Consider the following 288358-nt stretch of genomic DNA (forward strand, 5'->3'; position numbering starts at 1 on the left):
GCGCTATATAAATGTTAGTTATTATTATTATTATTATTACCATTACTATCCTGAGAAGGGGTCCATGGGCTTCACCAGACTGCCAAAGGGATCTATGATGCACAAAAAAAGTAAGAACCCCTGAACTAAATGGAAGGCAAAGTCCCTTCCAACTCAAATTCTGTGACTCTGTCATAAAGAACATTTAACCTAACTAGGACGGGAAGAAGAGAATAAGCATTCTTGTTTTTTCTTTTTTTTTTTAATTGATTTATTTTTAGTTTTCAACATTCACTTCCATAAGCTTTTGAGTTTTAAATTTTCTCCCCCTCCCTCCTCACTTCCTTCTCCGAGACAGCGTGCAATCTGATATAGGCTATATATATACACAGGGAATAAGTATTTATTATGTGCCAAGCATAGTGCTAAGCACTTTTTACAAATATTATCTTATTTGACTCTCACAATAATCCTACAAAATAAGTACTGTTATCATTCCCATTAATAGTTGAGGAAACCGAGGCAAGCAGAGACAAGTGACTTGTCCAAGGTCACAAAGCTAGTAAGTGTCTAATAAGTGGCATTAATCCACTGTACCTTTTAGCCTCAGGAAAGCTAAGTGGCCCCTTTCCTAAAAAGTGGACAACTCACCAGCAATCACCTCATACTTACCTGGGGTCTCTGTCTCACCTCCCCCCTACAGTTGAGCATTCCTTTAGTTTTCTTACTACTGCCCAGTTTATAGTGGTGCAAAAAACCCCCAGTTACGGCTCTGTTATGCACCTTCTCTGTTCAGAGCACTGTTCACAGTGTTGGCTGGGGAAAATGCACAGCTTAGATCAAAAGCGGCCCCAGTCTTCATGACAAAAACAACTCCTATAGGACCTTCAGGTATACAAAGCACATTCCTTACAACCGCCCTACCTATAAAGTAGAATCATAGCATCATAGATTTAAAGCTGGAAGGGACCTTAGAGGCTATCGAGTCCAACCCCACTCCCCTTACATATGAGGAAACTGAGGCACAGAGGTATTAAGTAACTTGCCCAGGATCACACAGCTGATTTGCTCTGTGTGTGGCAGAATTTGAACTCAGGTCTTTCTGACTCCAAGTTCAATGCACCATCTACTATGCCATCCATGATGCCTCTAAATTATCTCCTTTTAACAGATAAGGAAACTGAGATAAACCCCACCAAGAGAGGTTAAGGGTACCAGCAGGGTCCCATAGATAGTGACAGAGATAAAACTTGAACCCAAGCCGTCTAACTCCAGAATCATTATCCTTTCTGCTACACCACACTACCTCATGGTGTTTACAACTGGACTTTCAAGTTTCACCACCTTATCTAACTACTCAGTCATCCCTGCGTGATGGGGCAGCTTTCTTACTTCCGGCTAACATGACATAGTTTAGCATTTAATTGTCCTTTAGTCATTTCCTTGTGCTAGTTTTATTTTTCCCAGCTAAAACAGAAGCTCACCAGGGGCAGGGAGCTAACCACTGTGGCCCCTTCACCCTCAGGAAGATTCAGCTCAGTCTTGTCCCTGCATTCTGAACTTACTCAGGACCACTTGGTGCCTCCAGGAACCAGGGAAGGCAAACATCCTTGAGAGATGCACCCATTGATGGAATCATCCTCTCTGTATCATAGGTTTAGAGTCAAAAGAGACACTGCAGGCCATTGGGTCCAACACCCTCATTTTACAAATGAGTAAACTGAGGCTCAGTAAAAGTGGCAGAGTCAATATTTGAACCAAAGTCTTTTGCCTCCAAGGCTGGCATTTTTTTTTCTTTGCTTTTTGGTGAGGCAATCAGGGTTAAGTGACTTGCCCAGGGTCACACAGCTAGTAAGTGTCAAGTGTCTGAGGTCGGATTTGAACTCAGATCCTCCTGACTCCAAGGTTGGAGCTCTATCCATTTCGCCACCTAGCTGCCCCTTAGGCCAGCATTCTTTCCACAACACCGTGATGGTTCTCTGCTCTGACATAGAACAAGGCACATTATTGAAGAGGGTGACCTGCTAGAATGGAATGATAGAGTCAAGGACACCCAAGTTCAAATTCTGCCTCAGACACCTATGACCCTAGGCAAGTCTTAATTTAACATACCATCTAACCTTTCTTTTCAGTTTCTTCATCTATAGAATGGGTATAATTGAACATACCTCCCAGGGTTGCTGTGAGGATTAAATGAGATAGCTAACTATAATTATTTTAGGGGGAGGAGGGAGGAAGAGAGAGAAGTAGGTGATTTTACTAGTGTGGAAAACCCCCATAGTGGAAACTTCATCCACCAATGGGAATCAACCAGTCTGAAGTAACTTAGACTCAGAAAGTTGCCTGAAGCATGAAGAGGCTAATTTGCCTGCAATCTCAGACCCAGCAAGTGTGACTACAAGGGTTTGATCCCACATCCTCCTGACACAGAAACTGGTCTTCTAAGCTACTGTACCAGTCCCCTAACCACAAACTCCTCTTAGGCACTTGACACAGGCACAAGAATAATTAATCCTTGATAAATTCTTTGGAAGCTTCAATAAAATTTGCCTTAGTTCTTACTGCACTAAGACCCTTGGGGAAAACAGCCCTTTGCAGATATACTTAGGACAGTTCCAGAGCTTAGAAGTCTGTCTCATTCAAGACAATAGAAAATAAAATAAACAAACCCCCCATCCCAAGTGAGAATTAGTCCTGAGGCCTTTTTCTGCCTCCTTAACTTCTCAAAGAACTCAGAACCAGGTGGTCCCATAAGTATTTTAATGAACTTCATTGTTTGCTTCCAGGTGCTTCAGCTTCGGTGAAGGTGGCTTTTATTTGCATCCCAAACAGCTGTTTTCACTTCAATTGACTCTGAATGACTCTTCCTGGGCCTCCAGGTGTGAGCTGAGCAGCTTGGTTCATCTACAGGCAGGTCTGAACTTGGGTGTTCTGTGTCATACCTAGGGCTAAGGGAACTGGTGGAAAGGAGTGGTCAGAATGGGGTGGGTTCTGTCAGGTAGGACTCCTTGAGGGACATGAGTCTTGATCTTGATCCAGAAGTCATGACAGAGGCCTGGCAAAGGGAAAGGAGAAAAGACATCCTGGGAAGATCCGTGTGGCAAGAGGGGCTCTGAGACAGAAGGAATGAGGGCGTGTTCAGGAACCTCTAAGGTAAGCCTAGAAGTGTCTAAGGTCAGAGAATAGGGTGATGGGAAGATGAGGCAAGACCAGAGGATGAAGGGCTTTGAACAGGATCTCAAAGCCTCCAGGGACTTAGATGTCATCTCATCCAATCCCCTTTATAGCATCTCTGACAGGTCCTCTTCTAGGACCTGTCAGATACCTCAATACCTCCTGAAGCAGCCAATTCTATTCATTGGGAAAGTCTTTCCAATATTGGTCTGAAATCTTTCTAGCTGTAACTTTCACCCATGGATCCTGTTTCCCCACAGCACAGTGCCTACCTGCCACAAGGCAAATGCTTAATAAGTGCATTGATTGATTGACTGCCTGACCCAGGAGCCATACAAAATACATCTCGTCCTTCTCCCATATCACAACCAGAAGCTGATGATCATGTCCCAACCCCCCAATCCGTCTTAATTTATTCCAGGCTAAAAAATTCCTAATTCTTTCAGTTGTTTCTCAGCCAGCATAGGGCATGGTTTTGATACCCCTCACCTTGTACTTGCCTTTCTCTGGATCTGTCCCAGATGACTACATTCTTCTTAGAACATGGCACCCAGAATGCAACACCATACTCCAGTTTGGTCTGACAAGGGCAGAATACAATGAGACTATCACCATTGTTATTCTGGGTTTTAAACTTCTTAATCTTAGGTTGCATTAACTTTCTGGTTGCCCTGTCACATCACTGACTCATACTAACCTTGCAGTCCACAAAAACTGTCAGGTCTTTTTCAGGTCTTTGTCAAGTTAGGCCTCCCTCATCTTGAACCTAAGTGTGAAACTTTGCACTTAACCCTTTTTAATCTCATTGTGTTTAACTCAGCCCTTATTAGTTCTTTCTGGCCTGATTCCATCATCCAGTGTGTTGGTTACGCCTCTCATCTTTGTGCCACCCACAAATTTAACTAGACAGCCATCTATTGCTAAATCTAATATCGATAAAAATGGTGAACAGAGCAGAGTTGAGGTCAGAACCCTTGAGGCATGTCACTGGAGACCTCTTAAGTTGAGACCCATTTGTTACCCAGCACCCTTTAGCGATGTTGATTTAACCTTTAAAGAATGCACCTAAGTACATTATCGTCTCTCTCATTTTTCTTCACCATGTCCATAAGGATATCACGGGAGCAATGCATCACTAAAATCCATGTATATGCTATGGCTATAGCATACTCTGCCTCTACTAGTCAACAAAGCACAGCAGGCTGAAGAGGTAGGATTTCTTCTCTGGAAATTTGGTCTATGGGAAGTCAGTGGACATTTTTTAAGCAAGGGAAAGGGTGATAGGAACAACTGGCAGTTAAGTCTGTTAGGGAGAGGATGTAGGCAAAAAGATCAGCTGGGAGGTCGTCATGTTATGAGGGTGTCATGTTCATCTAAACATTTAGAGTAGACTAGAGTAGAAGATCAGATCAATGAGAGGTTGCAGGTGATAAATGGGCAGGATTTGTCCACTAATATAAGAAATTAAGGATTGGGAACAGGGAGTAGGGAGTACAGTGTAGATTAGTGAGTAAAAGAGGAAGACAGACAGATAACTCCTGGGCTTCTTGCCTAAGGAACTGGACCAATAATGGTGGTATGGAAAGAAACGAAGTCAGCATGCTAAGAAAGAAAAGTCCCTAACCCGGGGGGGTCAGAAGATCTAGGTGACAATTCTGCCTCTGCCACTCTTCTACAGTGTGACCTTGGGCAGGTCTCTCCTTCCCTCTGGGCTTCGGTGTTTCTACAGTAAAATGAGAAAGTGATTGCTGGAGTCCCTTACACAGCACTTACGGACTACGATTCACCTGTGAGCGAGGATCCTAGGTAGGGGGCAGCATGGCCACCAAGGAGGTGACAAAGAGAATTGCTCCAAGGAACACTGAAGCAATTCCTGGAGGTAGCTGACACTTCCAGAAATACTTCTTAAGTGCAAAAACCTATCTGTGCACGACTCGCTGCTAGGTACTAGGGATCAGAGGCGAACAGCACATATATAGTGCTTTTAATACAGTTAAGAGGAGACCGTGGGACAGTGTAAAGAGTTCTGGATTTGAGTCCCAGCTCTGCCTCTTACTACCCTGGTTGAAATAGAGTAAGTCAGTCACTTAATCTCGATGAGCCTCATTTTCCTCATCTGTAAAATCAGGAAGCGTGCTTAGGTGACCTATACACCTGTACAGTCTCTTCTGGCTCTAAATCTATGGTCCTTAGAAATGTACACAAATAACTCTGATACAAGGGAGATTGAGATAAATGCAAAAGAGTCCAGAGAAAGTACTCCAAGATGCTTGGGGAAGAAGAAATCACTTTTACCCGTGGAGAGATCAGAGATTTCCTGGATGTTGCAGCTCTTGAGGTAGGCCTAGAAAGAAGGGAATCATCTCAATAGAGATAAGGGAGGGGTGGAGGGAATCATTCTGGGAGGGACAGCATGAGTGAAGGTCCAGAGACAGGAGAGGACAAGACAAGAACTGGAAATAGAGAGGAGTCTAGTTTGACTGGAACAAAGAATGCACGAAAAGGAATTGTATGAGGTAAGGCTAGAGAGGTAGGTTTGAGTAAGATTGTGAAGGGCCTTGAATGTCAAATTATCCTTTATTCAACTTGCAACAGAGAGAAGATTTTTGAGTAGAAGAGTGATGTGATGAGAGAAGAACATTAGGATAGTTGTTTGTGGGCACAGGCCCTGAAATCTTTTAAAAAAAAATGAGAAAAGGGGCAACTGACTAGTCTAGGGTAACTGCTCAAGTCAAGGCCAAGGTGAAGGACATTTGTGAATGGGGTCTCTTAAGAAGAAGGACAACAGAATTCAGCGGTAGAATCAAGAAAGGAAAGGGAGGAAGAGAATAGAAGCAATTATTACTGGCTTATACCTTTTTTTTCCTTCTTCAAGGGTTACCAAAAGAGGAGAGAAGGAAGAAAGAAGCAAATTTTGCAGTTTCAGGGTTAGGAACACGCCAGCGAGAAGAGGGACCCAGGTTACCAATTCATCAGGGACGGCCCAATAGAACAAAGAGATTTGCCAAAATTAAGATTCCTGGAAGATGCGAAATTGATGTGCTCTTTAGGCCAGCTGAGAAATAAGATTTTTGGAGAATGCGTCAGGAGAAAATAGGCCAGCATGGCTGGCAGACCTCATGTGGTGATTCCAGGGAGCAGATCCAGACAAAAGACTGTTCTTTCTCTCTAGGAATGAAGTAGCGGATAAAGGAAACATTATAAGGTAATAACAGCCCCAGTTAAAGGGGCAAAGCTGTCAGGCTTTGGGCTAGGGAATGTGTGGGGAATAGAAACATGGCAAAGGGAAGAAGGAATGAACCAACTGCCAGGTGTTTTTAGTTTATGGAAAGAGCGAGTTATTATGGGTAATAAGAGTTCCCACTTCTAAAACATTTTATGATTTACAGAGTGCTTCCCCCCTCTCCAAACAATGCTGTTAGATAGTATTACGAGGTTTATTTACCGTTTAAAGACAGGGAAGCTGAAAGCTAAAAAGATGCAATTGAGTAAATCAGGCAGTCAACAAGCATTTATTAAACAATTTTCTATGTGCTAGGCACTAGGTTAAGCAGTAGGGATATAAAGAAAAGCAAAAAAAAAAAAGTTACCTGCTCTCAAGGAGCTAACATTCTAATGGAAGGAGACAACATGAAAATAACACACAAAATACATGCAATGTACCTGCTAGGTAATCTCAGAGGGAAGGGGCTGGCAGAGGCCTGCTATAGAGTATGGAATTTCACCTATGTCTTTTTTTTTCCACTTAATATTTTATTTTTTCCAATTACATGTTAAGATAGTTTTCAACATTCATTTTTATAAGATTTTGAGTTCCAAATTTTCTCCCTCCCTCTCTCTCCTTCCCCCTCCCCGAGATGGCAAGCAATCTCATTTAGGCTATACATGTACAATCATATTAAACATATTTCCACATTAGTCATGTTGTGTAAGAAGAATCAGAACAAAAGGGGAAAATCTCGAGAAAGAAAAAAAAAGTGAAAATAATATGCTTCGATCTGCATCCAGACTCCACAGTTCTTTCTCTGGATGTCAATAGCATTTTCCATCATGAATCTTTTGGAATTGTCTCAGTCAGGGGTGGGGAACCTTCAACCTGGAAGCCACATGTGGCTCTCTAGGTCCTCAAGTGCATCCCTCTGAGTTAGGCCCTTAAGGGATTTGTTCTTGGAAGTTTGGATTTAGTTAAAGGGCAGCACTTGAGGACCTAGAGGACCACATGTGGCCCCTAGACTGAAGGTTCTTCACCTTGTCTTAGATCATTGTATTACTGAGAAGAGCGAAGTCTATCAAAGTTGATCAACACACAATGTTGCTGTTACTATGTACAATGTTCTCCTGGTTCTGCTCACTTCACTCAGCATCAGTTCATGAAAGTCTTTCCAGGTTTTTCTGAAATCTGCCCGCTCATCATTTCTTATGGAACAATAGTATTCCATTACATTCATATACCACAACTTGTTCAGCCATTCTCCAACTGATTGGCATCCCTTCAAACTCCAATTCTTTGCCACCACAAAAAGAGCTGCTATAAATATTTTTATACGTGTCAGTGCTTTTCCATTTTTTTTATGATCTCTTTGGGATACAGATCTAATAGTGGTATTGCTGGATCAAAGGGTATGCACAGTTTTATGGCCCTTTGGACATAGCTCCAAACTGCTCTCCAGAATAGTTGGATCAGTTCACAACTCCACCAACAATTCATTAATTCAACTAAGTCTTGAAGGAAGCCAGAGAAGTTAGGAGACAGGGGTGAGGAGGAAGTGAATTCCAGGCAAGGGGAACAGCCAGTACTAATACAATGAGTTGAAATTTCATAAATAAATGTGAAGTCCTGCAAGTGACTTGTCCATGGTTCAAATGGTTAAAAAAAAAAAAAAACTTTGTAAGTACAGAGTGGCATAGTTATGGGTAGATGATATTTCCTATGAAAAAGGTCTAGTAGAGGTGGGGAACCTGTGGCCTCGATGCCATATGTGGCCTTCTAGGTCCTTGGGTATGGCTTTTTGATCGAGTCCAAGTTTTACAGAATAAATCCTTTTATTAAGGGGATTTACTCTGTGAAGTTTGGATTCAGTCAAAGGGCCACATTTGAGGACCTAGAGGGTCACATGTGGCCTTGAGGTCGAAGGTTCCCCACACCTAGACTCTAGGGGCTATTAGAGTATTATGAGTGCAATACCAGTCAATATTGCTGTTGTTGCACCGTTTTTTCAGTGGTTTCTGGCTCTTCATGACCCCATTTAAGATTTACTTGGCAAAGATATTGGAGTGGCTTGTCATTTCCTTCTCAAGCTCATTTTTACAGTTAAGGAAACTGAGACAAACAGGATTAAGTGGCTTACCCAGGGTCTTATAGCTAGTGAGTATCTGAGATCAGATTTGAACTCAGGTCTTCCTGACTCCAAGTCTGGCTCTCTATCCACTGCACCACCCAGCTGTCCAGTCAATAGTATGAAGTTACAACCAAAACAGTCAACACATGAAAGGCTAAGGGAGGTGATAGTTCCTACTGTACTATGTACAATACTGTACTGTACCCTGTACTATACTTTGCCCTAGTTAAACTACTTCTATGTTCAGCCTTGGGTGCCACATTTTAGGGAAAAGATTGATAAGCTGGAGAGCAGCTAGAAGAGAGTGACTATGCCAGGAAAGAATTAATTGAAGGAACTAGGATTGTTTAACCTGGAAAAGAGAAGGTAAAAAGAGTAGTAAAAAGAGTCCTTATTAGACTTAACAGTCAGGAGAACTGAGTTGAAGTTTTGCTTTGGCACTTACTAGTTTTGTGACTCTAGGCAAGTTAGTTTACCTTTGCTGATCACCAAGTCTCCAAGTTGGAAGAGGCATCAGAGGTCTCCTACTCCAAGACCTACCTGAATAAGAATTCTGTCTCCAATACCCATAACAAATAGTCTTTTATTAAAAAGTTTTTTTTAACCAACAAAATAATCAACAAACACAAGCATTGGACTCAAGACAGAGGATTTATTCGAATCACGGCTCTGTCACTTATTGTCATCTTTGGTAAAACTCAGCTCCTCCGTAAAATGGGGATATTACTTCCCTTGGCTATCTTTTACGAAGAAAGTCTTCTGTAAATTGGAAAGTAGTGCAGAGATAAGAGCTGATCTTGCTCCTTCAAAAAGGGGTTGTGCTTTTGTCTCTAATGAGGAAGGACTTATCTGTAGCAGTGGCCCAAGATTGGGCCATACTAAGAGGCAGGTATAGCTGGACCCCTCTCCCCCCCCCCCCCCCAGCCAAAGGGGGAAAGGAACCGCCGGGCCGGTTAACACCCCCCCCCCCCCCCCCAAAGAATGCAGGGAAGCCAACCCGGCTGCTTGAGAAGCGGGAGGAGGGACTGGTGGAAATACAGATGATGGATTTCAGATGGTGCTAACCAACCCCCAACCCCACCAAAGGAAATAAGAAAACAGACCATAAGATTGGCTGGAGAAGCAAGCTAGCAAGCAAGGGGCCGTGAGGAAAGGACTCCTGCTGAGACTGGCAGGCCAACCTCAGCGGAACTGCCCTCGTCCGAGGTCCAGGAGGGAGGGAGGAAGAGAGGGAGAACGAGAGGGAGAACATCTGGGAAAAATAAGTACCAGGGAAGGGGCCAAGGAATAAAGACAGATCCCGTGTGCTAGGCTCCTCAAGAGATCTGCAAGAAGCAGAGAGGGGCAGAGGGCTTTCTCTATCCATTGCCTTACAACACTTCTCATATCCTGCCTCCTCTTACAGCTGATGCTTTTGGGAGGCTAGAGGCTGAAGGAGGGCAAGGGCCCTGTCTGACTTTGTGTCTCTCCCAGTGCTGAGCACAGAGACCTGTCGGCCATCAGGCACTTGGATTCTATTCCACTGACGTTTATTATGTGTGTGCTAAGTGCAAGGCTTTGTAGTAAGTGTAGGTTAAACAAGACAGAAACCAAACACACACACACACACACACACAGGCACACAAACACAATCCCTGCATTCAAAAAGCTTACTTATGGTCTGAGGTGATAAAACATGTATGCAGAGAACATAAAAAGGTAAGTTTAGGATAGAAAGAACACAAACTAAGAAGAATCAGGAACGGTTTCAAATAGGACATGGCACATGGATTAAGCCTTGAAAGAAGGGCAATATTCCAAGAGGGTAGATATAATAATAATAATAGCTAACATTTACATAGCACTTCCTATATGCCAGGCACTATGCTAAGCACTTTACAGTTATTAACTCATTTGAGCCTCACAACAACCCTGGGAGGTAGGTGTTATTATTATTTCCATTTCACAGATGAGAAAACTGAGGCAAATTGAGGTTAAGTGGTTTGTCCATGGTCATGAAACTGGGAAGTACCTGAGGCTGAATTTGAACTCGGGTCTTCCTGAGTCCGGGTCTGGCACTCTATCCCCTGTGTCCCCTAGCAGTCCATATGAACATGAAGTGTGTCATGGGCATAGTGGACAATCTGTGTCAAAACATCGGAGAAGGAAATGAAATGTCCTGTTTGGGGAATTGCAAGCTGGCCAGTTTTGCTACAGCATAAGAAGGAGTGAAAGGGAGTGGTGTGATATGTCTGGAAAAGTAGCCTAAAGTCACAGTGCAGAGGGCATTAAATGACAGATTGAGGAGGGTGAATTTTATCCTAGAGGAAAAAGAGAAACATTGAAGATTTTTGAATAGGAGGGTGATGGTCACCACCAGGTAAGGTGATTGTCATGTGAATGGTTGTTGAACTGAGTAATAAAATGGATAGAACAACTGCATTTTAGTCCTGGTCTTGTCATTTTCTAGCTGTGTGACACTGGCCAAGTCAGTTCACTTCTCTGAGACTCAGTTTCCTCACTTTTAAAATGGTAGTAATGATACTTATGGAGCAGAAATCATCCCATGTGGCTCAGATGCCTTCAATAGGAGCAAATAATTTTTTTTTTATTGAATCTAACAATCAGAATTGAATTCGAAGAAGGCCTGTTTTCTCTTTTGAATGGAATCCATTATATGAGAGACTGCCTTAAGTTATCTCAGAATTAGAAAAGAAGATTTTTCTGAGTGTTGAGATTTAAAAGGTTGGAGCAAATATGGAGCAGAGGGGGTTCTGTGTTCTGGTAGAGAAGAGAGATTTTAAGTAGAGTCCCTTGGATCTACAGTCATCATGGAGAGGTAGAAAAGAGATCCTGAGAAAAGTTTTGTTTTTTCTCCAGCTTTCCTTCCCAGTGCTGATCTATCTCCCTACACTATAATTCAATCTACTGTCTCTTTACCCAAATGCTTCCAGTAATCTGAATTTTGCCTCAACTACAAAGAAGCCATCAGTGAAGTAGAGATATTTATAAGCATAAGGTTTAGCAGAGAATTCAACTTCTGCCTAGGTTTTAGGAATTTTTCCTAATTGGGGACCACCAAGGTATTGTGACTGAGCTCCAAACTTTTCACCTAAAAAAACCTCCCTGAAGTCAAAGAGCAGAAATGAATGGATGTTGGGAGCTATTATATAGCCCCCTAGGTTCTAAATGAGCTAAGTATCATAACAGGGATATTAAACTTGTACTACTTGGATGACTGGAAAAGTCAGCAGATCATGTAAGGAGAGATGACTGAGGGACAGCTCAAAACCTGCACTGGTCAATGTTCTGCTGTGTACAGGGAAATGATCTGTTTTGGAGAGTGTTTAAATTTTTCAGAATTTTAAAAAAATTAAAAAACAAAACCTAGAAGAAGGCCTCTCTCAGATTGGGTAGATCCCCTATAGATTTAAGGGAAGATCTGGACAAGAGTCACACAAGGTGAGAATGAGTAGTTGGGTTTCAAGCTGTATCATTTTGGAGAAAGTTCATTTCTACAAGCATTTATTAAGCACCTACTATGGGCAAGTTTACATTCTATCACGAGAAATAATATGCAGCCATATAAGGAAATCCAAAGCTCAAAGTAATTTGAGGAGGGGAGAGTTGGAGGTGGAGGTGGACAGAAGCTCACTAACAGCTGAAGGGCTCAGGGAAGGCCTCCTCTATAGAATTGGTGCTTAGCTGAGCTTTGAAGGAAGCTAGGGATTCTAAGAGATGTCAACGAGGAAGGAATATATTCCAGACGTGGGGGACAGCCAGTGCAAGATGGGAAATATCATGAATGAGGAACTATAAGAAAAGCAGCTTGGCTGGACCATTAATTTTATGAAAGAGGATAATGTACAATAAGCTTGGAAAGGTAGGCTGGAGTCACACTGAAAAGGGCTTTAAATGCCTAGCAACAGAGAAGTTTGTATCATTGTATTTTATCCTAGAGACAATAGAGAGCCATTTGAGATTTTTGAGCAAGGGAATAACATGATTACACAGTGTAATTACAAATGTATTGAAGTACTACCTAACAACAAAAGGTGTAAACCTTGAAGGGCCAGGGCTACTGATTGGACCTAGGATTTCATTGGAGCAGAGTTTCTGGATTGGAAATGCAGGCTCCTTATCTGCAACCTATAGTCTTGCCCAGGGTTATATAGCCAGAGTGTGTCAGAGAGAGAACCTTGAATTGATATAGAAATGTGAGTTGGTATTAATAACCTTGGAGGAAAAGGGGGGGATACTAGAGGAAGGTGCATAGCACAGAACCTGAGATAAGAATAAGGCAGGAAAGATGGTATGGTAGAAAGTGCACTGAATTGGAAGTCAAAAGACCTGGCTCTGGCTCTATAGTTGTGAAGTGAATGTGGGTGAATTGCTTCCCCTTTCTAAGCCTCAGTTTTCTCATCTGTAAAATGAGGAGGAGTGGACTAGGTGAGGAACCTTCCAGGTCTGATATTCTGTGAATCAAAGAAGGGAGGAAAACAGGGAGTTTGAAGCCAGAAAAATAGTCGTTACAATCTCTCAAATATGACATAAAATGTAACAAGTAGAAACTTACAATATTACCAGTGGAAAGAGGCGAAAACACACACATACACACAATCCTTTTATGCAGGGCTCTGAGAAAAGATCTAAGAAATAGAAGAAGGAAAGGAGAATTTGAGTTTGTAGTTCACAAAAGATCTAATATCAGCCTTTTCCAATTACAAAATCTATTTCCAGTCATGCTTTTGTCGCAGCCTCACATAAGTAAACAGAATATTGCCACAACAAATCTATGGGTTTGGTAGGCCTATGATGATTAACTCTATTTTACAGATGAGGAAACCAAGTCTCAGAGAGGTAAACTAATTTGTCCTGGGTCACACAGCTAATTAGCAAGGCTGGTACTAGAACCGTTTTCTTCTGGCTCCTGTTTCAATATACTTTCTACTCCACCAGGCTGCCAGCCAGCATCATTGCTATCCCTGAGTGGAAATGAGATGTGATTGAGTGTGGAAATATTTTAATTGTAAATACATATTTACAATTCTTCCTTAATCTACCAAGCAAGTAAAAAAAATTAGTTTTCTGCCCTGTGGATATAGTAATACATGAAGAGATTTAGCAAAAGAGACCCCATCCATATTCATTCATTCATTTCAGCAAACAATTATTAAGCACTTAAGTGTAGAACACTGGGTTAGGTGCTGGGGTAGGCGAAGGAGAGGTGAGATAAAATCTAGTAGACAGGGTGTTGCCTTCATGTAGTTTAGAGTTCTAGTAAGAGGTTAAGATACAAATTCATACATGTAATAAACTATGATCCATAATACGAATATTAGAGAGGTAGAAACAAAGTACTACATGAGGTCTAAGAAAGGTAATAATTTATTGACCAGGGGCCCGGGGAAAACTTCCTGCAGGAGGCTGAATTTGAGTTGGTATTTAAAGGATGGGTGGGAATTCAACAGTGGGAGAGGACAGTCCAGTGATATCAAATAATGTATGGAAAGGTACATAGGCAGGAAGGTACCCTATTTATTGAGTATTTCCCTATTCCTGGGTCATCTCAGTGGCCTCACCAACAGCTTGGCCTCCTGAGACCTTACCCCATGTAGTTTCAACTACAGAACTTCTGCCTTGGGGCACTCTTCTCCACACTGGCCACTACCTTAACCAGCCAACTGTAATTGGCTAGTAGGTCATGCCTAGTAAGTATGATCTCCCCCTCTTTCTTTCTTCTCCGGTTCTGGAACCGTGATCAAATTAACTCTTCCATTGTTCCTAGAAGGGGTATGTCAGTCTATTTCTCTATGAACCTACTCATTATCCCTGTCACTTTCTGGGCCAAAATTCTTCTCTCTGGCCATTTCCCCCCTATATGTGTCGCGTCCCCTTATTAGAATGTAAGCTCTGTGAGGTCAGGAACTGTCTTTGCTTTAGGATTTGTATCCCCAGAGCTTAGTACATAGTAAACTCAATAAATGCTTTTTCATTCCTTAGTTCATTCATTCATTCATTCATTCATTCCATTCTTCAGGGGCCGCATGGACTTAATATTGTCATGGTCAAGAACTGCTATAGTAAGGCTCAGCCTGCTTTTAGATTTGGCTTTTCCAAGCTGGGGTTGGATATTTGCCAATTCTTGTTCAAATGTTTTCGTTTTGCCCTTTCTTCCAGGTCTATGGAACATTCACTGAAATAGGAAAATACATAGAAAGAAATCTAATTAAAATAGGCTCTTGACATTTGTAAAAAACAAACAAAAAAAGCATTTATTTTTACAATAATCAATGGAAAATAATAATGAATCTCGGGACAGTTTGAACATTTATGGCCCTAATTTACATTACATCTTTTATAAAAATGTTAACGATGTATTTTTTTACATTACCATAGTTTCTTCCAGTATCTGTCTTTCTCCCCTTTCTAGAGAGCCATCCCATATAACAAAACAGTATTCTTAAATACTATTTAAAGATAGAAAGGCAGGTAGGTGGCACAGTGGATAGAATACCTTGCCTGAAGTCAGGCAGATTCATCTTCATGAGTTCAAATCTGGCCTCAGACACTTACTAGCTGTGTGACCCTGGGCAAGTCACTTAACCCTATTTGCCTCACTTCCTCATCTGTAAAATCTTTGCCAAGAAAACTTCAAATGGAGTCATGAAGAGTTGGACATCACAAAAATGACTTAGCAAAAACAAGGGTCTCCTGCTCTCCTTGTTCCCAGTCCTGTGGCTATTTCTACTGGAGAGTGTATCAGAGGGCAATTTTATTGATTTTTTTTTACATTACTATAACTTCCCAATAACTCCTTTTTCCCTTCCCCCCACCTTGAATATAACCCTCCCTTTCATAAGCTGACTACACACGTTCATTCATGCCTCATTCTGAGCCTATGGTCTATTACTTTTCCAGTGAAAAGAGGTGTGTGTGTGTGTGTGTGTGTGTGTGTGTGTGTGTGGTGTTTAACCAGTTAAGTTCTTACAAAGGTTGGACATCCTATAACTACTACATAGACTGGCCAAGGTCACCTGGCCTCAGGTAAACCACCTGTGGGCATCTCCATTTCCCCTGCCACTCTTCTAGTAAGAGGAGAAACTTAAATCAATTAGCATGAATTGATTGAGTACCTAGGATCCTAGGAATTGAAAGTTGGAGAGAGCCTGCCTAAATTGATGTCGTGAAGACATTCTCCTAACATGTGCCGTACTAGGCAGTGCAATGAGGAGTCAAGAAACCTGCGCTTCGAGATCCAGCTTTGGTCAGTGGATGGCTATGTGACCTTGGACAAGTCCGTTGTTAAGCCTCGATTTTCTCATCTGTAAAATAAGAGATTTGGACTAAGTTTCCTTCCAGTTCTATGGGGATGCCCATGCGGTGAGAGCGGGATGATAGGATTATAGGATTTAGCGCCTGGAAGGGGGCCTTAGAGATCCTTAGTCCACCCCTCTCATTTTACCGCAGAGGGTACTTAACTAGGGAAGGTGTCACTCCCCAGGGTGATACTGTTTGGACTCGGGTATTGGGTGTGTGTTAAGAGTGAACTGCAAATTTAACACTAAAAATTCAGGCAGGTTCAAAAGCTCCCCAACTGGTGCCTACTGTTGCTTGAGGCAGCCCGTCTTTAAAACCCAACCACGTTGTCGGCACCCAGCAACTCCGGAGGCCCCAGAGTGGCTAGAGGCGCCTGCGCACTGAGCGGAGCCCGGGGTTGCGGACGCCGTAAGGAGCCCCTTCAATTCCTTGCCCTGCGCTGCCGTTGGGCTCTGGTTCCGAGAACAGGGCTGGGGAGGTGGGGGAGGAGAGCAGAAGAAGTGGAAGAGCCAGGACACTGGGTGAGCGGGGAAAGGAGGAGTTCCTTATGCAAATGAGCCCCGCGCTGGGTGGAGTGGTTGGGGTTGTCTCGACGTGGGGCGTGGTTTGAGATGCAAATCAGAGCCAGCCATTTGAGTAGCGAGAGGCGGGTTCTCTCAGAGCCAAGCCTGTTTCCCTAAAGGCTGCTGGTTTTCTACTTCTTCCTCCCTCCTACCGTGCTCCCTCCTCCCTTCCTGTTTCGCCCCCCCCCCCGCCGGGTCCTGTTTAAAAGCGGCCGCGCAGGCGCAGTGGGAAGAAATGCGAACTTAGTCTGTTACACAACTCCTCGGAGCTTCATTCCCTCCCCAGTGTCTGCCGCTGCCGCTGCCACCGCTGCTGCTGCCGCCGACGCCGCCATTCCCGCTGCTGTCGCTGATTTCTCGGCCTCAGTCGCCCGCCGCCGCCGCCTTTGCTCCGGGGCCTGATCTCTTTACCCAGGGCCGGGGTCCGAGCGGTCTGTGCCTCCTCTCTCCCGCCCCCTTCCCACTCCCGCCGGTGCCGCGGCTACGTCCGACATGAGCGGGGATCAACTGCACAACGACTCCCAGGTAAGCCGGCCCTCGGATGCCCCGATCCCCGGGCCCGGCTGCCCCCCGACTCCCGGAGTCTCCCCGGGCTGGGCTGCCCCCGGCTCCTCCGCCCCCGCCACGGGGTCCGGCTTCCTGGCGCACCCGGGCCGGGCTCCTCTTAGAGCCGGCTTCCCACTTCTCCCTTCCCCCAGAGCCGGGCCTGCCTTCCCGGACGCTCCCTCGGCTTGTCCTCCCTTACCATCTTTGACGTTTGGCAGCCGGGGAAGATGACAGGTTCTCGCCCCTCTCCACTCCGAGACGTGGAGGGTCTGGGCAGTGCATGTTCGGGGGAAGGGGGTTCTTGCTTTGGGGGATCCGCGCTGGCAGGAGCAGTAGGGTGAGCGCCCTGGAGGCGGCGGGCTGGAAATGCCGGGAAGTTAAAGTTTGAAAGGGCGAGCCCCCTCCCCACCCTGCCCGGCTTTCTGCTTCCCCCCATGAGCGGAGGGGGTCATAGCCCCTTGTGCACCCCTCCCGCCGGAGTCTCCTCTCCCTACTCCCCCCCACCCCCACCCCGACCCCGTGTGTCTTATTTATTGGTGGCTTGATTTCCTCTCCTTTCCCTCCCCACAGATCGATGCGGATTTCCGAGTGAATGGTGAGTGTGCGCCCCGGGCCCGAGCCGGGCCCCCTGCCCCGGGGGGTGGGGAGAGGCCCGCCCGCGCCGCCCGGCTCTCCCCGGCTGCGGATGGGAAAGGACAGACATGGCGTCCCAGAGACTAAGTCCCGGCTCCTCGCTCACCGGCCCCATTGTTCCCATCGAGCCGCCCCGACCGCCCCTTTGCGGGGCTGCTGGCCCCCCGGGGACCCCGGCCCGCCCTAGACGGGGCCGCCGAGGCCCCCGATCCCCGCCGAGCCGGCGCCTGGGAGCCTTTCAGGGCCCGGATTCCCCCCTGGAAAGTCGCCTTGTCGACAGTCAGGACTTAGTCTCTGCGCCATTTTCTTTTTCTCTCTCCTCTTCTTTCTGTGTCTGTGTCTCTTTCTCTCCCTCCCTCGGCTCCTTCCTAGAGCTGCCCAGGAGGAGCTTTCTGCAGAGAAAAGCCCTATAAATCACCGTCCTTACTAGAAAGGAGAGAGAGAGGGGAGAGTTTGATTATTTTTTCTTCCTTTCTTTCCTTTTTTAAGAAGCTTAGATTTTTTTTTTCATTCTCCTTCTGCATCTGGTTTGTTTCCATTCCTCTAAAATGAAAGGTCAGTTTTGCAACTGTTGCTTTGTCTTTTCTATAAGATCTTCATTACCTTTTTACCTTGTGTAGAGATTGTGATAATAAATCTAAAACTAAATATATCATCTGTGGAGCATCATTTTTTGAGACCTCTGAACAAAGAAGAGAAAGAAAACGTGCTCTAACAATATTAGCCCCCTTCCAAAAAGTTTGTAAGTTGCTTGCCCTGGGAATTGAGATAAGTAAGCTTAGAAATTGTTTTATTCTAGTAACTACTCATAGACAATTAGCACGTGTGGGTAGAGCTTGTCTCAATGGATTAGGGCACCTAGAAAGAGATGCTTTGAAAAGTATTTTAAAGTCCAGCCTCAAAATGATGAGAGGTTCTCCAGGACCTGTCTTTGGAATTGTGTGAGAGGGAGAAAGAAGATTTTGATTCTCTGTAGTCAGATGTGGCAAATACTTTTGCATCAGCCCTAAGCATATGTAGGCCTATATATCCATTTCTTTTTCTTTGAGACTGCACAACAACCACAGACTTTTAGGAGCTGAGGGGTATCTTGATTTCTCTTTATGTTAGTTGCTTTCCTTTTCTGAAAAGTTAATGCATGAGTTTATTCCTTCTGCCAGTTCCACATAAGAGGGAATTTTTCCTTCCCAATAAAAGAATGGTTTATTCTTGCACACTTTTATAAAGAAGAAAGTTAAATGGAGAAAGATGTGCACTATATAGCATTTTGTCAGTTTCCACTGATTAGCCTTGGCCTTGTACATATCTTCAATAAGTACAAAATCCTGCTCAATTTAGCCTGGGTTTAGCCACTTCAATGGTAAGAGGCTTCTGCTGAGTTTTTGGATCTTGTAATAAGCAGTCCATCATGTTGGCCTGCTTAGTTTGAAACAGTCTTGTGCAGCAGTGAAATGGGGCATTGAGTAGAAAACTGTTCCCTACTGGGAGAGAATTATAAGAGAACTAAGAATTTCTTTACTATACATTTAAGCCAGACCTTTAAGAGCTAGAGAGAAAAGCAGTCTGAAAAGGGAGACTAGCTTCCCAGAAAACAATAACCCAAAGCAAAATTTTAAGTTGTCTTTTTTTTGGGGGGGGGGTGATAATAGAGAAATCTGGATGGGAACAGCACTTATGGAAATTCTACTCTTTCTCCTCTTTTGGAATCCTTGAGGTTCTTCTAGTGTGGAAAAAAATCCTGGGACTGAGAAGCTGGGGGTGAGTAAGCATGTGTCTAGTATTTAGAACACGGTTTTCAGAAATGGTTTAAGACTCCTTCTCCCACCGATATTTAAGTAGCTCCGAAGATTATACCTGGACTGCACATGGGAAATAGTCTGTTTTTCTCAGGTAAATTGTGGGCTGGGTATGCTGATTGTAGTCCTAGCAATTTCTAATTCAAGTCTGCATACAGTCTTTGCTACTATGATTGCAAAGGCCAAGCTCTATCTCAGTGCAAACAGTTTTTGTTAAGGAAGAGGACATATATAGTTTCTGTATCAAGAGTGATATGAATGCTTGAGGTTTAGAAAAGGTTGCAGGGGAAGACTTGGTGGCTTCACTATTTTATATGTTTTCTGGTGTCTGCTTCTTTACCAAAGGATTCTTTTTGGTTTTGGTTCCCAAACTCCAAGCTTTCAACTCAGGATATGTTTTCTTTACCAGCGTAGGCCAAAGGAAGGATGGTAGTGTTAGCAACCTCCTTCTAGCATTCTCAAGTGCTGCCTAGATAGCTAGGAATTATCTGACCACCTGAGAGGGTTCTGTACTGTTTTGTTTTTCTAAGGGAAACATCAAAGTCCAATTACATGAATGCATTTGTCTTAATCCTGGTCTTTGAATTAGACAAGTTTGTTTAAGTTGATCTTTATTAGGAGTGGACTTAGCCCTATTTACAAATTAAACAGTGCAAGTTTATACATATAACTTGGATCACTCCCTTTCTTCCCCCTCACCCCTAGCAGGTATAAAAATGGATTCCATCCCTCCCTAACCTACTTGTACTTTAGGTCTATTGTAGTGGTTCCTGTTGAGTTTGGAACTCACATATTTTATTCTCTGGCCTATTTTTGGCTCCTGAGAAGAATGTGTTATCTCTGAAAAGCATTATTATTCTTTTAAGAAGTTTACTGAGAAATAAGACTTCAGGTGTTTAAGGTATTAGAACATCTTTCTCTCACTCTTTCCTACCTGCAAAAACTTCATAAGTGCTAGGGAAGTATCCACATATTGGTGATTGTATTATTTTGTCAAAATGGTGTGAAGGGCATGTTGAGCTGAATAGTTTCAGGCCACTAATGATCTTATATTGCTTCAGGGAATCTACAGCTGTCACGGGGCTCCACCCCCCAGCTGATCACTGATATTTAGATACACTGTCATATAGCAAAGTAAAATATTTTGACATCATATTTATTGTAGGTAATGCTATTTGTTCATGATTTGACATCCTGTGGTGTTGATCCCAGGTAGCTTAATGGATTAGATTTGGATGGAAGAATTAAGTACAAATTGTACTTGATGCTAATAGTTACTTTTATTTCTGTGCTAATGGCAGAGACAGGCTGCCTAGTGCAGCCTTCTGCTCTGTGAGTTCATTTTCCCCCTTGTTTCTAAATTCCTTGACTATGTTTTTAAGGTGAGGAATGGTGGGACCAGGCTTTTGCATTTCCTTAGGCAGTAGTTCCTAGTGTGTTCTGGGGACCCTCAGTGATCCCTGAGACCTTCTCAAGGAGTCCATGAGGTCAAAACTATTTTCATAATAATGCTAAAATGTTTTAACTTTAAGTATGGTAAATATTGATAGATATAGCTCACATAAACAAAAGCTCTCTAAAGAGAGGTCCTGAGAGTAAGAAGTTTGAGAACCGCTATTAGGTATCAGGTAACTGTCATTTCCATTTCTACTGGCACAAGAATTCTGCTGGTCCTTTAGGTATTAGGAAGTTGCTGGGGGTTTGCACGCTCTTCTTTAAAGATACTTTTTCCGAATCTCCAGTCTATCAGGTCTCACAAATTTAGACCTGTCTTGCATTTGATAATAATATAGCAATAAATAATAACTGCTGACATTCAGATATCATTGTAAGGTGTATGTAAAGTACTTTATGTAGGTTGTCTTATTTGACTCATACAATAGTCCCTTTGAGGTAGGTGCTATTATTAGCCTCTTTTTCCATATGAGGAAACTCGAAATCAGAGAGATTTAGTGCCTCGCACATGGACATATGGCTGGATAGACGTCAGTCTAATTCGAACTCTGGGCTGGGCCAGTGCTTTATCTACTATGTCATACTACCTCAAGAAAATCCAGGAGATTTAAAAAACTGGGTTTTCTTAAAAGGGGAAAACTAGTATAGTTGCTGTTGGGCTAGTGCAGGTACATTTCTGAGCTTAGCCAACTTTTGAGTGTCTGGGGGAAAGAGAGACAGCGTAGATAATAGAAAATTTCATTCTAACACACAGACCCAGGTTACATTTGGGTTTGATTTTTCCCTACATCAGACAAGCTACCAAACAATAGAATAGCCAGTATGAAGGCAGCATTTAGGGGCCTGTTCACTTGGTCCTTTGAATAACTTAGATTTGGCTTTATCTAAAATCAGATGGCTTTTTAAATTTGTTTTTAGCTAATTCAACTTAGAAAACATTTTCTAGGCCACAGAATTTTACTTGTATTCTATTCCCTGACATAGTGTATAGCAGTAAAATAAGTGAGACAGCACATTGTATTTTCCTGAAATAATCGTGATTAAACTGGGCAAGTAGCTATTTATATAGCTGCCTTAATAGGATAATTTCCACTGTTGAAGTAGAATTGTGAAGACTTGAGTCAAAAGATCCATTTATTTGCTTCAGGTCATATTGATTTAGTGCCCTTCCAGAGAAGGGTCAAGGACTCTTGACCTGCCCATCCAAAAGCTGGTCATCTAAAGCTGAGGTCCTCTCTACTCTTGGGATATTATTCTTAACTTGATAGAATTTTGTTTGGCGAAACCTGGTGTTAGTTGGATGCCCTGACCACCTTACAATCCGTGTAATTATGGTCTTATGGCTTATGTCAGATGATCTTTATGGTAGCATACATGATTTATTAACAGATGTGTGTTCTGTGCCAGAGGTGCTTGTTTTCAAGTTTGGGGAGTGATTTCAGACAATTGTGTGACACCGTTTGCTTTTTGGATTCTTCAGATAATAATGTGGTTGTACATGTTAAATTCAGGGAGATTAATTGAACTCGTAAGAGGCTTGATATTTTGCGTGTGTGTGTGTGCGCGTGTGTGTACACATGTGTGTATAGTTTGGGCTCTGTTTAACAGTTTGTTTGAGAGGAAAGAGCCTGGGTCAGGAGGCTTATAGATGCATGACCTCAGAAAATAATCTCTCTGAATCGTTACCTGCTCTGGCCTCCTTACCTTCCTTACAGGGTTGTTGTTGGTTAAGTGAGATAATAGATATACAGTGCTTTGAAAGGTGCTATACAGATATAAAGGGATTTATTATTCTAAATGCAAAAGGGAAAATGAATCTTTTTGTCCCCAGACTTTTTTGATTTTTATGAAGGACTGCATCTTTCACATGTGGAGCTTTAATGACAACAATAAAGTTCTAAGTTTATTTGAAGAGCTTAGTTTCTTTTTGAAAATAAGTTTTTAGTGATTTTCTTGCTTTACATCACTCAGTTTTCTCTGCATATATATAACACCCTTCCCAAGAGCCTTCCCTTAACTTACTGTTAATTTTGCTTCCAATTTAAATAAGCCAATGGAAATGTAAGATTTAGGAGGGGAAATCTGGGTATCTGAGGGGCTTGGTGATGAGTCATTCAAAAGACCAGTGACATCCCAGTAAACTCTGTATTTAGGTTCCAAATAATCAGTTGTGTTTAGCTTTTTGTTCCAATTCTGTGTATTTCTAGCAGTCTCTTAGCTATATAGTCACTCATTGGCACATCCATCACAGGATGGTCTAGGAAAGGGCAAAAGATAACGATTTTGCTAGTAGGTTTCACAGTACCCATTTCTAGGACTTTTTACTTAGAATCTGACAAAATTGAGAGGGGAGAAGCCTGAATCAAGTAAATGTTAGGAATCTGTTTGAAATCTTAGCATCTTAGATTTAGAGCTGTGAGGGATCTCAGGGGTGGTGAAGTCCAACATGAAATCAGCATTTTACAGATGTGGAAACTGAGTTCTAGAGAGGTTAGAGGTTAAGTAACTTGCCTAAAGTAGTCACACAGATAGGAAGTGGCAGAGAAACCTTTGAAGCACAGATTGGTCTTCTACCTCCAAGTCTTGCGTATTTTCCTACTGTGCCAACAGTGTATATAAGGTGTCACTGGTAACTTGTGAACAAATACTTCTCCACATTTTGGTTCTTTGCAAAACCAGTCACCTTTATTTAATAGGCTATCTTTGACACATTTTCCAACCTGGGTCTCAGATATGGGGTGACAAGTGACAGTAGAATGAAATCTAAATTTCATTGGTCCTAAATAAATAGCACAGGTGGCAGCATTGTACCCACCCCCTTTTGGTATTTGGAGGGACAAGGAAGGAAGGAAGGAGAAGAGTGTTCTGTACTGATAGACCAGCAAGTGAAAAATGGAATTAAATGGGACGGGGGATTTCATTAAGGGGGAAAAGCTTTTGGCTCTCTTACCATTTAGCTGCTATGTTACTGTAGTTGTGACTCTTTTCTGGGTAGAGATTGCTCATCTTTGCAAATATGTCCATTTTGAACTGCTTTTCATTTGTATATTTGTGAAAGATAGAAAAGAAAACATTAATCAAGGTCTGCTTTATCAGAGTAGTTTTCAGACACTCAGGAATAAAGCTAAAGGAGGAGCAAGTAATAGTATAGCTGAGGTGTATTGAGTAAGTAGATCAGATGAAGGTTGTCAGGCTGAATTACCCTATCAAAGGGTGAAAGAGATGTCATCCAAATGGCTGTGACATTTAGGATTGTCATTAATGTTTTGTGCTTTTAGTTTTTAAGTGAAGAGGTTTAAGTTTTCCCCTCTAGTTTCTTTATTTAAAGATAAAAGACTGTGTTTCTGGCTTGGGTTTCCATCTTTGGTTCCTAAATTTTTTTTAATAGATTCCTCTTTTCATGTTGTCGCCATAAAGAGCTTATCATCGATCTGTCCAACACTTTTTTATGTATGTATTAATAGTTGTCACTTGGTTCTTATGTAGAACTATTCAAAATAGTTTGCAACTTTGAAAATTCCCTTCCTTTGTTGAAAAGAAGTTTCATTCTGGTACCAAACCCAAATTAGTGTGAGGGTGATTCCACTAGGTTAGTAATTTCTTTCTGAGCTCCTGAAGTTATTTATGGTATGTCCTGTTTGGTAAAGAAAGAAAATTAATTCATGAACATTCTAGAGGAATACCTAGATACTAAAGAGTGTCTGATTGATCAGAGTTAGTGGAGATAGGAATTCTCATTTTTGGTTCTCTGACATAGAACTAGTCTAAAAATACTATGGTGTGATATTTTCCACACCTCATGAGGAAATCTTTGTCTGTGGCTATGTAGACTAAATTCCTAGATATGTACTTTTTCATAACATAGACATTCTTATTTCTGTCTTAACCCCCCCCCCCCCCCAGATGATGGATGACCCAGTAACTGTGGACCAGCTCCCGGTGAACTAGGGAAGCAATTGAGTACAGAACTAGAATTCTTAAGTGCTTTTTCAGATTTTACTGTATTAGAGTCCAAATATATTCCAAACTATACTTTGCCAATAATGGGATAGGGGAAAGGTGAAATGTTAGTGCTGTTATTTATTATAAACATCTTGGCTACAAATGTCATTTGAGCATTTTGTACCCACATGACAAGACATTAATATTAGGAAGAGTAGGTCTTAGACCAAATCAAAACCCCAGTTCACTGTAAAGCAATGGTTTTTTTGGTTGGAGTAGTGCTTTGATTCAGACCAATTATGTCTCCTAAGTTTCATGGGGAAACAGACACCTCCAGCTTGCTTTACTCTGAGCTTCTTGAGCTGTGACACTTCACAATACAAAGGGAAAGGGAACTAGGAGGAGTTTTCGGGGTGGAGGTAGATTAAGAGGCATTGCACACTGGTATGTGTCGGAGAGAAAGATTCGTGTGTCACAGCAGTTGTGCAATAGAAAGAACACTAGCTTTGGGGTCAGGAAAACTAGATTTTAGTTTTTTCTCAACTACTAACTAGCTCTATGTCCTTGAGTTCATTCCTAGGGTTTCAGTTTGTTCTTCTGTACAATTTAGAGACTGGACTAAATGATCTAAGGTCCATTACAGCTTTTAATATTCCATGGTCTATAATATTTCCTTCAGCAAAACTTCATGGTACTTCTTCTTCCTTCAGGCTGTCTTTAGGTCAGAGACTTCTCAGCCAACCTTCAGTTCATTTGGAATTAGTGTTTTCATCAGGAATATGCCAGAAGAAATAGTGTCCTTACTCTCTCAGCTCCTGTGTTGACTAATAATTACCTCATCTAGGCATACCATGCCATTCTTGGCTCATCTGTTGATACACCTGAAGTATTTGGGGTACATAGATCACATTTGGAGAGCAATTTCTTGGAGCAAGGTCCTAAACACCTCAAGTGACTTAAGCTCTACACATACTCTTCCCAACCTTGCTTGACCTTTGGAGAATGACAGTGCAAAAGTGAAGTGTTTAGAGATAGTAGTGAAAGAATTTGAAATAACAAAAAACTCAGTTATAGGAACCAGTTTCTCATCTGGAGGCAGTGGCCTCCTTTCTCAGCTATCTCTGCCTCAGGAACTATGGGACTATCGTTATTAGGCTCATTTTTGAAACTGAAGCTTGATTGACCCTCACTCTTTCATTGATCTTCCATGCACCTGCTACCTTATGCCTCAGATCTTAGTAGAAGTTATTCTAGCTCTGTCACTTAAATTAGTGACTGACTGTAATACTATTCTTTATTGGTCTTAACATCTAAAGGTTGTAGGATCTTCGCTCTTGAGTTAGAAGTGTCCTCAGAGGCTTTCTGGTCCAAGCCTTCATTTTACAAGTGAGGGAACCAAAGCCCAGGCCAGTTGAATGACTTGCCCAAGATCATCCAGGTAGTGTGAGAGGTAGAATGTGAAGCCATGTTCTTAGACTCTAGAATCAATGCTCTTCCCATACTTCCTCCCTGAGATGACGCTCTTGTGAAATAGTTAGGTAGAAAAGTAGAATGTGAACCTCATTTTCCTGTCTTTCTACATGTGTGTGAATTTTTGTTGTAATAAAAGATGCCCAGTGGTGTGACGGAGCACAAAACATGCCTTCAGAAACCTTCATTAAAATCCTGGCACTACTGCTTTATTGGCCTGGTGACCTTGGGAGACCATTCCCTCCTTTTTGTAAATGGAAATTTTGTAAATGGAAATTCCTTTTGTAAAATGGAAATAATATTCACACTACCCACCCCACAGCTTAATTAGGAATAAAGCACTTTGTGAACTCCAAAGCACCATACACAAAGGTGAGCTACTGTTGTTCAGTTCAAGTAGGATTGTGTCTTTAGTGCACAGAAAACCAACTCCTGGTATAGTTGGAAGTACTGTATTTGGAGTTAGAAAGCCAGGAATCCTAGCACAGTTTACCACCCAGAGGGGTGTTGCCCCTGAACCTGAATGACTTGGGTCACTTTATCTCTCTGGGCTTCAGTTTTCTTTTTTATAGAAAGAGAATAAAATTGGATAAGGGGAATCTCTAAGATACTCTCTCATAGAGGCAGCTTTTGAGGGCTACTGAAGAGTCACTTCATGAGACTACCCAATGGTAGATAAGTTGCCCTAACTTGTTGCTAAGGAGATAGGTAAAAAATGAGGAAGGTGAGAGAACTATATGACTGTTTGGTAAAAAGGGGAGTTACTTAAAATAATATTACAGGTGCTGTTGGGTTCAGTTCATTTACAAAATTGTTAACTTAGTTCCATACTGGAGGCAATATGCCATGGAGACAGAGTGCTGGACTTGGAGTAAGGAAGACTGAATTTAGATCAGCCTTTGGCACTAAGCAATTTGGAATTTAGATTTTATCCAAGGATAAAGATCCTGGAGCAGGGAATTCCCAGGCTAAATCAATTACAGGTTCTTTCCATAATCTTATGAGAGATAAATAAAATCCCACCTGAAACTTGAAGTTATATTTGCATTTTGATTTCAGATTTATTATTTTCTGCTGTGTTCTCATTTTTCATCTGTGTAGTTAATTTCCAGTCAAAGGTTATTGGGTTTTTTTTGTTTGTTTGTTTGTTTTGCTATTGACAATCAATCATTAGTTGCTGCTTTAGAGATCATTTGGTTGTTGGAGTAGACCCTCACAGGTGGCCAGAAAACCCCAGAAACTTGCTCCTGTCTCCAGAATGACAAAATCCACTACCACCCACAGCTTTGACAGGCAGGCATAACTGCTGTGGGAGTCCTGAAGGTTAAGAAGGCTGGGTGCTTTTGGTAAAGGGGGTGTCAGTTACCCTCTCTTGAAGCAAAGTTGTCCATTTGGAACAGAGTTAGGGAAGTCTCTTTTACAGCTAATTTACAGGTTTTTAATAGAACTCTATGGATTTTCTGCTAAGCCGGCTAGAGCTTTGGGTTACAGATATCTTATAAACGAAATGCCAAGTTCTCATTATTTGTGGTGTGAAGGAGACTTGTTTTTACCATGAAACTCTCTAAAGGTTTCTTTTTAACAGCAGAGGCTATATATGGAAAGACCTTATAAAATTCTTAACTAATAGGCTGAGAGCCTACTGTGTTGAGCACACTGAAAATTAACTCTCTTATTTATATGTTCAAATCTTAATGCAAATAATTTTTTGATGGCCCAACTACTAACTTCTTGCCAATTAATTTTTAACACCCAAATGTCAGACGCTTAAAACAGATTTGAAGTGAGAGCTTAGATGGATATAGAAGAATAGCTCCATATGATTTTCACCATTGAGGGAAGTCACTGTCTTAATTATCTTTATGTTCAGCCAAAGTTTCACTAATCGTTCAAAATTCTAGCTGCCCCTTAACAGCTAATGGACTTGAATTTAAGTTTTTCAGGAAGTTCTGCTTAAAGAGAGCCCAGAATAACCTAGGCTATGTATCTTTGAAAGCCTTATTCCCTCCTTTGATCAAGATTGAACTGAGCCTATGGTCTCTTACAAAGTAATTGATGAAAAAGGTTATCAATTTTAAATATGACTAACAGATTTAGAAATTGACACAGAATTAGAGATAACTTTTACCGTGGAAATAGAGCTTACAAAGCAGCACTTAACTTAAAATGGAAAATCTCAAGGACCAGAAACAGCATTAAGAGATACTCTCAAGGGGAAATCTGTGGCAAAATTAGGGTTTGGAGACTAATCTGACATATTTAAGAACCTTCCTCAAATATAATATCCTTACTGTGCTGTAAACCAGAAGTGTCAAACAGCAGCGGTCCACAACACTCCTGAATGCTGCCTGACAAACTAGATTAAAATGTGATTGGGAAATATTTAACAAAATAAAGTTTAACAATACAAGAAACATAGATAATGCCATCATGTGGTTTTCTGAGTCAATGTGCAGCCTTCAGGGATCCTTATATATTGGAGAGTGGCCCTGCTTTATATTCTAATTTGGTGCTGCTGCTGTAAATACTGAGTCAAGACTGCTATTTGATTGAAAACACCTCAGTTTTGTCTTGTCTTATGCCATTTTTCAGTTGCTGAGACATTAAGACCTTGTCCTTTATAACTCTTCCTCAAAAACCCTTTTCAAATAGAATTAAACTAGAGTTGTAAAAGAGTTGTTAGAGCCCTCTTAATTTTAAACTGTTTGACACCTTTAAAGTGATACTTGCTTACATATTTGAGGTGACCACTGAGAAAAGTTGAGGTCTGGGCCTGCAAAGCTATCAAAGTCTTTTACAAGGTTGAAATTTGTATAACTGACTTCCATAAACCAAATGTAATTTATTTTTGTCATCTTTCCGGTAAATAACTGCTTCTTTTCATTTTAGAGTGTAATGGATTAGTGTAGGAGACTTAGCAATCTATTTGGAAAGCTTAAATTGATATTTCTATTTAAGTAGAAAAAAACAAGTTGCCTTTTCAGAGTAACTTCCTCCATTAGCAGGTTTTCATGGTTTTAGGATTAACAGAGGCTACAGTGTTTTTGCATTTCGTCAACTGTAGTATACCAATAATAAGCCGGGAGTTGACATTTATTTTAGGGTACTATGTGTGTGTTTAAATTGGCCTTTCATTCTGGTTGCCCTAGCTGCTGTGCTAATAGAGAGTGGGTTCTTTGGTGGGAGGTACTTTCTAGCAGTTTCAGTTTAGGGCTAACAGTGTTGAAGAGAACATTTTTCAAGAGAAGAAAGGCTTCTCCAGCCTCTGTAGGATTTTTTAAAGTCTCTTTTTCTTATTACTACAAAAGTTTCTTCTGATGAGCAGTCTGAACTGTATACTATGTGATCTATTAGAGTAGAAAACAATTAATTCTTTGCTAGGATGCCCAGGTGCCTTCTTATAGAGTGTTTTCTTGTGAATCTCCCATCCTTACTTCATACAAATTGGTATATTCAGAGGAGTGGGAAGACTAAAGGAAAGAGAGTGAGGGGGAAGTGTTCTACTGCCTAGCATCAGCTAAACTTTCCCAAGTTGCAAGTGCTAGGTTTTCTATCATCTTTGCACATAAAGGACAGGCATCCTGGGACTTAGGCGGGACTTGAGTCAGTTCCCCCTTAAGTTTTAGCAGCCTGACCAGGAGTACCTACTGTTTACAGAGAGCTTCGGAACCAGATATCCCTTTATTAGGAAGAAAGTGCTAAATTCCCAGACTGAAGTGTCTGAAATCAAGAATGGGTTACAGTAAAAATAGCATTCTACTGTGTTGACAGGTTTAGCCACAGAGACTATAAAAATTAAGATTAGAATCACCACTTGAAAGCATTGGGGAACAGCAGTGTAGAATCATAACTTAAAAGTTTGAATATTTAAAGGTTAACCCTTCTTGGCCCACGGGGATCTGAAGGATTAGTTAGATGGACCTATGTAGATCAAAGTACTAAGTGGTATAGGGTTTGGGATTTTTGTTGATTTGATTTTCCTAATGCTTCAAGAATTGAGCTAGTCACATCCTATTTCTTCTTAGACAAGGCTTTTTATAGGAGTAGCCACACAGCATTGGTGACGTTTGCTAAGTTCAACTGAGAAACTTTGGCAGGACTTTTTCAGAAGCCTGGTTTGAAAACTTGTTCTGGTCAAACTCTGAAATTGCTGCTGCTTTTAATGAAACTAGCCAGAAGAAGAAGATTGGCTCACCTTTGCAGTCACTAAACTGTGTAGATTTGCCTTGGGGCAACCAGCTATTTACTGAGTTTGAAAAGCTCAGTAAAAAAAAAAAAGTTTGATTTCTTCTGGGCTGTATAAAAGTACAGATCTTTGTTGAGTGGTTACAGGCCAGGTACAAACAGGAATTGGGCAGGCTAGCCTGTGTGTCTCATATTTGTTTTTAATTTTTTTTGCATAGTTACCCAAATCCCTTTGGAGTGAATAATTTCTTCCATTTCCATAATACTTTCCTCATAACAGACCTGTGAGTTGGGTAGTAGTAAAAATGTTATCCCCATTTTACAGAAACAAACATGCCGAGAAATGAAGAGACTTGCCCGTGGTCACATACCTTTTGTGTCAGAACCAGGATTCAAACCCAAATCTGACTCAAGTTTAGCAGTCCTTCCCACTATATTATGTTAAAGGGAAAAACATTAGGTCTCTTGCAGTAGAAATTCTCTAAACAAGTAGAGATCTCTTAATCTGGGATACTGGGGGATAGAGGGAACTGGATATTAGAGACACCATTCTTGTTCAGAGAGGTCCTGACTCTTAAATTGCTTGAAGTTTTCTCTGGGTAAAGCTGAAGGTCTAGTTTAACGATGTTTGGGTTTGTAATCTAGCATCCTTCAAGTATCCCAGGTTGGAAAGTTATCTTCCTTCGCGTCACCCTCCCTCCATATCCAGTTCTGTTTCTGTAATCTTGCATCTGACTTGCTGTAGTCTATATTAAACCCTAATCACCTCATGCCTGTAGTATTATAATTAACTAATTGGTCACCCTACTTCTAGTATTTCCCATCTCCACCAATCCATCCTTCCCACAGCTGTCCAATTGATCTTGGTAATGCACAGGCTTGATTGTCACTTCCTTGCTAAAAAGCCTTCACTGGTGGCTTGTTTCATATAGGATAAATTGTAAATCTTTAAATACTTTTTGCAGTCTGAGTCTAGATTGCATCTGAGTGACCTTTCTAGCATTATTTCACATCATTCCCCTTCATGCATTCTTTATTCTGGCCAAACTGTACTATTAATTATTCCATGATCAAATCCTACCTTCTGCTTTCTTAGTCATATAGGACTGCAACACTTTCCCTTCCTTATCTTTGTCTACTGAAATTCTTTTCAAGACCCAGCTTGCTGCTACTCCTATGAAGCCTTCCCTGAATTCCTTCCTTTGCAAATTAGATTGTCTTTCCTTGAACTTTCTTAGAACTTGTCTGGATATCTTCTTTGCTGTTTTCACATTTTCACTCAGTATAGGATTGTGGAAAGACCACTGTAATGGACTTCGGAGGCCTGTGTTTGAATTCTAGATCTGATAAGATGTGGCTGTAGGCCAGTCATTTGATCTCTTAGACCCTCAGGTTCCTTATCTATGCGATGGGAACAGTATGTTCTCTTTTTCTACTCTACTTCACATGGTTGAGGAAAAACTTGTAAAGTTAACCTTAAAGTGCTATAGAAGGTTATATACTGTCATATCCCTCTAGAAGGCAGGGAACATTATTTTCATTGTTGTATCTCTAGTGCATCACATAATACCTTGACTTCTGGTAAGTGCTTAATAAAATGTTTGACTTGAATTGACAGCATTTGGGGAGAGAGCAAGATGAATTCTAGACAAGTATTTCAGGTTTACTTTCTAACTTTGTCTCTCAATTTGTGTCCTTTTTACTACTTCTTTAAAAAAAAAACCTGAACTAAAACAAGTTTTTGACTCTACAGTAATATGTAAAATGAGAGTGATGGACTGGATCTAAGATCCTTTCCCATGTTTATTCAAGTTGCCTACCATGTGCAAGGTGCTGTATATACAAATGACCTGACGACCCTTATCTCCAGTTATACAGGACGATAGGATTTGGGGAGAGAGCAAGATGAATTCAGTTTTGAATGTATTTAATTCAAGGTACCAGCTGGACATTTCATTGGTAGTCAGCAGATAGTTGGGAATCTGTGACTAGGACTCCAGGCAGAAATAGAGTGTGGAGATAAGAGATTTGGGAGCCATCTGCATAATGGGTGATAATTAAAGCTATGAGATCACCAAAGAAGAGAGTGAAAAGAAACACTAGCCAATGAGATAACCCTGGGAGAGTACTCACATTTAAGGTACAGGAAAAAGATGAAGAGCCAGCAAAAATATTAGAATAGTGGTCAATGAGGAGGAGACCCAAAAGGATTTACTTAGCCAAGAAACAGGGTGATCCACGTCAGAAGTCTAGGAAGAAAGAAATCAGAGAGGAAGCTAAGGACAGAAAGGGAAAAGTCCACTAGATTTACCAATCTAGGAAATCATTACTGACCTTGGCATGCTGACATTTTATGATTCTCCTCCCCACCTTATCTCCTCCTGCTACTCAACAGAAACCCTCTGGTTCCAGCTGTGTTGGTGTAATGCACCTGCATATTTGATTCTCTTACTGTTCTTACCTGAAATGTCTTTCTCTTTGCCAATCACAGTCCTACTCATCATTAAGATATGCTCATGTCCCACCATTGTTCTCATCTATTCCATCCCTTAGTTGGTCTGTCCTCCAAAACTAATCTTTTACTTGTTTGGCCCTTTTAATTCAATGAGCGCTTGTTAAGTACTTTCTACTGTTTACAAGACACGCAGCCATATTCTTCTTGGGCCATCTTTCCCTCCAGGAAAGAAGCTTTTGGGTGGGGCCAGTCTCTTACCTTTAGAACCTGGTACAATATTTGTCTTGTAGTAATTGATGTAAATGTAGTATTTCTAAAGTATCTTGTACGTTTTTTTTCCCCCTCTGTTCTATTAGCTTGTGGTAGATACATGCAAAAAAGTCCTGTGATGCACATGTTGCTGTGCAACTTCTCTTCTTTTGGTTGAGGTATCACATCAAGGGATTTTGTTTGTTTGTTTGTTTTTTTAAATCCAGGTTGCTAAACTCTTATAGGATTTAGGAAGTAGGCCAACAACTACATCATATTTGGGATACTCAGAGGAGCCTTTTACAAAGGTTTGTGTTTTTTTCTCCTGGCACTCAAGTGGAAGTGTTTTCCAGTTCTCTCCTTCAGAGGCACATTTATATAAATAATACCCTAGATGTTTATCTGCCTGTGTTGTTGTTTGACCCGGTGCCTCCCTAGAACTGTAATCATTGTAATAATCACATTTAACTGGCCAATTAATTCTGAGGTCACTTGAGGATTAGGTGATTTGGGGTGGGGACTGAACAAGCGTTTTCATGCAGATATCCCTAATAGGCTGCTTGGCTTAGAGTAGTAGATAGATGTTTTTCCTCTGACACATGATGGCTGTGAGGCTCTGGACAAGTCACTAACCCTCTCAGTGACCCAGACAACTCTAAGATCACAAGTTTCAGATCTGTTTAGGTGGAAGAAGTTTTCTTACCGAGACTTCCTTAATCACAGGCCCAGACCAAAAAAATGAATAAAAATAACAACCACAAAAACCTAATACTAGAGCCAAGGAAAGACTGGAGAATGAAATATCCATCTATTGGAAAAATAAAGGAAAGGCTTTTTATAATTAGCTAAGGCTTGCCTTGAACCGTTATTACAGTCTGAAATAGGTACATTTGGATAGAAGCAGATGTCCAGATTCAGCTCTCTTTCCTCTATTTCATGAGCCAGAAAGGGACCTTTGTCTGTTCTAATCTAATACTCCACCTCCTCACTTTATAGGTGAGGAAACTAAAACCCAAATAAAGGCAGTGACTTAACAAGAGTCACAACTTAAAAGTGCTGAATACATGTCAGCTGTTAAACATAGAGCTGGGATTTGAACCCAGGGCCTCTAACTAGAGACCAAACCAAGAGCTTGCACTTTACCGTGCTGCCTCTATTTAGTCCTCACCTTTTAAAGAGTCTTACAACATAATGGAATATTTTGCCCTCCTTCCCCCTGACCCTACCCCCTTTCACACTGAGGGTTGGCTTCTTTAATTGAGGTAATTTTCATTTAGTCATTTCTGGACAGGTTTCGTATTTGCATGAGATTACAGCAGCTGTTCAGCCTAATGATTTGAATTGTTTCTTCCAGAAGAATGAGAGTTGTGTTGGGGACACATTTCTGTAACACTTGGACTTTTACTTGGGTTTTTTATTGTACTAAGTGTTTCTAAATATGTAATGTTTGAGTTACTCATTGTTCTGTCTCAGGGATGGTAAAGAATTTCAGGAGACAGAATCTATTTTAATCATTAAAAGGGTTTTTATGTTGTGTTCTTATAGACAGGTTGAGTTAGCGGCTCTTGTTACATGTCTAATCCCATACAAGTCAAATAGTGAAATTTCTAGGGAAGAATCCGACAATATGCTGCTGCTTTGGCCCCCCCCCCCCAAAAAAAAAACACATACATGTCCCTTTATGTCTGAAGCATTCATCTCCTTTTTGTGATAGGCTTTCAAAGAACTTTTGATAATGAAATTATGGGGGAGAAAATGCCTTAATATGCAGCTTATTGAGGTGGGACCAAGGGTTAATGGCAGGGTCCCGTTGTAGTAGTTTGTCATGTTTTGAATTTCTTTTCCTGGCCACACAAAAATGCTAACCTAAAGCTTAGAGACTATACCGAGTTAGAGAAATAGGCCTAAATGATAATGAGCTGTAGATTCCTATTAAGTCCAAACAGGAAGTTTCCAGCTCTCCTATTACTAGCACAAGTCTGTGAAAATATGTGAATGGACTCACTTTCACAGCTGCAGGAATGGGCCTGCTCTAATTTTGCTTGCCTAAGAAGGCTCATTTTCAGGTTAGACAAGTTCTCTTTTCTTTTTAAGTTCAACCTCCAGGGAAAGGACATTTTGCAGGATGGAGAAGTCCTTGTGAAAGCATGATTCATTGCAGAAAGGAAATACATGAAATGGAAGTGCCCACCTCATAGAGCTTTGTCCTCCTTAACTACTACCGGATAATAGACTAAAGGAAATCCTCAGATTTGGATGAAGGTTTTGAACATTGAACTCATATTTTAAACTTTTTTATTTTGGCTTGCTGTCAACTCCAAGTGACTCTTCTATAAATTACATAGGGTAGTATATCTTCACTGAATTTGCACTAGTTTACCCTGGGCAAAGAGAAGGAGACAGAAAGGTACTGAAGCTTGGCTTCTTTATGGCCCCTACAAAATAAGCCAATCTCATGTGGTATGGAAGAAAGGACCCCACACTTTTGAGTCAGAAGACCTGACTCTAAGACCTCACTCATGTGACCTTGGGCAAGCAGCGACTTCTCAGAGCCTCAAGTTTCTTCATCCGTAAAGTGGATAGTACCAGCATTATTGATGTCTCTCAGGTTTGGTTAGAAAGTATTTTGTAATCTATAAAGAGCCATATAAACATGAACTATTCCCAAAGTTGAGGTCGATTGCTATTCTTAAAATAACTTGCTATGTAAGTAATTATCTTTTAAATTTCAGATTTACTGGGCTTTTTGTTTGGCATGGTGGGGCATACCAGTAATCCCTGCTACTGGGCAGGCTGAGGCTGGTGAATCAGTTGAGCTCAGGAGTTCTGAGCTATAGTAGGGCTAAGTTGAAAGGACATTTGTACTACGTCTGAAACCAGTGGTGCACTCCTTGGATCTGGGAGCCACCAGGCTACCTGGGTAAGTTATGAAGACCTAGTCTCCAAAAATAAACAGAAACCCAAAATGAAACATTTCAGATTTGTCTTTATCTAATAGGCCATTAATAAATGGTTGTGGAATTGACCTTGGGATCTGTTCATGAGCTGGAGTAGAGTAGAATTCAGGAGAATTAGGTTTTAGTCCTGCTTTGTTACTAAATTGGAACTCCCTTGAGTAAGTTATTCTCTTCCTGTTCCCCTCCAGGTCTTGTTTCCATCTCTGTCAAGTGAAGGGCTTAAAACATAGGGGACTTTCAAGGACTTTCCAGCTCACTATAAGAAGAAATTCCCACTTTTTCTCCTTCAAATATGAAGGATTTTGTTTTGCTTTTAAGTTTAGTTCTTGACTCCAGTATTTGGTTTTTTGCAGGTGTCTTCAGCAGGGCTTAAACCCAAACCTTGTGTTGGGAAAGATTTCTTTGAAAGCCAAGTTTCCTTCTAAAGTGTAACCAAATTTTGTCTGTTCTCTAATCTGCTGCACTAAAAGCCACAGGAAAAGGATTATGAATGGTACATGAAGTCAAAACCAGTAGCTTTTGTAAAGCCTGCAATTTGACCCAAGAGTTTAAGTCACTGTTGTAAGAGGGGACTCAAGCTGCCGGCATAGGTTGGACTACATAGCCGTAGGTTTCCTTCCAACACCATGATTTGGTATACGTGAAGGACTTCAAAGTGTGGCTTCAGAAAGCAGAGCTATCTAATGAAAGATACTGTCCCAATTCAGTAAGCATTTTAGTGCCTACTATGTGCTAGGCACGGTGCCAGGGGCTGAGGATATAATGGTGAAAATTAATCAGTCCGTGCCTTTAAGGAACTTACACTCTTCTTTACATTCAGATATTGTCAAATATATTATAAGAGGAGATTCTGCCACCAGTAGGGAATTAGATTAGATCACCTTTAAAGAACCTTCCAGTGCTTAAGATTCTAATTTGCTCCATGTGATGAGGTATTTTATTGAAACTTAAGGCTTTGTAACCGTTCTGTTGGGAATGCCGAATTACAGGCTAAAGGCCACAGCATGTAGACAAGCTTTTGTGTTATTTTGACAATTTAATTCATCTGCTTAGACATGGAGCATTCTTTAGATTTGTTCTCATGGATGTGGGTACTCTCTCAGAAGAGTGGATCACAACCCATTCATACCTTGTCATTGAGATCTTTGCCGGTGCCCTCCCATGGATCTTTAGCAAGCGGGTCCAATCTAAGAAACTGGAGACCTTTGTGTAAGTTTTAACATTTAGATGATTACCAATGGAGCATATAAGTTGTGGTCTGTTGTCCTTCATCTATGTTACATGAACGACCTATCTCTTGTTTTATGCTTTATTCTGCTTCTTGTATGTAATTTTTTTTTTTTTTTGTAACATAAGACAGCCCAGATAGTCTGACTTTCTGCTGCATGTCACCTGATCTCCAGCCTCAGGTGAGAAGAGGAGCCAAACCTTCAGCCTTTGTGTGTCCCCTGAAGGCAGCAAGGGACCCAGCTGGGCCAACTTGGATCTGTGCCAGCAGAAGGCAACTTCCTCCTCCTCCTGCCAGCCTAATCTCCCAGACACGATGTAGAGAATTTCTGGTACAAAGAGGAGAAACCTTTGCTTTGACCTCAGGCATTCTATCTCCTGCTCTGCCTGTCCCTTGAGGGAAGAGTAACATTTGTAGAGAGTGGGGCTTCCATCTCCTGCTAGTGCCATTTCTTGCCCAATCTTTAGCCTTTGGTGGGAAGAGGAGTAGTGAAATTGGGCCAACCATCTGACTCTTGTGCCTTCCACGTTGCACTATACTTATCTCCAGCTTTCCTTGGGAAAAGAAGTGGTACCTTCTACTGACTGATGAACATTTTCACACCTGATCATACTCTATACATCTGAACCCTTGTAGGTCATAATCTAAACCCCATTCCTCATCTCACCACCTGATTCTTTATTCCCATCCCCCTCAATCCTTCTACGTCAAACTCCTGACCACATACTACCCTCCCCTTCCACTGTGCACTCTGGAATGCATGTTCCATAGGTAACAAATTTCATTTCATCCCAAATCTTTTTCTTTCCTTCTCCTTCCATCTTCTAGCTGTTACTGAAACCTGACTTTCCTCTGATGTCCCAGCCTCCCTGACTCCCTGAGTACTGATTGTACCTTTATTTATTTCCCTGAGATCACTGGTTGAGGTGAGGGAATTAGAATAATCATTTGTTCTCAGTTGCCACTTCCAGAGTCCTTCCCTGCCTCCATTATGCAGTAACTTCTTTCAGGTTCATGCTATTTATCACTCAAAATTCTTGGTAGTTGTTGTCTACATGTTGCCAGGTCACTCCCTTCCTCAAAGAGTTCAGCAACTGCTTTACAGTTTTTCTCTCCTTACCAACTCCTGCTTTTAAACTAGGAAACTTCAAAATAAGTGTTAATTCTCCCTCAAACACCTTAATAACTCAAATCCTCAACCTCCTCACTTCCCCTGACCTGTTCCTCCAACCTGCTTTAGCCACACACAAAGATGGCCATACCTCTGATCTTGCCATTACCCACCAATGCGTTACCTCCATGGTCAAGAATTCTGAAATCCCTTTATTATCTGACCGCATAATCAATTGGCTTTCTACCTTTTCGCCTTCCTTTACCAAACCCTACTCTTCATCCATACCATGACCTCCAGTCCCTTGACTCCTCAGTTCTTTCCCAGGCCATCTCCCTTGCATTAGCCACTCTCTCCTCTTTTCTCCATCTTGACCCCTTGGTGAATCAATTCAGCTCTCCACCAATATGATCCTCTTCTCTCGATTCCCTGGCCCCCTTATTTCACTGATTATATACTGCTAAGTCTCATCCCCCGTCTTTGCTCCTATACACATGCTGCTAAATGAGAAAAATCACTCGACCTTTCTGACTCAGTCCACTACAAATTTGTAACATAACCTTAGTCCACCACAAATTTATGTAATATAACCTCAACTGAGCCCTCACTGTTGCTAGGGAATATTACTATACCTTCCTCATCAGCTCCTTATCCTATTCTCCACAGTGGCTCTTCCAAACCTTTTCATCCCTCTTCAAGCCTCCCATGACTTTTTCTCCCCACACGCTCTCAGCTGAGAGCCTCGCCTCATATTTTACAGAAAAAATTGAGGCCATTCACTGTGAACTCCCTCTTCATTATCTCTTATCACTCAGGTGCCTTCTGCTACTTTCTCCTCCTTTAACTCTGTTTCAGATGATAAAAACGACCTTACTCCTTACCCAGGCTATCCCCCCTCTGCTTGTTCAAGTAATCCCTTTCCAGCCCGTCCTCCAACAGATCTCCCCCTCTGTCATCTCCACTATCAATTATTTTCAGTCTCTCCCGGTCTCCTGGCTCCTTCTCTCCTGCCTACAAACATACCTATTTGCCCCATCCTCCAAAAGCCCTCACTTGATCCTTCCATCCTTGCTATCATCCACATCTCTTTTGCCTTTTGTGACCAAACTCCTTGAAAAGAGATTATCTACAATAAGTGTCTCCACTTTCTCTCCTTTCAACCACCCCCTTGCTCTCCAGCTTCCAATCTCTTCATTCCACCCAAACTCGCCTCTCCAAAGTTACCAGTGATCTCTTAATTGCCAAGTCCAGTGGCCTTTTCTTAGTTCTCAGTCTCCTTGACCTCTCTGCAACCTTGGCCACTGTTGAACACCCTTTTCCTCCTTGATACTCTCCTCTCTCTAGGTTTTCAGGACACCACCCCTCCCCTGGTTCTCTTCCTCTCTTGACACTACTGACCTAGAGCACTTGAGAGGTTAAGTGACTTGCCCAGGGTCACACAGCCAGTGTGTGTGTGTGTGTCAGAGCAGGACTTGACACCAAGTTTTCCTGGTTGGTTTTGAGGTCAGTTCTATCCACTCCACCACTCTTGTCAGCAGGCTCATTAAAAGCACTCATTTTCTTAAATGCAGTTCATTCTACATTCTTCCTTAAAGGGAAAGGTATTGAGGTTGGGGGGAGTCACAGATTTCTAGACGAGCATGAAAGTAAAAAACCCTTTACTTGATCTACCTTGCTCCTTACAGGCTTTAGCACACATTTTCATCCATTTTCTCTGACCTTTGAAATTCTGCTCACCCAGAGCTCTCCAATTTCTCTTTTTCCTGAAGGCTCCAGTCTGAATAGGATAGTCTAATGCAGCAGCCCAGCAGGGGGGGAAGTTAGTCTCTACCTGACTGACCATAGAGCTGCCCAGAGCGATAGAACTCCAGGCCAGGATGATGAGCTGTGGGCCTGTTGGAAAAGTGGATTGATGTGTAATTCCACACTTCTTAACCATTGAGAGGGTCAAACAATGCATTAACTTTTCCACTGAGGTGTAGTATTTGGTGCTTTTTGACTAAATTTAGGTATGCAAACTTTTCTCGTTAAGGATGTTTTTGCATTCAGATGTGTCATTGACCCTTGAATATTTTCCTGTTTGTGTTCTCAAAAAATCTTTCCTGACCTATGCTGGGAGCCAGTGTCTTCAAACAGCTAAGAAAGTCCAGGAATAGTAAAGTCTCAGGCTACCCTGTTGGAATATTCTGTGTTAAACTGAAGATTAACTAGAAAGCCCTTGATGATTAAGTCTCTAAAATGTTTACTTTTCTTCTTGGTGCATCACTTTGAACAGTCTAGTCTTTTTCTTCAGAAGGCATTTCATGGGGCCAGCTAGGTGGCACAGTGGAAAGAGCACTGGCCCTGAAGTCAGGAGTACCTGAGTTCAAATCCAGCCTCAGACGAAACACTTGACACTTTCTAGCTATGTGACCCTGGGCAAGTCACTTAACCCCAATTGCCTAAAAAACAAAAACAAAAAAACAGAAGGCATTTCATAAGTGACCCCAAGTGCTACATGATAGGCATTCGTTTTCCATGTTGAGAGTGATGTAAATAAAGGAGACTGGGTTGAATGTGTACAGAAGTCCATATAATTGGGAAGTTGCCTTCTTTTAACACTAGCTTTTGGTCATCTACCTATCTTCGAGAAGGCTAGGGAAAGCCTGGGTATTTAGGGTTTTTTGCACTTCATGCCTCTTATCCATGTTTTCAGCGGTAGTGAGCCAGTGTGCTATTGGCACCACTTAATTAGGAAAAGGAAAGTGATAAACTAACTTGGTGACTCAGTAAAGCAGCTGCAGCAGCAGCAATGAGAATAACATTTGAGGCTCACAGTGGATTACTGCATAGTCTCACCTTGATGTAGTGGATGGCCCCTTTTTGAAATTTACCAGCCCAATCATTTTGGAGGAAATAGGGGAAAATCTTGCATTTTCTGTTTAGGAAAAAGCCAGGAGGAATTCACCCCGTTTCCCAAGTAGTGTTGGATTAACTGGAATTTAAGGGGCTGTTTTAATGATAGAGGTTATAGGAGGCAGGTTTAGGGTGTTGTCCAAGAGGGCTCAAAGGAGGAAAAAGACATTATGACTTGCCCTTGAGGTACTCGGGGAAACTAGAGGAGCAAAAGAAGGTGAAGGAGTTGTCCATAGCAGGGGTGGTCAATCTACACCCAGGGCCAAATCTGGCCCGCTGCCAGTTTTTATAGATCAGCTTTTATGTAAAAACAAAGCAGGCCAGATTTGGCCCCCAGCTGTAGTTTGCTAACCCTTGCTCTCGAAGGTATACACTATAAAGCAGAGGAAGGAAACGTTTGGGGATTTGAGAGCATATCAATACCTGTGCCTGAGAAATATAGGCTGGAACTGAGAAAAACCTATCAGTACAACAGCCACTTATAGAGGGACTTGTGGTTGATTTGTCCTTCTTGAACTAACTAGTGCTAATTTGCTTGACTGATAAGGGCCCGTTGGATTCATTTGAGAAAGCTTTAAAGTAGTTTTAGTAGCTTGCCTGGGCCCCAGGTCCAAGACAAAAAGAAAGCCTTTAGGCTGTGGATCTGTCTATCTTTATGTTGTGAAAAAGACTGCACTAAGCTTTTTGCCTTATTCAAACTGGGACTGCCTTTATTCTAGGTTCTTACTCTCTCCTCTCTGGGTCCACTGCTAGGGGTCACCTGCTTTTCTCAGCATAGAGCTTTACTCACCCAAATACTAGTCTAAACAATAGATCATCTGGCTCTGTTCCAACGCCTGGCAGCTGGAGTGCTCCTTCCCATTCATCTTCCAACAGACATACCCAAGCTTCATTCTGAGGAAGGGGTGGTATCACTTTCTCCTCAGCTTCTCTCACCCCAAAGTGGCTCCCTCCCCAGAAGCTGATTTTTTTTTTTAAATGCAGTCCCACTTACTCTTCAGTGGGAAATGCCTGCTTTCTCTTAGCTGAGGACTTCAAAATCTTCACCTGGGCCTGATTCAGTAGTCTCAACCTGCCTTTTTAGAAAAGTAGACTCTGCTGTATTGCACTAGGAATTGAAAATGCAATTTCCAGCACCTGTAGTGATTTGACTGATTTACTGTCACCTGCTGAGCTGTTGCTGGGAGAATTTGGGGATGAGGCCCATTTCCCTGGGGCTCTGGTATTACCCTAAGATTTCCAGCACAATCACAGTTGGTGCATTGTTTCGTCCCATGTGACTTTTATCAGTGTATTATGATATACCCCAACTTTCTTTTAATCATGAGCCAAACCAGCTGAATAACATCACAGACTGTTAAAGCTGGAAAGGATCGTCATTGTCTTACCCTCTCTCTGTCTCAACTCCCCTTCTGTTTTAGAGATAAGGAACCCTGACCTAGAAAGGTTAAGTGACCTTCCCAAATCCATGCCATACAGTAGCAAAGGCAAGCCGGTACCTCAGGCAGGGCTTCTCACTTCCATTTCAGCAGTCATTTCATTATACAGTGTTGTCACATTTATTTACGTGTGGTAAATGTGTATGTTCCTTGGGAAATCATGTTAAAAGCTAAGTGGATATGAAAAATTATGCTTTATTTCACTAGGTCCCCCAGCTTCCCCAGTTTCTGTTTTACTGAGGAATTTGTGCACATTAAAAAGAAACAATTTATGTGGAACTTAAACACTAAATAAAATCAGCATTTCTATGTGTCTTATAAAACAAAAAGAGGAGTTTGTACACAAAGCTATTTTTCAGCATTTAACTTTTAAAAACCATCCTGCTTGTCTGTGTTTCCTTCTGGCCTTCTGTTCTCTTCTCATTTCCATGGAGGGAGAATACTATCCCTAACTTAACCCCGCCTCTCCTTTCTACTGTCACTCCCACTTGAAAAAAAGAAAAGCAAAATCCTTATAACAAATATGTATAGTCCAAATGAATTCCCATATTGTTCAAGTCCTAAAATGTATGTTTCGTTATGCGTAACTTAAGGAAGGAAAGAGTGAGTTTGAGTAGCATGCCTCCTCATTGGTATTTAGGAATTGTGGATGATCATTACATTGATGACAGTTGTTTTTTTTTGTTTGTTTGTTTTGTTTTGTTTTGTTGATGAGGTAATCGGGGTAAGTGACTTGCCCAGGGTCTCACAACTAGTAAATGTCAAGGCTGAAGCTGGATTTGAACTTGGGTCCTCTTGACTCTAGGGCCAGTGCTCTATCTACTGCGCCACCTAGCTGCCCCTGAAACCATCCCTTTTGTAATTTCTTAGGACATAATTATTTATATACCATAATTTGTTCAGTCTTACCCCCAGTTGATGGGTGCCTCTCTAGCTTTCAGTTCTTTGCCACAAAAAAAAGAAAGAAAAAAAGCTGTTGTACATATTTTTGTAGATTTTGTATATTGCCTTTTTCTCTTTCTGAATCTTTTTAGGTAAGATAAAATAAAATGCTTTCAGTAAGCAGACTTGTATGAGAAATAAAATTTCCTTAGGGTATATGCCTGATAGTGCTATCACTGGGTCAAACTTAGTGACTTTATTTATATACATCTTTAGGAAAACCAGTGTAACTGGCCTTAGATATAGGAAAGAATTGTTCTCCCTAGATTTGGTAAATTGTAAACACCATTTCTAACAACAATTTTAGGATTTTTTTTTTAGGCAATTTTAGGCAATTGGGTTAAGTGACTTGCCCAGGGTCACACAGCTAGTAAGTGTCAAGTGTTTGGTCTGAGGCCGGATTTGAACTCAGGTCCTTCTGACTCCAGTGCCAGTGCTCTATCCACTGCCCCATCTAGCTGCCCCTAATTTTAGGATTTATTAATAATAATAATAATTATTATTAATTAATAATTATACTTAATATGGTATCAGAATTGTCCCTAGTCACAGTAGCAGTGAGGATGAAAGGTGCTATTTTCAGAATTCCTCTTTCCTCACCCAGCAGTTGGATGGGCATTCTTTTTACAGGTAATTGATATTTGAATCATGTTGCCCGACTACAAACTATTGAAATGTTTTATCATCAGTGTGGTGGTTCTGGTGAGTAGAGGAATCGGAAAACAGTGTCTTAAGCCCTCTGAGAGATCATAATTCCTACAAAATTTATTGTCCCACTGTATCTCATTGCAGCTATTGAATAGAATTTACTTGGGGAGGGGGGGCGTTTAGCTCTTGGCACATAACTGAGCAGCCATCATCCAGCTTTAAATGTGTCTGCAGTCTTCAGAATGTAGTAACTATCCTCTGTGTAACATTGAAACTTTGTTGATTGTGACTTGTTGACCACATCAGCTCTTTTTGCTTTATTATGTTACTCTTTAAAGTAACTCTTTAAAAAAGAAATCATTGGAGGTAGAAAGAGAAATTTTTAGGGTCAATGTTTAAAAGAATGGACTGTTGGCTAGGGTGAGAGTAAAGGCAGTGAAGTGAAGGGTAGAAAATAGACCATGGACAGGAAGGAACTGAAAAGATGGATTAAGGCAATGCCAGGGTTGTAAAGGCATAAAGAGAAAGCAGTCTTGAGTTAACCCTCTGATCTCTGAAACTGAAGTCTAGATCGGTCCATTATCAGGTTATTTTGGCAGGCCTTTCCCCTAACCATGATAGAGTAATAAGATGTAAATATCCATTTGGTTAAGCCTGTACAAAGCACTTGTGGATTAACTGCCATAGTGTATGATAATCCCCTTGTGGAGAGCATTTGGCATTGGGCTCCTTACTGCCTCTATTTCAGAACAAAGTTATGATCTCAAAGTGTTATGTTTTCTATAAGCCTTCAGATACTTCAAATAATAACTCACAATAGAGTTTTACCATTATAGAATGCTTTATAACTTATTTGATCCTTACCGTAAACCCTGTGAGCCAAGTAGTAGATGAATTTTTGTCCTCATTGCATAGATAAAGAAACTGTGACTCCAAGAAATAGAAATTCCCATCCATTTCCAAGATTCCAAGTCCAGTGTTCCTTCTACTCTACCATCCTGTCATATTTCTACAGCCTTTCAGACTATATTAATGCATATTTTTAAATGGCTTAAAAATAGGTTTTATTGATGCATTTTATTTTTCTATTAGCCATTTCATGATATACTTCCCATTGAGATTTCTCTTGTGACAAAGAAAAAAAATGTAAATAAAATCAACTGACCCAGTTACCATGTCTGACATTTTAATGTGTTCCATACTCATCATCTCCTAGCCACCTAATGAAAGAAGGGAGGTACATACCACCAAGCTTCCAGATCAAGATTGTTTATTACAGTTCCTCAGAGTTCAGCTTGTTGTTTTTCTTTTTGTTTACAGTATTGTAGACATTGTATATGTTATCCTCCTGACTGTGCTCACTTTACTGTGAATCTGTTCATACAGGTCTTTCCAAATTTCTCTGAATTCTTCGTATTGGTAATTTCTTAGAACATAAAACTATTCCATAACACCCATATGTCACAATTTGCTCATCCGTTCCCAACTGATGGACTTCCAGTTTTTTGCTACAGCGTTTTATATTTAGGTTGCATAATTCATTTAGACCTTATTGTGATACGGTATTAGATCTTGGTCTAGGATGAATAGATTTGAAAGATGTTGTTGAAGAAAACTATTGGCTGTTATGATCAGTGAAGCTCGATGAGATAAAATGAGCGCTGCTTGTAAGATTTTAAAAGATTGCCTCTGCTATCTATAGTACAAATCTATTGCATTTGAAAGTTCTGGTTTTCCATCTTCTAAGGATTTCTTCTGAGGAAGATCTGATAAATGATGATTGTGGCATTACCAAAGACTGGATTTTATGTATAGATAGTGTACAAATTGATCTGTATGTAATTTTTAATTAGTTATGACTCTTAACCCAGTGGGGAGAGTCTGGGGCTCTCAATTTCACTAGCATTCATGTCTGGTTCACTGAGCTACACATGGGCTTGATGTGAACAGAAGCTGCTGTTTGACTTCTTGAAAGCAAACATTCTTAGAGACTGTATACTGCTTAGTGCATTTCTGTGTGCATGTGCAGTTGAGGCGAGAGGACTGTGGGAGTTTCTCAAAGTAGTTAAAAGAGAACGGTAGTTATAGACTGAATAGTAAGAATCCAAGTTTCTTCAAAGAGGTTTCCCTTATGAAAATATTACATGAAATTGTGTGTTGGTGGCATCTTCCTCTTTCTTTCGGATTATACTGGTTATGGACCACTCACAGTCCCCCCCCCCAACCTTGGTTTTAGTGGGATAACTTGTCATATGTAAAGCACAGTACACAATAAATATTTGTTGGACTAATTGAATGGATATTTAGTTGATCATTTAAAACTCTGAAATGCTCTCATCTTCTCAAGGGTGCTTTCCAAATTGGAGTTTCTCAGCCAGAAGCAAAATTCTCCCTGTTCTTAAAAAAAATCCCAGGTAAAAAAAAGGTCATTTTCACCAGAAATAGTGTTCAGATCTCTAGTACACTCTAGGAGCCATTGGCCTAGTCTCAAGAGACTAATCAAATCTTGGAATTCTATCAATTTTTTCGCTTGGAAACATTATAAAATATTATTGGGAAATCTTACAGGCAATGGGAAACAGATTGAAGTTTGGGACCAAGAAAGATGTCAGTCTAGCTTCCTGATATTCTGCCTTAGCTCTAGTAGGTAGGGAAAGGAAGTGGGGAAAAAGTCTTTTTTACCTTAAAAATCAGGTTAGGGTTCTCCTGAAACCCAGATTCAAAAGGGTCAAGGTAGGAATAGCCAACCAGAGACATGATACGCTTTGATCTTTCGGTTGTCTTCTTTTTTTTTTTTTTTTTTTTTTTTTTGGAGGACAAAATAAATGCTCTTATTTTGCTGACCACAACTGCTGCTATCCTTTATCAAATAAGACCAGCTCTTTATCTGCCTTGGAATGAGCTTCCTTAGTTTTAAAACATACCAGGCATAATCTACTTCTTCGGTAGCCATGTGGCCTTTGTTAAACTAATGCTGAAATTATTTGATGGCAAAGAACTGGAAACAAAGTGGGTGTTTATCAATTGGGCAATGACTAAACAAATTGTGGTACATGAATATAATGCAATATTATTGCACCATGAGAACAATGAATATGAAGAATTTGGATGAGACGAGGCAGGGATGCCAATTAGAAGACTACTGTAATTGTCTTGACAAGAAATAAAGAGGGCCTGAACTAGGGCGGTGGCCATGGAAGTGATGAGGACAGAGAAGAATATACAGGAGATGTTGTAGAGGCAGAAAAGAGAAAATTTAGAAATTGATTAAATGTGGGATTAATTAGTAAGATGTCAAGGATAGCACTGAGTGACTGGAAGGGTGGTGGTGCCCTCTAACAATAATAGGGATATTTGGAAGAGGGGTAGATTTGAGGGGAAAGATAGTTCAGATTTGGATGTGTTACTGAGATGCCAAAGGACATCCAGTGCAAAAGATCAGTAGGCAGTCGATGAGGCAGGACTGGAGCCCAGGAGAGAAACTAGGGCTGTGTATATCGATCTGAGAATCATTGGTGTCGTAACAATAATAGATCTCATGGGAGTTGATGAGATCACCAAATATGAGAATATAGAGAAAGGAGAAGGTCCAGGACAGATTTGAGGAACACCTCACAGGTAGTGGGCATGATATGGCTGAAGATCTGTCAAAGGTAATTTGATAGAAGAATTGAGAGCACCCAGGAGGAGGTTATCAATAATGTCAGATGCTGCAAAGGGGTCAAGAAGAGTGGAGGATTTTTTAAAAAGGCTATTAAATTTGGCATTTAAGAAATCATTGGTAACTTTGAAGAGAACAGGGTCAGTTAAAAGGTCACAAGCCAGATTGCAAAGGGCTTAGAAATGAGTGAGAGGAGAATTGGAGGCACCTAGTGTTAGATGACTTTTTCAAGTTTAGCCAGAAAGGGGAGGAGAAAAATAGGAGGCTAGCAAGCAGGGATGGAAGGGTCCAGTGAGGTTTTTTTTAAGGGTGAGGGAGACCTGAGTGTGTTCATAGGCATCAGGGAAGGAATCCCTAGCAGAGGAGAGATTGGGTCAGTCAAAGAGCCACACTTGAGGACCTAGAGGGCCACATGTGGCCTGGAGGCCAAAGGTTCACCTTTCTACCTTGGAAAGACTTGCCAGAGATTTTTTACTCCACTGATATAGCCTTTAAAAAATAAGAAGAAGGTTAGTTGAGCACATCACTTAGCCTTTCTCGGCTGGCCTCAGTTTCTTCTGCAAAATGAGGGGTTTAAACTCAGTAACCTCTGAAATGCTTTCCAGTCCTAGATCTCTGATCATATTAGTTATAATAATCATAGCTTAAATTTGTCTTTTTTTTTTTAAAGGCAATTGGGGGTGCAGCTAGGAGGCGCAGTGGATAGAGCACCGGCCCTGAAGTCAGGAGGACCTGAGTTCAAATCCGGCCTCAGACCAGACACTTGACACTCACTAGCTGTGTGACCCTGGGCAAGTCACTTAATCCCAATTGCCTTTTTTTTTTTTTTTTTTTTTGGTGAGGCAATTGGGGTTAAGTGACTTGCCCAGGGTCACACAGCTAATAAGTTTCACGTGTCTGAGACTGGATCTGAACTCAGGTCCTCCTGACTTCAGGGCCAATGCTTTATCCGCTGCACCATCTAGCTGCCCCTATAGCTTAAATTTCTAGAGTATACAAACTGTCTAATAACTTTCTGTGAAATGGGTGGAAATTATCATCCTAATTTTACGCACGAGGAAAGCTGAGGTTTAAAGATAATGAAATGACTTGCCCAAGTTCACGCTACAGTAAGTGGCAAAAATTGGAACTTCAGTCTTCTGAGGTCCAAATCCAGCTCTCTTTCTGCTACACTATTCTGTTCATTACTAGTAATAATTATTGTTATTACTAATTATTGCTAATACTACCTATTCAGGAATGTTGGCTTATGCTTTAATAATGTTCTGTATCCAACCCACTTGTTTTACTTGAACTGCTAGGTTTGAGAAAACTCATCCTGTTACATAAAAGCACCTAAGTGTTGAAACATTTGGGAGGGGTAACTAGGTGACTCGGTGGATAGAGCACCAGCCCTGGAATCAGGACTTGAGTTCAAATTTGGCCTTAGACACGTGACACTTCCTAGATGTGTGATCCCGGGCGAGTCATTTTCCTCTAATTGTCTGACAAACAAACAAACAGAAAACCATTTGGGGCTTAAGAGGGACCAAGTTGGAAGGGCCGGCCAGAACCAGCATGGTTTAATTGATCTAGAGTCAGGTCCAAATACTACCTCTACCACTTACTTCCCTGTGTGACCTTGGGGAAATCCCTTAACTTGTCTGGGTCTCTCAATTCTTCGTGATTGGATTAGACTGAAATGATCTCTTAAGGTCCCTTGAAGAACTTAATCCTATGAATGCTCTCACAGCTTTTTTTTTGGCCAGAGAATAGTGTGTATTTGTTTACAAGGAAGCAAAGGGCACACTTCTGTACATGGCTGTAATCACTGTTGAGTTTCAACAACTGTTGCATCACAGAGTGAGCTTTGGCAGTTGAGGAAGTGATTTGATTTCTGGGCCATGGATGTGACTCAGTTCCTTATAGTTTTCTTCCTTAATAGCATGTTGCAAATTCCTGCTTGGGGCTGACTTGACCTTAGTCCCAATCCAAGATGGAATAAACTTGGCAGCAGCATTAGCCAGCTCCTCGCTGAAATCAAACTGCTCACCAGGATCTTGGCTAGTGCTCTTTATACATTGGGAAAGACTTAAAGGTTCTTTGGCTCCAATGCAGGGTAGAGTTTTATGTGCTTTTTTCAAAAATCGATACTCTTCTCCTTCATACCAACCCTGCATATAGATACAAGAGAAGGAAACCTCATGTGAGTCAGGGCAGGTGGAAAGATGTGGCTGTTGCAGAATGGCCCATATGTCAGCATTCCACTGTTGGTGCTTGTAGAGTTTGTGGTCAACAAATAGTCCCAAGTCTTTTTCATGTGAATTGCTATTATTATCCCGCTGTTGTGGCCCCTTTTCCTTGTATGTGATCGATTGATTGTTTTAAGAACCTAAATGTAGTACCTTACATTTATCCCTGTTAAAATTCATCGTGTTAGTTTGGACCCAAGGTTCCTAGCCTTTTGAAGATAATTTTGAATCCTAATTTGGCTGTCATATGTATTCACTACACAGCAACAAAACAGCATTTATTGAACATCTGCTCTGTGGTAGGCCCTGATGGAGATACACACTTTGCATAAAACATGATCCCTGCCTTAAAGGATATTGCAGTTCAGTAGGGGGATGAGATACCAATGTAGATAGTTATAATATGCAATCGTGTATATTACGTGATGAATGTGCTGCTAGAGAATTAGAAATCAAAGTGCTTTGTGAAGTCTAAGGGGCGTGGTCATTACCAACAAGGTGGGATCAGAGAAGATGGCTTTGAATTTTAAGTATAGTGTAGTGTAGTGGGCAAAGCCTTAGACTGGAAGTTTGGAGGCCTGGATTATTCTAGATTTCACTCTGCCATTTAGTAGGTGGCTTTGAGTGAGTCACAATATCTTGAGCTCAGTTTCTTCTACTAAGCAATGGGCTTAGATTGTCTAATCTTTCAGCTCCAAAATTTTAAAACCCTTTTCTTTTCAGCCAACAAACAGCTAGTAAACAACTACTTAGGACCTAGATAAACATTGGTCTGAGCAACTGTGGTTCTGAAGCTTGTCAAACTTTGTCATTTTTGTTTTTGTGTACCTGCTTGTAGGCTTTCACTTTGTGCCTGGTTGTGTGGAGCAATGGACCAGGCTGCAGGGCATTTTCAAAAGTATGGGTGGACATAGGCAGTGCACATGCAAAAGAGCACCCCATAGTAGCTCTCGTTACTCTTGCTGAGCAATGCAAGCGTCTTTCTCTCCCCCCTCCCCGCATTCTCTTCCTCCTTGTTACTGATTCTTGTGTGCCTTGCACCCTGGCTTGAGTTTCCCTGGTGATGATTCCTGGATTTCCCTTACTGGTAACCTCTCCTTAGTTACTCCTTTGTTGCTCTTGACAGATCCCATGGTGATGACCCAGCTTTAAACTTAAGATCATAGGCTCATAGGTCTGGAGGTGGAAGGGACCCCAGAGGTCATCTTGGCTAACCCCCATATTTTATGGCTATTTATATCTATAGATAAATATCTATAGATATAGCTAGGTATCAATTATAGATATGACTGTCTATATCTGTCTACAGAGATGGAAATATAGGAAATAGGCCCAAGAAGTTAAGTGATTTGTCCAAGATCGTACTGGTAGTAAGCATCAGAGATGGGATTTGAACCCAGGTCCTCTACTCCAGCCCTGGCACTGCTAGTGCCCCTTGCAAAAGTTCCTGGCTGTGGTCATGCTACTGCTCACCCTGCCTAACTCACAGAACCATATCTGCTTCTTTTTCCCCCTTTTCTTGAACCTGTGAACCTCCCAAGACATCCCTAAAGACCTGAGAATTTTGCAGCTCTCGATCACCATAGCCACAGAGATTTATGACCAGCCACGATTGCGGCAACTATAGTACCTAGGTAGGGGTGGGGAACCTGTGGCCTCAGGGCCACATGGCCTTTTAGGTCGTTGGGTGCAGCCTTTTGACTGAGTCCGAGTTTTACAGAACAAATGCTTTTATTAAGGGGATTTGTTCTGTGAAAATTGGATTCAATCAAACGGCAGTACTTGAGGACCTAGAGCGCCACATGTGACTTCGAGGCTATAGGTTCCCCACCCCTGACTAGGGTTTGGGGAAAGCCACGGGCCACAGAAGTTCATGTGGGAACTTTCCAAGAATCTCTTGCCTCACAGGCTTGACTATGTGCTTTCAACCCGGGTTATATGTATAAGTGCTGACCCCAATTGACCAGTGAGGAAACATGCTATCCATCTCCTGACAGAGGTGACAGATTTAGGGTGCAGAATTTTTGTGGACAACCAATGAGGGAATTTATTTTGTTTGACTACACATTTGTTATAAGGAATGTTTTTCTTTTCTCTTTTTAATGGGGTGGGAGGTGGGAGGGAAAGAAAATAGATTTGTTTATTAAAATTTATTTTAAAAAATTCCAAGATGGAGGATGCTACAGATGTAAAATGTTGCATGTACTTTCAGATGAGGTCACTATATTGTTTAGCTTATTTGTTTTACTTTGTTACAAGAGACCTCTTAAACAAAAAACATCAATAAAACTTTTTAAAAATGAAGCAGCCTGTGGGGTAGCCCAGGGAGTAAAATAATGACCACATACTGACCATTGCAAGCTTCTTCACATTGTGTTACTGCCTGTTGCTGATTCCTCCATGGCTGGTATCCTGCCTTGAGTTTCCCTAGTTTCCTGGAGTTCCCCTTTTGGCAGTTCTTACCTTTGGCTCCCCCTGTATGAATCTCCATGGTGACAGCCTGGCTCTGAACTTGTCCCAAGCGCCTCCCCTCAGCCTATAACAGTACCACACTATTTGGCATACAGCAAGCAAGGGGAGGTAGTATTTGGGTCAGAGGACTAGGTATGTTTTACTAAGTGAAAATGGGTGATAATTCTGTGTATAGATTGGGCAGATCTGTGAGCCCCGTATTAAGTTGTATGCAGATATGTGTCATTTGAACTCGAGTAAGAAGCCTAAAGGCATTTCTTCCCTTCTTGCCCAGTAAATAGTGTTGGTCACCATCCAAGTGCCTTGCATGGACGATAGAGGATGGGAGACAAAATTATCAAAACTAGAGTCAGAAGACCTCATTTTGAATCCAAAATCCTCCACTTACTTTCTTTTGACCTTTGGTACATTGCTTTACTTTTTGGCTTTAGTTTCTTTCATCTGTGAAATGATGGATTTGGACTAGATAATCTTTGATGTCTCTTCCAATTCTATGTTCCAAAATTGTGTTTCTTTGTCTTGAAGCCCGGCCATGATGCTAGATTTGCCCCTGGGCAAATCATCTAACCTCTCTGATCCTGTTTCCCCATCTGCAAAATGGAGATGCTGATAACTTGAAGTCCATCTCAAAGGATTGTTATGAGGAAAGTGCTCTGTAAACCTTAAAACACTATACACGTGATAATTGAGTTGTCTGTCATTGGTATGGTTATCACTAGGATGATTGCTGGCAATCTAATGCAAAAAGGAGGCTAATTGAGCCGCACACTACATCGTTTCAGGGATGTACAGATTTCAATTTCTGATGCTGCACGATAACTTCAATCTTTGACTTTTTTGTCATCTCGGTGACTTCGGCAATTTTCTCTTGTTCTCTTGCCCTCACCTCTGAGTGTTATGAGAGTAAAATGCCCAAATGACTGGCTCCCTTCAAGTCTCAACTAAAACCTTACCTTGGCAAGAAGTCTTTCCCAGTCCCACCGAATGCTAGTGCTTTCCTCTGAGATTATTTTCAATTGATCTTGCACATATCTCATTTATATGTAGTTATATGTTATCTTCCCCCTGAGAGTAGATGTTATTTTTTCCTTTCTTTGTGTCTCCTGGCTTAGCACAGTGTCTGGCATGTGGTGGTCCCTTTTTAAGTACTTTTTGTGTTGCTCCATTGCTCTGACTCTTCCTTTTGTTTCAGGCTACACAAGATTTTGAACCTAGTAGGATCTCAGTCATTATTTGATTGATTTGAGAAATTGATACAGTTTGTATCTGTACTAAGTTTATCTTTATCTTTTAAACATTATTAGCAATAAGCTGCAGAAATTGGTTCATTTTCTCTCTCTCTCTCACATGCACACACACACACACACACACACACACACACACACACACTCACGTTGAATAGCTAGTGAATGTTATCTTGACTTTCCCACTGATAGAATTTATATTTCCTCAGGTCTCTGCTTGGTTGTATAGCCCTTTTCACCTTGTGTTTTAAGTCAAAATGGTCTTAGTTCTTTTAAGATTGGTATTGTATTTGGTTTCTAAACTTGTAGCAGCTGAATTACCATCTATGGATTGGGTAGGTGTTCAGGGCCTTTACAGCAGTCGAACCGAATTTTACTAAAACTGGAATGACTTTTACTTCAAATGTTTTGTGTTTCCCTTTTTACCTTGACAGAGAATTATAAATAACTGACATTTACATAATGTTTTAAAGTTTGCATAGTACTTTATACATAGGCTTTCATTTGAGTCGACACATTGTAAAGTAGGAATTGCAAAACTCATTTTGCCAATGAGGAAATTGAGGCTCGCAGGTGAAATGACTTTTCTAGAGTCACAAAAGTATTGTCATAAGTGGAATATGAACCCTGGCGTTCCATTACTCTATCTACCATACTCCACTCTGCCTCTCTTCATAATAGCTGATATTTATATAGGCTTTTAGGTAAACAGATCTATCCAGTTATTTCTGAAATTTCTTTTGGAAGCCATAGTTGATTGACTTCAAAAGCAAATCCATTCTAGCGGAAATGTTGCCTTGTATTCGAGTGCTTGTTCATGTCATAGATGCCAACCTGACCATCTAGGCAAGAACCAAATCTACCATTTTTGTCAATCACCAGAAAGCTCATTTAATGCTGCCCAATCAGGAGAGGATGAACTTTGACTCTATTGAATTGCATGATTGACTAGTTGCATGTCTTGTTTAAGCTATGCAGATAGGCAAAAATGGTGGGACTTTGTGCTTAGCTTAGCTGCCTTTTAACTACTAGCAGAGCTAGGACTAGAAGTAGATAAGCTGTGTAAAGCAAAATACAGTGTTGGGGAAAGGGGTAGTGTGTAATGTCTTTTAACATGTCTTTATTTTAAAGGCACATTTTTAATGGCTGAAAATTTTGTTCTTCTTGAGAAGCTGGAATTTATTTTGTGCTAAGTCCTAGGGAAGGTTCACAAAACCTTGGGGTGACCAGGGCAAGGGTGGGGGGTGGGGGACAATAAAAGTCGGATTTATTGAATTCTTTTTGTCTATCAAGTGCCAGTCTATACAGATGAAGACTGAAGTAGACTCTGAGCAAAATTTTGCTCAACCTGAGGTCGAGAGAGACCTGGCCTCAGACTCTGCCTCTGACACCATTGCCAGGTCACTTAACCACCCTAAACCTCAGTTCCTCATCTGTAAAATGGGGATAAATAATTCTTGTAGTCACAAGTTTATCGTGAAGATCAAAGGAGATGATTGGGTGTGAAATGCTTTGCAGATCTTGAATAACTATATAGGTTTTTTCTATTATCGTTATCAAGAGGAGGTGGTGGAAGTTCAATATTCAGAACTTTGTTTAGGGTATGCAAAAATCTTGTTCTGGCTGTCTTCCCCAGGCAAGTGCTCTCAAGGAGCCCTTCCAAACACTCCTTTTCCCGCCTCCCCAGGCAAGAAGTTCAACCAATCTAAAGTAACTCAAGTTTTGATGAATTGGACTATAGTCTCCTAGGATAAGATTTGTCTCTATTCAATTTTATTATGCTCATCTCCATTTTGCTATAATGCACAGTGGTGGCAGTAGTGCATTTTGAAGGAGTTAGTGGTAAATCTGGAGTGGAGCACTTTATTATTTGCCTCCCAGTTTCCTCGGGTTGAAGGATAGTGCTCACATGTTTTTCTTCCCCTTTCGTCTCCTCTTGACAGTTTTGCATGGTGTCCTGTAGGTCACAGCACAGGGACTTGGCAAGGCAGCAGCTTAGCCAGCAAGCCCCTGATCCATCATCAGATAAAGGCAGCATGCCCTTTCATTCTAATATGTGCCACCTTTCACTTGGAAACCAAAAGAGCCTTGCTGTAGAACGTTCAAGACTTCCCTTCCAACATTTTTATAAAAGATGGCCGCTGCATTGTAGCAGTTGGACAGGGAGGCAGAAATATTTTCCAGGGTAAGAGGCCAGGGTGCTGGCACCAATCTGTTAGTTTAATATAGACACATTCATCTTTGGAAGACTCTGTGCACATTTTTAAAAAAGGTCACACAGTTCTAAATATAACAGCATTGTGATACATTTTTTAAAATCCCATTCATTGATTGTAGTTGAGTAGTCATTCATTTCATGTTTAACTTGAGATTCTCAAGGATAGAAACAGATACAGACTATAGGATTCACATGTTTTTAGAATCACCCGTTGGAGCCATATCAAAATACAGTATTTCTATATATGCATGTGCCTAGCTGCACATATATACACACAGATACATCTATATAGGTATATGGATGCATATATTTCTATCTCCATGTATGTATATGCACACGCGCACACACATACACACACACACACACACACACACACACACACACATCTTCAAAAGACACTTTCTGAATCACATAATCTGAGTTAGAAGAGATCTCTGAGAACACATTGTCCACCTCCTTCTTGAAGAATGCTCTCTGTAGGGGCAGATAGGTAGTGCAGTAGATCGAGCGCCGGCCCTGGACTCAGGAGGACCTGAATTCGAATCGGGCCTCAGACACATAATACTTACTAGCTGTGTGACCCTGGGCAAATGACTTAACACCATTGCCTAACCACGCACACGGAAAAAAAAGAATGCTCTCTGTAACTTACCTGACAAGTGTTTTATCTTTTGCTTAGGATAGACTTGCAATGAGGAGGAACCTACTGCCTCCCAGGACAGCTTGTTCTACTTTTGGAGAACTAATTGTTAGGAAGATTTTCAAATCTAGATCTCTTTGGGTCTTTGACTCATTGTTCCTAGTTCTGTCGTCTGGGGCCCAGCAGAACAGATCTAATGCCTCTTTCACAAAGCAACCCTTCCAATACAGCCCTTGCTCACAGTTAGCATGTTCCCTCTAAGTCTTGTGGTTTCCATGGACCTTCACTGTCCTGGTTGCCTTTGTGGATGGACAGTCTCCAGCTTATCAATGTTCTCCCTAAAATGTGGTGTCCAGAACTGAACCCAACACTCACAATATGACCTGACCAGGACAGAGTAGAGTGGGCCTGTTGCCTTCCTCTGTCCTGTACATCATCCTTCTCTTAATGCAGCCAAATTGTGTTAGCTTTTGGGGGTATTGATTCGTTGAAGTTACTAACCTCCCATCCCCAGATCTTTTTTTAGATAAGCTGCTTCCTAACCTCACCTCACCTGTCTTGTCCTCTGCAATTGATTTTTTTGTGCCCCAGTGTAAGCCTTGACATATGTCCCCATTAAATGCCATGCTATTAGATTTAGCCCACATTCTAGGTTGTCAAGATCTTTTTGGATCTGGACTGTCATTCTCTTTGTAAATTATCTCTCCTAGCTTTCTGTCATCTGAAAATCTGGTAAGCTTTGCCAACCATGCCTGTAGCCGATTCTGAGTAAAATACAACACAGAGTCAGCCATCTCTAGGGCACGCCACAAGATACCATCTTCCAAACTGGTGTCAGACCATTAATGCCTCCTCTTTGAGTCCAGCCATTAAACCAGTTCTAAATCTGCTTAATTAGATTATTGTCTAGCTTATATCTTTCTGTTTTTTCCCCCCACATCTCTCCGTTTTTCAGTTTCATGGTCTTTGAAGACAAATTCTTTAGGATTGATTTCTCTTTACCTTTGACACTGACTCATTACATCTTTTTAATATAAAGTCACAAGTGCCCCTCCCTAAAATGAAAGGTAGTCTCAACTCCCCTTCCTCTTTAGTTTTGTTCATTTAGTAATCAGTGACTAATTCTCTTAGTCTATCCTAGTTCTGTCTGTTTAATTAAGTACTCATTGGACCTAAGTCTGTTTCCCTTGAGTGCCTTGTTAGCACTGCCAGCCTCCACACCCCCAAAAAACATTTTCTCCTCTTTCCCTTCATCCTTATGGAATTGTCATAGTATTGCAGTGAATGGGAGTCAGCAAGCTTTTCTGCTCTTTAACATAAAATATTATTCACCTTGGGTGTGTAGGCAAATAGCTATTTTCAAGATTGCATTTTTGACCCTGCTGCTTCATCAGAGGCTACATTGGCTTCATCCAGAATTTCTGAATGCTTAAGAAATGAGAAGTTTATTACTGTGACCTATTTGTCAGCTGGGTTTCTTATTGATCTGAAGTGCAGTGGATTAGAGCTTTTTATTTCTAATCATTTTTCTTAACCAATGAAATTGAACATAATGATGTATTTTAAAAATACCTGGAGGTAAATGACTAATTTTTAAAGATCGCAGTTGCTTCCAATGCATTTGGTAATTTACTAAATGAATTTCACTGTAAGGGATAAATATGTACTCTATAAGGAATGTTTTTTAAATGTGTGTTTTATACATATCCCTGTTATATTTGATCTTGTTGGTTTCTCTATTCAGTTGTCCCCCACTTCAGTTATTCCTACTAACTTTGTGTCATCTTTTTGATAAATCTGTCTATCCATAGGCTCGTGGGACTTAAAACTAAAGGACCTTTAGATGGCCTAGTCCAATCCCTTTACCTTATAGATGAAGTCCAGAGAAGTAAAGTGAAATTCAAGATTACAGAAGTGGTATCGTCTACATCTTCATCTGAACTATTAAGGAACATGATGAACAGGGCAAGTAGAGAGCTTCTCTGAGTACTCTGAGGAATCACATTCTATTTTTATTTCGCTCATTTGTAGCTAGGTCTGATCTTTCATACTAAATGATAAACTCCAAGATAGCAGGAAATCCATCACACTCATCTTTTTATCTCTCCTAGCACAGAACACTGGGCCTCTTGATAGTGGGCACTTAAAAATATTTTTTAATAAATGAATTTGAAGTTTATATCCAGTACCTGGATGGATTAATACCAACAGAGCTAACCAGATGCAACCATAAATATTTCTACATAAATGCATTATTAGTAAGAGACTGTTGTAGAAGGTGGTTCTGCATGTTTAGAATAGTCACTCCATGGGGAGAGGAAGGAGAAATAGGACTGTGCCCCTGAAATCTTGGCATTATGAGAAATTTCAAAATAATTTTTCCTAGGGGGGCTGGTTACTTCAAACATACTTGGAGTTGGTCTATTGTCATACCTTTAGCTTCCTTTCCATTTTGAGTTTAATGCTTTTTAGTTACTTAGAACACTTTTCCCCTATAATTAAGCTATCTTTTGTCAGATTGATCATCTTAAAAGGTTGGCAATATCTTCTTAACAGTGTGTCCCTGCTTTACTGTAATCCCTGTGCTATCATAGCATGGCCGAGTGATGTGATCTGCGTTCTGGATCCAACCCACAATCAAGGCCAAACGTTGCTTGTCAGACTTAAGCCGTGGTGCTTGATTTGCTCTTGCTCTGATGCCAAGCTTTATTTTGGGGGCACCAGAGCGTTAGGCTTCCCTAGAAACGTGGGTCTATCCTCTGATTGCTAACTGATGTTATGATGGCCAAAAGGTATGCCAGATGGCTAGACTTGCTCTCCCAACTTACCTTGTCCATATATTGGTTTGGTGGGCCATTCTACTGTAGGACCTTCTGACTCGTCACCCACCTAGACTCAGGGTGAACAGTGTTTGGTTTTGGATAGCCTGGACCACAAACCTCTGTATCCCAAACATTGCTCATTTCTGTGCTGGGTGATATGGCATTTTTATTAATTTTTATTAGTTCCCAAGAATGTATGAAAAAGCACATAGTTGCTAAGAAAAGTTTTGACTGAAAAAGTTAAGTGACTTCTGTCTGCTTCAGTTTTCCAAGTGTCAAATAGGGATAATAATAGTACTTAGCTCCCAGGGTTGTTGTGAAAATCAAATGAGATATATCTTAAAGCACTTAGAATAGTAGCTGGCACATAGTAGGCCCTTAAATTCTTGTTTCTTTCCTTCCTCGCATTTAAAGTCTTGCCCATGATCTGGTTTTTCCCAGACTTCATTCAGATTAATCCCCCTTACATACTCTGGCCTAAAGTCCCCTGTATACCATATGCCCACTTACTTCCCTCTCCATGCATTTGTGCAGGCTGCCCCCCATGCCTGGAATTCACTCATTCACTTCTGTCTCTTAGACTCCCTTGTTTCCTTCAAAGTTCAGTTCAAGTACTACCTTCTATGTGGCTCCGTGTACAGGGATTATCCTGACTGTAAATCAATCCTTTACTATCTTGGAGCTGGAAGGGGCCTCTGAGGCCTTCTAGCCCAATCCCTCATTTTACAGAGGAGGAAACTGTTAAGTGACTTGCCCAGGGTCACCTAGGTAAGTGTTATAGACATCTTAGAATGAGGCACCAAGTTGTAAGTTCCAGTCAGACCTTTATGAACCTCATTATCAGGTACTTACCTAGTTACCGGACCAAATCTCCCATCTTCCCTGGTGTTTGAGTGAAAACAAATCTTATCCTACCTTCTGCCATCACAGGAACTTGCAAGCCCAGTCAAATGGTTCGACATCCACATCCAGTGGCTAGCAAGTTTCCACCTTTTTCTTTCCTAATCCCTACAACACAGAGTTGTCACTTACCTAGGCAAAAACCCCTTTCTCCTTTCTCTTGCCTCTCCCCTACTTGTTCATACCCATCAATTTAAGTGTTATCCTTCTTTATCCCTGCTTATTTTGCACTCAATTTCCGTCGTGCCCTCCCTGTTCCATTATTAACAAATTTCTCTTCCTCTTAAGCCTCTTCTTGTCACTCTTTCTGTCTAACTGCACAGAAACCTGGCTCCCTCAGAAAACACTATGTTCTTAGCTCTCTCATCTCCTTTCCCTCTGCTGCACTGAGTCAGGAGGAAGAGTAGGCCTGTTCCTTGCTATTCTTTGCCACTTACAGCTTCTGTCTGCTCTTAGCACTCATCCACATTTCCTCCTCTGAGGTTCACTGCATCCATCTCTCTCACTCTAACTAGATCCTTGTTGCTGTATGCTAGCCACAAGAGGATTTTCCTTCCTCTCTCAAGGAGTTTGGCAATCTCTTTACCCCGGTATTAACCCTTACCCATCCTGGGCCATCTCCAGTTGTTCTGATCTATATCTTGTCACTGGACCCAGATGGCTCCGGAGGAGAAAGTGAGGCTGGTGACTTTGCACAGCCCCCCCTCACTTAAATCCAGTTCACTTGCATGTCATGGCATCACCTCCCTGATGTCATGGCCCTCTTTGAGATTGAAGGACAAGCAGCAGCCCTTATGTTATATTTGACAAGTTCAGATAGACGTGTTGATGTCTCCTCAAGCATCCTGGCCTCCCAGTTCATTAACCTCTTCAGCTTCCATGACCTTCACCTTCAGTTTCTCTCCATAAAGTGTTTTGTCCATATAGAACTCTGAAATGTATTCTCTCTGATCACAGCCTACTCAACTTCTTCCAATTCTCACCAGTCTTCTGGTCTTTTTTAAACCTGTCCTTTGTCAGACACTTTTTGGCCATGTGACCATGGGCAAGTTATTTAACCTCTTTCAGCCTCAGTTTACTCTTCCATAAAGTGGGAGTGATACTAATAGCACCTACCTCAGGTTTGTCATGAGAATCAAATGAAATAATATTTGTAAAACTCTTTATGATGCCTTTAAAGCACTATATAGTTATTATTATTATTTATTATTTTTAAATATCTTATAATAATAGCTAGCATTTATGTAGCACTTTACATATGCCTGCTGTTTGTAACCCTGGGAGGAAGGTGCTATTATTATCCCCATTTTGCAAATTAGGAAATAGACTGATAGAGGCAAAGCAACGGGTCACATAGCCAGTAAATGTCTGAGGTAGGATTTGAACTCAAGTCCTTCTATCTCTGTGCCCATTAGTCAAACAGTAAAGATTTATTTAACATCTACTATGTGTCATGCACTGTGCCAAGATACTTTTTGTAGAGATACAAAAAGATGTGAAAGATGGTCCCTGCGCCCAAGGTGCTCTCAATGTAATGGTGCTATACCACCTAGCTCTCTGTGCTAGCTGTTATTATTATTGATGTCATGCACTCCACACTGTCTTTGCCTTTTGGTCCCAGGCCATCATTTCCTCCTTTTGCAGTCTTGATCCTCTTGTTGCTTTCAAATCTCTTGCTCTTGTTCTCTTGCTGCCCATGTTTTGGTAAACTCCCAGCTATGTTACTTCTCTTGCCTTCACTCCTATACTTGAGCTGCTAAACTGTGATAGATGGATTCACGCAACTGTGCTGACTGAGGCCACTAAAAATTTGATATCTAACCTCAACTCACAGCTCCACAGCAATCCTTTTATTTTTTACTAATTAACTATCACACTACCCTCTGTGGTTGATCTAAACCTTGGCTTTGTTTGCGCAAAAACTTTTCAATTTAATGTAATCAAAGTTATCCATTTTGCATTTCATAATGTTCTCTGTCTCTTGTTTGGTCATAAATTCTTCTGTTCTCCATAACTCTGACAGGTAAAGTATTTCTTGCTCTTCCAATTTGCTTATAGTATCAGCCTTTATATCTGAATTGTGAACCCATTTTGACTTTATTGTTGGCCTTTTCTCAGTGCTTATCCTACTTCCAATGCTGGCCTCATCTGACACTCTTGACCATCCTCTCTTCCTGGGTACTCTTTACTTGACTTTTCTTGACGTTGTTGTGATTCTCTTCCTACCTAATTGCTCCTTTCCAGGCTTTTTTGCTTATCATCTACCCATGTTCCTTCTCCTGTCTGTAATTTCTCCCAAGTCTGTGTCCTGGGCCTGCCTCTCAACTTTCTTTATACATTCTCTCTTGGTAATCTCATCAGCTCCTATGAGTTAAAAAGGTTCTCTCTATGCAGATGACTCCCAGATCTCTCTAACTCTGAGGCTCCCTCCAGTCTCCACATTAGCAAACTGCCTTTTGGACCTAGGTTCAAATCCCACCTCTAATTTGTACTTACCTGTGTGACTTGGGACAAGTCATTTAGTCTCTCTGGGTCTTAGTTTCTTCATCTGTAAAATGGGGGGATTGCACTTGCTAGATGGCCTGTTAGGTCCCTTCCAGCCCTAGATCCAAAGTTGTGGATTGTCCTATAGACACCTCAAACTCAGTATATTCAAATTAGAACTCACTATCTTCCCTCCTTTTTGAATGCATCATCATCTTTACAGTAAACACAGATCCACAGCCTTGGAATCATCTGCAATTTTCTCCTTAACTCCCTATACCCAATCTATCCCCACGTCGTAGCTCAAATTTATTTCTTCTCTGTTCCCACAGCCACTGATTTATTTCAAGCCCTCATCATCTCTCTTGCAACAGTGTCCTAACTGGAGTCCCTGCTTCTCCTCTCTCCTTTCCATCAGCCACCTTGCTGCCCCCAAAACATGTGCATTAAATTTTCCAAGGAAGTAACAGTTGCCTTTTGTGTCCTCTTCTTGGTTTTTTGTTTTCTTCTGAGTATTTAAAAATGTTTTATTGGTATTCTTTTGTCTTTTTTTGTATCACTGTCACTAACCACTAACACTCCCCCCACCGAAAAGTCATGGTTAGTCATTGCATGGATCATATTTAAGTCTTTCAAACTTGCTTTCCTATATACATTGTTGTAGTCATTGCATAAGTTATTCTCCTGGTTCTGCTGTCTTCACTCAGCATCAGTTCATGATGTCTTTCCAGGTTTTCTCTGAATCTGACAGTTTACTTTTCCAGGGTTATTTCACTGTTCTTTGATATACTCTTATGTTCTAGCCAAACTTGGGTATTTGCTGTTCTCCAAATGGTACACTTCTACCTCCTGCCTTAGACACTCAGTCCAGGAGCCACATCTTCCACAAAGCCTTGCCTGAGACCCCTCCTCAGATAATTGTATACATACTTACCTGTTGTTTTCCCTTTGTTGAGAGGATCTAAGTTCCTTGAGGGCTGTAACAATTTTTCATTTAATGTTTTTATCTCTGGAGCCCAGCTTTGTGCCTTCCTTGAGTTTAGTAAATGCTTTGTTGCTTTGGTGTAATCCCTCCAGTTAACACTTTCCCTTTCAAGAGAAAAAAAAACCAAGCAAACGAGAAAAAAAGCTTGGTATTTACTTTTGTCTCCACCTCAATTGACTGCATACTGGCCCTTGAGGGTGTGGAACTGTTTCACCTTTGTGTTTTGTGTTTTTTTTTTTGTTTTTTTGTTTTTTTCTTCCACCACCATCATGCCTTATTATTCATTGAAAATGCTTAATAAATGTTTATTAAATTGTTGGTCTGCAATAGTGTGAGTTAAATGTAGTCATCTGCATCTCTAAATCTTGGATTGCAAACTGTCCGGTGCCATTCACTCTAATGGCCAGTCAGCACAAGACTTAAAAGCTGTTTAGTAAATGCTGTAGCAAGCATTGCTTCACCTTCTCCATGCGTTGAGAAGTATGTCATTGTTTCTGTCACTGATTTATTTCATACCTTTTCCAATACTTTATGAATTTTTGGCTTTTATTTTTATTTATTTTATTTTGTTGGTTTTTCTTTTCATGTTTAAATTAAGTTTTTAGTGATGCCTTGTGGATTTTGGGTTTTTTTCTTTCTTTTTTTTTTAACTATCCCAGTTATATATGTTATTGACACCTCAAGCTGAACCTTCTTTGTAACAAAGAGAAACACTGAGACTACTTTTGAGCAAAGCTTACTTACCTGATTTTGGGGAATATAGGTAACCCCAGAGGTTGGATTCTCAAGAGACACAGCTGAGCCATCTGTCATTAAATGGTTCTCCTTTTGGATTTTAACGGGGTACATGATAACAAAGTAAGCTAGGTATAAAAGAAGAATTGAAGGACCAATGCCACATTCCATAGAGCCTTGCTTCTTACCCGATGTGTGGGTTGCATGCTACAGATAGAGCAAGCCCATGTCTTGTTGAGCTTCTTGGGAAATTATGCATAAACACTGTCAGGCAAACTTAATGCTGTCTTTGTGATTGTTAAGCTGTACTGGGTAACAATCCAGCCAGTATAAGTAAGGCAGGCAAGCAGGCCAGAGCTAATGACTTCCCTTGACTGACTCATCTCCTCCTCTGCTTGCAGATTCTCACAAACACAAAGATAAACACAAAGATCGAGAACACCGACACAAAGAGCACAAGAAGGACAAGGAAAAAGACCGGGAAAAGTCCAAGCACAGTAATAGGTAAGAGTATCTTTGTCAGTAAGTGCAACACTGTTTAGATAATTGGTCAACAAGGTCTTAGCTCACACCAGTGCTAATTTCATGAGAATTTTAGGTAGGGCTGTTGTAAAAATAAGCAGAGTTCTGTTTTATTCTCAGCTATCCCTTTACTCTGGAGTGGCTGATTAAGATGACCATGATAGCAGTTCTGTTAGCACGTAGTAAGCCCTGAATAAGTGCTGTTGACTGACTACTTGGAATAGCCAGTATTCTTATATCTAACTGTATCAAACCATTGCTTATGATGTCAGTTTCCTTGAACTATGGACATGTATGCTATGAAGTCTTTACCTTTCTCAATGAAAGAACATACATTCATTGTAATGTTCAAGATGAACAGCTCTTTGAAAACAACAGATCTAACTGGTCTTCCAGGAACCCTGAATATTTTGCCTTTGAAATATCCTTTGATTTGGGGCCATGGAAGGATTGGATCTTTCCTGGCCCTGTACACTCTAGAATAGAGGGAATTAAACATCAAAAAGGATATAGCTTAATCTGACTGCCACTTGACATACTGATAGGGAAATTGAGGCTCAGCTGGAGCTTTGGAATCAAATTCCCAGCAGTAATAGGAAGACATTAGACCAGAAGCTAAGAGACTTAGGTTCAGGTCCCTGCTTTGGCACTGTTTTTCATTATGTTTTGTTTTTGTTTTTTTGGTTTTTTTAACATAGTAGACTCTTAGTAAATTCCTTGAGCAGTGAAAGATTGCTTTTCCTCTTAAAATCCTCCAAACTTACTTAAATGTGATGGAGATGTCTCGAGGGCAGGAACAGTTTTACTTTTCTGGTGACTTCTCTGTGTTCTCAAATGATTGTTGCGTCCATTTGTTATATACCATAAGATCTGAAATAGAACTGCTTCAGGGTAAAGGTCTAGTTGTTAGAAAGAGAGACTGATGGTTTTAAAATTGGATTTAAAAGCTAATGAAAGAAAACCTAGTGATGTTTTCTCTGTCTTCATCCTTCTTGACCTCTCTAAAGGCTTTTGCTCTGTTGATTACACTGCTCTCCTTGATATTCTTTTCTCTCTAGGTTTTAATAACATTGTTCTTTCCCTTCTCTCTTTATATCCTTTACTGGATTTTTATCCAGGCCACACCTTGAGTGTCCAACACTCTGTCCTGGACCTTCTCCTTTCCCTTTATTATATTATTTCACTTGGCAACCACATCAACTCCCATGAGTTCAGTTATCATCCCTGTGTGGATGATTCCCAGATCTATATATCCAGCCCTAACCTCTTTCCTAAGCTCCAGTCTCAACTCACCAATTGCGTTTTGTTCATTTCAAACTATACATCCCTTAGGTATTTCAATCTCAACATCCCTAAAACTGAACTCATTATCTTTCCCCCAAATTTCTTCTCTTCTGAAATTTCTTATTACTCTCAAGGGTAGCACCTTCCTCTCAGTTACCAACACTCACCACTTCAATATCTTCCTCAGCCTCACTCATACTCACTGCACATGTCTAGACTGTCTACCAATTCCTGTCATTTCTACTTTTACAGCATCTCCCATATAAGTCCCCTTCTCTTCACTCACACAGAAGCCACCTTGGTGTAGGCTGTCATCATTTCACACCTGGATCATTGTAATAGCTTTCTAGTTGATCTCTCTGCCTCAAGTCTTTATACACACCAGTTCATCCTCTGACTGCCAAAGTGATTTCCTTTTTTCTTTCTTTTTTTTGGGGGGGGTCACAGATTTAACAATAATCCACAGAAATATTTCAAAATACAAAAAGAAGAGGATCATAGAGTAAACTTTGATTACATGCAGTTTTCAAAGTATATATTAAATTTAGGGACATTGCTTGTTCTTAACAAACTTTGTGGTAACAAACTTGTCCTATTTGTCTCTTTAATGGTTTTATTTTTTCCTCTGTATTTCTAATGTTTTATTGATACTCCTTTATTTTATTTTTTTGCATCTCTGTCACAATCCACTGACTCACCCCCTGCTCCCCGTAGAAGCCCTCCCTTGAAACAAATAAGTATAAAATAAATCAACAACCTGGCCATGTCTAGAAATGGGAAGCGTACTTTGTCATCGTCTTCTGAAGTCATGATTGGTCTCTGATTTGATCAGAGTTCTGACCTCTTTCAGAGTTGTTTTCTTTTATATTACTGTGGTCAGCAAGTAAATTGTTTTGCTAGTTCTGCTCATTTCGTTGCATTAGTTTATTCAAGTCTTCCCAGGTTTCTGCTGATCTGTCATTTTGGTCATTTTTAGGATGTAGTAGTAATTTTTACTCTGTTCACGTGCCACATTTTGTTGATCTGTTCCTTCAAGTTGATTGGTATACCCTTTTCATTTCCAATTCCTTACTATAACAAAAAGTCCTTTCCACATCTAATTCCTTTCTCTCAGTCTTTGATATCTTTGGGGTATGTCTGTAATAATAGGATTACCATATATACTCTTCTGCTGACAGGTTCCCTTCCAGTAGCTTTTGGAAGTCAGAAGCATAATACATGGAAAGGTGTCAGATAACAGGGTTCTTTTTTAAATTTAGTTTTATTTTCGAGTCCACATTATTTTCCTCCTAGCTCCTCCAGTGAGAAAACAAGAAAAGCAAAATCCATTACAAACATATATATTGAAGTAAAATAAATCTGCCCCCCCCAAATATGTCTCATCCGTACTCTGAGTCCATCATACCTCTCTCTAAAAGGTAGTGGCATGTTTCATCATGAGTCCCCTGGAATTGTAGTTAGTTATTATATTGATCAGAGTTCCTAAGTCTTTCAGAGTTGTTTGTCTTTACAGTATTGTTGTTATTGTATAAATTGTTCTAGTTCTGCTCATTTCACTTTGCATAAATTCATACCAGTCTTCCCAAGTTTCTCTGAAATAATAACCTTCATCATTTTTCACAGCGCAATAGTACTCTTTTACATTCACATACTGTAACTTGTTCAGCCATTCACCAGTTGTGATAGATACCTCCTCGTTTTCTAATTCTTTGCTATCGCAAAAACAGGTGCTATACATAGTTTTGTTTATATTGGGTCCTTTTCCTCTTCATTTAGTCTCTTTGGGGTATAGACCTAGTAGGGATATTGCTGGGTCGAAAGGTAGGCACAGTCTAATAGTTTTTGGGGCATAGTTCTAAATCACGTTCCAGAATGATTGTTCAAAGTCATTTTTAAAGTACAGGTCTGACCAAGTCATTCCCCTATTCAGTAAACTCCAATGACTTCTAGGATCTAATATTAAGCCCTCTGTCTGAGCTTAAACCCTTGGCAGTCTGGCCTTTTTCAACCTTTCCAGGATTATACTCCACTCCATGCACTGTAAAGATCCAGAAACATTGGTCTTCTTGCTGTTCCTTATACACAGCATTCCATCTTGCAACTCTGGGCCTTTTCAGTGACTGTCCCCCGTGCCTGAAACGCACTGTCTGCTTGCTGGCTTCGCCTCCTTCAATACTTAGCTCAAATCCTACCCTGCTGCTAGTGCCTTCCCACTGAGGTTACACCTTCCATTTACATACATCTGTATCTGTGTCTATATCTGTATAGATATATCTTGTATACACATGGTTGTTTGCATATTGTCTTCCCCATTAGAATGCCACTTCTCGAGGGCTGGAATCATGTTTTTGCCCTTCTTTGAATCCCCAGTGCTTAGCACACAATAACTACTCAGTAAATACTTGGTGTCTGGTAATTCATAGTGAAAAGGCCTATTGACAGTTCCAGTGGCAGTCAGGGGTATGTTTAGAATATGTCTGTGTGTGTGTGTGTGTGTGTGTGTGTGTGTGTGTATTAATGTGTTTTTAGAATATATATATATATATATATATATATGCCCAATAATATCAGCAATCATGTTTCTCCCATCTCCCACCCCTGGGCATTCTAGCAAGGTTCTGGGATCTTGCCTTAGAACCACTTATTTGCCGTAGGTAATTTCAAATGAAAATTTAATTTCTCAATCCATTCTTGCTTCTATGACTGATCCAGAGGGACATCTTTACTCTTTTACTGGGAAGTGGTACCTTTTTTGTATCATTGATTAGAAATTGTTCTTTTTTCTTCTCGTCTTGGGTGTTTATGAAGTCATGTACTGTTGAATGCCCACTGAGCTCGTATCACACCCGAGAAATCACCCCCACTTCATAGGTGGTTCTACACCTTGAAAGTCATTGTAACCCTCATTTTACTTTTTAGCTACCACGTGCTACCACTCCTCCTTAATTGAGATTCTTGATTATCTGGGCTCCCAGTCCACTCTTGACTTCTTGTTCAGGTCCCTTGGACATTGTGACTACTTAGAAGGGGAAGCAGATAGGAGAAGGGGGGGAGATAGAAGGGAAGGCAGAGTAGGGGAAGGGGTACTCAGAATGCATGCTGTCTTGGGGTAGGGGGAGGGGCGGGATTGGGTGAAAATTTGGAACTCAAAATCTTGTGGAAAAAAATGTTGAAAACTAAAAATACATTTATTAATAAAAAAAATAACAGTAGACATTATGACTGCTGTTCCCAGGGGTATGTATCCCTAAGAAATCTTGGTCTCCTACTCTCACCTCTATCTAGTGGCCCTAGAGGCCCTGCTTCCAGGCCATGTTTGAACCTCTGCATACCCCATTCTGCCACTGTTTGTTCTTTACTATCTCACCTCATGTTTTGTGGCCTTTAATTGTCTTGTCTCCCTCTGTCTATTTCTCCAGACCCTTTCCCCTTGGGATTTATGTTATTTACTGCCTAGACATCCTTGCTTTGTACCTGCATTGTTGACAGTTCCCAGATAGCATGTCTTAAAGATTCTTAAATTTCTTTAAATGTCTCCTTCACAGTTCAACAGTACATACCTGCATCTTCTCAAGCTTAGGCCCAAGCACGGTTAAGTGACTTAATGGCTTAATCACGTGATGACCTAGTTAGTGGCAGAATTGGGATTTGAACCCCAGTCTTTTTCTTACTCCTTGCCCCATGCTCTTTCCAGAGACTTCGCAGTCTCTGTTGTCCATACCAAGAGACTCTTTCACCTTCAATGCGTGGTGTGCTTTGGGGCTGAGTCCTTTCAGTTTCATTCTATTGAGAAGACTGTAGTCTATACAGTATCGTATCAGTGTGTCATAGGTACATCACAGTTGGCAGGCTACCTTCAAAAACAACTCCCATTCTTGTCAGAAACACCATATTCCCAAAGTGCCTCCGGCTCACAACAGGAGTCATCTTTGACTCCTCTCTCTCCCACCTTTTGTACATGAATTTCTCCAGTAAGTGGTTACTCCTGCTACCTTCACTTCCCTCATCAGTCACTCCCTCCTTATCTGGCACAATCTGGCTTTCATCCTCACTGTTCTACTGAAACTGCTCTCATTAAGGTCACCAGTCACTACCCTGTAGGCAAAATTTGTCATCTTTTCTCTCTCATCTTCCTTGACTTTTGCACCCTCTCCTTCTTACTTCTACCTTCCTTTGGCTTCTGTGACTGTCTTCATCCTCTAACCTGGGCGTCCTGTAAGGCTTAGCCACTGACCCCTTTATTCTTTCTTCTCTTATATTTTGTTCCCTCAGAATTAAATCTGTACTATATCTATGTGATTGACTTCTAAATCTATATGTCTGGCCCTGATGTCATTCCCTCTTCAGTCTCTTATTCCCGTTGCCCGTGCATCTTTGCTTGGATCATAGAATTTCAGAGCTGAAAAGGAATATAATTCAGTGCCTTCATTTAGTAGATAAGGAAAACTGAATCACAGAGTGGTGTGACTTGCCCAGTGTTCTACATCTTGCTGGGGGGGCTAAAACTAGCTCCCAGGTTGCTTAGGACCTAATCCATTGTACTTTCTACTACAGTGGTGTTGCCTTGTGTCCTCAGCAATCAGCAGAGTTTGTGTTGAGGCACATTTGATATCCATACCTTATTGCTTATGAAAGTTTAAGATACAGTCTATCTGCAAGGTGCTTACAGATCAAGTGGGGAGTGGAAACAATGAAACAGTGAATAAAAGAGACAAGGTCAGGTATGATAAAATGCTAATTATTGTGGTTCCTACAACAAATATAAAATGAGGAGAAGGAAACATGTAAAGTATACTATTGTTAAATATTGAACTGCAGTGTGCCATCCTCTTATAACTTATTCCAAATTATATTGCAATGAGGGGCAGTGTAGAAGTGACTTCTGAATTAAAAGCTGAATTGCACTCTGATTGTACCTGCCTTGTTAGCACAATTCTAGTGCCTTCCCCCTTCCCCTCTCCTTCGAAATAGCAAGAGTTACAGGTTTCAATGTTAGTGTCCTTTATACCATTCCTTGATTGTATCCAATTTTGTTTTCAGGCAGATTCCGGGCTATGACCTACTCAGAGTTTTAGTGCATTTAAATTGCTGGAGTTATAACCAGAGGGCTCCATCGAGTAAGAGGTAGAGGGTTGTTGGAATTGGAACATTTAGCTTGTTTACTTGGAAGCACTGGGAAAATTTAGCCACACATCTTTTCACTTGTGAGTAAATTTGGCGAGCAAGTAAGCTCTCTCTGCGTCTCTCTTTTCACGTGAGAAAGCTTGAGCTTGCTGAACAAAATGATGTGGGTTGAAGAAAAAAAATTTTTTTTTAAATTCCTAATATTTTGACCTCCTCTGACAAAGCACCTTTTTGCCACGAAGCAAATGTACTTTTTTGTGCACCAGTGAAATTAATTTTATTTCTCTTAGCAAAGTGATTGGCTAGGTTGATTCTTATAAGAGTTTTGGGTTTCTTAAAGTTCACTTTTGTTTCAGATAAGGGAAACAACAGGAACTTTTTAGTCACCCCTGACAAGATCTATCATCACTTAGTTTCCTTTTAAGATTTGGTATGTTCACTTGCAGAATGTGAAAACTAAATCCAGTCTTGTCCATCGCCTTATTCGGCTGCTTTGGCTGGTGTGCAGTTATGTGGTTAACAAGAGGAAGAGTCTTACATGGGAATGTTGGCCGTATTGGTGCTTGTTTCTATTGCTAAACACCTTTTGTGGCCCTAGGCTTTCTGTCTCTGTTGGCTTTCACTTAGGAGCCACACAAAAAGAGACACCTTTCTTTCCACTAGAGAGCAGCAACATGTTATATTTAATACCCAGAACAAATAAGGTAGCAAAAACAAACAAAACTGGCAAAATGGGCTTATAGTACCCCAATTCAGTAGTCTCTTATCTCCCTTTCTGTTACTGAGTTCCATTACTGATACAGGGCTAAAAGTACCAAACAGTTCTCTAGCTACCACTCCTCTGTAATTGAAGTTCTTAATTATTTGGGCTCCAAGTCTGCTCCTTGCTCAGGTTTGACATCATGATTACCATCCCCAGTGGTATCCCTAAGAAATCTTGACCTCCTACTCTCACCCCAGTCTAGTGTATGTTAGAGGCCCTGCTCCCAGGCCCTGTTTGACCTCTGCATATCCCAGTCACTCTGCCACTGACTCTTGGCCTATTCCACCTCACCTTGTGTGGCCTTTTATTGTCTTGTCTCCCTCTGTTTCTCCAGACTTTTTCCCTGAGATTCTTATGCTACTCTGCTGCCTAGACATCGCACCTGCACTGTTGACAATTTCCAGATCCCACATCTTAAGAGATCTAAAATTTACTTAAAATATCTCCTTCACAGTTGAATAGCACATAACTGCACTTTCTCAAAACAAATCCAGTGGGGTCCCATTATATTTTTAAATGCTGCAGACTTCACATTTATATGAATATTGGGTTGTAGACAGTTTTTAAATGTTCTGTCTGACGTGTTTCTCCAAAAATTCACCTTCTGGGAGAATGAGATATTATTCTTCAATGTGTGCTTTCATTCTTCTTGTGTTGAACATATCCAGAAGAGACTTAGGGATCATCTGGTTCCACTTCTTCATTTACAGAGGAGCCCAGAAAGGTTCAAACATTTCCCAAAGTTGTATAGGTAGTGAGTAGCAGATAGAGGCTTTGAACCTACCTATTCTTATGCCAGAACTAGTGTTCTTCCTACTCTATCAATGATGCCTCAAGAAAGTTTCATGTTCCCTTTCCTGGCTATACGCAGTAGTGTGTGCTAGCATCTCACTTGTCCAGCAACACCTGGGCTCCCAAACTGCCTTCCTCTGGTCATTCTGCCCACCATCAAGGTGGTTCCCAAAGGTACAACTCATTTTCATAGCCTAAGTAAAACAGAGTTAGGAAGGCAGAGCTATAGCTGGGCAAATAATGAACCCTGAGGACAATTAGAAAAAAAACCCCAAAATGATCATTATTCTTGATACTGCTGCCTCCTAATTGCCTTGTATAGTCATTTATTTATTTGAACAATTCAGAAACATTCATTTCCCTTGTGATTTGACCCAGCAAAACTCTAAGAAACAAAATATAGAGACTGTTTCCCAGATTATGGTCATTACAAGCCAAAGTGGTTTGTGACAAATGACCCCCAAGTTGTTTGCATCAGTTTTCAGAATAACTTTGCTATACTGTTTTCCCTTCCTCCCTGAGGAGGGCCATTTTATACATATAGCTTTTGATAAGAAATATAAGGAATAAACTGGTTACTGGGCCAAAACTCAATGAGGAAAATGGCATCTGATAGAGTAACTACCTTAAAAAGCTGCATTTTTCATATGCTAAATCAAAAATTTTTTTATTTGGGGAAAAAACCTTGCTAAATGTAAGGAAAATGTTTTGTTCTCCATCCTTTCCCCCTCTTTTTTTTGAAAGGGAGAGGTGTGGTGGTCATAAAAGACTACTACATGAGAGGGATTTTGTTTTTGCCTGGCTTTGGTTCATGTTGCTTATGCTGCTTGTGCACCAGCTCCCAGGCACCAAGTCTTGAACTTATCACAGATGACAAGTCTGTGGGAAGCTAAGAAAAGAAAAAAGCTGGTCCTTTGAGGTAGTGAAGGCTGAGCTTTTTGGTTACTTTGGCAGTACATAGCTGTACTTTCAGAGTGAGAAATGTGGGTGTGTTGGGAGACAAGGTCCCCTTTTGAAGTCTGCTTTGTAAGGGTGAGGGGAGGAATATTTTATGAGCTGAGATTAAATATTTGTTCCTTGGATTTGGGAAATGTTTCTGAAAGTAATAGCATAGAGGATGTAAGTGTAATTTCCTATTCTGATCCCTGTGTTTTAGACCATAAGAGAATAGATTTAGCACTGGAAGACAGCTTAGGGGTCATCTAATCCTATTCCCTTATTTTATAGATGAGCAAACTGAGGCTCAGAGATGTGATTAGTATAAAGTCAGTAATAGGTAGTAGGGAGCAAAGCTGAAGTTGAACCTAGATCCTCTGCCTTTAAATCCAACACTTCCCACTATACTAACTATGCCGCTTCCCTCTGTACCTTGCTCTAGACCCTTTTGAAGGAAATCCATAATTTCACCTGTTTTTCCCTGTCATATTCCTTTAAGCATTTGGTGTAACCAATGGGAGTGGGAAATATATTGGGGATATGGAAAATTACTGAGACTCATTAAACTCATTAGTCTTTTCCCATTTCTATTGACATATGTGGGACCTTAGAAAAGGTCTCAAGGGACTATGAAGTCCTAAACAGGGAACAAAAGGATTGGGGGCTACTGGTGGTGGTTTTCATCGCTTTTTCCAATTGAAGTTTAAGATCTTGGGTGAAAAAGGAGGCTATGGCAAGTTGAGGAGGAATAATACTTCAGATGTTTATATACTAATGTATAGAACACAGATAATAAATAAGTGAGTGGGAGGTTTAAACCATAAGGTAAATGCAGATAGGAATTACTTAGATTTGAAGAGATAGAATTAATGACAATAATATGTCTTACTGTAGTAGACACAAATGCCTTATTCAGAAGAAACATATCTGATTAACACAGTGATAAATTAACTTGTTTGCCAAAAAAAATTTCCATTTCTGTGAAAATCCATAACTCTGCCCAGCAAGTAAGACCAATAGAGAGTATTTTGGTCACCATAAAAAGAGAGGGGGAGAAGTTATATAATCTTAACACTGGTACCTTGTAACTTGGTGGTAAATCTGGGTTCCTGAAGGCTGTTCTGGAAGGTTCTAATAAGCTGTAAAGTCTTTGAGTATAAACTAAAGACAGATTGTCTGTTGTCTGAAGATCACTCTCCACTAAATTGGAGGGGTCTGGGGCAGGTAGGTGGCGCAGTGGAGAGAGTGCTGGGTCTGCAGTCAAGAAGACTCTTCATGAGTTCAGATCTGGCCTTAGACACTTACGAGCTGCGTGACCCTGGGCAAGTCACATAACCCGGTTTGCTTCAGTTCCTCAATCTGTAAAATGAATTGGAGAAGGAAATGGCAAACCACTCCATCTCTATGAAATGAAATTAGACTTTTAGGATCCCTTCTACCTCTAGATCTCTGACTTCCTATGACTGTGAGCTGATAAAAATGTGACTTGGTTTGGTAAAAGTTTGAAATTGCGGAAGGCAGAAGAAGCAACGAGAGGAACTGTTACTACTCTGGCCCTAATTCTGACCTAGAAGATGGAACTAACCAGCTGTATTGTAGAATTGATAGGAAGCTGGGATGGGGCAGGAGGTGGGGGAAGATTGACAGTGTCATTATGTTAAAATTAAAGGCCATGTCTTACCTTTCTGTTGGTGACCAACAAACTAACTTTTGATTTAGTTACATTTTCTATTTTATTATGAACTTAATCATCAACAAGCATTTAGAATCAAAACAAAACCAAAAAAGTGCCATGTATGAAAATGTGAACTTCTGTTACATATAGTTTGTTTTAAAAGTGCATATTCAGTTTTAAAAGGTAATTGCTGTTTCTGTGACTGTCTGAACTTTTTTTCTTGTATATTTAATGTTTTATTAGTGTACCTTTTTTTTTTTAATATCCATCACTTCCCACTAACTATTCCCTTCCTTTTAACAAAAAAGTAGTCAAGCAAAACAAATCAGTACATTGGCCATGTCCAGAAATGTGTCTCATTCCAAATCTCTATTTTATTTCCCTCTCTATCAAGAGGTGGGAAGTATGTTTCATCATGAGTCTTACGAATCATTACTGGTCACTGTATCAATCATTCTGAAGTCTTTCAAAGTTATGTTTCTTTACGTTATTGTGGTCATCATGTAGAAGTTCTCTTGATCTCGCTTATTTTGTTCAATAACAATTCCTAGAATCCTTCACAGGTTTCTGTCAATTCTTCATTATTTGTCTTTTCTTTAACAATACAGGTATCTCTTACCTTAATATTCCACAGTTTGTTCAGCCATTCTTGGAAAATGTGTTTCTGCAATAGGGTTTGTATTTAATTGTTGCAAAATCTGTAAATTTTTAAAGTAACTTTGTCAGCCAAGTATGAATGGCTAAGAAGGGAGACACTAGGCATGATCAAACATGTATACATTTAATTGGGGAGTTGATTTCTAAAATGAGTGCATGATCAGCTGCAAATCAAGAGGGATTAGAGCCTCTCAGATGAAATTCTGAGGACACCTAGCAAACAAGTCCATTGAGGGCAAAAAGGGGTTGAAACCAATGTGTCTTAACAGGGAGTTCTCTTTTTTTGCTCAAATTCAAAAAGGAATTTGATGAAAGTAGAGGTAAGTAACAAAAGAGGAATACAAAAAAGTATGACAAACGTGTAAGATAGCATGTAGAAGGCTCAAGCATAGTATGATCTGAGGCTTGTGAAAAGTGCTACCGACGGCAAGAAAGCCTTTGGGGGAACATGTCTGAGATATGAAGAAGAACAAGGAAGAGAGGCCCACAGCTTGGGGTAGAGAAGCAATGTTAACTGACAACAAGCAGATTCAACCTCATAGATGTAACTGAGACTTGCTGGAATGTGAATATGGCAGTATCAGATAGGTATAATCTTTTGAAAAGGAACGAAGTTGCTAAACGAGGCTCTGGAGTAGTGTTTGGGCATCAAGATTGTGTACCCCATGAGGAAATTAATAAACTGGAGAAGAGAGCGTAGTGAAAAACATTTAGGTGGGGATCAGTGGAGAGAGAAACAGAAGGGATATTATATTGCAGGGGCAGTATAGTGCAGCATGCCTGGGTGGAAGGAATAAATAGATATTGAGCTGAAAAGCAAATCACAAGGCTGATACAGAGGGTTGATAGAGTAGCAGTGGGGCACTTCAATTATTGAAACATCTGTTGGAACACTCTGCTAAAAATCAGAGAAAGAGCAACTGATTATATATTCTTAGAAATAATTTTTCCCTCAAAATATGAAGGAAACAATGAAGGGATTTGATTCGGATGAAGAAGAGGAAAATAATTGCTGGAGTAGAAATGATAGGAATCATAAGAGGAAGTGGCTACCTTATTTTAAGGAACCTCATCTGATAATCTGATATGTACATTCTACGTTTGAGAGAGTGGATTTCAAAGAAGGAATAAGTAGGCTTACATGACTTAAGAGTCACTAGAGGAAGTTGACTTAAAAGGAATGTCATATTCTCAACCACGGATTTCTGATGATATAGACACAGATTTTCCTGATTAGGATGAAATGGGATGCCATCTAAAGAAACCAATGTGGAATGCATTGGGAACTCATCAGTTCAGTCTAATTTTAAAGACTTAGAAGGTAGTGCCAGGGCAGCTACTTTAGATGAATACAGGAGAAGGGGACTGGTTCTAGAAGAATTATGTCAGAAGAGCTGATCCTGGCCAGATTCCATGTAGAATAACTTATTTGTGTTAACTTACTTTGCATTTATTCTGCATATGTTCATATATGTTCTTGTTGTCTCCCTCATTAGACTATAAACTCCTTGTGAGTATGAATTGTTTCATTCATTGTACTTACACCCCCAACACATTAGTGCAGTGCCTTGCACTTAGTAGGTACTTAATACATACTTGTTGATTGATTGATTGATTGAGTTCTGAGGGTTGCATTTAGGAAGAACATTGACAAGCAAAACCAGGTCCAGAGAAAGGCCCTTGAAACCATGTCATATGAGAATTTGTTGAAGAGGAAGAGATGTTTAGCCTTGATAAGAGAAGACTTGGCAGAAGGAGAGGAAGAGAGCTATCTTCATGTGTTTAAAGAGGATAAAAGTCCCAGTTTTGCAAAAGTGTTAAACTACAGATTATGTCCAATAGAAACTTGTAACCTTAATGATTAGGGAACAATCAAATGAACTATAGCATGTCAGTGGTATGGAATACTATTGTTTCATAAAAAGACAGATATGAAGAATACAAAGAAACGTGAGAAGAGTCATGCAAAATGATGAATCAAGAAGGAATTGAGAACATCATATACACTGACTGTAATTGAATTAAATAATAGCAAAATCTGATGAGTACACAGATGAAAAAGATATTGGTAAAGAATACAAACAAAAACATGTCATTTTGTTCAATTTACATTTATGTAGGCTTCCTCTTACTAACTGTAAATAGATTCTAGTTTATGGTTCATATACGATTTCACTATTTTTAATTTGTTGGTGGTTATGATAGTTTTAGAACCTTTTTCAAAAAATATTTGAAAGGCTGTCATGCGGAAGAGGGATTTAAATTTGTCTTACTTGCCTGCAATGGGAGATTGTGGCTTGATATAAGGAAAAACTGAAATGAACTGCCTCAGGGGGTAAGTTCTTCATCCCTAGAGGTCTGCAAGTGGCCACTGGATAACCACTTGAGAGTAAAAACAGTAAAGGATATTCCTACTCAAGTATGGATTGGATTCTGAGCTCCCTGACAACTCAGAGGTTCTTTGATAAGTAGAACTATTTAACTTCAGTTTTACATTCATCTTTTCTCTTAAGAAGAGTAAACTTTAGACTGGAAATGGTAGGGCAAAGATAATTGAAGTAAATTAGAGCTCAAGATAGGCAAAGAAAAAGAGTAAATAGTAATTCTAAATGAGCTCCATTCTGCTTGCCCAGTGTCCTGAAAGAACTTAGGAATGTGACTATTAATAATAATAGCATATTATTTAGAAATTTGTATCTTGCTTATATATTATTTAAAAATCTGCATATTGCTTACATATATCATAAGGTACATGCATATATCCCTTAGAGTTTATCCCCATTTTTCAGATGAGGAAACTGAGGCTGAGAGATGTTTAAGGACTTGCCCAAGGTCATGTAATGTCTGAGGGAGGATTTGAAGACAGTCTTTACTGACCTCGAGTTCACTATTCTAGCCCACTATACCGTGCACGCTGCCAGGATTCGGTGATCCCTAAGGAATTTCAGATAACAGGACCATCTTTCTCATTTTGGCACAGTTTCTAGGTTGTTTCAGGCTGAGCAGTACAGTGGAAAGCACACTAACAGTGTGACCCTGGGCACATCACTTAATTTCTCTCTGCCTCAATTTCCTCATCTGTAGAAGCTCTGTCCAAGGGGGTTTCACTAGGTGACCTCTAAGGTCCTTTCTAGCTCTAAATATTTGATCTTTACTATTTTCCTTTCTAAAGTGCTCAGAAACAATCTTTTGTAATATGGTGTATACTTTTGCTGGAGAGCCACTTTAAGCCCGGAGGAATCTATGTCTTTCCACTTCAAGCAAATTTGTTGTTGTTGTTGTTTTTTTAATTTTACCCGGTTCCAGTCTTATGTTCTTAGCATTTCTGTTCTAATCCATCTCTAGTGCCCCCCCATGACATTTACATAATAGGTGCTCACATAATGTTTACTGAATGAATGAATGCTTGCTGTCCAGTAGGGTTGGTAGAAAACAATATCTGGGGTTTGGTACTGACCTTCTCAAAAGAGTTCTGTGATATCCCTATACCATCTTAGAATTAGCCTAAAGACTTCTTCATTCTGTTGTTAAGGTGAGGGATTATAATGTCTCACATTTATGTAAAAGTTCAGCTTACAAAAACTCTGTAGGTAAAACAAGTTGGACAGAATAACAGGAACCTACTTGTGTCTTTCTGTGTACTAGCTCACCTTTAGGTTTGTCTAGTCAAGGGGCAGCTAGGTGGCACAGTAGATAGAGCCCTGGCTTTGGAGTCAGGAGGACCTGAGTTCGGATCCAGTCTCAGACACATGAAACTTATTAGCTGTGTGACCCTGGGCAAGTCACTTAACCCTGATTGCCTCACCAAAAAGCAAAAAAAAAAAAAAAAAAAAAGGTTTGTCTAGTCACTAAAATCAGGGACTGTAGAAATTGTCAGTTAGTCCACAAACACTTATTAAGCTCTTACTGTCCACCAGGCACTGTGCTAATCTCTGGATGCAGAGGAAGGCAAAAGATAGTCCCTGCTGTCAAAGCAGTGCAGTCTAATGGAGACAACGTGCAAACAACTATGTACCGAGAGGCTATATTTGGGATACATGGAGATAATTAACAGAGGGAAAGCATTAAATTAAGGGGGATTGGGAAAGGCTTCCTGTAGAAAGTAGGGTTTTAGCTGGGGCTTGAAGAAAGCCAGGGGAACAAGGATAGCCAAGAGGTGGAAAATTCCAGGCATACAGAAGAGCCAGTGAATATGCCTAGAGCCAGGCATGAGCCTAGAGCCTAGGAGTCTTGGGCTAGGAACAGCAGGGAGGCCTGGTTCAGTGGATCACTGGATCACAGAGTATATGGAAGAGCGTATGGTGTCAGAAGACTGGAAAAGCAAGTAAGAAGACTAGAAAAGAAGAGAAATTAGGAAGTAAAAGGTCTTCGTTTTTGTTTTTATAATATCCTCAGTACCTTGTATTCAGTTGGTGCTTAATAAATATTTGTTGTATTGAAATGAACCCGTAGATAAAACATTCCATCCTGTGGATGCAAGGGAACACATTTCTCCTTTCCTTGCCCTTTCTTTATCACCGTTTCTCTTTATTCCAGCCTTCTCACCCATCCCCAACTAACTAGGGAAGAAGTCACAGTGATTTTTCTCCATTACTGAAGCATTTGACCATCATAATTATAGAGCCATATTATACTTTGTAGAATGGGTTTGGAGGTTTATTTATTTCCCGGTGCTTAGATCTTGTAGCAATATGTAAACATGAACGTTTTAGGAGGGTGTCTTTAAGTTGCTTTCTCTTCCTGTATTTCAGTTAGAGTGTTGATTTCTCATTCTCTGCTAGTGCAGTATATCTTGCCCTCCAGGCAGGAATGAAATCTGAGCCAAGAATCCAGCATCTGTGCACAGCTGGTAGTCCAATGTTTTGGGGGGTTTTTTCCCCTCTGGCTTTTATAATACTGAGTAGGTGGGGGTAATTTCAGATCCCATCAAAAAGTGAGACTAATAGGAAAGTTTGGGAAATACCATTATCTGCATTTAAACCTTTTTCAATTGTAGCAGGACCTGATTGGCATTCTGAAAATGTACTTGCCTTCCAAATCAATTTTATGTTTTATATGTAAAATATTTTATATATTTCATGTTTTTAAACATTTCCAACTAGAGTGGGAGGTTTTTTTGAGGGAAGGAAACAAGGTTCTAGATTTCCTGATGTTTCCTACTACACAGCCTCAAATATTTGTCCTCTGATAACCTATAGTGAGCTTGTGTTTCAAAATGGCTATAGATGACTTTATGTTCCATTTGAATCTATTTCAGGTGTGTGGCATCTAGTAAAACTCAAGTGGTAGAATTAGCGTAAAGAAAAGGGTGACATCTTCCCAACTATTCATGACTCCCCAGATGTCCTGAATTTGTATTCTGATTCTGCTCTGTATTGATCAGAAATTCCTTGATACTTTGGAAGTTAAGGGGGTTGCTTATTCAACCTTCATGAAAATTAGATTCATTTTAAAGCTTTTACCTGATTTTGGAGTTAATTCCTTGTCTTCTGGCATCAACTCTGACCGTACAATTCCCCACCAAGGGTCAATTCCTGTCTTCATCTCTTGTGGGCAAAGCCTGGACCAAAGGAGACATATTACCAAAACTACATGAGCATGCTTCTGATCGGCGTGCATTTTTCTATCTCACATGAAGGATTGAGGGAGGAAGAAGCATTGTGATTCACCATTACTGCCAGCACCACCCTTTATCACAAAATCAACTTTGGAAAGAATTGTAGAAGTCATTGAATCCAATCCATGCTTCAAGTGGAATCCCCTACACAATATCTTTGACAAGTGGTCATTCATGATTACCCCCTATACCCCAGCCTAGTAAGTCAATGAATCAAGTGTTTATTATGTATCTGCTGTGTGCCAGATAATGTGCTAAGTTCTGGGGATACGAAGAAAGGAAAAACATGGTGCCTGCCCTCAAGGAGCTCACATCTTAACGGGGAGATGACATGCAAGCAAATGTACGCATACAAGATGTATACGGTGTGAATGGGAAAGAACTTTAGAGGGAAGGCAATGGCTGGGAGAGGACTGAGAAAGGCCTTTTATTGGAGGCGGGATTTGAGTTAAGTCTTGAAGGAAGGCAAGGAAGCCGGGAGATGGAGGTGAGGCAGGAGAGCATAGCAGGGATAGGGAATAGGCAGTGAAAAGGCTTGAAGTCTAGAATTTACTGCTCCTTTAGGTAAGTCTGTTTCTTTGTGTGGCTGCTATGCATGTTGGAAGTTTTTTCTTTCATATTGCAACAAATTCCTTTCCTATTTCTGGCGTCGGGGGCCAAGTCTAGGGCCTGCCAGGTCACTACCAGTGTTGGGGAGTGTGGCAAAGGGAGGGATGGGCCACAGGACACTTCACGCCCTGATTACAGATTAGCCTAGATTGGGCTCTTCATGTTTTCTTTCTTTCTCTTACCTGACCAATATCTGGTCTAACTGGTGAACAAATGAAAACTTTAAAAAAAAAAAAAAAAAGCTTTGTATCTTTTTTCAGTAGCCTGTTGGCACTCATGTGCCTGTGCACACTTTGATTGCAATTGAATGTTGAATGGCTGTTGTCTGTGTTCTGATAAAGCAGGCAAGCATTGGGAGAATTAGCTTCATTAAGTCAGAGAGAGTAAGTGGAGTGGAACTTAAGGAAGAACTTAAGCCTTGTGGAATCTAGCACCCATTTAGCAACCATTTGCAGTTCTGGTGGAAGGAGCAGGATGAAAACTGTCTCAGAGATCTTGAAATTTTATTTTCAGCAACAAAATACAGTTTTTCAGTGAGCTAACAAATCTGGACCCTTTGTTATGGGATCTCCCAGTTCCCTCCCTCCACGGGAAATATTCTTGACTCTAAGAATGTTCTCAGAAGTAATGTGTGCAAGACCCACTTTTAAGCCTAATGTACATTATTAACATTTTCTCCCTCACTTTCTCAAGTCTAGACAATCAACAAAATAATAAATCAAGCCCTAATTTGTAGCATTTGTTGTTTCTGAGATGTGAATGTTTCTCCTGAAAATTTAACAAACAGTTCTCAGAGCTGATTCAAGCTGGCTCTAGCATACCCTTGGGAAGAACCTGAAGATAAATGAAATGAAAGTATCAACAAATGTGACTAGACTTTTTCCTTCCTCTGCGCCATCTCTTCGATCTTTTACCACCAGCTTAACTTTATTCTTGGAACTTAGTTTGCTGAGTGTTTTGGAGGCAGTGTGGCATGATAGAAAGAGCACTACCCTTGAGTTCAGGGGACTATGATTTGAATCTCAGCCTTTCTGCTTACAAATGGTGGGGTCTAGGCAAGTCACTTAATCCCTCTGTACTTGTCTGAAAGGGGGAACAGTTATACTTGTACATTGTAATAAAAGCCTCTCTTCTACTGTTTACCTCCCAGAGTTGTGAGGAAGGCACTTTGTAAATTGTAAAGTATTTTATATAAATATGTGAGTTACTCATCTTACTGCAGTCTGTTTCCTTGGCTGTATAATTCAGATCAGCTCTTCATTTATCACTATTCGCAGCTTTGGGCTGGGAGGGGGGAGAGAAAGGACCACATATAGGAGGGGTGATACCTTTTTTTTTCTCCTTTATTAGTGCTTCAAATAATAGAATTTCAAAACTGAAGGGAACATTAGAAATTGTTTAGTTCAGCCTCTTCATTTTACAAGCAGGTTCAGAACAGGAGTGATTGGTACAAAGTCATATAGCAAGTTAGTGGAATTGAGCTTATCTTTCCACTTAGGTTATAATCTTCTTTGGGTCCCAAATATTCTCTTTACTGTATTATGATAATCTAATGCTACAGCTGGATGAGGCTCTTAGTAAATGGTTAGTCCAATTAAAAAATAGTTACCCATCCATGTTTCCATGGACTAAAGCTTGGGACCCTTAAAAACTGTGAAAGACCAACCCTTTAATCAGTGGGAGATGATACGGCTTCCAGACCTGGAAGACTAGAGCATCCTGACCTGGCCACGAGCAGACTTGATCAGTGCTTCTAATCTGTGGCACTTGAATTTGCATTGAAGTTATTAGCTTGTGGAACCACTTGGCAGGCTCATCCAAGATGAGTTTTTCTTTCTTGGACTGCATAATTTAGTACTTTTCAAAATTTTGTGTAAACCTCCTCACATGGCAGGCCTAAGGAAGACCTCTTGCTGGTACAGGGGTAGGGAAGTTTGGTTAGTAGAGAGCATTAGTGACTTTTTAAAAGAGAAGACTGAACAAGATTTCTGAGATCCATCCAGATCTTTTCCTGCCCATCTTTCCTTGGAGCTCACTGGAAAGAGGCTCTGTTCCTTGCTAGTCACTTAAAGAACTCACTGCTTTTTATACATGCTACGTGTCAGTCTAAGCCTGGGATGAAATCCCTAGATGTACTTTCCACGTATTTTTTTTTTAATGGATAATTTCAGGTTCACATTGTTTTCTCACATCAGGGGTAATCGAAATGCTCTAGTAGCACAATGTCTTTGTAAATTTCAGATCACTTTAAGTTTTCAAGCCTGACATCCTTAGTGGCTGTCTTTTTCTGTCTTGTTGCTTTGTTCAAGAATGAAATGAAAAGATAATCAATTCAGACAAGGCTAAAAGCCCCTACTTGATCTTTGTGCTAAGACTGTTTGTATAAAGCAATTGTGAGTTTCCATGGTTCATGTTATCTCAGTGTATCTTGTGAGATGATCCTGTGAAGTGAACCCCTGTGGTCCCTGCTTTAGGCTAACTCGGTGTGTCTTTTTCAGTGAGCACAAAGATTCCTCAGAGAAGAAACACAGAGAAAAGGAGAAAACCAAACACAAAGATGGCAGCTCAGAGAAACACAAAGACAAACACAAAGATAGAGACAAGGAGAAACGAAAGGAAGAAAAGGTACCTTATTTTTCAGTGGGAAAAGAAATGGAGGTGACACTTTAAGTTGTCAAACTACCCAGGAATTTTCTGTTATTAATAGAGAATGTGTTGATCCTTGAGCTGGGCAGTTTTGCCTGAGACTTAAAAGCAAATCATAGTCTTAAGCCCCAAAAAGCAAATTCCTTTCACAGCACTCCAGGCGGATCAGTGTCTTACTGTTTTGTTTTGCTTCTTACCTGGAAACCCTTCAGCTAATCAGTGGAAAAACTAAGAATATGGGGATCCCTTGAAGTAAGTTATATTTAAATGATATAAAACTCTTTGTCAGGTGAAGCATATTTTTGGGCAGAGGAGATGGTAGCCTACTCATGTGAGAGGAATATGCTCAAAATTATGGCCTAGGTGGTGTAGTGGGAAGAGTGCTGGGTTTGGAGCCAAGAAGCAAATCAGTCCTTCACCAGACACTTAGTGGCTTTGTGGTCCTGGGCAAGTCTCTCTGCCTCAGTTGCCTCATCTGTAAAATGAAGATGCTAGTAGCACTTATCTCACAGGATTATTGAAAGGATAAAATGAGATAATATTTATAAAATGTTTTGCAAACTTTAAAGCAATATACGTGTATTAGTTATTGTTGTTAGCATTGCTATTACTTGTAGGTTGAAAGTTCTTGCTGGTTTTTTGGAGTTTTTTTGTTTGTTTGTTTTTGGTTTGGGGTTTTTTGGGTTTTTTTTTCTTTTTTCATTATGATCAGTCAGAGGCTCACAGACCCAGCCTAGCCAATTAAAACGTTTTCAGTGAGGTTCTGCCCATCTGGCTGGGAATAGAACACATTGTGCAGACTTTTTGAAAGATTCAACGTGTCTGACAAGTCTTAGAAGATTGAGAGAGAGGAGGAATGTGGCTGTTTAGTTTGGCTAAGTTTAAAAATACAGGAAATAGTGGCTCTTTCCCCATTTTTTTCCTGCTCTGCGTAGCAGATCATTGAGAGACACAATAGTGTCTGTGAGGTGGAGGGAATAGTATACACTCAGAGGTTTAAAATCTCCATTGAGAAGAGAAGAAAGCCCCTCTCTCATTAAATTGGACTTCAGTTTAGCCTGAAACACAACTTCCTTCCAAAGGGAGTTAGTATGATATAGCTTTGTGTTTCCCAACTACCTATACTGGTTCATGGGAAATTTTTACTAGTGTATAATACTTGGCTACCAAAGGTTATTATGTCTTTAAATCTGTAAGTTTTTTTTTTTAAGTGCATCTTATTCTTGCTACCCTCTGATCCTTGTTCCCACTTTCTCCATGGCTCGCATTCCTTACCTACTCTGAACCTCTGAAACCATAATGAGGCTATATTCTTTGGTAGAGAATTTAAGTGTTTTACCATTCTGAAAAATTGAAGGCCAGGAGAGGTGTAGTGGAAATACTATAGTGTATCGTGTTCTAGTCTCAGCTCTGCCACTTTCTAAGTCCAACTCAGTGAGCCTTCGTTTACTCATCTGTAAAATGAGGGGACTGGATTACTTGATCCCATAGATTCTTTCTAACTCTAAAATTCTGTCATTTTAAGATAACCTTGGAAAGTTCCTTATGAAAAGAAAAGCTGAAGCCTACCCTGTGCTAAAAAAGAATGTCTAAAGACTTAAAGTTGGTATTTGTGATTATGTGAGAGATTCACCCAAACTCAAATCATTTGAGCCGCTGATCAATTTATTTTATTTTCCTTACAGGGAAGACCATCTGGAGATGCAAAAATAAAGAAGGAGAAAGAAAATGGTTTCTCTAGGTAAGTAATCTGCTTTGTTGATTTATCTTTCAATATTGGTGTCCACTAGTTTAACTGCCATATTAGCAGCATTGGGCCTACAGACAGACAGACCAGTATGTACTTGGTCTTCTTGACAATTGCAGCGGATGAAGAATTTAAATTAAATTTAAAGCCATCATTGACTCTTTCCGATCAAATATTGGGAATAGGGTAGCAATATGAGTGTACCAATAATTTATTTTGAGGGGGAGAGGCTGGTAGGAAGTGATTGAAGCCTGGCATTTTTCAGAAGTGAATAGGAGGGGGTGTTGCATAATTTGGATGTTCACAAACCGGAATAGCACAGCACAGATATGCTGAACTGAAGCCAATTATCAGCTTCCATTTTGCCCTACTTACTAATGGTAGCCATTCATTAAGATTTCTTCTGTCTTCTTTGCTAGCAGTGACAGGAAACACCACTACTAAGGTGTTCCACTTTCTTTCTAAAAATTTCATTGACAAATCTCATGCTCTCAGGCCTTTGTCACTTTCAGGCACTGTCCGGAGATAGACTTAATCCACTACCCCTATTTTACTACATGTTTAAGGGGAATATGGTACATAGAGATAATCTGTGGAGTAGAGGATTTTTGTGATTTTTGTGGTTAAGTGCTCAAACTCTTCTCTCCCAAGACTCTACTTTTTTCTCAAAGGCATTAATTCCCTAAAACAATCCTGTGTCGTTGCTTCATCCTGTTGGAAAGTGCTGTAGATATTCTTTTGCTGCTTCCAGCAGAGTGCTTTGAGTTGGCTTCCTGAAACTTTCAACTTTTAGTTTCACTTTTCGGAATGTATTTCTAGTTTAGGACAATTTATGGTCAGTCCTGATCCCTTCTAAGTAGGAATGACAAATGCCCCCCTCAGGCATAATTTGGAATTGTTTTGTGAGAAATGTAGAGTAATAGCTTAAGTCAAAAGCTCCTTGAGCCAATTAGCACTAGCACATTCTTATCTTTGAAATATAACTGGCCTTCTCTGGGTTCGGTGCCTTGCTGTAGATTTTAACCTTTCTAATTAGCAGTAACAAGATTATTCAGTTCTAAAACATGGTCCTTTTTTGTCACTAATAAATTACTACACCCAGCGTTCCTTTTGAAAAACTGTAGTCTTCTGTACTTGTCTGTGAAAAAAATAATCTAGTCTCCTTCTGATGGAGTACTGCCTTCGGGGTAGTTTTGTATGTGCTACATATCTTTATTAACTGTGACTGTCCTGGAGTCCAATATTCATTTGACTGGTTGCTAAACATTGAGGTGTCTCTTTCTGATAAGGAACAACTGGAACTTTCCAACATTCAGGGTTGTGGGTAGTGATTTTATATCCTGCAACTATAAAAGTTGACAAGGAGAATTTTGATAAGAAAGGATTCTATTCTATGCCATCTTCCTTTGTGTAAAGTGATGATTTTGCTTTTGAAAACTGATGACAATGGGCAAGTAGGTGGCGCAGTGGATAGAGCACCGGCCCTGGAGTCAGGAGGAGCTGAGTTCAAATCTGGCCTCAGATACGTAACACTCAGTAGCTGTGTGACTCTGGGCAAGTCACTTAACCCCAATAGCCTAAAAAAAAAAAACTAATGGTATTAAAGCTTAGAATTATAGTTGTTTACAAGGAGAAGCAATAGTTTTGGAAATTTTTATCTACTTTGGACTACTGAAGACCTGAGTTCAAATGTTAGTTCTACTGCTTAGCACATATGTGTGCCATCTTGGGAAGGTTACTTCATAGATGCAAATATACTCTTGGAGTGTGTCTATGGCAGTGATCTAGCTGATCACTCCTACCTTGTGAGGCCACTGAATCCATCCACCACTGGTCTGGATGGGGAAGGGGCTCCAGTTGTTTTTAGCTTGGCTCACCTCTAGTGCAGAAGGGAAGAGAACAACAGGTCTCTGTCTCAAGTGAGATGATTCAGCCTTTCATTCTAGGAAGTGTAGATAAATTCAGATAACTAATGGGACATATAAAACAAGGGGAGAATTTAATCTATTTCTGTGGTAGAACCAGAGGACATGAAGATCCAATCATGCTCTGACAGTTTTCTCTGAGTAAGATGATTTCTGCCTTTTGTTCAGAGATTTCCAGTATTCCTAATAAGACTGTCAACTCTCTCCTTAGTCCACCTCGTATTAAAGATGAACCAGATGATGATGGTTATTTTGCTTCACCTAAAGAAGATATCAAGCCTTTAAAGAGACCTCGAGAGGATGATGAGTGAGTAATGCTCATTTTGATTCATTAGGCAGAGAAGGGGATTGCTTCTTTGTTCGGAGAATAGCTATCCAGAAGAGTCAGTGCAATACCAGCATAGTGTACAGTTTGAAACTTCATTAATTTGACTAATTCAGAATTTTGATTCAATGGATAAAATTAGATAGTTTTCCTTCTTTGGGGTAAAGGTTTGTTGAGTGTAAATGAATAGTGCAAAAGAGGAATAAAGTAGAGGATATTTAAGACTGCCGATCAGAAAAAACTTTCTTTGAGTACCTTTGAAATACTTATTATTTAAAACCAGTTGATATGCTAATTATATGTGTCATTCCAAACTGTTTCTTAAAGCAGTTCCCCAAGAAACAGTTACTTTGGGGGCAGCTAGATGGCACAGTGGATAGAGCACTGGCCCTGGAGTCAGGAGGTCCTGAGTTCAAATACAGTCTCAGACAATGATACTCACTGTGTGACCCTGGGCAAGTCACTTAACCCTGATTGCCTCGGGAAAAAAAAAAGAAAAGAAAGAAAGAAAAAAAGAAACAGTTACTTTGAGGCGACACTTTGTAAGTTAGGTTTCAGTTAGCATAGATGCTTGATGTATACAGATATAATCAGAATTCCACTTATTCAAACATTGTGTACTTCAGACTGGCTCATTCTCCTTTTCCTAAATTGTTGAACTTTAATTGCTCCTTTTTTTTTCATTTATGTATCTCTTACTTACTGTGCTTCCACAAATTGAGCACGGAGTCACAGGATACAGACAAGAGGAAATAGGTATAGGAGCTAACTGTAGTGCTGAAGAAAATCTGGGGTCAAAGTGAGTCATCCAGTTCCACCAGCAAGCATTTATTAAGTGCCTACTATGTCCTTGACACATAGTAGTGTCAAGTGTCAAGCACTGGGGATACAAAGAGCACTCCTTCCCTGCACTCCATCCCCCAACACACACAAAAGGCTCGGCTTTCAAGGAGCCCATGGTGTGGTAAAGAAAACAACATGCAAACAACTATGTTCAAACAAGATAAATGGAAGATAAGCAACAGAGGGAAGGCACTAGCATTAAGGGGGATCAAGAATTTGAAGGAAGCCAGGAATTGGAAAGAAGAGGGGAATGGAGAGCATCCCAGGCGTGGGGAACAAAATTTTCCAAATCAGCTTTATAGCACTGGCATTTAGACCCTTGCATATCTGTTAAAGATAATCCACAAGATTCAAGCTTTAACTTTGGTACCTGTTTGTCACTGTTGTCTTGAATGGCTGGTGGAATGATTGAATGAGAGGAATAGTAGATGGATCTAGATTCAATGTTTATTCCACAAGGGAACAGATTACTTTCCTTTTTACAATAGGTTTTCACAATGTGTTGAGTTATAATTTTAGTTTCTAAACTGTCATTTTACAACTTCTCACTCTTCTTGGACTAGAGGTAGCTAGGTGGCCTAATGGATAGAACACTGGGCCTGGAATCAAGAAGAACTGATTTCAAATCCAGCTGTAGTCACTTACTATGTGACTCTGAGCAAGTTTCTTAACCTCTATTTGCCTCAGTTTCCTCAGTTGTAAGATGAGCTTGATTATAGTATCTACTTCACAGGGCTGTTGTAAGGATCAAATGAGATAATATTTGTAAAAAGCACTTAGCACAGTGCCTGGCACATAGGAGACACTATATAAATGTTTATTTCCCTTCTCTTAGTCTAAAGGAGTTGATTTTAAACCATGCCTGCAAGCCAGCTCTCTTTCTTGTTATCTATTTGGTCTTATATCTTCATCTTCATTGCATTTCCATCTGGTGGCCTTTCATTCCTTGGTTGAGAAAAGAAGACTTGAGTAATTGATTTATACCTAAGTACTCTTTTTTCCCCTCCCATTCTCTAGGGCTGATTATAAACCCAAGAAAATAAAAACAGAAGATATCAAGAAGGTAAAGAAGCGGAAACCAGAAGAAGAAGAGGTTAGTAAGAAAATGGAATGGGGCTCGCAGTTTGGAATTGACTTCTATAGCTCGTATGATTTTTAAAGAGCTTCTGAGTCTGATCAGGAGACAGCACAGTACAATGGGTGTGGGCCCAGGATCTGGTATGAAAGGCCCTAGCTTTGAGTCCTGGCTCTACCATTTTCTGCCTTCTTTCCCTTTGGCAAATCACTTTATCTCTGTGATCCTCAGTAATTTCATTGGTAAATTGGCAGTGATGACCTTTAAAGATTCCTCCCGGCTCTTAAGTATATCATCCTATGATGTAGAAGATGGGAAAGAATTCTTTTATGAACCTAAGTGATGACAGTGGAATTACAAGGTCTAAAACAGTCCCCCATCATTGAGTAAATATACTAAATTGGCCACCTCCCCTAATTCTAAGAATGCTACTTAGTCCAAATGTACTCAATCAAACCCTACTAGTCTGCTGGCCACATGATTTCTGGTTTATTTTTCTGGAAAATCACTGCCTCTCTAGGAAATTGCTCTAGTGGTCTTGCCATATTCACCCATTTGGTGGTATTCATAGATATGCTGATCTACTTGGGCATAATGAGGTTTGCAAATAGTTCCATGAAGGATAAAGAGGTGGCTAAAAACTGTTACTATGCTTGACCTTGCCTCTTTAGGCTACTGGTTCCGTCCACCTCTATGTCCTACCTCCCACCCCAAGTATTCAAGAAAATTAAGAAATAATTCTTCCTCCAACAAGTTAGGGACCTTTTAGAGCAAACCAGCTGGATTGAATTGTTCCCCCCTTACTGTTTTAGGTGTCTGAGGATCAGCCTGGCTAGCTGATACCTTCCAGCTCAACCTCTGTTCCTATAAGGCAGGGGTGGGGAACCTGCGGCTTCGAGGCCACATGTGGCCCTCTAGATCCTGAAATGTGTGTGACCCTTTGACGAAATCCAGACTTCACAGAACATTTGTTTGGATTCGGTCAAAGTGCCACATTTCAGGACCTAAAGGGCCACATGTGGCCTCGAGGCTGCAGGTTCCCCACTCCTGCTATGAGGTGAATGGTCTGTTTCTAGAGTATTAAAAAGGGTGCCTTCAAGTTCTTATTCCATCCCAATCCTGCTAATCATTTTTTTTTAATCAGGCAGGATATTTTCTTGATCTTTTTTCAGATCTATGGAAGTAGCAGGTAATAGGAAGGAAAGAAAAGGTATAAAATCATTTCCCTAGGAAATAGACAATAGATTTTCTTGTACTTCATAGTCTGTTAGTACATAGAGGAAAGGAAAGCGTTAGCTATGAATGTGTTGGACTTTTCTTTATGGAAGGGGATATAGGAGTTCACAATGACAGTGAAGTTAACCTTTGACTTTGAGGGGTCCTGAGGGCCAACCAATGACTAGAAATCCTAGAGGTAAAGGCATTAGATAACAGTGAGTCTTATAGAACCATCTAAAAGACAATTTGACTCTAGAAGAAAGAATGAGATCATAGGATCATAGATTAAAAGTTAGAAGGAATCTTAGGGGCCATTTCATCCAACCCCCTGAAGCTGAATTTTTAATACACCATTCTAGGAACAGTAGTGAGTAGATAGGCACAGAAGGGTTATGAGAGTACATTTCTCCATTCCCTGGTTCTCACAGTCTCCTTTTTGCTGACCACTGTTCCTGGCAGTAGCGCAAGTTATGGCAGCCAAGTCCAAGGAATTCAGAACAGTGTTGAGTGGTGATTCATGGTGGCCAATCACTGTGCTTTTATATGTAGGTAATTGGCATAAACCAGTCTAGAAGGGAATGTGCAGCTTAAGCCCAAGACTTTGCTCTTGCTTTAGTGTTTTGTACTCTGGCTTTATATTACTAACCCTTCTACCAAGAGGATTGTATACCTGAGCCCTTTAAAGCAAGATAAGACCTTGTCTTTGAGATTGAAGGTAAGGTTGTGGATAATGGATACCTTAGTTAAACCCTTTGGAAAAGATATTTAGTTGGCTTTTTTATTGTCCCATCCTCTCTCTTTTCAGCCTTTATCTTCCCCTTCCTTGCTGCCCTCCCTTCCCCCATTCAAATAAATACATAAGATATTAAGACAGAGGCACTGTATCAGACAAGGACCAGGCTTATTAGGGCAGGCAACTTAGTATATATTTTTCTAGTTGTAAACTTATGTATATATTTTTCTAGTCTGAAAATTACCCGGAAGTCCCTTAGGGCTGTTTTTCCCATTTTGAGATCTGAAAGTTATACTGTAGCCAGTAGTTTACTGATGTGAACATCTGCATGGGTTTTCAGAAGCTATTAAGAGAATGGCTTAACTGAACCGTATTTCCTTTTCTTTCATCTTGTTTTTGTTTAAATGATAATAATCCTTGTCATCTAAATAAACTCAGGATTCTCATCCTGTTCCCAGGAACCACATCTTCCTTTTTAAAAATTTCATACAACTCATCTAAGTAGGGTTCAGATGCACATTATGGCCATGAATAAATGCTGAAATATTGCTGTCTCTGGTACACGTAATAAAATATATGCAAAAACTTAATTTCCTTGAGGGTAAGGAAAAGGAAAAATCTTAAATATATTAATATGTAAAAGATACATGGCATATAATGTAATATGCTATATAAAATATTTTATGTTTCTATATAAGAGCTCTTCTTACTTTAAAGAAAATTATGTTTTTTGCATTGAGCATATATACTCTATCTGGTTATGATATTTCTCACCAAAAGTTTCAGTGAGCTTCTGTTGTCTATGTTTTATGCTAGATCACTCCCATTCTAATCCTGTTGCCTAAGGTTGGTGGATTCATGAAAACCAGGACTTGGGGAAAAAGCCAATGTAGAAATGAATAAGCTTTTTGGGGCTCTCTGGCTACATTAGGTTGATTTTGCTATATCATTTTGAATATGATTTCAAGTAATTACCTTTTGATAGTGGCAATATATTACTTCCCACCAACTCAGCTGTGAGAACACTGGACCACGTGGGTACCTAGATATTGCTAGTGGTAGACGTGCTTGAGAACCAGGTAAAGTTGAGGAAAAAAAACTCCCCTGACCTATCTTCCTCTTGCAAGGAACTAATATCTTCATTCTTCACCTTGATTTCCTCCTTGTACAATGAGGAGGACTAGGTGATCTCTGAAGTTCCTTTTAACTGAAACATGCTCTGAAGCCAATCTTTTAACATTTTGATCCCCATCTCTCCAAGAAATTGTGTGTGTGTGTGTGTGTGTGTGTGTGTGTGTGTGTGGTTCAGTTTTATGCTGAGTGTAAGTAGTTTCCTTCCATGACTTAGCACTTTTCTCTTAACTGTTCTCTTAGGACAACAAAGCAAAAAAAAACAAGAACAAAGATAAGAAACTTCCTGAACCAGATAACAAGCGGAAGAAACCGAAGAAAGAGGAGGAGCAGAAATGGAAATGGTAACATGTCCTCACTAGGTTAAAATTTTAGCTGTTTGCTCTTATTACCTAATGTAGTCTACAAGTTTGAGAGTTCACCTTTGTAGTAATAATGTAGAAGGTGTGTTCTCCTCTAAAACAGTGTCTCCTGAAATAAGGTTCCAGGTCCTCTTCTGTCTTTTATCTTTTTCTTAACAGATCTTTTAGTTTGCCTTTTAGCAGCTTTAGATTAGATGTGGGTAGGAGAGGAAGAAGCTCCAGGTTGGAGCTTATAGCTTGACAGTACTTAGTGTTATCATTGTCCAGACAGAAAGGAAGAACTCCCAGACAGTGGTGTGGAGCCTAGGTGACTATAGGGAATCATTGATACAGGTGGCAACAACAGAGGCTAGAGTGTGCTGTCTAGGAGAGGCTCTAGTCAGGTTAGAAAGGACTAGCGCTCATCTGGCAGAGCAAAGGGGGAAAACTGTGCAGTCACAGGGAAAGGAGTTTCTCAAATGAACTCAGAAAGCAAAGGGATCTCCCACTTCAAATTAGGAAGCACTAAACAAAAGACTTCTGTTTATTTCCTTGTGGTTTTGATTTTTTTTTTTAATTTTGTTTCTTGAAAGTTGTCAGTTTCATTGTTTCTCAGAAGTAGATACATTTAGGATAGGGATGTTTTTATGATCCTTTTCCTCCAAAAAAAATCATGAACTGTGATGTGAGTTAGTAAAGTTTTTGGTCTTGTATCTTGCCAGTGGAGATGCTCACCTACTCCATTTGATTGAATTCAGAGTATATTCTAACTTGAGCATACTTCCAGTTTCTGGAAGTTCACTTTGTTATGATTCAGGTTCATGATTCCTTTCTTTTCTTCCCATTGATATTTGTGCAAATTAGTTCCCAAAGACATGGGGGGCGTTTCATAAGGATAACATTTACTTGTACTGTGAAACTACCTAACAATTAAATGCTTAAATCTTTATTAAAAGATATCTGTTGCCTTTTTTTAGATACTGTAGTGTTACTTCTAATTAATCACTTGTACTTTGGATTCACATGACAAATAATAGCCGTAATCTTTGAAGATTTTTCTCTTTCTTTTTTTTTTTAAAAGAAACTGTAGTTCTAGAATCCACCTTAACAAAAAACTGATTGATGTGTGGGTGAATGATTATGAATCAAGAGATGAATAGCTTTTACCATGTTGTTAATGCATGTTTCCCTCTGAACCCCAACTTCTTAACTTCCCTGAACTGAATTGAAGCCTGAGTGTCAAACTTACTGTATCCACATCATGCAGTTTGTTTGAGAGATTGGATGAATTCACTCAGAGATAAGGAATACACACCTACCCATTTCCTTCCGTCACTCTAGGGCTATTTACTCTATATTCAAGAATTCAGTTCAACTTTTTGAAAAATATTTATTAATATATTTTATTTTGATATCACCTTTCAGTCTTGTTTTCATTTCTCTTGGCCATGGTATCACTTGCTGGTAACTTCTAATCATGGAGCTTAAATGGCCAAGTCCTCCATTTTTTCCCACTGCTTCCCCTTACTCACCACCTAAAATCATCTCCTTTCATCAGCTTCAAAAAACTCAGCTCTTAAAGTAGTCCTAACAAAAAAAAGCAGACCTGAATGGCTTGATGGGTTGATCTCAAGCCCCTTTCCAACTTATGTCTTTGAAGAGGCTTTATCTAATCTGGGTGAGCCAGACTGCCTTACCACTTCCTTTCTCTTCAGTATGGGCCACTGTGGCTTCCAAAGCCCCTTAATGTTGGCTGTCCCAGACATGAAGGGGATTTGCTATATTCTGAGTCTGACTTTTCAGGTGTTCTTTTTTCCTCCTTTAATCTTTGTACTTTCCTTCCAGGCAATGGGAACCTCCCAGTCTGAAGGTGCTTGCTATGTTCAAATTTGGGTCTGGTTCCTCTTCTAAGTTGACTTACATTTCATGATTTCTTTACAGGGCAGAACTTTAGAGTTCTCAGGGCATTTTGTATTCCTTTCAAGTCAGCTCTTAGAATGTCCCAACCAGTTTTTGTTGCTCCTTCAAATACTTGTCACTGAGATGCTTTGTTTGTCGTGCACGAATGTCAGTCTTCCCATTCCAGTGTATCTGTTGTACTGACTGATTTCCCACAGTTCTGTCCAGAAGCACTTCTAATTGTTCAGACTGCATAAGGTGACAGTAGAGGAATATTGTTATTCTCTTCTGAATAATTAAAATGTTCAAAGATTGATTTTCTAATCTGGTTTATGTGCTTATTTGTTGAACTCACATCCTTGAAAAAACTCCAGCTGCTTTCTGACTTTATCCTTGAGCTCAACTGGCAGGCCGTGACTTCCAAGACCAACCTCCCCACCCACTTTGAACTATGTGGGGCATCCAGATAAACTTCTTATGTTCCCTCTATGTGCTGACTATCCCCTTGTGAGGTATTTGTCCCAATCTATTGGACCTTGGTGAGCTTGGCATTCTAACTATTTCTCAGCTCAGCTGGAACACTGGACTGGTGGGCTGAAACAGAGCAGGAAATGTGGCCTGCTGTGTTCTTGTATGAGCTATTCCTGTGGATGATGTGAAAGAGGGCAGCCATCACAGCCACAGCTACTGAGAGATACTCTGATGGGGTGAATGTGCCTTTGGGTGGCAGGATCTTTTGTTAGCAAGTGAGCAAATCCACGTATGGCAGAAATCCAGTCACCAGATGGAACTGACCTTTAGATTGGTGGTGGGGGGTGGGAGATGTGGTCAGGATTGTAGAGAGTAGTGTTCTGTCCTGGAGCAGGTGTTTTGGTTTGAGTGGGTAAAATGAGATGGGGGGGGGGGTTTGAGGAGGATTTTTGAAAAAACTTTTTAATTAGTCTCCACCTCTTCCTCACTGAAACTGCATGAAAGGGAGGGCTCTACATTTTGCTCTTTCCTGGCCAGACACAGACTAAAAGCCGCTGGCAAAGTTGATGTTGTAACTCATCTTCCTTGAATTAGGGGCCCTTCTAAAATGAGGTGCTACAAGTGGGCCTCTCCAGTCTACCCTCATGTGACTTTCTCAAATCTTTATTTAAAACCAAGGGCTATGTAACTGATGTATTTGGGGACGTGGGGGGTGGGTTTTGAAAAAACTAGCTCACTCTTCCAGGTAGTCAAAACGCATATAAAACAATTTATAATTTAGTATAGTAAAGCAAGTTTGTGCTTTATCAGTTTTACTTTGAATTCTTTCAACACAGATGAGGCTTTTTAACATAAGGTAAAGGGCAAAATGCCTGCTGTAGTGTTTTGATTTTCTCCCCGCTTATTCGGCCCAGGCAAAGAAACCTGGCTTGCCTGTACAAACCCTGTCTTAACCATTCCTCTAATAGAGGTGGGGAACCTGTGGCCTGCAGGCCACTTGTAGCCTCGAAGCTGAAGGTTTCACACCCCTGGTCTATACCACAGATGGACAAACTGTCACTGGAGCTGCAGAGAGCAGAATACCATTCTGTATTTCTTTAGTGTTGCCAAAGGTGAGAAGCAGGAGGTAAGAGTCTTCTTGCTGATGGTTAGGTTGTGGAGAAGGAAGAACAAATGAGATGTCCTGCTTTGGGAGCAATCCCAAGATCCAAGTAAAATGTTGTGTTGTTTCCCCACTTTCCACATATGTACCTGCTTCTCACACTTTCTTCTGACCTCCAATGATTTGTAGTTTAGTTAGTATGGGTACCCCCTTCACTAACACATCACAACCCCACCTAAAACTTAGTAGCCAGCCTCTGAGAGTCACTGTGGCCAAAAACTTCATCACCATGTAGCCAACCTGGTGATGAGCCTCTTGGAACTTAGCTGTGCTGGTCCTTAGACAACAGCCTCATACTCTTGACTCCGAAGCTGCATTTTCCAACTTGGTAGGACCTGCTAGGCCTTGCACTGTGCTCATAAGTCTTTCAGAGCCCTGGGTCACCTCCACACCATGAGAAGGGCTCATGGTAGAGCTTTATTTGTAATGTAGTGGAAATATGGACATCTGTAGCAGGATTGTTTAACTATTTTACGTTGTAAATACACATTTCCAAATATATTATACATTAAACAAAAATAGGCCTCTGTGGGCTAATCTGTAAATATAACCACCATTTACGGTAAATTTTACTAAAGGAGAATATATTATATAAATAACCTAAAATTCTAAAATGAACTCCTATAATTTGAGAGTTTCCTATATTTTGCCACATAGCCCTTCTAGAGAGAGCAGCAGACAAAATTTTTTTTTTTTAAGACAGAGAGAGACTTAGTAATGTTTGGAATTATTCTCGACTATTCCTGCCTGGTATCTGTGACTAGTTCAGAGCCCTGTTGAGAGAGTTTTGAGCTTCTCTTAGTAAACAATGACCATAATATTAGAGAGCGAAGAGTCTTGATTATTGAAATGGCTGGGATTCCATGGGTGCTGTAGAAGTGATTTGTTCAAAGATCCATTTAACTTTTGATATTCACATAAAATTATAAGAACTGACTTACCTGTAGCTGATGAACCACTTTTCTATTGTGTGCTTTCTTTCTTTAACCAAGTATTCTCCTAACCCCCCTCCCCTGTTCTTATCTCTTACTCCTTCTGATAATCCTTACTATAAAATTTCATTAGGAATGACTTGGAACAGTTTTGTCAGGAAATGTAAAAGCAGGCAGAGGCCTAGGATACCATCCTTGAATAATGATTTTATTTTCACAGCAGGAGACATTGATCCTATAACAATAACCTATTATGGGGCTAAATTTGTTCTCAAATCCTCCTGCTAAGCCAGAACTGGTAGCGTGTAAGTGTCTGATGGCCTATAGTGACTCCATTACAATCAGAGGAGCTGGAGAGCCTCAGCTAGACAAGATGAAATAGGGAAAATTGTATTTGAATAAAACTGCAGGACTAGAGACAACGGGGCCCTAGCTGATGGGAAGTGGAAAACTAGATTTTTGGAGATTGGGGAAATGCTGTGTTTTGGAGAAGGGAGGGGAGGGAAGCATATTTTTTCTTCTGCCATGTCTGTTCACCACCAGCATGTAGCTGTTTTCTCTGTTCTGATGATTGTGAATAGGTCAGGCAGGATATATTTGCTTATGGGTAGAAAGCACTGCTTTGGCTTTCTAATGTTTTTTAGTGGAAAGATCACTGAACTTGGGAGTCAGGAGACCTGGCTTCTGCTCCTCATCCTTCCATTAATTTACTCTTCTCTCCCAACTGTCCCAGGCTATAGTTTTCCCATCTATAAAATGCTGGGGCTTGGAGTAAGATGAGGTACAAAGTTCCTTTTATCTCTTAAGTCCTGCAGTGCTGTGACCCTAATAGCACCACCATATGATTTGAATACTAATTGTATTTCTTTGGCTTGATATTAATGTTGCTGTTTTTGTGTAATATGTATTGTTTTATGTGTCCAAACTGGTTAGAATTTCAGAGTAGTAAGATGAAAATGGTATCCATGTATATGCTGACACAGCCTTTTGAGGGGCCTTTGTAATTAACTTTTTTTCCTTTGAAAAAGGGAAAAGTGAAAATAGCATTGGAAAGCCTGAATATTCATTATGAGGTTTTACGGTTTTAAGTGGGGAGAGAAGTTGCCAAATCTTAATGGTTGTTTATTGGAGAGACAAAACTTTGTCTATTTTAATAGTGCTTTAAAAGACCAGGCAAGTTGATGATGACAAGGGCATTTAATTTGCTGACTCTGCTAGATGCAACCTACATTTTGGAATTTAAGTTACAGATTGATACATCTTCATTCCCCAAACAAATCATACTTTTGTACTGAGCTCCTTATACTTACTGTCGTGAATACCTGGTTTTTCAGGTTGAGGAACAAACTTTGGATACACAATTGGAATTTCAGAGCTATCCTAGTCAACCAAGTAGATGATAGGTTCCTTGACATTTGATGGGTGATGTTACGCAAGGTGATTGCTAATATAGGTTGCCCCCCTCTCTTATAAAGGTGGGAAGAAGAGCGCTATCCTGAAGGCATCAAGTGGAAATTCCTGGAACATAAAGGCCCTGTGTTTGCTCCACCTTACGAGCCTCTGCCAGAAAATGTCAAGTTCTACTATGATGGTGAGTTGTTCAGGATTTGTCTGGGTTGTGGTCATGAAGAAGGATGATGTGGTGACCACCCCTCCACAGGGGGGCAGAGTTGGAGGTAGGATCTAATAAAAATACATCTGGTATTAAAATAGTGCTGTGAAGAAAGATCTAGTTCAGTTTGTTTTCATTTTCAAAACTCGGAAGTTGATCTAAAGATTATGTTAATGTGAGTAGTATTTCTAGGGATCCTTTTGATAATGTTCTGTTCCATTGTGATCTCTCTGTGAATGGATTAGTTGGGAAAGCCAAACTCATGGCAACATATTTTTAGTAAATGCAAATGTAAAAGTAAATTGACATGATACATGTCACAGGAAATGGACCTAGAATTGTACTGTCCTTTGGGTCCGTGAGGGAATACCAGATTGAGCAAAGCACATGTATGTATCTGCTTCTGAGTTCATACATCTGAGAAGTGGCCTTTCAGGTCTAAACTGTAGAATTTGACCATCTTTGTCATAGACCTCTGTAACCTCTATAATTTGGGAGTCTGAATTGCCTTTTAGTGGTAGTTACAGTAGCTGTGTTTGCTCTCAGGCCATAGTATTTGAGGTCCCAAAGGGGAAGGGGGGGGCCATTAAAATGTTCTTCTCGTTTGCAAAGGTGGACTCCCCATGTTGCGGTAGAAAAACACTGGCTTAGGAAACACTTGGCTTGGGTTCAGATTTTGACTCTGCTGCCTCTATGACCTTGGGCAAGTCTTTGAGCTCTCTAGGTGTCAGTGAGCTTATCTGTTGAAAGGAGGGAGTTGGATTAGATAACCACTGAAGGCCTTTCCTGCTTCAGATCTAGGGTCCCATGAAGGTTGATCCTCGTCATCTGGTTCCCCTGCTCTCCTCTCATCTCTTTTTAAAGGAAGAGAGGATCTCAGATAATTGATCATGGCAACAGGCTGTGAGTCACGCTGCATCCCAGGCCACTGGCTCCAGTAATACAAGATAGCCCCCACTCCTAACCAGATACCTAGATCAAAGTCCCCCAATGTTACCCTCCTTCCAACCACTTGGGAGAATACCTATGAGAAGATACCCTGGTCCTAAAGTCCTTGAACTGCCTCATGTGCCACCCATCTCTCGTACATGAAGTTTTGACATCACAGGAAGAAGCAAGATTTGTTGACATTTATATTGTGCTTTCAAGTTTATAAAATGTCTCTTATCCATGATCTCATTTGATCCTTTCAGCCATTGCAGGAGGTAGGTGTTACAGGTATATTTATGGTACCTGTGGTTTAGCAATATCCCTTGGGACTGATGGTCCTATCGAAACCACACTATAGTCAGATTCAAGGTTCAGTGCCAGCAGACTAGTAATTTCATAATTACTGTTCATCAGCAAAACAGAGGTGACTATAATCTGAGACAATAATCAGCAATGGGTGAGATCCATCTTCTGGTTCTTCTAGTCTGTGCTTTGGCTTGAGTAGGCAGGTGCTGTGCTTGGAGCTCATCATCTTTACTCCTAAATTTGCTCCTCCTTTTGACTGAATAGTCATTCATCCAATCTCCCATGGTTGTAACACTGATCTTTACCTTTCACCTCTGCAGCATATGTTGAATCAGTCCCTTCTTCTTTCTCTCTACCACTACCACCACCCACCTGAGCTATAGTAATAACTTTCTTACACATTCTGCCTCCCCTCTCTTTTTGGTCCAGCCCATCCAGACCACTGCCGGATTTCTTAAGCATAGACCCAATCGTGTTCTTTGCTCAAAAATCTTCAGTGACTCTCTTTATGGAAGAAAGTTCATACTCTTCAGCCTGATGTTAAAAGCTTTGATAATCTGACTTTTCAACCTTGTCTCATGTTCCTCCCCTCCATTCTTTCTAACTGCCAGCCAAACTCTACTACTTTCCTCAGACACACCCTGCACTTTCAGAAACCCTGTACCTGGGCTTTTGCCCACCCTTTTCCTCACGCCTGTAATAGCTCATTTATTTCTGCACCTAACACAATTACTGTGCAATAGTGTGTATTAAATTACTTGGTGTTTGTTTCTTATCTCACATTAGCCTGTGAGCTCCACGAGGGCAGTTTCTATATCTTATCTAAGCTTTGACTCTAGGTGAGGATAGTGCTCTGTACTGAGTGGGTGCTTAATAAATGTTTGTTGTAGCTGGCAGCCCTACCTCTGGGGCATTGTAGCTGCAAGGGTACTACTCTCTGTTCCCTGGATGGCGTTGGTCCATTGGCTGCAGCAGTGGATGCAAACTGTGGAGCTGAGTACGTGCTCAAAGGTACTACTGGCATCGCGTAACGCTGGATGATGATCTCAAGTTGTCCCTTTTTTCTATGAGTTACATCCATATTGTTCAAATCTCAAAGTAAAGTAGTAATTAATAACTGGAGAATTGGGATGGATCTCAGTTCTTATTTATGTGATAGGTAGCATGTATAGTTGGGATCATAATACCTGCAATACCTACCTCATAGGGGTGTTGTGAGGCAAGGACTTGGCAAACCTGTTCACATGCCATGTATACGTGTGTTCTTATCATTTTTATCATAAAGTTATAAGAGTTTCCCACAGAGGAGGAAGCAGTGGTGGGGAGCTCCAGTTAGATCCCCAGAGTTGCCTCAGTTAGCAATTAAGTACCTCACTGCTCATATGCAACACCCTAGGGGTCACTCTTCTGTGTTTTCATGTGATGAAGTAATAGTTTGGACTCAAGGGCTAGGTCCATCTACATTTGGTAAATGGGAGTAGTGCCCACCTTAATGAATTGGCATTGTGTAAAGACTGTCAGTATAGAAATGTAAACGTTTGGCTTAGAATTACTTTTTCATCTGTGCTCCTTAGGAAGCAAGGTAATGTTTTGGGGGTTAACCCCTACAGTGTATCATTCCCTAGAAACCCTTAAAGAAGAGGTAGCCATTCAAAGCACAATCTCCTCTTGTTTGGGTAAAGAATAGTGGCCAAAGACATGACTTAGAACAGATAGAGAATCCTAGGTGTGCTGGACTGTGGCTGTGGGCTGGGAGTTGCCTTTGAATGTTCTCCTTTTTAGGAAGAGAGAAAGCTAGGTTCCCAACTCAGGGCTTCTTTTTTTTTTTTCCCTCTGCCCTAGACTGAAATCACAGGCTTAGACTTTCTCTGTGTTGATTCTGTTAGTCAATTTGGAATCATTTTCTTTTGGCATTTGATCATTAGTATTGGTCTTTCTGATTTGTAATCATCATTGATATCTCTTTTCCACATGCTCCCCCTTTCTTGGCTCCATGTCCTATGTAGGCGTCTCGGGACATTCTCAGCCCTTTTGACTAACTCTGCTATCTCTGATTTGAGTTTACATGTTTGTGCAAGTTCCACCTAGGGAATAAGTCAAAACTGGTCCTACAAGTATTCTTGGGAAGAGAACTCTGAGTCATCTGTCAGATTCCCATTCCCATAGAAACCTGCCGGGGGGGGTAGGACCCTGCTATGACTGAGCGTGAGCTTCTCTTCCTGAAGGGACATCAGGTTTTCAGCTCTGACTCAGCAGTTTTTTCCTCCTGGATCTCAGTGCTTATCCTGTTCCACAAAGTGATATCATTGCCAGGAACAGCCATATCACATTCTCACCACCGTGCTACAAGGAGCTGTCATCAGCTCTGGGAAGCTCATTTAAAACTCACTAACATTCCAGAGGCTAGAGGAGTCAGCATGTACTCCTGTGGCCACTTGGCCCTTTGGCCCCTTCTTGTAGCAAAGCTTTCAGGTCAGGGCTGGCCATTCTAACCAAGAGCACAAGCTTCGGTCCATTCACCAGCATCAGACACAAAGGGCTGCAAGCTTTTTTTTTTTTTTCCCAACCAGAATGTCAGTGTCCTGGCATATGCTTACGTTACCAAACGTATTCATTTGTATGTGAAATTTGATTGTTGTATTACTGCTTTGTTTGCTTGTGAATTTTTGCTTTATTGCAGTCCCTTCTTATGTCGAATAATTTGTCCCCCACAGCTGTGGCAAGGGTTCCGTGGAGTTCTAGACCTTTGGTTTGCCACCTTTGGGTTAGAGGATCTAAAAGTGGACTGTCTCTTTGTGTGGAAAAGAGCGCCATCTTTTGGCTAGTTCTGGGGGGTGACTAATAATGACCTTTAAATAGGCTCATGTTTCTTCAATATGACCTTGGCAAGTTGCTTCCCCTCTCTGGGCCTGTTTTGTTCTCTGTAAATCGATGAGCGCGGTGATATCTAAGGTTCTTTCTAGGTCTGACAATTTGTTATTTCAGACAAACAGGATAGCCACAGTCCACTGAGGCTACAATTGTATCCTGAAATGACATCCTTGTTTTCTGACAGAACTTTGGCTTTCTCCTTGACTGAACTTTGACTCAGTTATAGCTAAATTCTGTTTTCACAGAAAGGGTCTGGACCAAAATAAGGGGATTGAAGCAGATCATTCATGAATATAAGGTCATTCTATAAAAACACATTTCCCAGGAAAATTAAAATTGACCTTAAAACATTTTCCAAAGAAAAATATTGTTTCAAAGATAGACAATAAATAAATGAAATAAAACATCTTTCTACTAATGAATAAATGTAAATAAAAGCACAGTGTGTATAAAACTCACAGTTATTGAACTTTGCCTGTCAGTCATTTAGTAAAGTTGGTATTGCTTTAAAACAGAAATGGAATGAGGCAGGAAACCTGAGAAACCTGACTCTGTAATTAATTGCTTGGCCTTTGGCAAGTCTTGTGGGCCTTTCTGTACTTGTATAGAAAGTGAAAGGATTGGACTAGATGACTTAAGGTCCTCTTCAACTCTAACCTTCTGTAATACTGTGTGTTTACTGCTGAAAGTCCCAAGACAGTTCTTCAATTTATGAAGCACCTCTTTTGTGCAGAACCCTGGGGAAGACACAGTTCCTGTCCTCAGGAAGCTCAGTCTGAACATTCAGTTGCACAATGAGGGAACTATATGTAGATGGGGAGAGGATCTGACTTCCTCGTACTCATATTGGCAAAGACGCTTCTGTCATTTCACAGAAAGAGCTGAGCTTTCCTCATGTGAATCTGCTGAGTTTTTAGTCTCTCCCTAGGGACTACATTGCCTGAATCAGCAGCATCAGAAGCCTGTTTCAGGGCTTTTTAAGAAGAACTACTGAGGAAATGTGTTTGGCTGTAGTGACGTGGTCTCAAGAAAAGCCGTCTGAGTCCCACACATCTTGGGAGAAGGGGTGGACTTCTGCATAGTGTGGCTTTAATTCTTAGCTAACTCTTGCTGGGAACACCTTTTCTCTAGGTAAAGTCATGAAGCTGAGTCCCAAAGCAGAAGAAGTGGCTACATTCTTTGCGAAAATGCTTGACCATGAATACACTACCAAGGATATCTTTAGGAAAAATTTCTTCAAGGATTGGAGAAAGGTATGTCTCCTATAGATTTTAGTAAAATGAAACTTTCAAAATCTTGAATATAGAATGGTACCAGAGAGGTGAGAAAGAACAGGAAAAAATGATTCCCCATTAGAGTTAGAACTATTGAAAGTCTTTCTAAGTTGTGCCATGTGGTCACAGCAAGTCATGAAAACCTAAGGTGTGAAAGAATTGATTTTTGTGTCAGAGGGAGAACATGTCCATGCCAGTGAAATCACAGGTGTCCTGAAGTGTACTGATAACTAATAAAACAGTTCCCTGAAATTAGAATGATATTTGATTAGACAAGCAGCAAGGTACAGAGGAAAGAGCCCTGTCCCTGGAGTGAGAGGATCTGGGTTCAAATCTCACCGCCTACACTGCCTGTGTAACCTTGGGGCAGGATACTACACCTCATTGAGCCTCAGTTTCCTCATCTGTAAAATGAGGAGATTGGATTAGATGGCCTTTGGAGGTTTCTTCCAGCTCTAGATAATGTAATCCTTTGATTGACTTTAATAACTGTTGAAAGAGCTTCTAATACATAAGGTAAGGTCCTAGGCTTTGCCTTCCCAGAGTACCCTTCTATAGTTTATAGCCTAACAGGAATAATTACATGTATACAAAAGTAATTCTAATGCAAGATAGAACACCTTATCTTAGAAGGATTATTTGAAAGCAATGGGTAGATAATGGTTACATTGACAAAAATAGGTAAGTTAGAAGAAGGAATGAGTGGGATTTGAAGGGAGAAGGAGGATGAGTTTATTTGAGGGCATATTCAGTTTGAAGTGCTTCTGACAGGATATCCAGAGGGAGGTGTGGCATGAGCTTGGAAGTCGAGATAAAGATTTGGGAGTTTTTTATGTAAAGGTTGACAATTGAACGTCTGAGAGTGGATGACAGTGCTGGGGAAGAGTGAAAAGTGAAGTACTGCTCTTTGGTTAATGACTGTATTTAAAGATGGGTAGTAGGAAAGAGATTCCAGGAGTTTATAGGAGAACTAAAATGGTGTAGTGCCTCAGTAGCCAAGAGAGTACATGCAGGTTTTTATATCATCTGTAAGTAAGGCTCTCCAACAACAGCTAAATGAGGTTTTGAGAGTTGTTGGAAGGTAGTATAGGGAGAAAACTTCTAATTCTTTTGTTAGGCTGTAGAGAAGTGATAGATATCTCTGAAGGATATATATATCCATTCAGTTTCCTCTTTATTCTCCCTTATTTGGTTTTGCTACTTATGCAGCTCAACCTTCATTCATATCTGACTGGGACTTTCAGATGATGGTGCCCAGGGGGGTTTAGATGATAACAATTAAACTTCACTAATTCTGAACTCCTTTAGAAGCAGCCTTGTTTAACTGGCATGTGAGCAGAGGACAATTCCACTCGGGTTGATGCTTGGTGTGCTAATCTCATACCATTCTTGTTCTCAGAAACCATATCTATACCAGAAAACTCTTAATCATTGTGTGAATGTTATTAAACTGCATTTTTTTAAACTCAACTTTTCATTAATTCAGACTGGCTACCTCCTACAGCACCTCAGTCTGAATTAGTGAAATTTTTCTAAGTAAAATGGAAGAAAATGAAAATATAACATTTTTCTTTCTATCTTTCCTTGTTCCTTTTTAACTTACCGCACATTTTCTTCCCACCAGGAAATGACAAACGAAGAGAAAAATAATATCACTAGTCTTAGCAAGTGTGACTTCAACCAGATGAGCCAGTATTTCAAAGCCCAAACAGAAGCAAGGAAGCAAATGAGCAAGGAAGAGAAACTGGTACTATGTCTATATTTTTAAAACCTTTCCACAACAACACTAATAATCATAATCCTCATCTACATAGCACTTTGTGATTCTAAAAAGGTCTTTACATACATCTCCATTTGATCTTTATCACAATCCTCTGCAAATGTTGGTTGTTGTCCCCTTGACAGATAAGAAAACTACAGAGTTGGGTTATTTACCAAAGGCCACACAGTAAGGAAATGAGAAAGCTGGGTTTCATACCTAAGTCTTCTAACTTTCTACCAGTCTTCTTTATGTAATTTCGGTCTGCACTTAATTATGATGGTCAATCAGTCCATCTACCTTACTTCTTATTCTTCACTACCATTCAGCAGACTGGATTTATTTATCAGTAGGCCAGTATTCTTGCCCCACGGAAATCTAGTTTGAGTCTTGCTACCTTCAAACGAGAGTTCACGAACAAGTACAAGTTCATGCACAGTAGTCCAAAGATTTTTGTTTTTTGTTTTGTTTTGTTTTTTCTTTTTGGTGAGGCAGTCAGGGTTAAATGACCTGCCCAGGGTCACACAGCTAGTAAGTGTCAAGTGTCTGAGTCCAGATTTAAACTTGGGTCTTCCTGAGTCCAGGGCTGGTGCTTTATCCATTGCATCCCCTAGCTGCCCTTATAATTGACTTATAATGACATTTAGCTCAAGGTAAGTGTCTAAGCCAAGACCATTCAATCCTACTTTGATTTTTAACTGATACACCTTTTTCACAGTTTGTGATGCTGATTTCTACTAAAGGCTGATGATCTTCCTGGAGTCTGCTGATTAGAACGGTTTATAGGGTTTTCCAAAAGTCTTAGTGCAGTTGTAAGCTATTAAAACTTTTGGGACACCCTGTTTACCTGATGACTTCATTTTAACCAAATCTTTCTATATCATAGGCATAAATAAATCCTGAATGTCATATTCTTGGAGAATTATTTTTGACAAGGAAATTATCCTAATCTTCCTTGCCTTTGGAAAAGATAGCACTTATATTTTTCTTTTAAAATTCTTTTGATTTCTGTCTTTTGTTTTTATGTCATCTCCATTGCCCAATATATCCTTGTCTCAAAGAGCTGTTCTGTAAAACAAAGAATTTTAAAAGGGAGAAGAACAGTCTAGTGAAGACTTAGAAACACCTCAGCCAGGTCTGACCTTATGTGCAGCATTCTGCACCCTCTACTTTTGCAAGAAAATGAGGGAGATGTAGTCTTTTTTTTTTTAATTAAATTTTCTTCTTTATTGTGAAGTTGACAAATATAAACAAATATGAATATTTCCATAAACCAAAAAAAAAAAAAACACAGAAAAAAAGGTTTATGTGTAAAATTGTGGATCTTTGTTACACCACACAGTTAGGTTTCTTAAAGTATATATTAAATCTGACTAACTAATGTGGTGTTATTACTAATACTGCCCTATTTGTCTCCTAATGAACTGCCCTTTTTTTCTCATCTGTGTATTTTCAAAATGTTTCATTGATGTTCTTTTCTTTCTGGCATCACTATCACCATACTTCCTACTCCCCTTTCATTAAGACCTTCCCCTGTGTCCCCCTAAAAAATCACCTCCTTTGTGACAAGTAAGTATAATCAAACAAAGCCAATCTACATCTTGGTTGTGTCTGAAAATGTATGACTCATTTTCTACTTCTAGACCGATACCTCTCTGGGAAAGAGATGAGCAATAAGATTCATCATTAGTCTTCTGGAGTTGGGATTGATTGATCATTACATTGATTCAGAGTTCTTTCTTTCAAAGTTATTTTGCTTTACAATATAGTAGTAATTATATAATTTGTTCTCCTGATTCTGCTTACTTAACTTTGTATCAGTTCATATAAGTCTTTTCATATTTCAGTGTGTGAATATTCATTGTTGAAACAATTCTGATAGTCTCTGTGGGCAGCTTAGTAGAGACTTCTTTACTTTTGTATTGTTTTAAAAATAGAAATGTTTTATTCTTTTTTTATTTTTTAAACCTAACTTCCTAATAACTCCTTCCTCCCATCCCTAATTGGCCAATAGAATTTTCCCTTGTAACAAAGAAATACGGTTAAACAAAATGGATTAATTCATCCACAGTTTCTCTCACAGAAGCCCAGACACCACATGATATAAATATATTAATCTATACTTAGAAAGGGAAAGGACTTTTGGCAATGCAAGCACACAAGCTGGGCGATTTAATATGAGACATGAGCTACTGGATCATTCCTGAGTTTGACAGTATGTAGTAAGACTTTACTAATTTGGTGAGCAAGACTAATACGACAGTGGAAAGCTGGAAGTACGTTTGGCTTCCTTCCTATAGTCAGGCCCTTAAGTAGGGCTATAGGGCAGAGCAGAGTGACCCAAAGTTTGTCCAAGGGTGGAAAATATAGAGGGCTGCTAACGACGTTTGTACTCCCTTTCTGAGGGAGAGAGGCGTGCGGAATCAAGCCTGGTCCTGGGGCAGGGGCAGGAATATAAGAAGGAAGAGCTGATTGCCATTTGGTGAGAGGAGGGACTTCTGATGGAACAGAACACCAAAACTATATCTTGAGATTGATCAGGCAAGAGTAAAGAGGGGAGAGAGGGCGCAAGAGAGAAGGCCTGAGCTCTGGCCCAGCCCAAAGGGTACAAAGGGAGGTCAGGTGCTGGTCTAAAAGCAGTAGTACATTAAGGGACATCATATAGCACATCTCACTGCCCAGGGAGCAGGAGCGATCCAGAAAAGAGCAGTGGACCACAACAAGACCAAAGAGAGATGGGCTTTCAAGTGGGTAAAGGAAAACTGTTCCTTGGCCCCTCGTAGAGACCCACGCTTTCCTGGGAACACCTTTGCCTTCCATTTCAGGAACTTTTTTCTTTCCCTCAAGAGATTTGCCCTCCTCAGTGACTCATGCTTTCCTGGGGTACATGAACTTTTATTTTTATATTTTGAAAACTTTTATTTCAAGATGATTGGTTTCTTTTGTAATCCCATGTATTTTATTTTATGCATTTAAAACTATTATTCTGAGAAGGGATCCATAGACTTTACTAGACCATCAAAGAAGTCCAGTCACAAAACATGTGAAGAACTTCTGGCCTAAAAGACTAATGGTCCTGTCTCTGTGAATGGCTGCTTGGCCTGAATCATGCTATCTAGTGCCACTGCTTTGGAAAGGTGGTGTCTCTGTTTCTGAGGGAGGATGCATTTTAGCAATCTTGTTGAAAGAGCCCTAAAATGGTGGAAATCTCTGTTTTAGCCTCTAGTAACACCAATTCTAGGTACCTCTTATCTTCTCTGCAGCTGGGCAGTCCGTGAGTCTGTGAAATTTAAACCCTATTTGACCTCACTCTCAACTCAGCCTCCTCGAGCTTGACAAAGTCACTTTCCTGATTGAGGACATCATTTTTTTCCTCTGTAAAAATCCAGAAATTACACTAAGTGGTCCCTCTGACATGTTAGGCATTTATAGGATTTCAGTGCTCTTAGTCTCCTTACCAGGAGAATATGCTTCCTATAAGTGTTATCATTCCATCCCCGTCTCCTAATAGTCAGACTTCTAGAATGCCAAGTGGAAAGAGACCATTGGTTTTAGCATCCAGTTTTCAGCATTATTAAATAAAATAGGAAGCTCCCCAATAGCCCTCTTCCTCTGAGGGACAAGTTAGGTTTCCCATGAATAAGCTTATGGTATCCCAGGGTCTCTGCCCCCTCCCTCAGAGTAGGGTACACTCCATCCTCCAACTCAGATCCCCTTTTGTGCAGCTAGCTCTGGGGATACTTTGTGGTACTAGTGCCTCCAGTGATACATGAACATCAGCATGTGTCACTGACTAAAATATAAATGGATGTCATTGAAGAAAAAAAGTTTGATCAATGGAAAAGGAGACAGCTGTGCTGTGGCAGAGTGCTAGATTTAGAGCCAGGAAGTCCCCGACAATATTTAGCTATGTAACTGGGGCACTTTTCTCATCCGAAAAATGAGATTAATAATATTTGGACATCTTACTTCACAAATTGCACTTTGTAAACCTCAGAGTATTATAAAAATGTATAGTACTCTGTGTACTTATTAAAATAATATCAATATTAGTAATTTTAAATTGTTATCAAATTATTGTTTAAAAAAATAAAATAATTAATTCTTGTGCTAGAAATTCAAAACAGTTCTATTAGAAGAATCTGTGTTTTTTTTTAATCCTGGTTTTAGGGTGGATGCGGGGGAAGGATGTAATCTTTATTCTAGATTCCCTTATGCCTTTTGGTTAAGACTCTGGCTATTCATAGGAATAAATCGTTTCAAACTTTAGTCATTAAAAATCACTTGTGTCATGTAATAATTCTGAATTCAGAATGATTGGGGTTCAAATTAATGTTTTAGTTGAATTAGTTTTTTAATTGCTTTAAAATCTATATGTGCTTTGGGCCTGTAGACCAGTAGATTAAAATATCCTAATACATGACTGAACTCTGAATTTGTTTTTACTATTTTGTTTCTTCCTTTTCTTAGAAAATCAAAGAGGAAAATGAAAGGCTATTGAAAGAGTATGGTTTCTGTGTGATGGACAATCACAGAGAGAGAATCGCCAACTTCAAGATTGAGCCTCCAGGTCTTTTCCGGGGTCGTGGCAACCATCCCAAGATGGGAATGTTGAAAAGGCGGATTATGCCTGAAGATATAATTATCAACTGTAGCAAGTGAGCACAGTCCTTTGGCTTTCTTCTGAAGTGCCTAAAGTAGTAAAGGGGATGGGGCAGGAGAGTAAATGGGAAGGTTTGCTTTGTTGGGGTAGCATATAACTCTTTGAAATTGCCCAACATAATGAGAGTCTAACTGGAAATGTGTAAATTACACATAGCTAAATGTTTCAACTCTTTGAGAGATTTTTTTACTAAGAGCAGGGAAGGGGTAAACTTGGTAATTTGTGCAAATAAGACAAACTCACATACATACGTATATATGTATACATACTTTTTCCCTTCACTTTTTAGGACGCAGTAGCCAGCTTCATAGATTTGGAAAAGAAATTACTATTGATTACTTCTCTTCACTTAAATACTTTCTTGTCTTATTGCCCTCTGTAGAGATTCCAAGGTTCCTCCTCCTCCCCCTGGACATAAATGGAAAGAAGTTCGACATGATAACAAGGTTACCTGGCTGGTATCCTGGACTGAGAATATCCAAGGGTCCATTAAGTACATTATGCTGAATCCCAGCTCACGAATCAAGGTACAGAGCACCTGGAAATAATCGTCCCAGTCAATGTGTGTGTTTGTGTGTTGAGAGGGAGGCCCAAGTACATGGGAATCTGCCCTTTGTTTTTGGAAAAAAAAAAAAAATCTCACACAAAAAAAATCCTAACAGCCAAAAAAAATCTCACAGGTATACTTTAGCACAATCTAAAGGTTGGACCCTATTGCAGTGAACACCCCAGGGCATGTAGGTGTTTGATTGTAGTATAATCTTTTAAGAAACTCATAGTTAGGGGCAGCTAGGTGGCATAGTGGGTAGAGCACCGGCCCTGGAGTCAGGAGGACCTAAGTTCAAATCCGGCCTCAGACACTTGATGTGTACTAGCTGGTGTGACCCTGGACAAGTCACTTAACCCCAATCACCTCACTGAAAAAAGCAAAAAACAAAGACACACACACACACACACACACACACACACACACGGAACCCATAGTTAGAAATTAGATACTCCATTTATCTGACTTTAAGTAAGGGAATTGTCAAATGAAAAGAAAGTTCTTATAGAGGTTCAGAATTAGAAGGAGTATTAGAGATCATTTAGTTCAAATAAATGAGGAAACTAAGGCCCACAGAAGTTAGTAAGTATTAAGCACCTCCTGTGTGCCAAGCACTATGCTAGACACTGGGAGTACAAATACGAAGAATAAGACAATCCTTGCTCTCAAACAGCTTACATCTGAATAGGGAGTCTATAAGCATGTATAATATAAATGTTAAGGGAGTAGTTAAATACAGATAGTTAGAAATGGAAGGGGTTCTCAGTTGAAGAAGGTCAGGAAAGTCTTCATGTAGATGATAGAGCTTTATCTACATTTTGGGGGGAGAGGGGGGTTCTCTGAGGTATATGTAAAGAGGGCCTCCATTCTAGGCATGGGGAAGGATGAGCATGGATATTCAAGATGGAGTGTTATGTGTGAGGAACAAATAGAAGTTCACTTTGGCTGATCACAGAGTCCAGGAAGAAGAGTAATGTCCAATGAGGCTGAAAAGATAGATTGGCATAGATTTATGAAGAGTTTTGTAATCTTAATAGAGGAGTTTATGTTTTGTTCTAGAGGCAATAGGAAACCACTGGAGTTGATTGAGTTAGGGAAGAATACAGTCAGATCTATGCTTAAGGAAATTTCATTTTGGCTACCGTGTGGAGAATAGAGGTATCTAGCCAAGAGGTTTTGATGGCTTTGTTAGTAGAGGAAAGGAGTCAGATGTAGGATATGTGACAGAGGTAGAAAAGGCAAGATTAGGCAACTGATTGGATAAATGGAGAAAGAGAAGCTGAGGATGATGTCAAGGTTACAAACCTGAGAGACTGGAGTAATAGTGGTACCGTTACCAGAAATAGAAGTTTAGAAGAGGGGTGGATTTTAGGGGAAAGGTTAATGAGATTCATTTTCAAAATATTGAGTTTGAGCGACCTGTGGAACATCCATTTTTTGTCCAATAGGCAATTGGCGGTATAAAACTAAAGCTCAGGAGAGAGACTGGGACTGGACATGTGTAAATCTGTTAGATAACTGCATTGAGATAATAATTAAGCATATGAAAGCTAACAAGATCCCCGAGAGAGTAGAGAGAGAAAAGAAAATGGGGCCCAAGACAGAACAAATGAAGTGATTTGTTCAATTTCATTTAGGAAGTTAGTTGCGGAGCTAAGGCTAGAAACTAGTATGTTGATTTCTAATCCAGTTCTTTTCCCACTAAACTACATTGCCTCTATACTTTGTACTCAAAGAAAAGAGAGTATAAATTGCAGCTCACATTCAGAAAGCTGTCACGCATATACCTTCTCCCATGGTCTTTGAGAGTTTGGATGGGTTGAGTTGAAAACAAAAAGGGCATTGTAGAAAGATAACTGATGTTTGTCATCCAGACAAGCCAAAGGGTTTTTGAAGAGCACGGTTCCCTTTTCCTTCTCAGACCTTCTATTTATACTCCAAATATAAACAAATTATAAACTCCGAGTATAAAAATGTGAAATGTCCTGTAAAAAATGTGGGTAAATGTCTTCATTATAGAATGAGATAGTTGCTTAAATAGGACTGGAGAAAAAGAATCTTTTCATTATAACCCAATCCATTAAGCATTACCATTAGAAGAATTTGGAAATATTTTTGTTAGAATAGACATTGAAAAGAGAGAAGGTTAAGCATCCATAAGACAAGAACAAACTAAATGAAAAACACATTGCCCACCTTTCAGCCTGCAGTTAGGTAGGTGGTCTATTGAGTTAGTCCATTAGTACATGTATTTTGAACAGGAATTGCAAATGGTTGGGGGAGAATTCTTAACCAAAGAATAGAGATGATCACAAAACATAAAATAGAGAATTTAATTACATGAAACTGAAAAGTTTCTGCTTGAGCAAAATTTATACAGCAAGGATAAAAAAGAAACTCTTTGGGAAACTATATCAGTATCTAATCAGGATCTGACATCTAAGATATGCAGAAAATTAACACAAATACATAAAATTAAGCTATTCCCCAGTGAATAAATGATTAAAGTATATGAACAAAGAGAAGAAGAATTTATTGTTTAGTCATTTTTCAGTCATGTCCAGCTCTTCATGACCCTATTTGGAGTTTTCTTGGCAGAGATACTGGAATGGTTTACTATTTCCTTCTCCAGCTCTTCTTACAGAGGAGGAAACTAAGGCAAACAGAGTTAAGTGACTTACCCAGAGTCACAGTTTTGTAAGTGTCTGAGGCTGGATTTGAACTCAGGTCTTCCTGACTCCAGACCTCATACTCTATCCACTGCACCACAATAGTTAATATCCATGTGAAAGAATGCATCAAATTAAAAATAATAACAATAACAACAACAATAATAATAATAATAATAATAATGAGAGAAATGAAATCAAAACAACCCAGAGGTTTTGTCTCACAACTAGAAATTTGGCAAAATAACACAAGATGGAAATAGTCAGCGTTGCAGGGGCTGGAGAAAGATAGGGATACTAATACTTTTAGTAGAATTGTAGATCAGTCCAACCCTTCTGGAAGGCAATTGAAAATTAATGCTTTTTAAAAGTGCCTTTAATTGAAATTAAATTAATTTAAAATTAATACTTTTAGAAAATATTTAAAATATTCCATACTTTTTGACCCAGATATCCCACTGCTAGTCATACTAACCCAACAAGAAAAGTCCCTCATGGGCCAATATATTCATAGCAGCACTTTTTGAGATATTAATGTCCTAGAAACAAAGTTGATATCCATCAATTAAGAATTGGCTAAACAAGTTCCCTTCCTTGTAGGGCATGATAAATATGAATGATTCAGAGAAGGATTAATTAATTAATTAAGAAGGATTAATTAAAAGGAACACTTTTATGAACTGACATAGAAAGAAGTAAGCAGAACTAAAAAACAATATATATAATGACTATAATGTAAATATAGCAAAAGAAGAGAGAATATCCCAAACTTGAATACAACCCTTCTAAGTACTTCTGGTGGATTCCTATGCAGGGGAGACTAGATCAGGAACGGTAAGCTAAATAGTGACTTCAAAATTAGGATTTGAGTCAGTGGAGGCCTATTGTTGAGGAGCATACTGAATTAAACTCTCTCTAAACCAGAAGTTCTAACCTAGAGTCCTTGAACTTTGTTGTTGCTTTTTGTTTTTTAAATAAATTTGTATTTATTTTTTGTTTTTTACCTTGTCTAAATTTCCCCCATATCCCTTCCCCAACCTTTCCCAGATAGCCATTTAACAAAGAATATTTTTATTTCTCTTTATTATTTTATGAAAAACATTGATACAATTTAATTTAAAAATATATAATCATATCCTCCATTTTTTTAATGAATGAAAAAGCATTTATTTGGGAAGTACTGTGCTAAATAAGAGAATATTTTTAACAGAAAAAAAGAGGAGGGAAAACAGCTGGCAAAACCGATCAATACATTGAAAAAAAAATCTGAAAATATATGCAGTGTTCCACCCTCATGGACTTCCTACCTCTATAGAAGAATTGAGTGTGGGGTGTCTTTTCATATCTTATTTGGAGCCATGCTTGTTCTTTGTAGTTTTGCAATGTTCGCTTTCAATTGTTTTGTAGTTATTGTGTCTATTTACATTGTTATAGTCTTTGTGTATATTTTTTTAGTTCTGGTCACTTCTCTTCATCAGTTCATTTAAGTCTTTCCATCCTTCTCTGTATTCATCATGTTTATAATTTCTCATTAGCTTTTTAAAAATATTTTTATTACTGTATTTCAAGACAGTTGGTTTTCCTTCATATTTCAAGATAATAGGCTTCACCAGACTACCAGAGGAGTCCATCATGCAAAAAGGATTCAGAATCCCTGCTGTAAACTAAAGCCATTCTCTCCACTCTTTCCTACACCTAACTTTTATCATTCATTTGACACTTAGCTGATATAACTGTTTTATTTTTATTTATTTATTGATTTATTTATTTTGGTATGACTGTTTTATTAAAGTGCCCTAGGTCCCTGACTAGACTGAGTTCCTTGAGAGCAGGTAGAATGTGTTTGTTTCTGTCTCCAAGTCCTCACCCCAGACTTTCATATAGTAAGCACTCAGCCATGTGTAAGGAGGAGGAACTGAGAAATCACCTTTCCATCAACATTTGTACTAATTAGATTTTTTGTTTAGGGCTGAGTGCCTGACTTAAGACTTGGAAAGCTGGGATGGGGCCAGAGAAGAGTCAGGAAGATGATTTTAGAATTGGAAAATGAGAAGGAAAACTTATTTCCTTCCTAATATAAATTGAACACTTAGAATAATCAGGGTTGGTCTCAAGGAAGAGAGGAGAGAATGTTCTCCTCTCCCTTCTTTATAGAAGTGGGGGAATCACTGGATGTAGAACATGGAACATGCTGTCAGCTTTGGCAAATGTATTAGCTAATTTTGCCAAACTCCTTTTTTTTAAACTCTCTTTTTATCTTTTGTTACAAAGGATGGCTCTCTGGGAAGGGGTAAAGGAAGGCGGCAGATATATATGATGGAATATTACTGCACCATAAAAAATAACAAATGTGAAGAGTTCAGAAAAGCATGGGTAGACAGACTTAATGAACTGATGCAAAATGAAGTAAGCTGAACCAGGAAGGCAATATACACAGTGACTACCGTAGCATAAAGAGAAAGAACAAAAAAGTGAAACTAAACATTGGTTAATTATAATAAGCTTGGCCTAGGATACAAGAGAAGAGAGGGTGCCCCCCCTTTCTTTTTTTTGCAGAGGCATGGGACTATGAATATTGCCCATACTGTGAGACACAGTTGAAGGCTTGTTTAGTTTTTCTTTTCGTCTCTCTTTCTCTCTTTTTTGTTTTTTTTAAGGCAGTTGGGGTTAAGTGACTTGTCCAGGGTCATACAGCTAGTAAGTGTTTGGTCTGAGACCAGATTTGAACTCAGGTACTCCTGACTTCAGAGCCAGTGCTCTATCCACTGCGCCACCTAGTTGCCCCTCTTCTCTGTTTTTTCAAATAATATTTGTTACAAGGGAGAGTTTTCTGGGGAGGAGAATGAGAAAAATATATTCAGAAATAAAGGTGACATAAAAGAAAAGAGCAACCAAAATAAGGTTTAAAAAGCAAATGAAGGCATGAATTACTATAACCTCAAAATCGTACTACAGAATGCCTACAAATAAGGAGGTCCTAAAATGATGAGCTCTAGCGAGTGTTCGTGGGAGTTGTTTTTGCACCTTAACCATCTCATGCTGTAATTGGTTCAAGCTTCTTTGCCTTCTTGATTCTACTATGTCAGAGTTTCATGGAATCTGATTCCTGGCATGAAGCTACTGCAGGGACTCTGGCCGTATGGCACATTCATATAATGCTATTGACTGTAACAGGTGAATTGGAAATGTTGAGGTACTTGGTGCCTTATGTGGTAACGGCAGTGTTCCACTTGGATGGGCACTTTTTCCAAAATAGGAGGCAATTTATAGAGTTAAAGCCAGAGACTTGGTTGACAGAAGAGGGGGAGGGCTAGGTTTGACAATTCTTCTATGACAGTCTGAGCTCTCCTCAATTTGAATATGCCAGTTGCCTTTTGGTTCAGTTCTATTCACTTACCAACTCAAAGAATCTTCTTGACTGGAGCCCAAATGTGGTACAGCCCAAGGCCCTTTACTTGGGTATTAACTCCTCAGGAGCTTGGCTTGAACTTTATTTAGAATTATTTTTTATTCCTCTGGCTCTTGGTGGTAAACTTCTGGGATTGGGTCTTTGCAGGGGGAGAAGGATTGGCAGAAGTATGAGACGGCCCGCAGATTGAAGAAATGTGTAGACAAGATCCGGAACCAATACCGAGAAGACTGGAAGTCCAAGGAAATGAAAGTCCGACAGAGGGCTGTAGCATTATACTTCATTGACAAGGTAAGGGGCATACTGACATGGAGACTTGTGAATAAATTTTCCCCCTTATCCATTTGGTTTTTTGTTTGGTTTTTTTTTTAAACTTGCTCTAGGTAAAGGGCAACTGTCAGCTCCATGCCCAAGTCTTTCCAGCCAAGATTAGAAGATATAGCCCATATAATGAAGATGAATGGAGAATTAGGCAATTACTATCTCGAAGAAGCCAGTTCTTACTGTAACATCTTCTGGTGAAAGGCAAAATCATTTTTGTAGTTATCTAATTACTCTACTACTTTGTATTCCCATACTGGGTATAGGCATACTCTGCCCCAATCAAAATTGTTTTGTAATAATGTCACAGTAATCAAGCCTCATGATACAGTTGTGAAACCCTACTTAATACTGTCCATTTATAGCATTTTTCCTATGGAACTAATTGCCCCAATACCATAATTTTGTGTAATATCATGTTTAGACAGGGTTTGCCTATAGCAGACCATTTCAAGACTGAGCATGGTTATTTGCTCAGAACTCCAGTCTTCTCAAGTCTTAATATCCAGCATGGGGCAACATCTTATTTGCAGCTCTATTTTAAAAAGCCAGATTCATTCTGTCCCTTTTTTGAAATAACATGTATTAGTGACAAAAAGCAGTGACCAAGTTGTCTGAACTGAATCTCTCCAATCTCCAGTCTCCAGTTTTTGACCTCCAAGTAGAATAAAAGTTCTTAACCTGGAGTTACATTTCAGGGAATTCATGAATTTGTTTTTTTTTTTTTTTTTGTTTTAACATATTGGTAACTGTCTCTCAGTATAATTGTTTTCCTTTGTAATCTGTATTTTGAGCCTTTAAAAACACAATTCTGAAAAGAGGTCTGTAGGCCTCAGCAGACTGCTGAGGGTTGTATACATGACACAGAAAAGGTTAAGTCCCCTGAGGCAGCAGTAATACCCTGCTGGGAATATTGGAGGATTCTCAACTTGAGGCCACATGGCCTCGAGGCTGCAGGCTCACCATCCCTGGACTCAGTGGTGGCATATGAGAATTCCCAATACTACCCAAAGAGGAATAAAGGACTTCCCTTTTTAATCTCATGAAATCTTAATCTAGCCTCCATTTTAACTCATATTTTTCATCTGTTTTCTTCTCTTTCTGCCATCTCCTCTTCCCCCTCTCCTGTCTCCCCTAACTCCCACTGCCAAATCTACAGCTTGCTCTGAGAGCTGGTAATGAGAAGGAAGAAGGGGAGACAGCTGATACCGTGGGCTGCTGTTCCCTCCGAGTAGAGCACATTAACTTACATCCAGAGATGGATGGCCAAGAATACGTGGTTGAGTTTGATTTCCTAGGGAAGGATTCCATCCGATACTACAACAAGGTTCCTGTTGAGAAGAGGGTAAGCAATTCTGGTTGGTGTTTATGGCTTCAGAAAGGGGTAGCTTGAAAGGCATAGAGTATCCCTTATTTTGTGGCTTTTAAGCCTCTTTTTGTTCCTGTTTCCTCAAGGATAAAGCAACAAACTCTTAGCATCATTAATATGCAGCAGAATGTGCTTCAGAGGCTGTGGTGTTACAGTAATTGTGGTCCAGTGCAAAGCTTTCAAACATGAAGCTCAGACCCTCATAGACCCCAGCCATTCTTATTTATTTGCCCTTCAAGAAGCTTCTTCCAATTTCTCTCTCAGAGCCTGACCTATAGTCATTAGAGAAAGCTATTTAGGGCCCCCATTGTCTGATTGTACATCATGAAGAAGGTTTTCTGATGTGTCTCAGTGGATGACCCCTCACAGCTGAAGGTACCAAAGAGCTTGGTTTCAAACTGTTCCAGGTCAAGATGTAATTAATATTCAGTTTTTTTTAGTATATTTTTATACTCTTGTTGTTTTCTTCTAGGTTTTTAAGAACCTTCAGCTATTTATGGAGAACAAGCAGCCTGAGGATGATCTTTTTGACAGACTAAATGTAAGTATACTCAAGAATTAAGTTGTGTTGTGAGGCCACTGCCAGGGAGCAGCACGGTGGGGGACTCAGGTCAGCCCCTTTAGGGCTACAGAGTCAACCCACTTAACCCCTCACCCCAGATGGAGGACCTTTTCCTTGTGTGAGCCAGCTCGGAGGGCTCAGAAACCGCCTAAGTGAGCAGCTTGCCTCCACATCACAGGCAGCATCAGTGTGGTTCTGCCCTCTTTCTTCAGAGTATCCCTAACTCTCTGTCAGTGCAGTCTTTCACTGCTGATCTTAATCATTTCACAGACCTGATCTTGAAATTCTAGACCTGCTTTTAGTTTGTCTAAACCTGAGCATCTCAGGTTTCTAGGGTTTTATAGAGAAAAGAAGACACTGCTTTTTCAGCCTGGCTCTCTTAAAAGTCACTGCTAGCCCCTAACTTTCCATCCATCAGGGGGCACTTGTGCCCCCCCCACCCCCTGCCAGTGTTTGGTCTCATTGGGCCCCAAGTGGGAGTGAAGTTGTATTGATGTGTGAAAAGATCTAGTGACTTGGAAGTAAGCAAGTGGTATTTCAGGGCCAGGGTTTCAACTGAAATTCTCAATTCCTCTCCTAGACCAGTATCCTCAACAAACACCTTCAAGATCTCATGGAGGGTTTGACAGCCAAGGTCTTCCGTACATACAATGCCTCCATCACGCTACAGCAGCAGCTAAAGGAGCTCACTGCTCGTAAGTGTTCCCCTCCTGAGTTAGAATGAACGCAGTGTGGGGTATGAAGCACACTCAGCTCATTGAATCCCAGGCATGCAGGAGTGCATATATTCGGGGTGTGTGTGTGTGTGTGTGTGTGTGTGTGTGTGTGTGTGTGTGTGTCTGCATGCTGGGAGAAGCTCAGAAGCTCAGAGACCAATAGCCCCAACACCGGCTTCCAGCATCATTCCTAAAATGCTAACAAGTGCGTTCAAGCACAGCTCTGAAAAGGCTTTTATTTTTTATATATGTTATTACAAAGCTCACTATGGTGAAGACATTGTGATATGATGTCCTTTTGAAATTGGCGAGCAAGTAGGGTTGTCATGGTTACTAGATGGAAAAGGTGGCAATGAACTTGTTCCCTGAGGTATATGCTATTTTCCCCTCACAGTTGGTTGTATTTTCCAAAAACTAGCTCCAGAGGGTATTTGCCAATACCCCAAAGCAATTGGTGGAGCCAAATTATTGCCAAGTTTTCATTACTCTCCATAATATATAGAGTGGCTTTAATGCTTTGCATTATATAAGGGGGTTCAAAAAGTGTGTGCTGCGGTGAGGTCGGGTGAGTTGTCACATGGGGAACAGAGGATAATAGACAGCATGATTTCGGGACCAGAGTTTCAACAGCTTTTCAGGTGTTGAGGAGGCTTATAGAGAGACATGATACTATTACCTTCAAAAAAGGTTCATTGGATACAGCCTGGTTTTCCATTTCACATGACTTTTTCTTTTCAAAGCAAGACAGAGTTATGGCTTGAATTAAAAAAAAAATCTCTTGTCCCCTCATTGTAACTGAGATTCTTCTCTTGTTTTTCCTGGCCTTTTTCTGGCTCAACTGCAGATTTTCCACCGATCCTTTAAAGAGTGGAAAGAGTAATGTCGGTGTGGGATTGATGGGTTTTTATTTGGCTATAATGAAAGTAAAGGTGTAGACTGTGAGTTTTCCACCATCTAGAGGCCATCTAATCAGGCCCTTCCCCCTCACCCTGGTTCACCCCCCAGTAAAAGGCCAACCCAGAATGATCTGGCATGTGAGATTCCAGGTGCTATTTTGATTTCTTATTATCAGGTTTTGTGACCTTGACTCTGAGGAGGTTGCCTCTCAGTCTTTGGAATTAAATAAAAGCCAGTAAAATGAGTGGGGTAGAGACAGGCTGGGATCTCAGAATTGAGTTCTCCCACTTATCACAGTGTTTGTTCTTTTATAGCGGATGAAAATATCCCAGCAAAGATCCTTTCTTATAACCGTGCCAATAGAGCTGTTGCGATTCTGTGTAACCATCAGAGGGCACCACCAAAGACTTTTGAGAAGTCCATGATGAACCTGCAGACTAAGGTAAATGGCTTCAAACATCTTGTCATCAGTCGCCGTACCCCAGGGGAGCAGGTGGAGGATGCTTACAGTCCAGCTTAGTACATTTGCATTACAGGATCATTTCATTGCTGAAATGAGAACTGTTCTAGAAGAAAAGGGCAAATGCTATTATCTGAAAATACTCAAAATGCAAAAATTCTTCTCTGTACAATTAGGGGAACACAGGATTCCTGCCATAGGTTGAAAAGAAATTACATCTTGGACAACGATTCTCTGTTAGGCACTACAGATTTCCCATTCTCTATGTAGCTGTTGTGAAAAGATGGCGTCAGTAGCCTGTTGGGGAAGTGGTGTGTTATATTCTTTAGAACTTTTGGAGGTGAATGGGCCCAGAGAAGGAAGAAATGGCTTCCTCACTGCTGCCTCCTATGCTTCTGGGCAGGGTGGCCTTTCTTTGGAAGAGATCTCAGCTCTCTGGTTTGGTATCCACGGTCAGTTCTTTGTTCATACCAGGAACAAGGCATGATTACTATTACTAACAAAATTAATGCTAATCTGGGACACAGGCTTTGTAAAGTACACAGCCACGTCACACACTCTTGGTTTAATTACTTACAGATCCCCAGAATGTGAGAGTTGGAAGGGACCTCATGGCCACCTAATCCAACCTTTCCCCAGAAGAAGCCTCACTGTGAGACAGCTGACTCATGGCCGTCCTCCACGACCTCCAGGCAGCCCTCTCAACTTTCTGACAGCTCAAAATATTAGGAAGTTACTTAGAATCATCATTTTAGGATAGTGGGAGAAATAACAATTAGGTATATCAGGATATGCTTCACAGAGGAGGTGAGATCTGAGCTAAGCCTTGAACAAAAGTAAGGATTTGAGGAGGCAGACATTTGAAAAAGAATACATTGCAGGCATCAGGGACAGATTGTGCGAGAGTGGTGCTGGTGAAAGCTGGAATATCACATTCAGGGAATAGAAAGTGGGCTAGTTTGACTAGAATGCCCCGTGTATAGAGGGGAGTAATAGAAAATAAAAAAGTCTGGAAAAGCAAGTTGGAACTGGAGTGCAGATGTTTTTAAATGCAACCTAGAGAGATTATGCTTTGTCGTAAAGTTAGTTGGAAACCAATGAAGATTCTTGAGCTAGAGAGTGACCTGGTCAGACCTGGGCAAGAGGTAAAAGTGATAGCCTTTATGAAGCTGAGAAGGATAGTGGTGCCTTCAGCACAAACCTCTCTGGGCCTCCATTTCCTCCTCTAAATATGAGGGGGTGGGGTTGCGTAGTCTCTAAGGGCCCTACCAGCTCTGAAGCCTGTGATTCCCTGAGCTGCATTGCAGGTGTGGCTTTTTTCCTGCAGTAATGTTCAGTGAGAAGTTGTTCTTAGTCCTCTGTTTCATGCTCTTTCTCTCTCCTGATTTTGCCTTCTCTTAAAGTGGGTGACAATTCCTGTGGCTTGCTGCATTTAGAGCCCCAAGATGATCTCAGCCAGTGGTATGAGGGTTTCTTTTGTGTGCAGCCTTCAGTTATCCTAGCTTGGCCTTGGCCAACATATATGTTAGGGCAAAAGCCACTGGTAGTCAAATGTATCTGATGATTCTGTTTAAAATGTCCTTCACAATACTGGGCTCTGTTTTCACCCTTGAGTATTCTGTGTGTGTCTGGAGGGAGACAATGAGAGGCTTCAGCAAGCTCCCTCCCTAGGCCCCTGAGTGATGGCTCTTTCTGTTCTCTGGAGGTTACAGCTGGTGAAGAAATCAGCAGGCTCTCTAAGGCAATGTGCATTTTTCATTCCAAGGCGAAAGTGATTTACGTTTGATACCATTTTTGTGCTGCTCGCCCAATGCTTGGCTTTAACCTTGCCTGCCAGTTTCCTTCGCAAGCCCTTTTGAACCTGGAATCACTTAAATAACTTGGCATGTCCATCAGATTATTCTGGGATCATCTTACATTTGCCCTGGCCTGGCAAAAGGGCACACCAGCCCTTTGAGAACATCAGTGTTGAGAGTTCCAGGAGTGACTTGGAAGTAGTAGCATGTCAATGATGTAGAGATCTGGTCAAACTTACTGGGCTATGGGTTAATTATAGCCAGAAAAGCTGAAGCCAAGGTTTTGTCCTTGACTACTCTACTTTCCCCATCCCCTCCCTGACCCTTTTCTGCTTCTACCCTCTCACCCCGAGCCCCCTTTCTGTCCAGTGCTTTCCTTCTCTTTCCCTTGTCCCAGGGTAGGAACAAGGCAGTAATCACACCTTGGCCATACTCGTTGGGTCCCTTTGTAAAGCATCCTGGCCCAGACAGAGGGGAGCAAGATATTGACCAGATGTGGGAATGGAGCAGCAGGAGCTTGGAATTGTCTGACCTGTTAGGGGAGAGGCAGGGCGACCCTGGTGTTGCCTTCTCGCTCCATCCCTACACTAGTACTGCTCCCTTCATCAGGCGATTGTTAAGAGGGTCGCCAACCGAACAAAATGCTGGGTGTTTTCTATGCAAGAACTTCCCATTTTTCTCGTCATTACTCGTTGCCCTCCTGCTCTGTTTTAAGAGTCCTTGTGCTGCTGGGATTCTCAAGTCATGTGTCTTGGTGCCTGGCGTGTTTTTGTGCTGGATCCTCCTCTTTCTGAGGAGCTGTTTGCCATCTTCCCAGGGCCCTGGATGTTTTAGAGGAATATGCTTGTCTTGGCTCTGTTTCTGAAGACCCTGTGGCATTCTTAGGGTTTGTCCTTTGGCATGCTAGGGGACAGTGAGAATCATTGTCTGAGCAGCTCTTGTTCCTTGTTGCTGAAAGGTTTTGTGTTTCTTATTCTCAAGGTGAAGAACTCTCATCCAGATTAATAATGAAGGAAAAAAGTAATAGCTAACATTTACATCGCACTTACTATATGCCAAGTACTGTGCTAAGTGCTTCACAGTTATCTCATTTGATTCTCACAACAACCCCAGGAGGTAGATGCTGTTATTATCCTCATTTTACAGATGAGGAAACTGAGGCAAATAGAGGTTAAGATACTTACCCGGGGTCACACAGGTAGTAAATGTCCGAGGTCAGATTTAACTCAGGTCTTCTAACTCCAAGAATTTTTTATGACAAGGAACCTCAAATTCCTGGTTTTTTTCAAGACTCAGCTCAAGTGAGCCCCATAGTTGCTATTGTCTTCTTGAGCCCCATAGTTGCTATTGTCTTCTTCCCACAAATTGCCTTTTAAGTACATTGTTTTTTGTTAATTTATTTTACAAGCATTTTTATCTCTCTTACTGCCGCCCCCAATTGCGCACACACAGAAAAACCCCAAAACTGTCATAACAAATTCCCACATTGACCATGGCCCCAACATGTATGCTTCCTTCTGCTTTTTAAGTCCATCCCCTCTGGCAGCATGTGGGTGGCATGGTTCATCATCAGTCCTCTGGCCTTGTGGTTTATTGTGGCATTCATCAGAGTTCTGAAGTCTTTCAAAGTTGTTTGCCTTTATAGTAATGTTGTAATTGTATGAATTGTTCTCCTAGTACCACTCACTTCACCATAAATCAGTTCATCAGTCTTCCCCCTTTCCTCTGAAACTGTTGATTTTGTCATGATTTGTTTATCCCTTCCCCAATGTGAGAACATCTTGTAGTCTTCATTTTTGACTGCCACATGAAGAGCTGCTATAATTTACACATATATTATAATTACACATCTTGTGTGTACATGTGTAAAAAAGCAGCATTTCATGGCAGCTGTTCCTGCCCCAGAGCCTGGAAGCCTCTGACACACAGGCTTTGTGACCCTGGACAAGTCATTGAACCTGTTGGCCCTGTGGGCAGTCCTCTAATACATAAGGTACAGGGCAAGTGCATTGGCAGAGGAAATTCCTCATCTAGGAATCGTTTTAAAGCCAATGAAACGCTAGGTCCTGTGTGTGTGTGTGTGTGTGTGTGTGTGTGTGAGATATGAGAAAAAGGACTATTTCATTTTGTCTTTGTATACCCATCACATAATAGCACTTAACATATACTTGTTTCTCAGTTGCTTGGTTTTGGTGAGCTCTTGAGACCTTGCTGAGAGATGTGATATACTGTTGCCAGCCTATTTTTTGCCAAGGGCTTTTGTTTCCTTAAATCCCCTTTTCATCATTTTCCTGTGGCCCTTCGAAAACAAGTGTTGAGAATTAATAATCTATCTAGGGTCATGGCAACCTTGTAAAATTGGAGACTAGATTATAAAAATAAGAGCCATTCCCCAATTAATACATGATCAAAAGATATGATCAGTTTTCAGATGAAGTAATCAAAGCTATCTATAGCCATATGAAAAATTCTCTAACTCACTATTGATTGGAGAAATGCAAATTAAAACAGTTCTGAGGTACTACCTCATACTTATTAGATTGGCTAATAGGACAGAAAGGATAAATGACAAATGTTGCAGGGAATGTGGTAAAATTGACACATTAATGACTGTTGGTGGAGTTGTGAACTGATTAATCCATTCTGTAGAACAATTTGGGACTATACCCAAAAGGCTATAAAACCATGCATACCCTTTGACCTAGCAATACCTATTCTATGTCTGTATCTCAAAAGAGATTTAAAAAAAAAAAAAAGGAAAAGGACCTATACATACAAAAATACTTACAATAGCTCTTTTCTGGTGGCAAAGAATTGGAAATTGAGGGGATTTCCATCAATTTGAGAATGGCTGAACAAGTTGTGGTATGTGATTGTGATGGAATACTATTGTGCTATAAGAAATTGTGAGCAAAATGCTCTCAGAAAACCTGGAAAGATTTACATGAAGTGGTGCAAAGTGGAATAAATAGAACCAGGGGAACATTGTACACTGTAAAATAATCAGCTGTGAATAACTTAGCCATTCTCAGCAATATAATGGTCCAAGACAACTCTGAAGGACTTAGGATGAAAAATGCTACCCATCTCCAGAGAAAGAACAGATGGTGTCTGAATAAAGATCAAAGCATACTTTTTTGAAATTTTCTTTATTTTTCTTGAGGGTTTTTTTTTTTTTGGTCTATGTTTTCTTTTACAGTAAAACTAATATGGAAACATGTTTTACATAACTACACGTATATAGCCTTTGCTAAATTGCTTGCCTTCTCAATGGAAGAAGGAGTAAGGATGGAGGAAGGGAGAGAATTTGGGACTTAGAATTTTTTTTTATTTTTTTTAACTTTTTATTAATTTATTTTGATTTATCAACAATCACTTCCATATGCTTTTGAGTTTAAAATTTTTCTCCCCCTTCCATCCCACCACCCTCCCCAAGACAGCGCACAATCTGATATAGGCTATACATTTACATTCATATTAAACATATTTTCACATTAGTGATGTTGTAAGTAGAAATTAAAACCAATAGGAGGAACCATCAGAAAGAGGAAACAAAACTCAACAGGAGAGAAAAAAAATAACAATTCGGCTTCCATAGTTCTTTGTTTGAGTGTGGATAGCATATGCCATCACAAGGCCTCTGGAGATATCTTAGATCCTTGTATTGCCAGGAAGGGTTAAGTTTATCAATATTAGTCATCACACAATGTGGCTGTTATTGTGTACAACGTTCCCTTGGTTCTGCTCACTTCGCTCAGCATCAGACCATACAAGTCTTTCCAGGTTTTTCTGAAGTCAGCCTGTTCATCATTTCTTATAGCACAATAGTATTCCATCACATTCATATACCACAAAGGACTCAGAATTTAAAAAACAAATGTTAAAAATTGTTTTTACACATAACTGGGGGAAAATAAAATATTGAATACTTTTTTTTTTAAAGAATTAGAGCCTAGAAGCAAAGGCCCTGGAGTTTCCCAAGGTTCTCCTTGCCCAGTGAGGCTGCTTTCCTTCTCCTCTGGATCACCAGGGAGGGGCCCATCCTCTTGCAGGAGCTTTGTCTAACCCAAATCCCTGCTATTGTGTTTTTTTCCGACCCAGATTGATGCCAAGAAGGACCAGCTAGCTGACGCCCGAAGAGATCTTAAAAGTGCCAAAGCCGAGGCCAAGGTCCGAAAGGATGTCAAGTCTAAAAAGTACGTCCTGACATTGAGATCCCATGCAGGGGTAAGGGGTTCACAGCAGGGAGCCCAGAGGCACAGGGGAAAGCGGGAGGTTCTGCTTTCTAAGAGCCTATCATTGAATTCTTTTGGCATCTAAGACTTTGAGCTGTTGAAGTCTAGTGACTGAGCTGTCAACAGAACTTGTCTGTTGGATATCATGAGAGTTGGGTGACTCTGAGGTCTACCTCTGGGTAACGTTTCTGCCCCGTTCTTACAGAGTGGTAGAGACTAAGAAGAAAGCTGTGCAGAGGCTGGAGGAACAGTTGATGAAACTGGAGGTTCAGGCCACAGACAGAGAGGAGAACAAACAGATTGCCTTGGGAACCTCCAAACTCAACTATTTAGATCCCAGGATCTCAGTTGCTTGGTAAGCCCCTGCCTTCTGCCCTCTGTGTGGAGGAAGTAGAGCCCTTTATGCCCCTCTCTAAGGGATACTGACTGGTGTGCAGGCTTCCTCCTTGCTTCCCTCATGTTCCCTCCCCTCCTTGGAGACGGTAATGATGGCTTTCCTAAAACTCTGGAACTCAGCTTTGTAAGAAGAGGCTTACATTCAGGCTTACAGGACTGAGAGCAAAACTCTATCATAGGAACTCTTTTGTTTTCCAACAAGTTGCATAAGTTTGGGTTTGGTTGCCTTTTGTTTTTTTTTTTAGCAACAAAATTTAAAATAGCAGAACATAAAATATTTAATTTGTCTACTTTCTTTTTTAGACCAAACCTGGGATTGCTGGTAACAAAACTCTCTATACCTTTGCAGACCCATACCTGCTCTGTAACTAAAGTTGCTGGGGTCAAAGAGAGATTGATTAATGTGGCCAGAGTCCTAGCATGTGTAATAAGTAATCATATGTAGAATTACAATATGTATTATAAGTGGGCCTTGAGCTCAGTTCTTACTGACTCCAAGGCTTGCTTCTCTAGCCTTTGGGCCAGGGGTGGGGGTCCTGCGGCCTCGAGGCCATATGTGGCCACCTAGGTCCTCAAGTGCGGCCCTTTGACTGAGTCCAGGTTTTACAGAACAAATCCTTTTATTAAGGGGATTTGTTCTGTGAAGTTTGGATTCAGTCAAAGGGCTGCCCTTGAGGACCTAGAGGGCCACATGTGGGCTCAAGGCCGCAGGTTCCCCACCCCTGCTGCACCATGCTTCCTATCCAGTCCATCCATTTTGAAAATAAGAATCAATGCTATCTAATAAATATAAAAAACATATGTTTCAGCATTATGGCCATTTGAGGGAAAGTTAGCGGGGAGACGAAAAGAAGAAACAGACACAGACAAAGTAACTCAGAAATATACCCAGATGCTTCCATGAATGACATTCCAAAGATACTGACAACCTGAAGCTCTTCTTTGTATCATCTTGTGTTTTTGCAACCTTGGCTTGGTGGAGCAAAGTTATGTTCCTCCTTCTAAAACGACACTCATTTTTTAAAAATCTGTTTTAGTCTTTGGAATAAAAACTCTTAAAGAGTCCATGGAGTCTAATGGAAACCTAATTTGGAATGGGCACCAGATCTGGGCTTGTGTCCTCTGCCTCCAGGGGATCGCTGTACCTACTAATAGACAACTAATGTTTGTCTCCTTTTTGTTTCTAGGTGTAAGAAGTGGGGGATCCCGATTGAGAAAATCTATAACAAAACCCAGCGAGAGAAGTTTGCCTGGGCCATTGACATGGCCGATAAAGACTATGAATTTTAGCTGTTTTTACAGGGTGAGATTTTATGGGAAGGAAACAGGTTTGAGGAATATTAAGAAACTGTGAGCCTTACTTGCCCTTGTACTTGAGGGGGGTGGGGGGAGAGGGACAGCAAGTGGGCAAGGAAGCGTTAATAAGCCAACATCTTTGAGAAGAGAAAAACCTGGAAATATTCTAACAGAGAGCTGAGCCAGTTGTCCTATGGACAACTTATTTAAAAATATTTCAAATATCAAAATTCTAGCTGTATGATTTTTTTTCATTTTTTTTGTTTTGTTTTGTTTTGTTTTTTAAGAGGGTGAGTGAATGGGAATTTGTCAACCTTCCGCCAGACAAATTTGCCATTTCACTGAAGAGTTTGGGTTCTTTAGCTACTGTATACGAAGTCCGATTATATTGGTGCGTTTTTACAGTTAGGGTTTTGCAATAACTTCTATATTTTAATAGAAAATGAACTCCTAACCCTTCCCCCCTCCTGCTCCTCCTCTCCCATTTCAGGAATTTAAAATTAAGTAAAACAGAAACCCAGCGCACCTGTTAGAGCTGTCAGTTTTCATTTAGCTTGAAGCAGTTGTGACACCGGCAGTGTTTCAGTGCAGACATCTGTTCATAGCAAAGCATGATGGGAAGATGCTTCCTGACTTGAGTGTTCCTTTTTTAAATGTGAATTTTTATTTCTTTTAATTATTTTAAAATATTTAAACCTTTTTCTTGATCTTAAAGATCGTGTAGATTGGGGTTGGGAGGGATGAGGGATGAGTGAGTTTGAGAATAATGAAATAATCAGTGACTGAAACCATTTTCCCATCATTCTTTGTTCTGAGCATGTTCTGTACACTTCTAAAATACCCACCTCTCTCTTTTTTTTTTTCTTTTTAAACCCCAATGTTGTTACTTGAAAGAGTCTATTGTGTAAAATGTTCCACAGGTCAATAAATTTCGAGGAAAATGAGTATTTGGTCCCAAAAGGAAAAATAATCAAGATTTTAGGGCTTTTATTTTTTCTTTTGTAATTGTGTAAAAAATTTAAAAAAAAAAAACAAAAAGCAGAATTTTAATGTGAAGACTTTTTTTTTTTGCTATAATCATTAGTTTTAGAGGCATTGTTAGCTTAGAGTGTGTGCAAAGACCATTTCCCACATCTTTCCTCAAGTATCTTCTATTTTTATCATGAATTCCCTTTTAATCAACTGTAGGTTATTTAAAATAAATTCCTACAACTTAACGGAATCTTGGTGTCTGTGTCTTCCTTGGTCAGCAGCATGGCATGGCTGGGTCTGGGTGTGGGGCCTCCAACTGCAGCTGACCTCACCACACTTCACTGCCCTGAACCAGGGGCACAGTGAAATCTCTGCTATGTCTTGTCTCATTTGTTCTCTCCACAATAAAATTATCATGCTCGGCTGTATACACAAAACTACCAGTTTTGTTTTTTTCCTCATGAGTGCCGTTGGGCCACACCAATCCATGTATATGCTTTTGGCCCAGTACTTTGGGGAACCACTCTTCAACTGGGACGTGAGGGAGACAGTCCCTGATAATAATGAGGGTGCCATCGAAGAGCAGGGTATGAGCTGTAAGCTGAGGTGGGGGTTATACCTGTGGGATGTTGGGGTTTGAGGTTCATCTACAGCTATGGAACAGAGAAAACTGATGCAAAGAACAAATGTTTGTCCTTGGCGTTTTAAGGTCTGTGCCATCATCACTTGTCCCATTGGGTGACAAAAGTAGACTTTGTTCAAGATCTAGACCGAGCTTACATTTCTGTTTTCATTCCTTTTAGAAATGCAGGTCATATTGTTGTGCTTCCCTGAGGCAGGGCATCTGTCGAGATAGTGTTTGTATTGCCTACTCAAAGGTTCCCAAATTATTGGTGGTAGTTATAGGTAACCTGAGGAGTAGCACCTTATAGTTCCTAAAGGACTAGGGAAGAAGTACTAGCCAGTGGGGAAAGTTATCGGGAGTCATTTCAACTCTGTATAAGGAAGAATTTCCCAACAGCTCTCCAGGAATGGGATGGGCTACTCAGGAGTTAGCAAGATCCCTATTAATAGATTAGCGAAGGTTAGATGACCATTTGCTAGCAATGTTTAGGAGTTGGATTAGAGACCTCTGGGGGTCCCCTCCAGATTGAAGATTCCCTAAGCAGATCCTAAACACCCCGCACACTAGGACTCGTGGCTGGGCAAGGAATATGCAGCGGCCATCGTTGGAGGAAGGTACTCGGGGTCCAAAGATGGAGCCTGTGTCCCAGAGCTCTTAGGATCAGGCTGGCTCTGAAAGTCCCTGTCACAAAGTATGGCTAAAAAGAATCCTATCATGTGAGTAAGACCAACATAGAAGCCAAAAAAGTTAGAGATGGAATGTAACCGATGGTGTTAATGTCTGATCTATAACCAACCAAAGTTAAAACTTTCCTTTGCCATCTACACCCACTTTGGATTATGCTTTGTTTTTTGCTGCCTTTACATATGATGCTACTGTCACTTAGAATGTCTCTTCTCCCTCCTCTTTCTCTTCCTTCTCTGAGCTTAGTGCCATTCACTTGGCATTTAGGGTACATACCCTATCTTATATTTTTAATTAACTTTTCCTCTGGATGTGCATCTGATCTCCCAGACTTGAATGCTAGTTCTTTCAGCAGTGAGACCTCAAGTATTTCCTCTCTGCCTCCCCCACAGTGCTCAGGAAATGCTCCTTGATATTTGAGATTCTCATAAGACACGTGATATTGAAAGCATTCAGAGACAGTCGTTGTCACTGAATCACTCTGACATCAGCCTCCGAAGCTCAAGCTGTCCCTAGACTGCCCTCCCCCTCTGGCAGGGCTTTGTCATGCCAGAATTGATGGCTATGATTTTCTGAGTTGTTGAAGCCCCCTCTATACTTTCCACCTGTACAACCTCACTTGGCTAGATAATAACTTCTAGTCATTTTCTCCCTGGGGAATGAGATATGACTTCCTTTGATCTTAAGGCTACCTTGCTCACTCTTTTAGGGATCATCCTGAACAGTTACACACACGCACACATGCCACTGCCACTGCCACCATCATCGGTAGATTTGATAAATAAGACTGTGGATTCCTTCCTCATCTTCTCAGGCATCTTAAATGTGCCGCTATCTCTTGTTGTGGGCATATTGCCAACCAGGAGGAATGGGGGTCGGAGAACCTTGATCCCATTTAAGGGAAGGTGGGGGCTAATTCTGCCTAACTCCAACCTGTACCTTCTCCTTGGTCCCCAGCAACACTAATCCCTAATGAAGCACCATGCTTTGTACAGTTTCATTCTTTGTCTTTGCATCCCTAGTGCCTGGCACACTAAATAATTGTCAGTTGATCTATAGGCTTTTCATAAGTGTTTATTGAATTGGATTGGAGTTGCGTTCGTTTTTTGTTTTGTTTGTTTGTTTTATGGTAGAGGGGGAAAGTGCCTGAAATGAACTCAGGGGACCTGGCTTTGAGTCCCCCACCTCAATGTCCAGCTGTACAGCTATGGGCATGTGACCACTTATCTGTTAAAGGGGGAGAATCCCAACACTACCATCACCTATCTGGAAAGTTAGCTGTGAGGAAAGCCCTTTAAACGAGTGAGTCGGTGTCTTTTTCCTCTTTCCTGCTCTCCCGAGGTCTCTTTCCTCACCAGTTTCTTTAATTGCCCTCCTCTCGCTCTATGTTGGCAGCCCTGCTTGTCCACACAACTGTGCGCTAAGCACTTAACATCAGATGTTCCATAATCTTTCCTTCCTTTCCCTTCTAAGGACAGGATCCCTTCAGTAAGTTAGGGCTTTACCTGGACACCTAGCTCTACCAGAGGGATCAAAAATGCTGTTAGATCCAGGTCAGAAATGAGGAGCCTTGGTATTGCCAATTGTTTATGATGAAGAGTCAGTCCTGGATCCTGCTGTAAAAATTAACAGACAGTTTTGACCATTAAGGAAGGAGAAAAAAGAAAGGAGGATTTGAGGCAGGGGGTACAAAGTTACAAATGAGAAAGGAACAGGAAGGTGTTTAGGGTAGCTATGGGAAAGAACATTAGAGAAGTAAATTGCGAAAAGATTGCAGAAGGCCTTGAATGCCAGCATTTTCAATGAATAAACATTTATTAAGCACCTGTTATGTGCCAGGCACTGTGCTAGGTGCTGGGGATGTATGTGAGTGTATGTATATGGGGGGGGGGGGGTATGTGTGTATGCCCACATACATATACATATATATGTTTTAGGTATAAATATATGTATGTATGTATGTATGTATAGCTCCTCTGACCTCAAGAAGCTGACATTTTGTTGAGAGAAACATGTACCCATATTGTTCAAATTCAAATCGATATCAGAGAACTAGAAGAGATCTAAGATGCTGCTTTGTCCGACCCCCTTTATTCTGTAGCACTGGGGGCATAGTGAATAGAGTGCTGGACCTGGAATCAGGAAAAAGAGTTCGAATTCAGCTTCAAACATTTACAATCTGCATGACTGGGTCAGGTCATTTAACCTCTGTCTCTCTCCATTTCCTCATCTGCCAAATGGGGATGATAATAGCACATACCTTTCTGTTCTGTTGTGAGGATAAAAATGAGATATATTTGTAATATGTTTTCCACATTTTAAAGTGCTGTATAAATAGTATAACCATTATGACTATTACAAAGAAAATTGAGGCCCAAGGTGGTAAGTGACTTGTCCAAGGTCACACAGGCAGTAATAAGCAGAGGTGGAATTTTAACCCGGGCCTTCTAAATCCTAAGTCAGGGCTCTTTCTGCTGTCCTCCATTGCCTTCAGAGACACAATCTAAGTGAGAAGTAATTTGGGGACAGGAGCGGAGGGAGATGCTAGCAGCTTGGGGGAGAGGATCAGGAAAGGTTTCATGTAGGACGTGGCACTTGAGTTTTAAAGGATGCTAGAGATTCTGAGACAAAAGTGAGGAGAGAGAAGAGTATTCCAGGCCTGGGGGACAGCCTATGGAAAGGCAGATTTCAGCAATGGAGTGGGATGTGTGAGGAATAGCAAAGATGCCAAAATTTGACTGGACTGTCCACTGAATGGAGTAATGTATCAATACGGGAAAGCTGGCTGGAGCTAGACTGTTTGAAGGGCTTAAAATGCCAAACAAGACTTCCTATTTGATCCTAGATTCAATAGGAAGCCATTGGAGTTTCTTAATGAGGGGGTTGCATGTTCAGACCAGTGCTTGACGAATACCACTGAATAGAAAGAAGGGAAGCAATGCAGAGGAGACCAATTAGAAGGCTAGTGTGGGCAAGGGGTGATGAGGTACTGAACTTGGAGGGTGGGCATGTGAGTAGAGAGGAAATAAGTTCAAGAGATGTAGAGATAAAATCATCAAGGCTTGGCGACTGATTGATTGGGGGCAGGGAAAGGGAGTGAAGAGTCAGACATGACTGAGGTTGCCAATCCGGGTGACTTAGAGGATGGTAGTGCCTTGAACAGAAATCAGAAAGTTAGGAAGAGAGGTAGATTTGGAAGGAAAGAGGATGAATTCTATTTCATAGACAAAGCAATGATGTGAGACTAGAGTTCAGGTACATACCTATGTATGTATATGCATATGTGTATTTACATGTATATCTGGGAATCATTTGCATAGAAATAATATTTGAACCCAAGGGAATTTATGAGATCATCAAGATTTGAGAGAGAAAAGAAAGTCTAGAAACAGAATGCTGAATAACACCCACAGTGAAGGCAGAACTTGGAAGATAATTCAGCAAAGGAAAGAGCAGCCAGCTAGGTAGGAGAAGCAAGGAAAAGTAGTATCACAAAAACCAAGAGAAGGGAGAGTGGGCCGGAGAGGCATTGCTAAGTGCAATGTCAAAGGTTGCAGAGAAGCCAAGAGGGATGAAGATAGAGAAAAAGCTGTTGTACTTGGGATTAAGAGGTCACTGGTCACTTTGGAGAGGGCAGTTTTAATGGTCACTGAGGAGTGAGTAAGGGAAGGTTTTTAAGCATGGACATCACATAATCAAGGGTTAACTTAATAGTATCTGTCAGACTGGGGAAAGGGATGGTGAAAAGGTAGGGAGTCCAAAAAGGAGTCTACTGTAGTAGTTAAGTCTAGAAGTGATGGAAGCTTTAGTCATCATGTGGGTATAAAGGAGGGAGATGAAAGCAAGATATTTTTGAGGTAGAATACACAAAATTTATCTCCTGATCAAATGTGGGGGGGGGGGGAGAACGGGGGAGAGGATCATGTAAGGGATATGTTAGGGATCAGAGAAGGAAGTAGGAAGGAAGAACTAGCGGTACCAGATCTCAAACTGTTCAACAAAGCAGTAATCACTAAAACAAATTGGTATTGGTTAAAAGGCAATTAAGAGTTAACAGTGGACCTAGAATCAGGAAGACCTGTATTCAAATCCAGCCTCAGATACTTGCTGTGTAACCTTGGGTAAGTCACTCATCCTATGTATCCCAGTTTTATCATCTGTAATGGGGATAATAATAGCACCTATCTTCCAGCTTTGTTCTAAGGATAAAATGAAATTATTTGTAAAGGGCTTTGCAAACCTTAAAGTGCTATTATCATTATTTTTGAAAAGAGGTTGATCGGTAGAACAGAGTAGATACACAACATACAGAAGCAAACATAGTAACATGGTATTCAATAAACCCCAAAACCTCAAATACCGATGTAAGGACTCATTATTTGACAAAAACTACTGGGAAAACCAGAAAGTAGTTTGGAAGGAATTAAGTACTGAGACCTGTTAAAGATCTTAGCTTGAAAAGGCCAAGGTCCCCCATGGCATCCTGGGCCATCTCCAGTCATCCTGATCCATATCTGGCCACTGGACCCAGATGGCTCCGGAGGAGAAAGTGAGGCTGATGACTTTGCACAGTCCTGCCTCACTTAAATCCAAGTCACTTGCAAGTCAAGGCATCATCTTCCTGCTGTTGTGGTCCACTTCCGAGAAGAAAGGACAAACAGCAGCAGCAAATACAGACTAACATCTCACACTGTAAACCACGATAAACTCTAAATGACCCAGACATAAAAAGGTAATATTACAAGCAAATTCAAAAAGTAAGGAAGAAATTACTTTTAAGATCTATAATTAGAAGAACAGTTCACAACCAAACAAACATCAGAGAGGATCACAGAAGATAAAATAGACAATTTTAAATGGGCAAAATATAAAATTTTTAAAGTTTTTGCACAAACCTAATACAGTTAGAATAGAAACAGGTAACTGAGGCGGGGAAACTTCAAAGTCGGTTTCTCTGATAAAGGTATCATGTACAAGATATAAGGAACTAATTCAAATGTATAAGACTAAAAGCCATTCCCTAATGGATAAATGGTCAAAGAATATGAATAGGCGGTTTTCAAAGGAAGAAATCCAAGCTACCAACAACCGTATGAAAAAATTAGAGAAATAATTAGAGAAATGCATATTAAAGTAATTCTGCAGTTTCACCTTTTACCCACCAGATTGGCAAATATGGCAAAAGGAGAAAATGACATGTTAAAAAAGACTGCTGGAAAACATGCCTACTAACGAACCTGTTGGTAGAGCTGTAAATTGGTACAGCTATCCTGAAAGGCAATTTGGAATTATGCTTCCTGCTACAGTCACTAAAGTGTGCATACCCGGGACCCAAGTATAGCACTTGGCCTTTACCCTGAAGAGATCAAAAAAAGAGGAAAAGGATATGTACATATAACTTTTTTGTAGTACCCCAAAACTGAAAAGTAAGGAGGTGCCCACCTATTGGAAAATGGATAAAGAAATTATGGTATAGGAATTAATGGAATATTATAAGAATTGTCAAAATTAGCAGTTTCAGAGGAAACCAGGAAGGTCTCTGTGAACTGATTCAAAGTGAAATGACCAGAAGGAGAACAATTTACAAAATAACAACAATTTTTTAGAGCAAAATAAGTTTGAAAGACGTTTGAACCTTGATCAATGCAGTGATAAATCTCAAGTCCAGAGGACTGAAAATGAAACACACCCCTCACCTGAGATCAGAAGTGATGGACTTAAAATGCAGAGTGAAGCATCCATTTGGGGACAGAGTCGAAGTGGGAATTAGTTTTGCTGGACTATGTATGTGTATTGGTTATGGAGGTTTCTTTTGTCTTTGGTTGTTGTGCAATGGAAGGGGTGGTGGCAGTTGGGAGGGAGAGATAGTAAATGCTTGTAAAATTAAATTTAAAAACAAAAGGAATCAGAGATGGGATTTTGAACACGAGAGAGTAACAATGGCAAGGATCCCAAAAATAACGTATGAGGGGCGCAGGTAAAGGGGGCTCAGTGGAAGAAAGCAGTTCAGGGACCATTTGTAAATTATAGTAGAATGAAGAAAAACAAAGGCAAATCCTTTGGAAAGACTACAGAGGAGATAGAATCCCTTCATCCTCAAAACCAATAGCTTCATCAAAGGATCCAGTTGTAAATACTTTTCTGTCCAGTCTTCTCTACACCTGTTTCTCACTTTCCTCCTCCTTAACCCCTCCCACCTTCCTTAGTGACTGCCTCTCCTGAGGGCCATGCTTGTCCTAAAACCAATCTCTGCTCACTACCCAGCCCTTAGCACAGTGCCTGGCCAAATAGTAGGAGCTTAATAAATGTTTATTTGTTGACTTCCTAGCCTCCACCTATCTACATCATAGCTTAGACAACTGTCTTTCCTCCACTCCCCACTTTCTCTAGTCCTGGAGCCGCAATCAGATCTACTGTGCCACATTTCAAGAAGGGGGTATGGCAGTCTACTCTTCAATAGTCCCATTCACCATCCCTCGAACTGCCCCTCCCTGACTACCACTACCCTATGTGTGTTATCTTTCCCTATTAGAATGGAAGTTTCTTGAGACTGTTTTTGGTTTTGTATTTGTACCCATTGGACATAGCACAATAGTAAGGCTTAATAAGTAATTTTTCATTCATTTATTCATTTGTTCATTCCTTAAGATGCTAGGATTCTGAAATTCTATTGCTCTGTTTTATCCTATTTAGCTAAGGTCCCAAATAAACTCCAGCTCTATCCTGGGAAAGAGAGGTTTCACTTAAGAAACACCCAGAGAATGGATTGGGGATGGCTTTGACTTGGGAATGCAGCCTGGGCATGACTAAGGGAACATCCCACCCCCCCATCACCCACCCAGGTCTGGTCTCTGATTTGCCTTCTCTGAAAGGAGAATGATTCTGTATCAATCATTTAACCAATCAATCAACAACCATTAAACACCAATTGTTGTCGGGCACTATGCTGGATGCTGGCAATAGAATAACAAGTGAGAAAATCCCCTTCCTCAAGGGACTTACTATCTCTGATTGGGATACAGCTCTTTTACAGAGAAGTAAATATAGGATAAACACAAATAAAAGTGGGTACCAACCACTGGGAGAAGCAGCAAAGGCCTCCAGTAAGCTCCTTGAGGTCAGGAGATTGTTTACAGTGCCTTCCACATAGTCAATACTTTAAAAATGCCTGAATTAAACTAAACAGAAATGAATTGAATGAGTTTAATTGACAGGTTACAGTGCTTTCATACTTAGGCTAGGAAACCAAATTCCAACTGGGTCTCCCTGCCTCTTTCAAGAATCCAGATCCTCCTTTGCTAATATTTATTTATTTTGAGTCAATTGAGGTTAAGTGACTTGTCCAGGGTCACACAATTAGTAAGTGTGTGAGGCCGACTTTGAACTCAGGTCTTCCTGACTCTAGGACCGGTGTTCTAATCACTGTGCCACCTAGCTGCTTTGCTCACATTTAGTTGACTTCCCTACAACTTAAAATAATCTCTCCTTCAAGTGATCTCAGGGCACTTTGCAGTTAACACATTTTAATCTACGTTACTATTGTCTGTGTCCATCATATTTCTTTCAGTGGACTGGGAGTTCTTTTACTTCTCTTTCTTTCTCTTGGCGCCTCTGCTCCTTCCCAGCACAGCATCCTGCCTGGGCTCTGGAGTCTAAGGACCGGTGTTCAAGTTCTCTGATGCTTATTTATGTCCTTTGTGACCTCGGACAAGTTACTTCATCTCCCTGGACATCATCTGTAAAATGAAGAGGCTGGAGTATTAGATGGCCTCTGAAGTCCCGGATTTCAGAAATAGGATCCCATGAAGTGGTTATGAAATGGTTGACTAGTGAATGGCTATTTGGTAGTTGGCAATACTCTAACCCCATTGTACCTCCTGCTCTAATAGGGATCCTGTAGGATGGTGCAGAGATAAGGATAGTTCTCTCTAAAGTCAACCTTCTGTCCTTTCCTTCAATATTTATTATATCTCCCTCCTGCCTCCCACACATACACTGGGTACAGAACGCTATGCTAGGCACTGTAATAGTTGTGCAGTTGAGTCAAGACACTTTCCCTGCCCTCAGAGATTTTACAGAGAGAAAAGACACAAGATAATCAAGCAATCAATTAATAAACATTTATTAAGTACCTACTATGTGTCAGGTGCTATGCTAAATGCTGGGGATGCAAAAAGAGGCAAAAACTTTCCCTGTCCTCAAAGAGCTTACAATCCAATGGAAGAGACAACATGCAAACAAATATATACACAAAGCAAGCTACATAAGGGATAAATGGGAAATAATTAACAAAGAGAAGGCATTGGAATTAAGAAGGATTGGGGAAGGCTTCTTGTAGAAGATGGGATTTTAGTTGGGACGGATACCATGATGTAGACTATTATACAGTGCATTAGAGAGAAATAAACAAAATTCCTTCAAAATTGAGGACATCTAATGATGAATATGAGGAATTAATTGATCAATTGATTCTGAGAAACATGGGAAGATTCGTATGAATTGATGCAAAGTGAAATAAGGAGAACCAAAAGAATGGTATACATAATGACTACAACAGCATTATTGTAAAGACAACTAGAAGGAGGCCAAACTGAGTTACTGAAAAAAACAAAAACAAAAACAAAAACACTAATGGTCCTGGAGGAGAGAGAATGAAAATAGAACATCGTATACATTATCAGACAGGTCTTTGTGGTTAATTGTTTTTTCTTTGTTACTGAGGAGAGCTCCATGTCTAAGGGAAGTGGCAGGAAGTGGGGGAGGGCAACTGTTTCCAGATGTGACCGTGATGTAAAAAAAAAAAATGCATCAATGAAAGTGTTAAAAAAAAATTTAGTGGCATCTGCAACCCCCCTTGACTTCCCTAAATGCATAAGCCATGTATACATCTAAATCCTCCTGCTCTATTTCCATCCTGAGTCAATTCCTGGGAGTGGAGAGGGGAAGGAGAACTCAGCTCCATACATTCATTCACTTCCCTCTGTGTGAAGTAGATGTTTTATCTATAGGGAAACAGATGCTTCCAGGCTTCAAAGGGCCCCTTTCATCCTACTGTCCCTAGAGTTGGCAAGCAGATCCATGAACCCCTCCCCATCCATCATATAACTTCCTTGACTTTGATTGTGTCCTCCCTCCCTTTCTGTCCTCCCACACTGAAGAGGCCTCATTTCCCTAAAATCAATTTGGCCAGTGGCATGGGCAGTGACTCTGGGACAAGATAGATACATGCACCTCAGAAAGCAAAGACCTGGGGTCAGTGGTCTAGTTGGAAAGGGTCAAAACAGTGGGTAGAGTAAGTTCCCTTCATCCCTGCCTCAGCTCTGACTTTGAGATCTTACCTAATGTGTCCCCCGTCCGGTCATTTGGCATTTACCTGTTTTCCCCCTACATTTGCCTAATCTTTAGGCAACCCTGGCTCTGAGGTTCCATCTGATGAAAGACTGTCTGAGGAATAGCCCTTTTGGCTGTAGGAGTTGAACAAAATTACCTCTCAGGCCCCTCCTAACTTTGTAATTCTATGAGACAGGTATGGCATTTGGGAGATGTCCTCTCAAATGTCTGTGTGCATCTACCCCAATCCCATTCCTGTGCAGATAAAGTGGGAGATGTGAAAGGGACAGAGCTAAAGGCAGTGTGGGGGGGGGGGGGAAGCAAACCAGAATCCAAGCAAGATCAGGTAAAGGCTGAACTGTCTGTTGAGGGGACAGCTGCACCTGGGATTTGGGGCACAAGAACCAAAGAAGTAGGGAGCAACCACCCTGGGTGCTAGTATAGAGAGGGTAGCAACTTCACTCTGAGGCTGGAAGTTGTGCCTGGTTTTGTAAGAAGGGGCTACATGGCCTGGACAGAATAACTCAGTCTAATAATTCATGAAGTCTGAACTTTGTAACAAAACTATGCACCTATAATTTGATGGTTCAAAGAAGTAGTCCCTAACTTTATATTTCATGGGCTCCCAAAAACCACATGCCTCAGCAGTAACCTTAATATCTTCATTCTCTCCATCAGTGGTTCCTTCCCATCTTCCCCAAAACATGCTCAGATGTCCCTAATCCTAAAAAGTCATCCCTTTGACCTTCCCATTTCACTTAGGTACCATCCCATCTCTTTCCTCCCCTTTACTCCTAAACTTGTTGAAGAAATTTTCTGTCTCGGTGCTGGAGGGGCTGTGAGAAGACAGGCACGCAGCCAGTAACCCTGTTGGTGGAAAAGCAAATTGGTCCAGTCATTCTGGAAGCCAATTTGTAATGATGCTGTAATGGAGTTCAGGAAGTGCTAGATACATTACTAAAAAGGTGCACTTAGTGACAAATGCAATCAATCACCTCTGGCTGATTTCCTTGCTCTCTGCAGAGAGAGAAGTGGGGCCGTGGGGGGAGGGGGTAGGAGGTTGACCAAGTTGGGGGGAGGAGAAGGGTATGTCACGTGATCTGTCAATTACTTAGCCAACTGAGGTAAGTACACTGTTGAGCCACCAGATGGTACTCGAGCTACCTGTGAGTAACCTATTCACTATCTAGCTGCCGCTCCCACTCATCCCAGATTCAATTGCAGTACAGCAGATCTGGTCTAACATATACTTGAAAATCACCCTAAATACAAAAGCTCTCATCCATTAACTAGAGCCCCTATTTCCACATACACCCCAACAAAGGACTAGGTTCACTCCCCCACCTTAATCATAAAACTCCAAACTCATAGGATTCAACCATTTGCCGTTTGTGTTCATGTATTTTATTAAATAAGTAGCATAAGAAACTCAAGTCAACAATAAAACTATGTTCCATATAGCAGGCCATAATAACATTGCAGCCTGGGCTGATTTCTTTCTTTTCCTCCTAACCCCCTTCCTTGCCAGGGGAATGGAAATAAACAGATTTTGAAAACAACAGGAGCTTCCTCATAATGCTTTGAGGAAGCAGGGAAAGAAAGAAACTGTAAGATAGAATTCTGTTTCATCTCATCTTTGGCAGCTTCTAGTTTCACCCCAATCCATTCCTTATAACCTTCCTGGGTTCAGTTGCTCTTCATTTCCTCTGGTTGTCATTCATATACATACATACTTACATATATATATGTATGTATGTATGTATATACACACACATATGTGTGTACATGTATATATATCTATCTATATCTATATCTATATATTCTATACATTTCCACTTGTATACCCACCTCCATGAATAATTCTACAAAAAGATCATTTCACACTTGGTTTTTCTGCAATTGCAGTCACAGGGATAAGATGCCCACACACTTAGCCTGTGAAAAATCCGGGTTGAATTTTCTCTGACAGCAAACAAGATGGAAACCCAAGAACTCTAGGAAATGTATGTGGACATGCATTTCCCATCTCTATGATCCTTTTTTTTTTTTTAACTCTTGGGTAACCTCCTGGGAAGTCTACAATCTACCTGGGCTACCATACAAAAAATAGTGATTAAAATGCCCATATCTCTGTTTGATTGGTCAACAAGAATACCAAAATTAGAATGGCACAGAGAAGGCTGTCCTTGTGCAAAGATGACACTCAAAATTGTAAAATATTCTGTATTTTTTGTGGCACGTTTAACATAATGAAATATTACTGTACTCTAAGAAATGATGAACATGAAAATATAGAGATATATGGGAAGATATATGAACTGAAGCAAAGTGAAACAAACAGAACTAGGAAAAGAATATGCTCAATACCTTCAACCAAGTAATTGGAAAGAACAAAAATAATCCAAACTGAGTGCTGTTATCACTATGACCATGCTTGGCCCTAAAGAAGAGATGGGAAAATATACAACTTTCCCTTATTTGCAAGAGGGGGAAACTACATGTGTGGAACACAGAATACAATGCCAGATGTGGTTAATTTGTTGGCCAGTTTGACTAACTTGTTTTTTTTCCCCATTTCTTTTTCAGTCCTTATATTAATCAATCAAACGCAGTTAAGTGGTGCAGTGCACCTAGGGTCAGAAAGACTCATCTTCCTAAATTCAAATTTGGCCTCAGACACTTACTAGTTGGGTGACCCTGGGTAAGTCATTTAACCATGTTTGCCTCAGTTTCCTCATCTGTAAAATGAGCTGGAGAAGAAAAAGGCAAACCATCCCAGTATCTTTGCCAAGAAAATGGGGTCACAAAGAGTTGGACACAACTGAAATGACTGAAAACAACATTAATCACTACTAGTCAGTAAGAATTTATTAAATACCGACTATATACCAGGCACTGCGCTAGTCGCTAGGGATAAAGGGGGGGTGGGCAATGAACCTACCTGCCCTCAAGGAGTTTACATCCAACAGGAGGCAGCTAGGTGGTGAAGGGGATAGAGTGCTGGAACTGGAGTCTGGATAGATGTGAGCTCAAATCCTACCTCTGGTACTCACTAGTTGTGTGACCCTGGCCAAGTCTCTTAAGCTCTCTCAGGTTCAATTTCCTCATCTGTAAAAGAGGATATTAGTAGCACCCACCTCACAGAGTTGTTATATGGAAAGGTCTTCCCAAATTTTAAAGCACAATATGTGTGTGCTATTGTCATATATGGTGGATTTATGTCTTATGTATAGTGGACTTTTGTCTTATGTATAGTATATGTACAGTGGATTTATGTCTTATTGGACATCAGAATTATCAATGCCAGTCTTATCCCCTGACTAAAATGTCCTCCTCCATTACAGCTGGGTGGATATCTTATTTCAATTCTGTATTTCCTTCAATGCCAAGAATACCACACACAGCAGACACTTAATGAAACTTTGTCTTATTGTTATCATCATTGTTGTTGTTTGTTTTGTTTTGTTGTACTCAGACCCATGATTTCATCTGTGTAAGAAGCTTCCCACCCAGGAAACTACTGCCAATGGAGGGAAATGCCTGCTCTGTACCTGATAGTATAGAACAGGGGTGGAGAACCTGCAACCTCAAGGCCACATGTGGCCCTCTAGGTCCTCAAGTGTGGCCCCTTGACTGAATCCAAATTTCACAGAACAAATCCCCTTAATAAAAGAATTTGTTCTGTAGAACTTGGACTCAGTCAAAAGGCTGCACCCAAGGACCTAGAAGGCTACTTCTGGCCTCAAGGCTGCAGGTTCCTCACCCCTGATGCAGAAAGTTATCTGGGGCCCTGAAAGGTTATGACTTTCCTAGAGTCACACGGCAGGCAAGTCACTCTGACACCACGGACAGCTCCCTATACAGTACTCCATGAAGCAGCCTCTTTGTTGTTTTCTATTATAAAACATATTGCCTGGGGTGGTAGAAAGAGTCCTGGACGTGGAGTCAGAGCATCTTTTCCTGTGATGTGCTATGATGATCCTATGATGTGTTCTGACCAGAGGGCTACAGGGTCAGTCTAAGGCTGTGAGATCAAATCCGACTTCTGCCTCAGTTTTATCTGGGTAAGTCACTGGGATCAGCTGTTGAAATGATTTTTGAAATACTAGATTTCCAAGTTTGTCCTCAAAGAAGAGAAGAGAAAACATACCCTCCTTCCTTTACTGTGGGAGTACTGGCATTATGAATGTGGACATTAAATTGAATTGATGCTCTGCTATTTCCTGCCTGTGTGAGTTTAGACAAAACATTTCACCTCCTCACGCTTCCTGCCAATCCCTCCTCTGTAAGGGAGGTGGGGGGAGGAGGAGAGGAAAGAAATAGTACTAGATGGTCTCTCAGGTTCATCATTTCCAACATTCGATCCCTTAGTCCCAACGATGCTGGTGTCACAACCTTTATGTATTGAAACTGTCCAAAGACCAGGCAACATTGGGGGGGACACCAAAAAGCAATAAGAAATGTGGACTGTGGGTCTTTTGTCTGTGTCCTTTGAGGCTTCATAGGTAGAAAACTGATGCTGGCACTCTGGTTGGCTGACCGAGCCAGGGACAACCAGATGTTGATCCACAATCAGTAAGTCAATCAGTGAGCACTTACTGTGTTCTCAGGCCCTGTGCTCAGCTTCTAGGGTGAGAAAAAGGATATGATATAGTTCCTGCTTTCCTGGAGCTCAGAATGTAGTAGGGCTGGGGCAAAAGGCATAGATACAAATAGCCAAAACATACAGCATCGAGAGTTCCCTATTGGGTCGTAGACTTAAAGCTAGGAAGGGCCTTAGGGACCATTTGTTCCAAACCTCATTCTACAGAAGAGGAAAAGAAGGCTCAGGTGAAGCAATTTGTCAAGGTCACACAGAAAGTAAACGTGAATGTGGGTAGGTTCTGAAGGCAAATCCTTCCTCTTTCCACTCTAACACTGTAATAAATAGTCTAGGTCTAGGAGTTGTACAAAGGGCCAAGTGGGAGAGGCTGAAGGGGATCAGCTAAGAAGCAGAGACCTGGAGCCGTCACAGAGGAGGAGCCACAGAATCTCAGGGCTGGAGGGGACAAACAGAGATCATATCTATGGCATCCTTAACTAGAGGTTATCTAGCCTCTGCTTGCAGATCTCCAGAGATGGGGAAATCAGTAAGTCAGTTAGTCAGTCAACCAACATTTATCAAACCCTTACTGAGTGCTGTGTTAAGCTCTGGGAATACAAATGTTTGTTGCCCTTCATTTTTGAAGAGGACCAAAATGACATCACTACATTAGAGTCGAGTTACAATGTGCAGGCTGTGGTTGATCAGACCAATACAAGCTTGAAAAGATCTACCCCAGGTGGAGTACAAATAGCCCATGTGAACATTTGGGGTGGGTTCTCTAAATTTGCACATCTCATGTTTTTTTTTCAGCTACTTCAATTCTGTTTTGCTCGTAGAGCACAGCCCCTTCTCAGATGAGGGCACGTCATGCTGTGCAGTGTCTCCCACGTCACACAATCAATTCCAGAGTTCTTAAGAGAGACCTTGAGAGTGTCCTTGTATCACTTGTTCTGACCTCCATGTGAGTGCTTGCCCTGGGTGAGTTCTCCATAAAATTGTCTTTTAGGCAAGCATACATTTGGCGTTTGAACCACATGGCCAGCCCATCAGAGTTGGCTCTCTGCGGTAGAGTTTGAATGCTTGGCAGGTTCATTTGAGAAAGAACCAACACAAGCACAAAGATAGACAGTCCTTCTCTACCAGGAGCTTACATTCTGATGGGGGGAGGGGACAGTACAGAAAAGAAAGGTGAGTGGGGTGGGAAGATGGGGACAGAGATGATATCTAGCCAAGGGCATGATAAAGAAATCCAGATGAGTGCCCTTAGGTAGAAAACGAAGAGTTGGCTGGCCTGGGTGCCTTCCTTAAATGAGGGTTCTGGAAGAAGCCCTCCAGTCAGGGGGAGGGGCTCCAGGGAAGCAGGGGAGTCCCAAGATTTGAGTTTGTGAGTTCCAGGGCTGAAGATAAAGTACTTTGGGGGACATGATGGAGAAACCCAGAGGAGTGCAGCCTGATGGGAAAGAAAGATGTGACCAGTCTGCATACCTTCTCCCCAGGCAGTCCATTACACTTTGGGGCAACTTTTGTTGCTAGCAAGTTTGTCTTTCCTTACAAGAAAACTAAACCTGGTTCTCGATCTCAGGCAGCTTGTCCCCATCCTTCCTCCTAGTTCTGCCCTTCTGGGGTTAAACAAATCACGTCTAATTCCTTTACCCCACGACAATATTTTAAAGGCTTAAGGAGAGGTTGACCCTAAGTGTTCTCTTCTCGTGGTTCAAGACCCAGAGTTCCTTCCATTGATCTTTCTATGGCATAATCTACAGTCCTCTCACCATCCTAATTGCTCTTCTCTGGATTGGCCCTGACTTCTCAGTGTTCTTCCTAAAATACGGCACCCAGAACTGGATATAATACTGCAGTTGTAAAATGAGGGGATCAGACTAACAGACCTCACCAGCCCCTGTCAACTCTAAATCTATGTTCCCATGATGTGCTATGACCAGATGGCCACAGGGTCAGTGTAAGTCTAGGAGATTAAACTCTATGTCTGCCACAATTTTATGTGGGTAAGTTGCTGGGATCAGCTATAGAAATGACTTTTGAACTACTAGATTTCCAAATTTGTTCTCAAAGAAGAGATAAGAAAAAACACCTCCTTCTTCTTGACAGTGGGGGTAGTGGTGTTATGAGTGAAGACATTAAATATACTATCAGACTCAGAGCATTGGTTAACGTAGTTTGTTGGATCTGACAGGCCAGTCTCCTGGCAGTTTAGGTCAGATACTATAATGAAATGAAACACTGGCAGGTTATTCAATAGTTAACAAAAGGAGATTTACTTAGTCATGGAAAAGGAAGGATATTCAACAAAGATATACAATTGATGGGGGTGGGATCTGGACCCCTAAAAGAAAAAGACCATGTCTTTGGGATCTGAAACCTAAAAAAGAAAATCCCTGGACTTTTCCCAAATCTCTGGCATTTGTCTGAGGCTGTAATCCACTCAATTGGTCTTTCATTGTGACTATACCCAATCTCCCAATTCTGTTCCTTTACCTCCTGATTGCCCCTGGCCACTTCCCACCCTTAATCCTATCTAGACTCCATTTTCCCATTGGCCACATACTTGGTCCTGATCCAGGTTCATCCCAGCTCACTAGACACTCCCATCCAGATCCTCTTAGATCACTCCTCCAGTCACCCCAGACTACTTGGCCACTACTGGATCCCTCCCACAGTCTTTCTGTATGTAAGATTCATCTTGTCTCCATTGAGGTGCTCAGATTCTTAAGATCTGGCCTGCTTGCATTAGCAATATAAATGCTTAGATTCCTTAACAGTCTGGCCAATATGGCAGATCTTTAATAAATCTTGTCTTTGGCTGAAAGAAGGCTTGAGTTGATTTCATTTGGGCAGGAGTCATGTGTCGTGATTTTGGAGGCCCAGCAACTCTAAACCTCAGCACAGTGACTGTACTTTTTATTGATTCAGGTGAGCACAGCTCCCCTACCTCAGAGCTGCCCATGGTGGTCCATCAGCCAAGCACTGGTATGGGTCTGGATCTCCTCTTGGCTTTTTGTACTCAGGCAACTAGACAGTCATGTCAATGGCAGAGCCTTTCAAAAACCCTTAAAGAAAAGAACCATCCCAGCACACAAGACTTAAGACTCTGGTGTGGTGTATGTAAGCCAGTTAGTAAACTTTTAGTGTCAGAAATAAGCAAATGCTATAAATCAGGGTTTAATTTATTATTTTGTTGATTATGTAGACTTAAAGTAAAGGAGAAAACATTAATAAAGCAGATTAAACCTGAAAATTTGTCAGGGTATTTTTTTTTCTAGAGAGTCAGTTGTTAAACATTTACCAGAATCCCCTTGCTTTGGTACATATTCCTCATGATGGGGTTGGAATCTGGGCCCCAGAAATGAAAAACCCTGGACTTTCCCATGTGGCCAAATCTCTGGCATTCCCCTGAGTCCATAATCCCATCAACTGACCTTTCATTGTGGCTACACCCAATCTCCCCTCCATTGTCTTACCTCCCTGTGGCCCCTGGCCATTTCCCACCCTTAATCCTAGCTAGGCTCCATTCTCCCTTGGCCATGAGGTCCAGGTCCCAGGAGTTCTGTTCACCCCAGCTTACTGGCCACTCCCATCCAGATCTCCTTAGACCCCTCCTCCAGTCACCCCAAACTACTTGGCCACTCCTAGATCCCTCCCACAGTCTTTCTGTATATAAGGTTCATCTTGCCTCCATTAAGATGCTCTGATTCTTAGAATCCAGCCACTGTGCAGATTTTTACAATCTAGCCAATAGCCCATAGATGCTCAGATTCCTTAAGAGTCTAGCTAATATGGCGAATCTTCAATAAACCTTGTTTTTGGCTGTAAGAAAGCTTGGGTCAAATTCTTTCTGGCAGGACCCAGGTGTCATGATTTTGGGATTCCAGGACCCCTAAGCTCTAGACTGCATCACTCCTACCACAGTTAATTTTGTTAAACTTTGTTTTTTTATTTTTTGTTTCAAGTTATGAGAGATAGCTTTTTGGGTATGGGAATGGGAAAAGATAAACTTAGAAATGAAGGTGATGTAAAAAAAAAAGATGTCAGTCAAAATGTTTAAAGAAATACTGGGTAATATTTTATATTATAGTTAAGTACATAGTAGGTGGGGAATTCTAATCTTGGAACCATAAGACCTAGGTCAGGCAGTGTGCTAAATAAATAATGGGGATACAAACAAAACAGTGCCTACTTTCAAAGAACTCACAATCTAATGGGGAAGGAAAAACACATAAAGGGGAGCCAAAAAAGGGTAGAGATAAATGTTGGCATGATTTGGAGATGGCCCAGAAGTGAAGGCCTGGTTTTTGGCAAGATAAAGTAAAAATTCACCTATCAGAGGCTGGTCCAGGGGCAACATCCAAGTTTGGAGAGGTGGGACTGTACAATAAGGATGATGGGCAAAGTGAAGGCCACTCTTCTGACTGTGGACTACTGGCCTAACCCAAGCATTTATTAAGTGCCTACTATGTGCCAAGCACTGGGTTCAGTTCTGGGGATAAACATACAAGGAAAAAGTAAAACAGTCTCCTCCCTTAAGGAGCTTACATTCTAATGGAGAAGAATTATGCAAAAAGGAGCTGAAAGGGTGGGGTGGAGTGAGAGGTGGGAATGCTGACAGGCCGCAATCAGAAGCACTCTGGGAGGGTCACATCCTGTCTACAAAGTGGAGGACCCCTGGAAGGAACACAGCAATGGAAGAAGGGGCCCTGGCCAGCCTCCACTTCATTCACAGGTTGACTTTCTGGATGGTTTTCCTCATCCTCCTCTAAACCCTCAACTCCACCTTTTCTAGGTCCCCTTTATATGTTATCTTTCTTCATTAGAAAGTCAGTTCCTTGAGGACTTGAGGGCAGGGAATTTATCTTGCTTCCTAGTATCAGTATCTCTAGCTCTTAGCACAGTGCCTATCACATAGTAAATGCTTAACCTCTCTCTCTCTCTCTCACACACACACACACACACACACACACACACACACACACGCACACTTTGCTCTTTGCGCACATCTTTGTCTCTCTCTCTCTCTCTCTAAATAATTTTCCTTACCTATAAAACAGGAATACACTGCTTACCTCACAGGATTGTTGTGAGGAAAGTACTTTGGAAACCTAAAATCATGGAGAAGGGGCAAGTCTTATTGGTGGAATTCTTAGAAGTGGCCAGAAGCCCAGCCGACTGAGCAGGTGCCTACCTCAATGGTTCGTGATAAATAGGGCTGGAGCTGGAGGTTGATGGGGGAAGGCAGGCTGTCCAGTGAGACACCTCCCTGCCATGGTGGCTGAAGGTCACTTCTGAAGGGCCTTTGGGAGACATGTGGATGTCCTCTGGAACACCAGCAAGGGCAAATAGGCCCTGGACTCTGGAGCAGGGGTTGCTGAGCTCTGAGCAAATAGAAGGTACATAAGGTCACTGTATGCCTGGGATGGTGAAAACTGATGGGCGATGTCAGTTAATCAGTCGGTAAACATTTGTTAAATGACTTCTATGTTCCAGGCAGCTAGGTAGCACAGTAGATATGGTGGTAGGCCTTCAGTCAGGAAAACTCATCTTCCTGAGTTCAAATCTGGCCTTAGGCACCAGCTGTGTGACCCTGGGCAAGTCACTTAACCCTGTTTGCCTCAGTTCCCCATCTGTAGAATGAGCTGGAGAATTAAATGGCAAACTACTTCAGTATCTTTGCCAAGAAAACCCCAAATAGAGTCCTGAAGAGTCAGACACAACTGGAAAACAATTGAACAAAAACAAATGTTTCAGGCACCGTGCTAAGTTCTGGGGATACAAAAAAAAAAGGCAAAAGACAGTGCCTGCCTCCCAGGAGCTCATCATCTAATAGAGGTGACAACATGCAGACAGCTGTATACAAAAAAAAAAATGCTATCTGCAAGATAAAGGAAGGCACTAGAATTAAGAAAGATTGGGAAAGGTTTCCTGTAGAAGGTGGGATTTTAGCTGGGACTTGAAGAAAGCCAGGAATGCCAGGAGGCATTGAAAAGAAGGGAGAACATTTCGTGCATGAGGGATAGCCAGAAATATAGGAGGAAATTAAATACAAACTTGGTCTTTTTCAAAATTTGGCCTCTGACTTGGGTAACCCTGAGCACTGGGACAAGCAAGGTATCAGAGTATTAGTGCCCTTGGGGAAAGAACCTTCAAGACCTTAAGGTCAGCAGTATGGGTTGGGCTGGAAGGTTGCAGACCTTCTGTGGGCCTCAGTTTCCCACTCTGTAAAAATGAGGTTTTCAGATTTGATGATTTCTAAGGCCTCTTCTACTTCCAAGTCCTAACATCCAATAACATTGTTCCTCCCATTCCCAGGCCACACCCAGGGGTGGTGCAGCTTGTGGCGTGTTGAAGCATGTAACGGTGTGTGTGTGCACACACACATTACTGGTCCTGGAGGAGCTGGGGCTCAGGCAATGCTGCCTGGGAGACAGACACCATGTGGGTGTACTGGGGCATGTGCAGCCATGAATAGCAATGTGGGGGTGGGGGATCCCTCCAGAACTTCTTTCTCTTCCCCAGCCTCAACATCTTCCCATTTTTTCCTGCTCCATCCCTCCAACCTCTTCCCTAGCTGAGGCCTTCATCTCCTCTCACCTGAGGTATTTCAACAGCTTTTTTTCATTAGTTTTCCCTCTTTCTACTCTCTCTTCCTCCAGTCCATCCTGCACTTACATCTAGATTCGTATTCCTACGTCACAGGGTCTGATCATGTAATGCTCTTGCCCAAAAGCTTTTCAGGGTCCACCATTCCCTGCAGGGCAGTGAAAAGGCCCAGGGGTCTGAGCTGGGGACTCATCTTCAAAGACTGGTTCTGCCATTACTTTAGACAAGTAGCATCCTATCTCTGGCCTCAGTTTCCTCATCTATAAAGTGAAGGGGGTGGACATGATAATTTCTACCTCTAAATACTATGAACTTCCCTTGACACATTCAAGGCCCTTCTCAGTCTGCTCCTAATCTTCCTTTCCTTCTTTATTCATTTTCTTCTGTTATCAATCAGTCAACAAACATTTATTAAGTCCTGTGATGTCCCGGGCACTGGGGATACAAATACAAAGAATGTAATTATCCCTAATTTACACTCTTTTTTTAATTAAGTTTTTATTGATGTATTTTTATCACCATAGGGCCCCCAATATTTCTTCCCCTCAGAGAGCCATCCCATATAACAAATAGTATTTCTTAAAGACAGAAGAGAAAAAAAAGAAGAAAAAGACAGAATAACGAGTCAATACATTGAAAAAGTCTGAAAACAGGTACACCTAATATTCTTTTTTTTCTTGGCAATTGGGGTTAAGTGACTTGCCCAGGGTTACATATCCTGTGCCTGAGGCTAAAGTCAGGTCCTCCTGGGATCGTGCTCTATCTATTGTGCTGCCCAGGTAGCCCTGTGCCTAATATTCTTTTTTTTGTTTTTGTTTTTTTTGATGAGGCAATCAGGGTTAAGTGACTTGCTCAGGGTCACACAGCTAGCAAGTGTTAAATGTCTGAGGCCGGATTTGAACTCGATCCTCCTGACTCCAGAGTCAGAGTTCTGTTCACTGTGCCACCTAGCTGCCCCTGTACCTAATATTCTAAAGGAAAAATGAGTACATATAATAAACTTAATGATCAAGAAACATGAATGTTTCCATAAACAAAGATGAGAGAGAAAACTATATATGAAAGTCCGATTGTCTGTTACATATAATTTGTTCTTAGGGGGAAAAAGAGATATACAGTTATCCCTTTCACCTCTCAACTTTCCCCATTAAGGTATTGATATATCACGGGTTGGGTTGGCATAAGAAATTAAATGGGAATTTTTTGGGAGTTTTGCAGAAGCTCAGACAACATGCCAAAGGCCAACAGACAACACAGAAAAAATTTAGAAACTCAGAAATGCAAAAAATATATGTATAGTATTGTATGATATCAACATATTTTATCTTTTAATACCATAATAATTCAGACTTCTCTGGTACAAAGGGAAAACCAAAAAATATTATTTGGATTTTCTAGATCATAAGGGCACCATGCCCCTAACCCTCCACAAAGTGGAAGGGATAACTATCACATTTATCATGGTAGTAACATCATTGCCCTGTTTGTTCCCCCGCTCAACTTCTTTCTTATTTTCTTGACTGTATTTCTTAATGTTTTATTGATGCTCTTTTCTTATCATTTGAATCTTTATCCATACTACTACTTCACCCCCCTTTCCCTCCTTATCTTCTGCTCCGTGTTTCCATTGCACTGTTGCATGGCTCCCTTTTCACATTCCTTCCTGCACACAGCTGTTAAGCCTATAGGTGCTATAAGACTGGGCATGGCTGTTACCACTTCCAGGCTTTTGCCCCCACTTTTCTCCTGCCTAAAAGCTCTTCTACCACCAACCATGACCAGCAATTCCTAACTTCAAGGTTGCCTTTTGTCCTACTTCTTCGAGGAAGTCTTCCCTGATTGTGTAGTCCAAGGTCTAAGATCTTTGACAGCAAAAATACCACATGGGAATAACATCAATTTTTTTAAACAATTCTCATTTTTTAATTTTCCTATACTTTACAGTTTTTCCCCATGAAGATGAACATTTCCATATACAAAGAACAGAAACAATGGATTGTATTTGAAACCGTGAATCTCTGTTACCAAAAAGCATCAAAAATTCAACGTGTTACTTTCAAAGCTGTTAGCTTGTCATCTCCTTCTGAACTTGTCCTGTCCTCTTCGTTGTAGTTAAAAAACATGTCATGGCCTTCCTTTTCTTTCTTTCTCTCTGTCTTTCTTTCTTCTTTGTCTGTTATTCCTCCTCCTCCTCCTTCTTTCCCTATTGGTTGTTCTTTCTTTCCCTCCAAATACCCTTAAAAAACAAACAAACAACAACAAAAACAACCACCTTCCCTTGTGACAGATAAGCATAGTAAAGCAAATAAATCCACACATTATGCTTCTATGTCCATCACTTCTCTCACAGGAAGTATGACTCTTAGTTCTTCCATGAATTACTGGATCTGAGATCTCCCTAACCAAACTGTGAGTTCTCTGAGGGCACAATTCCATTTTCCTCCTTCTGTCTCCCCCATAGTACCTGGCACTGGGCTGGGAATGCATTGGGCACCCAAGATTGGCTAATATGTTATTCCAGACACTTTTCTCCCTCTGAAAGGGCAGCATGCGAGGGTCACAGGGTATTGGCTGTGGGGAAAATTCTGCAGGGCGTGGCTTCCATATACAGTGTGCAATGAGGCTGACCCCAAACAGGGTGTTTCCATGCAGGCCTTCACCAAATTTAAAGATACGGTGAGCAAGAGTGTCCCAGAGATGCTTATTTTGGGCCGCGAAGAGAATAAGGATTGAAAGTTGGTCACGTTCTGGTCCCTCCCGCATCTATCCCTTGCTGCAAGCCAGACTCAAGTCCTAGACTGCAGTGACCTGAGGCTATGGTAGCCTCTGGCATCTCCGGCTTTAATCTCCTATCTCACTCCTTTCTGTCACTTTTTTTTCCTCACCCTTATGTCCATTCCGGCTCTCTCAAGCTCTGTCTCTGTTCACCTGCTGAATCTCTCCTTTCCTGGATTTCCCATTCCTGACCTCTGACCATTCTTGGGTTCCCATTCTTGTAGCCTACAACCTAATCCCACTAGCTGAAAACATTCTCGTCCTTCTCAATTTTATTCTGGACAACTTTGTCTGGATCTCTCTTTGGCTCCCATCACACCCTACCTTATGAATATATTGTACTCACCTTTTTCATGTTGTATGTCTTTCAGGAGAATGCAGGCTTTTGGCGGGATGGAGGGTTTCTTTCTTGTCTTTGTAACTTCCATGCCTAACATAATGCCTAGTGCTAGTAGGCACTTAATGAAAGGCTGTCAAATTTAACTGAATTGAATGTGGGGTGAAGTCTCTGCTCTAGTAGATGAACTTTCCAGGTTTGTTGTGTGTTACCCAGCCAATCAACAAGCATTTATTAAACACTCAGTGTCTGGATCTGCTTGAGGACCCAGGACAAAAACAAAACGGGCTCTGCCCTCAAGGATTTTACGTTCTATCAGGGGAAATGTTCTGTGTGTTTGTATAAATGCAAAATATATGCCAAGTAAATGAAAAATAATGGGGGAGGCACTAATAGCTGGGGTTGGCCCAGGGATCTGGAAAGGTCTGCCATAGGAGGTGGCTTGACCCGAGCTTTGAAGGAGACTAAGGATTCTGGAAGGCAAGAGTGGCCCATTACAATCATGGTTAACAATAGCCCGTATTTGGCGGGGGAAGCTATGGAGGCAATCAAGGTTAAGTGACTTGTCCAGGGTCACACAGCTAGTAAGTGAGACCTGATTTGAACTCAGGTCCTCCTGACTTCAGGGCTGATGCTCTATCCTCTTTGCCACCTACCTGCCCCAATAATAGCCTGTAAAAAGATACAGAGAGGAGATGGAATCTCATACAAGAACAAATAAAAAAAAAAAGGGTCAGTTTGGCCTGACCAAAGAGTATGAGAAAGGGAATAATGTATGTCTGTAAAGGTAGGTTGAAACCAGGTTCCAGCCAAGTTCTTTGTGTGCCAGCGAAGTTTGGATTTTAGCCTAGATACGATAAAGAGTTACTGGAGCTTTTGGAGCTGGGGAGTGACTAGTCAGACCGGTACTTTAGGAACATCACTTGGGCTGTTGTATGGGTGGATTGGAGAGGAGAGAGCAATTTAGGTAGGGAGAAAGGTAATGAGCATTCATTAAGTGCCTAGTGTCCCAGGCACTGGGCTAAGTATTTAAGTAAGTGCTTTACAAGTATTATTTCATTTGGTCAGGTCAACTGGACTGGAACTGGTCTCTAACCTGGGAATGGCCAGAGCCCAAAAGAGCAAAACAGGCAGGTGTGTCAGGGGATAAAGCAGAAGTTTAATTTCAGAGTGAGCAAAACGCTTACAGGCAGAAGCCCAAAGCAACAGGATGAGACTGTTTTCTCTAAGAACTATATACCGATGTATCTGATTGGCTTCCAAATTTATTTATCATGGAAAATCAGGTTTTGAGTATGTTTTGGTAATAAGTTCTCAAAGTTGGATTAAGATTTTATTCATTAAGGATTAAGTGGATATTATACATAAATTGTATTGATAATGGTAAAGAAAGTGAAATTATTTTCCCTTTTTTTAAAAAGTATCTGATAATTTTAAAAGGCAGAAGAGTTCATTTTACTCTCATAAATTTTTAAAAGATTCTTATATCAGGTACAGGATTTAGGTAAGGATAGAAACAGCAAATATATATAAACTGAAATTCTCTGAGAGATTCTCTGGAGATCCAGAGTTATCTAGGAACCTTTAGATTTGGAACCAGAGAAGCCCCTTTTAGAGCTGTCCTGAGAATAAAGCCTATTGTCCAAGAAAAGGTATCTAGGGACCAGATAACTACATGAGACATCTGGGACTATCCTTTCCATACTCTCTGTTCCCTAATCAATTGTTCTGCCTCCTCTGTTTGGTTTGTGCCTCCACAGGACAGGGACCTCTCTTCTGGTCTCCTTCCTGATGACTCTTCACCCTCCCCCCACCTCCCCCAGCAGCTAAGAGAGTGTTCCTCCATGCCTCTGTTAAATGGAATTTGATGTTAATGTTTAAGTCTCCCTTTTTAGAACTAGTCCATGGTGAGCCTTCTAAGTAGTTTGATCTGTACCTGACTTAATGTAATTATGCAATTATGGGAATTGTGTAAAAAGAATAAATAAAACTTTATTGCATTGTTTGAACCTAGCCCTGCATGGCTGGGAAACTGGACCATCTTTATGTGCTGTTTAAGGACCTATGTTATATTAACCAGAAACTCAGACCCAAAGGTTAGTGCAAGGAGTTTTCTTACAATTGTACATCTCTTTTTTTTTTCTTTTTGGTGAGGCAATTGGGATTAACTGACTTTGCCCAGAGTCACACAGCTAGTGAGAGTTATGTGTCTGAGGCCGCATTTGAACTCAGGTCCTCCTGATTCCAGGGCCAGTGCTCTATCCACTGCGCCACCTAGCTGCCCCAGTTGTACATCTCAAGCAACCCATATATTTTGTCTGAAAACTGGCCTACCTGGTCTCTTACGGCATCTTGGCTTATTCCTTCCTCTGCGTTATTGGCCATAAGGGTAGAGGTTCTTTCAGAGCCTCTCCCTTTAGCCAAAAGGGGGAAGTGTCAAGGGATTTGGGGATACCCTATTTTCCCCAAGCTAAGACTCATCAAGCAGGCTGTGTCTTGAGCTTGGCATAACAACAATCCTTTGCACTCTGGATGATCTTACCCTCTGGCAAAGTGTATTGCTTTGACCAGCACCAGGTGTTCACTGAAGGGTTTGTGATTTTCATATTAATCGATAACTGTTTAGATTTGTTGGAGCTTCCCCTTTTTCCCAGGGACCTGAGAGCCAACATGCTGCAGCCTAAAGCCATCTATCAAAATCTCCTGACATGCTAACAATTTCTGAATTCCTGTGCTTTGTGTAACCAAACCAAATACTGCACTCCTGTTCCTGCCATGCTACCTCTGGTTCTATACCCCACTGAATAATCTGAATAATCACAAGGCTCAACGACCCTCAAGACTTAAGACAATCAACTTAAGAACTGTTCCCACAGGACCCAAGAACCCCTGCATTGTCCACACACGAGCCTGCTGTGGGAACTGCTAAGAACGACTGGGTTGTGGTCCAGCCCACTTGTAGTTTTTTAGGTATATGAGACCTGCCTTTGCCGCAGCATGTTAAGCCCTTCTTCTCGGGGGAGGGATTACAAGCATTTTCCTCACTCTGAAATAAATTAAACTTCTGTTTAATCCCTGACACACCTGCCTCTGGCCTGCTCTATTTGGCTCTGGCCATTCCCAAGTCAAAGGATGGTTCCAGTCTGGTTAACACTCCTCACAACGGCTCTATGAGATAGCTTCTGTTATTGTTCCCATTTCTCCATTGAGGAAACTGAGGCAGACAGAGGTTAAGTGACTTGCCCATGGTCCTACACCTAGTAAGTTTCTGAGGAGATTTGAACCCAGGTCTTTCCGACTCCAGGCCCAGTACGTCATCTACTGTGAGACTCAGGAATTATTATTACTAGGAATTAGGAATGAGTGAGGACACTATTGCAATAGCACAGTAGAGAGGAGGGTAATGGCTAGATGAATGGAGACAAAGGGGTAAAATACAAGAGACGATGGGGGAGGTAGAAGTAAATGTGGGGTGAAAGCAAATGAGGAGGAGAGGATGACACTGGGTTTATAAGCCTATGAGACCAGATAGATGATAAGACTCTGGATAAAAATAGGGAAGTAAGGAAGAAAGTTATTTCAGAATGTCCCATAGGCAACTGATGATACAGAACCGGCAATAGGCAGGGAGACTAGGTATATTGAGCAAGGAGTCATATACATAGAGATGATAATTGAACCTATAGGAGCTTATTATATAAATAACATATCATAATTACATATACAAATATATTATTTAGATTTATTTATATATTATATATAAATAGATTTATTTATATATTATATATAAATAGATTTATTTATATATAATTATAATATGTTATTTATATAATCAGCGGTCACAGGTTCAATTTTATATACGAATATATTATATATGTACACACATGTGTATATATACATACATGTGTATATACTATATAACAGAGAATGTATGCATGTATGTATGTATATACACACACATGTCCATACATACATATATATAGAGAGAGAGAAACAGAGACAGACAGATCTATACTATGGCACTGGCAGTGAGGAGCAGGGCATGGCTCATGATTCAGTAAAGGATGTGGAGAAGGAGTCATCAGGATTGTCTACTCGCTGTTCCCCAGATCTCCCATTCCATCTCAGTCTTTCTACATGAGCCCTCTTCAGCCTTTGACACTGTTGTTAGCCCCTTTCTCCTCCTTGATACTCTCTTCTCTCTAGGTTTTCAGGACTCCACTCTCTCCTGGTTCTCTTACTTCTCTCACAGCTCCTCTGTCTCCTTTGCTGGATCCACTTCCACACCCCACCTTCTAACCATAGGTGGCCCTCAAGGGCTCTGTCCTGGACCCCTTTCTCTTCTTCTTCTGTGTTTCTTCACTTAATATCATCAGCTCCCAAGGTTTTAATTACTATCTCTATTCTGATGACTCTCAAATCTACCCATCCTGCCTCATTCAGTCTCTACTGACCTCCAATATCACATCTCCAACTGTTTTTCAGACATCTCAAACTGGATATCCAGTAGACATCTTAAACTTGATATGTCCAAAACAGAATTCATTATCTCTCTTCCCTTCCCCCTCCAGGGCAATATTATTCTACCAGTCCTTCTGGCTTGCAACCTAGGAGTCATCCTGGTTTTCTTCACTATCTCCTACCCATCCTCCTCCCCATATCTAAGTGGTTGCTAAGGCCTGTTGATTTCACCTTTACAATATCTCTTGAATAAGTCCCTTTCTCTCCTCTGATGCTGCTGCCACTCTAGTGCAGATCATCATCCCCTCGCACCTGGATTATTTCAATAGCCTGCTGGTGGGTTTGCCTCTCTCAAGTGAGTCTCTCCTCACTCCAATTCATCCTCCATTCAACCACTAAAGTGATTTTCCTAAAGCACAGATCCAGTCATGTCACACACACCTCTTTCCTCCCTCCCCCAACTCAATAAATTTTAGTAGCTCCCTATTGCCTCCAGGAGTAAATACAAAATCTATTTAGCATTCAGAGTGCTTCCTAACCTAGCTCCCTCCTACCTTTCCAGTCTGCTTGCACCTTATTCCTCTACACTCTTGGATCCAGGGATACTGGCCTCCTTTCCATGAACAAGATCTTCCATCTCTCAGCTCCAGGCATTTTTTCTGACTGTCCCCCAGGCCTGGAACACTCTGCCTCTGCTCTGACTACTGACCTCCTTGGCTTCCTTTATTTTTTATTTTTTTTAAACCCTTTTTTTTTTTTAGGCAATTGGGGTTAAGTGACTTGCCCAGGGTCACACAGCCAGTAAGTGTCAAGTGTTTTGATCTCAGGCCGGATTTCAACTCAGGTCCTCCTGACCTCAGGGCCGGTGTTCTATCTACTGTGCCATCTAGCTGCCCCCCTTGGCTTCCTTTAAATCCCAACTAAAATCTCATCTTTTCCAGGAAGCCTTCCCCAACCCCTCTTAATTCCAATGCCTTCCTTCTGTTAATTATTTCCTATTATCCTGTATACAGCTTACTTTGTATATATTTGTTTGCATGACTTTTCTCCCCCATTAGATTGTAAGTTCCTTGGGGGAAGGAACTGTCTTTTGCCTCTTTTTGTACCCCCAGCACTTAGCACAGTGCCTGGCACATAGTTGATGTTTAATAAATGTTTTTTGATTGATTGTCTCCAGGCCTTTGCCTAGACTGTCCTTTAAGTCTGGAATGCATGACTTTATTCAGCCTCTTGGAAATCTCTAACTTCCTTCCAGGTTCTGTTAAAGTGCCTGAATTTAGGAATGTAGGAAATCTTCACCTCAGCCTTGGGGATGAATTCTTGACTTGGGTGTGTTTTGCACATTGGCTTTTGGATGAAATTTCCATATTGGCCCTGGGAGTGCCCCAGGCACAATCTATTATTCTCCAGTTGACCTGGAGTTAGTTTGGAACCCGATGCTTGGTGGTGAAGTGGATAGCGTGCCGGGCCTGGAGTCAGGAAGACTCATCTTCAGGAATTCAAATCTGGCCTTAGATATTGGCTAGCTGTGTGACCCTGAGGCAAGTCACTTAACCCTGTTTGCCTCAGTTTCCTCATCTGTAAAATGAGCTGGAAAAGGAAATGGCAAACCACTCCAGCATCTCTGCCAAAATTAAAACAAAACAAAAACCAAAATGAGGTTACAAAGAATCAGACTTAACTGAAAAATGATTGATCATCTTTGACATTTTTGGCCCACATCTATGACCAGGACGGAGACCTTGGTGATCTAGTGAATAGAGAGCTAGCTTGGGTCAAGTCCTGACTGATACATATTGTCAATTTGAGCCTGGCAAGTTATTGAACCTCTCCACGCTCTAGGCAACTGTCTTGGACTGGGTTCTTAACGTGGGGTAGGATTCCATGGATAGATTTTAGGAGGACTGTGAACACGGATTGGAAAAAAAAATTGTTTACTGACCCCTAAATAAAATTTCCTTCAGTTATGAATTTTTAAATAAAATATTATTTTGCGGAGTTCATGGGCGTCACCAGACTGTCAAGGTCCACGGCACAAAAAAAAAAAAAAAAAAAAAGATTAAGAAGCTTTGAGAAGGTGCCTTCCCTATTACATTGAAATCACAGGTCCAGTTCCTAACCTGATGACCAGCCGTAGTGGGGGGATTGGGAAGGCAGGCCTGAGCCTGGTAGGAGGTGGGAATTAATCAATCAATCCGCAAGCTCCAAGGGGCGGGAGGAGAAGGGGGTAGGCAAAGCCTAGTAGGGACAATCAGGGAGTGACCTCAGCCAGGGCCGCCTCCACCTCTCAATGGGAAAAGGGGGTGGTGGAGGTGGAGGGCTTGTCAATCAGTTACCCCCCTGGCCAATCAACAGGTGGCCCCGCCTTCCCAAGCCCCTTTTCCGTCCTTTACTCCACCCTCTTACCCCCCTAAGAAAAAGAGAGAGAGGGTCGTATCTGGGATCTGAGGACGGCTACCCGATACCGTTCTCTTCCCTTTCCATTTTGCAGAGCTGAATTAGACGCGCTCAGGTGAGCCAGGGAGGGGGCGCTATATCTAGGGGAATCCCCCTCCTGGAGTTAAGCCTGGTGTCCCTTTAAGGGGCTGGGTTCCCCCCACCCCCTCCCTCTCGCCGCTTTGTCTTTCTGAGCGCCGGGAAAGGGGGAGCGTCTTCGTTCCTATTCGCCCGGCCGGCCCCTCTCCCCGCTCCCTCTGCAGCTAGAGCTACGGACGCCACCGGATGTGGGGCGGGGAAGGCCGGGGGCAGTGGGGGCCCGAGAGCCCGGGGGAACTTAGGAGACCCTGCACGGCTCCCGCCCAAGAAACCGAGAGAGAGAGGAGAGGAGACAGGGAGAGACAGGCAGACAGGGAGAGGCCGGGAGGCAGGGGCAAGCAGATTGGGAACCGCCCTGCAGCTCGGCTCCGTTCTCCCCCACTTCTGGAGCCAATGCACGTGTTGATTTAGGGGCAAGAGACCCCCCCCCATCAGCTCCTCCTTCCCCACCCCACTCATGTAGAGGGAAGAGAGAGAGAGGGAAAGGCAGGCCCAGGTAGCAGCTGTGCCCGGGATGTGAAACTGACTCAGGCTGTAACAGGGTGGGTCTGGGTAGTTGTGCGCCTGTTTGTGTAGGACTGTCCCAGGGACTTGTGTGGTACTGTTGTACTCTGTGACTTCCATTATTTGTACGTGGCTATTTCAGGGTTTGTTTGTGTGCATGTATGTGTGTGTGTATGTGTGTGTGAGTGTCTGCATTTCAGGATGTACGAAGGACTATTGCAGGGTATGCGGTTGGGTTTGTTTCGGGGTGTGTGTGTATTTCAGGGTGTACGAAGGACTATTGCAGGGTGTGCTACCGTGTGTGTGTGTGTGTGTGTGACACTGCTCTGTGCTCTTTTTCAGCCATTACTTCCTGAGTTTTCGGGACGTCTTATCGGCCTCGAATCGATGCCGGGGCTCGCAAGATCGGAAGACTGACAAGTGGCTAGGGCTCTGGACCCGGACTGTGCGGGCTGTTGGAAGGTGGTCCTGAGGGCTAGCCTGGAGAAGGCTGGGAGGGAAGGACGCGGCCTGGGTGGGGGGCGAACAGCCCCGCCTGCTGGGGGCGGGAAGGGGGGGGGCTTTGTTCGGGCCGGGGGGGGGGGGGGTGTGCGGGGGGGGGGCGCGGGGGGAGGGGGGTCAGTGTCCTGGCGCCTCCTTGGTTAACTCGGCCCATTCTTCTTCCTCCTCCTCCTCCCCCTTTTCTTCCTCCTCCTTCTCCTCCCCGCCCCCGCAGGAGTCGCTGCCGCGGCGCGGATTGCTCGCAGACGTAGCGCTCGTCCGGACGCTGCCTCCTGAGCGCCCTCCGGGGCTCCACGGCCTGCAGTTTGGGACAAACTCGGGTCTGGAGGAGAGCAGGAGATCCCCGGAATGATGGCAGGGGTGGGGACCCCCTTCGCCAATGGCTGTGGGTCCTGCGCCCCGTCGGAGGCCGAGGCTCTGCACCTCTGCAGGAGTTTGGAAGTGGGCACAGTCATGACCTTGTTCTATTCCAAGAAATCCCAGCGACCAGAGAGGAAAACCTTCCAGGTCAAGTTGGAGACCCGGCAGATCACGTGGAGCCGTGGGGCAGATAAAATCGAGGGAGCGGGTAGGTGTCTGCGGCCCTAGCCCCTTTCTCTACCTTCTCTGGTTGGAGGAGAACTCGGATCGTTCCGTCCAGCTGTTGTCCTGGGCTGGGGTGGAGATATTTTTGCAAACTTTATGCGTTTCCAGCTCTCTCCCGCCTTCGTCTGCAGCTTCTCAGAATTTGGTTGCTTTGGGGAGGGGGCAGAGACTAAGGACCTTAGTTACACTCCCTTCACCCGTAGCTAAGCGATTTTTACTCGTCTCGAAGGCCAAGGATCAGGTACTGGCTGCCATGACGATTCATCTAGGGAAAACTGGGCCCAGGTGCTCTGAAAGACACCTTCCCACCCTCTTGACTACAGGCCCAGGACGCAGATGTGTGTGCTCCTCTCCTTCAGGATAGCCGGAGTGTGTGTGGGAAATGAATCCCGGGGTTGGGGGATAGAGATTACCGCTGCTGCGGGCCCCCTCCCCAGGGAAGGAGAAGAGGGGTAGCTTTGTCTCCCGGCTTTTCGCTGCTCTGGGCCTGAAGACGAAAGAAACAGCCACATTGTATCCCTTAGGTTGTTACATTGTTGCAGTCAGGGTTGGGGGGGTGGGGAGGGAGGGGGGCGGGCAGGCCGGGGCCTGCCTCCCCCACCTCCCTCTTCCCGATCCCAAAGGGAAGGAAGCTGTGTTTGGGAAGGCCTGAAAGGGAGGGAGGGAAGAGAAGGCCTCCCCTAGCTCCCTCCTTCCTGCTGCACCTTTTGTCCAAACACTGAATGTCAGCTTAGCCTGGGCCAGGCCCACTGAGGGTTTTCTGGGAATTAGGCCTGGTTTATAAGGTAGGCTCCCTGGGTAAGGGAGTGGGGTACCTCCCCCAGTCCCATTTAGGGTGCTTTCTGATCAATCCAGCCCTTCTAGTCTGGGGGAGGGGTGTGTGTGTGTGGGGGGGGGGTATACTATAGGTCCTGTGTGTTCACCAGCCTTTCTAAGATAGGCCCTAAGGAAGAGAACTCCTTGTCAGTTCAAGGGGGTTGGCGTAGGTCTAGAATCATGTATATTGCTCCTTCAGGAAGAACCTGTCTTCAGTGGAGGGTGCCCAAGACTTTTCTTAGAACTGTATTCCCCTCCTTCCAAATGGGAGCCTAGAAGTGATACCCTAAAGAGATGGCCATAGAACTTCTAGGAGGAGGTAGCACCTGGTGGGGGGAAGAGTCTCAGAATGGGCACTTAATTAGGAAGGAAGGTCTGAAGTGAGTTTGGGATTCTGGGCCTGAAGAGGGAGAACTTTGGCTGTGGCAGACTGAAGAAGGGCTTAGGCCTCTTTCTCTTCACCTAGAGCTAGGGGAAGGCATAGATTATATCAAGGAAGCTAGAGCTGTGACTGTTTAGGTCCAAACAGGAGTCTTAGGAGGAATCTCTCCTAAGGGAGAAAGTTAGAGAGTTGAAGCGTTGAGGTCCTGCTTCTCAACTCTAGGCACATTAAGTGGTCAATCAGGCCCTATAGACCAAGGGGTATCCCCTTCCCCAGGCCCTTGGCTGAGGCCTCTGCCCATATTTCTGTCATTCTTCCGGGGGATGCCCAGCAGTAGACTGATATGTGTGAGTCTGGAAGCCAAAGTTCTACTGGCAGCTCAGTGACTGATGTTTGGGGGAGGAGAGAGGCATCGGCCTTGGGGAGAGTAGGGGTGGAGCCAGGTGCCTCAAGGTTTGAGATGGTGGTGAGGATGAGGGAGAAGGGACAGGCAGCAAATAGTTGAACGATATTGGGTGAGGGGGCTCGGAATCTGAGGATAGCCGGGGGCATGTTGAGAAAATATAGAGCTTGATATGGGAGTGGGGTTTGCAATAGTGAGGGTAGAGTGACCTGCTCTGGAATGTGAGGGTAGTGGGAGGTGCCTCATAGAAGCCTAGTATTTGAGAATGGAGCTGGGGCACTTGAATCTGGGTTTCTGGATTCTCAGATCTTGTAAGATAGATAGCAATTTTCCAGCCAGTCCTGAAACTCCCAGGTCTGGATTGCTGAGTGTTATATCTTACCAGGTCAAGTCAGCAAGCGTTTTTCAGGGCCCATAATTCAGATGTCTAAATAGCATGGTGAGCTAGATTTTGAGGGGCTGGATTTGAATCCTGTCTCAGTAGCTACGTGTGAGACCTTGGGCAAGTCACTTGACCTCGAGGTGCCTCTATTTCTTCATGTGCAAAATTATTTCCAAGGTACCTCCTGCCTCCAAACCTATGATCTCATGAGTCCTTTGTGGATTTGGAGTCAGGACCCTAGCTTTACCATTACCAGGGAAACTTTGTGCCTCCAGGGTTTTCATCCTGGGCCTTGGTTTCCTTATTTCAAACTTCAAAGGGATGATATCTAAGGACCCTTCCAGCTTGAAATCCCGTGTTCCCTTAGTCATGTGATTTGACTCAGGTCATATAGGTAAGTTAAGTCTCAGAGTCAGGATTCAGTCCCAGATTTTCTGCCTCCACACACTGGGCTCTTTCCACTTTACCCTGTGAAGTATTTCTGAGGATCCTTGCCCTCAGGGAGTTTATAATCTAGGAAGATAAGACACAAACACAGATAATGCTAATAACAATATGATACCCTGTGATCCAATAAGCATTTATTAAGTAGCTAATGTAGACCTTCTGCTAGGCTCTAGACCTAGCAAAGAATGAAAATGATTCTTGCTCTCAAAGGGCCTTTATTTCAACAAGGGAGAGAAAACATGTGCCTACTTAAAACTATGTAGAATGAATATAGAGAATAAATTTGTGGTTGTTTAGCGCTAGCAGTATGTGTGGGGAGAATCAGGAAGAACTTCATGTAGATGTTTGAGCAGTTTCTTGCATGAGAGAGGCATGAGGAGGGAATGAATTATAGGTATGGAGGATGGCTAGTGCAAAGACACAGAAATGGGAGATTATTATGTGTGACGAACAACAAAAAAAGCAGCTTGGCAGGATTGCAAAGTGTAAAAAGGGAAGTGACGTACAATGAGGCACTAATGAAAGGTTGGGACCAGGTTGTAAAGGACTTTAAAGGCAAACAAAGGATTTTATATTTTATCCTAGAGGAAGTAGGGAGCCATTGGAGCTTACTGAGTAGTGGAGGGACCTGATCACATTTGAATTTAAGGAAAATAACTTTGGCAGCAGTGTGGAGAATACGCTAGAGTAGAGGGAAACTTGAGGCAGGGAGGCCACTTAGGAGGTAAGGGGAGAGATGTCAAGGGCCTGAATTACAGTTTAGGTGGCTATGTGAGTAGAGAGAAGGGGTCGAATTAGAGAGATTTGTTGGTAGGAATGACAGGTTTTGGCAATCAATGGAATAAGGGGGAGTGAGGTCAGGGAGAGTGAGGAGTAGAGGGTAAAGACCTTTAACAGAAATAGAGACCTTTGGAAGAGTTTTGAGGGGAAAATAAGAGACAGAGAAGCCTGGAAAAAGTGTTTTTTGAGATGTGAAGAGATCTCAAAAGTTATCTGAAGTTAGGGAATATATATAATATAATTAATATAATATAATATATAGGGAAGGTATAGGGTGGAGTCAGTAAAGGCATCTGGAAAGGGGTGGTATTTGAGTTGGGTTTTAAAAGGAGAGTAGGAATTCAGCAAGCAAAGAGTGAGAAGGATGGCATTCTTGGCAGGGGGACCAGCCTGAGCAAAGGTATGATGGTATCGAGGGTATAGTGTGTGTCTATGTATAGAGGGTTGTCCAGTTTCCTTGTGTTATAGAGTATAGTGAGGAGTAGCATGAAACCAGCCTGGAAAACATCAAAATTCAGACTGCTTGGGGACCCCTTCAACCTGGAGGTCAGGGCCAGAGACAAGGGGTTTCCTTTGAACCAACCTAGCGCTGTTGCCTTCCATATTTTCTAATTTTCTCTGTTTCTCTGGAACCCATGCTTGGGGCTTTATGAGGTTCCATTTCTCCATTTCTCCTTCCCTCACACCCCTAGCCCCCCCCCGGGGAGGGGCTTGGGCAACATGTTGCTTGATGCTTCTCGGTGCCTCTTTGGATCTGGTTACACTGCCCTTGTGGATATGCACCAATACAGGTGCTTAAGGATGTAGGTATTTATATAAAATGTGCCTGCCTGCCTGTGTTTGCACACATGTGTGTCAGTGGATGGGTGTGTGCATGATGATCTGGTACATGTGCCTTCCTCTCTGGGTGTATGTGTGTGATGTGGTGTTGTGTATTCTTGCTCGCCCAGTGTGTGTGTGTGTGTATTTGTATTTGTGGGCAATTATAAGAGCTGGAGTGTGATTGTGTGAGAGAGAAGGAAAGGCTCATTGACTGTGACAGCCAGAAGGTACCTTAAAAATCTCAGTTCACCCCCTTTGTTTATATAGTATATGTAGTAAACTGAAACCCAAGAAAGGAAGTGACTGGAAGTCTGTGACCTCCAGAGCTTGTCAGCCCCATCATTCGGTTCTAACTTCAAGGCCAGAACTCTCCTTTCTGCCGTGCCGAAAGACAGTGTGACATAAATTCAAAGACCCCTAAACTAGGGTTCAGAAGACTTGTTTTCTCCTTGACTCCTTCATTCACTGACGGGGTGACCATCGTCCTCTCCTATCTCTGAGCCTCCATTTTTTCTTCTGTCAAGTCAGAAGGATAATTCCTCTTAGACTGCTGTGAAGTTCCAGTGTGATGATGAATGTGAATGATCTTTGACACATCACAGTTTTCCAATGTAAGGCATTATCTGTGTTATGTGTGAGCGTGTTTGTGCAATAGAGACACAGCTGGGTGGCATTTGGCATCTTAAGCTTATGTGGGGAACCCCAGTGCTTATGTCCCAGACTTGAATCTTATGCCTCCTTCCTTGGAGGCCTCCCTGGAGTGGTCCTCACCTTGGGGATTTTGAGTGTCTTCAGTCCATCTGGCTGTCACCGGTGGCAGTGGTAGGGGTCTTAACCTGGGGTGTATGAACTTGTTTTATTAAAAAATATCTTTTAACTATATTTCAGTATAATAGGTTTCCTTTGTAATCCTATGTATTTTTAAATTTTATGCATTTAAAAATGTAATTCTGAGGCTTCACCAGACTGACTGCCAAAGGGTGTGGTGGTGGGGTGGGATGGGGAGGGGGCTGGTCGATGACACAAAAATGATTAGGAACTCTTGCCCTGAAGGTCATGGGTGATAAGTCCGGAGGCAGGGTCTTGAGTAGTTGGAGCTAAGGCAAAGACTTGTAATCCTGAAAGGGCCTTTTTGACTTCTCTTGTGGGAATGCTCTGCCTCCTCTTCTGTATAGGACTTTGCATGTCCCTCTGCCACCCCTGGCCTCTTGTCTCCCCAGCCCTCAAAGGAGTTGTGTGAAGGGAGAGAGAGAGAGACAGACAGACAGACAGAGTGTGTGTGTGTGTGTGTGTGTGTGTGTGTATGTAAGTAAGTAATAGCGCGCTCGCGCCGAGGGTCAGCTTGACAAGCTGTGACTAGTCCCTCATTTCTTTCAACCCCCGCCCCGGCCCCCCTTCCTCCCTAAACCCTTCCCCCCCCCCCCCCCCCCCCCCCCCAACTCTTGTGTTGCCCAATTATTTTGTATTGATTTACTTTGTAGATACCCCTACATGTATGTGTTCCCTCTTAGCAGACTATAAGCTCCCTAAAGGCAGGGGCTGTTTTACTCTTGTGTTTGTATCGCCAGTGCCTGGCTTCCTTCTTTCTTTCTGTCCCTCTCTTCTCTCTCTCTCTCTCTCTCTCTCTCTCTCTCTCTCTCTCCCTCTCCCTCCCTCCCTCCCTCTCTCCCTCCCTCTCTCCCCCCCCCTTCTTCCTTCCCTCCATCCCTCGGATTTCCTTAGCATAGGGAGCTCCCCATGAGGAAGCTCTTATGCTGAAGCAAATGGGCACGTACTTTCTCTACAATTTATCAAGTTGACTGGGGCACCGAGGGATAGTTGACTTGCCTGGTGTCCCACGGCTGGTTCATCTCATAGATGGGACTTGAACCCACATCTTTCTGACTCTGACACCGGCTCTCTCTCCACATTGCCTTTCTATATATGAGTGTTTAATACATGTTGGTTGATTGACTGATAAAAGTTTCACAAAGGAACTCTGGTGCCTGAGTAAGTAGATCCCGTTATGTTTGTGCTATGATTGACAGAGCTCTGGATGTAGAGATAAAAGACCTGGGTTCAGGTACCAGCTCTTCTACTTCCTCACTGAGTGACCCTGAAAGTCATTTTGCCTTCTCTGTAAAATTAGAGCATTGGGCTTGCTGACCTCTAAGTTCCCCCCTCCCCCCAGCTTTGTTGTTTTAGGCCTTTGTGATTCTGAGTCCTGGAAGAAGGGACATTTCCAGGCCTGTCTCTTCTGGACCAAAGGCGGTTTTCATCTGTTTTGAATGTTAACTCCTTCCGAGGGTGGTTGCCTTCTGACTCGTCACTAACTGTCCCTGCCTGCAGAGAAATGCTGTTTGAACACACTGACTGCTGCTTTGTTGAAAATAAGAGACGCTTCTGTGGCCTCTGTTGTGGTGGGAGCCCAGGCCTCCTTCCCCATGGCCACTGCCTCATCCTAGGGATTAATCATATGTTCTTTTCCCCTTCCCGATTTAACCTATAAGAAGTGGCTTTAGAGGCCTCAACCCTGGATGAATTGGAGGGAGGGAAGATGACCTGGCAGGGTATGAGTTTTGTTAGGGATCTGGTCTGGAGCCTAATAACTCCTTCCTGTCTGGTTTGGATGGTTGGAGACCCTCAGGGTCAGGCATGGAAAGGGAAAGTCGAATGGATGGCAGTGGGAGACTGGCAGGGATTGGAAACATCTGTGTCTAGTTCAATTCTATAAATATTTATTAAGTACTTGCTATGTACCAGGCTCCATGGGTCCAGGAAGTGTATTCTGTCCCTTCTGTACCATGAAGACTTTGTCCTATCATGTCCGGGAATCTTCAGGGTAATAACCGTAATCATAATTCGTGGAACTGTGATACTTTAAAGTACTTTTCTCAAAAAAAGGATAATAAAAGGTCTAGATTCTAGACCTTGGTGGGAAACCTTTGGCTTTGAAGCCACATGTGGCCTTCTTGGTTTTTGGGTGCGGCCTTTTGATTGAGTACAAGTTTTACAGAACGAATCCTTTTATTAAGGGGATTTGTGCCGTGAAGCTTGGATTCAATCAAAGGGTGGCACTTGAGGACCTAGAAGGCCATGTGTGACCTCAAGGCAACAGGTTCCCCGCCCCTGGTCTAGACCAACCCCTCTGATTTTACAGAAGAGGAAGTCTCTCAGGGCGCTGTGCTATCTTGGACGACATTCTAGTCTCCTGGCATTTCTGGGGAGAGGAAGCTCCCTGAGGGGTTGGCAGCCCATCCCATGGTCAGATACAGGAACCGGGACTTAGAATCAAGGCCTGGGCTTAAGTCCTTACTCCAATACTGACTGGTTGAGCTGGTCAAGCTTGGGCATTTAGTTATATACCCAGTGGCCACCTGGGAACTTTCCTGCCTTCTGATACTGCACAAGGGAATATGAAGGCAGGAGCCCTACTTTTGGGTCCCTACTTTGCCACTTCCTAGCTGTGTAACCTTGGGGAAGTCCCTTTCCTGGGATTCAGTTTCCTAAACTGTCAGATGAGAAGGTCTGACTTAGATGGTCTCGGAAGGCCCGTTGTGATTGGGTGACAATACAGAAGGCCCTGTGTGAGGCAGTAGAGGCTGGAGCTGAGACTGGAGCTGGCCACGGAGCAAAAACTGTGGGTCTGGGGGACCTGGGTCTGAGATGTGGAAGCTACAGGTCTAGGGAGCTTCTCGCCCAAGCTTTGTGATTTCTCAGGAGGCAGGGATGGTGAAACTGTGAGGTGCCTATTTCTTTCCTTTCTTTTTTTTTTGGCAGCAATTAGGGTCAAATGACTTGCCCAGGATCATGAAGCTAGTAAATATCGGAGTCCAGATTTGAATTCAGGGCCTTCTGACTCCAGGACACTGTGCCATTTAATGGCCCCTGTGGGGTGTCTGTTTTTGATTCAAAACTCCTTGATTTGTCACTGGAATGGATCTTAGAGAGGGCAGTCTTGTCCAACCTCCTCATTTAACCAGAATGATTAGTGACTTGCCCAAGGTCTCATAAGTATTAAGTTAGGATTTGAACTCTGGTCTTCCGGTTGCAAATGTGGTATTCTTTCCACCGTACCATGGATTCATCTCCAACTTTCTCACTATGCTACTAAGAGTCCTCAGGCTTGGAATACTATCAATTGATCAATCAATCAAGCAACAAGCATTTATTTGGTAAGTGCTTTGTGCCAGGTGCCAGGGGTACAAATATGCAAATACAAAGAATGAAGCAGTCCTCTCCTCTGAAAGGAGGTGTTTGGGAATCCTCTGAAAGGTGCTGGAGTCTGGAGCATCTGGCCATCCTGGCTCCCAGAATACATGGACTTTGGCCCCTTTGGCCGACTTCTGCTCTCTGTGAGCCAGTTTTGGCCAGTGGAGGGGACCTTTTTTATAACATGTTCTGACTCCAAGACCCCGGGTGACAGGAGGTGCTGCTTCCTTCCTGGCCCCAGAAACAACAATGCTCTGTAAACAACCCCTCTGGGACTCTTGGAGTCTTGGGTGGGGCCCCAGGGAGCTCAGATTAGGAGAGGCCTCTGGTTGGAGAGGGGCACAGCCTGGTGAGGGGCCAGTTTGGAGGCAGCTTCAGGAGAAGGATCAGGAGATTGCTTGTGTTAGAGGGGTGCTCTGTGTTAGGAAGAGGGTGGGTAAGCGGAGAATCTGAGGGCCAGGAGGTGGGAAGAGGGAGAAGAGAAATCAAGGAGTGAGGAGAGCTAGGACGTTCAGCCTAGGTTTGGGTATGGGAGGAGGGAGCATACCTACACATGCGCTAATAAGGATTATACCACATTTTCCCCTTTTGTTCTGATTCTTCTTTTACAACATGACTAATGTCGAAATATGGTTAGTATGATTGTATATGTATAGCCTGTATCAGGTTGCTTGCTGTCTTGGGGAGGGGGGAGGGAAAAGAGGAAGGGGGAAAAATTTGGAACTCAAAATCTTATAAAAGTGAATGTTGAAAACTATCTTTATGCATAATTGGAAAAAATAAAATAATCCTATTAAGTGGGGGAAAAAAAAGAAAGGCTTAATCTGATAAAAACAATGACCACTCATGATTTCAGAGGACTTATGATAAAGCATAATACCCATCTCCTGACAGAGAGTTGATGGACTTGAGGTACAGAATGAGACATACTTTTTTGGACATAGATAGCTGAGGAAATTTGTTTTCCTTTACTGTGAATATTTCTTCCAAGGGTTTTCTTTTTTCTCCTTTTTTCCCCACTGGAAGGGAGGGAAAGAAGGGTGGAAAATAGCTTTTTATTTTATTAAATAATTAAAATTAAGAGGAAAAGGGGAAAAAAGATTTTACCACAAATAATCTGCATTATTAACATTTTATTTTCTCAATCACTTTCTTAAATCTAGACTATCAACAGAACAATAAACCAAGCCCTAATATATAGATTGCTGATTGCTAAGGGGTAAATGCTTACACTGAAAATTTAACAGTCAGTTGAGGGTTTCAGGTGGCTTCAGTGCACCTGGGAGAACAGAAGTCTCTTGGCTCCTTCATCCATCCAGGCCTCCTGGATGGGCCTGGGAGAGGAGTCGTTGGGTTGGGCAGGGATGGTATCAGATCATATTTGGGAACTGAGCTTGGGGAGAAAGACAGCATTCTAGGGAAACTCTCTTTATCTGCTCATCTGGTCCGCAAGGCTTTCTTGAGTCTTGGGCTTGTCTGTGTTCTGGGAAAGAGATGGGGGAGGTATCTAGACAACATGCTCTCGAGGAATTCATAATCCATTTGGGGCCATGAGTCTAACATACAACAGAGACAATATATTTTCATCTCTGTTCAAGATGACATATTATCCAATACTAAACTGTGTGATGTCCAGACTGTTAGTAGATCCTATGGGGCCAGATGGTACCGACCTCAAATGCCGAGCTCAGATATTTGATTATTTGTTTGTTATATAGGCTCATAAGATTATAGAATTTTGAGCTGGAGGGGACATTAGTGGTCATCTAGCCCAGGGGTTCTTAACTTGGAGTCCATGAGCTTAAAAAAAAATTTTTTTATAACTATTTCTATATAATTGGTTTCCTTTGCAATCCTATGCATTTTATTTTAAGATTTTAAAACATTTGTCTCAGAAGGGGTCTGTAAACTTCAGTAGACTTTCAGAGAGGTCCGTGATACAAAAAAGGTTAAGACCCCACGCCCCACCCCACCCCCCGTCCAACCCTTTTGGAGGCAGCTGAGGCACAGAGAGGGGAAGCAACTTACTTATGGTCACACAGTTAATAGTGGCAGAGCCTGGATAAAACCCAGATCTTTTGATTCCAAATTCAGTGCTCTTTCTATTACACATTTTTCCCATCTCCACCCTCCCCCCTCCCTTTTTTTTTAAGTCTCTATCATTTTGCCTGGTAGGATTGGGTTTGAGTTAAGGATTGGTCTCCTCAATTGGATGGACTCAGTTCTCCAAGGGTAATGATTATTGGAGTAACTTTTTGGGGGGGAGCAGGTGGACATTTCAGATCATGCTTGGTCTTCTTCCTGTAAGCTTAGAACTGTGACTTTCTCCTTAGTGTATGTGATTTGGTTTGGGGACTAACCCTAGGTGACCCAGAGGACTACAGTCCTTGAGGGAGGTGAGCTGTGTGGTTTCTGAAATTTGTCTGAGGTTAAGAGTGAGAGGTGGGGACATCTCAGTAAGAAACCTCCAAGTTGTTATCTTAAGTTCCGTGAAAGAACAAAAATCTTAATTCTCTGTCCCCTTGTCCCTCCTCTCCTTGCTACCTCTTCTGCTAGTCACAATCTTTGGAGGGGCCAACTGTGACCTGAAGGCCACAGCAATTCTTCCTCTCCAGAGGTACCCTAGGGGACAGAATAGAAAGGCAAGTTCTGCCCCTGGGGCCATACAAAAGAAGCCTGCTCTTTCTCCTTGACAGGTTTTAAGATTATTGAAAACAACCATTTTCCCCCACATTGTTCCCCTCCAGGTCTTTAGCCTTCTCTTGTCTAGCTGTGATCAACTCTGTTTAGGGTGAGACAACCTATTCATTTGTTTATTTAACTGATGGCTTCAGGTCAGTTGCCCAAAGCTCTTAGGCACTTTAAAAAGGTGTTTATAAAACCTTCCAAAATTAATCTTTTGGGGGTGCGTAGGGATAATGGAATTTATTATTTTGCCAAACATGAAATGGGGATGAGCTAACACTAACAGCCCTAATGAAGCCATCAGTTGAATAAACCATTACCTTGAGGACCAAATGTCATTACAGGCATGAGTCTATGAAAGGTTGTACTTCCCCTCTCCCCCCAGCATGTATCTAGTGTGATTTTAAGTCATTAATAAAATGTCCCAGGAGGCTATGTGATAGTTTAGAGGTTGTAGTTACGTATTGTGTTTCTAGAAGCTATTGTCCTAACATGTCTAATTGTACGTGACCTGAGATGGGAGGATATAGGGTCATCCTCCATCCCTGGACTAGGGACAGGTAAAATGTAGGCTAGAGATAGGGACTTAAGCATTGGGAATGTCTCTCTCCTGTTTCAGAAGATCTACAGGAAGATGCCAAGTGCCAGGCCAGAAGGGTCCCCATTGTGGGAGGGACTGTAGGATGAGGAAGATGCATAGTCTTAGAATTTGAATGACCTTAGAACGTAGAATGTCAGAACTAGATGTGACTTTACAGTATGGAAGGTTAGAGCTAGAAGGAACCTTAGACCACAGATTATCAGAGCTGGAAGAGACACTCTCTGAGGTCCTTTCCTTTTCTAGAGCTGTGACTCTGACCCAGCAATCTCAGACATCTTTTAGTCCAACTCTTTTATGTATGAGGAAGCTGAGGCCTCAGCGAAGGGGAAGTGGCTTGCCACCAAGCTTCTATCGAAAGAGGGAAATAGAGCCTACTAAATGACCAGAACAGGCAGTCAAGGGGCTTATCTTTAGGCACATTTGTCTCGTTAGAGACATTTCCTCTCTGCTCAGGTTTAATGTACAGAGGACTTTTGACCTATCGAAGAGGGTCTCAGTTATTAATTCAGTTCAACACACAGCATGTGTTTGTGGAAATCGCTATGCTTGGCATGAAGGGATGAAGAGATAAAAGAGTCTTTGCTCTCAAGAAACTCATATTCTAAGAAGGGGAAGTCACGTACTGAGATGCCAATCGTGACGTGAAGGAAGATGATTCACTTACAGACGAGAGGTCCCAGCCAAGTGTTAGGAGATGTTGCTGGGAAGAGGGGTGGGTTCAGGGAGGGCTGGGTGGAGAAGCTGGTACTAGAGTTGGACCCTGAAGGAAGGGATAGATGAAGGATGGGGAGAAGAGTCCATGGGTGACAGTACGGGTACAGGAGAGAACAGGAGAAGCATGGGACGCAGCACGTAGTACAGCTGGAATGTTGTGTTGGTGCAGATCAGTAGGAGCCGGGGCTGTAATGGCCGTATTTGCTGAGCCTTTCAGGGTCAGTGCCCTATGTGAGGAACCTGGACGGATGTGGTGGAAATGCTCTCACTCCCAGGGAGGGTCTTGTTCAGTTCCAAAAGCATTTATTAAGTACCTAGGTAGTACAGCGGATAGACCAGCCAAGCCTGGAGTCAGGAAGACTAGAATTCAAATCCAGCCCCGGACACTTAATAGATGTGTGACCCTGGGCAAGTCACATCTTCTGTCTGCCTCAGTTTCCTCAGCTCTAAAATGAGGATTATAATATCACCCATCTTCCAGAGCTGTTGTGGGGCTTAAATGAGATAATATCTGTGGAGCGCAGTGTTTGGCTCTTTATAAATACCTCTTTCCCCACACATCCTATCTACTTCATGTGCCTGGATAAAGGCAAAAATGAACCAGTCCCTGCCCTCCAGGGGCTTGCTTACTGTCCATAAGTCAAAGACAAAGAGTGAGAGTGGGGCGAGGAGGAGGCGCAGTGTGATAAAGGCCTGATTGGGACAAACGAGAGGCGTGTTAGACTTTATGCCTTACTGTCCTATGACATGGAGCTCCAAGCGGGTAAGGGGCAGCATTTTTGCTCAACTCTATATACTCTGGCACCCAGAGCAGGGCTGTGCTCTGAAAATTTTGTAATCAGTAAGTTTTGAGTTGAATTGAGTTCAGCCTAGCTGGAAGTTTTACTTAGACATGAAGAATCTCAGAGGTTGTCAGTCAAAACTGCAAGGGATAGGAAGATTGAGGCAGGGAGAGGCGGTACGAGGATTGGTAGATGGGCATTCTGACAAGGAGAACCGAGGGGCCCCGAGAGGGCTGGGATTCAGGTGAGTTAGGAAAGCTTGTACAGGCCAGAGGACTGTGTGAGCAGAGATGCTGGCTCTCTGTGAATGACTATAGGCAGAGGGAAGAGTGTGGGACGAATCGGCTCGGCTGCCCTGGAGGAGGTGTTGGGGGTGAGACCAGAGGCGGGGGAGCCTGATGGGATTCAGTGTTTTTATCATTGGCTTGGATGAAGGCATCCAGGACCTACTGGTTTTCAGAAGACACCACACTAGGAAGGAGGCACTTCATACATGCTTATTGACTGACTGATGGGGACAGTATTGGGGTCTAAAAAGATCTTGACAAACTAGAATAATGGGTAGAATATAAGAAGAAATTGAGTAGGGATAAACAAAGTCTATTGGGTTCAGAAAATCATCGGTACAAGTGCAAAATGAGGGAGGCATGACTAGACCTATTTGTGAGGAAAAAGACTTAAGGGTCCTAATGAACCTCGAGTCCAGATGAGTCCAAGCCATCTGGCCACTGAATTAGCAGATAGGGTGAGGGAGGGGATGGTCCTGCTGGGCTCTACCCTAGTCAGGCCCCATCTGGGGTGTGAGGTTCAGTTCTGGATGCCACATTCTCCAGAAGGACATCAGCAAGCTGAAAGACACCCAGAGGAGAGTGACCAAGGAGGTAAGGAGGTGTGGTGATGATTGGAAAGGAGTTGAAGGAACTGGGGGATGTTTAGCCTGGAGAAGAGACTCAGGAGGAACACAATAGCTGCTTTCAAGTATTTGAAATGTCAGGTAGAAAAAAGATCACTTATGCTCATTTCCATAGGGTTAAACTAGTAATAATGAATAGCAATAGAAAATCCTCAATGTAGTCTTTAAAGTCCTACACAGGGGCAGCTAAGTGGCTCAATGGATAGAACAAATGGCCCTGGAGTTAGGAGGACCTGAGTTCAAATCTAGCCTCAGACACTTAATAGACGTGTGACCCTGGGCAAGTCACTTAACTCTGATTTGCCTCAAAAAAAAAAAAAAGTCCTATGTAATATGGCTCCACCTATCTCTCTGGTCTTATTTTGTATTAACCCCTCCCCCAATTCCCTTCTCACACACAGTCCAGTGGGAGGTGGCTTGCCCAGCTGTGCAAGATATACCATCTTTCACAGTTGTTCTTTTGAATAGGTGCTCTTGGTGTTTGTGATATGCATCCTTCTCAATTCTGTGTCCTGAAATTCTTACCTTCCTGGACACAGCCCGGGTGCCACTTTCTCCTCCAAGCCTCTTCCAATCCCTAGTCCCGCTTGAAAAAATTAGTTTATATTTGTGTATCAGGATACACGTTGCATCTTAGTACAATTTAAGCTCCCAGAGGACAAGTAAAGTTTTATTTATTTGTGTCTCCAGTGACTTGCACCTACTAAGTACTTAATAAATGCTTGTAGAATTGGATTTTATGGGGATCAGTCTTCGAACCGCAAAGTGAAGCACAAAACTTGTAAAGAGACCGTTGTCCCATGGGAAGCAGTGGTGGTCATGGTGGATGAGTGCTTTCAGAGAAAGAACTTAAGGCAGGTGCCTGTTCTCACAGGCAGAGGTCGAAAGACTGAGCAGGGTCTGTGTTTATGGAAGCCTGAAGTGTGACCTTGGACAGGGACCAAAGTACTATTAGTGTGTGAGGTTTGGTCAAGGTCAAGGTCTGAGACTGCTCACGGGGGTCTTGGTTTCTGGTGGGTCTTTTGTTGAACGCAAGGAGAGTACTGACGGTTGGGCTTTTGACCCAGACTTTGGCTAGTTAGTATTTTCAGTTGAAAGCAAGTGATTCACAGAGACCTATCCCCTTTAAATGAGTTTGCGGATATTCTAGGGCGTGGGGGAAGGAACGTGCAGCTCTGTGTTCCCAGAACCACCGTCGTCTTGACAAGATTATGGAGAATCAGAGATTTGAGGAGATGCCAGCACTGTGAGCCTCTTCTGACGGTTCAGAAACAAACAAGGTTGGATTCTGAAAACTGTGGGCTAGTAAGCTTGATGCTTGTCTCTGGGAAGATTTTAGAACATCTAGTAAATGGGTGGTTGGTGAACATCTGGTAATCACTAGGCCCTAACGTGGGTTTGTCGAGAATAGAACTTGCTCAATTAATATCCTTTTTGATAGGGTTACTAGATCACAAGATGATAGATTTAGAGCAGGAAGGGGCTTTAGAGGCCTTCTAGGCCAACCCCCTCATTTTATAGATGAGAAAACTGAAACCCAGTGAAGTGACTTACCCAGGGTCACAGAGGTCTGGTCGGAGGTGGGATTTGAACCCAGGGGCTATGTTGTCAGACTGAGAAATATTATCATTATAGTTGATCTTGAATTCAATGAGGCACTTGACAAAGTGTCTCTTGAGAGAACCATAGAGAGATTAAGTGATAGGGCCAAGGAGTCAGATAGTAAGTGTCAGTACTGGGTTTTGAACCCAGGTCTGTAGATGGCATTGAAGCTGTTTGAATAGTTGCCACCAGTTAAGTGTTGATGAGTGGTTCAGGAACAGGTGTCTAGGGGAGAATAGAAGAGGTATGTTCATATTTTTTGTCCTGTTTTGCCATCACTTAGAAGAAGACATAGAAGAGATTCTTGTCTAATCAATATACAATAGAAAGCTGAAGAGGATAAGCACCGGTCTGAGTGCTGGGGATGGAGACAGCAAATGAAACAATGACTGCCCGTAAGCAGCTTACATTCTGTTTGGGGGAAACAGCATATACCCACGGGAGAGTAAATTCAAAATATGCACAAAGTAAGTACAAAATGATTTGGGGAGTTTTGGTCATGTTGAGTTTGAGGATACCCAGTAGGAAATGTCCCCAAGGCAGTTGGTGATATGGAGCTGGAGGTCAGGATGGAGATGGCCTTGATATGCAGATTTAGGAGTCATCTGTAGAGAGAGAGGACTGGATCTGTGAGGGCTGGTGTAGTGTGTGTGTGTGTGTGTGTGTGTGTGTGTGTGTGTGTGTGAGGGAGAGAGAGAGGGAGAGGAGAGAGAGAGTGTGTGTGTGTCCATCTGTATCTATCTCTGTGTGTGTGTGTGTGTGTGTGTGTGTGTGTGAGAGAGAGAGAGAGAGAGAAAGAGAGAGAGAGGGAGTTCAGGATAGAGTTTGTACAAAACAGAGCCTTGGGAGATGCCAGCTCTTAGGGAGTAGGGCGTGGATGGAGACTGAGAAGGAGCAGCCATATGGGTAGGAGAACCAACAGAGCAGTGTCATGCAAATCTGAGAGGAGAGCGTGGGGTGGGGTGGGGGAGATTGACCGTCATCGCATGCTCCAGAGAAGTGAAGAAGAATGAGGACTGAGAAAAGCCCACTGGCTTCAGTAATAAAGAGCAGCTTTGCAGAATGCTTTCAGTCAAGTGACGAGGTCAGGAGCCAGATTGCAAGGGGTTGAGAATCAGGTTTCAAAATGATCTCAGCAGATTGTAATGCTGGACCCAAACCATCAAAGCGAACGTTTATAGGGATAAATGTAAAGTCCTGCATAAAGTTACAGCATGCCCAGTGCTCCAGTGTAGTCTTGAGGCAGACACAGCTTGGTGGTTTTTCATTGGAAAAAGCCCTGGTGGTTTCAGTTGAGCACGAGTTTGTGATGAGCCAGTCTTGTGATGTGGTTGCTACCAAAATTCAACAGGGCCTTCTTTGCTTGTGCTGATCAAAACCTAGTGTCCTGAGCAAGAAAGGAGACAGTCGTTCTGGCCTATCTCCTGGCCAGAAAGCAAATGCAGCATGGTGTTCAGTTCTGCATGTCACATTCTAGAAGAGAGATTGACCAGCTGGAGGCAGTCCAGAGGAGGACCACCTGGACGGAGAGGGCAGAAAAGATCATGTCACCGTAAGGATAGGTTCATGTTATCATCTACATATATAGAGCTGGAGGGAACCTCCAAAACTGCTAATTTAAACCACTCATTTTACAGACGAGGAAACTGGGGAACATGTAGGTTAAATGACTTTGACACAGGCCACACAGATAGTGAGAGAGACAGGATTTGAATCTAGCTCCTCTGATTCCAGCTAGGTGGCATAGTGACTAGGGGCACAGGCCCCAGCCTGGAGTCAGGAAAACCTGAGTTCAGATTTGGCCTCAGACACTTACTAGCTTTGTGACCCTGGGCAAGTCACTTAACTCTGTTTGCCTCAGTTTCCTCATCTGTAAAATGAACTGGAAAAAGAAATGGCAAACTATTCCAGTATCTCTGCTAAGAGCACCCCAGTAGGGTCATGAAGAGTCCAACACGACTGAAACAATTGAACAGCAGCAACCTCTGATTTCAAAAGCCAGTATTCATTCCACTGGACCACAAAAGAATAGGGTCTTGAAGAAGAGACAGCTCTGGTCATGGGGGATGGTCACTGTCCCAAGTAACAGGAGAGCTGATATGACAGAAGGAGCAGACTAATTTTGTGTGTGGGTCCAGAGGTCAGAATAGGGTGATGGGTGGCAGTTCCCAGTAGGCAGCTTTTTAGCTTAATAAAAGAAAGAACTTTGTAATAACTGAAATTATCTAGCCGTGGAATGAGCTACCTGGGAAGGTAGTGAGCTCCCTGTTACTGGACATGTTGAATAAATCATATATCTAGAAGAGGGACTTTAGAAATCTTCAAGTCCAGGGTGCCATGGATAGATTTCAGCGGGGTGCTTGAACTCACATGGGAATAAAAATCACCTCTTTATTTTTGTTGACTTCTGAAAGCGTTTCCTTCAGTTATTTTAAAACATGATCCCAAGAGGGGGTCCATAGGCTTCGGTAGCCTGCCAAAGGAATCCATAGCACACACATGGTCAAGACCCCTGCTCTAGTTCATCCTCTCACCTGGTACAATCTCTCTGAGTCAGGCCAGCCAAGTTCTCCTCCTTCCTGTGAGATCTCATAGCCATATTTTTCCATCCATGAAATGGGCCCTGTGCCCAGGGTTGAAATTACTCTGGTGTGCGTGCGTTCCTGTCCAGGGTTGAAGATAACTTCTAAATGCCCCTCCATTCCCAGGACCTATGTCAGGGCATTGTACTGTATTCGATGGAGTACTTGGCTTGGAGTTAGGAAAACATACTTCAAAACTTGGCTTTGATATTAGTTGTGTGACCTTGAGCAATTCATTTAACTTTTTTGAGCCTCAGTTTATTCATCTATAAAATGGGAATAGTAGTAGTACTTCTGCTACCTGTACTTCACAGGGTGATTCTGGAGAAAGTGCTTTGTAAATAGCGTAGCCATCTAGAAATGGAAGCCAGGAGCCGTGCTTATTGCTGGTGAAGTTTGTTTTTTCTTCTTGGTGAGACATTCAGGGTTAAGTGTCTTGCTCCGGGTCACACAGCTAGTAAGTGTCTGAGACTAGATTTGAACTCAGGTCCTCCTGACTCCAGGGCCAGTGCTCTATCCACTGCACCACCGAGTTGCCTGCTGGTGAAGTTTTAAAATTGTTTTTCTTCCTCCCCCCTTTCACCTTCCCCGGCCCCTGTCGTCAGAGTGGCTGACTGGGGGCTGGGGTTTGTTTGTCCTCACTAGGCAGTGTGTGTGTGTGATGTTTTGGGATAGGAGACTGTCAGGGGGTCCCTGGCCCTCCTGAGCCAGCTGGCTGAATGGCCTTTTCCTGTTTACCTAGTCAGGGAAAGGGGACCGGATGGTGAGTCAAGCTGGGGCTGCTTCTCTCTGCCAGGTCTGGGGAAGTGGGGAGGGGGAGCCATTATTAAGCACCAGCTGTGTATGCAGCTTAACACTTGGCCTTTTCTCATTTTGACCCTTGGGAAGCTCAATTTAACTTTGGTCTCCTGTAGGAAGGAGCAGCGGGCTGGGCAATGCTTTCCTTCCTGTAATTTGGTTCTGCTCTTGCTAGCCTTACCTTGCCCCGTTAGATTCCACCCCACCCCCCCCCAACCTTGGGAGTTGGGGGAGTCTGAGTGTGTGTGCCTGTGTAGGGCTGGGGGAAGGGGAGCAGAGAAGTCAGGTCTGGAGTTCACCCCCAACCTCCATTAGCTTCATCCCATCACCCCATCCCCCTGCTTACTGTTGTGACCTCATTGTTCTTATCATCACTTGTGTCATCGTCATCTTATTACTCCCACCCCCCCCCACTTAGTTTAATCCAATTCAGCAAGCATTTATTAGTCACCAACTGTAAATGCAAATCCCATGCTATGCATAGGGAGAGAGGCAAAGATTGATCATGGTACTCCAAACCTTTTAGTAAGGTATGATAAATATACAAATAATATAATCCAGAACCACAGATGGTAAATGCATCAGAGTGGTGCAAAATGCCCCCATGAGGCCCAACGTGGGTAAAGAAAGGTCATTACTGACTGAATAGATCAGGGAAGGCTGCATTAAAGAGGTGACATTTGAATTGGATTTGTAAAGGCTGGCTAGGAATTTTTTATGGACTGGGAAGGATGTTCCAGCCCCAGGGAGCAGTTTCAGCAAAGCTGGAGGAGATGGTCCATTCACCCAGCGTTTGTGAAGCACCTACTGTGTGCTAGGCACTATGCTACCATCATGTACAAAAAAGCATTTGGCTGAGGGGAAAACATAGCCTTAAAGGCAGACTCTCGTTCAACGAGGAGTGCTTCCATGCAGAGTTCAGATCATAAAAAGCTTCTTGAGTCAAAAAAAAAACCCCAAATTTTATTGCCCATTTGTAGGAAAGTACAGAGTATGTACCAGGCCATGCAGAGTAGTAGAAATATAGAAACAAAACAACAAAGATTGGGTGGAGCTGGGATGTGCAGGGCCTTGAATGTCAAGCAAAAACATTGAACTTTCTCTGGGAGGTCATAGGAAGGTACGGAAGATAATGTGAGCCAAAGAGAGGCAGGCCCTTTGGGTGTTTGAGTGTGGGGCTGCCATTAGTGCTGTAACCTTGGGCTGGTAAGTTTAGCTTCCTGGGCCTCAGGTCCCTCATCTCTAGGATGAGGGGATTGGACCGAATGACCTCTGAGGCCCCTTTCAGCTCCAGAGCTATGAGCCTTTGGACCCCTTTGTTGTATAAGGAAGATGATTCTGACAAGTGTGAGGGATTGAATGGAGGGAGCAAAAAGTGGTATTGGGGAAAAATGGCTGGGAGATGGCCGCCAAGGTCCGCAGGAACAAGTCTTTGTTGAGAGAGGCCTTAGTGCTGAGGATGGGCAGAGACCAGAGAGAAGGCACCATCCCTGCCTGACCTCTTGGAGCTCCTGTGTTAGCTGAGAAGGCACGAGACGATGACTGACTGAGCGTCTGACGGGGGTACGGGGAGCATGTGCTGACAGGAGCCCAGAGGAGGGGGAGGCTCCTTCCAGCTGAGATGGGCAGGGAAGGCTTCATGGAGGAGCAGGGATGTGAGGATGGGTAGAATTTGGATAGAAGTGGAGAGGAAGACTGAGGCGGGGGAGGGCTCGTAGGACCGGGGAAAGAGCATGAGTAAAGGCCCAGAGGTAGGAATGAGCGTAGTACACAAAGGACCATGAGGTTCCGAGTCTTTGATGACCTGGGCTGGATCTGACTGGTGCCTGGAGGCCTCCCTGGTGGAGGCACTTCAGATGAACCTGGTTTGGTTCTGTCTAACCCAGAGGAGCTATTGTGGCTGTGCTTGGGTGTGTGTGTGTGTAAGTTATGCAGGCTCCTGGGTCCACATGTGAGAGGCCTTACTGTGTGTGTGTGTGTGTGTGTGTGTGTCCACGTCCATGCACACACACAGCTTCCAGCTGCACAGGAACCTGGCCGAGGTGACTTGGGGCTGGGTAGGGGGATGTGGGAATCGCCGGATGGCGGCTGCTTCCCCTGGTGGTTTCCTACATTGATGGCTCCTCGTTCTCCTGGGGCCCTTTGCCTCACAGGATAGCCAGAATGAGCCCTGCCCTTCGGCCTGGCCCACAGCCTGGGGAAGTTGAACCCAGAGGAGGGAGGTCTTCCTCCCCACTACCTCCACTTAACGGTTGTAGTGTCTTCCATGCATACACAGCCATATAAACACACACAGACACAGTGTGAATGTGTATTCAGGCAGCAGGCCTCTGACCTCCTTTGCAGCTTGACTTGGATTTCTTGGGCTGGGACTGAGCTTTGGATGGTGGCTGTGAAGAGGCGTGCACGGGCGGTGGATTGGGCAGTGGATCAGGCAGTGGATTCTGTGGTTCTTGGATGGTGGGGGCATTAGTTCTTGGGGGGGGAGGGGTTGGCTCCTGGGCATTGGGTTCTCCCCACTCTGTCCGGTACAGAGCTGTGTACTCAGTGGACCTCAGTCCATACTGGTAGAAATGTTGAAAATCATCCCCAAGCATCCCTCAGGGACTTTTGGACCTTTCCCCAAGGCTTTCTGTATTCTGGCTGATTTCCATTCTCTGTCTTGACTTTCCTGGGCTTCCCTACACATCCTGTCCACAGTTCCCTGTACCAAGATTTCTCCTTTCTCTTCACATTACTGCCCCCCACCCCCACTCCCCATTATCCTCCTTGTTCTCTTCCTCTCTGTGTCTGTTTGTCTGGTACTGCTGTCCTTCAGGGCCCTACTCCAGCTCCATCTTCTGTCTCCGGGGAGGCAGGCAGGCAGTCCTTATCGATCAGTCTCTGCATCCTACAGCACTCAGCATCTTTGCCACACACTTAGCTCTTGCTTCTATCCTGTTCTGAGTTCTCTAATTGTTTCCTGGGTGTGAGTCTTGTCTGCCGAACTAGAAAGCTCCTTGATCCCCCCGAGCAGCAGCATGAGGGCGGGGACTGGTCAATAGGGCAAAACTTAGTAAGTGTTTACTGGGTGCCAGGCAGTGTGCTATGCCATGGGGGTACAGAGAACGGCAGCAACACGGACTGTGGCCAAAGGCAGTTTGGTGTAGTATAAAAAGTATTGGATTGGAAGTGAGAGGACCCAGGTTCAAATCCCAGCTCAGCTGTGAACTATCTGTGTAACTAAGGGAAAGATATTTCACCTCCCCTCACCCTAATTCCTTTGTAAAATAGAGAAAGCTGAGTCTAGATGGCCTGTTAAGGTGCTGGCCTACTGTCTTTGCCTTCTGGTACCTTCTGGTGCCTTCCATCTCATTTTTAAAAAAATTATTTTGTTTTTTATTTATGGAATAAAACAAGCATTTCCATAACATAGTGTAATTAAAAAAAGATGTTTGCACATGATATTGCAAATCTCTTATGTACAACTTGCCATTCCTTTTAAATATGTAATAAAGTTATCATGTAAATTTTTTCCCCTCTCCCCTGCCCTAGAGATAGCTACTGTTAGACACAAATATATATATGTAAAATCATTCTATACATACTCCTATTTGTCATTTCTTTCTCTGGATGCAGATAGCGTCTTTCTTCATAGATCCTTTATAGTTAATTTGGGTATTTATAATAGTCAAAATAACTTATTCACTCAAAGTTGTTCTTAAAACAGTATTGCTGTTACTATATACAATGTTCTTTTGATTCTGCTCACTTTGCTCTTTGTTATTTTGTGCAAGTCTTTCCACGTTTTTCTAAAATCATTGAGCTCATCATTTCTTATAGCACAGTAGTGTTCTATCACAAGCATATACCATAACTTATTCAGCCATTCCCCAGTTGATGGGCATCAAAGTTTAAAAAAAAAGAGAAGAAAAAGAAAAACATACATATTTTAGCAATCAAAGCTCTCAGCATCTGGGAGGGATGGAAGTCTAGGTTGTGGGGACCCAACAGGTACAAGGCCCTAAACTGGGTAATCTCTCCCCTCCTGGCTGTCGGCCTGTGCCAGCCGGAGCTCTCTCCCACTCTGTCCAAGGCCTGAATCACTTCCCAATGTCCAGTTCTTTGCCACCACAAAGAGAGCTGCTGTGAACATTTTAGAACATATGGGTTCTTTTCCTTTTTCCCTAATCATCTTTGGAAATAAGCCTACATCACAAGATTCTTTCCTCCCTAGCAACATCTAGATTGGGTCCAGGATTACAACAGGACACATAAACTCGTTTGGTTTTAAAAGTTCTTTGGAATTTAAAAAAATTGTGAACTTAACAAACACCAAATATCCTGAGCATTTCCCTGTACATAGTAGAACAACAACAAAAAGAAGGTGCCTAGAAGCTTCGTGCTGAAAGGGCCCGTAGAAACTATTTGCTTCACCCCTCCTCCCACCCCCCATTTATAGAAAATAAAACCTGCCACATGGGGACTTAGGGTGGCAGAAAGAATTAGTGGGAGACCTAGGAGTTTTAACTCGATTCTCCCGATTTCCATTTTAGGGCCCTTTTCACTAAATCAAACGGTCTCCTCTTGCTCTGTGGTTGGTTGGTTGTTAAGCCAGTAGATTTGGGGACATTGAGTGAAATGGTTGCTGTTTGGGACTGTCTGGTCTGGTTAGGGGGGCTGTCCCATGGCTTCTATAAACATCTTTCAGGCCTGGGTATCTTATGTGTACTTGGTGTTGTGGGCCCCCGCTTTTGATGTGCTCTACGCATGAGGACACCCCATCTGAGGGGGCACTCAAGCACCATGGGTCATTCTGGGCCTGTGGCTTTGCATGTCCCTGGGTTGTGTCTGGGCTGTCAGTCTGGCTTACCACTGGCAGAGAGCTCAGCTTGGGCTGAAGAAGAAAAGCTGGAGCTCTGAAGAGATGGTGGGAAGTGCAGGCCTTGGAGGGAGTGGGAGAGAGCTCTGGATGTCACAGGCCGACAGCCAGGAGGGGAGAGATGGGCCTTGTACCTGTTGGGTCACCGCAACCCAGACTTCCACCCTTCCCGGATCCTTCCCAGCTTTGATTCCTAAAATATGTATGTTTGTTTTTCTTTTTCTTCTCTCTTTTTTTAAACCTTTAAAAAAAAAAAGATGCTATTTTCAGCTAGGTTTGTGGAGTAGAAGGAAACACCATCCCAAACCTAAGGTGGAACCAGCTGTTGCCTGCTCCTCCCCTCTTCCGCTGGGCCCAGAGCTTCTCACAATCCTGTGTGTGTGAGTGTGACTATGCGTGCGTGTGCATGTATGTATGCGTATAGATATCTGTTAGGTCAGATGACTTTAGAAGAGACTCTAGGCTAGTATTTCTTACTGCCGGCTAGACCTAGTGAGAAAATGCATTTTTAGAAATAGCATCTCCCATGAGGAAATGGCATGTCCCTCCATATGTACAGGTGGGGAGCTGTCAGGATGAGGCATTGCCTACCTGGCTGGGCTGCTGACTTTTCTCTTCTTTGTTACAAGGTAAGGCTCACTTCGTGGGAAGCAGTGGGTGAGTGAGGGTGGTGTTCCTTTTGTGTGTGGGTTTGGCCAGATGACTGCTGAGGTCACTTCCACCTCTCAGAGTCCGGAATTCTCTGGTTATATTAAAAAATGACTATGATGTAAATACAAAAGGCGTCAGTTAAACTTTAATTTAAAAAATAACTAGCAATCATCCTTCTCCCCCTCACCCCCCCGGGGGATTCGTGGATTGATTCTTAGAGTGTCAGTGACTCTTGCAGGATATGTATTTGTGCTTTGTTTTTCCCTAGAATATGAGTCTTACTGGATTATCCAGAGGGCCTTATTTTCTATTAAAAATCACGTCTTCATTTGGACTTTGTGCGGTTCTGTCTTCCTTGACAGTGTGGAACACCTTTGGCAAGCATCCATCTCCTTGTTTTATGCCTTACTTAATATTCTTAATTAGAGTATCGTTGAACAAAGTTATTTCTGTGGTCACATCTATCTAGGAGTCTCATATGATCTTAACATTGCCTGGGGGCCACTTTGGGTTGAATGAGAGCATTTTAGATTCTCACGTTTTGCTCTGCCGAGTCCAAATGCTTTCTTTGTAATCAGTAAATATGCCAGGACCTTGTATTATATTTATGTCTCAGTCTGTTGTATGGCTGTGATGATGTGGTCTGTCATAGACAATCAAAAACTTGCCTATTTACTTCTCATATATTTTCATTAAGGAAACCTTTGACCATTCTCATGAAGATTTTGTAGAGCTGAGAAAGATATGTGGATAGTTAGTTACTGCTATCATCTTGGTTACCCCTTTTTTGGGTAATGATACAGTCCATGGTCTTTTTGAGATCTCTGAAGTATTTTGAAAATTGATATCTGTGAGTGGCTTTTTTTTTTTTTGGAGGCAATTGGGGTTAAGTGACTTGCCCAGGGTCACACAGCTAGTAAGTGTCTGAGGCCGCATTTGAATTTAGGTCTTCCTGACTCCAGGGCTGATGCTATCAACTGTGCCACCTAGCTGCCCCTTGTGAATGGCTTTTCAATTGTGCCATCTAACAAGGGTTTCAGCTCTGTCAGGTCTAGCTGTTTTCCTGACTTAATTTTTTAAAGTATTTCTTCTTAGTGTGTCAAGTACCCAGGTGTGTTAGTCCAAATGTGATGGTTATGTGTTCTTTTATGTCAGATTCAAACTCATTATGTCCAAAATAGAAGCCAGTGTCTTTCCTACTAATTGAACTCTTCTTACAAACTTCACTATCTTTATCACGGGCACTATCATCCTACCAGTCATCCAGCTTTGCAACCTTGGTGTCACCTTGAGCCCAGGGGCCTGGAGACTAGCACTGTTTCCAGCCCAGTGCCCTCAGTCACCATCCTGGGTAATGACCCCTCTGGAGATGCAGCCTGACAATTGTTCCTGCAGGTGCCATGGCCACATCTATTGAAGACCTAGAAATAAAAAAGTATTTATCACCAGAATTCTTGGCACTGTCCATTGGTTCAGTATCAGAAACTGATACAGTTTTATTAGTGGAGATGGCATTAAAGAAAAGGCATTACCATCTCCTTTGTGATGTCCCCTAAGGACTCTGGGACCTTTCCACCCAACTTGCAGCTAAAACCTCCCCCATTAATCTTTTTTATTTGTATCTCTAGCACTCACCTCAGTACTTTGCAAATAGTAAATATTGGGCACTTAACCCTGTTTGCCTCAGTTTCCTCATCTGTAAAATAAGCTGGAGAAGGAATTGGCAAACCACTCCAGTGTCTTTGCCAAGAACACTCCAAACGGGGTCATGAAGAGTCAAAAAAAAACATGACTGAACAACAACAGTACTTAATGAATGCTTTATTCATTCATTTCATCCTCAGCTCTTCATTTTCATTCACGTTACTTATACAAATAATTGCCGGACTTGTCTCTTTTTTCTCCACATCTTTTGTTCATTCACATGGTCACCACTTTTTTTTTCTTTTTTTAATTTTTAGGCAATTGGGATTAAGTGACTTGCCCAGGGTCACACAGCTAGTAAGTGTCAAGTGTTTGGTCTGAGGTCCGGATTTGAATTCAGGTCCTCCTGACTTCAGGGCCGGCGCTCCATCGACTGCGCCACCTAGCTGCCCCACATGGTCACCACTTTAATTCAGATCCTTATCATCTCTTACTTGGACTATTGTTACACTAGTCTTCTAATGGGTCTCCCAGCCTCGAAGCTCTGTCCACTCTATTCTATCTTCCACTCTGTTATCAGAGTGATTTTCCTAAAGCATAGGTTGGATTATGGTACCCCTGCTAGAATTACTTGGTCAGCTCCAGTAGCTCCATGTTGCTTCTAGGATCAATTAGAAACTTGTTTTTTTGGCATTGAAAGCCTTTTACAACCTGGTCCTAAATTACCTTTCTAGCCTTATTACCCATTACTTAAAGAATCACAGTATTTGAGAGTTGGGAAGAGACCTTGATGGTAATCTATTCCAACCCACACCTGAAAGGAATTCCTATTATAATGCACTCAACAAATAGTCACCCAGCCACTGCCTGGAGAAATCCAAGGAAGGATAACTCATTACCTCTTCAGGCAACCTGCTCAACTTTTGAACGGGTCTGATTGTTGGGATGCTTTTCCTGACATCAAACCCGTTATGCCTCTTTGCATCTTCTACCCACTGCTCCTGGTTTGCCCTCTGGAGGCAAACAGAACAAGCCCAATTGCTCTAGTACATGACAACTCTTAGAAACTTGGAGACAACTATGATCTCAACCCCCCCCCCCCCCCCCCCGCTCCACCCTCTTCCCGCCATCTTGTCTTCTCCTTCAGTGATCCTCATATAACATGAACTTAAGGCCCTTCACCATCCTGATTACCCTCCTGGATACTCTCCAGTTTATCAATGCCCTTCTTAAGCTGTGGGTACTCAGAATTGAGCACAGTACTCCAGATGAGGTCACACAGAAGCAGAGTGTAATGGGACTGTCGCCTCTCTTCCTAGAAGTTCTGCAGCTCAAGACTGAATTAGCTTCTTCTGGTTGCTTTATCATACTGTTGAGTCATTGAGCTTGTAGTCCACTAAAGCCTCTAAATCTTTTTCATGACATCTGCTGTCTTACTCTGCCTTCTCCATCTTATGCTTGTGAAATTGATTTTTTGAACCTGAGCATAAGACTTTGCATTTGTTTCTACTGACTCTCATCTTATTAGGTTCAGCCCACTCCTCTAGCATGTCAAGATCTTTTTATATCTTAAACTCTCACCCTGTGTGTTAGTTATTCTTGTTAGCTGTGTGTCATCTCCAGATTTGATGAGCGTGCTGTTGTGCCATTTATTCAAGTCATTGCATCATCGGAGCAAACACATCCTAGCTCACTGTAATCACCACTTCTCCTTTCTAGAGGTTCACCAAACACCTTTTCGTGACTCGTATTAGAATTTCTAGAGGAATTGAAGTCAAATTCCCTGCCCTGTACTTGTAGACTCTTTTCTTTCCTCTTTTTTGAAAATCAGGACTTTTGCCCTTTTTCAGTCTTGTGGCACATTTTCCATTTTCCCTGGTCTTTCAGATATCACTGCTGGAAACTCGGCAGGCACATCTGCTGGTTGTTGCAGTCCCTGAGGATGTGGGCCAGGTGACTTGAATTCATCCAAGGCAGCTGGGTCCTCTGTAAGCATCTCCTTGGATATCTTGGGTATCAACTCCCTATTATTTTTGTCCTGTCATTTCTAGTGCTGGGCTGTTGGACAATCTTGGTAGTCTCCCTCTAGTCAGAAAGAATGACCACAGATTTCCCATGACCAACTTGTTTAATGCCCACCAACTCAATCTCCTCCTTGCTTGCTGATAATTGCTGTGCACATTAAATTCAAGAATATCAGAACCAGAAGGGACCCCGTAAGCTCATCAAATCCAACCCCCTCTTTTCATTTTATTTTTAGGTTAAAATTTTCTTTTTCTTTTTTTTTTCTTTTTGGCTAGGCAGTGGGGTTAAGTGACTTGCCCAGAGTCACACAGCTAGTGAGTATTATGTGTCTGAGGCTGGATTTGAACTCAGGTCCTCCTGAATCCAGGGCCGGTGCTCTATCCACTTCACCACCTAGCTGCCCCCGATTAAAATTTTCTTGATGCCTTTTGTTTTTACATCAGTCATTTCTAGGTGGACACTACACCCCTTCCATTCCCCTCCTCTCACATGAGCCTTCCCTTGTAAAAAAGGGACAATAGCTAAGCCAAACAAAGGAAGTGACCATGGCCAGCTCTGTGTGACCTTCTGCACCCGTAGCCCTCCACCTCTCTAAGCAACATCAGTCATTACCAAAAGCTCTGTGTCCACAGCTTCATGTGAGGTTTTTTTTCATTGTGTATGTTGTTTTCTTCATTCTGCTTACTTCACTCTACAGCAGTTCATAGAAGATTATCCATGTTGCTCTGAATTCCTCATATTTCTCACGACCTAGGATATAATCTGCAGTTTCTTCAGCTGTTTTCCAATTGATGGATATCTGCTTTGTTTCTAGTTGTTTTTTTTTTTTTTTTTTTAAGAAAGCATGCTATTGTGAAGGTTTAGCTCTATATGGAACCTTTGTTTTTGTCTTTGACCTCCTTGTAATCCCTTCACTTTACAGAAGAGGAAGCTGAGGCCCAGAAAGTCTAAGATGCTTGTCTTAGGTCACGTGGCAGCATCTTACATCTTCAGGTAGCATGCCTGCTGTCACAAGTGTGAATCTCCAATCCCAGACCGTTGCCTGAGCTCTGACGAGCTGGGATGTACGAGTCCAGGAGCCTATCATGGCTACCCTATCCGAGTTGGCTTGGGCTTTTTTGACAGCTTGCTTGTCATGATGCTTGTGTGTGTGTGTGCTCTGAGCCAGTGTGCCTGGGGTCTCTGACATGGGTAGGAAAGCATCTGTAGAGAGGTGGTAGACTAAATGGTCAGTCAGATACATATTTTTGTGGACCATATGTGATTATGTATATTTGTTTTGAAGATTTTCTTTTTCTTTTTTTGTTCCTCAAAAAGGAGAGAAAATAAATTCTTGTTGATTGAAAAAAAATTAATCTAAAAAAAAGGAAAACAGCCCTAGAACCCACTTGTGATTGGAAAAAGCCCACCATGTTTTTTAACACAGCACATCTGTGATTCATGGTGGAGGCCAGTGCATCTGGCATTTGGCTGGGGAAGGGGAATAGTGGTCATGGTATCCATTGCCTCTGGTGTGGGGTTATCTTGAGTGTGCCTTCTGGACCCTAAAGCTGTGGCACTTGGATTTCAGTCAGCACATCAGCAGTCCATGATGTGGGTCAGCCTTTTTCTAGTCCATGTTACAGGTCATAAAGTGCATAGTTCTTGGAATGGCACTGTATGTCTTGATAGCTTGTTGCTGGGTTCTTCTGTTCCTTCCCCTGGAAGAGGAGTTACTTGGGTTGCTGCGCTATGGGAAACCAGAAGGGGGCTGGGAGGTGGGCAGGATGTGGGTTTGAGGTACCAGGGGCCTCATGCCCTCCCCCAGGCCCAGCTTGCAGTTCTGAGGAGAATGTGCTTCCTTCCGGTTGGGGCTGAGACTGAACCCCATTTCCCCCCTGGAGGAGGGAGACTGGTCCAGGGGGCTTTTCTTTTACTGCTTGGCATGATGAAGGCTCTTTGGAACAGGATCTGACAAGAGGGGATGTGACATGGGTTTGAGGGAATGGGGGTCTTCAAGGAGTTACTACATTTGGGAGGATCCCAGCCCTGGATAATTGGGAGCTCTGAGGCCTATTATGGCTTTCCTTCCTTTTCTGCTCTGTATAAACCTCAGTTTCCTCATCTATGGAATGGTGGAAATTGTTGCCTTCTCCCCATTTTCTGGAGTTGGGGGTGAGAATGAGATGGCAGGTAATATACCTGGGCTCAGTATTAGGTAATACTAATTCTCAAAAGTTGAGTAAACAGAAGTTTGTGGCTCTTATTTTAAAAACACTCTGAAAGTGGGGCATTCATTACACTCTGCTTAATTTTTTTAGTTTAAATTTTTTGAAAATTTTATTCTTTATTAGAAATTGAATAGTAAACATCAGTAGAAGCAACTAAACTTGCTTAGTAACTGTTCACATTTAAAAGTAATTTCATGAAGTGTTCTAACACTTTTTCCAGTCCCTCCCAGGAGACTGAAGTCTCCTATCAATATTCTTTGACCATTTTTTCTTGTATGATTACAGTGAAATGAACTCCATTATTCTGGTTCTCCTTTTTCATTTTCCATTATTTCAGAAAAAATTTTACTTTGCTTTCCTCATAATTGTCCTTATTTGCTTCATAGTATTCCATTATGACATTAATGAACCACAATTTGAATATTAGTAGACACTTAGATTGCTTCCAGTTTTTTTGTAATTACACATAATGCTTCTGTGAAGTCTTTGAGCAGATGGTTCTTTTTTGTCTTGTTTTTGATAATACTGATAAATATATTCCTGGCAGTGAAATTGTGTTTCAAAAGTGTGATTATTTTTGTAACTTTTGCTGCATACCTCCAGGATTGCTCTCCTGAAAGATTCTACCTTGTCCATCCTGTTAGCAGTGAATAGGTGTACCTGTTTATTTAAAACTGAACTAGCATTGAGTTTTTAATTTTGTTTGCCAATTTGATGTGGTGTAGAGATAGAGATAAGATAGACAGCTGGCCTTGAAACCAAGAAGATGTGGGTTTAAGATCTGCCTGCAGAACATATTGGCTGTGTGACCTTGGTGAAGTCACTTATCTCAGCCCTCTAGGCAACTCTGTAAGGCTCTAAGTGGAAGAGAAGGTGCCAACCTATATGGGAAGAGAGAGCTTCCTCATTGTTCCTTATGCCAAGGAGATCACAGGTCCCATTCCTTTTCCCTGGGTGGTGGTGCCTCCATATTGTTTTTGATTATTAGTGAGGTTGCGTGTTCTTTATTGTGTTTCCTCTTTTGAAAGTCATCCATATCAACTGACCATTAATCCATCGTGGAAGTGGAATCATTTTAATTTTTGGTAAAGTGAAGAGCCTTTGGCACCACCTTATATATGCCCTTCTCTGTCAGCCAAGTCTGCTGTAAGTGAAGTAGGCTTGAATACCAGTGGGACTTGTAGAGCATCTTTCTTACATCATAACAGGAAGAGAAGGAGTCAGGAGAAAAACCGAGGGGTGCAGTGGTGGGGGCCTGGACTTACCTGAACTCACTGGGTGACTTTGAGTAAATCATTTACCTTTTCTAAGCCTCAGTTTTGCTCATGTATAAAACTGGGTTTGATAATCTTTTCCCCACCCTACCTACCTCCTGGGGTTATTATGTGGAAGGCACTCATGACTCACAGGGTTTCTTTCCAGCTGAACCAGCATTTAAAATTTTTCTTTAGTATTTTATTTTCCCCAATTCCATGTAAAAACAATTTTCAACATTCATTTTAAAAATTGAGTTCCAAATTCTCTCCCTCCCTCCCCACCCCCTTATTGAGAAGGCAAGGAATTTGATCTAGGTTATGTAGCATTTAATTTTTAGTTATTTTTGCCAATTTGCTGGGTTACGAGGTATCGAAGGGCACAGTGAACTTGAAATGTCACAGACGTGGGAGTGTTCATTGCCCAGGAAGATGCCTTCTGGGGACTTCAGTTGGTAGCCTTGTCCAAGGGCAGGGAAGGGTCATGGCTCCAGGTGGCTGGTGGTCATCTTCTGCCTCTTTGTGTCAGGCACCGTGTGCAGGGAGGGTTTGCAGACCTCTGGGCCGCCCAAACGTTCTTGTATGGGGGAGGAGGAGCACGGTTTGCACAAGAAGGGTGGTTTTCTGTTTCAAAGGTGTTTGATGGTGGTTTCACATTGAGTGAGTAGAGAGTTGACACTAAGAGTTGACACTGCTGCCTTTTGAAGTTGCCCTCAGCAGAGGCTGGTCCTCTCTCCCTTTCTGTCTCCACCCGTCTGGTCCCACCTCTTGATTTCCTCTCCTCCCAATCCAGACCCCTGTCTCTGCCCTCCTGGTGTGCCTGCTTTTAAAAATTGTTATTGTTATTACTAACGACTCCTATTTACTAGGCCTTTGAGGTGGCCGAGGGCTTTCTCCGCTGAGAAATGTGAATTCCCGTTTCTGTGCGGCTACAAGGTTAACACAGTTTATTTTTTACAGTAGCCTCATGAGGTGGATGGTGCAGAGATTGTTAACTCACTTTTTTCAGCTGAAAAAACTGGAGTTCAGAGAGGATGACTGATTTATCCAAGGTCACTCTCAGCCAGTAAACAGCAGAGCCAGGATTCAGATTCAGATCTTCTGACTCCCACTCCAGGGCTCATTCACTGTACTGGCTTTGTTTTTTGCAAGGAGTGGGGTGGGGGGGTGAGGGAGTGATTGATGCTTTGAAGTCCTGGAGGAGATCAGAATCAGAGGGGATCAAGAGAACGTGGCAGGGCGGGAGGGGCAGAAGAGGGCTGCTGAGAAGGTGAAGGGCTGGCTAGTCCTCTGAGAATGGAGGGAAAGAGGAAAGGATAGAGGAGGAAAACAGCCCACAAACAATGAACCAACAGCTTTTCAGACAGGGGGAGAAGCAAAGGGGGGTCCTATCAGACCTACGTCTTTTCAGTAAAATGGAAATCCACAGAAAATGGGAGCATGGGAGTTTGGACTTGACCTTAGAGAAAGAGAGAGAGAATTATTTACAGCAGGGGCTGCTTGGAATGTGATAGGGAATGAAAAAGAGATAAATCAAGGATTGTTGGTTGCAGTGAGGGCCCGGGGCAGAGAGGAAGAATTTGGAGTAGCCCCAGCTGCCTGCCTTCATTTTGCTTGTCAGCCCTGGAATGGAAAGAATGGGGTGGGGTGGGCATTACCTGGCACTGGGAACAGGGCTGTTCTATCTGACCCTGGGTAACATCATTGTGGGATCAGAGATTGAGAACTAGAAGGGGCCTCAGAGGCCATCTGGTTCAGCCCCCCTGTATTTTACAGAACAGGAAACTGAGGTCCAGAGAGGTAGTAAGTACAGAGCTTGGCATTCTATCTTGGTTCCTATGACTCCAAATCTGGTGTTCTTTCTACTGTACCACACTGCCCCTCACTATGCTGAGTACAGAGGCACACGAAGCCAAATGGCCGATGGACTTGGAGGCGAAAGGGGAAGAGATGGGAGGGAGAGAGAGACAGGGAGGGCAGGGGAGAGTTGGAAGATCCTTCAGTATAATGAAAAGCTTTGTAACAATTGTTGTTCAGTCATGTACAACTCTTCATGACCCCATGGACCATACTGTCCATGGAATTTTTTTTGGGGCAAAGATACTGGTTTGCTGTTTCCTTTTCCAGAGGATTAAGGCAAAAGGTTAGGTCACTTGCCCAGGTTCACACAGCTGGTAAGTTTCTGAGGCTGGATTTGAACTCAGGTCATCCTGACTCTAGGCTCAGTGCTCTTCCCACTGAGCTACGTCACTGCTTCCTGGGCAAACAGAAGTTAAATGACTTACCCAGGATCACACAGCTAGTAAGTGTCTGAGGTTGGATTTGGACTCAGGTCTTCTTGACCCCAGGCCCAGCACTGTATCCACCACGCCTTATGCTGCCTCTTTTGTAACCATCAGGGCTGTCTAAAACTGGAATGGACTGCTTTGGGAGGTAGTGAACTCCCTGTTACGGAAAGTGTTTGAACCAAAGGTAAAGACCTGCCTGTGATGAGAAGAGGATTTCTGCATGGGGTGGGGGGTTAGATAATAAATAGCCAGCATTTATATAGTGCTTTAAGATTTGCAAAGCACTTTACATATATTATCTCATTTTATCTGAGAGGTAAATGCTGTTAATACCCCCATTTTATAGATAAGGGAACTGAGGCAGACAGTTTAAGTGACTTATTCAAGGTCACACAGCTAGTAAGTGTCTGAGGCAGGATTTGAACTCTTGTTTCTGAGTTCAGTACTGTGACAGCTGTGCCACTTGATTGCCTCTGTGGTCCCATCCTGTCATTCAGTGAACATTTATTACTATGAGTATTTTCTCGAAGAGCTTGTGATCACAGTTTGCTCTGAGGACGAAGAGTGGATTCTCGGAGTGTGAGTCAGGAGAAAAAGGAGATTGGTCCAGGAGAGATCGGGGATGCCCCCGTGTGGCTGACGTGCCTGTGGGGGATAGCAGCAGGAGAGGATCTGGGGTTCCTAGTCATATGTGTAGCAACTGGCTGTTCTCTGGGGAGGCCTCACCCTGACCTCCATTCCTTTACGTGGTTTCATCTGTGCTCCTGTTCCCCTTGGCAACCTCTCTCCATTCTTTCCATTAGCAGCTGGGTCAGGGCCCCTGTTCTCGTATGCTCAAAGTTTTAATGTTCAAACCCATTTGGGGTTCTGAGAATTTCTCAAGGCAAGAGGTCTGTGGTAAAACGGAACAAGGATGAGAGACACTTGACTGAGTCCCATCTCCATCCTGAATCCTGAACTAACTGCTGCATCCTTCCCTGTCCATGGGTTCTTGGGTCTTCTGGTTTGGGGCAGTGGGGGAAGCAGGCTGGGAGGGCAGTGCAGAAAAGGGGAGCCCTTCCTTCCCATTGGCTGAAATTGTTTTGCCATTCAGTCCATTTTAGAGCTCAGTTTGACCCCTTCTCCAGGGCCACCCCTTTGGGGTGACTCTAGGATGAACATTCTGGTTGGTTTCTGGGAAGCCTTAGTGGTGCTATGATCTGCGGAATGCCAAGAAATCCCCTCCCCAACCTGCTGCGAGTATTTCCAAAATTCCATAAAGTCATTCCCATGGGGGTAAGCTTTGTCCTCTCCAGGACCTTCTTTTAAAAGGCAAGCCCAACCCTAGGAGGAAGCTGACACTCATTCCCCTAAATCTTAGGGTGATCGGATTTCTCAGCAATTTTGCTTCCTCCCTGTGGAAAGGCAGGAGGCCAGGAGCACAGGAAGAAGGCACCAAGAGGGGAGGCCCAGCCCGGGCTGGCCTACCCAAAGCTGCCTTAGCTCCGAGGACAAATCTTCTTTCTCTTGGCATGTTTGTGAGACATATTTATAGCTTCCATGGTGTTTGCCTCCTACCTGAGGTTTGGGTGGGGTGGATTGGGTTCTCTCTCCTTGGCCACCGACTGCCTCCCACCAGACCAGAAACTGGTAGAGCAAAAGAGGAGAGGGTATGTGTTGGGGGACATTTGTAGCTCCTCATTCTCAGCCCTCTCTTGGCTAGCAAGAAGCCACGCGTCCCTGTCCTCCCACCCTCCACCCCCAGCCCAAACGCCACACAGAATCATAACTATGGGTTGGGGTTTGTTGTTCAGAAGTACCTTGTGTTGAGAAAAAATGACTCACAAAGTGTTGCTCACCCTGCCCTTCTCCCCTAGTTTTTCCCAAGCATCTCCTCACCTGACTCTGCTCCCTAGGTGTCTGAAGGAGGCAGGGTCAGGTCATGGGTGGACATCAAGAGTCACCATGGCTGCCTGAGCCCTAGCAATCTTGAACGTGCTGTGCTCTCCTTTGTCCAGTTGTTGGGCCCAGTCTTGGCTAGTATTTGTGTTGGTCTGGGCTTGAGAATCAGGCAGAAGGCCTGGTTCTGCTTTTTCAAGCAGTCTGTGAGATCCAGGGCTGGAAAAGACCTTGGAGGTCATACAGTCTAATCTTCTTATTTTACAGAGAAGGAAACTGAGGCCCAGAGAGAAAAGGTACTTGCCTGAGCACATTTTAAGTAGCAAGGTCAGGATTTGAATTTAGCTCCTCAGACTCCACAGTCATTCTTTCTGCCAGGCCATGCCAAACAAGGGGAGAGGGGTGCTTTTGGTGGGGATTATAAGTACAATGACCTTTTGTTTATTGATTTTTTTTTTTTGTCTTTGCTTTAAAAAAAAATGATAGCTTTGTTTTTTACAAAACCTTCATTTCTGAACATATCCTTCCTCCCTCTGTTCAGTGAAGCCGTTCCTTGTACAAAAAAAGACTGGTCAAGTCTGACAGTCTGTCTGTACAGTATCGCACACCCATAGTCCCTCACCTCCTCAGAGAAGGGAGGGACGTGCATTTTCTCAGCTCTTTTCTGGGGTCAAGTGCACAATGGCCTTTACAATTTTTTTCTATTGGTATCTTGTTTTTATATCACCAAAATTTCCTTCTGTGGCCCTCTCCCTTCTCCCCCAGCTATCCCATATAGCAAAGTTTGTTGTTTTTTAAGAAAAAACAAAAAGAGGAAGAAGAGGAAAAAACATTAGCTAAATTAGTCAATTATAAAAAAAAATCTGACAATTTGTACAGTACTCTACCCCCGTGGACTCCCCAGCTCTGCAAAGGAACGGGGAGGAGGTGCACAATGAGATAATTCTATGTAGTCTCTACCCACTCAAGGCTTGTTCCAGCCTTCATGCCTTTGCTCATGCAGTTTCGTCTACTGGGAACACTTCTCCTCACCTCTAGCCATATCTTACCTGTCCTCCCAGGCTCACCTTGTAGGATCATAGAGGTTTGGCAGTTGGAAAGAGCCTTAAAGATTGTATGGTTCAAACTCCCCCTGCCCCATGATAGAAGCTCCTTGGAATAATACCCTTAAGTTGTCATCTGCTAGATAAATAGAGCAGATAAAAAGAAAGATGTTGTGGCTAAGTAGAAAAGATGATGGGTTTGGAATCAGGGACCTTGCTGCCACACGCTGCCCCTGTGACTGGTCTTTTTTGTTTGTTTGTTTGTTGTTAAAGGCAGTTGGGGTTAAATGACTTGCCCAGGGTCACACAGGTAGTAAGTATCAAGTGTTTGGTCTGAGGCTGGATTTGAACTCAGGTCCTCCTGACTTCAGGGCTGGTGCTCTATCCACTGTATCACGTAGCTGCCCCTGTGACTGGTCTCGAGGAGCTTCTGGTTCCAAAGCTGTGATCCTACAAGACTTTCAGTGATGGGGGGCTGTCTGTGTCCCTCACAAAAAAACCCATGCCTTTAGAAAAAGCTCTTCTCATTGAACCACGCTCTGACTGGTCTCTTCTCTTCTCAGAACTCTGCGAATTTCTGAGAGTTGGGAGGAACCTCAGAGTTAATCTAGTCCAGGGGGCGGGGAACCTGTGGCCTGGAGGCCACATGTAGAGGAGGCATGTTCCCCACCCCCATCTAATCTAATCAGGTCTTGGTCAGGAAGCCCCTCTCTGTCATCCCTGAGAAGTAGTTATTCTAGCCCCTGCTTGGAGAACTTCACTGATGGGGAACTCACTACTTCCCACAGCATCCCCTTCTTCTGGTTGTTGTTGGCCTCTATGTGCGTTCCCTGGGACTCCCAATTTTGCCCTCTGGGGCCAAGCTGAATGGGCCTCTAATCACTTTTTTTTCCATATGGAAAATCCCTAGTTTCCTTCATCTGTTCCTCGTGTGGCATAGTGCCATATCGCATTTAGAACCATACAATTTAGTGCTAAATATCGTAGTATGGGGCAGCTAGGTGGTGCAGCGGATAGAGCACCGGCCTTGAAGTCAGGAGGACCTGAGTTTAAATTTGGCCTCAGACACTTCCAAGCCATGTGATCCTGGGCAAGTCAGTTACCTCCCAATGCCATAGTATGTGCAAGCCCTATCCTTCTTGCTGGAATGGGGGCTTTTTGATAGCTGTGAATGTCTCTGTCTCTGTCTGTTCCACTTACAGCCCCTAGTATAGAGATAGACTTGTGGAAGGGTGAAGGAAGAGGGTTGGTTGGGGTCCTAGGATCATAAATTTATAGCCAGAAGGGACCTCAGAGGTCTTCTAATCCATCCTCTTCGCTTTACAGATGAGGCCCTGGAGACCCAGAGAGGAGGGGTAACTTCCTCGAGGTTACCCAGGTGGGCAGGAGCAGATGGGAAGCTCCAGCCCAAGTCTTTAGATTCTAGATCCCAAATTAATTCTACTTTGCTCCACTGACTCCTGGCTAGCAGTTGTCTGGAGCCAAGATGGTCTAAGGGCTCTCAGCATCATGGCTTTCTAAATTGACCTGGCCCTTTCCCCTTCCACAGTGGATATTCGTGAAATCAAAGAGATCCGTCCCGGGAAGACTTCTCGTGACTTTGACCGCTACCAGGAGGACCCGGCCTTCCGGCCCGACCAGTCCCATTGCTTTGTCATCCTGTATGGAATGGAATTCCGCCTGAAAACGCTGAGTCTGCAAGGTGCGGGGCTGGCAGAGCCTGGATGCAGCCAGAGAGGGCAGGGGAGCCTGGAGGGACGGGGGCAGGCAGGGACAGCCACAGCCTAAGGTCACTCTGCTTTCCCTTTGTGCCACAGCCACTTCGGAGGACGAAGTGAGCATGTGGATCAAAGGCTTGAACTGGCTCGTGACTGACACCATCCAGGCGGCCACACCTCTGCAGATCGAGAGGTAAGGTCCCCGCCAGCCTGTGGGCCAGCTGGCTCCTCAGTGTCCAGGGCTGGAAAGGCAGGGAGGCATGGGGCAGAAGGAAGACGTGGGGGACCCCAGGACTCCCTGGTGTACTGATGGTGACCCTGTCGCCTGACCCAAGCCAGATGGCCTTAGGCCCTCTGAGCAGAGACCCATCTCAAGCCGTGCGCTTTGTCTTAGGTGGCTCCGGAAGCAGTTCTACTCAGTGGACCGGAATCGGGAAGACAGGTGAGTGCAGGGCCCAGGGCACGTGGCGCTGTAAGAGAAGCCTGGGTTTGGGGGCAGGGGGCTGTGGTGCGTATTCCCGGCGGGCTCTGCTTGTCCGAGGCTGGCACCTTGTTCGTGACGCAGACGCCTGCCTGGGTCATCCCTGTGTTATCCCTGGGCAGCTCGCCCTTCCCAGGACAGAAGGAACTTCCTTCCCACGGGCAGTTGGGACATCTGTGTATGAAGAGAACGTGCCCCTTGGGACCTGCTGACTGTCTGGTTATGTTAAAATGTTCTGCCAGTAAGATCAGCTGTAGGAGCTGGAGGGCAAGCTCAGATGCCCTACCTACATCTTTTCTGTATCAAATTAGTTCATGAAAATAAATGGTATGAAACTCAAAGGAAAAGGAAAGATGTCACACAATTTAATTTAAAAAGAATTTATTAGGCACCTACTAAGGCAAGGAATTGGGGATATAGATAGAAATTAACTATCTCTTCCATATTGCTGCTGCCTTTCCCCCAACACGCGCACACACGCACGCATGCTCCTTTTAAATCTCTGTACATAGTTTCTTTTTTCTTTTTTGTTTTTGTTTATTTTCTTTTTTTTTTCCATACTTTTCCCCTAATTACATGTTAAAGCAATTTTTTACATTTTTTTAAAAAAAAAGTTTTGAGTTCCAGATTCTATCCTGCCTTCCCTTCCTTTCCCTTTCCCTGAGACAGGAATCAGATATAGTTAGTACATGTGCATCTGTATGTAGTTTAGTTTAACTTGGGAAGCTAGGTGAGTGTTTCTCCTAGGCTTGGTTGAGATGTTTGCAATGGGGACTTGAAGGGTAATTAAGAACACAGATAATTGCCCTTTGGTGTCATTCCTCTCTCAAAAGTTTCCTCATCTAAAAAATGAGGAAGTTAGAGTAAGTGTTCTCTGAGGCCAGCTCTGCCATTCTGTGTTTTGTGTCCTGAGTTCCTTCCCAGCTCTGATAGCCAGTGATTTTGTGTCCCTTTGTCCCCACGTCCAGTCAGGCACTCCTCCTGTTCCTAGCCCTGGTTTAGGGCCTTATTCACTTAGCCTTGGGGAGGGTAGAAACGGTGGTGGGTCTGTGGAATGGGCACACAGGCTCATTGACCACAGGATGAAGGATGAGGGGGTGTCTTTGTTGCCTCAGGATTTCTGCTAAGGATCTTAAGAACATGCTGTCCCAGGTCAACTACCGAGTCCCCAACATGCGGTTCCTGAGGGAACGTTTGACGGTAAGGGTGTCTCCTGGTTCGTCCATGTCTGTCTGGTTCTGACCAGCAGTGTGGAGCCCCAGGGGTTCAGAATCAGCTCTGGCAGAGAAGTTAACCAGTGGGGGTTGGGTGGATTGGTGCACACATTCAGAGTGACCACCACCTGCCCCCCAAGAGGAGCCTCGGATGAAGAGGAAGGAGGGAGCCTGAATTTCCTCTTGAGTTTCACTTTGTTTCCCTCCTTCCCTCATGCCCTTTGACCTTGGGCACCCCTGGGATGACCCATGGGCTTATGCTTTGTCAGGACCTGGAGCAGCGGAGTGGGGACATCACCTATAGCCAGTTTGCACAGCTCTACCGGAGCCTCATGTTCAGCGCCCAGAAGACGGTGAGGACCACTCTGGCTCTGGGCACCCTCCCCCATTCACCTTCAGCAGTCTGTCTTTGAAGCTCCCTCCTGACCCCCTCATTTACATATGAGCATACTCCTGTGTCCCCATTGCCATGTAGGCCACCTCCATTCAGATCAATTCAGTAAATACTCATTAAGTCCACATCATGGGGGGAATGGAGGGGACTAAACTTTTATTAAGTGCCTGCTGTGTGCCAGGCACTGTGCTAAGCACTTTACAAATATTATTTTGTTTGATCCTCAACAGACAGTCTGTAATAATAATAGCTAGTATTTATATGGTAGTTTAAAGTTTGGAAAGTGCTTTACAGGTATCTCACCTAATCCTCATGATAATCCTGTGAGGTATGTGCCATTATGATCCCCATTTTATAGATGAAGAAACTGAGGCAGACAGCGTTTAAGTGAGTTGCCTAGGGTCACGTAGCTAGTAAGTGTTTGAAGCAGGATTTGAATTCAAGCCTTTCTGATTCTCAGCCTAGGGTTCTATCTACTGCAACACCCAGCTGCCATATTAGTATAGGAAAGATACTGTGTTTGGAGTCATACTCCCAGTTGGACTACTTATTACTATGGGCAAAGCATTCGGCCTCTGTTTCCTCATCTATAAGATAGGAGTGTTGGACTAGCTAATCTCTTGGGTTCTTGACAGTCTTTGATATTAGAAATTTGAAATTAGAAAGCAGAATACAAAAGAGCTCTCATCTGAGATCCTCCAGTGGCCATTTCCTTGAAGTCTTTCTGTCAACCCCACCCCCAGTTCCGAGGGCATCAGTGAGCCCCATCTCCAGCCTCCTCCTGATTTAGCTCTGTCTCCCACAGATGGACCTTCCTTTCCTGGAAGCTGGCACCCTGAGGTTTGTGGGGTTGGGGTGGCTTCCCTCCCTTCCCCTTGATACTTCTTCCTTCTTCTGGTGTGGTGGGCTGGGGTGGGGGAAGGGGAAGGGGGAGTTGGGGAAGGATGGAATCATTTGTAGCGTTAAGATCATCCTCAGGGCTCTGGACACTAAATGGCTTCCCAAGGGAGGAGGAACACTGCTTAGTAGGTACTGTACATAGATATCTATCTGGGGTCCCCCGTATACCCCCAGTTGATCCAATGAACAGTGCATGATGTAGGCACAGTACTAAATTTGGATTCAGAGGATCTGGATTCAAACCCCGATTCTGTCACTCAATGTGTGACCTTGGGCAGGTCACACTCATCCTTCTGAGCCTTAAATTTCCCTCTCTTTAAAATGAGGTGCTTAGACTAGGTCTCTGTGGTCCTTTTCTGTTCTAAATTCTATGATTCCTTGAGCTGTCCTGGCTGAAGTGGGCTGAGACCCTAACCTCTCCTTCCCTTTTTCCTCTCTCCAGGGGCGGGGATCGGCCGGAGCTCTGCAGAGTGTCCCTGTCTGAGTTTCAGCAGTTTCTCCTGGAATACCAAGGGGTATGGGTGGTCCAAGGGCTGGGGGAGGGAGGGTCTGGTCTCCCTAGCTCATAGGACTTAAACCTAAGAGGAATGACCTTGAGCTTGACATAACTAGGGGATTGACACATTCTCTGTGGCTGGCCTGGGTTGAGGAAAGGGTAGAGGTCGTAGCCATAGTGTGGCCCTATTTTTGAGGGTTTTAGGAATGAGTGGAAGGGGGTCTTTGGGGGGGGTGTCAGGACTGGGAAGGACCTTTGAATCACCCACCAGTCTCATAGGTTGCCACCAAGGCTCCAGGGCAGATTGTGGGCTGGGCTGGGAGGCCTGAGGCTCCTTGCACCTGGCATCAGTCCTTTCCCTGCAGGAGCTGTGGGCCACTGACAGGCTGCAGGTGCAGGAATTCATGCTCAGCTTCCTCCAAGACCCACTCCGGGAGATTGAGGAACCTTATTTCTTCCTGGATGAGGTGAGGCCCTCACAGAATCTAAGGGGACCTCACAGGGCTTCTAGGCCAACTGCCCACCCACTTCAGGGATCTTCTCTCAGCATCCCCAGAGAGTAACTATCCAGTCTTGACTGGAGTATCAGCAGTGAGAGGGAGCTCCCTATCTCCCAAGGAAATCCATTTAACGGCCCTAAATCTATTAGCAAGTTCTTTCCTAGATGGACTGAAAGTCAACCTCCTGTAGCTTTTCCTTGTAGATCCTAGGTAATAATAGCTACCATTTATGTAATGCTTTACAGTTTGTAAAAACACTTTACAAATATCTCATTTTATCCTCACAACATTATAGGAGTTGAGATTCTTATCTTCATTTTACAGATGAGGAAAACTGAGGTAGACAAAGGTTTAAATGACTTGTCACACAGCAAGTAAAAGGGTCTGAGGCCGGATTTGAACTTAAGTCGTCTTGGCCCCAAGTTTGGGGCCCTGTCCTCTAACTAGCTGCCTAGTTATGCATTTGGGAGTTGGGTTGAACAAAGAGAGATTCACTCTTTCACGTGAAAACCAGAACATACTCAGTACTTTAGCTGCCAGCCAGGCCCCAGAGCTCTTGCCCACACCAGGTTCCTGTAAAGGGGGAAGCTAGAGGAAGAGAGACATCAGACCACACAGATGGGAAGGGCTGGGGTGTGTGTGGGGGAGCGGTCTGTTCCCAGGTGAAATCATGTGAGCCTGTGGCTAGTCTGGGCTGACACAGCTGTGACTTGATCTGCCACACACCTTACTGGGAGTCATACGCCCAGACCCTTCTTTGGAGGTAGCATTCAGACTGCTGGGAATTCAATTTCTTTCCCCGTCTGTTTTGGGGCAGTTTGTTACCTTCCTGTTTTCCAAAGAGAATAACATCTGGAACTCCCAGCTGGATTCGGTGTGTGTGGACACCATGAACAACCCCCTGTCTCAGTATTGGATCTCTTCCTCCCATAACACGTGAGGACCTGTGGGCTGATGGATGGGAGGGCTCAGGCTTGTTCTCTTTTTCCCAGCATCACTTTCTCCCTTTCTTTCTTCTCTGTTATCTCTGCCCTGGGAAGACAGGAACCCAGGGGGATGCCGGGTGATGGGCAAGGGGAGGAGGGTCTGCCCCCTTGCTTGGCCTGACTACCTCCAACCCAAATTCCATCCATGAATAATAGGTACCTGACCGGGGACCAGTTTTCCAGTGAGTCCTCCTTGGAGGCCTACGCAAGGTGTCTTCGTATGGGCTGTCGATGCATTGAGTGTGAGTGGGGGAGTGCGGAGGGATTGGGGGGTTTGGGGGAGTGTTACAGTTTGTTAGTATCTGGGACCATAGTGAAGGGAGCAGAGAGATGCCTTAGTTTTTATCCTACTTGGACTGAACCGCCATCATCTCTCCCCTTGACCCTTGAAGTGGACTGTTGGGATGGACCAGACGGGATGCCTGTCATTTACCATGGACATACCCTCACCACCAAGATTAAGTTCTCTGATGTTCTGCACACCATTAAGGAGCACGCATTCGTGACCTCAGAGTGAGTGGAGTGGGAATATGAGTAAGCCTGGGGGCTCCAGACAGGAGTCTTAGAGGGGAGGGAGGACTCACACTTCCTAGAGCCCAGTGGGCTGGGGGAGTGAACCCCTGCTTCCATTGTCAGCGAGGCTCAAAGCCTGCAGCTATCTTTGCTCATAGAACGTTGGAGCAGAAAGAGACCCCACGGGGCATCTCGTCTCTTCTAGATGTCTCATTCCTTCATACAAAAGGGGAAACTGAAATTCACAGAGATCATAAGAGAAGGGAGAATTAAGACTCAGAAAAATTAGGTTCTAGTCTCTGCTTGACTGCTGTCTTTCTGTGTGGCTTGAGGCAACTTGATTTGCCTCTCTGATCCTCAGTTTTCCCATCTGGGAAATGCAGTTGGATTGGATGATTATTTAGAGCTGGCCTTTCCAGCTCTAATGGTCTGTGGGGTTTGCCTGATGTCACTCAAGTTAGTGGCAGAACAGAGACTTGAAGCCGGGATTCTTGGCTCCCAGTCCAGCGTTCTGGCATACTATGCTGGCTCTTCTTTCATCCAAGTCCCGTTCATTCTACCTGTTTATCCTGTGGATAGAAATAGAGATGGATTCCTGGCCATCTATTGACTCAGCAAACCACAAATTGCCATTGTCTATGTCGTGTTGCATTTTTATGTTTTTCTGTTAAACATTTCCCAATTACATTTTAACCTGGTTTGTCCTTTCTCTGCCATCCGTCCCTTCTTTCTATTCCTTCGTCATTCCTTGTGCAGTAGGCTTTTACCTAATGTCCTTGATTCTGGTCTCTCCTCATCCAGTCCTTTCTGACTTTCCTGATGCTGAGCCCCTTACTCTCTCTAGGTCTCAGTTTCCTCATCTTCTAAATGGGAGGGCTGGCCTAGGTGAAGACCTTTTCAACATTAATAGCCTGCAGGAAAACCTTCTGTGGCGGCCAGTTGTCTGGCCTTCCAGGTCCCCAGCCTGGCGTCCCCAGGCTCAGCCTTGACCTTGCCCTGTTTCTTACCCCTCATATCCAGTCTGCCAAGTGTTACCAATCCTAATTTCACAACATGTAACAATAACAATGATGTTGCTAATTCTTTCACACTATATAATAATGATACAGATGATGACTCTACTTTCATGATATACAAAAATGCTGCTGCTGCTGCTAATTACAATGATATAAATGGTAGCATTCATCTGGCAGTTTCTATGTGCTGGGCACCTCGCTACGTAATTTACAAATATTATCTCTTTTGATCCTTATAACAACCTTGCACGGTAGGGGCTATCATTATTCCCATTTACAGTTGAGGAAACTGAGGCAAACAGATTAAGTAACTTGGCCAAGGACATAAAGCTAGTAAGTCTCTGAAGCTGGTCTTCAGCTCCAGGCCCAGCACTCTATCCACTGCGCCACCTAGCTGCCTAATATACCTTAAATTCATCACCTTCACTCACATGGCCACCACCCTAGTTCTGGCCCTTATCACCTCTTACCTGGAGTGGCCTTCAAATTGATCTTCCAGTCTGGGCTCTCTCCTCTCCAAACCATACTTCACACAACTGCCAAACTGATAGTCCATTAAAAAAATACGTATATGTTTGTGTGTGTGTGTGTGTTTGTGTGTACATATACATATAGACACATATATATTATACATATATATGTTTTTTTTAAATTACAAATTAAAAAGTACAAAAATAAACCCCTTGTTATAAACATGCATTGTCCAACAAAACAAAATCCATATTGGCCATGTCTGAAAATAATATGTCTTCCACATTGTCTTTTGGATTCATGATTTTTCATTGCATTGATTAGAGTTCTAAAATTTTCCAAAGTCATTTTTTTCTATAATGTTATGTCATTCTTTAAATTGTTCCCCTATTTCTGTTCACTTCACTCAGTATCAGTTCATAGCAGTCTTCCCAATTTCCTCTAAAGCTGCTCATTTTATATTCCTGTACCATAATTTGTTTAGCTGTTACCCAATTGATTGGCATCACCCTTTTCCAATTTTTGGCTACTATGAGCTACCATAAATATTTTTTTACATATAGGTCCTCGTCCTCTTTCTTTGATCCCTTTGGGGTATACGCTCAGTAGTAGTAAAGCTGGGTCAAAGCATCTGTACTTTTTAGTAACCTTTTGGGCCTAATTCCAAATTGTTGTCCACAGATCCACCAACAATGCACCAGTGTGCCTGTTTTCCCACAGCCCTTGCAGCACTTGTTTTCCTTTTTGTCAGTTTTATAGGTGTGAGTTGGGATCTCAGAATTGCTGTAACTTTCATTTCTCTAATTATTAGCTTTTTAGAATCTTTTTTCACAAGATTGTAGATGACTTACCTATTCATACCAGAGTGATTTTCCTAAAGCTCAGATCTGACTGATCTTCACTCCTCTGCTCAAGTAAGTCCAGGAGGCTTCTTCTTGCTTCTAGGATCAAATCCAAATACCTTTGTATTGTTTTTAAGGCCTTTCACAGTCTGGCTCCAGCCTGCTCTTTTACACCGCACATTACTTTCCTTCACACAGTCTGTATTCTAGTTTAATCTCCCATTTCCAGACCTTTGCACTGTCGGTCTCCCGGACCTGGAAGACCCCGCCTCCTTGCTTTGTGGAATCCCTAGTGTCCTTTTTTTCAAAACTCAGATCAAGTACTTCCTACATCGTACAAGTAGTCCATCCTGTTGGTAGGGCATTCTCCATGGAGAGATATTTTGCATTTTACTTCTCCATGTACATTTAGGATGCAAATTCCTTGAGAAGGGATTGTCTCCTTTTCATCTTTGCAATTCCATCATTTAACTTAGTGTCCTGCGTATAGTAGGTGCTGAATAAATGTATAAATAAAGGACAAAACAGTTGCTTGTTGCTCAAGGCCTTCCACAACCTGGCACCTCCCTGAATTTCCAGGCTTATCTTGCATTGGGCTGTTTTATAAAGCAGTGATGCCCTTTTCTGCTGCCCAGCAGCTAGGTGGCAAAGTGGATTGAGGGTTGGATTTAGAGTCTAGAAGAACAAAGTTTGAATCTTTCCTGAAGACACTTGAGAACCTTGGTCAGCCTTACTTTGCTTATCTGGAAAATGGGGATGATGATAAGAATAGCACCTACTTCACCTGGTTGTGTTAAGATCAAATGAGTTAACAGGTGTAGAGCAATTCACTTCAGAATCACCTTAAAGCACTATCAGTATGTTAGCTCTTGTTATTATCATTCCCTTGTCCCCTGCCCAGCCCACATTCATTCCTGTCTCTGTTTTTCTTTTAGCTTCCCTGCCTGAAATACCCTCCCCATCCTCTTCTTCTATCTCATCCTCATCTTTAAGGCCCGGATTAGCTTCCTCCAGGAAGCATTCCCTGACTCCTACAGTGATTTTAATGAATGCTTATTAAGTACTGATTATATGCAGTGCCCCGTGCTGAACATTGGAAGAGATACCACATTAAGCTTAAAGTCTTTTCTGCCTCTTCCAGCCTTCATCGGAGGCCGGCTCCAGCCTCCCCTGTTAACCCCAGCCAGCCTCTTGTTGTTCAGTCATTTTAGTTGTGTCTGACCCTTTGTGACCCCATTTGGGGTTTTCTTGGCAAAGATACTGGGCTGATTTGCCATTTCCTTCTCTAGCTCATTTTACAGATGAGGAAACTGAGGCAAACAGGGTTAAGCGACTTGTCCAGGTCACACAGCTAGTAAGTGTGTGAGACTGGATTTGAACTCACAAATATGAGTCTTCCTGACTTCAGCCTATTGCTCTCTCAACTTCACCACCTAGCTGCCCAAACCAGCCTCTAACAGTGAGCTTTCCCTCCTCCAATGCCCCCTGCCACCTGCTGTCCACGTTCCTTCCTTATCCCACACTGAGTATGCCCTGTTTTGAGTTGGTAGTGGTGTGTGCCATGTACTCCCAACCAGACTTGATCCCCACGGCAGGACCCACGTCCCCACCTCTTCTCCCCTTCTAACAGGGCTGAGCATGGGGGGAGGCCTAACCTGATTTTAGCCCCCACCTTCCTGTCCCAGGTATCCAGTGATCTTGTCCATTGAGGATCATTGTAGCATTGCTCAGCAGAGAAACATGGCACAATACTTCAAGAAAGTATTTGGCGACACCCTTCTTACTAAGCCTGTGGACATTGCGGCTGATGGTCTGCCTTCACCCAACCAGCTCAAGAGAAAAATCCTTATCAAGGTACCTGGGTGGTAGGCAGGGGTCAGAGGGGAAAGAGCAGGGAGGAGGCAGAATCCCTGTCAGTGGGGACCTAGGGAGCAGGGGGAATGAGGGGATAAAGGGGTAGGAATGGGGGTCTCCAGTTCTCTACACTCCAATGTAAATGTCCCTCTTCCTTTCCCTTTCACCATCCCTTCCGGGCTCCCTTTGCCTCAGCCAAGTTGGGAGGCTGAGCTCAGGCTGGGGTGGACTTGATGGGGCCCTGAGTGATCTTTGCAGAACCACAGGCAGGCAGAGGAGCCAGGCCCTGTCTGGCCACTTCAGTCCCCTCTCGTCTGTCAGGGACTTTTGGCCTAGTTGGTTGAGATTTCTTAGTGAATCGGTCAGAAGGGCAGAGGTCAGATTGGGAATGTTGGGACTGAGCAAGGACCCCTGACTCTCCGTCTGGCAGCACAAGAAGCTGGCCGAGGGCAGTGCCTACGAGGAGGTGCCCACCTCAGTGATGTACTCAGAGAATGATATCAGCAATTCCATCAAGAATGGCATCCTCTACTTGGAAGACCCCATTAACCACGTGAGGGCTGGGCCAGGGCCAAGGGAAGGAGAATGGGTTAATTTGTAGTGCCAGAAAGTAGGTTTAAATCCTAGCTCTGCTACTTAATATCTGTGTAAGCTTGGGCAAGGAGGCCTGGGGAGTACAGGGGGCCATGGGAGGGAGGGGTGGGACCTAAAAGGAGCTGGGGAATTAGGGGAGCTGGGCAGGAGTCACGGGGGCAGTTAGAGGCCCTTTGTGACCTTGTCCTCTGGCCCTCAGGAGTGGTACCCGCACTATTTTGTACTGACCAGCAGCAAAATCTACTACTCAGAGGAGACAAACAGTGACCAGGGCAATGATGATGAGGAGGAGCCAAAGGAGGTGATGATGGAGCTGGGGCCCAGAGGGTTGGAGATGGCAATGGGAGTGTGAGAGAACATGAAAGCTGAGATCTCAGATGATGAAACAAGTCTGAGAGGGAGGAGCAGGTGATGAAGTCCCCCCGCCCCCCGCAGGTGAGTAGCAGTGCGGAGCTACACTCCAGCGAGAAGTGGTTCCATGGCAAGCTCGGGGCCGGTCGGGATGGGCGCCATATTGCTGAGCGACTGCTTACTGAATACTGCATTGAGACTGGGGCCCCTGACGGTTCCTTTCTGGTTCGAGAGAGCGAGACCTTTGTTGGGGACTACACGCTCTCCTTCTGGTAAGGTCCTCTGTTGGTACTTGTGGCCTCGGTTTTCCTGCAGGGTGGGACCATCCCTTCCTCGTCTCCCTGCCCTCCCTTAAGACTCTCCCTGAGAGTTTAGTTAATAGGAGTACAGGACATAGAGTTCTGTAGAGGGACCTTTACAGATGAGGAATGCTTGGTTGATCTATGCATGGTCCACCTCAGACCCCTCCCCCCAGCATCTTTTTTCCCCGAGGCCTCAGGATTCTGGTATCCTGTGATATATAAGGCCAAGGGCTGAAGGGAAGTAAGAATGAGCAGAACCTCCTAAGGGGCCCCTATATCTTTGAGTCCAAAACTAGATACCTGTGGGTACCTTTGGGGTTCAGTCCCCTTTGGGTTTGGGGCTTCACAATGCTCTCCTCCCCTTCCCGTCCTCCAGGCGGAATGGGAAGGTCCAGCATTGCCGGATTCACTCACGCCAGGATGCTGGCAGCCCCAAATTCTTTCTGACGGACAACCTGGTATTTGACTCCCTCTATGACCTCATCACCCACTACCAGCAGGTGCCACTGCGATGCAACGAGTTCGAGATGCGCCTTACGGAGCCTGTGCCTCAGACTAATGCCCACGAGAGCAAAGAGTGAGGGGCAGTCAAATGGGAAAGAGGACAGTTGGAGGGGCCTGGGGTTCTGTGGGGTATAATGATATTTTAAAAGGCCTGTGGGGAGCATTGTGGTAGGGATCTGGGGACCTTTCTGTCAGTGGACAGTGGAGTGTAATGACCCTGGGGACCTGCCTGCAGGTGGTACCATGCAAGTCTGACCCGAGCCCAGGCGGAGCACATGTTGATGCGTGTACCCCGGGATGGGGCCTTCCTCGTGCGAAAGCGGAGTGAACCCAACTCCTATGCCATCTCCTTCCGGTGAGAGGACTGGAGGGACATGAGGAAAGATGCCTGGGGGCAGAAAGACTGCTGCAGAGGGAGGGAATAGAGGGGTGGGTGAGGAGGTGACCAGGAGGTATTGTCTTGGAACTGTGCCTCTGCCTGGGTCATGGGGTCACGGGTCAGGGTAGGACAGGGTAGAGAGGTATATTAGCCTTGTCTGTTTCTGCAGGGCTGGGGGAGGGTTGGTCTTGGGCCTGTGTCCAGTCAGTCACTCAGCCGTCATTTTTTAAGCTCAGGGATACAAATTTTTTTTTTAAGAGAAGATTTAAGTGTCAATCGGCACATTTTTATTTATTTATTTTTTTGGGAAGCAGTTGGGTTTAAGTGACTTGCCCAGGGTCACACAGCTAGTGTTTGAGGCTAGATTTGAACTCAGGTCCTCCTGACTCCAGGGCTGGTGCTCTATCCACTGTGCCACCTAACTGCCCTGATAAAAATTTTTAAAAATGAAAGCTCAAGGAGCTTACATTCTAATGAGTTAGAGAGCAAGTACAACTATAAGCATATATAGCATAGGTAGAGAATAAATGTCAGTAGATAGAAGGGTATTGGGGGAGGGGTCCTACTGGCATTTGGAGGCATCAGGACAAGTTTCATGTAGAAGGTGTTGCTTGAGCTGTGACTTGAAGGAGGAGAGAGTCTGGGACAACATTCTAGGCCTGGAGATGGCCAGTGCAAAGACAAGGAGATGGGAAGGTGTGCACCCCATCTGATTATGCAGGGCTGGGGGTTGGGGGAGTGACGTCCTGAAACATTCTGCTGAAAATTTGAGCTGTTGTGTCTGACTGACCCCTCAGGGCAGAAGGAAAGATCAAACACTGCCGGGTCCAGCAGGAGGGGCAGACAGTGATGCTGGGGAACTCCGAGTTTGACAGCCTTGTAGATCTCATCAGTTACTACGAGAAGCACCCGCTGTACCGGAAGATGAAGCTCCGCTACCCCATCAATGAGGAGGCACTAGAGAAGATTGGCACAGCAGTGAGAGAGGGGCACCCGGGAGGCTAGGGGGGACTTCTGGGCCACCGGTGGGAGGGCAACAGCCTGGGCTGGGGTGGCATAGAAGAGCTTGGAAGTGGCTCTGAATCGGTGAGTGTACGACCCGGGGACATAAGAAGCATTGGATGGGAGACAATTTGGAACTTAAAATGTAATTAAGAAAATAAAAAGCATTGGGTGCAGTAGGTGATCTTGGGTGTCTAGTGAGGGCTGGGAGGGAGCAAGAAGACCCATGAAGAGACAGTGAGGCTTGAGCTGGGTCAGGCAGGTTTGAGTTGGTGATGGAGGGGAGGGCAGGACTTGCAAATAGTCCAGGCAGCAAGGCAATTAGAAGTGGAGAAGAAGGGGCAGAGACAGAACTGACGTGGGGAAGAGTGAGAGATGACACCTACGATTTCATTCCTGAGAGAACAGGAACGTGGTAATACCAGTACCATCAACAGAAATAGAGGACATCAGAGGGAGCGCAGCTTTGGGGGAGAAAACAGTGAGCTTCATTGTGGACAGACTGATTTTGAGGTGTTGGCAGGATTTCCAGAACCTGTCTCACTGGTAGTTGGAAATGCATCTCTGGAGTTCGGGGTTAGAGGCAAAGATTTGGGAGTCGCCTGTGTTGAGCATTGAAGTCGTGGAAATGGATGAAATAGTCAAGGAGGGAGAGAGTGTAGAGAGAAGAGGATCAGAGACAGGGCTGGGGGACATAACTCTTTAGGGAGTAGGAGAAAGATGAGGAAACAGCGTGAGAGACCGAGAACCAGCAATCAGGGAGGAAGGAGAATGTGGCATCAGGAAAGCCACAGGAAGCGTGAGTTTGAAGAAGGGGTCGTACGTACCTCCAACCAGAGGGGTGAGATGAGCTCAGAGATACCTGCTATCCCTGATAGGAAGTCTCATTCTTTTCAGGAGCCAGACTACGGAGCCCTGTATGAAGGACGGAATCCAGGTTTCTACGTGGAGGCAAACCCAATGCCAACTTTTAAGGTAAAGGGCTCCAAGTGGCTCAGGGGATCAAGTGCTGGACTTGTGTTCAAATTTCGTCCTACACCCTTACTTAGCTGTGTGACCTTGGGCAAGTCAATTTCTCTCAACTTCAGTTTCTTCATCTGTAAAATAAGGATAATAATAGTACCAACCTCACAGGGTTGTCATGAGGATCAAATGAGGTAACATGTAGAGTGCTTTGTAAACCTAAAACCCCCGCATTAGCACCTAGCTGCATTTATTAGATGCTACCACCTCGACACTGCGCCCTGTGGCCACTCACTGCTCATGGAGCCTCTTTCTAGGGACTCCCTTTTCCCTGGGACCGTGCTAGTCTGGGGCCTCAGGGCACCTCTCTTTGGGCTACCTCTTGGGGGTGAGAGAGAACTGAGGAGATTTCCCATAGGGTGGGTGTTTGGGATCCCTCCTTCCTTCCCCCATCCCTCTGCCTCATAACTGGAGTCCTGGGTTGAAGCAGAAGATTTAAGACTTGTAGCCAATATTCAGCTTCCCCTCCTTGGGAAGGGATGCTGGCATCTCAGCACCAAGCAGAGCTGTACCTGGGAGGCCAGAAGACAATTTTTCAGGATGGCTGTAAAAGGGAGTTCTTGTTCTGATAAGGGTTAGATAAATGAGACGCCCCTTCCAGCTCTGAGGTATTGTCATCTTCCAGGACTGAGGATCTTACCTGGCCAGGCCCTGAGCAGGTAACTCTTGAAGCTTAGTTTCCTTCCCCCAGGGCTGATTGAGGACTCAGATGCCCCTAAAGGTCCCCAAATTGCCAGGGTCCTCTTACTGGGCAGGCAGAGCTCAGCTAAACATCTCAGTCCCAATTTCTGCCTCAGTTGTTCTAAACTGTGACATGTGCCAATCAAAACAGGACACGTCTAATAGGTATAGGGAGAAGGTTCATTAAGATCAAACCAAATTCTTGGTTTTTTTTTGGTTTTTTTTTTTTTACAGAAGAAGAAATAGGCCTAGAGAGGTAAAGGGACTTGTCCAAGGTCATGCAGGTAGTTAAGTAACAGAATCTAGGCTCTCTGTCTCCAAATTTCCTTTGCATATCCCTACCTCTCCTAGGCTATTGGAGTTAGAAGGGACTTTAGAACATAAAATATGTGATAATGTATATATTCTTATCTACATGGATTTATACATGTTTGTGGGCACGTATGAATGTATGTGTATGAGTGATAGCTCCCACATGTGGAGGAGGGACCAGATGAACAGTGAATCAGCTGGATAGAGTGAAAATAGCATGGAATTTGGAGACAAGACCTGGGGTTGACCAGTCTGCTCTGTTGTTTACTACCTGTAAAGTCCTGATGAGTCTTTCCCCTCTCTGGGCCTCAGTTGCCTCCTCTGTAAATGGAGAGGTTTGGACCAGATGGTCTCTAAGGTCCCTTGGCAGCTCTGTGTTATTTGTAAAATGAGGTTGAGCAAGATGACCTTTCAGGCCCCTCTCTTTGGGCTTTAAATCCTGTGACAGCAGCACAGGGTTAGGCCATCCACTCTCCAGGCCACTTCCCTTACATCGTGGACAGTGCAGAGCTGTGTACAAAGTTCCTTCTGGGGGACTCTCTGAACTTTCAGCCCAACCCAGCCCAGCCCAGCTCAGCTTTTTCCCCTTGCAGCTTTTGCTCCTCATTTGAGTAGTGAATAATGTGAAACCATGTCGGTGCCCCAGGATCGAGGCCGTCATACTCCTCCCTGCCTCAGCAACCCTAGGATGCATTTTCTGAACACAGATACCTCTCTCTCTACCAGGGCTTGTTTAGGGGCAGGGTCCCTGTCCCCTCCCCCTTTTGACCAGCCTCACTGTCTCCCCAGTGTGCAGTCAAAGCCCTCTTTGACTACAAGGCACAGCGGGAAGATGAGCTGACCTTTACGAAGAGTGCCATCATCCAGAATGTAGAAAAGCAGGAGGGAGGCTGGTGAGTTGGTGCCATCTAAAATGTTTTCTTTGGGGGAGTGTCCAACCCCAGCCTATCCTAACTTGGGTGATCTCTACTCTACTCCACCCTCTTGGATTAAGATGGTGGGAAGGTCTGAGGAGGTGGTTGGTTCCTAGAAGGTTGAGAATTGGGCCCACAGTTGGGAAGGCAAAGAGAATTGTGGGATCTGCATGCTTGTGTAGGTCTGGACTCTCGCCTGTGTGATTGTACCCAAGTGTATATGTGTACTTAAAAGTATACCAGTCCCCCAGCTTGGTGCTAGCATTCAGGACAGGGCAGAGTGGTCACAGGGCATGCGGAAGGGAGAGCTAGGGAAGGTGGCTAGAGTGGCCATTCATCCAACATGTCCCCTGTCTATTGTGGTCTGAGTCCCACGCTCCAGGGTGCCAGGTGTGCTGTCTGTCCTGCAGGTGGAGGGGAGACTATGGAGGGAAGAAGCAGCTCTGGTTCCCATCCAACTATGTGGAGGAGATGGCCAATCCTGCCGCCTTAGAGCCTGAGAGGGAGGTGAGGCCACAGAGGGCCCCGTGTGCACGTACAGCCCCCCTGCACTGGCCGGAGAGCGTTTCTCTGTGAGCAGGGGGCTTTTGGCCAGAAGGTCCCACCTGCCCCATAATGTATTCGTGCACATGCAGAACCACACGGGTGTTGACAAGCTGATGGTCACTGTGGCTTTGCTCTCTACAGCAGCTGGATGAGAACAGCCCCCTGGGAGATCTGCTCCGTGGGGTCCTGGATGTGCCGGCCTGTCAGATTGGTGAGCCCTGGGCCTCGCTCGTGCTTGTCCTGGAGCAGCCCCCCTCTGTGTTAGGCTAGGCTTAGGGTCGCTGCAGCTGGATGTTTTCATCTGGCCTTCTGAGGGTCTGTTTTGTAGGGGGTAGGGAGCTTGGGAGAGGGGCTGGGCAGACAGATCTCACAGCCTCTGACCTGTTTTCTCTCGTTGGGCTTTTGCCTCGCAGCTATCCGCCCAGAGGGGAAGAACAACCGGCTGTTTGTGTTCTCAATCAGCATGGCTTCCATTGCACATTGGTCCCTGGACGTGGCTGCTGATTCACAGGAGGACCTACAGGACTGGGTGAAAAAGATCCGAGAGGTGGCCCAGACTGCGGATGCCCGGGTGAGGGTCCCTCCTGGGATGGGCTGGGGTGGGGGGATATGGCGTAAGGTAGCATGGAATGGCTGCTAGGTGGGGAATTACTGCATGGGGCCTGGTGACAGCTGGCAGACCATGCCTTTTAAGGGATGGGGAGAAGGCAAGGATGTAAGGAGGGATGAGTGGATTTAAGAGTTGGGCTCCGGGAGGGTTCGGAGAATGTGCTCTGCTCGTGGGATCTTCCCTGGAGGGATGGAGTGTTCCGAGGGCTGGCCCTGGCCTGTCGGTATTAGGTCATGTCCTCCTCACACTGGGTCAGAGCCAGGGGACCTAATGTACCTCCCTCTGCTCTGCAGCTCACAGAGGGAAAGATGATGGAACGGAGGAAGAAAATTGCCTTGGAGCTGTCTGAACTCGTCATCTACTGTCGGCCTGTCCCCTTCGATGAGGATAGTGAGTAAGGGAGGGAATGAGGCAAAGGCCAGACTGGAGCCTGCGTGGGTGACTGTTGGTGTGTGGATTGAGCCAGTCTGAGGGCGCATGTGTGATACTTGCCTGGATTGGCGCAGGTGACTGTGCAGTAGGAAAATCAGGGGCAGGCGATGGCCCTGAGCCAGGGGCTCTGCCCCAGCGTGGCTGGCCTGGGCTGAGGGATCAGGTCTTGGCTGTAATGGCGCCCCTTGTCTGTGGCCTGGTTTGGCAAGAGCCTCATGGCCAAGTCAGTGACTTCCTCCTCATACGTTCCCAGAGATTGGCACCGAGCGGGCCTGTTACCGAGACATGTCCTCCTTCCCTGAGACCAAGGCCGAGAAGTATGTGAATAAAACCAAGGGCAAGAAGTTCTTGCAGTATAATCGGCTCCAGCTGTCACGCATTTACCCGAAGGGCCAGCGGCTTGACTCCTCCAACTATGACCCTCTGCCCATGTGGATCTGTGGCAGCCAGCTTGTAGCCCTCAACTTCCAGACTCCAGGTGAGGGGGCCTTTTAGGAGTTCTGTCTGGAGAGCTGTAACTTCTACGGGGTGTGAGGGAGAGTTTAGGGGTTTTGCTTCCTCTTTTACCATCAGCCCCCCCCAAAGATCTGGGTTGTTTGCCTGAACTGAGGGCTCCAAAGGTAATCTGAGTTCACTACAACTTAATTTCTTCTAGACAAGCCCATGCAGATGAACCAGGCCTTGTTCATGTCCAGTGGGCGCTGTGGGTACGTGATGCAGCCGGGCAACATGAGAGATGAAGTCTTCGACCCGTTTGACAAGTGCAGCTTGCGTGGGATAGAGCCATGTGCAGTCTGCATTGAGGTGGGCAGGCCTAGTAGGCTCTTGGGGGTGGAAGGGTGGTTGGGGAGGCAGCACTGCCATCATTATACCACAGCAAAAGCCACTTAGGGCGGGAATGGGGTCCAGGCCCACAGCTGACCAACTTTAGTTGTTTCTAGAAGATGAAGAGGGTGTAACCAGGCAGGGAGCAGTTGGTCAGTACCCTCGGCCTACCCCACATTGGAATGTGCTGCTTGCCCATTGGAAAAGATCTGGCTAACCCAAGGATGTGATTTTTGGAACCTGTCTTGGGCCCACAAAGAGCTGGGCTCTATTATGTGATGTCTATCATTGTGGGCTGTAGATGGAAATGGGACAGACAAGGCAGGTCTAGAGAGGCTTGGAGTAGAGAGTCTCATAGGCCTAAGCAGATAGCAGGTCAGGAGAAGGGGACAGCTAGTATAGACAGAAGCAGGTAATTGAGTTGAGTTAGAGAATTTGACTGCTGTCTCAGTGGGTGCCATACACAATAATAATCATGACTCTCATTTCTGTAGTGCTTTACAAAGTGCCTTTCTCACAACCACTCTGTGAGGTGGGTACAAGCATCATCCTCATTTTGCAGAAGAGGAAACTGAGGCTTAGAAAAGTTAACTTCCCTGTGGTTGCTTTCTGAGGGCTGAGAATTGTGAGGCTGTCTAAAGCCCAGTGTTAACTGTAGGAGCTGCCACTGTCTTGTGGGGTTTGTGAGGTTACAGGATACAGATGAGGAAAATGAGACTGGGAGAGGTGAATTTACTTGCCCACAGTCACACAGATTATAAGTAGCAGAAATGGGATTTGAACTCTAAACTCGATGCTCTTTCTGCTGTCCCATCACATGGCATAGCCATACTTGGCATGCCCTTCCATGGTACAGTGTGCAGGGAGGAAGTGGCAATCAGTTTGGTTAGAGGCCCCCAGGGGGTGGTGTAGGTGTCAAGGATGGGCTGGATGCTGGGCCTCCTGGGAGTCTGTCTCTTTGTATGCCCTGCCAGGTGGGCACAGAGCAATCCTGGAGATTTACGAGGACACACTCTAGATGACCTATACCTCTGAACCTATGCTTCCAATCCTGGAAGGCGTCCCTTCCATAATTACACATTCTCAATCTGTCCCTATGGGCACTGATTTTCAAGTGAATAAATGATACAGGCCCCACAGACCCGATGTGAATTGTCCAGTGCTGAGGTGCTGCCCAGGCAGGCTTCCTTCTCAGAATAAATCCCATTGTGGGGCCGTAGAAGGTCCTATTGGGCAGGGGATAGAAGACCCTACTAAGCCTCATGAGGGACATGGAACAGAGCCGTTCAGGGGGAAGGAGCCTCTTTACTGATGGTGGGGGAGGAGGAGAAGCATCTGCCAATAGTCGAGCAAGGTGAAGGGCTCAGGTGGGGAAGATCCATGAACTCTGATCCTCACCCAGGGAGAGTCAGGGGTCCTAGAAGAGACCTAACAGGAGAGTAGAGGCCGACAAGTACCAGACCAACCGTAGGCTTTGGCTGGGAGCAGCAGCTTCATCAGGCCCCAGCAGAGGGCGTCTCGTCTCCACCAATCTGACTTCCCCACTTGGCCCATTTGGACCTACACAGGCTGGGCCCCAAGGCTCAGGAGTGCATCACTGATGCCTGGCTGGCCTCTGTCTTGGGCCGTGGTCCGTCTGGGTTTGGGGTAGGCAGTATTGTCCTGCTATGCATAGAGTTAACACTCGTACCTCCTGGGGCAGGGCAGGGGAGGTGGCTTCCAGCTTTTGATCCTGGCCAAACATACCCTCTAACCTAAGAGGAGAACCAGCATGTAGGAAGTGGGAGAGGGGATATGTGTGTCTCTGTAGGGAGTGGAGACAAACCATCTGCCTTGCCTAGGTCCTGGGGGCCCGGCATCTCCCCAAGAATGGCCGTGGCATCGTGTGTCCTTTCGTGGAGATTGAGGTAGCAGGGGCCGACTACGACAACATGAAGCACAAGACAGAATTTGTGGGTGAGGCCCAGGTGGGACGGGGTGGTTGACACGGCCGCTGCAGTGATGAGCATGAGACCAGCTCAATGCTCTGTAACCCCGAGACGCATGGATGAGGCGGGAGACAGCAAGGTGGCAGAAGCTCCGTTTATTGAGTGCAGTTAGCTGTCTTTTATGGCCCTAGTGATGCATGTTCAAAGCGTGATCCCCCTGTGATAGCCAATCATCAGGTCTGCTGGAGCTCGTGTCAGGACTCATCTCCCATTGAGAGGAGAGCCAAACCAACCGTGGGAGCTGCATGTCAGCAAAGGAGAGGTCCTGGGAGACTTCCTTATTTTTGCCACGCAACTATGTTGTGACCCTTAGCTTCTACTGATAGAAGCTAGAACTCCCATGGGAGAGTTCCCTCAACAGAGCTCTCATGAGACCGTGAGACATTCACCCTAACAGGTGGTGACACTCCAGGCCACATGCTGACCCAGCACCTCCCATCATCTTCCTCCCTGATGCCTGGGCATTGTTTGGGTGGGTTTGTCATGGCCCACAAGGGCCAGGTCAGGGCCGTGACATAGCTGGTCAGTCACTGGCATTTTCTGTGTTCATGTATGTGTGCATCTCTCGGGAGAGTTGTGGTTTTGAGTCTCTAGCCTAAGAAAGAGCTTGTGAAAACCTAGAGTCTCTTCCCCTCACCTCCCACCTCCCATACTTTGTTTCCTTTCCCTTTCCCCTAACTTCCCAAACATTGTGGGCACAATTAGCTTGGGAGAAAGGGGGAGATAGCTACCTGCCCCAAAGCAAAGCTTGGTCCTCTTGCCTCTGGCCCCAAAGTTTAGCCCTGTCACTCCTGCATGTGGGAGAAGAATGGCCTCAGAAAAGGGGGTTCCCAAGGTGGTCTGAATCCCTTAGCCCTATGACCTTTTCCTTCAGCATCCTGCTTCTCCTCCCATGCAATGGGGATCCAGAGACTGGGGGTGCCCTAGAAGCCAGATTGAGATGCTGATTGCTGGTTCCTGCCTTTTCTGCTTTACAGTGGACAATGGCCTGAACCCTGTGTGGCCAGCCAAGCCCTTCCACTTCCAGATTAGTAACCCTGAGTTTGCTTTCCTGCGTTTTGTGGTATATGAAGAAGATATGTTCAGTGACCAGAATTTCTTGGCTCAGGCCACCTTCCTGGTGAAAGGCCTAAAGACAGGTAAGGCCTGGGGGGGGTGGGGCTGGGGATGCCAGCAGTTGGCCCATTCAGGGAACCTTTAACGACCTATGAGATTTCTTCTCTGTCACCTGATGACTAAGTCATGAGGACACAGTCGTTTAGCCCACAGAGAAGTTTGGGAAACCATGGCCTAGCTCCTTTTTGGTCTTTAGGGAAACCTCCCATGCCATAGTTAGGTGTAGTACCCTCATAACTTTTCGTCACACCCACTTCCAAGGGTGGACCAGCCAGGCTATGTGGGTGTTATTGTGCCAAGGTATGGCCTAGTCACAGTCCTCAGTCTTATCACTCACATGACACCTGTGATAGGATGGGTCCTGGGAAGGCCCCTCTGACCCCCAAATATCTCACCCTTTGGCTCAGCCTGAGATCCCACCATTAGAACTTCACTCTTTTGGGTTGTCACTTAGCACACGGCTTCTTAAACTTTTTCCACTCAAACCCCTTTTCATGTTTCAGTTGGCAAAGTATGCATGCTTTGTGTTCAGAACCAAGGCTGCAGTGAAGTTGTCCAATGCAGCATGGGCAAGTGCTGCCAGAAACATCTTGGATTCATCATGCATTTGATTTTTAATTGTTAGTCATGCATTCAGAAACCTTTTACTATTGCCAAATTTATGGGGTCATGACCCACACTTTAAGAAGTGCTGCCTAGCACAGCGACCTTAGAAGTTGGCACACTAAGTGATGCTTTTTGGCTGCCAGTTCTTTTCAAATGCTGAGCGTAATGTAGCATTAGTATTACAACTGCAGAGTGCTGTGTAAATGTGAGCAGATGCCCCAGCACCTGTGATGTCTATGATACTGTCACAGAAAATAACCCTTTGGTTTTCCTCCTTGACAACCAAGCTAAATTGTGGGGAGGAGTTAGGGAAAGGGTCATGGGGTAAACAGGGTGAGGGGAGTTCTCTTCCTCCAGTTGCAAAGGCTTGGACAGAGAAAGCCAAGGCCTCGTCTTGAAGCTCAGTGTAAAGGGAGGGGTGGGGAAAGGAAGGTGAGCCCAGACACTGGGAGTCCAGTGCCTACAACAAACTCACCAGTGGCGTGGGATGGGTGGTATCTTATTGGTTTCAGGATACAGAGCGGTGCCTTTGAAGAATAACTACAGTGAGGACTTGGAGTTGGCCTCTCTGCTTATCAAAATAGACATATTTCCTGCCAAGGTACTTGCTGCCCAGCTGAGGCTACTTGTGTCAGGAGGCGTTGTAGAAGGGGCCTTAAAGATATTAGGGGGTATCAAAAGGAGAGAAGAGAATGCCCTGGTTGGGGAGTGGGCATGGGGTGGGGCAGGGAGATCTAAAATAATGCTGCTTGAGGTGGGGGCAGCTTGGGTCTAAGCACGTTTTTGGCTCTTATTAGAGGCTTCTCACTGAGGAGATTAGGGGTGAGGGTGAATTGTGGTACCTGCAGAGGCCATAGCAGGTTGCATGTAGGGTGTTTTTTCCTGAAGCAGGAGAATGGTGAAGTCAGCCCCTTTGGCAGCTCATCATTCCGAGAACGGGGGTCTGAATCTTCAGGCCAGCTGCTCCATGGACGAGCCCGAGAGGGCTCCTTTGAAGCCCGCTATCAGCAACCATTTGAGGACTTCCGCATCTCCCAGGAGCACCTAGCAGACCACTTTGACAGCCGGGAACGAAGGTGACACAACACATCATCTTCTTTCCTTCCTTCCTTCCCACTTCTTCCTCCTGGGGCTATCAGGGAGAGGCAAGAATGCGGCCAGGACACTCACCAAGAGGTTCACAGGGGCACCAAGGCCCTGGCTTTTCTGGTTCCAGGTTTCCCAACAGGTTTCTTTCACCATTTGCAAAGGTTTGGATAGAGTGAGCCAAGGCAGCATCATGTAACTCAGAGGGCGCTGGCTGCAGCTTAAATGTCCAGGAGCAGCCCTTGACCCAGATTTCATTCAAGGTGGGCGGGATTTGGGCCACATGCCAGTATATATCCGTCTACCTTTTTGCTAAAATTGAGCTGTGCCAGAGTACACACACACGTTTGCTTGTGCTTAAAGCTTGGGTCACCATGTACTCACTGTTTATATACAGAAAAAGATCTGAGAGCAGAGCTTAGGGTGATGGTGAACCTATTATTCAAATAATCAGCCAGTTAGAACAGCCCTGTCTGATGACTGTCATTTTATGGCAGAGTACCACCTCGGTGGATCCCACAAGTCAAGATCATAGAACAAGAGCCAGAAGGGACTTCTGGATCATTGAGTCAAGCCAACAAGCATTTATTAAGCATTTTCTCTGCACTAGATCGTGCCAAGCTGCATGTGGCTTAGTCCAAATTTATACAGGAAACTAAATGGCTTGCTTGGGCCACTCAGATTTGAAGTGGGTGAGGCAGAATCCAGTGTCCTTGCTACTGCTGTACTACCCAGGGTCTCAGCCCAAGCCTCAAATGGGACTCTGCTCTAGGATTTATGCCTTTCTCAAGTGGTTTCTTTCTTTTTTTCCGGGAATGAGTTGTCTTACATCTGCATCTCCAGCTCTTGTCTACCCTTAGCAGATCTCTGAGGGGGCAGCTTCACCTCAGGGGATCCTCTGTCTCAATCAGGACCTGTGCTTCTCTTCCTCTAGGGCACTTCGGAGAACTCGTATCAATGGAGACAACCGCCTCTAGATTCAACCACACTGGCCTTTAAGGATTACGTGGGTTTTAGCAGCAGATGCCTCGTGGGATTCTGTGAACTGGTTTCTACGGAGACAACACTGCTCTGGCCCTTCCTTCAGGCAGCCCTCCTGGGTTCTGTGCCTGCAGCCCGATGTTCTGGTAGAGATATGTTACACAAAAACCAAGCCATTGTTCAGCTGTTTTACTGTCTTGAGTCTGTTCACTCTTGTCCAGGGTAAAGGCAAGAAGACTGTATACCATGCCTGGCATTGAGCACAAACATCTTGTCCCGACTCTCCAGAGACTGGTGCTCCCATCTCAGCTCTCCTGGAAAGGACAGGGCCCTTGTCTTCGCTCCCTCACTCACAGGGAGAGTTGGGCTTGTCAGTCACCTATCCCACCCAACAGAGTGCATGGGGCTCTGAGGAGCTATGGACAGATTCCTGAGAATGATCAAAGGGCTGACTGCTGTGTTTGCTGTTTCCCTAAGGGACCTACAAAGATGAACCCCCAAGAACAAAGTTTACATCCTCCTGTAGCTTTAAAACCACAAATGAACAGCGTGAGAGGGCTAATGTTCCTGAGTGGTTTGTCCCTTGGCTGATCCAGGCCCTGGCTTGAAGGCTGCCTTGTCAGTCAGACCTGAAACCCCATAGGGGTGTCTATGCTGAATATTCTACTTGGTGAATGGGGCAAGAAAGGCAGGATTGCAGACACAGCAATATGGCCCTGGAACACTAACCCTCTTTCAGGACGGAATGCTTTCCTGAAGTTAAAACATGTTACAAACAGCAGTATTATTTTTTCTTCTAAATTGTATTGTAACTAAGTTATTTACTCCTCCCCATTCTGTTCCTGTCATCACAGCTGAACTCCCAAAGCAGGTGGCATTTAAAAAAAAAAAGACCTCTGCCAGCCACCCATGTACAGCTTCCTGAGCTGAGCCTTGAACTAGCTGAGATGCTCAGAGGTGGCTGGTTGGTGGACCTTCAAGCAGTGACTTAGTGTTTGTGGCAGGGGAGGAGAATAGCTGACTTTTAAAATTTTTTTTAAGGGAAAGAGGGCACATTTTAGGACTCTTTAAAGTTTTTTAGGCATGAAAAGGGAATAAGGCATTGTATTCATCAAGAACAAGGGAGAACGTTGGGAAATTCTATGTCTGATGTTGAATGGTCAGGAAGACATCTGTGAGGTTGAACTAGCAGCTTGGATACTACATGGCTTTTGTACCTACCTGGAATGACTGGCCCTCTGGCCCCAAGGAGAAAGCCTTCCCTTAGACCTGACTAGGAGAGACAGACTTACTTTGGTTGGGAGAATAGACACTATAGAACCTACAACTGGTGTCTCATGTCCTGAGCATGAGAAATCAGTGCCTGCCCTGGGGCTGGGGCTCACAGGGAGCTGGCCCTCAGCCGCCTTCCTTCAGCACAAGCAAGCCTGCCACCCCCAATTTTGGGCCCTCAAGACCTGACTGCCAAATAAAAAGGCTTCATGTGATTTCCACCACCCCCCCCCCAACTGGTGTATTCTTTATGGGGGCAAGGAGGGCTGGATAATTATTAGCACTTAGTCACCTATACTAAGCCTATGCAGTAAGCAAAGATGTTACCAGATAAATTGGAAATACAGGGTGTCCCAAAAGTCTTAGTGTCACTATACTACTGTACTACTAAAGCTTTTGGAACACCCTGTATCATCAAAGACCAAATTGCCTGTTTTTATCATCCCCTTAAAGGGGTGGGGAGAGAGAGCAGTTAAGCAGGGAAGGTTCCATTTCCTTGTTTCAAAACTCTCATTCAGATAAGCTTTTCCCACAAGGCCAGCAATCCAATAGGTATATCCTCTGTCAGTTTGTAAAGAAATTTAATAAACTCTTGTCACCTTCCCTGTTCCCCCCAAGCTTGTCCTGAAAAGGTCCCAAGCTGCTCTGAAAGCAGACCTATCTGTCCCTGGCCAGACTGCTGCTGAGCAAGTATTTCATATAAACCATCTCCCATTTCAAACTCACATTTCAGCAGTTTACATATAAGCCTAGGCAGATTAATGCTGATTTCAAATAGTCAATGTAGGATGAATTCCTAAAGGCCAAGGCATACATATTCTCCAGGAATAGGGAGTGTCTAAAAAGAAAAGAAACTTGTCCAGAGATATGATATTTTTATTATAGTCAACCAGAGATGGCATAAAAATTGGTACCATAAAAACAATTTGAAGTCCAGGCTATATAAAATGCCAGTCCAAAGGAGCATTTTAAAGAAAATGTCTGTTTTAGGTGTAAGTTTTATTGAAACTCAAGGAGAAGTGTATACTTAGTTGGTTCTTAGTGCCATCACTACCCTGTTCTCCCAAACAAAACCAAAAAAAAGTACTTAGTAACTTGTGGTGCCAAGGATCATGAGCAGCATTGCTTCGCAGAGATTTCAAAAAAAGAAGTTAATGGGAGTACTTAAAAAAATCACTGAGCTGAAAGCATGAGGAAGACCTTGGGCATCTGTGTGTCAGCCCTCTCCTCTTTTTCCCTCAGGGCTCCATGAGAAAGTACACGCTAACATGGTCCAGCCCACTTGAAGGGGAAGAGTACTCTTAGTTGTTCATAGGTGGGATTTAGTACAAAAAACTTTGTATGTGATGTTACCTCCTGGGGGCATTAAATTAACTACATAGGCATCAGGAAGTATGATCCTTCCCATTGTTCTCATAAAAAGAAGGCCAGGGTCACCTTATGGCAACATAATCCAACCTCATGGTATGTATTACTGTAAAGGAGTCAGTTCCCATTGGAATCAACTTTGGGTTTTTAAAATTCCTTGATTCCTGTTTTCCATTTTATCATTTTGGTTTTTAATATTAGAAAAATGGTAACATCTTGATGCTATGAGAGCTTTCCCTGATTAGTAAAAATGGCAAGGATGGACAGTGGCACATACCATTGTCAAATCTACTTCATTACAAAATGTACTTTGTTCATTTATTCTGACAAGTTTAGTTTTTATGAATAAATACCTCAGTTTATTAGCAAGCTTTCTTTATAGTACATATTTTGTCAAAGGGATGAGATGAAGTCATTTCTATTGAGCTTCTCAAGTAATGGTTGAACTTGTATAACTTGTCTTACTAGAATATTTTGATGTTTCTGAAACGAAAATGTCTCAATTCTAAGTTAAAAATTTAAGAACCTTTTCATTAATAACCTCCATATTACTTCAGATGAACATGGTTAGCAAAATTAAGAGGCGCCCAACTGAGCCCAGAGACTTGGGACACAATCCTCTTATCCTCAACTTGAGCTCATCATTTCAGCCAATTCAGTGAATCCTTTGGTCACTTTTCATGAGGAACGCTCACCTGGATCCATTCCCTAAAGCAGTAGCTACCTTTTCACAACCAGACTCCTGGGATATCATGGAACATTGGTTCTGTAGTGGTTATATCATTCCCCTTTTAACTGCTGCTGTTTTAATTCATTGCAAGACTAATTTCATTGTTACACCCACGAGGTATAAAAGATGCTTTGGAGGGTTTAGGGTGGGCAAGGAAGACTTTCCTCTCTAGCAGCACTAAGAGGAATAAAGTGAAGCTACTCTCTAACACTGGCCTTAGGGACTTAAACAGGAATGGACTCTTATGTTCTACTCAGACTTTTATCTTTTTCAACAAAAGAAGCAATTTCATGTCTAGTTTGTGATTAAGGCAACTCAACTTGGCATGAGGGCATTAGGATATAGATGGAATAAAGGCTTTCCTTTGAAAAGGAAAGACATAGATGTTCTAGCAGATGATGTTTAAACATAAGCTTTTACTCCCTTTTAAAAAATCATTTAAACTATGGGAATTGGCAAAATCTGCTTGGGCTGCAGTTACTAACGCTGTACGATTGGGAAAAGTAACGTGGAGGCAGTGGTTTGGACTAAATCAAGGCCCCTTTCAGCTTCCATATACCATTATTCCATGTCAATTACATGATGCTATTAATGGGCTTGGCACACTTTGGCCTAGTTTATTAACTAATTCCAAAGCCTTTGGCTGAAGTCAAATGTTGCAATTACACATTGAAACCAGCACAACAGAGTTGATGTGGGTTGGGTTGGATCACCTGCCAACAACCACCTTAAACTATAAATTCGGACTCTCTTCATAGAAACACATTTGTGAATGTGAGATGATGGTTTTATGTATTTTATTTAGGAATAATCAAGGTTTGAAGTACCATTTAGAACCATTCCAAACTATACAAACAATTTCTTTTCTTTTTCCTTCCCCAAATCAAGTCCACATATACAAGATTAAGGGAAATACAAAATGTACTTCTTAGAAGGAGCAGTTGTGCTGTAAGGAGTGCTAGCCCTTGAGACCAACTGTAGGTAAGTTTGCACTCACATGAGCCACTGCAGGCAGTAGCAATAACCACAGCCCCAATCTAAGGCAGGTTTGAAACTTTTAAAAAAATGTTTACCCACAGTAAAAAAAAAAAAGTTATCTTCACACATAAGGCTAAATTAACATGTGCTGCTGTCTTAGTCCCTTGGTTTCTCCACCATACCCCCTACCACTCATCTTCAGAATCCTAAAGTAAGGCCTGTTTCTACTACATGTGAAATGGGCTCCTTATAAAGTCTACAGTCTAGCTAAAGTTCTTTACCTTTAGACAAGCCACCAGAAACAGGTCCATTTTGAACTGCTGAATTCATTGAAGTGAATTCTATTTTCAAATCCAGCCTATTTCTCAGCAGAGGTCAGTCTTGCAATAGCAAGATGTTTAACAATCTTTCTCAAAATCTCTTCCAGCAGTATATAAGGAACAAAGTGCTTATACCTCAAATTAGATCACAAGTAAGTAGGAGAGGAGAGAGAAGCAGAGTTGCTCTCAGGGAGTTGCCTGTAGATCATTGGCAAAAATGCTGGTTTTTACAAAGGGTGTGCTTAATAACAGTCTCAATGAAGAATCTACAGGGGTAGAGGGAGAGTGCTGGCAGGTTTTCCTTTTTTTCTTTTTTAAAATAACAGTAATGGTACAGGCCATTCTTCCTGGCACAACGAAACAAAGCTTTTGCCTATGGATAGAGCAGGAATTACAAATGTACCCAAGATTAACTGTGTCCCTTCTTTAATTCCCACTGAAAACTGTGGGGCTGATTATCAGGTTAAATATTTGGGGTATAAAACCACACTCTTCCTGGTTCTAGTCTACCATTTATAATAGGATATGCCTCTTATTTTCCAGCAGACTACAAACATGGTGTAGTGTTATGGGCAGGAGGCAGAGATGATAAAATTTTTTGAAATATAAATTATAGAGTTAATAGGCACCATGTGAGTACAGTTAATACTTAAGAATGTGGACCCAACTTGGGGGGAAAAAACCCCACATTTTGTAATTTTGAACAGCTTTTATCCTAGATTTTTCTGCTGATTTCAGTTTCCTGGCTCATCCCTTTAAAATGGGGACAAAAAGTTAGATGAAAAAGCTTTTAATGCAGTAACCAAGACAAGCTGTTCTAGTCTCTCTCCCCCCCCATCCCTTCCTCCCCTAATTTTCTCTTTTTTCTGAAAACTACACCAAGACAAGGATTAATTAAAACCTCTGACTTGTCCTTGCTTGCCCTTGAACCTCTCCCAGAAGAGTGATCCCACCAAAGCCATTTGGAAGCAGACAGCCTTCCAAAAGGCGACGTCTATTAAAGATTTTATTGCAAACGCCTAATGTTGCCTCCTTGACCAGACCCCCCCCCCCCAAAATATATATATATATATATATATATTTGGGCCCCAAAAGACAATGCTTTGATTTAAGAAATAACCTTTCCTACAAGTCTTCACTCATACGAAAAAAAGTACTGTTAGAAAGAATCCACAGCAAGTCGATCCTTACAATAGTCATCCTTTCCACACCACACTAAATTTCCTACTTGGTCATTGTTTTTGGTGATCAGGGCTTTGTGTACCCAGGCCAAGAGAACAGAAAGGTGCTAGCCAAATTCAGTTACCAATTCCCTTTGTTCACTCGGGGCACTGGGACTATGCTGAATTGATAAGTGGGGGGGAAAACAACTTTTTTTTTGTTTTTGTTTTTAAGGCAATTGGGGTTAAGTGACTTGCCCAGGGTCACACAACTAGTAAGTGTCAAGTGTTTGGTCTGAGGCCAGATTTGAACTCAGGCCCTCCTGACTTCAGGGCCAGTGCTCTATCCACCGTGCCACCTAGCTGCCCCAGGAAAAATAACTTTAATCCCTAGAAGAAAACTAATATTATGTTAATCTACATAAAGAGACTAGGTTTAAGGATGGTCAAATTACATGGGACCCCCTTTTCAATTAACAACCAGTAGTCTAGCCAGGAGGTGCTTAGTAGATATTTGTTTTCCCTCCCACTAACATGACTAGCCTGACTCTGAGAAAGACATCATGTAATCTGAACAGAAACTGATTATTAAAAATTGGGTTTTAATCTTCACATATAACTGCATAAATAAACCAAGTAATCCCCTGATGTATCCCAATTATCTTGGTTTCCCTACTGTTTATTAATGATTTTTCTACAACCTGGATGCAGCCTGCCAAATTATACATGGGCTACAGAAGTATAATGTGGTAGTAACTTCTGGAAGACAGGGCCTAGGTTTTTAATGTCAGCTCTCTGAAAGTAAAGTGAAGCTTTCTATAGACAGGTGTTCTCCTTACCCCTATCTGAATATTGTTAATGCTCCAGAGTATTATTTATACTTGGGTTTGTGTTCATTTACCTGTACACATTTTATCAGCCTTATCAAATAAAAGCTCCTAATGGGTGCTCTGCATTCAAGAAGAATACAAGGAAGTTGGGCTTCCAATTACCCTTATTACCAGAGTCTGGAAAAGTAACGAGGGTCTGCAAAAGTGAGGCTATTTGAGTGAAAGCAATGGAATTCTGGATGGTACCACCTCCTCAGTTTCTTGAAAAACAATGGAAGTCTTCCCAGATGGACTACTCTTTCTATTTCATATGAATGACACCTGAATGATTATTTTCTTGCATTTCTGCTTGGACAAATCACAAGGTAGGATAACCAGTGCATTACAGAAATCTTAATAAGCTATTGGCTGTACACACATCCATTTGAGGGAAATTACCTTAGTCCTGAACACTGCCTTCTGCTCTGCATGGTATAAGCAGAACTTAACCAACCATACACTAAAATCTGGATTTATTAAACATATATTAAGGAAGTGTCACACTTAGCTTTACAGCAACATAGCTTTTGTACAGTCAAGGGCTTTGCAGTGCTTTATAAAAACATTCTAAAAGTCCTTTTCTATTCCTTGGGGACTGACTGCCTGAGTTGACAATAAAATACTATTGCCTGCTAACTTCAACCAAACTCTTTTGGTCCATTAAGAGGGAAGGAAGATAAGAGCTGATAGGGTCCAAGACAGGTTATAGGGAGAATATTCACATACTTAAGGAAAGGTTATATTCTGACACCCAGAGGAGAAAGATAATAGGAGTGCTGTCCAAGAAGCTTGGAGGAGAGTGGAAGAGGAATGCTAGCCACTATCTGCTCACTCGATGAGTGAGCCTACCACTTGCCAGGATGCCAGCCTGGAGAAATGTTCTCAATTTCTATGACAATCCCAGGCAAGAGGGGAGTAGGAATAACTGCCCGCATGCTTGAAACCAAGGAAAGATCCCCTTTAATACCTTAAGCTGACTTCTTCTGTCCTTAGAAAACAGTGCAAAGAATCAAGCAGATCATGAATAAATCAGGAACAGAGCCTAAGTGTATCAATTAAGAGATCAAGTATTAGAAATGAGGCAGCACTCACAGAAGCAGTCTAACTATTAGTGCATTCAACTAACAACAAAAAAAGTCAAAGTGCTAAGAGTCAGACTTCAGTAATCTATTTTTTAAAAACCTATTTAAAAATGAGAACTCTTAAAACAAAATCTTTTCTACAATCAAAACTTCAAACAAGTAATCAAAAATATGAAAAGCATAGCACATTATTCCATATTTCCTTCCACATAACATCTGGTTTCATCTATAAAAATTGATCTATATCTTCATGTAAAAAAATTAAACATTTAAAAAAACAGGCAATAAGAAACACAAATGTACATAATCTTACTACTCTCCAAAGTCCAAGTGCATACTAGGAAAAGAAAGTGAAAGGTTAGTCAGCTTATAAAACATTCTTTTTTCCTCAAGAAAGACCAACTCAACTCTTAGTTCTCTCCTACTCCCAATTCAAAAGATTGTCTTCACTTAGAAGACAACACAACACTTTGGCTACATGCAAAATTGTGGCAATGTGTCCTAGAATACCACAATGATTGCTGGCAGGACCATTAAACCTAGCTGTCCACTCTATGAACCTTTTTTTTTTTTTTTTTTGCTTCCAATTTTTCTACTCAGTTTTTTTATCTCCTGAGATTTACACCCAAAGCACTGGGCCTCTGACACCTATACAGTTAATATTTTTATTTTATTCCATTTTAAGTACATGGATCTGAGATCAAACTACTTCATCACTTGCTTATGTAAAATTCTCTGCAAGAATAAATACCAAACCATATTTAAATATACTCAGATACAAGGACATGAGCAGAACATGGGTCTTTTCTGCATCCCTGGGATTTCCCCTTCAGTTTTCCTTCCTGGTTCTCTCACAGTGCTGACCATGCAGCCATTAGGTCATAGCCATTTGAGAGAGTTAATGCATGTGAAAAAAGTTTGCAATATTAAAAAGCTCCTAAGTCTTCCACTAAACTGCTTTTTATGTAAGTGGACCTGCATGTATAGTGGACAATTTTCATGTCCAGAGTGCGTTCTGTGAACTCTGACTGAATATGCTCCAACACTGCAATTTTCTATTACTAATTTTTTCCATTACAGTTTGGATTATACATTTAATATGACCTCTAATAAAAGAACCAAGAAAACATTCTCCAGTAAAACTCTGTAGTTAATACATGAAGAAACTATGGGAGTGATTGTGTTTCAAGGGCTGTCACTTTGGAAGTGAGATTCTTAAGTGGGATACTTTGAAATTGGCCTTATCTTTGCCTCTCCCCCAGTCGTGTTCAGTGTACAAATAAATACAAAGACATTCATTTCCAATGCACGAGCTGTTTTTTTTTCCTTAATATCTATGTTAATTCATTTACTAAAATGCACATATCATGTACATTTTACAAGGTAATATCAAATGAGTATTTGTACTGTATATGTGCATATATAAATTAACCTGCATGTATATAAACACTAGAGAAAAAAGTCATGTATTTGTTCTCTGGAGGAAGCTATCATTCACAAATCCATGCTCTTGACATAATATTCAACAGTCCATCAGGGCTACCCCAATGTCATATCCAACACAGGGTGCAAAATGACAGAATGCAAGTCTTGGTAAAACTCCCAGGTCATTTTCTCAAGAAAAACAGGTGAGCTAGAGGGGGTTAGGTTCTGGAAGAAGTAGTAGGAAGGCCTCTGATTTCAAAGAGAGGTTTCTCCCAGACCACAGAATAAAACTTCCCTTGCCCCCAGAAAAGGCACCTTTTTTAGTACTACAGGCCAATTCAGCTATGTGATTTGCTATGTGTGCCCTCAAAGTGTTTATTTGGGATAATGAGGGCTGAGGGGTGGGCACGCTTGATTTCTACTAGCTAGCCATAGTTCATGCCACTCAATTGCCAACATAATTAATTTTCTTTAAGCTTCTACTTGCCTGTCTTAAGTTGGCCACATATAGAGCCACAGACGTTTATTTTTCAGGATTTCCTGTGTCTCAGTTTACTCTAGACCCTGAAGCCCTGTCACCTGCTTTCCCTAACTCTACCCTAAAGAGCTGGCAGTCATTACCTTCCTCAAGTCAAGGCAAAAGAAATGGAATAGTGTCTACAGTAGCGACCACTAGACTTGGCATCAGAGAACCTGACTCAAGGTCCCATTCTGCTAGCTGTGTAACTTTAGGCAAATCATTTAAACTCTTGGAACTTCAATTTTCTCATCTGTAAAATAAGGGAACTGGATGATTTCTGAGGTCCCTTCTAACTCTGACAGTCTATGAAATTCTCTGGAAATAACTGTGTATGTTGCTCAGTTATCCCTAATGAGCGTGGACAGGTTAGTTTTGCAAATTGCCTAAGATGCTTTCCAGTCCATTCTTGCACTGGGACATATACTAGAAATGAGATCAGAGGTCTTCCCATGGAAGCTGCTTCTTGTATTAGAGGATTTTTGTATGAATAAAGTAGATAGTACATTCAAACAATTATTCTATACTTCAAAAGGTATCATTTCAGCTGATTTTCCAAAAATACCAAAGTTTCAAGGTAGGCAAAAATGATAAGCTAGAGATTAAAGTTAAATAAACCACATTTGGTTACAAATTGAGGGGAACATTTTAAAAATCACTACTTAATAATGATTTCCATCCTTAATCTTTAAATCTTGTGCATTCACCAGGAGAGAGGACTAGTAGAACTCATGGTTAGAATAGCAAGATGAGAAGTTTCATGATTTTATTGGGAAGCCTTATACCACTGACTTAAAATTGAGAGCTATTCCCAACTCAAATAACTAAGAAAGTCACTTAATCTTTTCTCATTCTCAGCTTTCTTACTGGTAAAGTGGTGATTATGTTTGCCACATCTTATCCTTTCCAAGTTTGTATGAGGATTTAGAGATCAACATTTATAAAGTGCTTTGAAATCCTCAGGTGAAAGGTACTACACATAGTGGCTTTGTGCTTTTGTTTATGGATTTTGTCTCTTCTTATCTAATACTGGAACATTTCTGGCTTTAAGAAGTAGGCATTTGAATACATATACCAGGTTCAAGATCAAATACATCTTCATTTAACCCAGTAATGGAAAAATAGTTGATAACTGATCTAGAATTTTTCATGAAAAGGAAACCAATCAAATAACCAATCTGTTTTGGGTTTGTTTTTTTTTTAACCTGGGGAAAAATGGCTGTTATTCAACTATAACTTCAGACAAGAAAATTGTTGCTTACAGACTTACTGGTCAGAGACTGCTTAACAAAGCAGAATTATTTTCAGAAAGGGGTCCATAGAAAGGATTCCAGATAAAGTTGTAAGTGTACTGATGACATGCTCTCTAGATTCAATGCACTGGACCCTGATAAAAGACTTAAAGAGGAGTAAATGTAGTGATATCAACCTTCAGAGAACAGACACTAAATATATATAGAGAAAAAGGAAATGCACTGCTTTGCTAATCAGAAGTTTCTATGTAATGAACATGTTTATAATCTGATGTTTTATTAAATGTGTATAGGCAGATGTATATGTTAAAAAGTTGGTTCTGTTGTACATGAATAAGAAATCTGTAATATTTTATCCACTGGAAGGCAAAGAAGAGGTCCTATATTGCTGGAGGAAGAATCTGACATGAACCCTGCTCTGCCCAGCTCAGCATATCATCCTAAATTGGCTGTGAAGAGCTCTGGGCTGACCAGTGAGTTCCCCAACAGCCTCTCCCCAGTGTGCTTGGCTAAAAGTCTCACAACAGCAGGCACTGTAACTGGCCCCTGCAGCAGAGGTTCAGATCCGGCCTATTCCATTTGATATCTTCCCACATTTGGCAGATCCTTCATAGCGGTCAGTTTAAATTCAATCTGCTTCTGGAAAAAGGAAAAAAAAAAGATACATAACATACATATTAGAACAGACTTCAAACATGTACAAGTGAAAGTCTGAGCATCTTAAATGTAATATCACATTCTCAAGTTAAGAGCTGTTTGAAGGCTCCCTTAAAGCTAAGTAGCCTCCACTTCCAGGTTCAGCTCAATTGCAGATTAAGGGAGGGGAGCTGCTAGCTGGCTAAACCCAACATGGCAATCAGAATACGGATACACGCTGCCTCTTCTGGCCTGACAACCATGGGTCAATCTATAGGTCATGTTGTGTCCTCCTCTATTCACTGTCTTACATGGCTATCCTCAGTCCCTCAGAACACTCCTCTAAGATAAGCAGGCAGTCTAATTTTCTCCTCAGATTGTTACCGTAGCCTTGATCTTTGTTTCACAATTTTCAGCCCTGAATGCGAAGTAAACAGGCACCTTTAAAAAAAACAAAAAAACAGGGCTGACTTTGACTAAAAAGGCTTTCCCAAAACAGGCCTTTTAACAGCTTATGATGATTAATGACAATCAGTAACACTCTTTCTATGTTATCTGCCCTGGCCTATGGCAGTCATTTGGGGCCTGTGACCAAAAAAAAAAAATATTAGGCCATTAAAGTGTAGCACCTCCCCTTCCCCACCCTTCCATGAAATGCTACATATCCCTTGTCATCCTATTGTACTTTCTTGCCTACAGTAGAATCAAAAGGACTAGGCACAGATCTATAGATTATAGATCTATACCTGTAAAAGACCTCAGAGGTCAACCTCTTCATTTGGAAAAGGGAGGAAGGTCCACAGAAGTTAAGTCAGTTGCCCAAGGTCATACAGATAATAAGGGTCAGAGATGGGATTTGAAACCACATTCTTTTAGTCCAAAGCCAGTGCTCTTTCCAATACACCACACTGCCTCCCAAGTGGTAAATGCCATGAAGATACCAACACTTGCATTACAAGTATAGGTGATACACTTCCAGTTCAGATGATAATAAACATGTTTTTCACTTCCTCATTTTTTTTTTTTTTTTTTTTTTTAGTGAGACAATCGGGGTTAAGTGACTTGCCCAAGGTCACATAGCTAGTACGTGTCAAGTGTTTGGTCTGAGGCCGGATTTGAACTCAGGTCCTCCTGACTTCAGGGCCGGTGCTTTATCCACTGCGCCACCTAGCTGCCCCACTTCCTCATATCTTGAAAGCTGAAACAATCATACTTGGAATCAGGGAATTATAGAAAAAATAGAACTATAAGGGACCTTTTTCCAGCATCAAGTTGGATTTGAAGTTGCAAGGGAAACAGTATTTTAGACCAAACCTGTCAGATGAAAGGAGAAAAGGCCTCCTCTGCCATGTTTTCAGTTTTAAGACTTGAGGTTTAAAAAAAAAACAACAATCATTTAACACTATATCCTTTCATGTTGACTCAGGGCCAGCAGTAGTACCACAATTAAGCACACTATTACCACATCAAAGGTTTACATAAAAGGATGTCTATCCAGAAAAGTTATTGAGCATCATTTACTCATTCCAGAAAGGAAAGCTAGCAAAACTCAAGCTATAATAGGAAGATGAAATGCATTTACCAGACTAATAGCACTAGGAAGGCTGTATTCTTACACCAACATTGTTTATCATTTACTTTGCAGCAATAGCGTTTGCAAAAAGACTGTGATTCAGGTATTAACATTGTGTTTAGGCCATACAATAGCATGCTACTTTGATTAGGAAAAGTAAAGTATCCACAGTGATTATTCATAATCATCCTTATGCTAATAATTGTGTAGTTGTAACTAATAGTCACAGTAACACACAGTAATTACAAGTGAGCAACAAAAAGACAAGTTCACTTTCAGTGCTACTCCATAATACTCGTACCATTGGTTTAATAGCTTGCCACTGAAAATTGTGGATAATTTTTAAAAAAAACCTTATGTGAAGCAAACACTGCAAAATTTATGTTTTAAAATTGGTTTGTTTCTTTTATTCATATGCTCTTAAACATCTGGAGAAAGAAAGGTAGAAGTCCCGCATTTATAGAAAACTATTTGTAGTGATACTTTCCATGGTAGCAACAAACTGGAATTAAACTAGGTGCCCATCAATTGGAGAAAGCTGAACAACTTACTGTGTTTGAATGACATGGAATATTATTATGTCATAAGAAATAGAAAACAGAAGATACTCAGAGAAACCTGGGAAGACTCATATGAACTGAGGCAGAATCAAGTAAGCACAACTATATAAACAATCTCTAGAATGACTACAATAATGTAAGGAAAATAATATTGAAAAATACCAGAACTTTGAAGAATGCAGCACACAATCTTGACTGAAAAGGAATGAAACAAGCCTTCCTCTTCTCACAAGAGAGGTGGTGGTCAATAGCTATAAAATGAGGTATGATTTGCCTGACATGACCAATACAAGGCATCCCAAAAGTCTTAGTGCAATTTTAAGCACTTTTGGAACATTATGTATATTGATTTGTTTGTATTTTGGGGGCAGTTTTCTTCTATTATTTCTCACATTATGGTGTTCAAGTTTTTTGTTTTTTGTTTTTTTTTGATTTGTGTTCTGCGCGACCTATAATCCTGTAGCTCAGTGGCACATTGGGTAAAGTGCTGGGCCTGGGAGTTAGAAAGACTGGAGTTCAAATCCAACTTCAGATACTTACTAGCTGTGTGACCCTGGGTGAGTCATTTAACTGCTGTTAGTTCCCTCAACTGTAAAATGGGGACCATAAAAGCATCTACCTCACAGAGTTATTGTAAGGATCAAATAATATTTATAAAGTACTTAACACAGTACCTGGCACATAGTAGGTACTCATACTTTGTTTGCTGCCTTCACCTCTCCCATTCTCTACCTATCTTATCTTGGTGATTAATATGTTTTGTTTGAATGGAGGTCATGGTTTTTTGTTTTTGTTTTTTTTAACCTTAATGTTTTTTGTTTCTTTTTTTCCAGATTGTTTTTCATTTCATGTATTTGCATTCCCACTCAGTTATTCTCTCTTTAGTTTCTCTGGTGAGACTTACCACCATGGCAAGTTTTTCTATTCTGCCAATTATTTCTGCTCTGTAGGTTTTCACAATTTTTATTTCTCTTTTAAATCATTCAGGAACATCCTGTTGTGGTTCTATGCTCTCTTGGGATCTACAGCGTCTTCTGTGTTATCAGGTATTAATTCTCCTTTGCCTTACAATATTTATTCATGGATATCTGGACCCTTTTGGGTGATCTGGAGGCCTTATTCCCTTCTGTTTTTTTTTTTTAAGGCAATTGGGGTTAAGTGACTTGCCCAGGGTCACACAGCTAGTAAGTGTCAAGTGTTTGGTCTGAGGTCAGATTTGAACTCAGGTCCTCCTGACTTTGGGGCTGGTACTCTGTCCACTATGCTACCTAGCTGCCCCTTCCCTTCTGTTGTTAATGTCTTTTCTGTGAGTTTAAATGCTTATGCTCAAATTTTTTAACTGAATTTTCTTCCTCTTGAGATATTTGGTAATTTTAATCTTCTTTCTTTATATTCCCCTATGGATCGCTTTCTGACTCCTTCCCCTTTGACGGAAGTTTCCCCAGAAGCTGACCTAAAGGCTGTCTCAGCCTCCTCCTACATGGACACTTCACAAGCCTCAGTCTCTGCTACAAGTGATTTCTGAGGGAGTCAGAACTGGCCCCAGATGGATGCTAGACTCTTCCCCTCACGGTTAGTGGAGTGCTACACAGCCCCCCCCCACACACACACATGTCTTGCCCTGCTTCCTTCTGTTCTTCAGTTCTCTTGCTGAATTCTGCTGCAGTACAGAGCTGGGCCTCCCTGCTGTCCCTGCCAGCATAAACTTCTGCTTTTTGGTTTTCCTTGGCACTAGAAGGAGAGGAGAAAGGTTGCATTCTGTTGCAAGCCCGTAAGTCAGCTAGTGCTCCATTTGGGGGAATGGAATAGGAAGTGCTGAGTAAGTACATTTGTCATTGGGGATTAATTTTCACTGAGATTTTACCTCATTAGCATTCTTTGTGTACTACAGCCTAGAAAGAGTTGAAATTGCTTTATCTTTTGTCCATAATTCCTATTTTGGACAAGTATGACAAGTTGTGAAGACTGGAGAAAATGTCTAGTTTGCTATCTTATTGGTCAAGTAATCCTAAAGTAGGTTATATTTGTTTGTCACAAGGAAGGATTCTGTGGGAGCGGCAGTCATTGGGAAATGCCAATGATGTGAGAAAGAAAAAAAAGTATCAATAAAATACATGCTTGAAAAAAGAAAAAGGGTGGTGGCCATTTAAGAAATTTTAGGACTGAAGTAGACCATGGTAAAAAGTCTTTGGGCAATTGATCAGCTCACAGGCAATTGAATCTAGTAGAAAGGGATCAGGAAGACGTGGGTGTGAATTCCTCCTCTGATATTTACTTGTTCTCTGTTCTTGGTCAAGTCCATTAATCTTTCTCCACCTCAGTTTCCTCATTTATCCTCATAAAATGGAGATTAAAAACAGCATCTACCTCACAGGGCTTTTCTGAAGTTAAATGAGATAATATATGTAAAGTGTTTTGCAAACTTTAAAACCTACATAACTGTTAACTATTATTCATAGTATTATATAGACTTAGCTAGAAATGACCTTAGAGGTCCTCTAATCTAACCCCTTCATTTTAAAGATGACAACTTTAAGTCCCAGAGAAGTTGTATTTGTTCAGTCATTTTTTTAGTTGTGTCCTATTCTTCATGACTCCACTGGGGGTTTTCTTGGCAAACATACTGCAGTGATTTGCCATTTCCTTTTCCAGCTCATTTTACAGATGAGGAAACTGAGGCAAACAGGGTTAAGTGATTTGCCCAGGGTCATACAGAGAGTAAGTTTCTGAGGCCAGATTTGAACTCAGGAAGATGAGCCTTTTTGACTACACACCTGGCACTTTCTCCACTGTGCCACCTAGCTGTGAAGTTAAATAAAAAGTTAAATGAGTTGCCCAAAATCACAAAGTTGTAAATATCAAAGGTGGGATTTGAACCCGGGATTCTTTGACTCCAAAGTCAATAATCTTTCTATTGTATCATATTACACTTAAAAGATCATCTTATTATGTAAAACAACTTATAACAAAGCTGAATTGATCAAGTAGGAGGAGGGAGTATTATTACAGAAACTTTCTTGATTAGATAAAAGAAAATCTCAAGACTTCCTAGGGGAGTGAGAGCAGTCTAGTCAATCTTTTCTGTTTTTTTGGTTAAGAAGGTGAATGCTGAATGAATAGCAGTTGTCAGTGATTTACTCAATTACCTAAGATTAAAAAGGCAGCTAGTTCTCTCTCCAAAAGATAGATTGTTGAAAAAGATACAAGTACTAACTAGCAGTACTACCTTTACCTGGGTCCTCAAAGAGGGTCACTCAAAGCACACAGAATGTGAGCACTTTAAGCTCAGAAGTGTTTTCATTTTTGTCTTTGTATTTCCAGCAGCTAGCCTAGTTCCAGGAACAGAGTTGATGCTTAATAAACTCTTGTTCAGAAGCCAAAGGACCTGGGCATTTCATTGTCCGAAAGCACGAACAGCACAAAGGTTTCAGATTTTAAGAATAATTTCAATTGAATTATGGTGGTTTTCTCTTATCCCCAGCAAAGAAAAAACCAGAGTTACATTAAGTAGCAAAGATAGCTAAAATTTAGTGGGAGGAGGTAACTAAACTTGTAAATTGGAATTTATATCACTTAAAATTTCCTCCCTCCTTTCTTCTTCCTTCCTTCTCTATAGTCACAGTGTGTCTTAGGTTTTTTTTTTTTAAATGTTTGGTATGTAAAGGACCACTGTGACATATTGCTGAAAGCCTATGGATCCCTTCTCAGAATAATATTTAATATTTATGAATGTATAAACCTAAGTTTTCAAAGGAAACAAATTATATTGAAATATGATTACAAAAATATTTTTTAAAAAACAAGTACATGAACTCCAGGTTAAGTATCCCTGGTGCAGGAAGAAATAATCAGCCTCTATATATGGCTTGCCTGGCAAATCCAAACCTACAAAACAAGGCCAAATATCACAACTTCATATTATCAATTCTTACCTATGAAGAAAAAATAATTTTGGTTGGTGAAAGCCCATGCTACCCTAGTTCTCTAAAGTTTTGACATGCTATCTCCTACTTCCATGAACATGCATTCCCCACATCTGGAAGGCAATCTCTCATTCCCTTATCTTCTTAGCACTTAAAATCCTTATCTTCTTTCTCAGCAGCTCAGGGGACATTTCTCACTTGAAGCTTTCTCTGATTCCTCCAAATGACAGTGTGTTGTTCTTTCTCTCTCTGTCATTTTCCTAGAGCATTAGGTCTCTCCCTTGCCCCATTATACCTCACCCTGCACTATACTTTTCTGTGTAGTGTTGTATATAGACTATCCTGCCCTGCCTCATCCCACTAGCATGTGAGCTTGTCAATAGGCAATCACAATGTCATGAAACTTAGGTGAAAACCAGATTTTTCTTTTTTCTTTCTTTCTTTTATTTTTTGTGAGGCAATTGGGGTTAAGTGATTTGCCCAGAGTCACACAGCTAGTGAGTGTTACATGTCTGAGGCCGGATTGGAACTCAGGTCCTCCTGACTCCAAGGTCATTGCTCTATGCATTGTGCCACCTAACTGCCCCGAAAACCAAATTTATTACAAGAGAAATGAACATGCATATGGAACCCAAAGGGCTCCTTGTTTTTATAGAAGTTTACATTTTATAATAGCGGGACAATGGGAGATGGGGATACCAGGAAGGGGAGTTACACAGGAGGGGGAACAGTGCAGCAAAGGTGGGAAAAAAGACTAGACTACTCCCCCTGGGGAGGAGCAAGGTAATGGCAAAAGCTTCATTCTTTTCCCTTGGGAACTATTAGATTACGAAGATAGAAGGGTCTGCTTATCTGCAAAGGACCCCAGCTGCACAAGTATTATCCTAGCCTGGCACAGACTGGCTGGCGCCTGTATTGCCTCCCAAGGACACACAGGGAATCCAGCTTGGGGTGCAACAACAAACTATGCCAGCTCAGGGAGAGCTTCGTCCTTCACACACTCAGAGCCTCTTGCAAGCTCTGGGTCCAGTGTTTCTGGAAAATATGACAACTCAAAAAGACAAGTTCAGGGGACCCCTTAACAACCTCCCTCAGGGCAAGTTTGTAATTTTTGTATTGCTAGCACCTAGCACAGCATTGCATATGATAGGCATTTAACAAATGTTCTCTGAATTGAATTTTCGAAAGGACACGGCATTAAGACCAGTGGCAGAAGGAAAATATGTAACACAAAATTATCCACGTGATAATGGCATATAGGGAAAGCACAAATAACATATTCACAGCTAATCTCAAAATCTTACCAGGCTTCCACCAAACCTCTCACTAGAATTAATGATCTGTAGATGAATGGGCTCATCAGAGTTTTACCTCTTCGTGGACATCCTTTAATATATGTGTTTACAAATAGTAAACCAAAAAGAAAACTTAAGAAATGGGGAAGAAGGGGCAGCTAGGTGGCGCAGTGGATAGAGCACCGGCCCTGAAGTCAGGAAGACCTGAGTTCAAATCCAGCCTCAGACCAAACACTTGACACTTACTAGCTGTGTGACCCTGGCCAAGTCACTTAACCCCAACTGCCTAAGCAAAAAAAAAAAAAAAATGAGGAAGAAGATCCCTGAAAAAGACATAGAGAACTCATCAAATGCATAATCAAGGCCTGGAAATTGGAGAGATGTTTGTCCCTTCAAATGTGCTTCTTTAATCATGTAGGTCCCTCCAAAATAGACTTTAAACCAGTGGTATCAAACTCAGAACCAATTCCAGGAGGCTGCCTACTTACTTAGAAAACCACAAATTAACATTATCTATGTTGCACTGTATTTTTATTTTCCCAATGACATTTTAAGCTGGTTTGAGCCCTAGACCATGAGTTTGACACCTCTGCTTTAAAATACAACACATACAGTTCTACAAAAAAAGCATGAGATTCAAAATATTGAAACCAAACACCAATACTCTTCTAAGAAATAGTAAATGATTTTTCATTATTGACAGCATTTCTTCAATGGATAAATTTAAACCTAAAAATTTGAGAGAGGGCAACAGAAAAAGCAGTACATAAGTTTTTATTTGTCAAAACTTACCACATCTCATATAAGGACAATTAAAAGCTCCTTTTTTCCCCCTTATGTCTTACTAATTAATCTTTCATTGTTGGATTTTAAAAAATTTTCTCCCTTCTCCTTTCTCCTCCCATCACTTAAAAAAACAAAACCTAACATGAAGGCATATGTACTTCCCCACATCAGCACAACATCTCAAGAACTTCTGGGAGCCACTTCCTACTCACAAATTAGTTCTAGGGCAGTTGAAGAGACCACCTTAGACACATTAAGTTCTTGCCCCAGCATTGGTACAACCCTATAAAGGGTTGGCTCTTTCTCCCTCTTATAGCATTACATTAACTCATCCTCATGACTTCTGTCTCTTTCTCACTGTGCCACAGATGTCCCATGGAACAGGTTGCCCAGAAGCTTTAAAATCAACAATCATCAAATTCACATTAGTACTGATGACCAGACCACAGTCATTGAGAAGAGTGCTCTAGAAGCTTGGTACTCTTATGCTCCCCATTGTAGATAGTGATACACTGTGATTCCTTACCTAGCTGGATCCCAGCCTGAGGGCTCAGTGTGTCAAAAGGTTCTGAACTGATCTCCTGGCCACTGGGCTCCCAGGACTCACTGTTCTCAGACACTTCTGAATAGGTGTCACATGCCCCTCTGTGATTTCCTGCTTGTTCTCCAGTACTGGAATACTGGTCCTCACTGCAAGTGTCAGATACAGCTCGGGTTTCCTCACCCATTTTTTCAGCAAACCATAGCTTAACCTGTTGTGAGCTCATCTGAGTTTTGTCACATAGGCTCTTAAGATCATCTTCATACAGCGTTTTGTGTGTTTTATAATAATCCTGAAGAAGCTCTCTATTGCTTGGGCTGATGACCAATAGACCCGGGGGGAAATTACCATGCTTATAGTCCTCATACCACTTCAATTGTCCATTTTTAAGTGCATATCTGCTGTCTCCAAACCAGCGTACGACCTCGGCCCTCGGCAGGCCAGACTGGGAGACGAGACCATCATATTCCTGATTTGTTGGCCACTGGGTTTGGACAAACAGTTGCCTGAGCAAATGCCTTTGCTGGGCTGTCTTTTTATAATTCACTTTGTTTTTGGGTTGTTCCAGGGATTTGCTCAAACCCTGCTCATCCTCATGGTCATTGGCACTCAGTCCTACTGATTCATTTCTGCCATTTGCCTCTGTCACTCGCAGATTCTTGAGATTGATTTTGATGGGGCTGACTTTCCGCTCCACTTGAGGATGGTCACTGCCTGTGGCCTCTGAAGAGCCGTTCTCATTTGAAACCCTCCACTCATCAGCAGGATCCTCTTCACCACAATCCTCTTCAGCCTCTTCCTCCTCTTGAGAAGCTGCTTCTTCAGATTTTTTGTTCTCTTCTGCAGACTTTTTTTTCCGTCGCTCTGAAAACCAGCTATCGATTTCTCTTCTTGTCATTTTGGTTTCGCTTCTCAGTCTGTCTACTTCTTCCTCAAGGGGAAGAGGATTTTGTGCAAAACTGCTCTCCAAGGCTCTGAGCTGTTCTGGTGCTCTCTCCTTATATTTTGTTGGGGTGAAATCTGGTGTCTGATGCCAGGATTGCCGTTTGGCTGAGTGATGAACCCCTGGTGTTGTTGCTGTTGTCACACAGGCTAGGTCAGGTGCTTTGGGTGACAGAGTGAAGGTAACATCAGGTGTGGAGTCCATAATCATAGAGCTATTATCTCCAGGCAACATACTTCGAGTACCTTTCAAATTTCTGCAATGGTATCTTCGATCGCTGAACCATTTTCGAACCTCCCTTGTAGTGAGGCCTGTAATTTTGGTCAAGTGCTCTACTTCACCTTGTCCAGGGAACTGATTCCTACAAAAGCTACCTTTCAGAGCTGATAGCTGTTCATGAGATTTTTTATTTTTGTAGATGCTAGAATCTAGGAAAGCTTGGGAAGTTATAGCTGGGCATGCAGTGAGCAGAGACTGAGCAGCATTTACCACCTTTACGGTGGATGCAGTGTTTGAGCAAACAGTGTTATGCGGTGCAACAGCTGGCTGCTTAGGAACAGAGGTAACTGCTAAGGTGAGAGAGGAGCTTGTCCCCTGTAGCCCATTGGCCATTATCGGCTGAGTAACCAGCAATCCGCCTGTACCTTCTGGTTGCCCTGTAACAACATGACCGGGTAAGGCAGCCTGAATGAGATGTTGGACATTGCCAGCATTGGCAACCAAAGGGGTATTTAAAACTGTGATTGTAGGCTGAGGTACTGACTGGATAACTGTGTTAAACATTTTTTTCCTTGCATCTTCTATCTCTTCAGGAGACCAACTGATACCTTGCTTCAATCTTTGGGCAGTAAACCAAATTTTTAGTTGTTCTTCAGGGTACTTGGTCACAACAGTCAAGTAGCAAAGCTCGGCTTTGGTTGGGTAAGGGAACTTATGGAAAGAGTTTTTCAGGAAGCTATTTGAGTCCATGGCCGCATTGTATGTTGGAATGCTGCTCAGTGGAATCATCACTTTGGGAAGTGACTTGGATGTGGGCAGTGGCTGGTGGTGATGGTGCTGTGTATGCACTTGGGGTTGCTGTTGAATAGATAGAAATTGAGCTACGCCAGCGGGTAAAACAGGCACAGTTCCAATTAGTGGACCATTGGAAACATGTGAAGTTTTCACAGGGTTGCTGGTTGCCTGGCTGACTGGAGCAGATCCATTGGTGAAAGAATGATCACTCTCTTTCATCTCAGTTTCGCCAACTGACTGACTAACTAAGTTCTCCCCGGGTGGCTGACTTAGTAAATTCTCTCCAACAGATGGATTTTCCTTCAGTGTGTGAATTTTTTTGGCTTCAGCTTTCCCTTTCATTATCTTCATAATTGGAGTTTTAGTAATGATAATTTCAGCTTGTCCATCTATTCCTTCTTCATAGGACTCCCCTGAAAGGTCGTGACTGCTGGTGCTATCAGAGATGATTTGCTCTATAGTTATATGATTGTCCTGTTTGGCCACATTCCAAATGAAGCTGATTTCACCAGTATGACATTTGGCATTGTGGAGTGAAAGCCCTTCAGAGGTTTTTGCCATAAAACTGCATTCAATACATACAAAAGTGGGGTCTTTATTAAAGTCTGTGTGTTCTGAGTTCATATGTCCCATAAATTGATTCATGTCTTGGGACCCAAAATCACAATATTTACATACGTAAGAATCACCATCCAAAGTACTTCGATGCCCATTAGATAGTGTTCCATTATTATTATTGTTGTTGTTAACAGCATCATTAACAGTAGGCGTTTCAGGAGGTAACTCTTGCTGAGTTCCTTCATTAAAACCTTCAACAGGGTCTGTTTCCGTTTCCTGTAACACCACAGTTTTAACTGGTATCATGCAAGGAGTGGTAGATTTCCGTTTGCTGGCCATTGCTAGAGTCTGTTCAGGTGATCAAAGCTTGAAAGCTCTTCTCAGCAAGGGCTTCACAATCCAAATTCCAGCTAATCCATGAGGTTCAAAGAAGTATTCTCCAAGAGCTGAATCTCAATTGGCTGAAGAGTGTACATTTTCCCTGTTAAACCTAAAGAGGAAGAAAACAAGTAATTAACTTCTTTAAAAGTATTTATTTAATTCACAGACATAGTATAGATTCTTGGATACACTCTACAATTTGGTTTCAATTTCCATGACATTTTAAAAGGAAGGTAGCTAAGCAGTTTGGATATAAGGGTTCTGCTGAGACAGTAGAAAGTTGTTGGAAGGAGGGCTAAATCTGGAGTCAAAGGACTTAGATTCATATCCCAGCTCTGCTACTTATTCTCTTAGTGATCACGTGCCAGTCACTTGACCTCTCATTTCTTCATCTGTAAAATGAGGAGGCTAGACAACCTTTAAGGTTCTAGTTCTAAATCTGTGATCCCATGACTTGTAGATACTACAGCACAATATACACACGAGTAACCTAGCAATCTATCATTTCAGTTCATTTGACTGGAACAATTGTTTTTTTTTTTTTTCATGTTACCCTACAACTTTGCATGCAGCAACCTTAGGAAAAAATTCTCGAAGTACCTTTGAATTAATTCTGACCATGTTGGCATAGGAATAAAAGATTCTAGTCTAATTCTGTCTCAAACATTTAGAGCAATAAACATTTTTTCTATGTATATTTTCTGCTTGGAAATTCTTTCCATATCAAAGAATAAAAAGAAAACTAGAACAGAAAGGCCACAATATCAAGGGGTCCCAATGTCTAGGGATATGATGGCTAGTGTTCTCACATAATCTTTGACAAGTTATTTATTGTTATTCCTTCTGTCTCATCTACCAGTTTTAAGTCACATTGCATGTTCCTTTAGGTATGAGAGAATTATAAAATCTTTTATTCAGTCCTTAGCCATTTTTACACTAAAAGATACCCAAAGTTGAAAGATATAGGTTTAATTCCTATAGATATGTGACATGTGCACAATGATTCATGGCAACATTTCTTCACAATTGATGGGAATTTATTAAGTGACTACTATGTGCTAGTACTGGGGAAACAAAAGCGAGACAGTCCACTTAAGGAACTTACATTCTACTGGGGGGATTCAACATTTTCTCAGATAGGTAAATATAGATTACATATAAAATGAATAGAAATGCAAAGTTAGGGGGTGCTAACAACTGGGGGAATCTTAATGAAAAATATACCACATAGTAGGTACTCAATAAATAGTTATTTAATTGAACTGAGTAGCCTATTCATATGATGAAGAATCATCTGAAGAATCTGTAAGGGGCTAGCCACCCTTTCACCATCTTACAATGAATTAACATTAATAAAAAAAATCTACTCTGAACTAGAATTTATACATCTTATATAACCTTTTCTTTTGGCATATATTTATCATTAGGCGTTCTCCCAATTATCGAGACAGATGAATACAGAACAGCAGTACTGACACACTTATCCAGTGCTCAGACTTCCAGCAACCTTAATGCCCTTTAAACAAAATAAGTCCCCAAACCCATAGTACTCATTTCATGGCACAGTTATATAGCCATTCTTTCCCTTCTCGGACATATAGAATATATAATATTTTAAGCACAACAATTGGCTTCTGATTTTCCTGGGTAATCTTTACCTGCACTTCAGAGTGAAGGTGAACAACAAGATTAGGGGCAAGAAGAGTGAGGAGGCAAGAGAACAATGTATAGCAGTGGCAGAAAAGTGGCAGAAAATAACCAAGTCAGCATAAGCAAGGAGATGGCAGCATCACCAACTATGGCACAGGGTGGTACAGTGGAAAAGGGCTGGATTTGAGTCAGTAGTACATGAATCAAACAAATCATTTCACCTCTATCTCAGTTTACTCATCTGTAAAATGGTAGGGTTCCCTTCCAGTTCTAAATCTATGATCTCGTAAACAAGAGGACAATCTAGGGGAAAAGAACAAGTCAAATCTTAAACATCCCCAGTTACCTGAGAGAATCCCTACTTCAACATAGTACAAAAAACAGCTTATAATGGCCCCAAGTCACTAAGAAAAGATTAAATTACATTCAGTATTATTTTTACTAAAGGAGGAAATGTGGAGTATACAAGGTGTGGCTATAAAGGTAATAAAGTTGACTTTCTTCTTTTGAAAAGTGGGGGAGTCGGACAAGATAACTTTGAGGATTACTTCTGACTCTAAATCTACAATCCTATGAATGTGCATATTCAAATGATAATGATTTTTCAAAATAGTTACCCTGAGTGGCTATACCCTCATTCGAATGATGCTGCCATTGCTCAAAACATTTTGGGAGATAACCTTTTGCAATGGCCGTCAAAAAAACCAATTCTCAATGGCGGTAAATTTTCATACTTGAAGTTAGACTTCAGTTTTGGAAACAATAATCATTCAGAATCAAGACTGGCAAGTAAGCTAGGTGATCAAGTTCAGTAATAAATATCATTTTTAAAAGGCAGTGTTGCTATAAAATAACAAGATTAACTTCTTTACCTGGCTTATAAACTGATGCTGAAGGCAATTTCCAAAAAGGTTTACAGCAGAGATTCTGTCTCTTTTTTTGTGCCAGGGACACATTTGGCCTTCTAATGAACCTGTGGACTATTGGAATAAGGATTTTAAATGCATCAAATAAAATCCATAGGATTACAAAGGAAGCCAATTGTTTTGTCATAGTTATTAAAATATTTTTTAAAAAGCTAAGTTCATGGCCCCAGGTTTAGAACTATGAAAGACAGGCGTGCTAGAACAAGGGTATAACTTCCCAAGAGAATGACTGAAGAACAATCCTTATTTGTATGTATAAGTGCTAGCATAGTTGTTTAAATATACATAAATGACTATATTTGTATTTTAGCATCTCCCAAAAGTCTCAGTGCAGATTTAAGGATTAACAGCTACTATACTTTAATACATTACAACTATACTAAGACTTTTGATATCTCCTGTATTATTTTATAGCCCCATTGCAAATGTTTTTAGGGATATTTCCATTAAAAGTGGTTCAAATGTAAAAGCTCTGGTACCTAAATGACTAAGCTTCAGTTGTCTGAAAAATCCATATATTCAAACCTCGTTTTCTACCAATGCCAAACAAATCAGGTGCTATCATCCTATGAAAGAATATATCAAGTAACTTAAGCTAAACCACATGTGAGATAAAAAAAACAAGCTAGAGACTATTCTTATTGCATAGTTTGGCTGGGTGAGTTTGACTCTTTACAAATGACAGTAACTATTAACCCAGAAAATATCCTGCTGAAGGCCTAAACTGGATTTTTTTTTTTTGCATAAGTCCATCCTCTGCTGGAGAGATACTATTCATTAAAAGGCTACACTGGAAATTTTATGTCTCAGCTCCTATTTCCCCAAGACAAAAAATGTCTGCCATAGCAAGTCACAATGCTGGAGTTGCCAAAGTGATCCAGATGAAAAGGGCAAAACTAAAAGAGCCTGTTTCTATCCCAGTCTTCCATATACTTTGCTTTTCAAATATTTTTTGTAAATCAATTATATTCTTTCAAAAAAATAAAACAATTTTAGTTTGTAAAATTGGTCTTTGCACATGAGATTTCTTACACAATTCCCTAAATCAAGAACACATAAAACAGGCAATAAAACTCTATCATTACATAAGATGTTAGGTGAGTTATGAAGGCATATATTTACTGGATGGATTTTCCATATTTTAACTTCTGGCTATAAATTGTGGGACAAAGAATTTATCATTGCTAGGAAGGGAATGAGGGAAAACTAATTCTTTAAAATGGAAAGTCTGTATGTTCCAGTTTCATGAAAAGTTGCTTATAGAATGAAGTTCAAGGAAGACAGTGTTTGGAGAAGACAGTGTTATCACTATAATCAGTACTAATAGAGTGCTCACAAAAGTCCTGGGCATGGAAGGAGGCCAAGTAGGATCCTAGCACTGAAGGATTTACTATTTGAAAATATCATATTAAAGCTATCTTGTGTACAAGAAGAGTAAGGTAGACTGACATCCTCTTGGGCCTCTAGGAAGTAACCTTAGAGATTATCTAGTCCAACACCTTTAATTTACAGATAAAGAAACAGGCCTAAAACTGGCAACAAGAATATAAATAAATGTGTATAAGGCATATATATAAACCATTTAATCATTCAGCATTTTTGCCTGCTACCCGCCATGTACTGTGTTAGATATTGGGGTATACAGAGATAAAAAAGAAAAGTCCTCAAGGAGGTTACATTCTATGGGGGTGGAGGGGAACAACATATCCACATATCCTGCCCTAGTCTCTCTACTGAGTTTCAACACCAAATATCTATTTTTCATTTTGATGTCCCATAGGTATGTCAAACTCCACATATTCAAAACAGCACTTTCCCCCCAAATCCATCCCACTTCCAAACTTTTCTATTTCTCTTAGGGGCACCAACTTCCTTCTAGTCACCTAAGTTTGAAACCTTGAAATCATTCTTGACTCTTTATTCTCTCTCATCCCACATGTAATGGGGAACTGGCCAGTGTTAACCCAGTCCTCAGTGTCTGTGATATTCCCTTCTTGTATTGGTCCAACATGTGAGAGTTTTTTCCTGGCCAAGAGTGACTGGAGGGCTAGTGCTATGTGCTGACAAGGAGTTTTCTGATTGGTTTCAAAGTCAGAAGGGCGGATGACAGAGCTAGAAGTGAATTCACATATAATAAAAGATAGTCAATAATCCCCTCCTGCTGCATCCTGGGCCATTGCCAGTCATCTTGACTTTTGTCCTGCCACTGGACTCCAATGACTCTGGAAGAGAGACTGAGGCTGATGACTTTGCACAGCACGGCCTCAAATCTGATTCATGTGAAAGTCACGATATCATCCTTGTGATGTCATTTGTCCTCTTCTAGAATGAAGGAAGAACAACAATCTGTGGGCAGTAGTAGCTGCCCTCTGGGGCAGCTTGAACTGCCCTGCCAGTTCAAGTTGGGTAATGCTGTGATTTCTTCTCCTTCTCCTCTTCCTCCTTCTTCCTTCATCACATGAGGTCTTTCTGTCCATGTGGGGAGTCATACACTTACATGTGGGTGCTCTGTCCAAAGGAATATAATTTTTGGTAACTTATATTTTGTAAGATATCTTGGGATTTTGGTGGCTAGATTCAAAAAAAAATTCCTATTTATTTTATCAATTTTTTTTTCAAAAGACTGGGACAATTAACTCTTCATGATTTCTTGAAATATAGCTCTGGAAAAACAGGCCTTGAAAAAGCCCATTGTGATTCAAATGGAGCTACCTGACTAAACCTTTAAACCCAAGTCACTCTGACTTTCATTGAATGGCCAATAATAGGTCCCAGCCCAAATCTCTATTGCTCATCGTTTGGTGTTGATGGCTCAGAGTGAGGTTAAATAGCAATTGTTTTCTGTTCTGGCCAGAAACTCTGTGGGTCCTCCCCCACCCAGACTGATTTTTTTGTGATGGCAAACTAGGACATCTTTTGTTTTGATTCTTACCTAGCCCTTAATCATTGAATGGGCATTGCCTCAGACAAACTGGGACCCAGGAAAGACCTTAGTTTAAAAAGGTCAAGGTCAACCAACTGCGTCTTGGGCCATTGCCAGTCATCTTGACTTTTGTTTTGCCACTGGACTCCAATGACTCTGGATGACAGAGTGAGGTTGATGACTTGCAAAGTTGTGCCTCAATTAAATCCAATTCATGAGGAAGTCAAGACATCACCCTTGTGATGTCATTGGTCATCTTTGAGAATGAAGGACAAATAACAACAATTCCCTCCCTTTGTCGGGGTTTTTTTTTTTTGGAGTTTTTCTCTTTCCTAGTAGCTTTTGAATGAGGATTACTGTCAGCTGCTGAGCAAAAGAGGGCAAGGGCTCATTTCCCACCAGAGGGTCTGTGAAAGCATAAAGTCTTTGTTCTTGTGTTTCTTCTTTCCTGTACTTAAGTGAATGAGTATACAAAGATAGGAACTTTCCTTTGACCAATGAGACTGGTAGATCCATCAAAGTCATGGGCTCACTCTCTCAACTCCAATTCTTACCAGCAAGCTGGGACCCCAGAGGGTTACTGTCTTACTTCTAAGGGTAGTCTCGAAGGCTCGGAGTTTCTAATACTATTGTATTATCTAGTATAGTACTTCCATTATGGATTAACCATTTGATACTAATTAGCTTCTACAAAAGGATATTTACTGAAAAGATAGAACAATGACAGAAGTTACAAAAATATCCTCCAAATTAGAGTGTACTCTCTCCCCTTTACAAACTTGGTCCCTGGGGAGAATGGGCTCAAACTTGAAGCATAAAGGTACAGACTTACACATGCAGTGAACATGTGGGGCTTACAACTCTTAAACAAGAGGAGGAGGAAGAAATCTTTTCTCTCCTCTCAAAATTCCTATCAAGTTTTATTCTGGGTGCAGAATCACTGATGAATGAGTTGCTCCCCTGCTTAAATGGGCTGGCTCTTTGTAGGATGATGCAGTGTCTCAGCTGACAGGTCAATCTGCTGCTGGGCTAGGTGAAGCAGGTCACCTTGATAGCTATGCTAACTCCTCACCAGACTCTGCTACTACTGTCAACCGCTCCAGGATCCCAGTTGTTGGTGGGACCTAAGGTGGCTTTAATGGATCTCCCACTCTCATTGATTTCAATGGTGCTACCATCGCAGGATACTCTTACCTAACTTCAGGAAAGAAGAAAGACAACAGGAACAGAGAAGGCATGCTTTCACGAATACACGGCCACAGTGTGAGTGATAGAGACCACTGCTTCTCCCTTATTTAGTAGCTGTCAGTAATCCTTCTAACTTGAAAGATGCCAGGAAAGGGAAGAGCAAAAAGGGCTTAGGAAGAGGAGTATTGATCCCTTTGTATGCAAATTCAGTTCCAGCTCTGTCATTGGTCCTTCTGGTTCCATGTCAACCAGAAAATTCCTTCTCAACATATAGCACCGGCCCTTCAGTCATTCATGGCTGAAAGAAGGCTCCTCAAAGTTCCACATAGTGAGAATAATTTTAAAAAGCCTTTATTCTGTGAGTGGTGTAGCCTTTTTGAGGAGAGGAGTAACACAAGCAGAGTTGTGCATTAGGAAAAGTAACAGAATATAGGAGACACTGTATATAAGGGAAAGCAGACTGGAGACATGAAGATCAGTAACAAGGCTATTGAAACAGTCAGAGCAAGAGATTAGGTAAAGGGAGTAAAAACGGAAAGGATATGACCAATTAAAGTGTGGAAAAAGAATCAAAATGATTTTGTTACTGAATGGATATGAATTATGGGGGAGAAGTCAAAGATGAATGAGGATTTGAACCTAGATGCCAGGTGATATCATCAATGGAAATAAGAAAAGGATAGTGGGGAGAAGAAAAGTTTGTGGGGTAAAGAGAAGTCCCATTTTAGAAATAGTGATTGTGAGGTGCCAGCTGGATAGCTTGGTACCAATATCCAAGAGAAAGAATTAGAGATGCCAGGAGCTCAGAAGAAAGATCAGAACTTGAGATAAGTATCTGGAAGTTATTTGCATCAAATAAATAAAGATATGAGACCAGATGAAATTGTAGTGAGACAGAGGGAACAAACATTTATTAGTAAGTGCCTACTATGTGGCAGGTACTGTGCTAAGTGCTTTGTCAAGTATTATCTCATTTGATTCTCACAACAATCCTGTCAGGTAGGTGCTAATATTATCCCCATTTTACAGTTGAGGAAACTGAGGCAGCACAGGTTAAGTGACTTGCCCAGGGTTAAACAGCTAGGAAGTGTCTGAGGCTTGATTTGAACTCAGGTCTTCCTGACTCCAGGCCCAGTGCTATCCATTGTATTACCTAGCGTAGAGAAAGAAGGAATAAATTAGCAGAAAGGAGGATATGGACAGAGTGACTTGAGAAATAATCACCAATTTCTGTCCCAGATGAACATTACTTAGCTATGGATTACTGGTATGAGAAGATATGCTGTTAAAAGATACAAAAAAAATTCTGCAATATATGTAATTAATACACTGAAGGAAAGTTGGCAAATGCAAAGTTCATACATTGAATTCTCTTCCTCCAGATTCTTACTATAAAATTGGAAATAGGCTCTAGGGAAATTTATTTTAAAAAAGTAATTCAATTTCTCTCTCTTCCTTCTCCCTTGTCTCCCTCTCTCACCTCTCCCATTAGAAAAGCAAAAAAAATTAACCATCACAAACATGTATAACCAAGCAAAACAAATTCAGGGACATTTATCGGAGCAATGGAGTCAAAGGATCAAAGTTAGGAGTTAGTTCTTTTATACGAAGAACAAGAAGCAGGCAGAGGCAATTTAAAGCCACTGCTGAGTCAAGCATGAATGGTAGCAAGAGACAGGAGGACAACACTTGAGATTGACACCTCTGCCCCACAGTATTGAGACAGAGAGCTTCTGACCTACCTAGGGAGTTTGGTTACATCAAGATGATAACATAGGGAGTTTCAATTTCACAAAATTGACAAAAGGAACTCAACCTGTACACATTATCTTTTAAAGAGAATTTTTAAAGTTTACAGTTTCATGTTTTCCGGTTACATTTGTTGAATTCCTGCCTCAATTCCATAAATTGGATTGCCACCTATTGGAAAATACCAGTAAAAGAGAGTCTCTTTACTTTTGAGGAGCTTCCGATGGCATTGAAGAGTTAATCCAACAATATAAAGCTCATTTACTTCCTGATTTTAATTGAGAATTTACTTGCATAGCATAATAAAGTTCTGAATATAGGAATAAGAAAGCCATGGGTTCACTTGCTAACACTAGCTGTGTGACTATGGGTAAGTCACTCAACCTCTCAGTTTGTTTCCTCATACGAGGATAGGAATAATACTATCTGTATCACCTACCATAAAGGGTCATTGTGAGGTTCAAGTGAGATAATGTATATTAAATGCAATGTAAACCGTAAAACTACACTAATGTGATTTGTTTTTATTATGTATTCCTGAGAACTATTATATGTAAAGCGCCATATAAATGTCATTTAAAAAATGATGACTGAGAACTACCTGGCAATGAGGAGTGCCAAAGCTACTTCCCACTTGAACTCCATTAACATTCCCCGAGTTTTGATACATCTCTTCAATTTTGTCCTTGCTATTGCTTGCCTGTTTAGGAAATAGCTGAAAATAGGGCAACATTTTTCAAACCTAGAAGTCAACTTAGTATGGATAAAGAAGTCAGGAAGCTAAAAAAGCAGGCCTACTACCAACCTTTAACTAGGATATCTGGCAAACCCCCAAATAAGCATAACTACAATTTGAAGCTGGCAAGAAAATGTCTAATCTCAACTATAGTTTATAATTTGTTCAAGCTGATTGTGCTAAATTCATTAGATTAAAAGGGATGTGTGTATATGTGTATATGTGTGTATGTGTGTGTGTGTGTGTGTGCATATAAAACCCTAATATGGGTGCTAATGTTATCATGCTAACTGCTATGGTTAAAAAAAATAGATAACTTCATTTAAAAGCATTGGTTAGGAACTAAGCTTAAATTAATACAACAAAAGTAAAAACAACAGTAAAAAACATTTCTTTGATTCCTTCAGCAAACACTGACTGAAATATAATGCAAGGGACATAGTGCCTCTGCCTGAGCCTAACACAATCCTTTGTCTTACTGGGAAGTAATCAACTGGACACTGTAATAGTGCAACCGTGATAGAACAATTCTTCTACCAGTTGTCATTTTAAAATACTTTTCTTACGGAGAGATCACAGAGAGGCAGTGTAGTGAAGCAGAGAGTATGTTACACTTGAGAAGCAGGAAGGCCTAAATTCAAACCCCTCAGTGGACCCTTACTAGCTATATGATCCTGGGCAAGATACTTAGCCCCTCTACATGACTCAGGCAGCTCCCCAGGACTTAGCTACCAAGTTACAAACCATTACTCAAAGTACTTTCATTTTACTTTTTCCTAGTAATTTGATAGGGGGTACCATGATCCTATGATGTAGGGAGAGACAATGCATTATGTATTCCTGTCTATAAGAGAAGAACACTGTTGTCAGGAGTTAAATGCCCTGACTGAGGTCAGTCAAGTCTGGACAAATTTATGATAAAAAGACCAAAGAGGAAAATGTGTTGGGGACTTTAGAGTTACATTTCTAGAGGGGCAAGGAAAGTAGTTATAAGCAACTTCAATCTCCAATTCTCTTTCTAACCCCATAGCCTCAGTTTTTAGCCTGAATATATCTTCTACTTCCTACTTTGCCAACTGTTGGATAATTTCAAGCCTGTAAGACAACAGGAGAACAGCATGATACAGTGGTTAAAGCTGGCCTACAAGTCAGGAAGACGTGGGCTCAAGAGCTACCTCTAACAGACAATGACTACATGAGTGTAGACAAATCATTTACCCTCTCAGAGCACAAACAATTATTTAAGATGATAAATTGTACAACTTTTGCTGAACCATGTTGGTAGAGTTTCCTCAGAGTTCCTTATATGAATTAAATCTTAGATGTAAATCAAACAGAGCTATTATCTGATGAAGGCCACCCCTTATCTCTGCACTAAGGATACCATTATAAGTCTCAATAGCTTTGTTCATTCAGTAATTGCTATTCATTGGCCAGCATTCCATATTTTTTTCCCCTCAAGTTTTGTATCTGTCAAAAATTCAGATAAAAACACTTATTTTAGCCAAATGTTATTCATTGAGAGGAACTACTTAAAGTTGAATATTAATTCTGAATTTTCCAAGTAAAGTGCCAATGATCATCTGCATTTTAAAGTTCCATGGAAAAATATAGCTCCTTGCTGATTTTGGACTTAATCTTCTTTTTTAATGAAATGGTATGACACCGTTAAATTCAATTATGTTTGGCAGACTTGGTACAACATCATTAAGGACAAGAGAGATCAAGATACTGAATTTCACTTGGTTAGTTCAGTGAAGTATTTTTATGCAAAACAACAAAAGTAGGTTTTAAAGGGGCTAAAGAATGTACTGTTGAGATTGGAGTGCTGCCTTTTTTTCTGAGCTTTTAAATGTTTTAAATGTTTCAGTGAATTAAGGAGTTAGAGTGCTAATACTGAAGTCAGACCATACAATGCCAAGATTTCCAGTGAAAAGATTTGTACCCTTGTCAAGTACTGCTCAAAAACAAAGGAGAAATTAGAGCTGGAGGAGGAGGGACATGGCAGACATACCTATATGTACATTAAGACTCATACAGTAGACTAAATCAGAATTCATACTATAAATCACATTGAAAATTATGTCCAAAGCCAAATTTACTTGTTCTTTCCCCCCACTTTATAGTAGTTTTCAACATTCATTTTTATATGATTTTGAGTTCCAAATTTTTTCTCCCTCCCTCCTCAGGATGGCAAGCAATCTTATATGGGTTATACATGTATAATCATTTTAAACATATTTCCACATTAGCCATGTTGTGAAAGAATCAGAACTAAAGGAAAACACCACTAGAAAGAAAAAAACAAACAAACAAAAAGTGAAAATTGTATGCTTTGATCTGCATTCAGACTCCATAGTTCTTTTCCTGGATATGGATAGCATTTTCCCTCAGGAATCTTCTGGAATTCTCTTAAGATAATTGTATTGCTGAGAAAAGCTAAGTCAATCATAGTTGATCATTGCACAACATTGCTGTTACTGTGTACAATGTTCTCCCAGGTCTGCTCATTTCACTCAGCATCAGTTCAATGTGAATCCAGGTTTTTCTGAAATCTGCCTGCTCAACATTTCTTACAGCATAATAGTAGTACATTACACTCATATACCACAACTTGTTCAGCCATTCCCCAATTGATGGGCATCCACCATAAAAAGAGTTGCTACAAATATTTTTGTACATGTGGGTCCTTTTCCCCTTTTTATGATCTCTTTGGTATACAGACCTAGTAGTGGTATCATTGGATCAAAGGGTATGCACAATTTTATAGCCCTTTGGGCAAAGTTCCAAATTGCTCTCCAGAATGGGTGGGTCAGTTCACAACTCCACCAACAATGTATTAATGTTCCAATTTTCTCCAACATTTATCATTTTCCTTTTCTGTCATATTAGTCTATCTGATAAGTGTGAGGTGGTACCTCAGAGTTGTTTTAATTTGTATTTAATTAATAGTGATTTAGAGCATTTTTCATATGTTTATATAGATAGCTTTAATTTCTTCATCTGAAAACTGCCTGTTCATATCCTTTGATCATTTATCAATTGGGGAATGACGTGCATTCTTATAAATTTGACTCAATTCTCCACATATTTTAGAAATGAGGCCTTTATCAGAAACACTGGCTACAAAAATTGTTTCCCAGCTTTCTGCTTTCCTTCTAATCTTGGTTGCATTGGCTTTGCTTGTGCAAACCCTTTTTAACTTAATGCAATCAAAATTATCCATTTTGCATTTCATAATGTTCTCTATCTCTTATTTGGTCATAAATTCTTCCCTTCTCCATAGATCTGACAGGTAAACTATTCCTTACTCTTCTAATTTGCTTATGGTATCACCCTTTATATCTAAACCATGTACCCATTTTGACCTTATATTGGTATATGGTGTGAGATACTGGTCCATGCCTAGTTTCTGCCATACTATTTTCCAGTTTTCCCAAGCAGTTTTTGTTAAATAGGGAGTTCTCATCCCAGAAGCTGGAGTCTTTGAGTTTATCTTGTGTATGTAATCTATTTCACTGATCAACCACTCTATTTTTTATCCAGTACCAAACAGTTTTGATGATTGCCATTTCATAACATAGTTCCAGCTTTGGTATGGCTAGTACACCCTCCTTTGCATTTCATTAATTCCCTTGATATTCTTGACCTTTTATTCTTCCAGATGAATTCTGTTATTATTTTTTTCTAGCTCTATAAAATAATTTCTTGGTAGTTTGATCATTATGGCACTGAGTAAGTAAATAAATCTAGGTAGAATTGTCATTTTAATTATATTAGCTCAGCCTACTCATGAGCAATTGATATTTTTTCAGTTGTTTAGATCAGATTTTGCGCGAAAAGTATTTCGTAATTGTGTTCATGTAGTTCCTGGGTTTGTCTTGGAAGGTAGACTCCCAAATATTTTATATTGTCTACAGTTATTTTAAATGGAATTTCTCCTTCTATCTCTTGTTGCTGGGCTTTGTTAATATTATATAGAAATGCTGATGATTTATGTGAGTTTATTTTATATCCTGCAACTTTGCTAAAGGTATTAATTATATTATTTCAAGTAGTTTTTTAATTGATTCTCTGCAATTCTCTAAGTATACCATCATATTATCTGCAAAGAGTGATAGTTTTGTTTCTTTATTGCCTATTGTAATTCCTTCAATTTCTTTTTCTTCTCTTATTGATAAAGCTAACATTTCTAGTACAATATTAAATAATAGTGGTGATAATAGGCATCCTTGTTTCACCGCTGATCTTACTGGCAAAGCTTCTAGTTTATCCCCATTACATATAATGCTTGCTGATGGTTTTAGATGGATACTACTTATCATTTTTAGGAAAATTCCATTTATTCCTACCTCTAGTATTTTTAATAGGAACGGGTTCTGTATTTTGTCAAAAGCTTTTTCTGCATCTATTGAGATAATCATATGATTTCTGTTAGTTTTGTTGTTGATATGGTCAATTATGGTGATAGTTTTCCTAATACTGAACCAGCCCTGCATTTCTAGTATAAATCCTACCTGGTCACAGTATATTACCCTGGTGATAAATTGCTGTAATCTCTTTGCTAATATTTTATTTAAATTATTTGCATCAATATTCATGAGGGCAAATTTGTTTCTTTATGAAAACTTGCTATCAAAGTTTTCTAAGACCAAAAAACAAATTACTTCATTAAGTTTAAAACTAAAAATCAAAGAAAAAGGAAATACAAATTTCCTGTTCTATATGTGGTTTTGATTTTAAAATTCCATTTGCTTTAATTTTATTTTAAAGGGTTTTGTTTTTTCCCAAGTCTGGGTGATGATTAAGCTGAATAGGACAACTAAGACAAAGAAATTCCTTCCCTTCCTTTGGATAAAATGCTTTCCACCGTAATTCCAATAATTCTATAATTCATAAACAGGACCAAAAGCAAGTATGGATAGATAGCTGTGGGAACCTTATACCCATAACTGAGATGATAAAAATAGCACCTCAAAGCACATGTCCTATTGATGGGGGTCATCTTCACATAAGATGGCTAACAAAGAAAACCTTTCTTTAGATTTCACACTAAAATAACAGATTTGTCTTCTTTTGCATTAATTCCTCTATATGTACATGAGGATGCTTAAAGAATCATTTGAATATGTTAATGACAAGGAGCTTACTATATCTGAAGGCAACCTGTTTCATTTTTGGTCATACACAAAGCAAGAAGAAATTAGTTCTAGACAGACAACTGGAAATTTGTTCTGAGATATAAATGGACCTCATCAAATCCTTTCAAAAAGCATATCAGTTTTCTATGAGTCTTTTTCAGAATTATAACTTTTAGCAACTACATTAAATAGATGAGAGGATTATAAAAATATCCCTTGCATGTTCTCTTTTTTGTCACTTAGATCCTAAAGGGAAAGATAATAATTACTACTAATATTTATATAGCCTTTTAAGGTTTACAAAGCACTTTATATATAGTATCTCATTTGACCCCACAATAACTGTATGAGGTGGACGTTATTATTACCCCCTTTTTACAGATAAGGAAACTGAGACTGAGAGATTTATCCAGGGCCATAAAGCTAGTGAGTCTGAGCAAAGATTTGAACTCGTCTTCCTGACTCCAATTCCACTATACCACCTAGGGAAAAGAGTATATAGGTGCTACCTTTGGGCACACAAAGTTTGGAGAGAAGGTGCAGCACTGAATAGGGTTACTATGAGAATAAGCAGGAATCATTAGGTTTATGGAGGTTAGCAGAAAGGATGTCTTGCAGTGGGGAGGTAAAAAGGAAGACATGAAGGGGGGGAGATAAAAGTCCCAAGTCATAGCAATTAGGAAGAAATAATAGTAATAATTTCTCTAAAGTTTTAAGGTTTACAAAGTATTTTCCTAAAAACAAACCTGCAAAGTTTTACCTATAATTACTCTAGTTTTAAAAATAAGAAAAACTGAGGTTCAGGGAAGTTAAATGATTTGCCTGGGACTACAAGATGATTAAGTGTTAAATGTTAGTGGGTAGTTGCAAAGACAGGGCTTTTGACCCTAACACTTCAGATCTTTCCATTAAACTATATAGCCTCCCAGAGAGGAAAGTATCCTTTGGCTACCTAATTGGGTTAGCAGTTTCCAAGTGACAATCTATATGCAAAGGATACATATGGGGTGGGGCAGGTATGTGTAAAACTAGAACCTATTGTATAAAATGACAAATAGAGGTCCTATATCTTTTTATCAGCAGCTAGGTGGCGCAGTGGATAGAATGCCAGGCCTGGAGTCAGGAAGACTCTTCCTGAGTTCAAATGTGGCCTCAGAGACTAGCTGTGTGACTGTGGGCAAACCCTGTTTGCCTCAGTTTCCTCATTTGCAAAATGAGTTGGAGAAGGAAATGGCAAACTACTCTAGTATCTTGGCCAAGAAAACCCCAAATGGAGTCACGAAGAGTCAGACATAACCGAAACAACTGAAAAACAACAAAATATCTTTTAATTAGAAGAGAGGGATTTTTAAGTTGATCACTATAACTTATACTTTGAAGTAAAATACTGATTGGTCTCTCTTTTTAGGGCCAATTCATTATCACTTATTTGGAAAAATGAGAGAATTACTTTTCTTGGTACCTTTTCCTTCACTGTATCCTGCATATTTAAAAAGTTTTGTAACCATTTAATTTTTCTCCCAAACTCAGTCACAAAATTTGGGAAACTTTTTCCAAAAATTACTTTGTTCTCCTTCTCCGTGTAAAACGGTAAAAATTCACAGTCTGTTCTTCCCAAGATAATAATAATCTTATATATATTATAGACTTTTAAGATTTTTATCTTGGTAACGTCTCTGATGTTTGTTATGCTTAACCCGTTTCTTTCTCTGTAATTATCAGCAACAAAAAGCCAGAAAACCACAAATAGGTTTTTGTACTTGCTTAGGGATAGAGGAGGAAAGGAAAAGATTGAAAAACTATGTATCTTGTTGTTCCATTGAGGACACTGGAGAGAAACCCAGATGAAAGCAAATGGTATAAGCAGAGAAGAGGAGAAAGGCGAGCTAATCCCTGGGGGCCTGCCAAAGAAAAGCCAACAAAACAGGTGACAACATGCATGGGACCAGGAGGTAATGAGGAGATTGTATACCTGCAGGAGACTGTACCTGTATTTTATTTTCCCAGACATCTCTAGTTGCTAAAGTTCTTTTTTGTATGCCCACTTCAAATCTAACTCCATGTAACTTCCTATCTGTTGGTTTTAATTGTGCCCTCTGGAGTAACAAAAGATAAGTCTATTCCTTCTTTTACTAACATTTCTTCATTTATCTAAAGGGAGTGATCCTGTCTCCATTCTTCAGGTTAAAAACTCCCAATTTCTATGCTAAGAAAGCAAATAAATTGTCTGCATCCTTTACCAAGAGATCTCACTGCCAGGATAAGAGAGAAGAAACACATGTACGCCAAAATATTTATACTAGCACATTTTATAGTATCAAAGAACTGGAAACAAAGCAGGATATTTGTTGATTTGCTGGAATACTGCATAATATGTCGGAGCTGGTTCATGTGCTGGTTAGCACAGAGCTCTTTTTCACTTCTTTTTTAAATAAAGGATGGCTCTCTGGGTAAGGAAGGAGGAAGGGATATATTTGGAAATGAAGTTGACGTGAAAATAAACGATGTGAGTATTTTTTTAATGTTTAATTCCTTTGACCTGGGGATAGCATGATTTTCAGAACTCTCATCCATTCTCTTTACCCTCATTTCGATGCCCTCTAGCTCAATGCCTTTCCTAAAACATAACACCCCAAACTGAATGCAATATCCCAGATATGATCTAATAAAAGTACAGAATGATGGTAATATAACTTTCCATGATCTGTACACAAATTATGTCTCCTTGAGCTATTGTGTTAAGGGTTACCTCTCATCTCATGGTTCTAAAATTTCCAAGTACTGACCTACACAGGATCCAACTTGCCGTTGATCAGTGCCAAATAAAACTATAATGAGAGGTAAGTGGAGATCCTGCTGGCCACTCCCATAGCTCTTCTGAACATTGCTAGGGCTACTTGGCTTGGGGTTTATTTTATTTTCCAGATTCTAAAGAGTATTAGTTTAAATGTTCACATTGAAAAAATTTAAATAAATTTTAAATAGCATTAGTATTTTATCAGAAAGTTGTTGGTTTCTATTTTGTTTGATTTAACGTCTTAGGGTCAAAATACTTTTACTTCCAATTTTATAATATAAAATGAATGAATGAATTCAATCAGCACAATTCTATTCCATATTAACTTTTTCAGGAAGACATCTACAACATGTAGAGGTTTAAGTGCTGAGTGGGTACTGAACAGAAGTTTTGAGTTGGGTTTTGAAAGACTACAAGGGACATGATGGCTCACAATGGAACAGGGAGGACCATTAAAGTGAAAAGCAATAGCATGCCAGCCTCCTCGAATTCATGACTGATAAACTTAGTTGCAAACTCTCAAAAATGATAGTGTCTACAACAATGAAAAAAACATAACACATTCAAACTCAAATATGCTTGTTTATCATCTTCAACTCAGGATGTGGATCACATTACCTTCCCAAATCCTAACTTCTTGCATTCTAGAACTTATTCATCTCTCTCTCCCTCCCTCTCTCTTTTTTAAAGTTCTTGAGCTCAGGGCTCACATTTTCTTTTTTTCTTTTTTAATTATATATATTTTATTTTCCCCCAATTTCATGTTAAAATGATTTTTAAAGCATTTTTTAAAAGTTTTGAGTTCCAAATTCTATCCTTCCTTTCCTCCCTCCTTTCCCTTCCCCTTCCCTGAGAGAGTAAGCAGTCAAATACAGGTTGGTATCACCTTTTATGTGTAAATCATGTACCCATTTTGACCTTATCTTGGTATATGGTATTAGATGTTGGTCTATACATAGTTTCTGCCATACTGTTTTCCAGTTTTCCCAGCGGTTTTTGTCAAACAATGAGTTTTTGTTCCAAAAGCTTGTATCTCTGGATTTATCATATACTATGGTCACTTACTATAATGTACCTAATCTATTCCACTGATCCACCACTCTGTTTCTTAGCTAGTACCAGACTGTTTTGATAATGACTGCTTTTTAATAGAGTTTGAGACCTGGTACAGCCGAGGAGATTTTACATCCACTGCAAACCATTATACACATTCAGTTCAACAGGGAACCCACTATCAAAAGTTGTGAGGAACTATTTTCAATGTCAATTCACAAATATAAGTGTTTTATTTCTTACTCAGAATTCTTAGTTGTGTGGTTTTGGTGACTGCCTGTCATTCAAACTGGATAGAAATGTGTTATTTTGTGAGGGGATTTTTATTAAAAGGTCACAGAACAATGACATTAATGGCCCTTTTGAAGATATCTTCTCTCTTGGGTTTTCATGGTAATATACTCTTTTGATTTTCTTCCCACCTGTTTGATTGTTCATTTTGCTTTTGCTAGATAATCATCCATATCCTGTCTTTTAACTATGGATATTATACCTCAATGCCATGTCTTGGGTACTTCTCTCTCTTTGAGCAACCTCATCTATGAGTTAAATTATCAACTCTATCAAGAGGACTCTCAGTTTTCTATATCCAGCTCTTCTCTCTCTCCTGAGCTGTAGACCACCATCAAAAATTGCCTATTAGATATTTCAAAAGGGATGTCCCATAAGCATTTGAAATTCAACATATTTCAAAACAGAACTCAATTATCTTTTCTCCCAAGCTCCCCTCTCTTCCAAACTTCCTTCCATCTGCTGAAAGGACCACCACTCTTCTAGTCATCCAGGTTCACAACCTCCTCCTTGACTTCTCACTCTCTCACCCCACATACCTAATTAATTGCCAAGTCATGTTGATCCTATTTCCAGATCTCTCACCTCCATCCTCTTTTCTCCACTTACACGCTTACCACCTCTAGTTCAGGCCCTATTCACGTAATGCCTAGAATATTATGCATTAACTTCTTAACTGGTCTCTCTCCACTTCAATCCATTCTCCACAAAGCTCTCAAAGTGATGTTCTTAAATCACAAATCTGACCATGTTATTCCCCTGCCCAATAAACTTTAGTGGCTCCCTATTATTTCTATAATAAAGTATAACCTCCTCTGATGGCATTTAAAACCCTTTACTATCTGGTTCCAGCCTATTATTCGAGGCTTACTATCTATTGCTGCTCTTCATGTACTCTGTGGCCTAGCTAAACTGTCCTTCTTGGTGTTCCTCACACATGACACTCCATCTCCCATCTCTGTGCCTCTGCATAGGTTGTACTCCATGTCTGGCAGGCCTTCTCTCTTCACTTCTTCCTCCTAATATAACTTCTTTCAAAATTCAGAACAAATACCACCTCCCATACTGATGGGAGCCTTAGTGGTCCCCCCAGCTGCTAGTGTCTTCCCTCAAAATTAACTGGCATTTATTTTATATATAGTATACTTATATATGTACTTGCTGTTCCCAAGAATGTAAACTCCTAGAGGGCATACACTTTCATTTTTATCTTTATATTCTGCTTGTTTGACTGTATATTTTCCATTTCTTGTCACTGATATAATTCTGGATAACAGGTTAAATTTGTGTTGCTTTTTCTTCAAATACCACTGAATCCTTACAGCAAAAACAAAGTGGACATAAGTACCTGATTAACCCCCGACGATGGATGCCTCTTCCTAATGTAACAACATCCACTTAAATTCAGAAGACTGGTAAAAATTTCTAATTATATAAATTAAGCCAACGGCAGTAATTTTCTCACAAGCATCATTTAGTACACCAATATTTCTGTAATTTATATACAACTGCATTTCTAGTCAACATTTGTATTATTTATATACAATTTACTATAATCAAACTATTGTGATTGGGGCCCAGGGTAAGAAAAAGTTTACTGATTGAATCCAGCTTAAAAATGCTTGGACAGGATACAGAGATTGTTTACTTAAAACAATTGCATTCCTTCTTCATTAGGTGGCGGAACAGATCAAACTAGAACAAAAGACATTGAAATAGAGTCTTTTATGTACTTTCTGAAGAAAGCCACCAAGATGATTAAAGGGCCAGAAAATAAGATTTACAAGGCCTGGTTAAGAGAATTTAGATGATTTTGCCTAGACAAAGCACACAGATGACTTTAATAAACTCTTCAATTATGATTATGATATGGATGTTTTCCTTGTCCACTAAAGATATATTCTTGTCAAGGAATGAACACAGAAAACAGGCTTAAGCTACAGTGTTAGGGAATAAAATACATTTAAGGAAGTACTTTCTAAAAACTATTAAACATTAAATAGACAAGGGATGCTATGTAACATTCTCTGAAGACCTTTCATACCAGAAATAACACATATGGCATGATATAGTAGAAAGAACATTGGGATTTAGAGTCCAAAAACATGGATATAAATTCCAGCTTTGCCACTTATTGAGTGGCCTTGAGAAAATCATTTTACTTCACTAACTGGCACTCTAGACTACTTCATCATGCACATCCAATGGGTACCTACCCTCCTCCTCCATTTTGTTTTTTAGCTCCCTTTAATATATTGCTATCTCCTAATAGAATGCAAATTCCTTGTGGGCAGAGACTATTTTTTTTGCTTGTATTTGCATCTCCAGCCTTAGCACAATGCCTGGTACATAGCAAGTACTTATTTAAAGCTTATTGACTGACTCTTCAGATCAGTTTTTTAATTTGCAATTGAACAAACTAAATTAGAAGAGTTCTAAGTTTCCTTTCTGCTCTAAAATCTTATGATCCATCTTGCTAAGTTGGTTTAAATGGCCCAGAGACATCTGACTAGCAATCAAACAATAAGCATTTATTTTTATTTTTATTTTCATTATTATTATTATTTGTGACATAATTGGGGGAAAGTGACTTGCCTGGCATCACAAAGCTAGTAAGTGTTATGTGTCTGAGGCCAAATTTGAACTCAAGTCCTCCTGACTCTAGGGCCAGTGCTCTATCCACTGCACCACCTAGCTGCTCCAATGAGAATTTATTAAACACCTACTATATTCAAGGCACTGGGGATATAAAGACAAAAATGAAACAATGCCTCTTTTCAAGGAGTTTCCATTCTACTGGTGGAGATAACATATACATACATATATATAAGCATATGCAAAATATACATAAAATAAATCCATGGTAATTTTTTTGGGAAGGCACCATGGTAACTTTTGGGGGTGGGTGGGATTAGAAAATGAACAAATGAATGAAAAAGTGTTTATTAAGCACCTGCTGTGTATCAGAAACTATGATGCATTCTGGGGACACAAAAACAAAAGTGGAACAATCTCTGCTTTCAAAGAGTTTACATTCTAAGTGGGCAAGATAACACATATAAGGAAGGGGTGGCTAGAGAAGGGTGCTTTAGTCTGAGAAGTCAAAGGGAAGATGAGTGGAGCCACAAAGCAGTCAACTGTCACATACCTTCCAATGGTAGTATTGATTCTATTACTGGAAAAGCCTTGTGTAGGAGATAGCATTTGAGTTAAGCTCTGACAGAAACTAGGATTTCTAAAAGGCACAAATGAAGAAGAGTTTTTTTTTTCATTTCTAATTCAATTTTGTTTTATTTTCAGTTCCAAATTCTCTCCCTCCTCCCTCTCCCACTCCACCCATTGAGAAGGCAAGATAAATAAAATTCATTGCAAATATGCATAGAAATGCAAAGCAAATTTCTTCATTAGTCATGTTCCAAGAAAAAGAAAGAAATTGAAGAAAATATGCTTCGTTCTATACTGACTCTATCAGTTCTCTATCAGGAAGTAGGTAGCAAGTTTCATCATTAGTCCTTTGGAATTGTGGTTGGTCATTGTGTTGATCAGAGTTACTAAGATTTTCAGAGTTGATTATTGTTAGAATATTGCTATTACATAAAGTATTCTCTTGGTTCTGCTCACTTCACTCTGCATCAGTTCATAAAGTCTTCTCAGGTTTTCTGGAAACTACTCCCTTCATTATTTCTTTTTTTGGGGGGGGAGGAGTAGGGTTAGGCAATGGGGTTAAGTGACTCGCCCAGGGTCACACAGCTAGTAAGTGTCAAGTGTCTGAGGCTAGATTTGAACTGAGGTCCTCCTGACTTCATCCACTGCACCACCTAGCTGCCCCCCATTCATTATTTCTTATAGCACAATAATATCCCATCACATTAATATATAACCTGTTCAGCCATTCCCCAATTGATGGGCCTTGAGAGAATGTTTTCTATAGTATATTCTGGGGAATATACTATACATAGAGATAGGAGATGGAATGTTGTGTGAAAATTAGAAGTTGGTCATTTGGGTTGCGCTATGGAGTATATGAAGGGACATAAGATAATAAGCCTGGGAGGGTAGGTTGGAGCCAGATTGTGAAGGGCTTTAAATGCCAGATAGAGGCATTTGTATTTGATCCTAAATGTAGAAGGAACTACTGAACTTAGTTGAACATGGGAGTGACATGTATAGACCTATGCCTTAGCAACATTAGTTTGGCAGCTATGTGGAGGATGGATTAGAGATAGGAAAGACCTGAAGCAGGAAGACCTATTAGGAGGCTATTTCAATAGTCTGGACCAGTGGTGTCAAGCTCAAATAGAATCGGAGACAACTAAACTGTACATAAGGATCCCTGTAGGTCATATATTGAAAATGCAATATCATCAATGTTTTATTGTATTTTTATTTATTTTGTTAAATATTCACCAATTACCCCTTAATCTGGTTTGGGCTACACTTGGGAGTGTTGTGAACCACATAAGGGTCCAGGGTTCCTGTAGGCAAGTAGTGGGAGATTAATTTGTAAATAAAGGCTAGGGGGTAGGAGCAGACTATGAAGGACTTGAAATGTAAAGCTAAGGACTGGCTTTTATTTCATAAATTATGGAAAAGCCACAAAATTTTTGAGGTGGAGAATAAAATAATAAAAGTGGTGCTTACACAGACAACAGTGACAGTAAAAGACTTTAGGGAAGGAGAGTTGTTAGTCATTCCCTAGATCGCATCATCACCCACAAGTATTCCACTTTCTCGATCAAAATCTATTTGACATTTCTCTATTTGACCACAAGCTTCCTCTTATCATTTCATCTCTCCTTCACATTTCCCTCCCAAACTTATTCTTTGCCAACATTGCTGCCTCTGATTCTTCTACCCCTCAGTACTCTTTCAGGCCATGACCCTTGCCTTGATTCCACTTTCCTTCCCTCTAATCTTGATTTAAGAGTTAACCAATTAAATTCAACACTGTCATTTACTCTAGAAGCCACATTCTCAAACTCCAGCCTTGGAGTACTTCCATCATTAGTCTACTCCTCTCCTCCTCACATGCTACAACAAAATGGCAATCTTGAGATGAACATGTCCAGTTTTCAAGGCAGCCTTATGAGTTTGAAAGGTTGATCCACTGACTAGTGGTGGGCACTGTATTGGCAAGCATGACCACTAACAGAGGGATGATCTCAGGTCTTGCCCTTGATTACCAAGGGATATGGACTTGAAATTTTTTGCATTCCAAGCCAAGAAAAAAATGTGAAATGTCTATTTGACAGTCACACTAAATGTTCTATATTTTTATTGTTTGAAGTCTTGACCTCTTAGAAGAATATAACAGCAGTTATTATTGCAGTTTGTTATCTCAAGTCTTTTTATCAGTGTGTGCTTGTGGGCCTTTTGTGCGTAGGAAGTGAAAATCTGGGCCATACCCAATTCATATTCACATATGTCCAAGAGGCAGTCAGAGATTAACAACTACAGCTTGAGAGAGAGGTCTAGGCTAGAGATAATGAGATCTTTATAAAAATATCCTAAATCTAAGTTGAAATTTATTTTATTTTTAATGTTTTGAAACACTCCATTAAAAAAAGGGGGGGGAGAGAGGATTCTGGGAAGATGGTGAAGTAGGTCAGAAAATTCCAAGCTCTAAAGATTTTCCCCCACAAAAGAGATAAAATAGTGCCTCAGGGTGAACACAGAGCGGGTAAAAATAAATAACAGTAGGGATAGAACAGGGGTCCTCCTGGGAAAATCAGAAAAGATCTGAAGAAAAACCCCAAGATGAGGTTTGGTCCCTGTGAAGAGTAAACATCTCCAGGCCAGGTCCACTTGAACAGCAAGCTGCAAGCACTGGGGTTAGCTGGGTTGAGAAGCTGTCTTGGTCCCAGCCATAGGAACTTTTACCCCAGGGATAGTGAGAGAAGTTGGGTATCTGATCCAGAGAACCTCTGCTGACAAGGAATGCCAGACCCAGCTGTGCTGCAGAGATGAGTCCTGGGGGCAACAAGGAACCAGCACACACCCAGTGAGTGCAGGAGCAGTGAGACAAGGATACTGCTAGCTGTGGGCACTTAGAGGAGGCTGGAGGTCTTGGTTTCAGTTCTAGGCCAGAGTGGAGGACAGAAGGAAGATCTAAGGCCAGAGGCACCATCCCCATATCCCAGGGCTAGACTAAAGCTGCTACAAATAATAATGAAAAAAAATGAACAGGCAAAGGAGAAAGAATCTAACCATAGAGAATTACTATGGGAATATAGAAGACCGGCGTTCATCTTCAAATGAAGGATACTGAAGCAAAGAAAACCTCTTCTACCCCAAAGAGTAATGCCAAATGGTCACCTGTCCAAAAATAATTCACAGAAGAACTTAAAAAAGACTTTGAAAATCAAATGAGAGAGATTGAGGAAAAACTAAGAAAAACAAAAACAACAACAACAACAAAAAACAACAACAAGCCAAGAAAAACAAGAAGATTATGAAAAGAAAACCAACCAATTAGGAAAAGAGATCCAAAATCTTAAGGAAGAAAATTACTCCTTGAAAATCAGAATTGGGCAAGGCGAAGCCAGTAAAGTTATAAGAGACCAAGAAATAATAAAATAAAATATAAAGAATGAAAATTTAGAAGAGAATGTAAAACATCTCAGAAGAAAAATAACTGATCTGGAGAACAGATCAAGAAGACAAAACATAAGAATAACTGGACTACCTGAAAACTATGATCAAAAAAGAATCTTGATACAATAATAGAAGAAATAATCAAAGAAAACTGTCCCAAAGCATTAGAACAAAAGGGGAAAGTAGAAATAGAAAAAATCCACTGATAACCACCTGAAAGAGATCTTATAAGGAAAACCCACAGGAATATTACAGTCAAATTCCAAAACCCCACCCATTCAAGGATAAAATATCATTAGCAGCAAGAAAAAAAAAACAATTTAAATACAGTAGTGCCACAATTAGAATCACACAAGAATCACAACTTTAATAGACTGCAGGTGTTGGAACACATATACTGAAGAGCAAAAGAAACAGAAGTTCTGGCTGAAAATATAATACCCAGCAAAACTATGCATAATCCTGAATGAAAAAAATGGACTTTTAATGAACTGTCAGACTTTCAGGACTTTGTTAAAAAACAAAACAAAACAAAACAACAACCTTAACTTAATAAAAGATTGGGCATACAAGAGCCAAGAGAAATATAAGGTACATATCAAAGACTAATTACAAGGTACTCAATAAGGACAGACTGTTTACCTTTTATGTATGTAAAATGTAAAACATATGTCTAAGATTGTTATTAGTAACTGGGTAGATCACAAGAAAGATCAGGGTACACCTGAGGGGCAGCTAGGTGGTGCAGTGGGTAGAGCACTGGCCCTGAAGTCAGGAGGACCTAAGTTCAAATCCAGCCTCAGACCAAACACTTGACACTTACTAGCTGTGTGACCCTGGGCAAGTCACTTAACCCTAATTGCCTAAAAAAAACCAAACAAAACAAAACCAGGGTACACCTGAGTATTATATGACTTTAAAAAGTAAAACCATTTAGGAACAGTTAAAAAGAGTAATTATCTTACACAAATGAGGTGTGAGAGAAAGAACTGACAGAGGAATTAGATGGGGGAGGAGGGCTGTTAGTTCTGGAAACCTACTTTCATCAGGAATGGGTTCAAGAGGGAACAATACATACATATATACATACATATATATATATATAAGTATGTATGTATATCTAGAAGAGTATAAAAATCTTCTAAATTCAGAAAGAAATAAAATGCTAAGGGGAGAGGGAAGAGGATAAAGGAGGGATCTCTAGGGGGGAGGGGAAGGGAATTGGTTGAAGGGGGATATAGAGGGTGTTTAGATTAATGGGGATGGGAGGATAAGGGAGTGATCCTTGGAGGTGGAGGTAGGTTAAATATTAGGAGGGCAAGGTAGTGGGTAGAAATAAAGTAGAAGAGTCAGGAGGGATAGGAAATAAGCAATATGCACAAACAAAAACAAAGATCAGGAGGAGAATTTGTTAGGGAAAGTATATGTCTATATATGTATATATGTATGTATGTATGTATATGTGTATGTATATATCTACATCTCTATATAAATATATCTTTATATAAATATATCCATGTTTAATTGTAGCCTTATGGGGGGTAAGGAGGGAAAAGAACAAAGTAAAAAGTGCACAGCAGAGAAGAAAAGAAAACTTACAAGGAAGCAAAGAAAAGATGGATAGCTCTTAACACATAGCATTTATTATATAGGCTTTCTGGAAATGGAAATTTATTGTTATATATTTTGAATCCTCTCTTTTGTTCTAATGTGTACATGACATGCTTTTTTCTTATTTTGTATTTAAGTTTATAAAGTTTTTTTCTTTTCTCTATTGTCTATTTTAGTATTTGAGTCTAAAAGAAAAAAAAGTAACCCCTGAAAAAAAAATAAAAGGGAGGGGTACAGCCAAGATGGCAGAGTAAGGTAGAAACTCACCTGTACTCTCCCAAACTCACTTCCAAACAATTATAAAATAACACCTCAAAATAAATTCTAGAGTGGCAGAACCAACAACAGGATGTGGTGAAACAATTTTCCAGCCCAAGACAACTTAGAAGGTTGGCAGGAAAGGTCCGTCTCATTCAGACAGAAGGGGAGCACAATCCAGTGCAGGTGGCATCCCAGAAAGCCAGGTGAAAGGCCCTAAGCTCCAGTTCATGTCAGTGATGAGGTCCCTCAGCCCCTGCAGCAGACCAGTGGCGAGGCCTCACACCCTCTGGCACAGGTTAGTGGCAAGACCTCATACCCCTAGTGCAAGAAACTTGGGACAGTGTCCCTTCCACCCAAGGAATAGAGGCCAACTTTAATATATAAATTAAAAGTCACAAAATAGGTTGGAAAAATGAGCAAAAAAAATCCTAATAACCTGACCACAGAAAGTTATTATGGTGACAGAGAAGATCAAAACACAAACTCAGAAAAGGACAATAATGTCAAAAGGGCTATATGCAAAGCCTCAAAGAAAAATGTGAATTGGTCTTAGGCCTAAAAAAAAGAACTCCTAGAAAAGATAGAAAAGGATTTTTTCAAATCAAATAAGAGAGGTAGAAGAAAAATGGGGGAAAGTGATACAAGAGAATCATGGAAAAAGAGTCAACAGCTTGGTAAAGGAAGCACAAAAAATGGAAAAAGAGGTATAAAAAATTTCAAAAGAAAACAACTCCTTAAAAAGTAGAACTGACTAAATGGAAAAGGAGGTACAAAAATCCACTGAAGAAAACAACTCCTTAAAAAAACTGAATTGGCCAAATTGGAAAAGAAGGTACAAAACCTCACTGAAGAAAATCATTCCTTAAAAATCAGAATTGGGCAAGTAGAAGCTAACAATTCCATGAGGCATCAAGAAACAATAAAATTAAATTAAAAGAATGAAAAAAAATAGAAAAAAAAATATGAAACATCTCATTGGAAAAAACAACTAACCTGGATGGAAAATAGATCCAGCAGAGATGATTTAAGAATTATTGGACTAATTGAAAGTAATGATCAAAGACAGGGCCTAGACCTTATCTTTCAAGACATTATCAAGGAAAACTGCTTAGAACCAGAAGGTAAAATAGAAACTGAAAGAATTCACAGATCATCTCCTGAAAGAGATCTCAAAATGAAAACTCTCAGGAATATTATAGCCAAATTTTAGAACCCCCAAGACAAGAAGAAAATACTGCAAGCAGCCAGAAAGAAACTTGAATATTGTGGAGCCACAGTCAGGATTACACAGAATTTAGTAGCTTCTACATTAAAGGATTGGAGGGCTTAGAATATGATATTCTGGAAGGCAAAGGAGCTATGATTACAACCAAAATCACCTAGCCATCAAAACTGAGTATAAACCTTCAGAGGAAAAAAATAGTCATTCGATGAAACAGAGGACTTTCAAGCATTTCTGATGAAAAGACCAAAGCTGAACAGAAAATCTGACTTTCAAGTACAAGACTCAAGAGAAGCATAAAAAGGTAAACAGGAAAGAAAAAACATAAGGGATTTAATAAAGTTTAAACTGTTTACATCCATACATGGGAAGATTATACTTCTAACTCTTAGGAACTTCATTACTATCAGGTCAGTTAGAAGGAGTATACCATAGACAGAAGATGTAGATATAAGTTGATTTTGATGGAATGATATTGAAAAAAACAAAACAAAACAAAACAAAACAAAGCAAAATTAAGACATGAGAAAGAGGATGGCACTGTGAGAAGAAGGAAGGGAGAGGTAGAATGGGGTAAATTATCTTACATGAAGAGGTATGAAAGACCTATTACAACAGAGGGAAAGACGGGAGGGGGCATCACTTGAACCTTACTCTCATCAAAATTGGCTCAAAGAGGGAATAACACCCACACTCAGTTGGGTATAGAAATCTATCTTATCATATAGAGAAGCAGAAAGGGAGAGGAATAAAGGGGGGTTATAGAAGGGAGGGCAGATTGGGAGAGGAGGTGATTAGAAGCAAAACACTGGTGAGGAGGGATACAGTGAAAGGAGGGGGGAAGACAGAAAGAGAAAAAGAGAGAGAGACTGACAGAGAGACAGAGAGAGACAGAGAGAGACAGACAGAGATAGAAACTACATAGAGGGAAAAGAAAAGAGGACCTAGGACAAAACCTTAGGCAAATCCCTTAGGGGCTGTGATACTATGATGAGACGGTAAAGGAGACAGAAGGAATGATTAGAAAAGTAGGGGATAAACCAGAAAAGAGTAGTGTCATGAAGACCTACCATGAAGACCTCCTTTGAGAGAGGAAAGAATATTCAGGAGGAGAGCGTAGCCAGCAGCGTCAAATGCAGCAGAAAGGCCAAGAAGAGTTAGGGCTGAGAAAAGATAATCAGATTTAGCAATTAAGAGATCACTGGTAACTTTGGAGAGAGTAATTTCAGTTGAGCAATGAGGTCAAAAGCTAGATTGTAAAGGGCTGAGGAGTAAGAAAGGAAGTCAATCAATAAGCATTTATTAAACACTTACTATTGGTCAAGCACCGTATTAAAAGCTAGGGACAAAAAAGAGGCAAAAGGCAGTCCCTGCCTTCAAGGAACTCACAATCTAATGAGGGAAACAAGTAAACACATATGTACAAATGAACTAAACACACATTATATATATAAAAAATAAGAAATAGTAAAAAGAAATAAAATACTAGAATTAAGAAAGGTTAAGAAAGGCTTCCTTAGAAGATGGGATTTTAGTTGGGACTTGAAGAAGTCAGGGAAGCCAAGAGGCAGAGATGAGGAGGGAGAGCATTCCAGGCATGAAGGACACCCCAAGAAAATGCCTGGCACTGAGAGATGGAGTTATCTTGTTTCAGTGACAACAAGGAGGCCGGTATCACTGGATCAAAGAGTATTTAGTGGAAAGTAAGGGGTAAGAAGAGTGGAAAGGGGAAGGGTAGGTTATGAAGGGCATCTAAATTTTTTTTATTATTTATTCTTTGAAACATTCTTTTCTTTTAAAATTTTGAATTCCAAATTCTGTCTCTCTCCCACCCCTAACCCACCCACTGAGAAGGCAAGCAATACGATACCAATTATACATGTGAAATAATGCAAAACACAATTCCCTACTAGCCATATAGAAAAAAAGCAAAAAAAAAAATAAAGTGAGAAAATTATACTTCAATTTGTACTCAGAATTCATCAGTTCTGTCTCTGGAGGTAGGCAGCATTTTTTTTTTATCATGAGTCCTTTGCAAATGTCTTGGATCACTTTATTGATCAGAGTAGTCAAGTTGTCAAGTAACCAAGACACAACTGATCATCATTACAACATTGTTGTTTACTATGCACAATGATCTCCTGGTTCTCTTTACCTCACTTTGCATCAGTTCACATAGGTTTTGCTATATTTTTCTGAAACCACCCCACTCATCATTTCTTACAGCACAATAGTACTTCATCACAATCATATGCCACAACTTGTTGAGTTATTCCCCAATCTATGAGCATCTCTCCAATTTCCAATTTTTTGCCACCACAAAAAGGGTTGCTATGGGTGTGTGTGTATACATACATACATACATATATAGATGTACATGTAGGTCCTTTTTTTTTTTTTAATCTCTTTGTGATACTAGCCCTAGCCTAGTGGCATTGCTGGGTATGCACAGTTTTATAGTCCTTTGGACATAGTTCCAAATTGTTCTCCAGAATGGTTAGACCAGTTTACTACTCCACTCCATCAACAATTCATTAGTATACCTAATTTTTCCTTCATCCTCTCCAGCATTTGTCATTTCTGATAGGTGTGAGCTGGTACCTCAGAGTTGTTTTAATTTGCATTTCCCTAATCAATAGTGATTTAGAGCATTTTTTTTTGGCTTTTTGCTAGGCAATTGGGGTTAAGTGACTTGCCCAGGGTCACACAGCTATCAAGCGTCTTGTGTTGTGTGTCCGAGACCAGATTTGAACTCAGGTCCTCCTGACTCTAAGGCCACAGCTCTATCCACTGAGCCACCTAGTTGCACCAATTTAGAGCATTTTTTATATGACTATAGAGAAATTTGATTTCTTCTTCTGAAAATTGCCTGTTTATATCCTTTGACCATCTATCAAGTGGGGAATGGCTCTTATTTTTATAAATTTGACTCAATTCTATACCTAGTGTTTTTTGAGAAATGAGGTCTTCATCAGAGAAACTTGCTGTAAAAATTTTATATCACTTCATTCACTGTCTTGGTACCTTTTGGTAAAATGTAGTTTCCCTGATTATCTCTTTTAATTAGGTCTGTTTTTGCTTTTGATTGCCACCCTTGCCTTTTTTACTTCAGCTAAAGCATATTAGATTCTGCTCCAGCTCTTTATTTTAATTCTGTGTGTGTCTTTCTGTTTCAAGTGTGTCTCTTACAAACAACATATTGTTGGATTCCATTCTTCTCTCTTTATGGGCAAGCTCATCCCATTTACATTCACAGTTAGATACCTTACTGTGTATTTCTATCCTTCCCATTTTCTTCTGTCTCTTCTTCTCTCCCTCTTTTTTATCCTGTCCCTTTCTCAAAAGTCAATTTTGCCTTTAACCACTACTTCTCTTAATCTGCCTTCCCTTTTGCTATTATCTCCCTTTTTCTTATCTTCTTCCCCTCCTATTTCCCTGTTGAGTAAGTTCCATTTCTGTACAACACTGAGTGTGTGTATTCTACTCTCTTCAAACCAATTCTGTTGAGAGTGAGGTTCAAGCATTGCTTGCCACCCTCCCCTATGTCCCCCTCCACTATAAAAACTGTTCCTTGTATGTCTCTTTTATGTGAGAAAAATTTCCCCATTCTACCTCTCCCTTTCTTCTTCTCCCAGTGGTTTCCTTTTTTTCCAACCTTTACTTTTTTTTGGAGACCGTTCCAACATAATCAACTCACACCCATGCCATCTGTCTATATAAACTCCTTTTAAGTGCCCTAATAATGATAAAATTCTTAGATGTTACAATATCATCTTCCTACATAGGAATTTAGATAGTTTAACTTTATTGATTCTCTTATGATTTCTCACTCACGTTTTTATCCTTCTATTGAGTCTTGTGTTTAAGTGTCAAGTTTTCTATTCAGCTCCAGTCTTTTCATCAGGAATGTTGAAAATCCTCTATTTCATTAAATGTCCATTTCCCCCCGAAGGACTGTACTCATTTTTGCTGGATAGGTTTTTCTTGGTTGTAATCCTAGCTCTTTTGCCTTCCAGAATATCATATTCCAAGCCCTCTGCTCCTTGAATGTGAAAGTAATTTTGTGTGATCCTAACTGTGCCTCCACAATATTCAAAATTGATTCTTTCTGGCTGTTTGCAATATTTTCTCCTTGAGCTGGGAGCTCTGAAATTTGGCTATAATACTCCTGGGAGTTTTCATTTTAGGATCTTTTTCAAGAGGTGATTGGTGGATTCTTTCAGTTTCTATTTTACCCTTTGGATCTAAGATACTGGGGCAGTTTTTCTGATGTTTAGGCTCTTTTTCTGGTAGTCCAATAATTCTTAAATTATCTGTCCTTGATCTATTTTCCAGGTCAGCTATTTTGCAATGAGATATTTCACATTTTTTCCTATTTTTAATTCTTTTACTTTTATTATTTCTTAATGTTTTCCTGGAGTCATTAGTTTCCACTTTCCAATTCTAATTTTTAAGGAATGATTTCAGTGAGCCTTTGTACTTCTTTTCCCATTTGGTTTATTCTGCTTTTTAAGAAGTTCTTCAGTGAATTTTTGTGCCTCTTTTATCATCAGGCCAATTTTGTTTTTTAAGGTATTGTTTTCTTTTTCTTTTTTTTTTTTTGGCTAGGCAATGGGGTTAAGTGACTTGCCCAGGGTCACGCAGCTAGTAAGTTTTATGTGTCTGAGGCCGGATTTGAAGGGGTATTATTTTCTTAAAATTTTTTATACTTTTATTTTTAACCAAGCTGTTTCTCTTTTCATAATTTTCTTGTATCACTCTCATTTCTTTCCCCAAGTTTTCCTCTATCACTCTTATTGCTTTCTTTAATTCTTTCAGGAATTCTTATTGGGCTTGTGTCCATTAGCATTTTTCTTTCAGGCTTTGGTTGTGTTTTCATGTTACTGTCTTTTTCTGATTTTGTGACTTGGTCTTCCCTGCCACTACAGTAGCTTTTCATGGTCAAGTTCTCTTTTTATTGTTTACTCATTTTTCTAGCCTATTTCTTCACTGTGAGCATTATATTAAAGGTGGGCTCTGCTCACTTGGGTGGAGGAGGCACTGTTCCAAGCTTCAGGCTTTTTTTGTGCTGCTATCTTCAGAGACAGTTCTGGGGGTCTCCTTGTTTTTGGTGCTTCCAAAGTGGTATGATCCTGGGAGAAGTGTGGTCACTGCTCTCTGGGTTGGTGTTCTACTCTCTGCAAGAAAGGACCCCTGCTCTCCTGGAGCCACAAGCACTATTGCTCCTCTTGGCTCTGAAACTGTGACTAGAGGCCCTGCTCCCTTGTGACCCACCACAATCATTCCTGTCTGCCCTGGAACTGCAACTCAGTTGCAGAACTACATCGAGGCAATAGAGTTGCCAAACAGTGCCTTTAGCTCTTCCACTCCAAAATCTGATTTAAGGCATTATTTTAAGTTGTTTGGAAGAGAATGTTGATAGAGTTTAGCTGGGTTTCTAATCCATCATGGTGGCTCCACCCCCTTATGAAGGGCTTTGAATACCAATTAGAGGATTTTGTATTTGATCCTGGAGGTGATAGGAAGCAGTTGGAGGTTATAAGGTGGTGGTGTTAATGGAATGGTGGGATAACATGGTCAAAGCTGTGCTTTAAAAAAATCACTTGGGGGCTAAATAGAGGATAATTTGGAGTAGGGATAGACTTGAGGCAAACAAACCCACAACAGGCTATTGCAATAGTGCAAGACTGAGTTGGTACAGGCCTGTAACAGCGTGGTAGCAGTGTCAGAGGAGAGAAGGGGGTGTATTTGGGAGATATTGCAAAGGTGAAACAGACAAGTCTTGGCAACGGATTAGATATGGGGTGTGTGTGTGTGTAAGAGAGAGAGATAGTGAGGTATCAAAGATGACACCAAGATTGCAAGCCTGAGGGACTGGGCAGATGGTGGTGTCCTTGATGGTCAAAGAGAAATTGGAGGGGAAAGTTTTAAGTTGAGAGATAATGAGTTTGGTTTTGGACAGATTGAGTCTAAGTGTCTACTGGACATCCAGTTCTAGATACCTGAAATGCAGATGGAGATGTGAGATTGGAAGTCAGTAGAGAAGCTATGGCAGAACAGGCAGATTTGAGAATAATCAGCATGGAAATGATAATTAAATCCATGAGAGGTGATGAGATCACTAAGTGATCTCACTAGTGAGAAAGAGAAGAAGTGGGCCTAGGAAAGAACTCTGTGGGATACCTATAGTTAGAGGGTATGATCTGGATAAAGATTCAGCAAGGAATATTGAGAAGATAAAGTTCAAAGCCAGATTGTAAGAGGTTAAGAGTGAATGAGAGAAGAGAAAGTATATGCACCTAGTGTAGACAGTCTTTTTAAGGAGTTTGGCTACAAAGGGCAGAAGAAATATAGGGTGATGGTTAGTGGGAATTGAATGATCAAGCAAGGGTTTTTTTGAGGATGAGGGAGATGTGGACATGTTTGTAGGCAGAAGAGGAGGAGCCAGTAAATAAGGAGAGACTGAAGATAAATTAAGAATGACAGAGGGAGCAATTTATTAGAGAAATCCAGATGGAATGAGATCACTTGCACAGGTGGGAAGGTAGGCCTTGGTAAGGAGTAAGGCCACCTCTTTGTGTGAGACGGGAAAGGAAGAGATAGGGGCAGAAGGCATCTGAGTGACATGAGAGAAGGGGAGAGAAGAGGGATCTCATGGTAAATGGCCTTAATTTTTTGTGAAAAATGTGAGTCAAGGTTGTATGCTGAGAAGGGGTGGGGGAGAGTGAGTCATGGGAGGTTTGAGGAGGAATAAAAAGTTTTAGAAAAGCCATTGTGAAGAGTGAGATAGCAAGTTAATGAAGGGAAATACAGAAGGATTACCTAGCGGCAGTGAGGACCCAACTGGAGTTATGTAACAGAAATTTGTAGCAGACTTAATAGGAATGGTTGCATGATTTTCTCTATCTTTATTCAGCAGCATGTTATAGAAACAAAGGCTGTGGATGATGGGAGTGATTGAAAGCTAAGATCTGGCAGGGTGCAACTGGTGATATGATAAGGGGGCCAGGGACTTAAGAGAAGAAAACAGTATAGAGCTGAACTGGTTCACCAAGGGGTCATGATAGGGAAATGAGGGGAGAAAGAAAGCTAGTGCAGGTATGATAACTTGGGAGAAAACTGAGGAGTTAGAAGTTATGGTGTGAGTGAAGAAGAGAGTTTGGTAATGGAGGACTGAGGGAGAGGTAAAAAGCCAATAGATTATGATCAGATAAGGGGATTTTGGAATTCTTAAACATGGAGGTGATGTATTTCTGGGTAATGGCAAGATCAGGGGGAAGACCATCTTTGTGTGTGGCCGAGGTAGGTTGGAAGAACAGGTCATGGGAAGTGAATAGGTTGAGGATCTGAGTTGTTAGGATTTTTGAGGGAGAATTAATATGTATTTTGAAGTCTCCAAGCATGACAGCAAGAGTTGGTGAGGAAAAAAAAATTGTAAGCCAGGTACCGAACTCTGAAGAAGGAAGTGCCCTGGTAGACAACAGCTACCAGGATTTTGATTGGGTGGTAGATATGGACTGCATGAACCTGAAAGGAGTGTTAGAAATAGGAGGAGAATCTGAAAGTGGCAATGGGGAACAAGGAATATTCCAACCTCCCTGCTTCAACCAGTGAGTTAAGGGGAATGAGTGAAAGTGCAGCTAATACTGGAAGGACTAGCCCAGAGAGCTGTGTCATCAGAGGGAAGCCAGGTTTCAGTGATTGTTAGGAGATGGAAGAAGTGGCAGAAGAAAAGATTTAGGAAGGAAGTTTGTTGCCTTTGGAATAGGTATTTCAGAGGGCACAATAGAGAGGTAGGTGGCGTTTGGTTGGGACTTCAGAGTAAGAGGGTTTGGGGGGATGAGAATAAGGAATCTGTAGTTAGGGAATGGGGAATGGGATTTACATGATGACCTATAGGGGCTCAGAATCACTGGGATGTATAGGGTAAGGGTAGGTGTAAAAATGTTCATCACTGGGTAGAAGGTACCATTGCTCTTCCCAGAGGAGACTAGGAAATCAGGTCACAGAAAAGTACGGCAGATGGAAGACACATAGTCAGATTGTCAGATAAGAGATCCTGTTTTACTACTACTCTTCCCTTCAAAAGTTGGAGACAAGGCAGAAGATGGTATGGTAAGAGATGGAAGTCAAACCTGAATAGCAGGAGATATACATTCTGCTCTCCACTGACTTTTCTCTTCCCTCAAAGGACAGATGCAGAAGCAGATAGAAAACCTGAGGTCAAGGGGAAGGTTGCTCCCATTCCTACCAGAGGGTTTCCACATCTCCAGTGGGAGATCAGGTAGGTAGCAGGAGGGAGAAGATGCCTTGTGCTAGTACAGATAGCAGTCTGCAGCCCCTAGCAGCCTTCTCTCAGGGAACACATGCAAGAAGAGATAGAAGGATAAGGTCAGAGGAAAGTCTCATTCTTCTCACCTGAGGCTGGAGATCAGGCTGGCACGGCATCTCTTACAAGGGGTTAAGTGTTCTTTTGCTTTTGTTTTTGCTTTTAGGCAATTGGGGTTAAGTGACTTGCCCAGGGTCATACAGCTAGTAAGTGTCAAGTGTTTGATCTGAGGCCAGATTTGAACTTAGGTCCTCCTGACTTCAGGGCCAGTGCTCTATTTACTGCGCCACCAAGCTGCTCCTTAAGGGGGAAGCATTGTGGTAGATTGAGGCTGTCTTGCCCCTTGAGTAGCAGGAGATAGAACGCATGGGTAGTCAGTGAAAGGTCATATTCATAACTATTCATAACTGAGGCTGGAGATAAGGCAGTAGGCAGTAGGAAAGGAACCAGTGGATAGAAAGAAGTCAAAGATTTAAGGGAGATGGGATTAGATGCAATCCACTGGAGAAGAAGAGAGGGGATATATAGAAAAAGACACAAACAGATACAAGATAATGTTAGGAGGAAGGCAGTAATAGCCAGGGAAATCAGGAAA

At 41.9% G+C, this 288358-nt stretch overlaps 3 protein-coding genes across 9 annotated transcripts in view; 2 read left to right on the forward strand and 1 right to left on the reverse strand.

The window, feature by feature from the left end:
- Nucleotides 1-16543: 16543 nt before the first annotated feature.
- Nucleotides 16544-132434, forward strand: TOP1 (DNA topoisomerase I). Its single transcript, XM_027867121.1, has 21 exons — nucleotides 16544-16879; nucleotides 17471-17495; nucleotides 65099-65201; nucleotides 85175-85301; nucleotides 87008-87063; nucleotides 89206-89301; nucleotides 91180-91255; nucleotides 94563-94663; nucleotides 100600-100715; nucleotides 105975-106096; nucleotides 107742-107864; nucleotides 112347-112534; nucleotides 112922-113066; nucleotides 119312-119455; nucleotides 120645-120830; nucleotides 121327-121395; nucleotides 121997-122111; nucleotides 123344-123471; nucleotides 129387-129481; nucleotides 129726-129875; nucleotides 131104-132434. Exons 1-21 carry the CDS (start codon nucleotides 16847-16849, stop codon nucleotides 131204-131206), a joined length of 2301 nt encoding a protein of 766 aa, XP_027722922.1. The 5' UTR covers nucleotides 16544-16846; the 3' UTR covers nucleotides 131207-132434.
- A 31589-nt stretch (nucleotides 132435-164023) lies between these two features.
- Nucleotides 164024-229604, forward strand: PLCG1 (phospholipase C gamma 1). Of its 4 annotated transcripts, none has more exons than XM_027867147.1 (34): nucleotides 164024-164105; nucleotides 164975-165094; nucleotides 165348-165701; nucleotides 204021-204173; nucleotides 204289-204382; nucleotides 204584-204631; nucleotides 205786-205870; nucleotides 206154-206237; nucleotides 207084-207118; nucleotides 207621-207693; nucleotides 208040-208141; nucleotides 208992-209110; nucleotides 209317-209402; nucleotides 209553-209673; nucleotides 213688-213856; nucleotides 214287-214409; nucleotides 214650-214751; nucleotides 214886-215073; nucleotides 215480-215680; nucleotides 215843-215962; nucleotides 216784-216964; nucleotides 217886-217963; nucleotides 219794-219897; nucleotides 220329-220425; nucleotides 220606-220675; nucleotides 220878-221035; nucleotides 221368-221464; nucleotides 221760-221984; nucleotides 222162-222310; nucleotides 224173-224287; nucleotides 225297-225458; nucleotides 226554-226642; nucleotides 226930-227117; nucleotides 228062-229604. In XM_027867147.1, exons 3-34 carry the CDS (start codon nucleotides 165482-165484, stop codon nucleotides 228102-228104), a joined length of 3879 nt encoding a protein of 1292 aa, XP_027722948.1. In that variant the 5' UTR covers nucleotides 164024-164105; nucleotides 164975-165094; nucleotides 165348-165481; the 3' UTR covers nucleotides 228105-229604. The 4 variants fall into 4 exon arrangements, with proteins under 4 accessions (XP_027722948.1, XP_027722950.1, XP_027722949.1 ...); XM_027867149.1 differs by lacking the exon at nucleotides 164024-164105 and adding an exon at nucleotides 164311-164670 and having other exon boundaries at nucleotides 226997-227117; XM_027867148.1 differs by lacking the exon at nucleotides 164024-164105 and adding an exon at nucleotides 164313-164670 and having other exon boundaries at nucleotides 226933-227117.
- A 6844-nt stretch (nucleotides 229605-236448) lies between these two features.
- ZHX3 (zinc fingers and homeoboxes 3) overlaps nucleotides 236449-288358 on the reverse strand; it is a 155939-nt gene continuing 104029 nt past the window's right edge. For 3 of the 4 annotated variants that reach the window (XM_027867051.1, XM_027867048.1, XM_027867049.1), the window contains 2 exons: nucleotides 248382-251401; nucleotides 236449-239721 (listed from right to left, as the gene is read on the reverse strand). In XM_027867051.1, coding sequence (XP_027722852.1) covers nucleotides 239711-239721; nucleotides 248382-251250 — 2880 coding nt within the window. In that variant the 5' untranslated portion in view covers nucleotides 251251-251401 and the 3' untranslated portion in view covers nucleotides 236449-239710. Of the gene's footprint in view, nucleotides 239722-248381; nucleotides 251402-253814; nucleotides 253923-288358 lie in introns of all 4 variants that reach the window. The other variant, XM_027867050.1, reaches the window with a different exon arrangement.

The sequence above is a fragment of the Vombatus ursinus genome, unplaced genomic scaffold (assembly GCF_900497805.2).
Source record: "Vombatus ursinus unplaced genomic scaffold, bare-nosed wombat genome assembly UNPS02014785.1, whole genome shotgun sequence".
Taxonomy (NCBI): Eukaryota; Metazoa; Chordata; class Mammalia; order Diprotodontia; family Vombatidae; genus Vombatus; species Vombatus ursinus.

Excerpts from the sequence above, each read along its gene's own strand:
- TOP1 (XM_027867121.1), top strand. The coding sequence starts at position 16,847 with ATGAGCGGGGATCAACTGCACAACGACTCCCAG. Across the intron at positions 16,880-17,470 it reads AACTGCACAACGACTCCCAG|ATCGATGCGGATTTCCGAGT; the intron begins GTAAGCCGGCCC and ends CCCTCCCCACAG. Across the intron at positions 106,097-107,741 it reads TCTTCAAGGATTGGAGAAAG|GAAATGACAAACGAAGAGAA; the intron begins GTATGTCTCCTA and ends TCTTCCCACCAG.
- PLCG1 (XM_027867147.1), top strand. The coding sequence starts at position 165,482 with ATGATGGCAGGGGTGGGGACCCCCTTCGCCAATGGCTGTGGGTCCTGC. Across the intron at positions 204,383-204,583 it reads ACACCTCTGCAGATCGAGAG|GTGGCTCCGGAAGCAGTTCT; the intron begins GTAAGGTCCCCG and ends GCTTTGTCTTAG. Across the intron at positions 207,694-208,039 it reads TTCTCCTGGAATACCAAGGG|GAGCTGTGGGCCACTGACAG; the intron begins GTATGGGTGGTC and ends CTTTCCCTGCAG.